The sequence below is a fragment of the Mangifera indica genome, chromosome 12 (genome assembly GCF_011075055.1).
Source record: "Mangifera indica cultivar Alphonso chromosome 12, CATAS_Mindica_2.1, whole genome shotgun sequence".
Classification (NCBI taxonomy): Eukaryota; Viridiplantae; Streptophyta; class Magnoliopsida; order Sapindales; family Anacardiaceae; genus Mangifera; species Mangifera indica.
In genome coordinates, this window is record NC_058148.1 from 13,405,201 (window position 1) to 13,682,578 (window position 277,378).

The window sequence follows — 277,378 nt, forward strand, 5'->3', positions numbered from 1 at the left end:
AAAGCACTATTTCCCATCCAAATTTTAACCGCCATCAAAATCTTACTAAATGATAAATGGAAAGTCTAAATATTCATCTTTAAACTAATTACTCTTCAAATTTTCAATTAAAGATAAGAGTAAAATTTATCTATAAACTTTAAAACTTTAAAATTTTTATCATTCTCTCTCTAAGTTTTAAAAACTAATATTTCAAAGTTTGAAAAGTTTAAATTTCACTCATACGGTTTACTTCCTTCTCCAACCACTATCATTATGATCGACGGTCAATATTTTCCATTGATCTTTCATCTCCGACTATAAAAGATGATGAATGATGATTCTTGATAGACACATCAATTAGGCTGGGCCAAATGGAGGCCTAACCCGAAGCACGAAAAAAAACCCGGGCACGATAAAGCCCGACCCAGCACTGTAGAGTGTCGAATCGGGCTTAGGGCTTTCATATTAGGCCCATGGGCTGGCTCGGCCCGACCTAGTACTGTTTATAAAATAAATTTTTTCTTTTTTTTTTTTAGGCGGCATAAGCAAAAGGAAGCAAAAGCAATTTTTGCTTCTACTGCCTTGCGGCAGAAGGGCAACCGCTGCATAATTTTAAAAAAAAAAAATTTTAAATAAATCTATTTTATTTTTCTTTATTTTCACTTTTATTTATAAATCTTTTAATCACTCAATTTCAATTATTTCATTATATTTTAAATCTCATTAACTCTCTTTCGAAAAATATCTAAATTCGTAAATAATAATTCTTTATATTTACAATTTCATTTTAATTTTAATTTTATAATTACAAAATATTATAAAATATCTAAATTTACAAATAATAATTATTTATTTTTGAAGAATTCAGAGATTTAAATATAGAAGATGAGTAGATAAATATTATATAGTAGATATATTTTATTTATGTTTTGTAATTTATACCGTATGTAAATTAATTTATTTGTACTATGTTATCAATTTATAATATTTTTCATCATATAATTACGGTATTCCTCCACTACAAGTGAGAGATTATAAATAAAATATTCGAGATACTGTTATCGGTTTTAATAATTGAAAAAAATTTATGTTAAAAAATTTTAATTAAATTTTTTTTTTAAATTGATTAAATGGGTCAGGTTGGCCCGATTAAAGCTCAACCTGACCCCGCCCAATTAAAGCCTTACCCAGCATGATTAAGACCCGTTATTATATGGGTCGGGCCTTGGGCTTTTATATTTCAATGGCTCAACCCGGCCCGAAAGCCCGTTACTGTTTGGGCCATCGTCCTTCTTGTCACCTAAATGCAATGACGAAGGATGACAAAACGTAGTCTTTCGTCTCTTATTCCAAATTTGAACAACGTTTTTTTGTTCAGATTTGGGCGATGAAGAAACGTCTTTCATCGTCTTTTATAGCCAGAGATGGAAGATGGGTGGAAAGCTTCGACCGTCAGTCAAAATGATGATAGCTGGAAAAGTAAACCCCAAGGGTGAAATATAAACTTTTCAAACTTTGAAAATGGGTTGAAGTATTAGTTTTTAAAACTTGGAGGAGAGAAATGATAAAAATTTAAAAAAATTGAAAATTTGAAAATTTATAAGTAAAGTGATGATTTTACCATTTTTTCTAACTGAAAATTTAAACGGCTGTTAATCTATGGGTGGATATTTGGGTTTTTCATCTGTTATTGGTGTAATTTGACATTGGGCTAAAATTTGGGTGGGAAATTGTTCTTTTCCCTATATGAAAATATCTGTTACTCTTTTACTTAACTGAATCTGAACCCTCACTACCCGAAACGTCGTCATTCAGTCCCTCTATCAGCCACAGAAGCATGACGGCAGACAGTCTCCCTTTACAAAATGGCACCGCTTTATCGAGCGGAGATCTGAGCTCCACAAACCCTAATTTTAACTCCGCCACCAACAAGAAGTCCAAAGAGAGCGAACGCCGTCGTCGCAGGCGCAAGCAAAAGAAGAACAAGGCCTCTAAGCAGGCTCCGGATTCGAATGCCGACGCTGGAAACGAAACAGATGAAGAAGAAGCCAAGGAGAACGCAGATCCTCAACCACAGGTCTGGCTATATTTCTAGGGTTTATTGTTTATTTTTTCTTTTATTTATATGTATGCATGCGTTTATGTTTGATGATTTGAACGGGGGATAAATTTTTAGGTTATAGAGAGTTGAGTCGATTTTGGGGCGAAGTTAAGTTGTTCTTGAGTAATAATTAGGTTTCTGAGTTGCTAGATAGAGCTGTATGTATCATTTCTTGGGCTATTGCCTTTGTTTATCTGCCATCTAGAAGAGAAATAAATAAAGAACACACAATCGGCCCTCGTAGTGGATATTAAACGGTCTGTTGAAACTAGTGGTTCAATGGGAAGAAAGCGTGTCTCTATTCTCATCACACTGTTGTGGTATGGATTAATCCATGGACCATGGATAAGAATGGTGAGCTTGCGAGTTTTATTTTTTATTTTTAACTTGAAGTACGTGTACATATTTTTGATTGATCTGGATTTAGTTTGTATTTTCTACATTACAATAACAAAAGTAGATACGAATCTTCCAACCATAGTATCATATCTCATAGGCTACTGCTGATTCTCGTCACGCGAAATCAGAACATTTTTTTAAATCATTGATATGAACTAAGAAGTCAAGTTCATTCAAATGATTTCACGTTGACCAACATTGTTTTACATATATTATAACCAAGAATGCAGTAGGAACTAGAATGAGCAAATTCATGCATGGGTGAACTAATTTCTGGGTTCTGTATAGACTTGTAGTTGTTGGATGGGAAGAATGGATAGGGAGCTTGAAATTTTAGTGACAATTTCTTTTTTTGAGTAATTAAGGCTGAAGTAGTTATACAAAATGGACTTCTTCACATTTCCTTATCTTTGACTAATAAACCAGCTTCAATTTGCTAGGCATTGTTATAATTTTTTTGGGTTCCTTGTTAATCTCCCCATGAATATAGCTAGTGACAGTTGTTTTGGTTCTTTATAATCTGCATGATTCAGTGCAATCATCATGACATAAGCAACTGTTTTAATATTTTGTCAGGTTGTTGAGCAAGTTACTATTGAGTATGTCCCCGAAAAGGCAGATTTAGTAGATGGTATGGATGATGAATTTAGAAAGATCTTTGAGAAGTTCACTTTCCTGGACTCTGCTGGTTCTGAGGTAAATATGTGAATTTTTAAATTGTGTTGCTGTTTATTTGGTCATTATGTTGCTTGAAGCTGAATTTGGTGTATTTTTCTAGGAGAATGATAAAACAGATGAGGCTGCCAAAAATGCAGACTCAAAGAAGAAGGCTGACTCAGACTCAGAAGAGGAAGAACAGGATGACCAACAAAAAGAGAAAGGCCTTTCAAACAAAAAGAAAAAGGTTTTGGTGCTCATTTGAATGTTACTGTGTTCTTCATATTGATTTAATCATATATTTGTTAGATTATGGTCATCATTATGTCTCACTGTTTTTGTTACTATTGCTTGTATGTGACTGAGAGAATTTAAAAAAAAAAGAAACTTTTTTTCAGCTTCAACGGCGGATGAAGATTGCTGAACTAAAACAGATTTGCTCAAGGCCTGATGTTGTTGAGGTAGTGATAAATGCTCATATTCGTCTACTTTGATTTGGTTATTAATGTGCTTTTTCCTGCTTTTTGGTGATTTGAGACGGTTTCTTCATTCTGGGCTGGGCAATAAATGTGATTGATAAAGTGTTGACTATTTGAGAAAAGAGATAAAAGATGTGTTAAGGATCCTAAATGATATTAATCTGATCACCTAATTCACAAGTTTTGTATATACTATTTTGATTCCTTCCAATATTTTCTCTAGATGCTTGTAACTGTTGACAATCTGTTTTACTTGCTCATTTAGCCTCTTATTTTGTTCTCAGGTTTGGGATGCAACAGCTGCAGACCCTAAGTTGCTGGTGTTTTTGAAGGCATATAGAAATACCGTTCCTGTTCCAAGGCATTGGTGTCAGAAGAGGAAATTTTTGCAGGTCAGTAATCTTTGCTGAAATTTACTGGTGTGGATTAAACCCTTGCATGCACAATTGATGGGATTGGTTAACATGAGGGGTTAAGGGAAAAGAGTGAGGAAAGATCAATCCAACAAGATTTCCCTTATATGTATATATGTGGTTCTTGCAGGGTAGCGGCTGTGACAACCATGGAGCCTGGACTTGTATGTGTTTTGGAGAGAGGACCTTTGAATTATATCTTTTTAAATATATTTGCTAATGTGGGTTGGGATATAGATGTTTATATGATGTTGTCAATGGACATTTGCATGCTAGATGTAGGAGATTTTTGTTCACTGTTGAGGTGCTAATTCATTTGCTGTGAATTTCAGATGCGTTTCCATTGTGCCTAATGCTCGGGCTAGATTTGTATAAGATTTTAATAGTTTTGAAGTTATCTGAGTCGGGTGCAGATTGATTAACTTTTTTGTTTGTAAAATTTATGGTATCTCATTGGGTTTTGGATTTTTTTTCAGGGGAAGCGTGGAATTGAGAAACAACCATTTCAGCTTCCTGATTTCATTGCTGCAACTGGAATTGAGAAAATTAGACAGGTAGCTCCAATTTTATCATTGTGTTCCTCAATTTTTTCTTTCTGCTGAACAAAGTTTCATCTTTGAAGGGAGTTTTATTTCCTGGATGCTTCCTGCCTGATGCATGTTTTGCTAGATATCTTCTGCATGTGTTTGTGTACATGATAAAGGCACCTAACCGTGTTTCCATATTTTATCATTTTATATATATGGTCCTACTCTCCAGCCTAGAGTAGCTAGGTGGGGAAGTAAGATTAATCTTTGTTCGTACTTGTTAATTTTTGAGGGGGTTAAAACCTAATAGTTTTTCTTCTGAAATTCCCTCATTACCTTTGAAATTCGCATTGGTGCCAATAATATTATAATTAGAAGCTGGCGTAAACATAGTTGCAATCTAGATACAATTTACCGCCATCTGTAAATAAAGTCATGCGCACTTATTCCAGTGTTGGATGCTTCATATTGCCCCCTTTTTTGTGGTCTTTTCTTGCATCCTGAATTTGGGTTTTGTTCCATTCAGTTTCTGTGCTCTTTTGTGAAACCTGCTGATAACTTTTTTCTCATTACAGGCTTACATAGAAAAAGAGGACGGTAAGAAGTTGAAACAAAAGCAGCGTGAACGTATGCAGCCAAAAATGGGGAAAATGGATATAGACTATCAGGTTTACCTTTTTCTTGATTGATGTTATTTAGAATTTTACTATAATTTCTGTTTCTTTGTATGGTGAGTAATGTGGCTCCCCCTGATTGTGTTCGGAATGATTGTTGCCATTTTTTGAATAAGATTCTTGTTTCTGTTATTTAGGTCCTTCATGATGCATTTTTCAAGTTCCAGACAAAGCCAAAGCTGACAACTCATGGTGATTTGTATCATGAAGGGAAAGAATTTGAGGTAAACTTAATATGCATATTATGCTGTAGATGTATTACTGCTGTATGACCTCTGTTACATAAATGTGTTGGCATTACATGGTGGTTATTATATCCTAGCATTTAAAGGGAGAAATGACAAATATTTGACTTTTAGATTCTTTTAGTTAATTATTTGTTCATGCAACTATTGGGCACACCAGGTGTCTTGTTCATACTGGGTACTTAACATTAGATCTACATAATCATGACCTTGAGGCGTGAATAAAATGATGTATACATCTTTTAGATGATAGTTTGGTTTTGTTTTGAAATAATGAACTGGGGAGATTTGTGCTATTGTTTACTAGGATGTATGGTTACTTATTCTTTTGTTTGACCTGTAGGTAAAGCTAAGGGAGATGAAGCCCGGAACATTATCACAGGAATTGAAAGAAGCTCTTGGTATGCCGGATGGTGCTCCACCCCCATGGCTTATTAATATGCAGGTGAGTTTGGCTAAATTGTTGACTTTTGTATCTATGATTGTTTTTCTAACCATGGATTTGATCATGTAGAGATATGGGCCACCGCCTTCATATCCACATCTTAAAATTCCTGGGCTGAATGCTCCTATTCCTACTGGAGCTAGCTTTGGTTATCAACCTGGTGGCTGGGGCAAGCCTCCCGTTGATGAAGTATGTGATCTAATTAGAATTTTGTTTCAAATTACTTGTATGAATCTACTTTTTGGAGTTATTCTTGGTGTGTAACTTATTTCTGTTGTCATTGTAAATAGTATGGACGCCCTTTGTATGGAGACGTTTTCGGTGTTCAACAACAAGAACTGCCTAACTATGAGGTATGGGACAGCACAATTGGCTTGTGTTAGCATATTGAATAATACACACACACACACACCCAAATCAATAATCAAATGTGAGTTTCAAGTGACCTTGGCAACCCTCAGATAAATAAACTTAACATTTAAATTGACCTCTCATTATTCTTCATCAAAGTAAAAAGACCATGCATTAATGCCTATACTTTTTGTGTCACTAGTCAACTCTATCAGGCTGTGGCTGGGATATGCCCAATATAAATTGATTCTTAATGTGGGTCCCAACCCTTAACTTGAACTCTTGAATTCCTACTCTGAATGATTGACATTATTATAATTATTATTTTCTTTTTGTATTGGTTAATCAATTTAGGAGGAGCCAGTTGACAAGACCAAGCATTGGGGTGATTTGGAGGAAGAGGAAGAAGAGGAGGAGGAGGAAGAGGAAGAAGAAATTGAGGAAGAAGAGTTAGAGGATGGTATTCAATCTGTAGATACGCTTTCGAGGTATATATTTCTTCTTCATCAGTGTGCTTTTATGTTGGGGATGTCCTGGTGCATTGACTGTGTTGTGTATGTTATGGTACATCATGTTATGTGCAAATAATATTTTGCCTTTGATTATTATTCTATTGCATTGAAGTTCTGGCCTGTCTGTGTTGCTTGGTTGTGCATAATTTTTTACTATATTGTTTGCTTTTCTTAATTCAGCACACCTACTGGCGTTGAGACACCTGATGTTATTGACCTTCGTAAGCAACAGAGAAAGGAACCAGAGAGGCCTCTATATCAAGTGAGTAACTGCCGTTGGTAAATCTCTGCCTGTGTCACATAAGCATTTCTTTGGATGTTATGGTTTCTATTTACATTTTTTCTCCCTTGTTTCCTGTAGGTACTCGAAGAAAAAGAAGAGAGGATTGCACCAGGGACTCTACTTGGAACAACTCACACGTAAGGCATTTATTTGTTTCAGAAAACTTCTAGTTTCTGATTTCTATAAATCTCTGTTATTTAATAATGATTATCATTATTATGTTTTTGGGTTGACAGGTATGTGGTTAATACCGGCACTCAAGACAAGACTGGAGCGAAAAGGGTAAGGACAAAGTTCATTATCCTTTTAATTAATTTTTCTTGGTAACACCAATAAGTAGAAAAATTAACAACTTTGAATTATCTCTTCTATGAGAGCAGATAGAGTTGTGTATTGGAAGTTGTGTTTTCCCTATAATTACTATCTTAGAAGGGAAAGACTTGGCTGATCTTGTTCTCGACTAACTTACATAGCTGGAAGTTTATGGATGTGATAATCATGTTAGAAATAAGGGAGCACGTGATTAACAGTGTAGTATTTTCTTGCTATTTTGGCACTTTTCGCATTATTGTTTGTGGTGCAAACTCATCATATAACCGATGCTTGGTGTAATGAAAGCTGTGGTTATTAGTTTATTCATTTATTTTTGTATAATTACCTGGAATGATTGTCATTTCCTTAATCATTACCATTGGTTTCCCTATAAACCTTCTTTTATTTATTTTGGCAGGTTGATTTGCTTAAAGGGCAAAAATCAGATAGAGTTGATGTTACTCTACAACCTGAAGAGCTGGAACTTATGGACAATGTTTTACCTGCTAAGTAAGTTGAACCCTTGTGAATTTGGTATGTTATTGCTGATGTATTAGTGTTTGCTAGAACAAAGGGAGTTAATTATTTTATGAATTTCACAGGTATGAAGAAGCAAGGGAGGAGGAGAAACTCCGTAGTCAGCGTGAGGATTTCAGTGACATGGTTGCGGAGGTGAGCTTTTAATTATTTTTTACGGCATCCATTTCAGAAAATGACTTTAGATTGCAGTCCATAGATAGAGGTCCAGTAACCCAACCATGAGTATAAATCGAAGCCCTTTTGTTTGAGAGATGAATTGAGGATGAACTTAAGTGTATGGTTGTGCAGAATGAGAAGAAGAGAAAACGGAAGATGCAGGAAAAGGATGGAAAATCGAAGAAAAAGGATTTCAAATTCTAGACGGGGCGATCCGGCCTTCTTGCTTCATTGGAAGCCGAGATTTTTATAGGAGGAGCGCGCTGACGCAATTTTTGATTTCGGTGGTGGAGCTCTCAATAATTGCCAATATTATTATTATGCTGTAAACAAATTTATATTAAATGTTGTCAAACCTATAACTAGTTGACAAATGACATGAGACTTTAAAAAATGAAGGCTGAGTTGTAAAAGTTATATAACATAAAGTGATACTCCTCGCCATAATCAAAAGATTCCTTGTGGGATATCTTCTTGGTTAAGATATAATATCTTTTATAAAGATAACGGTTTAGATTTATAAAACTGGCTATTTATAATATTTTATCAAGAGATTTGACGATTTATATTCATACATAATTATTTAGATGAGCGGTCAAGATTAATTTCAACACAATTTCTGAGTGAATATTTAGAAGTTTTTGAAAATAATTAGGATTGGATGTGATTTGAGTCTGATTAGATTTGGCCCAGTGTTAAACTCAAGTAGAGGGAATCTCAACATAAGAGTTGAGTTAAATTAGGTTTATTCAATGATAGATTTATATTTTATAATAATTTTTAGATTTTTGATTATTTTTTCTTTTCTATTTGTAATAATCTTTCTTTAATGATTTTTTTAGATTATCAAACAAATGAGTTAAATCACAATGATTATGAGAAAAATAGTATGTTCAAATGCATGCCTAAATATTTGGAAAAAAAAAAAGAAAAGAAATGTACACATATAGTTAGGGCCGTGGCAAATTCCTAAACTGTGGTGTCACATGTGGACATATTTAGCCGTGAGAGTTCTTGATCTAAATGGTGTAATGTCAATTCAATAGGGGGGAACATTTAGCGGCCATGATGGAGCTGTGAAGCCCAGTGTTTATTCCATTTTTGCTACATTTCAATTCTAGTTTGTACTTGTGTCTGACCTTGTCCTTTCTAGCCATTCAGTTTAATTTTATTCCTTTCTTCCTCCTTAATCTCTTCTTCCATCACCCTAGACCCACCACCACCATGCTCTCTCTTTATTATTATTGCTTTCTTACTTACAGTAAACAAAATCATGCATCTCATTAGTAATAATATCTCACTAATTAGGATTTAATTTTATTTAAAATGTATTTACAATATGCTTTTAAAATGGTTTAAGTAACTTAACCTTAATAAGACATTCCGTTGATGAGGATATAATTAAAAATTATTTTAATAATCTATCTTTTATTATTTATATTTTTTTTATTTCATAGATAAGTAATAAAATATTTCAATAATTTTTTATTATCAATTGTAATAATTTATATTCAATAATTTTTTAATTTTAATAATAAAATATTTTTCAAACTAAATCTACCTATAAATTGTAAATAGTCACTGCACGCATATTTAATTAAAATGGTGAAATTATTGATTGAATAATCTCTTGTCAAACATCATTATATTTTACTTGGATTCAGTTTTGGCACTTTCTGCCGCCCCATATAACAGATTTTGGCTCTTCTCCTCCGTCAATATGACTTTGTGGGTGGCGTGCAATTGCAGCTTAAAATTGACTTCCCATAATTTGAAGACAAATTTGGTTTAAATTAATTGAAATACCAAAAATTTTACATCAATTTAAGATGAAATCTCAGTTGGTTTTTTCAAGTAGGAGAGTTAGAATAATAATGTCCACCAATGAACAGCTTAAATAATATTGTTAATGAAAACAATATTGTTTCTGTTGTTCAGATGAAGTGCCCAATCATGCTTCTTCCAAAAGCAGCATTTTACCTTTGCAAGAAGCGATTATTTTCTCTCAAGTCATGTTATATCAGAACCACTGCCCCACTGTAAAGCCATGCTTTATGAAGCTGCCTCGATCATATTCATGCCTGGTTTCTTTAACCTAGCCACCTTCTTTGTTTTTCACAAGTAATAGTTTTTCCAGCCTGCTCAAACTGATAGGAAAGAAAAACCAAATGTAAGATATGAAATTCGAATCTTATATTGGAAAATATAAGCTTTTTATGTAGAATTTATATTGTTTCATATTCTATAATTTTAATAACTAGCTTTCTAAAAACAAAGAAGTTTGATAATAATTAAGGAGGATTTTGTCGCATAGACTATGGAGAGTATGTGATATCAAAAACAACCTGTTAAACTTGGCATGATTATCATGATTAATGGTACCTCACTTGTTAATAGTTTGATTAACAAACACCTAATTAAATTAATAGGAAATTAATGAAAGTAATGATCCAAGTGAACTGAATTTTCAACAAGCAGCTTAGCACCAACCTGGAACCATCATAGGAGCATGCTTCATCCTATGTTGTGTTGACACCTGCCCACAAAAAAAACCCTTTGATTATTATAGTAAGTGTGAATTAATAAAGTGATTGTAAGCATAAAAGTAATAAAGTGGCATGTTTAGGCTGAAAGATTAGATTAATTCTTATTAATTTAGATTATTATTTTATATATATATAAAATTCCCTCAAGTACTTACTTCCCAACTAATTTGTTTGGAAAAGATGATCCGCATTCTATTTTGTCTTTATGAAAATGTTGAAAGCAACTTTACCTAACCAACCGACCAAGACCAACTCATATAAATATATTTTGTATTCACATTCCTTCAAGAATTCATTGCATTAAACTTGTTCTTTGATCGTGCCCTAATTATAGGCACGTGGCTCTTTTCTAATCGTATTTCTTTGGCTCACAACTTGCCGGAATCATTCTTTCATATATATATATATATTTTTTTTCAGATTTCTAACGAATTCCTTCAATTCATCTTAAAAAATTATTGAATTCTCTTTGAGCTTGAATAGTTTGAATCAGAAGTTCTTGGTGGGTCTGTTTTAAGGTTGATTATTCTTCAATTCACAATCCAAGTTGATGCTATGGGTTAGTCAAAATTTTGACCTTGGTTTTCTTCCTTTGCAATTAAGGAAATAAAATCCTTTGAGTGGTTGGATTTAAGGTGGGAGTGTCCAAATAAGAGAGTATGTATTCAAAATCCCATAATAACTATTAATATCAAAATTTTAATTTAATATAATAAAAATTTATCTATTTAATATGATTTTTTTAATCTGAAAAGACGATTTTAACTCAAATAAGAGTTTTGAAATTTAATAACAGGGTTTACGTGCTTGATAAGTCTAACAAAATTAATATATTTTCCACTAAAGTGTTCTTTTTGCTAATGTGATGAGGACCATAAGGGAGTGATTGATGAAAGAGCCAAGAAGGTATATGATGATGGTTGTTGTGGTTATTGTGGCATGCTAGACAAGAACAAAATCTTGTCATTTCATGGGCGGTGACTATTAATTTGACACCAATGGACCATATCCATCACACCACACCAATTTTACTTTGCTTGCTAATGTCATTTCTCTCAAGAGAATTATACAAACCCGTATATCTTACTCATCACTAATGTCATTTCCTTGAGAGTACAAGAATACGTACAAACATACAGATTGTGCATGGTATTATTTCCATTATATAAGAACCTTCAATAATGTAATGGTAACACACATGGCTATGGCCTATTTGGCCGAGCCTCGCTTCTCTAGAACATGAACACACATGTGCATTGGCCCATGCATGCCGTTTGCTTCTTCTTCATCACTAACCTCTCATCTTTCTACCCCACCAATAATCACGTGAAGCCAACTGTTTCAAATCATGGGTCCTTCCCCCCACCTTTCTTCTTCATCACCACCATGAATACTAATATCTCACTTCCAACTTTCACCTTAGATTAGTGCTTTTAAGCTACATTATTATAAGAAAAATGTGTAATTTTTATTAGTTTTCTTCCAATGTAAAGGTGGGTGCTGCAATAAAACATATTATCTTTTTTTGAGTCGTATTGGAGGAAGGTATACTACTTAGGAGTAATTGATTGAGAGATAATTGTAAAATCTCTATAGTTTAAATTATTGTAGTATAGAGTAAACATCTACACACCCTTTACAGCCCATATAGACAAAGCACTATCAATGGCCTAAGGGCATCCATGTGTTGGTAATCAAACATTCACCTTCAAGGCTAAGTAAATGATCAGTGTATATATCTTCATACCAAGGTTTTACATAATTCTATAGAGCTCTTACCATCTTCAAATTCTCAGTATTAATTGTCATTATTGTTAAGTTTACAGAGCTCTTACTCATCTTCATATTCTCAGTATTAATTGTCATAATTATTAAGTTATTGAGCTCAAGACATGCTCAATTCTCATCGCCTTCCTAAACATTTCCTTCTCTTGAACTCCTCTCGATCACCAAATTTCTCAGGTGTTTCAGTCATAACCAACAATCTCATCTTCTTCTTCTTCTTCTTCTTCTACTTCTTGTTATTCTTCAGATTGATATTGACATCTCTTCTTGCTCCTTGCTCCAAAGGATAGAGTTTCAGTTTCTTTATTATTTGATCATCATAATATTCTTTTCTGTTTTAGGGTTCTTGAGTTGATCTTTTGAGGTATATTTCTTAAGAGATACACATGGGGTTAAGTTCTAAGCAAGTTTCTAGTGATGGGATGGGTTGGAGCCAGGCTTTGTTGCAAACGCAAGCCTTGGAGCTCCCGAAGCCGCTGTCACTGAAGAGGCAACGCCCACAAAATCAGCAGCAACCAGAGCCGTTGAAGTGTCCGAGGTGTGATTCCACAAACACAAAATTCTGTTACTACAATAACTACAACAAATCACAGCCTAGACACTTCTGCAAAACCTGTAAGAGGCATTGGACTAAAGGTGGCACTCTTCGGAATGTTCCTGTCGGCGGTGGCCGCAAGAACAAGCGTGTTAAAACGTCAAATAACGCCACCAACACCACCACAAGCACCACCGCAGCAACAACCGCCACTGGCAACATCAACATTAGTGTTTATAATACTCAACTGGCAGTTCAACATCAGCAGCCTAGACAGAATCTTTCTTTTGCAATTGGCGATCAGAAGAACTTGTCTGATATGCTTTATCAAGCGATGCTTCATCCTCCATCCACGCTATTACACCAAGATCTTGTCAACTCAGGCAACTTCAACGTTAAAGAAATGAGCACCAACAATGGTGTTTTTACTGATTCAAGAGTTTCTATGGCGCCTCAAAATCAAAGCTTGCACCTTCCTTACCCAAGCTCAAGTTCTTTTGACACAACACAATCCTCAATTTCAACCTCTCTTCAGTCCTCAAATGTTTATAAATGCACAGGAGAAACCACGGATGATCCAACTATGCCCACCACGAGCACCACACTCGTACAGCCATGGGCTCAAATATCAACTACAAGCAGTGGAATGGACATGGCAAATTACTGGAACTGGGATGACATTGACAAGTTTGTCTCTACTGATCTCAACATATCTTGGGATGATTCTGATATCAAACCTTAATTAACTACATATTAGTACTGTCTCTAGATCTTTTTCCTTTATGAGTTGGGTGTTTGTTTCTTCGGGTTATTTAATTCACTGTTACATGAGATGTAGACTGATCGAAGCTGCCATTTTTCAAAAATTAGTTTCAGCTTCATTTAGGTGTCTCCAGTTGTCATCTGTGTGTGACTGTATCTTGTTTCTTCCGAGAAAAAGGAAAAAAGAAAGAATGTAAAAACAGGGTGGCTAGGGAGAGTTGTTTATGTTAGAATTGAAGTGCTAGAATTTGGGGGATAGTGATATAATTGTGACCACATTTCACAGGCCGGTGGGTGGCTGGGTGGCTGGGTGGTGGTAGCAGATGTGATGGAAGATTCTTGTGGATATGTATATTTGTTTTTGGATTATCTGAATAACATTTTACTCTAGGGATTTGTTTGCTCATAATTCTTGTCCACTTGTTGAGAATCATTCTCTTTCCAAGCCCTGACAGAATTTTGTTGTCAAGTATGTTTCCCAATTATTTTCTATGAGAAATTTAGAGCGCTATTTACTTATATGCTAAATTCTCTTGTGCATTTTGAGGCCACATATAATATTCAAGGTTTCTTTTTTATTCATTTGTTTCCTCCTAAAAAATCCTAGCATCACTTACTAAGTTCAGGGGCTGATGAGCTCAGTAATTTTACTTTGGCAAAAATCAATGATAGTCTTTCTATAAAAGATTGGAGGAATTGGTTTGTCGTTCTTTCTATGGTGATATAAGGAAACAGAGACAGAATTGAAAAGAAAGAGAGTGGGTCTTGTATCCAAATGAAGGTGACATATCTTGGAAATTAAAGCAGTGGTTCACATGAGGATGTGCTGATTTAAGTGGGGCTTCAATTAGCTGCCATCAACTTTCTGCACGTTTTGCATGGGCTATGTGTCAGATTCTTTGGGCCTTCAATGGAATAGTGATTATTTTGGCAATGGAGTGGACATAAGATTGAAGCTTGAACTTGTTGAGCTCTGTTATTGCTGACTCCACTTTAAGTGTAAGAGTGGAAGTGAAGATTTGGACTCTGTTAAAAAAAAAATTATAATTAAACTGTATAACTTATATAATTAATTATATCTTATATTCAAAGTAAAAGCTCACAAACTCACCAACTCAAACAAAAACAAACTCAAACTTAATTGCTCCTATTATTTTGGATTGAGTTTGCTAATAGAGGCAGGCATATATCATTGAAGCATTTGATCTTGCTATATTTTACCAGGGACCAAAAAAAAAAAAAACTCTTTATTTGGTTCATTCTCAGGATAAATCTTCTTGTAATTGATCAAGAGCTAGAAATTAATTTGGGACTGGCAAGAATTGTGGGTGGAAGTAATCCCAAGTCACTAGAAAGGTTAAAAAAAGAGTTGCATCAACTTCTAATAATATCAAAGCCCATATTATATATCTTAATTGGGAAGAAATATCCATCTTATGTAGCAAGTGCCCGAGTGTTGTGCTTCCATGGATATCTTCCCTTCCACTTCTATGGCTGACTGTGGATCATAGCTCCTGAATATAAAGAATCAACATCAAAATTTTCTAAGTTTACTAATCTTAGTCTACATTCATAAGTTAAACTTGGTACATTGATCAAGCGGAGCTCAAAGAATTTCTCATCAAAAAGGAAATAAAAAAATCTGAGGTTTACATCAGGAGACTCTAAAATAAAATTGTTAAGATCTGCATTCACAGTAGTATCAGGCACAAACTTAAGAGATAATATGAAACACAATAGTAGATTGGTAAGACTGTCATTCAATTCCATATGCAAAATAAATTTACACTAAGTGACAAGCCCTGACACACTACGTTGTTTCATATCATAATATGAAGCCAACTGATTAGCAAAATTACAAGCAAAAACATTTCTAACCCATCAATCTCAGTTCAGCTATAAGTTTCCCATCGTCACGCCAGTGTCTCTGCTGTAGGGAGCCTTCCCATCATTAGCTCTGGAAAAGCTAACATAGTAAAGCTCAGAGATTATGCCTGTTAAGACGATGAAGGCAGCTCCAGCTCCAAACACTCCCTTTCTCAAAGTTTCACAAGATGGGGGATTGTCGCCCAAGGAAATCCTGTATTTGGTGTGGTAGGCATTTCGCACTGACCCCGCCAGCAAGCAAGCCTCAGCAATGAAAAAGAACACCCTGAAATATCCTTTTAATGAGTAAATTGGAAAATATGAAAACACTAGACATGATAATAGACGTTTAACAAGTTGTAAGGGAAATTTAATCTCAGAGCATTATCGAATTGTTTCATTTAAGCTTTGCGCTAAGCACATACCAGCAGGTGATAAATAAGACGATGGCCCACGCCCTGGCACCACTAGGTCTCATAGCCTTCCCACAGCACAAGCATCGACTTGCCACCATAATAAGGATTTGACTAGCTAAAAGGAACAGGAATGAAACCACACCTAAGCTAGTTGCAATATCCTTGTCATATTTACAGTAGGTATAAGTGCCAGTATCAGCGGTTTCAGCCTGCAAAAGAAGTCAACATATAATGAGTTTAAGAGGGGATACAAAAGATTTATTTAGACCGTCAGTATAATCAAATTATTTCTAGGAAATTTCCTGAACTCAAATATATCCTTCAGTCTACAAACGTGTATTTGTCTGAGAGGCTCCTGCAAAGCCCTGTCATCCCATTTTCCACTATCATCACCACTTCAGGCCTTATTCTTATTATTATTATTAGCTTTTCATTCGAACTAAGCAGTTAATAAGTTTATTCACTTTGTCCCAATTTCATGAAAATTTTCACAGCTTCCCAAGTAAATTAATCTTTTCAATGATCTTCTACTCCAGGGACAAATTTTTGAGTCAAATCTAAATCATCAAATTATGTAAAATCATAAGAATACTATTTCATATGCACACAGAGATAGGGCAGGCCATCTATCAGGGGTTTTGAGACAGATATCATAGTTTTTATTATCGACGAGTATGCACTTAATCCATAACCAAATGGATAACTCTCTTCTTAAAATTTTACAAACCAATAAACCGCCAACTACCATTTTTGACTTGTGAAAAACACTACACCCATCTATCTTCTAATTGAAAAATTCTCAACTTTCAGATCTAGCAAATGATATATTTATCTTTTGTCTATTATATAGAATAAAAGATCCTAAAATAATTAAACAACAAACTGTTTCAACAACTGGGTCATCGCTATAACTTTAATTAAACAAAAAAAAACATAAATAAACCCCACAAAATACGCAAAAAGTTAAAAAAAAAAAACCCAACAACAAGGAAACTCACAGTAGACCTCCTCTGCTCAGCTGCAACCGCAAGTCCAAAAGCAATCAGATCAAACACGAACACCACCAACAGCAACAACTTGGAAGCCATCTGTGTGTGTGCAGCCAAAAATCCCAGGCGTTAGATAAAAGCAGACAACAAAAACGGGTGACAATAGATAAATAAATGAGCAGAAGCAGATGCTGACTTTAATCTAATTAATGGATGGTCTGTCTTTTACGTCTCCAGAAAGCAACGTGTATTGGAGATGGGAAGTCAGTGATAAACAATACAATTATTTTTTTAATGATTGAGGTCAGTGCTTATCTTTTCAATGGTTATAATTTTCTCGGGAATCTAAGTACGAGATTAATTCTAATTTAAACATGGGATTGGATTGGATTGGACTAATTTTACTTTTTTTTATTATTATTTGTTTATTTCTCTTTATTATGTTGGAATAAGTTTTAAAATCTTATTAGATAAATGTATAAATAACATGTTAGAGGTGAATTCTTAGTGTGCAAAAATTCTATATGAGTTTAGGGAGTTGAAAGTTGAGGTATTAGGGGATGAATAGCTTGACCTTGCCCCTGTCCTCGAAAGAACATTTTTACCCGTCATCGTCCCATCTTTAATTCAGTAATAACAAAAAATTTTCTTTCTCTTCCTATTACCATTCTCATTAAAAAAATAATAAAATTAAAATATATTTATAATAATTTATAAATTTTAAAGATAATTTAATATTTAAATATTTATGATATAAATAGGGGAAGAGGCTGAAATCATTTTCGTCTCTATTACTCCATTTATATTAAAAAGTTCCCTTATTATTCGAAAAAAAAGGGGTAATAATTCGATTTGGAGGACCGAATTGTCATTCCCTAATAATATGGCACATCCGCAATCCATGACCCGTAAAGTCCTTAATCACGTGGCTTGATTAAGGTGGGTAGGTTGGTAAACATAAATTGAATGAATGAACGAAAGACATCCAACGGTTTTGATTTTATTTCTTAATGTGGAAGTTGAAACGTGTCAAACTGGGTTTTAATCAATAATAATGCCTATTACCCAAAAAACCCACAAAAGTGGATTCATAATTAACTCCACCACTGCCTTCAAATACAGCTCGCTCATCACGTGATGATGAATCTGAGACACCTAACAAACCCTCACCCTTTTTCTTTTCTCCAGCCTGACATCAAGTTGAATCAATTCTAAATATTTTTTAATTACAACTACAAAAATCAACCTCGTACAGGTGAATGTAGTGATAGAACCAAATCGAATTAGATTAGTTTCAAAAGTTAATTTAATTTAGTTTGAATTTATTTAGTTCAAATATGAACTAATTTTGAGCTAAGGGATTCAACTCGTTTTAAAATCGAATCAAACTTGAGTTAAAGAAAGTTTGGCTTGTAAGTTGAATAAATGGCTCAATTCAATTTTAATTTGGTTTTTTGCTCGATTTGAATTATATTTAATAATTGTTAAACGACGTCATTTTGTCAATGAATCACAATTTCAAATCATTAATCTGAGTTATATATCCGAGTTATGAATTTGAATCATCAATTCGAGTCAAATTTGAATTTGAATCAAACCTTAACCAAACTAATTTTTATTCAAACCAAACTTGAGTTAATAGGTGTTTAGGCTCAACTCGATTCGATTTCTATCCACCCCTAGATGAATGCAATATTAGAATGGCCATATGTCTTACAAGGGTGGAGCCATATATGCCATTGAAAGTGCTCTTCACTTCACAATAACATAAGTGACATGTCATAATTACATCAAATTTACATGGTCTTGTATAGCCAAGTCTTTACTGAATAAATCATTCTCCTGTAACATTTCATCCCTGACTTCTGCAGTCGGTAGTTTCTGCCTCTGCTAATGCTCTTCTTGAGAGCCATGAATTTAGCTGCTACTTCATCATAGTCAGGGAGCTTCGGGTGTACATGACTATAGGAGCCACGTGAAGATGTACAACTGCCTGAATGTGATTCCAATTCGGTGATTTCCTTCATTGGATTTTCATTCTGGAATTTCATTATACTGTGGTAACATGGATGCTCCAGGGAGCAGTTGAATTCTATGTCCTCGCTAAATCCCCATCTGCAGTATGATTTTCTATGTTTAAATCTGCACTCACTGTACAAGAGACCACATTGATGGCTGATGAATTTCTCATATTGTGATAATCTGATAAATTCTTCAGATTTATCAATTTCAGGTTCACCATAATCATAGTTGGATAAAAATAAGAAGCTTGCTCCACCAATTGTAGAACAGACCCCAAATGGGAAACGGGGTGAATCAAAGAAAAAGAATTTTATTTTGTCCTGATCACACTCTTCCTGCACTTCCATGGAGAATGTAGAAAGCTGCATTTTAGGTTGATTGAAAGTTCCAACTAGCTTACAGTTTTCCATTTTTAATGCACTTTTATGCATTGTAGTCACTTGAAGAGGCTCAACTATCGAATTTACAGGCCTGTCTGTAAGTCTATCTTCATTATGTAAACCCAGAACCCTTCCTCTGCTAAGGCTTTTATAATCTACTTCTTCTGCCTGTTCCTTGAACACAAATCCTTCCCATTGACAACCGTTATCTCCACACAACTGGATTAACATCACCAAGTCATTTAATCTATTCCAAAATTTATCAAACACTGAGGCCTTTTCTTAGAAGTCGAGTGCTTGTGGCATACACATACATACCTTTAGTAGATTTAGTTTGAGCTTGTTACCACAATTTTCCTTTGCTATTTCATCTATCAATGTTACTTTAGCCTGCTCAGGAATAGATTTTATGCAGAGTTTCTCCCTAATCTGAATGATGAACGCATAAATCAGAAGCGTCAATGAAGGCATCTTAGCTAAAACCTGCAATAAATAAAATAAATAAATAACAAAAAAAATGAAGAATTTTCTCACCTGATCATTCACAAGGTTTCCAGGATATAATGCAATAGCACCCTTCACAAACTTGTGCCCATAACGCTCTCCAAAAAATTTCTGTATCATTTTTAGTTCAGGCAGATCCCCACACCAGGCAGCAGCAAATATTAAAGTTGAAGCTGCCTCGTTAATATCATTTGGGCAGTCTCTGGAGACATAAACAAACTAGATTTTCATACAGAATTTCTATAAACTTCAACCACATTGTAAATTTATAGAAGAGTCATACTTGTGTTTGCGAATATAAGGGAAATGGATGATGATGAATTCACAGAAGTGCTCCAAAAGATCATATGCGGCCAACAAATTCTGGTCCTTGAAGAGCTGCTCAACCTGAGAAATATAAAATGAAAAAGAGATAAAATTACAATATGAAGAAAACGGATGATTAATAGGACAGAATTAAACCAGAGGGTACCCGGGAAAGGGCAGAATCGAAGTGGCCATTTTTGAGCCACCGAGCAATGTCATCACGTAATTGCCTTACAATTGAGTGTCTCTTAACCTTCAACAATTTAAGACGGCATTGGACAAGCCTAACCAATTTCTTGCTGCAAAGAAACATCATTGCAATCTAAGTTAATTTAATTAAACACAACTGATTAATTGTCATTACTGATTATTTTCGCCCACTTTTAATACCATTTAGAAGCTTTTCGCCATCCGAACAGAATGTCAAACATATCAAAGGAAACAAAATATACACACACAATTGTCGCAATAGTATGATGATCTGTATATATGACCTGGAGAAGCAGTGCATAAATTGGGCAGTTATGGCTACAAAAATTATGGGAAAATAAATAAGCTTTGAAGCTGGAACGAGGTCTTCGAAATTGGAGGGAGAGCGTGGCGGTTCAACTCTAGTAACTGTTCCATCCACTTTCTCCAGTCTCAAATAGGCAGTTTTATCAAGTATAGAATATTACCCCCCCAAAAAAAGTAAGATTATAAACTAGTAAAATGCTTATGTTTCTTATAAACTTTGCGTAGAATACCCAGATCTTAATTTTGTAATGGATGGTCACAAATCCTAAATCTTCAATTGCTACAATCACTATTATAATTATTAATTTAAGACCCTTTTCGGCTCTCCTTGGGAGAAATCTATGATGTCTTTTAAGTATCATTTGCAAAGCCTTACTCTTAATTCTTAATATATATGGGGAATTGACAACTTGGGATTGGATTGGCAATTCTATCAGTATGTGGCAATGTAGCTTTCTTCTCTGTAGGAATTGGTCACATGGGTGTCATCGTCTGAAATTTTCCTTCCAGGGGGACAAGCACGCACTTCTGCCTTGATTGCTATGATCTTCCTCTCTGAGTCTCATGCAATAACGGTAGGTGGAACCTTCTATGTCTTTTCACCAAATTCAGATCCAAATGTTTTCCAGAAACAAAATGAAATCATTAGAGCAAATTGGAAAGGTCTTTCAGAATGAGGGAAAATGGCATGGTGTGATGTATTTAGATTTAGAGCCACTAGTAAAGAGACAATAGTGACAAGTTAGTGACACTTTGCTGTGTCATTTTTGTTTGTATATAAACAGTAAGAATTATTGATACCGATTCTTGAAAAATATTTTATTATTCCCCTCAAGTTTCGGAGGAAGAACTTAATTAGCATGAATATATATAGAGCAAAAGAGCATGAAGTCACATGGCTAGAAAATGGCATGTGTAAATGTAAGGACTATCCATGAAGGCAGCTTGAAAATGAATGTACAACGAAGATTTTGGACCACCACAGCCACTAAGCAGCAATCTTTTTCTATCCCAAAGTTTTACCAGAACAACTCAAAATTGTAACACAGAGTATAAGACAAAATATATAGGAACTTAGCCATGTGCAGCCTCCATGAAATGCTACATCATAATAACTACTAAAATGAAGCATTCAAGATTACTGTTAAGTCAATGAAAAAATATATATTATATATGAAAATTTCAGGCTTTGCCTCCATGGAGCATCTGATTCTCATCAAACTTTTCTCCATTCTCTTCTTTTTCCTGGTTAATGTATATTAAAGTTCAGGTAGCTACTAGATACTTCACTGTATTATTATTATTATTATTTTAATAAAGACAATAAAGAGAAGTCAATGACTATGATCAACTGCATCTAACCTTAAAATTATTTTTTTCCCATTTTATAATCCTAAGTTGCAGCATGGATCCATCGTCTCTATTCAATAAAATACACCAGAACTTTTTCAACTTCTGCCATGGATAAACATAATTTGAAGAATCAGTAAGAAGTTTGTGTTTCAACCACACATTAGTGACTGCCAGTGGTAGATAAGTCCACCAAATGTTAGTGACTAACCAAACTTACTGAAAAACTCATCCTGTTTTCTTTTCCTTTTCTGGAATCACCATATTCACATGTTATAATCAATCCAGATCAATATCAATATCAACCATTTAAACAAGTTTAGCCACAGCTCGACACGCTGTGAGTCCAATCACATGACACAACTAACCATATTCTGTTAGTTCATGCTCTATAATATTATTTTCTGGATCTATCATTCCAGGAAATGACTACATGAAAATTCATTTCTATAAAGAATTCATTTTTAGCTTAATTTGCTCTTAATGACAACAAACGTGCAGAATCTGTTTGTTTGATATCTTTCCAGAGTATCTGTGGAAACTTCAAAAACTGGAGACAGTTGCCTTGACAAAAGCTCCTACTTAATTTTATATGTATGGCACATATTGAAGGAGAAAAGCAAAAGATAAAATGCATCAGGGTGACGAAGACAAGGCCATGAAATTGGTGCCAATCTTGATTGGAAGCTGAAAAATTCACTATCATAATTTATTTAATGAGAATCAAAGTTCAAAGATTTCTTCCGGTTATAATCAAATCATAATATTTTGCTTCAAAATATAAATCAAAACCCCATTCTGTTCTAAGTTCTTGCTCCTGAGAATCACAAAGATACATAAACTCAAATTATTACTAGCATCTTCTTCAGATATTGCAGAGAATATAATTGCAAGAAAGAGAGGGAGGGACCAAGAAGTTGTTGATTTTGTCTTTTCTTTACAAAATTCTCTCGAATCCACAATGGTGGAATTTTCTGGTGGTCCATAAACATACACAAACAGCAGCAAAATGGCAATTCAGTATGTGTTTAATACATTGTCTTACAAGTAGATTGAAAAATTAATGGATATATGGATTGACTGCTTTATGGCATTTACATATCAAGAATCTGAAGACATTTATTTTTATAATCACATATCGTGAATATGAGACAATCAGCAAATTGTCATGCTTTATTCTGTAATTACAAACTTGAGAGGGAAGAATTGCAGTAGATGCAGCAGCCTAACCTTAGATGGTCAATAATGCTCCCTTCTTCGACTTTAAGCGCTCTACTCTGCCTGTTCCATAGATGAACTGCAAAGCTGTGGCGGCGAAGAAGCTTGAGCTTGTTATGCAACCATTTTGAATGAATTTCGTTTCGAGGCCCTCCAAAGAAACTTCGAATTCTACTCCAGTCAACAGGGTAGAAAGCCCATGGCGGCATCACTGTGAAGTTAAATCCAGGTCTAACATTTACTCTTGATAGAACTCTTGAGACCAAGTAAGGACCGTTGTGACCCCACTTGTTACCATCAAATGTTAGCGCAAATTCTTGTATGAACTTGAAAAGTAATGGATGATTCTTATCAAAAATCAACACGGCATTGTTCAACCTGGTCCAATTCTTGGTTCCAGGATCAACAGTTTGTGCTCCTATTGTATTTCTCAACTTGGAAAAACTTTTCAGTACGATAACATCCGTATCCAAATAAATGCCCCCAAATTTATACAACAAAGCAAGCCTAAGTAAGTTGGACATATTTTGACCCAAAGAAATGAATCCAGGATCAACAGTCCCTTTCTTCAATTTATTGAACCACTCTGCTGCATAGGTATTCTTGAATAAATAGTCAAAATCAGGCTTAACAGCAATCAATTTGAAACCCTTATCTAAAAAAGGCTCAAGTATAAGACCTCCTTTTCTTGAGTCCAATGAATTTGAGACCATGACTAGACAAGCATTGGGATGGGACTTGAATAAACTCTCTAAAGCCAAAAACTCTCTATGACCGAACGACTCAACTGAAGAAATCCAAGTCATGAAAAACTTCAACTTGCATGAAGAATTTTCAAAAAATTCTTTAACTTTCGCGGAAAACTGCCTAGATTTTGCTCCTAAACGAAGAATCTTGAACCTGCCTCTCCCGCTATGCCTTTTTTTGGGTCTAGAAACCAAAGTACTATTAATGGGCACCAAGGAAAAGTTCTGTTTATGAAAAAGAGGCAACTGGGTCTTTAAAATCACAGGCGGTTTCTCTTCTTTGACAACATACAGCACAGAAGAACTAAACTTCTGAAGAGACTCACCGGCAACTTTTTCCGGCGAAAAATTGGCGGGAGTAGGAGAGATTTTGGCGGGAAAGGAAGGGAGGTGAGTGTAGAACACAGAGAAAGCATTGTAAACCAAAAGAAAAACGAGAATGAGAGCAAGAAGGGAAGTCGGTAAGCAAAAAAGAACAGAATAAACAGATCTTTTAATGTTTTGCAAATGCAGAAGAAAATAATGAAAGTGTTTAAAAAGTTTAGTAATTGGGCACATAGTTTTTCAATTCTTTTTGCTTTTGAAGAAGCTAAAAGAAGTTGAAAGTTTGGTTGTGTTTAATGTGTCGTTATGTTAATGAAAGAAGGTAAAAATATTGGCAGAAAGAGTAATGGAGGAAGAGAAGATTTTAATGGAGGAGGCGGCAAAACATCTACACTGAAAATTGTTAATGTGTTTTGGTTCTGGACGGTGGGAACCAAAGTCTACATGCATGTGGCTTTATATTTCACTTCATGTTCGTAGTGACAAGAAAGGGAGAGAAAGAGACAAGCCACTACTGAAAGCCGGCTTAGCTATGACCGACCGACTTACATTTCACTATTTTATTTTGTTTTATTTAATATACACTAAAAAATTTTAAGACCTTATTAGTTGACAATAATACACACTAAAAGAAAAATTTTATAGGTTTGAATAAAAAATATCCAAATATATGTGGATAGAGATAATAAACGATTTACTTATATTTAATTATGTAAACATAACATAAATGAATGCACAGTTATATGTATCATCATATTATGACACGTATATTCACTTATATACTTAAAATGAATATATATAATTTTTTTAAATAAAAACCCATTCAAAAAGAAATAAATCAAATATTTATTATTAACTACATGACGGTAATGTGAGTGCAAACAAACCTCGAATAAAGACTTAGGATGTATTTAAGAAAGAATTGAGAGACCAATTCTATCCATTGAATGTAGTTTAGGTAACATGTGACATATTAAAAAAATTAAATCAAATAGGTTGTGTGCGAGAATATGTAAAATGGTTTAACCCATTTATATTGGACAGAAAAAACATGTCGAAAGATGACATACTCTTTAATTTTATATCAGATTTGCACCTTTGTACATAGGTTAAATTGAAACAACATAAGATGTGATCCATCAATCTACACTCATGCTCCTAATAACATAGTTGCAATGACACAACTGAAACCCCCCTGAATAGGCTGTTGTTGGCATTAACAACCTTTGACTTAGAAATTAATTTAATCTTATATGTTAGTGATTTCATAATATTTACATTGAATGAAATGAAAAAATATAAATATATCTTGCAATCACAATTTATTTGGAAATTTAAAATAGATATGTTCTAGTTAAAATCTTTTGTTGATTGATTATGCATTATGTTAAAAAGGATATCCTACTAGTCAAACTTGCAACCTCTGATGGAATCAATTATAATTTATTTATTATATGTGATGTATCTAAACAACTTATTTATAATTAAATAATGTTTTGAATTTGATATTAGATGAAATAAAAAAGATATTAATCATAAAATTTAATATAGATTGACAGATAGACGAGATTAATAAGTTGATGGGTTTTTATACCATACCAAACCAAACCAAACGGTTTCCACCAATCTTATCTTATCATACATGGAAATTAAAAAAAATAAAAATAAAAAAAGCGTACCCATGCATCAAAATTGTAGCTGAGCCGATGAAGCCGAAATATATAATTAGAAAAGAAACCTTTCGTTTATTCCCTCAAGTAGTAATATCACGGCCGTACACGTGGAAGGAAGAAAAAGGAGCTCAGTAAAGACGTTCTGTATTGCCCAACTACCATCCACATTAATGGTAGGCTGGCCCAAACACTCCTTGTTCCCATCTGACTTCAGGAAGAGCAGCTTCACGTACATCTCTATCTTCAAGAGAAGCAAGCTGCATCATTATGCCCGGAAATCCTAGCTCACTTACCACATTGCAATCTGATCTGAACTATTCTCATGCAACAAAAGAATCAAGTTCAGAGCTTTCTTGGAAATGGCTAATATTGTCAGAAAGCTAACTTGATAATATAACAAATAACAGTCAACCATATGAGAATATCAACTATTTTTCAAGCTGATAAGAGCTGATCTGTCATCTTAGTTCCTCTAATTTACAAACACCACAATATTCAAGTGACACAAATTATTAAAATGGTTACTTTACTCTTATATATAATAGAAATTTTTAACCGAATTTAGATAATAAATAGATATTTAAATTTTTAAAATTCTGCAAATATAAATTTCAAAATAAGCTATCCTTTGGCCTCAATAAAATGATAACATCTGAATCAAACAAAAACTTAATGAAACGGCGTGTTTTGACTACTGTTTCTCATCGCCTTCAGTTGCCGCGAAAATAAAATTCTTCTCCTTGGTTCTATTTAATTTGTAACAGTCACATTTCTTTAACTTTAGAAATTGAGATATACGAGGACAAGTTCGTATTCAGAATCTGTCTGATTGATTTTGTTTTGCATTTTGGTATGCTTACTCATAACATATATATTTTTTTCACTAAAATTACATATATTATGAACACTGATTTGTGTATTGATAGATATTGACGTATCAGCATTGCTTTACGTAAGGTCTTTTAAACCACTGTGAATCTCGCAGAGTGAATCCATTGATACTTTCATCCATGATAAATTGAGGATCTCATCCTTGTCCTTTGGACATGAGCGAACATAGAATGATTTCACCGGGCATCATAGGAAAAACCATAAAAAATATTCATAACTTCGTTCTATGCTGAAAATATGAAGTGCGACTGCTAGCACTTTCTTGGGCAGTTGGAAGATCATGAAGAAATATCTATAAATTACCATCTCTAAATATGCGTATAAATCCACAAAATAATCCAACTCTTGCCCATACCATACATTACATATGGCCATCACATGAAGCTTGAAACTGCAAATCATCTGTTTGCAGAATATGAGATGAATGAATTCAGTAAAGAGCATGCTGAAAGAAGAAACGGGAAAAAGTTGTCAAGTGCTACATAACCATCAAGATGTTTCTGGCTATATTTGTGTCTTGCTATAACTGTTGTATTTGATCTTCAATAGGCAGTTGTTCTTGTACTCTCAATGAAAAAAATATAAATAAAAAAGGCTTGGTTTGATGGTGCCTTGGTGTGTTTCATTTTGTAAGACGCAAGAGCAAACCAAGAATTAAGATGATCCCAACCAATCCAAGCAAAAATATAATAATTTATTTATAATTTAGTTCTATGTTGAAAATTTGAAGTCAGTCTGATAGCATTATGCATGTGGAATTGCAAGAACTTGAACAAATCTCCATAATCTTTTGCCTTCTCTAAATATGTGTATACCTTCACAACATAATCCGATGCTGGTCCAGACATATGGCAACAACATGAAGCTTTGTAAGTTAGCAACTGCAAATCACCTGATGCAGAATATGAGAGAAATGATGTAAGTAAAGAAGAAACAGGGGAAACGTAGTTGATTAGATAGCAAAAATATATGCTAAATTTTGAATTTCAAATCAGGCTAGCCTTGCTTCTTGCACATGGGAAATTCCCGGAGTTTATGAACATAAGATTTGTAATAAATTTTTAGTTTGATGTTTGTATCAACACCAACCAATATTTTAAATTGAACCCGTAAGTTATGACTAAACCAAATACACTTCTACAGGCCAACTCTAGGATGGATCTGAGTCACCTCCTCCTATCTAGTTAAAAATCAAAAGCTCAATAACTACTTCTTGTGAATCTGATAATTGCCTGATTTAATGACAAACACCAGAAAATTTAAGAGCAATGTTGTATTGTAGTGATTAGCAAGCTACCTGCAGTGATTTCTGATGTAAGCACGTTCTGGCTGAAGTGACGACGCAGCCACCATTTGCAGCGGAACATCCAAGCTTTTCCTGATTTACCCACAGTCAATATATCTGGAACCCTTTTATATTGGACAGAGAAGCTTTGCCTTTTTCCCCCTTCATTTGCATCAGGACATATTGACATTCGATCCTCACCATAAAGAGAAAGCTTATGGAAGCATAAAGCAAACTCTCTCCATATATTGCTATCTGCATAGGTAGCATCTAAGTGCAAAGCTATCATTTCCAAAAGTGATTCCGAAGAGTAGTTCCCTGCAAAATATAGATTAAAAGGAAACATTATGATGCATAAATATGATGAAATTAAAAAACTTATTAGCTACAATGCAAACAGATTAGAAAAGGAAGAGAAAAAAATAGAAGATGATTACTTTAACACATGATTAATTTGAATGCATCATGATGCAACCTTAAATATAATGCTAAAGAGATTTGGTTAGTTTGAATAGCCATATTTGATGGCATAACCTTTGTAAATTGGATATTTCAATCCAAAGTTGATTTTTAGTCTACCACTGCAGTTGATTAATTAGATGACATTCAAGAGTGAAGGGAGTGGAAGAAAATTTAGTAGCCACTGTATACCTAAAGTACAACTGAAAGGCAACATAATTGCTGCTAAGAGATTGTATATGTTAAATCATGATTTATGATTTGACATTTAAACCGTATGCAAGGGAAGATAAAGTCTCTAAATACTTACCAGTTTGATGCATCCTGATAAGTCTTGTCAATGAGTGACTACATGTTGGATCCTTCCTCAAGATATCCTCAACGCAGGTTGAAAGCATCACATAGTTGTTACGATCAAAACACTCCAAAAGACTAGCCCTCAATCTGCGCAAAGTATTCATAAGTACATAGTTTCCAGATATAACAAGACCTTGAGCACCCAGATAAATGACTAAAAGAAAACATAAGCTTGGAAACATAATGCAGTGACACGATTGATTAACAAATTTGGAAGAAATAAGTAAAGAGGAAAGACAATCTTGGATGAATTGGTATTTTTCAGGCTGAAACTTCACCAACACCATGCAAACAAATTTTTAGTAATATGAAAAACTGTTCACAACCATGTTGGGTCTTTTCCAAGAACAAAGTAGCTCATCTTCAGAAATACTCCCAGTTTTTTCTTAGTTTTTATTAACATTTGATAAATGAAATTTTCATATCCAACTTTGTCAGAATAGCATATCTTCCTAAAATAATAATATTTTGTTATAAGAAATATCAGTAAACGTTTTATTCGGAATAAAATATCATGACACTTTGGAAAAACTAAGGTCCACTTCCTGTAGCATACAAGGCAACATAACATTGTTATGCAGAATGAAAGATGAACCATGGATATCCTAAGAACAAATAGAAGACAAATGTGACTTAAAACTATATAACAAAGCTACTCTATGGCTGGTAAACTTCAGGGAGCCTTAATGCAGCACCCAATCAGCATGAATATTTAATTTCCATTTATCTAATATATATACAAATTTTGTGTTTCCTCTCATCCTTGGGGACATGAAACTGCAAAAAACTTAGACATGAAGTGTACCTAATAGGAAGCGCTGTTGGTGAATTACTACAAAACTTTTCAAGCTCAATCAAGGCCTCATCAACATAACCTCCAATCAGCAGCAACTGGCACCAAAATAAAATTAAGTTAACAGAAGATACTGTTTAGAATGCTACAGAAATAAAAGAATCAGTAAAATCATTTGATGATAAAATCCAGATAGGATTTCATTCAGCGCTAGTCTTGTCAAAGCATTATCTTAGAATAAATGATCTGGATATGTTCCTAACCCTGGACATTCTTTTAGCAAGAAAAGCAACAGCTGAGACTCAAATCCACTTCTACTCTTGAGCTGGGAAGCCCGAGACATTTGCCATCACCAGATAATAACCCCCAATAATACTATACTATCACCTAATTAATATCATTTCTATGCTTGTCTTCTTTATCTCACTTAAAACAACAAGTCCTTTCACTACCACACAATCAAAAGATCTTGAAACTTACCTTAAGGTTTAAAAGGTTGATAATTTATCTAAAAGAACAAAAGGGCACCTAATCTCACTTCTTAGACTTTATTTCTCCAAAAAAAAACTGCATTTACAAGTTTTTATCCCTTAAAATTGTATATATTGTAAAAACTAATGACTTCAATTCTGCAAAGGTTAAACAGAGATTGCACGGCCAATTTACCTGTATGAGAGGAAGTAAGGCTGCTGATACTGCAGGTGTTGAGTAAAGAGCAAGCCGCAGGTACTTAATTGCATTCTTGTAGTTGTCATTAAGCAATTTTCTATGCTCTCTAATGAAAATCTCATAATCCTCGTTGGAGTTTGGCAATCGTATAGGCAATAACCATGAATCCAAACCCTCTTCAACACAACAAAAATGAGCAAGAAGTAGCAATAAGTACTTAATTGAGGTGCCTATCAACTTCAGAAGGGAAAGGAAAGCTTCTATCAATTGCATGGACGTGCTTGAAGACATAAAATGACTAAAAGATACAAAGCACACGGCATGATAATCATAATATAGACTCTAATTTGATGCTTTGCATATCAAGTAAACATCAATTTGGTGCTGCCAAGTTTGTAAACTAATTGCTAGTATGATCATATAGTAAGTCAAAACATGAGATAAAGTTGCATCAGCAAATAATCATCAAAAGAAATTATTCTGGATGACACCTAATTATGTTTCTTTGCATATAATTTATCATGAGATGTCAATAAATATTAGTTTAAATGTTATATCGTTACTCCCCTGATCCCACCAATTCTCTCTAGCTACACAACCTTAATATGCAGGATTATGATTACATCAGTACCTTCAGACTTGCCACATTTTTCTAAATGGCCAGGAGACAACACTGTATATTCATTATCATTTAAATAAAAAATCTGATATGTCAAGCAAACTGAATACCAAATAGATTTGCTAGAAAATGAAAATACATGAAGATAGTTATAACTCACCAAGAGCAACAAAAACTGAGGCATAGTTTACAGGAGCAGCATCAGTTGGGAAAGAGTCTTCAGTTTCAGCAGAGTTGATATAAAATGCTTGTGGTTGAATGTGCTGTGAGAGATTTCCTCTCTGCAAACTAACATCATCCTCTGCAGGACCCTCTCTGTGCTTCTCATTATCATCCTTCATAGACATTCTTTTACCAATCATGACAGAGGTGTCTGAATCACATCTGACATGAGTATCAGCCTTGTAACTATAAACCGAATCTGGAGCTCCTGAGCTTTCGACTTCATGGTTTAATCTTGATCCTGAAAAATCAGATTGCCCAGGGGAATGCATCTGATCAGAATCATCCCATTGCATATCTCTAGGGATACTGGAATACCAACATTGAAGGAAAGTCAATGCCATGACCATGTTTGCCATTGGGTGACTTCCAAATTCCCGCTCTTGCATGAGGCTGAGAAAGGAAATGCCATAATGGAATTAGATATAGCCCCTCATAAGCTATCTTAAGCACACAAATAAAACTTGTCAAAATATGACACAAAGAATGGAAATGAATCAATTTCCCAACCAACATAGTGATATTAAAAACGGAAATTCTATAACATAATTAGACAGAAGCTATGATGTATATATACAGAGGTTATGAAATCATTCAGGAAGATCACTCAAAAGCCATGTACTTTAATCTTTAACACTATGAAAATTTTAAGACTTTGCTGACAAGATATCACCAAATAATCAGATTGAAACGAAAAATTGTTTACTTTCCAAATAGAAAGAAAACCTTTTGCAACACTCTACAAGAAGCAAACACATAGATAGTATAAGAATTCCACAAGAATGTCTGGTTATATCATCCAACTTGTTTCTAGATACTGGAAATTTCTAGCCAGAGGAAAGTTCAAACCATACCTAATAGCAGCTTGATGTGCTTCGTCAACATCACCTCGTGTAAGACAAAAAAGGATGAACTCCAAATGTACCACAAATTTGTCCTATTTGCCAATTTATTAAAAATAATACAAGTAATGTCAGTGCTTATATGAATATCTTAAGAACAGAACCCACCCAGCACTTTCCTAAGGTTTCAAGCCGAAAAAAATAAAAACGATACTGGATTTGGAAGTATTTGACTATGCAAATTAGCTATGTAATTAGTTTGATTGTGTACATTGATATAGCCAAACAATCAGTTTAAATGATGCCATGGATTCAAAGATATTATAAGGTATAAATGTACATGCAATAAAAATGATAGTTTTACCATAAAATCCACTTCCTCTGTTTCTCTTTTTTTTTTTTTAATTTTTTAAATTAGAAACTTTCTTTCTTCTTTCATAAGTTAATTACTTTACAAATTACAAAAGGTACCTAACTTTTGAAACAAAACCAAAAAAACAATAGAAGAATCAGTATGCAAGTTACTTCACATAAAGATAAAAGCTAGAGCACAGAGTGATTGCAATTAATAGAAATTAAACGCAATCCATAATTTACACTAAATTTGTTTTTAAGTATGACCAAAATTGAAGATGACGCAACTAATACTAATATCAAGGTTAACCAACTTATGCTTTATAAACTAAAAGTGTCATTCAAGAAAATTTGTAATATTACCTCCAATGGTGAATCTTTGGTGGAGGCAATTCTTTTCATCCAAATGTCATAAACATTCTTGATCCTTATCGGGTTTATGCGGTCACTTTCAATATGATTAAAGAGCTCCATTGAAACCTGAAATTATGCTATTACATGTATTAACAGATTTTATATCCAGAAACCAAACATCAAGGAAAAACTTTGACATCCATAGAATAACGTTATCGCAAAACAGTGGCATGACATAACGCCATGGTAAGATATAAGATAAAGAATGTTAGATAGATAGAAAACATAAGGTCATGAAAAATTGATATCTATATTATACCATATACTTTAGACGATTTGCCACAGGACATCTTTCTTTGCTTGTTCCTTTCAGCAACACACTGAGCACTCCACATGCATCAGGCCAATTGCGCTGTCTCATAAGCTTGCGCAACAGATAGCGCAACCTGTTGCGATTTTCCCGTCGCACATTCTGTGCACCAACGCCAAGCCTTAGAAGGTATGACGGCTTTTTTAAGGACAATATCATTTTTTTATAACGCTGTTCAGGATTCTGACTATGGTCCTCCTCCGTAATTGTACTTAGCCTCCTTTTGCGAGTCTTGGTTTCTTTCTCAGGACCCATTTTGATATCTGAAACTTTGACTTCTTCAGTAACATCTTCAGTTTTTATTTTGCGACTTTCGAACATTTTGACTTCTATAGTACCATCTTTACATTCCATTGAGTGATTCTCTGACATTATCACTTAGTATGAAACCAATCCCTGAATAGCAGTAAACAACAATCAAATATACATATCTAGTACAATACAGAAAGATTACAAAAACAGAGTAGTCAGATATCACATATTAACCTTGCATCATTACACTACTCTAACCATAAAATACCAAAAACTTTAAGTAGACAAAAGCAGCGTAATTGAAGTTGAAAAAAACAGCTCAATTTTGTATTGGACCCCCTTGAAAGCTAGATTAAGTTATTTCTAACATTATGCAATTAAATCCAAAGTATACCAAAAAAAATTAAATTGTATTGAGTTTTCTCAAACTATTTTCATATTAGAAAACCAACAAAACCTGCTAGGAAAAAACAAACAAACAAAGCATTCATCCCCATACCTTAGTGAAATCGAATTCAGTTTGATTCACTTTGAAAACAAGTTCTTCCAAAGGAGAGCAAAGACAGAGCACAAGGTGGGAAAAACACTAATATAAACTGATGATAATTACAATAAATTAGGGTTATTTCCATATAAATTAAAAGAAGAGATGATAATGGGTTTGGGCACTCATGATCCAAGACCAGTAAATTTCTGGGTCCATCCTATATCCAATTTAATACTGGATTAGAAGACCCGATTTGGGTGTTACAATGTGAGAAAATAAATGGGTCCCCAATCATCATCCCCAATTGTAAACACGTCCAGAAATAAGAACCAAACACTTAATTCATGGACTCCAAGCTCAAAAACATCACAATTTCAATCAAATAACAAACGTAAACACTAAAAACTAATAAATTATGCGGGCAGGTGAATATTGCAGATAAATCAAAGTGCACCATCTAATTCTCTCTTGTTGACAAGTCCACCAAAATAGGCATCAAACATTAGCCTTTAGCGCATTGTTTCGAAAGTAAACTTCTAGTTCCAGGTTCCTTAACAACAAGCTAATTGCGATTAAAGACAACAGCAACCTTGATAATAAGCTCACGGATAAACAAACAAGTCGTTTTACATATCCATTGTTAAAACACTAAATTAAATATTACAGGAATATCCAATAAGATGCCTAATTTTGGGATTGATTCAGGTTTTAACGACTATAACTTCAATGGGACAGATAGAGTTTTCGATAACTGATTAAAGAAAAGAGCTACGAGATAGAGTGAAGAATCAACTATCATTAAAAAGACGAATCTGATTAACGAATGGGGACGAATAAATTGAGTAAGCAATAAGAAGAAGATTCATCTCAATCAGTACAAAATTGATGTAATGAATTAGAAAGGGAGTAAAAAGGTGAGAGTTCTAGTACCGCTGTCAGGTAGTCTAAGGCCGGAACCGCGTCGATCGTCGGGGGAGTGCTGTTGAGATTGTACCGATTTCTCGCACTGATTAAAATTTAAAATAGAGCTAAGGGAAATCTGAGTTGAAAGCTAAATGAAATTGTTAGATGGTATCAGTGTTATTTGGGGTATTCGATCCATGATAAGTTTGATCTAAATCCTGCAACTGAGAGTCTGAGATGAGTGGCGGGCTTTCGAGGCTTTTTTATTTCCTGAAAGGTCAAATGTCATTTAACTAAATTTGGATAAAATTACAATTATATCCCATTGAATTTAAATAATCTCACCTTTCATCCGGTAATATTATTTTATTTGAATTTGAATTTGGCTAAAGATTTTTTTTATTTTTTTATTCATCCTCCTTTTATCGTCTTTAATTTTTCTTTATTAACCATATATCTTCCACTTCTTATTTTAAGTTGTCATATGTCACCGTTATCTATTAGTTTTATATTCTTATCATTTTCATCACTAATTATGAATCATCTTTTTTTATATCTCATCATCAATTATCAATAATCTTTTTAATTTATAATATTGCTGTTGTCTATCATCTTTATATTCTCGTCATTTTCACCACTAAGTATGAATCATTCTCTTTCTCATCTCATCATTAATTGTGAATAATCCTTTTTCTATTATCTCAACCAATAACATCACCATCAATGGTTCTTCTCATTCAATCATGTTTATTCTTGTCACCTTTACTACCACTTCAGTTTTTCAATTTTCTAAGAAATTCTACAGATAACCCTATATTTATATTTACTCGACTTAAAATAAAAACTGAATGGGAGAAGTGAAAGGAAGGTAACATTTTCTTGGATTGAGGAAAAATCTTGTGGTAGTCTGAAACTCAGAAACTGAAGTGAAATTGATAGCAGGCTTTCGTTATTGGGAAAGATTTTGGATCATGGCCAGCGCATCTGCTCTCCATTCAATATCCACAAAGGATTTCTGGGATTGTCTCATGCAGTGTGCTTTTCTTCGTTCCTGAACCTAATCGATGCCAGGGCCTGCCCGCCGGTTTCTACATTTTCCGTTTGAAGGTAATTAAATCCAAGAGATTACGAATACAGTGAAACATTGAAGACCGTGCAAATTATGCCATGGAAACCATTTCATTCAAGAGCAGCTCCGACATCAGGCCATCGAGTTCACCCTATCGTTAAACGCATGACAGATCAAGAACAAGGCCCCATGAACCGATGCTCAAAGCTTTATAAGCTCGTAACAAAATGTATAGTAATATTGATGTTATGAAAGAACATGAGAACTTTTTTATGACGGTATGGCTTTGCCGCAAGTGTTATATATGATTTTCACTGTTGAAGATTGAGGAATTAGAGAGATTGAGATGCCATGATAGATCTTATACAAAGTACAAACAACAATTTTATTGCTAGTAGCCTAATACTATGTACATTTTTCTGATATGAAATAACCCTTAAGTAGACTCATGTAATTCGGAAAAGATTAAGCAAACTTGCCAACAGAAAGAGGGCGCAACAACTGCTGATAATATAGACAATGCACAGATAAAAAGGAATTTCATTCTGCTACCATATTTTCATATACATTCGTCCCAGCCTGCATTAAAGAATAGTGTAAAAAACTGAATGGATTAAAAAAGAGGGGGGGGGGGGGGGGGGGGGGGGGTGGGGGGGTGGGGGTGGGTGTGTGGGGGTGGGTGTGTGGGGGAGGAGGGTGCTGAACCTCAACTATAATAGCAGGCCGGTGGTCAGAATATTAAGTTTGTGATGCTGTGGCAATCCTGTGGCTATGAGCACTATAGTCTGCAAAAGTAAAAACCGCTTTCTAATGGACAGGCTGAGGCTGTACAGAATATCCATTTCTTCAGTTCTCATGCCACTCTTAACGATTCGATTACTTCACTCACGGCAATATGAGTCTCCTCAGAGATCATGTTTAATGTTAGATGAAATGCCTGTAAAAAATCATATAAGGAATATATCAGTTTCATCAGATAGAGCAGATAAATTGTTCTGAGAGAAATATCTGCACCATTTTAATTCTCAAATGGTTATAACCACCAACTTGGTAAATTATTTCAAAGCCATTCTCAAATGGCTGTCTACACAACTAAACAAGCATTCCATGTGGACCATTGAAAGAAAGCATCACAAATGAACTAAGAGAATAAAATTTCTCAACTGATGAATACATTTATTATCACCATTAAGCAAAGGGACAATGAAAGGAGGCTAACAATAGGCTTTTGTCAGCATTTTGTGGCTAATTCATGCTTGACCCACTTACAACAAGGAATGCGTACATACCACAAATCTTTCCAGCACAGGTACCAAAATTGCCAGGTTGTGGTTTGGAAGACATTCAGCAATTGCACCACGTATATCCACACTGTTAATAGCAAAGAAAATATTATTTCAGAGAAACTTAAGAAATACAATGCCACATGAACGGATATAAGGGGCAAGGAAACCTTTCAGTTGAAAGAAACGCCAGCAGCAGTGCCGCATAAGCTTCCAAAATCATCTTCTCTGCTTCTTTCTCTCCTTGTAGAACCACTTCCTCAGCATCCTGTAGTATAACATAACATAGGTTTTAAATAATTACATCTCTGATCAAATTTACCCATGCCTGATTGTAAGAAACTCAAAGTGCTTTTGCCTCAAAAAATCAACCACTAGATAAAAGCCATGATAAAATAGATTTAATGCATTGTTGCACATAGAACATATTGTGGAAAAACAGAAAATTCATAAATTGGCGAGAACAAATCACTCACCCAAGGCATTGCATCTCTGTCTCCAGCTTCATCACCTGCATTTCCCTCTCCAACTGCATCACCTGCCCCATGGTTAGCAAGAAAGATTGAACACAATAGTGGAATTACATCCCCATGACTCTCTGCTTCTACCCCTTCTGAATTAGGCAATGGAATTCTGGCTGCTGCAAGCCGTGACCTGCAGTAACCTTACTGTAAGTCATAAATAATACAACACAAGATATTGATATGTCATCTGCCAGCAATATTAATACTTGATGAAGCATTGTCTATTTTAACCCAGGATCAGACCCTAAAGAGCAGACCAGCAACTTGCAAGATAAACATTGAGAAGAGACCTAACTTATTAAGTACATCAGTTCACAAAGTATAAGGATGACTAACACTAACACTGATTTCATGGATACATGGATGCTTATAGATGTCAGAAATGGCGTTATTTCAAGTTGAATTTAGCAATATGAGACCACAAAAATTAAAAAAAAATCCTGAGTTAGCATCTAATTAAGCAGTTAGTTAGCAGTAAAATGCTTTTAGGGAATGCAGAAGAGGACTTTGGTTTCAGAGTATTGTAATTATGAAAATAATAGGGAAATAGGTTCATGCAAACAACATATATGCAGATATCAGGATAAACATAAAGAAATACTATTAACCTGTTAAGTCCATCCTTTTCTACCAAGTTCACCAGCAGGCCCAATATAGCAACAAGAAAATCCAACTCTTGATCAGTCATAGGTCTATCATCCTGATGAGCAAACTCATAACTAGTCCTGAAATGAGACAGAGATGAGCTGAATGAGGGGAAGTGGCTGGCAATCAACAAAGACATAGTCTCCAAACCTCCACAGTCAGCAATTTGCTTGCAGCCAACAGGGTTGTCATTTGTTAAATTCATGAGAGCCTGCACAGAAGTTAATACTAAGCAAATTAATTAAATCAACAATGTAGAAGATAGATGCACTAATAGGTACATAAAAGAATTTAGTAATGCAAAATTCTATAAGTTGGAATTACCTTGACTGCTGTAAGAAGGCAATCAGCTAAAAGTGTGGAATTCTCTATATCATCAACATGTGAACATGAGCTCTCTTGGGAAAAATTATTTCCCCAATTACTTAATGGTTGGTGATTTAGCCCATTACTTGATTGAAGCTGGTGATTCTCCCCATTTCGTGATTCTTGCTGGTTCATCAACATTTGATATTGACACCCATCTTGAAGATCTCTGCACATTTCCCCACTCTTTTTAGTTTGAGGTTTTTTATGTTTCCTGGATAGTAAGTCCCACTTTGTGGGCTCAAATTCATCAGCATCAAATGCAAAAGGATCTTCACTGTCCTCATAAAATCCACACTTGTCATCTTTTCTATTATTAGGTTTCCCCGCAGGACCAAATTTTGTCCTTGAACCATTACCACTTATAGGCCTTACACTATCAGAACTTTGTGGTGTCCCACTAAATGAGGTGGACAAGAAAGGACGGGATCTTATCTTCTGAATGCAACTGTCATTCATCAACTTGGTGGCAGTCTCAGAATTGGATTCAAATTGACCCATTTGATCAGCGGACAACCACAGACTGTTCTGAGATAGAGAAAAGCCCTTTTCAGAAGAAATCTGCTTGGTACTAGAAGAACTTGATGAAGAACTGATGGGTATAACCTCATTGCTGTTTGCTGCAAATTAATGAGTACAACCTAAGTTTGAGGGAAAAGTAAGGTTGCCAAGTATTACAGTGATACAAGGATTACCAAGTACCTTTAAAGTCGGTAACTAAAGCCAATTCAGATGTGTGACCAGTTCTGCTCCCATCGAACAAAGTACCTGACTTATCATCAGCAGAGGTGGATGAACTTCTACGTAGATAAAGATCTAGAAATCAAAGGCAATAATTCCAATGCAAACAGTATTAGTTCAAAACTGTAAATACAAGTGATTTTCAACTTATCAAAAGCAATCTCAAAATGGCTGAATAAAGATGGTAAGTGCTTTCTAAGTAGCAAGGAGATAAAAAAAGAAATATTTACATAAGTATTCTCTAGCACCACTAATTACCTGAGAGAATCTTGATGACACTTATAACAATTTCCGTAAAAGATGGTCGGTGCCCACTAGAAAATAACTTCCCTTTCATTCCAAGCAAATGACTCTATATTAAAGAAAGATTTGAGATTAAACTTTTAGTAACTGTGGCACTTTTTTGAGTTCTGAAAACAGAAGTGATAGGTACGAGGGGAGAAATTTACCTGATTATCTTTACTTAGGAAAGTAGCATTTTCCATAATCTTCAAACATTTTAAAAGCAACACAAGGCTCTGCAGGTCCAGATTATGCTTTGCAGTCTGAATAAAGGTAAAAAAAATAAATATTTCGGCATTTAGAAAATTTATTGATAATCTCCATTAAATAAGATTCCAAACAGAAATTATAAAGGAGATACACTACAGATCAATATGAGATGAATTGATAATCAAGTACACAAATTTCCCGAAATCAGAAATTAAAAGCCTTCCAACTAAATCGCATTGTGGTTGTAATTCTGGTGATAATTTCAATATGTATGAACAAGCAATTATGCTATGAGTTTACACACCAAACAAGAAAAAGGAATACAGGAGATTAACTTTGTTTAATTCAAGTCATTACTCTTCAATCAAATATAACAAAAACAGATAATGAGATTAAACAAACATACTGGCTCACACCTCCATAACAGAATAACAATTCATGATGATCTCAAAGACTGCGTCAAGTCCTCCCAATTCTCTCAGCTTTTCTTTGAAGTCGTCCCCAGTCTTCCTCACTGTACCAGTGGCATCTGAAAAATGCAAAGGCCAAAAGATAAACAAATGAACAATTATCAAAGGCTAAAACAGATATAAAAGAACCAGTATGTGATAGGCATACGATTCATATGTAAAAATAGAGTTGGATGCACAATATATGCACAAATACAGGTACATGTTTAGTGAAAATAATTCCTATGAAAATAAAAGGCCTCAATTAATAATATAACATGCACTCAATTCCTAGCATTCCAGAAACTTTTTTACCCTATATAATCAGCAGATAATAGATTAAAGAGAAGGTTGGAACAAATTAATGGAAGCTTTGGATGAGTTGAAACAAGCAAAGGATCAAGAATGCGACCTGCCTCAAACAATTTCTCAAAAAAGTAGACACTGTAAATAAACAGGACTTAAACTTACAAGCATGTTGTGCCAAACAAGCCAATGGAATGTGGTAAAGAACTAATAAAGAATAAGACGCAATGACACATCTACTATAGAAGAAGACAGGAAAGAAGAAGAGAAAGATAACTGTATGCAACAATGTAAATTCATGATTCAGTTGCTATTCCACAAATTTATAAATTATACAATAAGCACTTGACATAAGAATCCTATAATTTTAATTTATATGGACAGCCTTAAGAATTCAGAGTTAGTCAATGATATACAATCTATCACTTGCAAGTGAAATATGTCAATAAATGACAAATATTAATACTAACAACTATCAGCACATATATAACAAAATGGATAATTTTCCACAATACCTTCAAAAGAAATCTTAGATAAGCAAGCCTTCTCTATTGTTAACAAAGCCATCCATTTTGAGCTTAACTCTGGCCTCCCTGTTCCATCATCAACTCCACAGCTTGATTTCATTTCCTTGCAACTGACAAGGATTTTTTGAACTTTGGAAAGGATAGCAGAAGCACTAGAATCTAAGGTTTCAGTCACATCTCGTATGATGTCAGCATCCTTACGTAATGCCAAAAGCTTAGAACCTATTTTTCGTGCTTTGTCTTCGGCAGCAGTAGAAATTACTGGCTTCAACAATTTAATTAGAAAATGAATGCAGCTGTGTGATTCCAAGAGGTGATCATCTTGACCCTGATAAAGTATATTTTAAACAGAATCTTTAAAAATTTCTCTAACAGGAGCTAAAAAGGTTTCCAGGAAAAGCAGGTCAAAAAACTCTTTAACAAACTGCAGAACAGTTTTGGGTTGATGAAAAGAGACCAAGAGAACAACTCAGTTGGACCAATAAGTTTTTCAGCCCCAAAACTAAGAACAATTTAATGCTTCTATCAATGAAATTATACTCCATTATCAATTACAAATCTCTGTACATATATAGGTTATCATGCAAAAAAAAAAGGCTCTATACTAGACTTTGAGCTGTTCAAAAAATTTAAATTTATGTTCCCATAAGTTATATTGGGTTATGTGAAAGTTTTTATTCACATATTAAAACATCAATAGAAATTCTATGTATTTACATCATCTTCTTCAGCTTTGTCAAGACTGTTCAAATCATAAAGAACAACAATCAGTAAACAAAAAGAATTACAGCTTACATCACTAGTCAAAACGTAAAGTAGTGCGGCAGCAGCTAAATTGCTGAATGAGTCATCTAAGGTGAGACCCAAAATAGCATCAATTATAATCCTTGCCAAGCTGGAAACAAGTTGCAGGTGTTAATCAAAGCATCAGGAGGCAAAGCGCAGCAATTTTAATTTGCAGGTAGTGTTAAGAACATTTAGAAGAAAATAACATAAGAATAATAATCACTGATAACATTGCTGATACTATTAGATGTACAAAATAGTAGTTAACTTCAATTTTATTTGAAAACAAGTTCAATGCTCACCGCCAAAAACCATCAAAAGTTATGAAAATCAAGTTGATTTTGATAACATCATGTCCCAAACTACTAATAAGTAACTTCTACACTTACATAGAAATTTGTAGTCTCTATGCAAGATCAAAATTCAAAAGTAATCAAAGAAATTAAAATGGCACAAGAGTTGCACAAATTTTTGAATCCATATGTAAAGTACTACTTCCCAAAAGAACACATGTAAATTTCAAAAAGTTATGTAACATTTCAACATATTATCCACAAAACTGACATCACAAACCTAAGACAGCAAAGAACCTTCATATTTCATAAATCCATCCATAAATTTCTGAGTCATAAACAACATTCCAAAATCTTCTCCAAACTAACATGACCCACATCCCAAAGTTAAAAAATTTCAAAAATTTTCCCAAAAAGGAACTCCAATATCAAGCATTAAACTAAAACCCCATTTCATTCAACCCTAAAAAAATCTACAGCAAACTCAAATACCCAGTATTAAATTTCAAAATCTCTCAAAATAAAAGCCCACAAACGATCAAAATACACGAAAAATTCGCATGCCGAACAAATAATTCAAATTTTCTACACATCTACAGAAATCACGCCAAAAAAAATTAGCAAGATTCACATAAAACTCGAAGAACCAAACTTTCAATAAACTTTATGAAATAAAAATAATGTCATCTGAATTCCAGATAATTAACATACCCCTGAGTTCTTAGAAGCCTCCTTTGTTGGACGGTACCACAAATCGACAACAAAGATAACAAACTAGCCCTCCTGATTCTCATCTGAGACCCTTTCTTTAACCCATCAATAGCGAAGTTCACTTCATCAACGTGCTCCATCATCTCTCCAAACTCCTGCGCCTCCATCAGCGTCGAAGTTGCCGGAATCAACGGCCCGGAGCTCCCCTTCTTTTGCTTCTTTGACCTCCTACCGAGGACGCCGTCTTCAGTATTGTTAAAAATAGGTCTTGTTGAAGTCGAAGGCAAATTTTGAATTGAATTATTGTTGTAGTCGGGCTCTTGGGAAGACCAAGGCGGAGACGAATCTTGAGAGGATGAGAATGGAAAACTATACAAATCTTGAGGGGTATCTTGGGAAATTGAAAAAGAGTCTCTAAACGGATCTTCCAAAACGACGTCGTCGTCGGTGTCTACCGTATCCGAATAGGTTCGCGTGATCCCCCTGTTCCGGCGTCCGTAAGTTCTAAGAATCATTTTCAAATCTTGGAGGCGGCGGCGGAAGCGGTGTCGTTTTGGCCTAGCTTGAAAAGGATTTCGAATTCGGCATTTAGCAGGCGAGGGTACTTTCGGGAACAGAAAAAAATATAAACCTGGGACTTGAATCGCGATTACCGAGCTGAAGAAGAAAGAAAGATAGGTGAAAGAAGGAGCTTAGGTTTTCTGTTGGTTGGTTAAATCGTCGAGCTGATTTGAGAATTCTTTTACATTTTTTTTTTTAAATCCATGAAATTCAGTGTTTTTTTCTTTTTCCTTATTTTTTTAATCTTGGTTTTAGCTTTGGCTGCTGGCATGGGATGGGATTAATGTAAGGTGAGGGGTAGTATAGTCATTAGAATCGGAGAATTGATTATCTCTAAAACTAGGGCTGGATTCGAGCCGAGCCAGCTCGAGCTCGGGCTCGGCTCGGCTCGGTTCGAACCCGAAACGAGCCGGGCTCTGCTCGGCTCGATCGAGCTCGAGCTGGCTCGGCTTGGCCGGGCAGATTTTTTTTAAAATTTTTAAAAATTTTTTTATACAAAACGACATCATTTTGATCCATATATATACACAAAACGATGTCGTTTTGATATGAAAAATGAGTAGAACTCGAGCCGAGCCGAGTCAGCTCGAGCTGAACTCGAGCCGCCCCTAAATAAAGCGAGCTGAGCCCGAGCTGGTTGCGAGCTGAGCTCGGTTTGGCTCGAATCTAACCCTATCTAAAACAAATGTTAAAATGACTAAACTAGTATATGGGTAGGATTTAATTTGAGTCGAACTTAAAAATAATTTTGGTTTAAACCAACCTAAAATGAATTTGATTAAACAAATTCGAGCTTTAATTTAAGAGTTACATATGTTCAAGCTCATACGTTTAAAGTATTTGATTCATTAAATTTGCTAGTGTAACAAATTTTAATATTAATTTAATTAATATAGCTCAAAATAATATCATTTTAATTATTTTTTTCTTGAGACTCACCTATAATATCAAATCGAGTTTAAAATTCGAATTAAATTCAAATTTGACTTTGTTTGTATAAACAAAACTCATTTTTTTTATTAAATGCGCTAAATTTATATTCTAAAATAGAAAAATGGGCATAACTTAAATGCCGTTAAAAATTAAAATGTTGATATTTTGTTATATTATATTATACAAAAATGAGCCTGCCTTTTAAATATGTTTGATGTTTTTTATCTGGTTAAAATTATTTTTATTTGAATGAGGGTTATTGATATCAAAACTTGCTTCATTTTTAATTTTCTTAAATATATCTTGTCTATTTAAATCCTTTTTAATAAGATTAATGTTTTATTGAAATCCCCTTTTTTTTATTATTGTCTATGAATTTCTTACTGAGTTAAAATAATTAAAAAAAAAACCTCTGTATTTTCAATTTAAAAAATTCTTACTATTAAAAAAATAATAAATTAATTATGGTTGGATTTTATTTATTTTTTATAAGTTTTGTTTTATTTTGAGAGTATTTTGTGATTTTTGTATAAATTAAATAATTAATTATAAAAAATAATATGATCAAAATTGAAAGTACCATACAAAAATTTTTGGGGTCGGAGCCCAAGGAAGAACAAGCATGTTATGGGTCATTGGACTTCGTGGTTTCAGTGTCATAATGGGTCAAATTAATGGAATGCATCTAGCATGTTCACTTTTCTCTTTAATTATTATTTTATATTTTATATTTTATCAATAATATTAAAATAAATAAAATTATATCATTTTTTTAATTTAAAAAATTAATAATTTCTCTGTAAAATTAAATTTTAAAAAATTCACTTTTTCCCTTTAAGGTTTGAAAAATAAATCCGATTATCTATTCAATAAACGACAGTCTTCCTCTCCTCCAATGACCTCAATCATCATCCAAGTGAAGTGTCATATAGTTTAGATTTGGAAGATAGGTAAAAAGTGTTGGGCGTTAACAAGAATGGTGATAGCTGAAAAAGAAAAACAAACTCTAAGTGTGAAATGTTAACTTTTTAAACTTTAATAATAGGGATGAAGTATTAGTTTTTAAAACCTATGAGATAAATGATATCAACTTTTATATTTTTAGGGTTTAGTGATAAAATAACGATTTTACTTTTATTTATAATTAAAAATTTTAACAGAAGTTATCTCATGAATGAATGTTTGAGTTTTTGAAATACCTCGAATATATTTTTTAAATAGACTAAAACTTGGGTGGGACATAGCCCTTTGACCTATTCAATTTCATCGTATTGTAATTGTGATTGCCATTCAAATAATTCTTGGTGGCAATCTAATTGATGCATGAACGGTTGAGGTTAGGTCAAGAAATTAAATGATTTCATTGAGTTGGATAAAAGATAGCTAATCATGCAAAGAAGACTGTCAAACCAAGGTTTGAATTCAATTATCAACTTCACACAATTTAGAAGTTAAATATTTATAATACAACATAAGGAAATTCATCATTGTAAAAAGGCTAAAAGGTCATTTCCCACCTGAGATTTGCTAAAATAACAATTTTATATTATTTTAAAAGTCAAATTCTTGTATGTCATTTATTTTTATTAATAAATTTTGTTGAGCAAAAGGATATGAAACTCATTTTATATATATTTTTCATTTTTTTCTTATTTTTTAATTTTGTTCTTATTTTCTAATTTTTTGTTTCCTATTATTTTTTCTTGATTTTTTATTTTTCTTTTTCATAAATTTAAGGCAAACATATAATTTTAAAATATTAGAAATGTTAATGAAAATTTTAAAAAGTTTTATAAATTTGAAAAAAGTTAAGGGGTATTTTTAAAAATTTTAAAATTTAAATATGTCTCACAATAATTAAAAAATGATAATTACACCCAAAATATGATAATAAATTAATAATTATCAACTTTTTAAATCACTATGGTCATATTAAAATTTAAAATTTTCAAAACATTTCAAACTTTTTTGAATTTTCAAAATGTCCTAAATTTAATTGTCAAGTGACCGTTCCAAAAATTTTAATTCACTCTCGACATAAACTTATATGTTAGTGATATTTCAATTTATACTTTTATTAGTATAATAATTATTATTATTATATATCATCGTTTTTGATATGAAAATTGACGAGAATAAAAATTAAAGAGAAGATAAATAAGTGAATTTTTTATATAATTTGAATTTTTAAAAGATTAATTTTGTTAATTTATGATTATATGATAATTTTAAAAAATAAAATGATTTTTTTAAGGCCAAAGAACTATTTCCCACCCAAACTATGCTGAATTCTTAAAGTTCTCTCTATTAACTTTGAAAATCTCATTTACTCACTCATGGGCCGTTAAACTTAATTGAGTTCGTCGGTTATATTATTTTCCCTCTCAAACCCTAAAAACTAACACTTCCCCCCCAACCCAAGTTTTCAAAAACTGTATTTTCCCCCCTAAGGTTTTCAAACTTTAGATCTAATTTTTTCGACGATGACCAGTGATCTCCAAACACCTACTCTCCCTCTCCAACGACCCCTCCTTTCAGTCATATACTTTCAATATTGTATGGCATCGTCGTTGACGAAGACGAATCGTCTTCGTCTCTGATGAAGACAAATCATTTTTGTTTAGAGACGAAGATGACGTCGTCTTCATTGACGAAGACGCTTAGGAGAGGAAGACATTGTACGGTCGGAAAGAGGAGATGCCAGGGAGGAAGAGACTTCGCCTGGAGATTGTCGGTCATTGTCAAAAAATTCAATCTGAAAGTTTGGAAACCCTAGGGGGAAAAATGTTGTTTTTGAAAACTTAGATTGGAGGAAAATTGTTAGTTGTTAGGATTTGAGGGTAAAAAATAAATTAAATTAAATTTTATTTTTAATATTACAGATAAAATAACAATTTTATCCTTGAATTCATCAATCTGATGTTTTTTTTAACAACCTATAAGTAGGTAAATAGACTTTTCAAAGTTAACAGGTGAGAATTTGTAGAAAAAAGCATACCTTGGGTGGGAAATAGTCCTTTGGCCTTTTTTTAATTCAAACTTGTTATCACGTTTTCTTTTAATATTATAAAATTTGATTTTGGATAAAAAAAATTATTTATACCTTACAAGGGGAAAAACGCAATTTGCTTTAAAATATATTATCAGACAAACCTTAAGCCGAAGTTATTTCCAAATAAAGAGTTAACAAAGAGAAGCCAAAGAAAGGCCAAGTGAGGTGCTGCAAGAAAGTTCACACGAAGAGTCAAAGTATCCGAATCTTGCAAACATGCTTACAGCCATATAAAGCTGACACCAATCAGATCACGCCACGCAAGGAACTGAGAACCTTTGCTGCCCCACATATTTTGGAAAATTCATAAACGCCTACCTGTTTTTGAATATCTACTTATTTACACCCCTAAATTTTGGGACACGTCAGCGTACCGAAAGTTACGTAATCCGGTCACATAATAACAGTATAAAAAAGATGTAGAGGCACAATTAAACTCGAACTGGTATTATTTTAAAAATGTTAATTTGAAAAATATATTTAATATTTTTATTACTATCGTCATTGGAGTACTAATTGAATTTTGACCTTGCGCTATCCGGATCTAGGGTTTTCTTTTTTTCTTTCCCAAGACGCGTTCATCACCACCACCATCAGGATTAGAAACCCTAGCACCACAACTCACTGCTAATTCAAACAAATTAAGCGGTAGATCGTCGAGGAAGGAGGAGAAGTTTTATGATATATCTAAGAAAAACTTGTTCTCTTAAATTTGTACAAAAATCTGATCAAATCTTAAAAGCACCGATGATGATCAAAAGAAACCTCATGATTTTTTTGTTATATTTGATTTGACGATTATGAGATGAGACTCACAATCGAAGCCAAGAACTGAGATCTTTCTCGAAATTCTTTTTTTTTTTTTTTGTTATAATTGTATCTTTGGTGGAGATCTGAAGAAGAAACGAAAATGTATAAAACGGTGGTGTATGAAGGAAAAGAAAAATTGGGGGAAGTAGAGATATTTCCGCAACAAGGAGAAGAAGAGAAGAAGAACATGAAAGTGTTCGATGAAATCAGAATAAGTTACTACACGGAAGCGAGTGAGAGATGTCCGCCACTGGCAGTGCTACATACCATTACGTCTAGTGGGATTTGCTTCAAAATGGAGTCTAAATCATCGGACAACATCCAGCTACATCTATTGCACTCCTCCTGTATCAGAGAAAACAAGGTATAATATCAACCCAAAGTTAACAAATTAAATTGGTTAATTAATTAAATAAATTATAATTTAAAATTTGAACTTGAAACTGGAAAATGAACCTCACTTTGAATTTTACAGGGACTGCTCTTCTGGACAAATAAGACAATAAAATTTTGGCAAAGACTATTAACATTGATAGTTGTAACCGAATTTTTGACAATTTCATTGGACCTATTAGCCAAATTTGTTGTAAGTGAATTGTGTCAACTGATTTTAAAAAATCGGGGTAATTTTAAGAGTTGAATGAATCCAATTATGCCACTTCTGCCCTAAGTTTATGAGCACTACTTGAGTTAATAAGTTAACCCAGAAACAGAAGTTATGATATAATTTTGTAAAACTTTGAACTCAGCGTTTTAGTCGAGGTTACTGGACTTGCTATATTGGGCATGGTGATGGAGCCTGCTTCTATTAATAATATGAATGCTTTGTTATTTTGTGACAATTTTATCGATTTCTTTGTGCTAATGGTTGTGGCTGAGAATTTCTGTTGGTTGGAGATAGTTGTGAATTTTGGAAGAAACAATACAGGGATTTCTTTTGTCAGTGTTTTGGCTTACTCTGGTCATATTTTTTTGAGAATTATAACTAAGGGTACCTGAGGTTGCTTTGTGGCATTCAATACATTTTTAAATGTGAAGTACACAATCATATGGTGTTTATCCGTGACAGTTCTTCTAAATGTTGATTATTTGTTCTGAAGGAATCTTGTTTGTTTCATGCTCATCCATTTATTTTAAATATCTTTTATTTAGCAATTTGTCATGCTCAAGGAAAGATATTATTGGTGAACATAGATGATGATTATTGTTTTGGTGTCTGCAGACTGCAGTGATGCCACTGGGGGCAGAGGAGCTTCATCTGGTTGCCATGTATTCTAAGAGTCATGAGAGGCAGTGTCCATGTTTCTGGGGATTCATTGTTGCATCTGGACTGTATAATTCTTGTCTCGTCATGTTGAACCTTAGATGTCTTGGTATTGTTTTTGATCTGGATGAAACCCTTATAGTTGCAAATACAATGCGCTCATTTGAGGATAGAATTGAAGCTTTGCTGCGTAAAATAAGCACTGAGGTGGATCCACAGCGCATTGCTGGTATGCAGGCTGAGATCAAGCGCTATCAAGAGGACAAGAGTATATTGAAGCAATATGCTGACAATGATCAGGTTATTGAAAACGGGAAGGTGATCAAAGTTCAGTCAGAGGTTGTTCCAGCATTGTCTGACAACCATCAAACTATTGTTCGGCCACTTATACGGTTACAAGAGAAAAACATCATACTGACTCGCATCAACCCGCAGGTACATAATATCAGTTCTGAAGGAAACTGCTTTAATACACTTTTTTATTGTCTTTACTGCTGTTGCAACTTTGAACTTATACACCACTTTACTTTTTCGTTGGTTTTCCTTCCTGGATTATGCTAAATTTTATATTTGTTTTGATTTACTTGTAGTTTATATAAAATGTATTAAGACATTGAGGTTTCTGCAACATCCATTCTTGGGTTCAACTAATAGTCTTAATGGTTTCTGGTTCAGAATAGTTTCGAAGCTTTTGTATTATTAGACTATGTCTGTCCAAGTAACACAAAACTGTTTTATCTCTATAGATTCGTGATACCAGTGTTCTTGTGAGGTTGAGACCTGCATGGGAAGATCTACGTAGCTACTTGACTGCTAGGGGACGCAAGCGTTTTGAGGTCTATGTTTGCACAATGGCAGAAAGGGATTATGCTTTGGAAATGTGGAGGCTTCTTGATCCAGAGTCAAATCTGATAAATACTAAGGAATTGTTGAATCGCATCGTGTGTGTCAAATCTGGTATGTGACAGTGATTCAGCTTGCAAATCCCTTCTGCCTCGTTGCTGCTGCCTCTCATTATTGCAACTCTTGGCTTCAATTACTAAAGTAGCTTGTTCATTATGCTTAGTGTTGCTTATTACTCTGTTAACAGGTTCAAGGAAGTCATTGTTTAATGTCTTTCAAGATGGAATTTGCCATCCTAAGATGGCACTTGTGATAGATGATCGCTTAAAAGTGTGGGATGAGAAAGATCAACCTCGGGTGCATGTTGTCCCTGCGTTTGCTCCATACTATGCTCCTCAAGCTGAAGTATGTTTTATCCTCTTTGGCTGTTTATTTTGAAACTTCCATGTTGCAATAACACACATATCACACTGAAGTTAATCACCTTTTCTTGGCAGCATGCACTCATCATACTTTTTTTTGTTGCAGGCAAATAATACAGTTCCTGTCTTGTGTGTGGCGAGAAATGTTGCTTGCAATGTTAGAGGTGGTTTTTTCAAGTGAGCATGCAAAAACTTGTTCAACTTAGCTTTTGTGGCACATGTCCCTCATTTATCGTTATCATTGCAACTCAATGTGTTGAGCAAAGTTCTGTTCCATTTTGTATATTGACTCAATCATTCTTTGGTGTGATATTAACTTTGAATTTGATAACAGAGAGTTTGATGATGGTCTTTTACAAAGGATACCTGAAATTTCATATGAAGATGACCTTACTGATATTCCTTTGCCTCCGGATGTGAGCAACTATTTGGTTTCTGAGGTTAGCACGAATGCTCCCTATCCATGTTTTTTTGTTTGTTTACATCCTTGCTTAAATTTCTTATTCGCTAATGTTATTTTGTTTGTTGTCCAGGATGATGCTTCTCTCATGAATGGAAACAAAGATCCACTTACTTTTGATGGCATGGCAGATGCAGAGGTTGAAAGAAGACTTAAGGTAAATAGTGTAGCCATTTTCAGCTGTTATTTTGATCTTTGAAAAGATATATATTTAACTATTCAGCCAGTAAGCTTTTAAAGATATATAGCTTGCTTTGGATTTTGTTATTTGTTTAATTTTACTGAATCTGCAATAATAGAGGCAATAAGGTGAAAATTAGGCTCACTCCCATTTATGCAGGATGCAATGTCAGCTTCTTCAACCATCTCTTCAGCTCTCACAGATCTTGATCCAAGGCTTGCTTCACTTCATTACACAATGCCAACTTCTTCTAGCTCAATTCCTCTCCCAACGTCTCAAGTAGCAAATTTGCCATTTCCCAATGTGCAGTTTTCTTCAGCAGCTTCGTTAGTGAAACCATTGGGTCATGTTGTCCCACAAGAACCAAGCTTGCAAAGTTCTCCTGCTAGAGAAGAGGGTGAGGTGCCAGAATCAGAATTAGATCCTGATACTAGGAGGCGACTTCTCATATTGCAACATGGGCAAGATACAAGAGATCAGCCACCAAGTGAACCCTCATTTCCTGTAAGACCTCCAATGCAAGTTTCAGCTCCACGTGTGCAGTCACGTGGAAGTTGGTTTCCATCTGAAGAAGAGATGAGCCCTCGACAACTGAACCGAGCAGGACCCAAAGAATTTCCTTTAGATTCTGAGCCGATGCAAACTGACAAGCCTCGGCCTCATCATCCATCTTTTTTTCCTAAGATTGAGAGTTCTGTTCCACCTGATAGACTTCATGAAAATCAAAGATTGACAAAAGAGGTAATCTATCTGGTGGTTGTCAAGCACTGATTTGTGTGTCGAAAGGTCAAATTTACTTTTGCTGGTAAATCATGTTGATCTTCTAGAATTATGCTTTTTTGGCAGCCACTTCGTAGAGATGATCGGTTGAGGTTAAACCACAACCTGTCTAGTTATAATTCTTTCTCAGGTGAGCTATTACACATTAAATTAGATTTTTAGATAAATTGCTTAAGAGGTGCTTGTAGATTTCCCACAGTTATACTCATAGTGTCTGACATGTGGGGATCCCAATTGAAGGTGATGAGGTCCCCTTGAGCCATTCATCTTCTAGCAACAGCAAGGATTTTGACTTTGAATCTGGACGAGATATTTCTAGTGCAGAATCTCCAGCTGTAGTTTTACAGGATATTGCAATAAAGTGTGGAGCCAAGGTAGTATAAAACTTTTGAATTGTATGAGATAGTCTATGTTCCATATCCATTCATCCAAGTTCCTTTTTCCCCATTATAGGTGGAATTCAGGCCAGCTTTGGTTGTTAGCATGGAATTACAGTTCTCCATTGAGGTTCTCTATACTCTATCACTTGATGAGTTACTATTCAGTCATGGTTTCCATGATATGATATTGTGCACTAGTCAATTCAGGATTAAATCATTTTGTTTACGTATTTCCCTCAAGTGAATATGTTAAGTTAGTTGGCTGAAATGCTTCCTTTTGTTTCATTATATTTGTGACATAATTTGCAGACTTTTTTTTCTTAAAAAAAAAAAATCTGTACACATTTGCGTGTGTGTCTGTGTAACAGCTATATTTGTAGAAGAAATCTTAAGAAGATTTTGAGCTTAGATTGTTCTAGTTTGATCAGATTTTTATGTTTTTTTCTATGTTATGGAGCATTGTTTTCATTTGAATAATAAAAGACATTAACATAAATTATGAAACAACTCTCTTCAATAGATGTTTCTAGGTTATTGTTTATGCCATTCTTTTTACTGCCTTGGCAACTAGACCATAGCATATCAAAGCTTTTCCAAAGGGAAACACTCTCGCCTTACACTTGATATGTGCACACACATTGACAGAATCATGGAATTACCTTTGATACAAATTTTTGCACCGAAGAATTAACATAAGGAACAAGGAAATGCTAACGTTTGCTTAGTGTTGTGATTTATCAGGTGGCTGCAATGTGAATCTTTTGAAACTTAATATAACCCTTTTTTGGCAGTTAAACCATCCTAGTAATTTAAATGATATCAAGTATAAATAAAATGACTTTTGCCAGTTCTTAATTGACAAATGACATATCTCCATGTACCTAATTTTTTTTTTTTTTTGTAGGCTTGGTTTGCAGGAGAGAAGATAGGTGAAGGAATGGGTAGAACACGAAGGGAAGCCCAGCGGCAGGCTGCTGAGGCATCCATCAAGAACTTGGCTAGTAAGTTTGTTTCTTGGTTATAGTTGTTACTTATTTGTACAAGGTTGTTTTAAAGGCTTTGACAAATTTACTTAAAAGAGATCAGACTGTAGATGCTTAGTATTTCAAGTTTCCCTTTCTCCTGATTTTATACCCTTGATCACTTGCAATTAGTGGATGGTAGCAAAAATTATTATATATTATCGTTACCATACATATTGTAATGCTAAAATGTAGCTTGTTTCAAGTGCAAATCATGTTAGATTTGTCATCTTCACAGGAACTATCAATTCTTTACTAGATGAGCTCCTTTGAAGTATTGAAAAACCAAACTTGAATGTTACATGAATTTGATATTAAACTTGACTTCTGCGTGAGCTAAATTTAATGAATTTAAAATCTTAATGTTCTATTTGTCTGAAGTCTTTAGTATTGTTCTTAAACTTGCCATACCATCTGGCTTTGTTATCACTTAGAAAAATATATTAGTTACCGTACAATTTCCTTCTGGACTCTCCTAGTTGTGCACTAATGTTTTGGATATATCTCCTGTGTATTGAGATTTCTCCCTCCTGGTAATTTTTGTTTATACCAGCTTGGTAAATGTTTTTGCAGACGTATATATGTCACGTCTAAAGCCCGATTCTGGTTCTGCCATCGGAGACGTTAGTAGATTTTCTAACACAAATGATAATGGGTTTTCGGGTAATTTTAATTCATTCTCAACTGCGTCAGAACCATCTACACTTCTAGATCCAAGGCCGGAGGTCTCTAAGATACCAATGGGTTCAGTGTCTGCACTTAAAGAATTAGTGAGATTTCAGGAACTTGGGAAGCTTATATTATAATTATCTGAATTAGTTGTATGTGGGTGAATTGGTCTTGGAATTTCTGTTCTCACGTGGATTTATGATGAACTTCTTCAGTGCATGATGGAGGGCCTTGGAGTTGCTTTTTCCAAATTGTCTCCGTCATCAGTTAACTCCAACCAGAATGATGAAGTATATGCACAGGTTTGTATTTGGCAGTTACGCTTCAATGATCGGCTTGAAGTTTGGAAGTGCAGTTCCTTTTGTTTGTCTGAAATTGGGTTTTAACTTACTAGTTTAGCGAGTGGTAGAACACTCTTGATCCTCCCATTTTATAAGTTGTGAAAACACAAGTAATTGATTAAATAAGTTAAAAGCAAAGTTATCATAAGTATATGTATATACAATTACAATGCTCCAGGCTATAATGTCCTTGATTTGGTTGTACGTTAACTTCTAACATTATTTTCTCGTTATTTAATGAAGGGCCTATGTTTTTATTTATTAATGTCCTTCAGTGATGATATGGTGCCTTCCTTTTTGGGTTGTCAAGAGGTTGTAACTATGGTTGGATTCAAGCTCGGCTCGGTTTTTCGTTATTAAAACGACATCGTTTTAATATATTTTGGTCAAAACGACGTCGTTTTGTATCAAAATTTTTAATTGAAAAATTTGGTGAGTAGCTCGAGCTCGACCGAGCTCGTATAGGGTTGACTCGTTTCGGGATCGTTCGAGCCGAGCTCGAACGGGCTCGGTTCGAGTCCAGCCCTAGTTGTAACAATGTCATCGGCTAGAAATAGAAGTGACCATATAATTTTTATATGTTTTTTGTGGTATTATTTGATTAGATTATAACTATCTTTGTCCTGGTTATCATATTTTAGGTTGAAATTGATGGTCAGGTGTTAGGAAAGGGGATTGGGTCAACCTGGGATGAAGCTAAGATGCAGGTACATCTTTTGTTGAATGTTCTATTGTTTTTTAATTTTGTACGAGACTTGTATATTTCTTGTTGAGTATTGTTTTTTAATTTTGTACGAGACTTGTATATTTCTTGTTGAGTACATTTTATGTTCCTTGTTTGTTTTAAATGCTATCTCAACACCTGAATATAATTTTCATTAGGCGGCTGATAAGGCTCTTGGAAGCCTAAGGTCAATGTTTGGTCAATTTCCTCAAAAACGTCAGGGATCCCCAAGGTGTGCAAAACTCTCCTGTGGCTACTATTTGCTATTCCTTTATGAATTACATAAAAAAGTGCTTAAGATTTAGGAAGTAGGAACACCAGATTCACAAAATGAAAGTAGCGTGCTTGACTTTTGACTGCTAATTTACCATCTATTTCTGGTCTTTTATTATTTCCTTCATTCAATCTTGTATGACGTCCTGAAGTATATGTAGGTCATTTCAAGGGATGTCAAGTAAACGCCTAAAGCCAGACTTCCCACGAGTTTTACAGCGGATGCCACCTTCTGGTAGATATCCCAAGAATGCTCCTCCTGTTCCTTGAAAGCCCTTAGCATATGCTTTTTCATCCCACACTTCGGCTTTACATGCGAAATTTTTTGTACATAACATGGAGACGAGCAAGGGCTGTTGAAATCCCGGCGTACCACCAATTTACCACTGTGTTGCCCCAGATTGCCTTATCACTTCATTTTGGATTCTTCTGGCGCATGAGTTGACAGACTTATCTTGCCGAGTAACTGCAACTGCAATGCTCGGCTGTAAATTTGGACTTTCCAGTCATCCTGTCTCTACTGGGACCAGCTGACTCAATGTTGTATCATGTTTTCCTCCTTAAAGATCCATAGAAGCCTGACAAGGTTAAAACGAGATGCCATGTAGGTGTAGCCTTTATTGCTTTAATTCTTGTGGAAGATGATGTCGCTCTATGCCAAATTCTTTGGCAGAGCCTACATGGGTGGAATTGCGTATAATATATATTTGTTAAGTGGAAATTGTGCACTGAAAGGCAATCCAGGGCAGCTTGAGTTTCCGGTTTTGGGTGTACTCAAGTCTCAGAAGATACTAAGCAAATGCAGTATAGTCTTCATCATCATATAGCCCTTTGATAGTCCCAGCTATCGGAAGATTGTTGAATTTAGAATGCCGACATTGGTGAATGTCTGCCTGACTTAACCCGAATTGAAGCAACAGCGGTTTTCGCTCCTTACTGAGACACGCTTGAAAATTTTTCATGTTGCTTTCCAGTTGGTTGTTTTGATGAATGTATCTCAGAATTTTCATTTCTTTCTTCCTTGTGGGGGTTCACATATATCATCATCCGTAAGACGTAATACTCCAAAAACAGTCATTCAAATAAATCGCATATAACATATCAGTCTCTCGTTAATCTTTTTTGACGTTGCTCTTCTTCAATTTTGTTCTTCTTCGTCATCAATCTTCCTTCTCATGACGGTGAATGGTTATTCTTTAAGGAAAGAGTATTCGAATTGAAAGGTTAAAATAGTTTCGTTCTCAAAAAGAAATTTAAAAATTATAACATAATTTTTTAAAAAGAAAATTCCAGATTATAATTTAGACTACCCAACGGTGAGGTTGATATTATTGTTACCTAGTCAACAATATCGACTGCCACTGACCAAACTTCAAAACTACGTCGTTTTGTAGTTCCAGATCCAGAAGAATCATTGTGCTTTCCTTCCCTTTGTAAGAAGAGAAACAATAGAAAAGCTTTAGCACAAATTTGAATCCACCCAAAGCTCAATCAATAATTTCACCGCAAAAATCTCCCAATGTCGTCGTCGTTTGACACGTTCAGCATGGAGAGCCAAGATCAAATCCATAGCACAAATAGCCATCCCTTCAACGACGACTTAGAGTATTCCAACTATGGCTCCTACTCTAACTTCTCCGGTCCCGACAATTTCTCAACTGATCACGGTGACGTGGCCGTAGATCACGTGCAGTCTCCCGAGATCTTCGGTTACGACAATCCGGAACCTGGCTACTCTCAGTCTCCTTTCGAATCTGTTCATGTGGAGAATGGTAATGGTAACGGATATGGTGACAGTGATGACGCCGTTTGTGCTTCCGACGGTCCGATTCTTCCGCCTCCCATGGAGATGGAGCCCGAGGAAGGGTTTGCTCTACGTGAATGGCGCCGGTTAGTTTGTCTCATCAGATCTATTGCTTTTTCGCTGAGCTGTGATTTAGATGAATTTAAGCTAGTTGAACTGTTCGAAAAGTTAATTGATGAAGTTTTAATAAATTAATTGCGGCGTATGTGTGAATTTGCTTAGATCTGTCATGTTTGTCGCAGTTGTAGTTAGATCTAATTTAGTGTACAGGACTGTTGCATTGGAGTGTGATATCTTATTCGAAAGTTCTCATGTTAGATGTAATATATTCAATTGAAGTATTTTTTTGTTGACTGTAGCTAGTAAATTTGCTCAGATCCGTGCCATGCTACAAATATATGAAGGGATTCAGTGATTTGTATTGCTCCACGGTGTTTGATTGATGTAGTTTATAGAAGTAATTTATTTGAGGTTGTTTGACTTCATTTGAACTTGTTTCATGTTTTTTTTAATGTCTGTTGAGATTTTGGTGCGTGACTATGTTCAGATTTATAAGCTTGCTACTTTATAAGTTGAGTTGAATTAAACTTCCTTTTTGGGTTACCAAGTTGTTATATGTTTGATCTTTGTTACTGTTAGATTGAAGCTTCTCTTCCTTTTTTGAAGTTTGATTTTGAGTAAATGTATAGAAATTTAAATGCCTGCTTCAAGTTGTAGAAACAATTATTCTTGAGCTTAGTCTGTTTTATTTAGGTTCCCTATTACTCTAGATCACATTCATCCTCATTGTTGGTAGCCTGATTTATTAGGTTTCAACAGAACAAAAGTGGCTATTGAAAAATATGCCTTTGTGCATGCATGTTTATGTGTGAAATTGCTTTCAACTATTGGTTGTTGTGCTTTTCATTAATCTGCTTTGTTCTGATAATATATCATATATTTATTAATATACGTACCCACTTTCATATGTCTTTAAAAATATATATTATTATATAAGTGCATTCAAACGTCTGGGACTTAGAAACTTTTAGATTTAGTCATTACTTTGTGCTAATCCTTTTTAGATTATCTTATTCTGGTAGATTGAATCCATACTGAATAGCTAAATCCATTGTTTTCAGAAGCAAAGCTCAAGTATGTGTTAATATAATTTTATAAACTTTTAAGATTACACAAGTTATTTGTTGTTGGAATTTAGAAAGAATCTTCTACATAAGTTCCTTGGTACAGCCGCTCCATATTTTGTATTAGAACCATGAAGTCTTGCAGGATTCTCTTTGAATGACATTACATATATATCTCCCCATGTAAGATGCTTATGTTGATTTGAGCTATATGCATATAGGAATGCTGAACTTAAATACCATGGTTAGTTGTTTGTTGTAGTTTCAATTTTAATGGTTGTTAATTTAATACCATTATGTGTTTGAACGAAAGAAACTGCTTTCAATCTTGAAAAAACTCCTCATTTATTTATTAATTAATAACAGTACAGTGAGATAAGCTTGTGTTTTGATTTATGTGACAAGCCTCTAATCAGATCAAACCTTTCATGTGTGGGTTTTATTTGAACATAAATACAATTTTTGGATGGTTTTCCAGGGTTTAAGCTTGTGGATTTAATAGTATTGTGGTTATTTATGAGGTGTTGAAGTTAATGTTTCGCATAGTTGTTTTGCCAGAAGGGTACAATGCCATAATTCTCAACTGTTATACCTTATTTGACTTTCAATTTGACTTTGTAGTAAATAGGGAACTGCTGTAAAGTTGGTGCTCTACCATTAAAACAGTCAGGATCGAACCCATTTAGAATGACAATGATATAGATCTTCCAGGATATTCTTAGAAAAACACTGTATGTTTCCTTGTGGTCCAGTCACAAGTTGTTGATAGCCTATGCATTGCATAATATGCTGTGCAAAGTGTGTAAGTTGCAGCTTTCTAATAACTACCTTAAGTTTAAATGACAAATTGCATCACATCAAACTAATAGGGTTGATGAAATAATATTACTTTCAACAAAATAAGCATTGTGAAGTTATCAGTTGTCGTTTTTTCATAGGCTAAGGAAGACCTCTGTGAAGAGTAAATTGTGAAGATTGCAATATATTTCATGGGAGGCTAATGTTTTATGGTAGAAAATCATATTTTTACTGTTTTGGTTGTCTTTTACAAGAGACTTCCAAGATACCTCTTTTCTCTTCTTTGCTCTTAACTGGATAGGGGTCTTAAGTTTATGTGTTGTGTTTTTGTGGTTTTTGGGATGCTGTAGTTTCTCTTGGTTTGGTGTTCATATACGCAAGACTTTTTTGAGATTTTTGAAAAGCTCTTACTCTTACAGTGGACACCTGGTCCACCCTTGTATATCCTTTCTAAACATCAATATACTAGTGTTTCCTATCAGAAAAGAAAAAGGAGAAAGAGCAGTTGGAAGATGTGCCTGATGCCAGGTGTCTGAGCCTGTGTTACAATAACCAAAATAATGGAAAATGTTACTGTTATCTCTAACTGCTCAGCTTATTTATTGGCCCATTTAAGAGAGATGCATTCTTTCTGTATATCTTAAAAGAGCAATAGCTGTATTGAGAATTCTTGCGAGTGAAGATTTATTGTGTTTTAAATGGCATTTTCCTGATGCAGTCAAAATGCAATTCAACTCGAGGAGAAGGAGAAAAGGGAAAAGGAAATGAGAATTCAGATAATTGGAGAAGCTGAAGAGTATAAACGTGGTTTCTATGAGAAAAGAAAGCTCAATATGGAGACTAACAAGACTAATAACAGAGAAAGGGAGAAGGTCTAATTTTTTGTAAATTTTACCATCCTCGTTATATGACTTTTGGACTTTGTTGACTCTTACTGTATCCAATTTTGTGTCTGGAACAGTTGTATTTGGCTAATCAAGAGAAGTTTCATAAAGAGGCTGATAAACAATACTGGAAAGCAATAGGAGAACTCATTCCTAATGAGGTTCCCAACATCGAGAAGAAGAGAGGAAAGAAGGACCAAGAGAAGAAACCGTCAATAACAGTCATCCAGGGACCTAAGCCAGGGAAACCCACTGATCTGTCAAGAATGCGGCATATATTGGTGAAGCTGAAACACAACCCTCCACCTCACATGTTGCCACCCCCACCACAACCAGCAGCAAAGGATGCCAAAGATGGAAAGGATGGAAAGGCTGTGGCATCGACAAAAGGGAAGCTTGAGTCTCCAGCCAAAGATGCCACCTCAAATGGTTCTTCAGAGCCGCCCAAAGAAGATGCTCCAGTTGCTAATAAGCAGCCTGCCACGGAACCCGAGCCAACACCGGTCGCATGAATGATTACAAAACATATATCATCAGCTATGTCTTGTTCTATTCTTTTCATCCTTTTTAAATCTTAAGATTTTATTCTTTTTGTTTGAAGATGTCATTATGCATGCAAGGATTATGCCTGGATAGCTCAAATTCTTGAAGGGCCCGACCATGGAGCCTTGTTCTTATTCTCTTTGGAAGTATTGTATGAATGAAATTTTTATATGTCATTGGGACAAAATTCATGCTTCGTTTCAATACTTATAATGGGGGAATAGGAATTCGGATCTTCCTTTATAACTCATTTATTTATGATTCAGAATTTGTTTCGGTAAAAAATAAAAACAAGGAAAAAAATTGATGAACATGCTCTGTAAATAAATCTTTCTGTCGTCCTCTCTGATGTCCTCTTTTTTTCTCTAAAATTCTTTTCTTTGACTGATAAAACTGAAGAACCAAAGTTCCAATTTTGGTCAATCATCCAAGGCTCAACCGTGAGAATATACATCATTCTTTACCTAGCGGTCACCTGAGTAATGGTGGTAGGAACTGAACTCATCTGATTAAAAGTAGTGTCTGCTGATTTCTTACTCGAAGCCCCTTGACTACTTTCGGAATCTTGGAAAAAACCAGGGGCTGTAAGTTCCTTCTCATTGAGTCGAATGTTCTTTGAAAGCATCTCAACAACCTGACTCATCAGCGGTCTTCTGCTGGCTGCCCCTTGGGCACAGAAGAAAGCTACTTTCATGTATCTGAGTAAATCTTCTACTGGAAATTCTTCCATCTCTGAATCAACTAGCTCCAAGAGCTTTCCCTCTTCGTGGAGCTGCCATGCCTATAGAACGAAAAAATGATAATTATAGAGATTTATTTTGCAAATAACTCATTCTTGGACAAGTTAAGAAATTATCACCAGTAAAATGATCCATTCTTGAAGAATGGCTCTCACCAGGAAAATTTCAGAAAGCCAACATGGCTAAGGGAAAACAGATATAATATGCTTATTCTTCAATAAATATCAGATATTGAGAAGCAAAAGCAACACACCCATTCAAGAAGGAATTTTGACATGCCCCCCCAGTTTGCCTTTCCGCTGCTTCTGCCACTAATTATTTCAAGTATGAGCACCCCAAAACTATAAACATCAGCCTTCCTGGTCAACTGCCCACCCAAGATGTACTCTGGTGCCAAATAGCCACTGCACAGAAAAAATATCATGGCATTAGTTGATCAGCATTTTCTTTCCCTCGTAACTTCCAGAGATGCCAAAAATACTATTCGACAGAACTCTTGCCAATTTGGGTATCGAAAAGACTAATTGCTCCATGGAATGGAAAAGTCAAGTCTCACTAACACACCCCAATTTATCCGGCTAAATAAAATGAAAATCAAGGAGCAAATTATTTTACATAATAAAGGAAAAATTTTGAAGTTCAACCGTTGGAAATGAGTAAGAGTCAGGTGGGCAGGGGTAGGTTGGGGTGAAGAGTTAATTGAGAAAAAAAATCACATGGAAGTTTGTACTAATGTGAAATAACAATCTAAAGTCCCTGCCATTAGTACAAATAGGAAATAGCAGGAAAGCTGAAAGATCACATACGTTGTCCCTGCTATCCTTGTGGTAATGTGAGTGATGTTATCTGGGAAAAGTTTAGCCAATCCAAAGTCTCCTATCTTTGGGTTAAACTCTTCATCAAGAAGAATATTACTGGCTTTGATGTCTCGATGCACAATATGTGGTACAAGTTCTTCATGAAGGAATGCAAGACCTTTAGCAATACCCACACAAATAGCAGATCTTTTTTCCCAGTCCAGCTTTATATTTGTTTTTGTTGCACCTGCAACACAAAGAAAAAAAATATCATACCTTCACCTTCCTGAGAATAAAGTTTTACATTTCAGTCTTCAGCTAAAAGATTGAACTCACCTAATAATACACGATCAAGGCTACCATTTTCCACATATTCATAGACCAATGTCCTCTGGGTTCCTTGAATACAGCAACCAAGCAACTCAACAAGGTTTGGATGCTTGACATTAGAGAGAGTATTGACCTCAGTTCTAAATTCTTGCACGCCCTGCTTTGACTCTGCAGAAAGTGTCTTTACTGCAATTTGTTTTCCATTTTTCAGGACTCCCTGGCAACATGGCAATCAAGTTACTACATACAAAAGGCTTTGCAAATATGGCATGGACTAAAACAATAGCCTTAAACTTGCGATATACTGCCATTATGTTATAGCAGGAAAGCATGAAGCCTAGGATATCAGGTTTCATACAAAGTCTTTCAGAGAAAACGAGAATTAAAAAAAAATGGAAATTCTGATGGCCATTCAATATGGCTGATTGATATCCTTCCAAAAAAGTAAATAGCATAAAGTTAGCCATCAAGAAGTGAATGCATAATATGCAGAAAGATATATAAGAGTGTTTGATATTTCATCCTAAAAGGTTAAACCATCTGCAGATTTTGGTGTACCTTGTAAACAGTTCCAAAACCTCCTCTCCCTATCTTATTGCGTACATGAAAATCTTCAGTTGCTGATCTTAACTCCTTATAGGAAAAATAGTTGACTTTTCCAAGTAATTGGCCTAGACAACACAAAAAGAGAAGCAACAACAGAATTTAATTAGAGAACAAAGCTAAATCCATAAAAATGCAAGAGAAAGAAGGAACTATAAAGATATAAAATGTAAAACAGGACTCAGAACTAAAGCTCATTGGAAATGGCATCTAAAATAAACAAAGCACTAAATTACGATGATCCATGAACTAGTTTCCTTGAATATTTTCTGACATTAATTGGGAAATATACAGCTGGAACCTTCAAGAAGAAGGTGGCAAAGGCAACTTAATAACCATTGCAATTTAGATTAACACTTTTTCTTTCCCATCTTGAACAAAGTAATAAAGAAAACATTGGAAAGATGTCACATTCTTAAGTTTAGGTTGGCAGGTCAAGTCTACCCACCCTTTTACTGGTTGGACTAATGGTATATTTATTTGAAATTTTAATTATAAGATACAATTGAACACAACATTGCATTATGCATCAAGTTGCATCACAATAATCTTTTGCACACAGACTATAATAGAACAAATTTAAACCTGTGATGCATCCAAAATGAGAGTACTTATGTTATAGCACACATGTGAGTGCCTGTGCCTTCGATGCCAGCCAAAATGTATAACATAATGCTTATAAACTGTCAAATAGGTGATAATGGAAACTGATAACACTCCTTTAATTACACCAATAACAACAATTGACTTGACATAAATCATATTCAAAATCCAAGAACTGATCCATTTATGTACCATATATTCATGAAATGATGATGCTATTGAAATTGTACAGCATACAAAACCTATAACACAACCAATAGTTATGACTTGAGAAGAAAATTCCTGGACAAAATCCTCACCATCTATGCCACGGGAAGGCTGCTGCGCATCATCCCTTTTCTTGTGTTTAGATGAGCAACCAAAGCATCCACCACAATTCATATCTGTATTAGGACTTTTAGTTGGTATCTCCCAGTTCATATAGCTATACCTTAAAAACACAATTTATCAACATCAGAAATTCCGATTCATGCCCAGATCACCAAACCCATGTAAGCAAAAAATCAAAACGAAAACGTCAATCATTAAGCAAGGCTCACAACAACCAAATCACCGTACTAACCAACCAACGACTAAATTATAATTTTTATAAAATCCCAACCAAATTTCGAACTCCAAATTCACACACACAAAGAAAAAAAATTGCTATTCAAAAGATAAATTCAGCTCAACAAAACAAAGAATAATTCACCATTTCCATCTCTACTCAATCCTTAAAACAACCGAAGATCAAAAAACAATAACCCAAGAGCTAAAAATACTTACCAAGCGAAGTTAACAATGAAAAGGGATCATAAACCATTCCACAAGCAGATGAAGGATAAGTCGATACGTGTTTTTGAACATGAACAAGACCACGAATTTTTTTTACTTCATTGTTTTGTTATCGTTTTTGAGGTATTTAATAAACAAAAAAAAAAAGGACAATTGACCATGTCATTATAAAAAATTGAAATAAGCAAAACAGTAGTTGTTTGTTAACGATTCTATTCTTGTACAGCTGATATGACAAATGACGACACAAAAGAGATCAACCGCACCGTGTAAAAGCTCTGACTGAGCTCCAGCCAACTCTGTAATCTTGTTCACACTTTCCCGGGTTTAGCTGCAAGTGCCCTTTTTAGGGAGCATTTATACAGTCCTTCTAAGGGCAAACTGTTGCCATTGGACCAGATTTGGTCCCACCAAAGTAAAAAAGGTCCCTTTTTTAGACTCGGACACGTAATTGTCTAAATCCCGTATAGGTTTGAATTGAGCTTTGCAGGGATTTCCATGAGTTGCGTCCGGCTTAAGTAGGACTGGATTTAACCAAGCTGGGTTTGAGCTGGTTTATCAGTTCAGCTCAAATGAACTTGATTAGACAAATTTGAGAGGGCGTCGGGGAGTTAACAAGCTTAACAATACCTATTAAAATAATATTATTTTGATAATATTTAAGAAAATAACATTTTTTAATTATTTTTAATTTAATTATAATATTAAGTCAAACCCAATTCAATATTATAATGAAATTTGAGTTTATTTTTTTTTTAATTAAATTAAATTTGAATTGATTCGAAGGTTTTAAATGAGACTAGATTCGAATCAAATTGATTCAAACTCGCTTGTTAGCTTGACTTAAATAAGCTCAAAACAAATTTTTTTTTATAAACTTAAGCTTGAGTTTAAAAAATATTTAATTCATTTAACTCATAAATTTGAAAAGGTTTAATTTAAAATTGACTTAAATAATATTATTTTGATCAATTTTTAGTTTAACTATAATATTAAGTCAAATTTAATTTGAATTTAGTCTAATAGTGTAATCAAATTTAAACTTAATTACTCTTAAACCGATTTAAATTTAACCCTAACTTGAAAATACTCGTAAAGTTTAAATCCAAATTTAAGTTTGACATTTTTAAAGTGATGTAACCTTGGACCAAAGTCTAAAAAATAATCATTAAACTAAACGAATAAGAGATGGCCCTCGTAAAAAAAATGTCTACTTTGAAACAAGATTTGCGTTCATATTAATTTGGGATCAACTTAAATGGATTTGCTTCGTTAGGTTTCAACGTTACTTTTTTTTTTTTTGTTGAAGTTGAACCAAATCCCACTTAAAGACCAATCATATATGTCAGGGGGCTCTGAAAGGAATCTAGAAGAGAAGCCCAGTACGAGAATTGCGGTCCGACTGAGAAAGGTCAAAGTTAAGACCAATTTATTCCAAATTCCAAATTCCAAATTCCGGAACCCAAATTTAATGTTGAATTTTCCACAATGGGACAAAACTGGGGGGTCGATCACACAAAAAAGTCAACTTAATATACAAATATAATAATACTAGTAGTTAATTAGTGCTTATCATTAATCACACTTCTTAATCACCTTTTATATATTAAGTTTTGTGGACGATGATATAATTATTGAATTAAATAAATTAAAATTTTAATTTTTAATATATCATAAAAAAATTTAAATTTATATTTTTTATACATGAAATCATTTATTTTATTATTTAAATTATCTTAAGGATTAGATTGTTAATTTAATCTTATCTAATTCCACACAAATGTGGGTAGAAATTTTCTCCAAATTTAAAACATATCTACCACCTACTACCTTGCATAAAATTTAATTCTAATGAAAGATAAGTTTTTAAATATTATAATTTATTCCTTCATCATTTTTTTAGCTTAAAAAGAATAATTTTAAATTATATGGGGGTATATTTTGGTATTTTAAAACTTAAATATAATAATTAAAATTATAATTAAACTACGTGTTTTCAATTTTAAATATTCAATTGGTATTTAGATGATGTATCATTATATAATAATATAATTTTGAATTTAAAATAAAATAATATTTAATTATATAATGACATATTATCTGAGTATTCAATAAAATACTTAAAATTACTCATAATATTAAACCATATTCCATAATCTTGATGGGCATCAAGTATGATAAAATGTCAAAATTCAGGAATCGGTAGTTTTCAAAGGCAGTTATTGCCATTTGGCAACCACTAAAATTTTGATTTGAAAATATAGATGTTCGTTCTGTGGTACAGATTTTAGAATGAGATGTAACAAAATAATTAGTGTAGTCAAAGTTGTTAATTATGATTATCATATTGGGTCAAAATCAATTACATTGAACGAAATAAATTTTAAATCCGGTGATTGATCTTATGAATACTGAATTGGATAAATCAAGAGTTCGATCTTGATATATCACTAATAAAAACTTAAATTTATACTCTCTTATATACGAAGTTTATTCTTTTGTTACTCAAGCAACCCATATGGTGTGAAATTATTATTGGCTTGGCTATACTGACAACATTCTCCACAGAACAAACTATTAAAATATTGTCAAAACATTCAGTAAGCATCACTTTGTAATATGAAAAAAGCCATTAAGCAATGGGCTTCATGCCCCATTTATCTTTAGGCCAACATGGCCTTTTGGGCCCATCTCAGAAATGGCCCAATAGTTGTTGAATTTTTATAAGATAAATTAGTTGGTCTGCAGGAAAATAACAATTCAAGATGAAATTTAAGTCACAATTTTTTTCTTTTTTTTACAATTGGCCTTTCTTTGATTTTAAAAAAAAAAAGCATATTCTTTAATATTCATCAATTGATTCACGTAATTCAGAGTTTTGTATAAAATAAATTACAATAAGAATTGTGAAAATTTGGGAATTATAATATTTATTATAATAAAAATTAATAAATTTTTAAGATAATTTGTTTCAATGATCAAAATCTTATGGATGAGAATGAGACGAGATGAAATTTAAGGATCAAAATCCATCTTCCATGTAGAAAGACTTAATTTATTTGGCCTTAGTGTAAATATTTATGGCCAAATGACTATTTCCCACCCAAAGTATACTGTAATCTCAAGTTTCCACCTTTTAATTATAGAAATATCAAACACCCACTCATGACCGATTAAATTTAACGAAACCCTAATCTCTAAAAATTTAATCTCATTTTCCCTCCTAAAAGTTAAAAAACTAATATTTTTTCCTAAGCTAAGTTTGAAAAGATCGCATTTCCCCCCTAGGGTTTATTTCCAAACCCTTTCATTTTCTTCGGTGCCATCGTCAGCCGTCTTCCCCTCCCGACGATTTCTTTTCCACCGACGGCCCTTCTCAACTCCACCCTAACCCATTCGATACAGAGAGACGTCGTCTGGGAAGAGAAATCGTCTTCTCAGATGAAGATGACTCGTCTTCCCAGAAGACGACTCGTCTTCCCAGAGGACGATGAGTCGTCTCGTCTTCGTCTTTCACGACTTCTTCGATGTCGATCGGGAGTCCAAATAAGAGAAAAAAGATCCCCAAAAGGAAATGATGCTTTGGGAGGGAGAAACCGTCGATAATGGAGTCGGAGATTTCAAAACGAAACTCTAGGGTGAAACTGTGATTTTTTAAAATTTAGGTTGGGGGAAAATTTTAGTTTTTAAAGTTTAGAGGAGTAAAAGTAGATTTTATTTTAGTTTATTTTTAATATTATAGAGAAAATAACGAATTTACCCTTACCACCGTTAGAGTTTTGTTAAATTTAACCGACCATGAGTGGGTGTTTGATGTTTCCATATTTAAATGATAGAAACTTGAGATTACAGCATACCTTGGGTGGGAAATAGACGTTTGGCCAATTTTATTCTAAGAAGTACAGGAATGAGGGAAAAGTATTGGGTTATTTTATAATTATAAAAAATTTAAAAAATAAATATTGGAAAATAATATAAATTTCTAATTGAAATCTTATATATCAATATTGAGCCGGGTCCATTGTCTCCTTTTTTAATAAAAAATTAAAGTTGACTGAAAAACGCCGTTAGAAAATGGAAACGGCGTTTCTGTGAACTCGAGTTTATACTGGAAGAACTTGGGATCCTTAAAAATTCACCTGAGCTGATATCTGACAGAAAAAGCGAGATTGAGTGAAAGACGATGAGCTCAACGCCGGGAACGCACTCGCTGGCCTTTAGAGTGATGCGCCTATGCAGGCCATCTTTATACGTAGAACGTTCACTTTGTTTGGACCCTACCGATCTCTTCGTCGGCGAGGACATTTTCGACGATCCAATCGCCGCCTCCAATCTCCCTCCTCTCTTATCTAGCCACGTGGACTCCTCCAACAACTCTTCGGATCTCAGCTACCGCTCCAGATTCCTCCTCCGCGACCCCTCCGATTCCAGCGGCCTCTCCGGCCTCCTCGTCCTCCCCCAAGCCTTCGGGTTCCTCACTAGCTGACATCTGTCTATTTTTTTAATATATTATTTTGAAAAAGGCTTAAATACAATCCTTCCATTTGTATTGAATAGGGCGATTTATTTGGGAGAGACATTCTGCAGCTACATTAGTATTAACAACAGTTCAACATCTGAAGTAAGAGATGTTATCATTAAGGTAAAATTTTATATATATATACATATACATATATCTATATGTATAAAATTCACATTTTTGAATCGATAAGTTCATATTCTCTTGACAAATTATGCCCATTTTCATTAATAATAGGCGGAAATGCAAACGGACAGGCAGAGGATTCTGCTTTTGGATACATCAAAATCACCTGTTGAATCAATACGTGCAGGAGGACGATACGATTTCATTGTGGAACATGATGTTAAAGAACTTGGACCTCACACGTTAGTTCTTTATATTGTTTTCTTTTGTTCATTTACTTTCTATAACTATGGTAACATCATTAATATTGTTTGTTTTTAAATTTTTAGGCTGGTGTGCACTGCATTGTATGGTGATGGGGATGGAGAGCGAAAATATCTTCCACAATTTTTCAAGTTCATTGCTGCAAATCCTCTTTCTGTACGGACGAAGGTATTAGACGTGTGTCATGCATGATGGAACTTTAAAACGTTTGAATTTAAAGCTTATCTCGCATTTTATACTTATTACTACTCTTTTTGCAGGTTCGCATGGTTAAGGTAGGTTGTCTTTGATTAAATTTTCCGGTGCAAGTTAATGGAAATTCTGGTAAAAAGTGCTGCCTTAGAAAACCATGTTGTAGATAGTTGTATCTTCTATCTCAGGAAATGACATATTTGGAGGCATGCATTGAAAATCATACGAAATTAAACCTTTACATGGACCAAGTTGAGTTTGAGCCTGCTCAGCATTGGAGCGCAACAATGCTGAAAGCTGATGAACCTGATTCCAAGAATAATACTCAAAGTAGGTATGTGACAAATGGCTTATATAGAGGATTTAATGGAAAGATTGTGTCTCTTTTTTTATTTTCACTGAAAGCGTTTTTTGTTTTCAAATATTCTGTATTTTGCTAATTTTCAAAATCTTATTTGTCCCTCTTTCATTTCCATTGATGATGATATGTTTATAGAGAGATATTTAAGTTGCCAGTGCTCATTAGACCTGGAGGAGGGATTCACAACTATCTTTATCAATTAAAAATGACTTCACATGACTCCGCACCTGTGAAAGTTCAAGGAAGTAATGTTCTTGGAAAATTTCAAATAACATGGCGTACAAATTTGGGTGAACCTGGTCGCCTACAGACACAGCAAATTCTTGGCACTGTAAGTTCATTCTTTAATATTCACAGACAAGAAAGCTTCATTCTTTTAGATTTTGACGTAGCTGTCTATTTACAGAAATATTCACCATTTTATTTATTTTTTTATTCTGCCCTTTGTTCTATATTTTCTGTTTTACTTAAAAGATTTTCTTGTGAAGTGATAGATTAATTTAATACAATATGTCTACTACAACAAGAGCAAGTAGCACACTTAGTTTTAGCAGAAACCCTCTCTTATATTAATTGTCATTTCAGCATTTAGAGAATTCTATGGGAGTTTACAAACACATGCTCACATACGTGTATATGGATACATCTCCCTCCAACTATCTGTAGACATGACATGTATGTGCTTAATAATTGGATTCTGTACTCACTGTCTTGAAACTTCCTTCTTCAGCCTTTGACAAGCAAGGAGATTGAGTTGAATGTTGTGGAGATTCCATCTGTTGTCAGTGTAGACAGACCCTTCTTGGTAAATACAGTTTCATTTTGTAGTGTTTTATGTATAAATTATATTGTACCCTCTTTTGTACATATATATTCATTCTTGTGTTGCTAAGAACTTGACTTTTGCATTAAAGAGTTTCAAGTCATTTATATTATCCACTTCTGATTTTCCTTAACTGTTAGTGGGTAAGCAAATGTGTGTTGGTTGGAATATGTTAATTAATTTGGAAACTGAATGATTCTGTGTTTCATGCAGTTACACTTGAAGCTTTCAAACCTGACAGATAAGGAACAGGGCCCCTTTGAGGTTTGGTTGTCACCAAGTGATTCACGTGAGGAAACAGTAGTTATGATTAATGGGCTCCAGATAATGGTAATGCATTTTTATGAATTCCGATGCTCATCTTTCATATGTCTATAAAAATAGGGCATATGATAGATATATGTATGTGGAATTACTTCTTTACAGTGGTAGTGATAGATAGATTTGGCTGTCTACAGGTCTTACCTCAGGTGGAGGCTTTTGGTTCTGCAGATGTTCACTTGGTATGAACAACAGTTTTATCTGTTCTTTCAGGACCATCTTATTTCAGGCTTTTAATTTGGTCTAAATTTTAGATGTATACCCATTTAAAATCTGGTTTGAATTGTTAAGTTTTTTAGCATCGAACCGTTTAGAACATAAAAGAAGGTTGTTGCTTAGGTGTTCAAAACTTCTACCAGAAAAGCTTAAAATGATTCAGAGCATTAGGTTGAATCTGAATAATATTTCTCATATGTTTGGGTTCCATTGCTATGGTCTATGACTGATTATAATAGAAAGTTGTATTATCAGAGTCTTATATATCACTGCACACCTTAATTTCAGTCAAAGATGCAGGAAAGATAGATTACCCTGTTGTTTTATGTGTATTATGAGTGTGACAATTGCATCCTCCATCAATACTTCACCTATTGATTCCCAACCCTCTTCGTTACCTTAGTGTTATTATATTCAACTATATACACTTGAGTCATGGGTTTGGGAGTTGGGATGCTACTGAAATTGGTTGATCAAAAATCTCCATCATTTATTGTACCTTCATTAAAAGAAGAAGGCCTAGAATAAAAAAGGAACGATGATGACAAGCAATAGAATGAAGGTAAAAATGTGCATTTCCAGGCAGATGCTTCACATGCATTCGACTATGATCTTATGTAACAATGGCTACACACAGCCATGCAAAATTGACTAATATGAATCAGATTTTCATCTCCCACCAGTAGGCTACGGTTTATGGCACAAACTGTGCATGCCTCACTGTAAAAGCACAACCATGAGGGAATTTTTCTCTTTGTTTTGCTTATGATAAAGACGCTTGCCAATTCTTTTCACAGGAATTTTTTCTTTTTGTTTGGATAACAGACAACTGTTATGTGCATCACATCCTCCTGCTTTATATTGTGCGCCATATTGAATTGCATATGGCTGGGTTTTTATTTTATTGTCTGAGCTATTTTCCTGGTGCTGTCTCTATGTATGCAGAATCTGATTGCTACCAAACTTGGAGTTCAAAGAATCACAGGTATTTCCTTGTATGATAAAAGAGAGAAAAAAGCCTATGACCCACTGCCTGATTTGGAGGTTGGTAATTTATACTCTCAAAAGAAACTATTTTGGATATTCCTATTCCAATCAATACAAATTGGCATGCATGAACAATCAAATAGTTGATACAGGCATTGTGTTATATAATTCGAGTTGGTCTGCTCAATCATGCTTGTCACGCTGCTTACCCAATTTATCTATTTTATTTTGATTATTGTTGTATCTTTGATAAATAATGAATCCTGTTTGCAGTTTAATTCTTTGATGCTGAACTCACTTCTTAGATTACCACTTGATAACTCTCTGAACGTGTTGCAGATATTTGTGGATCTCGATTGATATATTGGATTGTTTCAGTCAGTTAAGTCTGCAGAAGCTGAATTAGCACCATTTGTTTTTAGGGGTGATTTCTGTCAAACTCAGCAATGTCACAATGCTCATTCATCCTTCGGGGTATTAGTGAATCTGATGCAGAGCCACGTAACACCCAATTCATCTTAGCTTGTTGACTGTTGACAGCTGTTGGTCATCAGCAAGTTTGAAACGATGCTGTGCTTTAACATGAAGTCCACTCCTGCAATGCAAGTTTATCTCTTTATGATAACTCACATGGTTAAGATTTTTCAAGAATGATGAAATGCAATTCCATACCTTGCCGCCAGTTGAGATTATCATTGATACTAATTGTTTCCATACTAACTAGTTTTGTCAGTGAATTAGACAAGCTCCATTGTATTTTTTAGACATTGAAGGAAAAACCCAAGTGTCAATTGGTACACAAATTTATTCTACTATTGGGTACTTAAAATTTTCATTATTTTGTGATTCATTCTTTATCTCTAGCTGACCGTAACTTGCCACCCAATTCCTTGAGCCGAAATTCATTTTTTGGGAAATTTGACTGTCGATTGAACCTGTTAACATTCGGTTTTCAGTGAGGTTGGATTCTGTCTTGATTCAGGTTTTTATTTACGTTATAATCAGTGTTAAGTTCTGATATTGCAAGTATAAATTTTGTAAATTAGACAAGCTGCATTATATTAATTAGTCAATAATTTGAGTACAAGTTGCAGGTCCAGGTCGAGACTCGCAGAAGATAAAACAAAAGCATAAAACGACAAAGATTAGACAGGATTGCAGGTCCAGGTCGAGACTCGCAGAAGTTAAAACAAAAGCATGAAACGACAAAGCAGTAGACAGGATTTGTCGGTTAATTACAATCCAAACTCAAACTCAGACATATGAGCCGCCGGACAATGCCCAGTTAGCTTCACTTCCAACACGTGGCATATTGGTGGTCATCCTTGATTGGACATCAGCCTGGAAACAAGCCCCACAGATCACTCCCTCACTGTCAATTCTAGGCATCGGCTTCATCTGACTCCTTGGATGCTCAAAGCTCATCAACCCTTGCTCACTGTGGAACATGCACCCTGCAACCATCCAACATCACAATTTTAAGCACACAAAACTTAAACACTTCACCCAGTTGGGTTTATCGGGCCAAAAATTCCCCTTTGTACACATACCAGTTGGAAATGGCGCAAATGATTTATCACAACTTGCTTTTATGACACCCAAGTCATCAGAAATGATAACTGATCCATCCGCAGCAATCCCCCAAAAGAGCCTCACCTTTTCATCTGCTCCCTGCAAACCCAAAAACATTTTACAAATTAAATAAATATTAGCATAAATGCTTTCATTGATCTGTAATTTCAGAGGACTTGCCAGTGCAGCAAAAATGCTTCCAGCCTTGTTGTCATAAACCACAAAGCCGAAGCTACCATCAAGATCCTGCAGAACCTGATGGGCCGGGTAAGGGCCGCGATCACGGAGTGTCCTGTATGCTTCAATCACAAGCATCGCCTCATTGCTTCCTTTTGATAATCCATACTGTTTGTTGAGATTGCTTAAGTTGTTTAAGCTCCCCATGAATATACAATACATGTTATCTACCCCACAAAACAGCCTGCCATTTAAGTACCTAAAAATGTCAAAAAACTTTTAAAAAATTTACATAAGTAAATGCAGTTGGGAAAAAGAAAGAAAGATTTACCTTCTTGAGGTGGGGTAAGGGTTTTGGGGAGGAACGTAAGCAAGGGAAGCTGCATTGGCAAAGTTTATTAGAAATGTGTTTGAAGGATGAGACTCAACAAAGTCTTTGCATGTCTCTTCAGGGAGCTTTGGCTTTCTGAGCGAACTTAAAGAAGCAGGACTAAGCAGCTCCTGAGGCGGATTCACCAGGCCTTTGTTGAATATTGCCAACATGTTTGCTTATTTTCTTCTGTTTTTTAAAAGAAAAAGAAGTGAAAACGAATCAGACGAACGAGTGGATAGAGAAGATGATAAATCGGAGTTGAGAAACAGCAAATGGGATGAAGAAATTTGGGTGGAGAGTGGAAATATTTATCGTAAAAAGTATGGCCAACGTGGCAACATTATCCAAAACTCAAGACACTTCTGGTTTTCCACAACTAGAGTTTGACTACTATATACATATAAAAATGGATATTTTATGTTGTCAACAAATGAATTTAATTAATTATATTATTTATCTATATTATCAAACAGTAAAATTAATTATATTTGATAATTGTTTTATTTATTATATTAATTAAAAATAAAATATTTATTTTAAAATTTTAATAAATAAAAATAAAAAAATTAATATATAAATTGGATATAACAATACGATTATTTTTTGTATCATTAGTAAAATTATATGTCTAAGATATATTATTATACTATTGATTATATAATATATCACATAAAATTATTATTATTTTTTTTAAATATTAACAGAATAAAAGATAAGTTATTATGAATTTATGATAAAACATATTATCCGGTACTGACAGTTACTGTGAGAGGATGAAAACGTCGCATGTTGTCAGTCTTATCCATTAGAATTTTGGTAAGTTGTGGCGATGACAATGATCCGAGTCAGCACAATCACAGCATTGATGATTTTTTTTTTTATTATATCTGCGAATCTGAGCCGTTCCTTACGTGTCCACGTGCCAAACTCATCACTTTCTTTCCATTTTTATTTTTTAGATTCTTAACAGAGTGTGCCAAAATGGTATGGAAAATATTTCAAAATGAGATTTTACTTGCACAAAATCCTAATTGAAATTCAATAAAATTATATGTGTAAATATTGTATATAATTTTATATATAAATAATAATATATTATAATACAATTAAATATTATTTTATATTTAATTTTAATTATTTAATTATATGATAATATATTATATATTATAATTAATTAAATATTATTTATGTATAAAAAATTATATGCATAACATGACTCATTGAAATTTGGGGTACAACTTGGCTCAGACAAGTGTATTTCAAAAGAGAGTTTCAGCCTAATAATTCTATTTGTAATTGATCTATTATTTATATAAATAATATTATTTTATTTTTAATAATATTTTTTATCTTATTAATAATATTATATCTGTTTAGTTATATAATAATTATTATTAAATATTATTTTATTTTTAATTTAAAATTATTTATTTATATAATAATAATTATTATTTATACATAAAATTATACGATAAACATAACCCTTATAATATCATAGGATAACAACACTTTAGTAAAAACAAAAGCCCACGATCAACCGTTGGATCTTTCAAACTCATCTTTACAACGGTCAAAAACTCATGAAACTACACTCACATGAGGCCGCCATTGATGATGTGTCTGGCACAAGCCCATTTTTTGTGGACCGAGAAAAGGCCATAGAATTGGGCTTGATGTGTTGTTATACACTACTACTAAATTTACTATTAAAACCAAAATTAAATTAGAAAATCAAATCAACAATATGATATTTATAAGAAATGTTTAGGCGGCCCGATTAACACAAATTGGCATTAATGGGCATCCTTGTAATTTAGCTTCCCCATGTTTTAAGAATCCAGATATTTCGACGTTCAAATAAATCATGATCATCACTTAGTGGGTGGACAGAGATTCCGGCTGGAGTGTTCTAGATGAGTACGTACACTTCCGTGTACGGATAAAAGAAAACACAACAAATTGGCATCAATGGGCATCCTTGTAATTTAGCTTCCCCATGTTTTAAGAATCCAGATATTTCGACGTTCAAATAAATCATGATCATCAGTTAATGGGTGGACAGAGATCCCGGCTGGAGTGTTCTAGATGAGTACGTACACTTCCGTGTACGGATAAAAGAAAACATAACAACGACCCGTTTGTCTCGACGCGAAAAAAAAATTCGCCCGGATCACTACGACAGTCCTTTCACTGAGAAAAAACATACGCGGAACCTCCGCGGAAAGATGACCTACACGTGTCCCTTGTCTGCTTGTAGCACGGGGTCTTGGTGCATCGCCCCTCACGGTTTGTTTCTTTCAGGTTTAGATCAGTGAACATAATCTGCCACGTCAGAAAAGCGGGGACCACGTTGACTATACAAACGTCAGTGCTGACACAGCGTCAACAGCGTTGGGGCCCATGATGGGAAGACGACACGTGACATCGTATGGCTAGAAATTTAAAAAAAATTAACTTGGTGTGGTTCAACTTGAATTCGTAGTCAAAATTTTAACGCGCACATTATTTTGGTGGGAAAAGGACTATTTCCCACCCATTTTTTACCCCGCTCTAAAAGCCATATCCAAGACAGATCAAAAATCACTTTTCTCACCTATGACCAAACTGTCATCCATTTTTTCAGTTAAGGATAGGGATAAAATTGTTGTTTTAATTATAAACCTCAAAACTTTAAAATTTCACCATTTTTCCCTCCAAGTTTTAAAAACTAACACCTCAACTCATCCTCAAAGTTTAAAAAGTTTAGATTTCACCCTTAGGGTTTGCTTTCTTCTTCGACCACCACCGACGACCGACGCATTCTACCAATCTCTCATCTCCGATTACAAAGGACAACGAAAGACGACCCTTCATCTCCCAGATCTGGACGACGAAACATCGTCAAGATCTGGAAAAACAGACGAAGGACGACGCTTCGTCATATAGTGGTGCGACGAAGAGATCTTTGTATCTTCGTCGCATCATGCGATGAGGAGATGAAGATCTCTTCGTCGCATCATGCGATGAGGAGATGAAGATCTCTTCGTCGCACCAGGAGAAAGAGGAGGTCGGTGACGACGTCGGAAGATGAAGTTGAAGAACAAGGGTGAAACTGCTATTTTTTAAAGTTATAGGGGGTTGCATTTTAAAAAATATGAAAACCCTAGGTTTGGGGTTGAACATGTTACTTTTCAAAGTTTAAAAACTTTAGGTAAAAGTGAAATATTAGTTTTTAAAACCTATGAGGGATGAAAAGTAATAAACTTTATAATTTTTTAATATAAACAGTAAAATGACTATTTTACCCTTTTCTTTAACAGAAAAAATGGATGACAGTTTGGTCACGGGTAGGAAAAGTGGTTTTTGATCTACCATGGGTATGGGTTTGAGAATGGGGTAAAAAATGGGTGGGACATAGTCCTTTTCCCTTATTTTGGCCCTTGGAAAATCTTGCTCCCGCTTGGTTAATGGTTTAATTGGAGTCGTTTTCGCACAAAGAATAATACATTTAATTTTGCCTGGTGGTAAATTATATTGGTGTTAAATTATATTGTTTGGACTCATATAAATAAATGGCTGATGTGTGAACGTGATAAATGATATTCTAATTAAGCGGCCTTCAGAACTTTAGGGTTTGAATAAAATAAAAAATATATATCTTGTTTTAGCAAATTGCAGGAGAGGTGAAAAATGAAGATATCAGGGGGCCACCGCCCACCCAATTTTGCTCTAAAAAAAATCTGGAATTAATTGTAATCTATACTAAAGGAACAATACATTAACAAACACAGATGAAAGGCTCCAGCCTATAACCAAAAATTGCCCATCTTTGTTCATGAAGTGTTGTGGGCAGCACATTCATGATATTTTGGCAAATCTTGTGGTTCACTTGCCTTGCAGCATGTTATTTGATAAGAGTAGGCATCTAAGGCAATGAAAAACTAGTTGGTTCAAAACTTATTGACAACATATTAATATCAATTTTTCAAATAGATAAATTATCTGATGTTTACGGTTGTAAAATTGAATTTCGTATTTTTTCTTGGTATGGTTGGTTGAGATCCAACTAAGTTGAGAAAGGTAACTCTCAACTAGATTTAAAGGTAGAGAAAACCCTTGATAAAGTCAATGGGGGTTAACTGACCCCCTTGACTTCAAAATATTATCAAATAATTTTTAGTTGATATCTCTTAATTTTAATTTTTTTTGATATAAACATTAAATTTTATTTGTCCTTATTTAAATTTTATTATTTTTTCGTTAACTCTTTTATATTTTATTTTTATTCAATATTGACCTCTAAATTTTAGATGTTAAGACTTATTTATATACTTCGAGCATTTTATATTTCAAAATCAGTGTATTTCAATGTTCAAATAATTTAAATTATATATTTAACGATAAATAATACATATTTTTCAATATTATTTTTAAACAATTAACCTATTTGACTATCAATCAAATGATTCAACTATCAGTTAGATCGAATTGTTTTTTTATGAGATTGATGTCTAATCTGATTTAAAAAATATTGGTTATGACATGGTATAGTTTTTTGTCCTTGGTTTATTTGAATCTAACTTTATTATTCTTAATTATATTTGTTCTAAATAAAATTTTATCAAATATCCCTTAAAATAAAATAAAAATAAAAATAAAAACTTCTAGATTCATAAAATCAAACCATATCAAATTAATATGGTACGATACAATATGATTTGTTAAAATTTGTCGTAGTATAATAAATGTTAGATTCAACTGAAAAACTAAAGTTGACTTATTATATTTGTCCACTTACATTACATATAAAAGTCAAAGGACTATTTTCCATCTAAGTTTTAATGTGAAAATAAATATATATTCGTAATATTTTAAAAATCTAAACACTCACTAATCGATCAACTGTTATTAAAATTTTCTATTAGAATTAAAGGTAAAATACTTATTTTATTAATAATATTAAAAAATATATAATTTTATCTTATTTTTTAATTATGAAAACTCGTATTTTATTTTGAGATTTAATTTTGAAAAATAATTTTTTTTTTTAAATCCTTAGAGTTTTCTCTTTTCTCCAGCAATAATGGCTAAATTAATTATATATTATTTAGATGAATAATTAGTAAATAGTTTGATTGATTATCAAAAACCATGAAATGCCATAAATAAATAAGCAGAACATGGTTTACCATAATTGACTAAACCAGAAACCAAATTGATCATGTGCTTACCTTAATTTAGTCAAGAACCAACCAATACTCAGTCTATCTCCATATAATTCAAAAAACTTAGTTTATTTTTTAATATTTTAAGAATAAATAATTCTTTGATATAAAAATAAAAAGATTTAATAATCCCTGAAATTATTGCTATGGTAGTTACATGATTAAAATTAATCTTAAAATGGCAGTCAGGTGCAGGCGGTTGACCGGGTATTCCCGGTCACTCACCCTATAAATAGCCGCGATTTGATCGTGCAAAACTAATAACGGTTGCACAATCTCATATTCCTCCAGCTGTCTCTCGAGAATCTTCTCTTCTCACATTAACGCTTTTATATATACATATCGGCAGCTCAATTTTACCTCCTCCTCTTCATTTTTCTCTCTTCGCCTGCGATTTGTCAATCTAATTTCGTCCCTTTTTTCTCGAGTGTGTTGTGCATGGCAGTGAGTTTATTATCGAATGAAGTATCAGACTTGTGCATTGGAAAGCCTTCGTTGAGGGCAATCTCGGTCGTTTCCGCCACCGTTGCGGACGCTCTGACGGCGCTGAAAAGATTCGGCGAGACTTATATTAGTGTTTGGAGCTGTGATCATTCACAACGTAGGAGGAAAGCCATAGCGAGCGGTGAGGATCCATGTAAATGTGTTGGGAAAGTTTGTATGGTGGATATCATTTGCTTCCTGTGTAAAGAAGAAAATTTGTTGAACCCTGCCTCTGCTTTTCAGGCCCCTGTTTCGGTTCTGTTACCTAAGGCTTCTGGAATCGTTAGGCATTTAGAACCCACTGCGAGGTTTGTGTTTCTTATTTTGATTTAGAATTTGCTGGCTTTTATGAAGGAGATCGTGAAATTTTTTAATTTTAATTTTATGGATCTAGTGATATTGTAACCCTAATATATTTTCATTGTATTTGTCTCTTACCACCCTAAATGGTAGGCTGATGTTGGAGTTCGTCTCCTTTGTTTGAATCCATGTCTTCATCTGAAGAAACTTGCTCAAAGCTCCTCCCCCTTCATTTGGATTCATGAATTCTTCTTGACTCTGTTATTTTATTTGTGATAACTAAGATACAAATCCGAGACTATATCTTGACTGTTTTCGGTTCTTGTGGTGTATGGATTCAGATATTTTTATATGATTTCTTTTAATAAATCTAATTGGTTTAGAATTTGCTGGCTTTTATGAAGGAGATCGTGAAATTTTTTAATTTTAATTTTATGGATCTAGTGATATTGTAACCCTAATATATTTTCATTGTATTTGTCTCTTGCCACCCTAAATGGTAGGCTGATGTTGGAGTTCGTCTCCTTTATTTGAATCCATGTCTTCATCTGAAGAAACTTGCTCAAAGCTCCTCCCCCTTCATTTGGATTCATGAATTCTTCTTGACTCTGTTATTTTATTTGTGATAACTAAGATACAAATCCGAGACTATATCTTGACTGTTTTCGGTTCTTGTGGTGTATGGATTCAGATATTTTTATATGATTTCTTTTAATAAATCTAATTGGTTTAGAATTTGCTGGCTTTTATGAAGGAGATCGTGAAATTTTTTAATTTTAATTTTATGGATCTAGTGATATTGTAACCCTAATATATTTTCATTGTATTTGTCTCTTGCCACCCTAAATGGTAGGCTGATGTTGGAGTTCGTCTCCTTTATTTGAATCCATGTCTTCATCTGAAGAAACTTGCTCAAAGCTCCTCCCCCTTCATTTGGATTCATGAATTCTTCTTGACTCTGTTATTTTATTTGTGATAACTAAGATACAAATCCGAGACTATATCTTGACTGTTTTCGGTTCTTGTGGTGTATGGATTCAGATATTTTTATATGATTTCTTTTAATAAATCTAATTGGTTTTTTATTGATTTTGCAGCTTGTTGGATGCCATAAATTTGATGCTTGAAGGTGCGCAGAACATTGTTATACCATTGCCCAGAAGGAAGAAAATTGCGCAGAAAGCGTCCTTAAAGTCCACCCTTCATAACGATCGTGAGTATTGCTGGCTCACTCAAGAAGACATAATTCGTTACTTTCTCAATTCAATCGGAATCATTGGCTCCACTTCAAACCGCCCCGTCAATTCTCTAAACATTATTGATGATTCCAACATTCTTGCAATTCATTATGATCAACCTGCTGCTCAGGCCTTACCCTTGATTGCTCAATCCCACATCACACAAACCTCTGTTGCCGTTGTTGATGATGGTGGCAATTTGATTGGAGATATCTCACCTTTTGCACTGAATTGCTGTGATGAGACAGTTGCTGCCGCGATAGCAACCCTGTCGGTTGATGATCTGATGGCTTATGTGGACTGCAGTACACCTCCGAAGGACCTAGTAGCGGTGGTGAAGAAAAGGCTGGAAGATAAGAACATGGGGGCTTTTGTGGAGTTGATGGAGGATGATTGGGGAATTTCGTCTTCATGTTCATCGGACGACGAGGGTAGTCCAAGTTCAGGAAGAAGTGGGAGGTCTGGAGGGTACTATGCAAGAGTTGTGAGCAGGTCAGAGGCAATTGTTTGTTACCCTTGGAGCTCATTGATGGCTGTGATTATTCAGGCACTTGCTCGCCGAGTGAATTATGTGTGGGTTGTTGATGAAGATGGCACCCTGGCTGGAATTGTTACATTTGCCGGAATACTGAAAGTTTTTCGCCAACATTTGAGGAGCAAGACAGAACCTGAGAATCCAGGCTTCAACACGATGGCTTCACCTCAAGGCAATAATGTTTTCTAAATAGTAGATTATGAGACTTCAGGCATATGGAAAACCTTGAAATAAAAACTGAACCTGCAAAGAGTATGGATAATTATATGTTGGAGAAAACCTTAAAAAAATATATAAAATTTTGCTGCTCCATTTTGAGCGATTAAAGCTTGGAAATGGTGCTCTGTTTTGTTTTCTTTCTTTCTCATGTTTTTGGGATGGCAGCCTAGGACCATATCAAACATAGGATACAGGTTTTTCCACCTAAAATTATACAATATTATGCCAGATGAGTTTGTATAATTACATAAACATAATATAAAGTTTGAACTTTGTATATAGATTTGAATTCTTAGAATTATTTGAGTGCCCTCGTATTCCTTTCAAAACAGTTGTGACGTTTGAATGTTTTACAAGTGAAATAAATGGCAGGCATATACCAAGCACATTCCTGCTGCTTCCTGAAATTTGAAAGACAGAATTAAGTTATTTGAGATGTGCATAAACGTTGCCTTTAGACATCATAGCATCAGATTTATCAACTGCAGCTAAGACTAGTGATTTTCACTCAACTAGCTCTCAGAAGCAATGGTAAACTGCATTGTTCAACTTTGTGCCTTGTTTACAAGAAAAATATAGGAAACAACCATAAAGAAGCTAGTTTTGACTCAGATGGTATGCTTACCAGCACAATGTCGTCAATTGGCTGTTCTCGGAAGGAGAGCAAGGCCCCAATTGTATAAGGCTCTAACTTCATTACCATCAATTGGCAATGCTAAACTATGTTTTCGCCAGCCTTTATGAGAAGCTCTTCACACGCATCAACAAGAAGAGATGCAATTCTATCCCTACTCACTAACTGATAATCTAGACCCTTGAGTACTCTTTTCTGTTTCTCAACAGACACGACATCATTTCTTGAAAGGAGACTTCTCAGCTCACGACTATGGCCTAACTGGTCCACAGCCAACAGACTCATGGGCTCCAAAGCTATGGCTTTGGAGACTTGCATAACATCATCTGTGTATGCGGGAGATGGTTTTTTCAAACTTAAAGGTGATAAACTGTCGTTTCATTAAACCTTGGACACTAAATGAAATGGGCTTACTTGGACATAGACCTGGGGAAAAGGGGGCCGGGCCATTGGAGAGAAGAACTAGTTTGGGCTCTAATATCAAAAAAGTCTTATGTAGCAGCAGCATGGCCGGGTGAGACCAAGCCCCGGCTTTTGGGCTCGTATTTTTTTTTAATATTTTTAAATTTCCATTTAAATTTTATATTGATTTCATTAATAATTTAATATATTCAAACATAAAAATATAAAAATAATTTAAATTTGAGAAATAATTATAAATAATTAATATAATTAATTAATTTTGCAACTGATAATATTTATGTAGCATTGATTTGGACTTTGATAATTAAAAAATATAATGTGTAATTACAAAATTTAAATTACGAGTAAATAAAATAAAAATTAAATTTTGTATAAACTTAAGTGTCATCTTTTAAATCAAAGTCTTCCAAATTAATCCCATAACTTTTTTTTATTTTCTATTTTATTGTTAATATATTCTTCTAAAACATTATTTATATTACTGATAATTTTTACTTAAAATTAAAGTATTGTTACTTTAAAAAAATTAATAAATAAAATTGTAATAAAAATTATGATTATATTTGTTATATATTAAATATTTAAGATGAAGGTTTTAATCAAGTTATCTATTTTATTATCCGTCATATTACTCATAATTATTTGATAATCAAACAAAATAATATTATTTAAATTACTAGTTACTCAAATATTATCATCAAATCGAGCAGCGAACTTCTCAACTCTTAGCAGGATTTGGCCCAGTTTGTAAAGTTCATGCATGAAATCATTTCTCAATCTCACAATATAAAATTTAATTATTGTTATTATTGTTTTCATATGAACTAATAATGTCTCCATTTGCATCACCTAAACCTTATTATTAAATTACCTTTTTTTTTTCTTTTCAAAATTCATGACATTTTTTATGTTCCAGAATAGTTTGTTATGTAAATTATATGATAATGATAATAATTATGTGTTATCATGTAATTAAATAATTTCAAATTAAAAATAAAGTAATAATCGATCACATGATGATACATAGTATTTAGACATATTTTGTTTATTCAAATGTTTATATGTACCATTGTTCCAAAAGGTTTGTTCCTATTTAAGGTTTGATCCATTAACAAAGTCTCACTTACTAACTTTGGAAAATTCAAATATTTATCTGTTAATTGTTATTATTAGAAAAATCCATTAGTAATAAGAGTATGATTATCATTTAATCAGTAATATTTAAAAAAAAATTGCTTTTCTCAACTTAGTTTTAAAGACTTATCTTTTTTTTGCAAAAGTCTTATGTTTTTTCTAAAGTTTTCTAGTGACTTTTTTTCGTTTTTGACAACCTTTTCTAAATTCATCACTTTGGCAACAAGTTCTTAATGTCATACCTTTAAATAGTGTGTTCAACTTAGGAAGCTTGGGAGGAATCCATTTTATAAGAAACAGACTGTTATGCCTATCATCACTAACAGTGGCTAGACCAAGAACAACCAAACTTTTGATAACAAAGCCAAGCTGCATCAATAATAGTTGTTTCCTTTCCACCTCGCCTAAGCATAACATGAAATATAACTTTAATGTGATATAACAAGTTAACGTCGATGATGTTATTCTCATCTCATTCTCTCTCAACTTATGTCACAAACTCAAATAACGATATTAGGATTTTCTTGTGCATATAATAGACAGATACGATCACAAAAGAGGTGCCAACAAGAACAACCATGGCTAGATGAAGTTTGGAAGCGTCCATGAGTGAAGTAGGGAGGTACAAAAACCCTAGTGCTGCTATTAGGCTAAAGGTAGCTTGATCTGGGGCAAAAGAGACAGTTGGATATAAAGAAAGGTCACAAAAAAACATAAGAAAAAAATGAAACCTAATAAGAGAAAATAAACTTTTTAAAATTAAATTGAAGAAAATTATCTTTTTTTAAAACAAAGTAAGAAATGTAATAATATTTTATTTTATTTTTAATATTATTTGATAAATAATAATTATTTTTTTTATTATTAATAAATTTTTAAACTGATAAATAGATATTTAAAATTTTTAAAATTAGCATTAACTAAACATCGGGTGGGAATAAGTCTGTAGCTTTAGATTTTCATCAAAATATAGATACTGGTTACGAGGCCGACCTAATTAGTTGACTAATTACTTCAGTTGATTTATTGCACAACACAAAGCCACTCTACTTCAAACAACCAAATGCCACCGGCAATAACGGCTCTTGAGTTCATGATTAATAAAGGAATAGGAAATAAATATTATAAACAGTAACAAAATATAATAATTAATTAATTAATACAAGATATTATGAGAATTAATGGGGGATAATTAGACCCCTTTAAAAAACCTAGTTAAAAATTCATTTGGGTATTTTAAGAAATAAATATATTTTTATTTACATTTCCTCATCTTAACTTATGAAAATCAATATGGCCTCTATTTTTTTCCTCTTTAGCTTTTTTTTTTTTTTATTTTGGATAAAGGTTTTTAATTAAAAATTGTTTTTCAGTTAATAACAAATTTTTGATAAAATTAGAAAAAATCTCCTTATTGTTAAAAATGAGGTGTTAAAATAAATATTAAAAATTAAAATTTTGTAATTTCATTAATGATTTATTATCAGTGAGAAAATGTTATTATTTCTGAATTTTAAAAGAGAAATTTGTTTTCCTATAAAAAAATAAAGGATGGAAAATAAAAGGAAAGAAAAGGGGGAAAAGAGGGAAAGAAAAAGAACGGAGAAATTCGATGGCGTGGAGGAAAAGCTACTCAAAGTAGAAAAAAGGGAAAAAGTGGGAGACAAGATCCCCATTAAATACAGAAGAAGTGGATAAGTTGGTCTCGGTTCGCACTGTGCCTCACACACCTCAATTCGTCGTCATCTTTTATTTTATAATTTTACCACGCTCCACGACAACCCACCTCTCCACGTCGCACTTCCTCTCCCAATCTTCTCGTTGCTTTCAAAGAACCGAATACATGTTCCACCAACGCTAATCACCTACACCAACAATCCCAATAACAAAAATGTCCAAAACTTAAATAACCCATTTCAACTTCACTCTTTTAAGGCATCCTAATCCCTAAACCCCAATCTATTCTCCCATTTTCTTTTTTGATTTTGGAATTTTTCTTTTCTGGGTTTCTTTCACTTTTCTTTACTTGTAGATGTACGTGGGTTCCATGCGAAAGTCGTTTAAGGATTCTCTTAAAGTTCTTGAAGCCGATATTCAACATGCTAATACTTTGTATGTTTTCTTTTTGTCTCTTTTTGACAATTTGTGTTCTGGGTTTCTGTAAATCTGACTCCTCTTTGTGGGATTTTGTTGTTGGTTTAATTGGTGCTTCATAGATTGTCAAAATCTGGTTTTTGTTCTTAGATTATGATTTTAGTTTTCAATTTGCCTTTCTATTTTGACACTTCTAAAAGTACCTTATCATTCGATGATCTAGCCTTATTATATTTTTCTTCCCTTTGATTTTATTCCTGCAAGTTGAATTTTTCCCCTTTAATAATGTGTTTTCAATATAAAGTTGTCATTTTTGTTGATTTTGAGCTTTTTGGCTCATTGAACGTTGTTTATGTTTGTGTTAAAGTTTATTTTGTTGTAAATAAAAAAAATTGAGCAGTAAGTATTAATGTCATATTTGTTGATATTTTATTGTACTGGGCATTGGTTCTTGTTATATCAGAGTTGCGTCTTACTTTGAGTGATATTGCTATTTTTCATTTAGAAAAGAGAATTCAGTACTGCCCTGCTTTAGATTTATTGTAGATTTTATCAGTGTGAGTGCTATTGTGGGTCATTACCGTCATCTTGATAGATTGTATTCAGCTGACTTCACGTGGCCAAATGGGTTCCACTTATAATGGTGTTGGTATTGAGATATGGACATTGAGGGCTATATAATCATCTTCTGGTCCCAGCTTGTGAATTATCCGCAAAGCCTTGATGTTTTTTCTATGTTTCTCAGTAATTCAATGTAGATTTAATTTTCATATTCAGTGTTTGCAACTTAGGTGTTTAATGTCTTCAACTAATGGCTGGCTAATATTTGCAAGAATTATTGCAATTTTAAGCTGTAAGAGGCAGGGTGGTGACTTCAAGTTGGATGATTCAAATGAGACCTTCTTTGAATATACATACTTATTATATAATATCTGTCTGAGATCTACACTGAGTTGTGGCTTACTCAGGATGATTCTGATTCATTTTGATTTCATGTATTTCCATGTGTTTTCTAGGGCATCAGATTTTCCAAGGGAGTATGATGGTGCCTGCCTTCAGATGAGAATGTCATACAGTCCAGCTGCGCACTTGTTCCTATTTTTAGTGCAGTGGACAGACTGCAACCTAGCTGGAGCCCTTGGACTGTTAAGAATACTAATTTACAAGGTTTTCTTTGTTGAGTTGTTTTGTTAATTATTTTTTATGATGGATGTTTGCTTACCTTAGCAGTTTTGCAGGTTTATGTGGATGGAACCACCACCATGTCTACCCATGAAAGAAAAGCAAGCATTAGAGAGTTCTATGGTACATTTGATGTATTCTGATTTTTTTGTGGTTCACTTACTATCTCATTGGGTATGAGGGCTGTATCGTTTTTCTGAAATAAGATTCCTGCTTTGATCAGGGGTAATTTATCCCTCTTTATTGCAACTGCAAAGAGGTGTTACAGATACTGAAGACAAAAAGCAGAAGGCTGTGTGCATGGAAAGATACCGAAGAAGCGATGATGAGGATTATGGGCAACATACAGATGTAGATATTGAAAGAGAAGAAGAATGCGGAATATGCATGGAGATGAATAGTAAGATTGTGTTGCCCAACTGCAATCATTCCATGTGCTTGAAATGCTACCGAGAATGGTACAATTTCTTTCTTTCTTTCTTTCTTGCTCTGTCTCTATTGAGTTTTTATTTGATTATGGGATTTACAGTAATCTAATGTGTTGAGCACAATTCATTCACACGAAGGTGCTGGATATCGCATTGAAACTGGATTGTTTAATTTTTGATTTATATGTTCTGTGCCAATATGAATGGTAATGAATCAGAATAAAGTAGAAAAACATTGTTGCAAGTGATAAATAAAAACTGAAATTGCAGCATTATGTGAAATTTTTTGCAGCAGAATAGGTATGTGGTTTCTATCTTTACTGAATTTGTAGTATCTATTGGTGAGTGTGTACCTTAAAATGCTATTTATTGAGATGTGGAGGTGTTTTATTCTAATTTTTCATTTTATGCTGGATGCATGGCTTTTGTCAGTAAATTTGGCAGCAACCAATATTTAGACAAGCCCATGTCTATTTTAAAAATATATTGTAATTGCATTCATGCCATGTTAAAGACCAAATTTCTGGTTGGATATTTGAAATAATCCTTTTCTGACTTTGAGGAGCATTTGGAAAATATACAGAGGATGGGACAAAGATGATGTTCAAAGCAATTGCAAGAACACAGTAACTACTTTAGGAAGACAAAATGAATCTGTGACAATGAAAACAACATTAGTTTTGAAGCAAGCTGCGCAATAACCCCAATGAGAATTTAATTGTTAAATCCATCCTAGTTGAATTGAATATGTCACTATGGGACGTTCTTTCATTTCCAGGTCTACTGGGTATGGTTTTCAGTGTTGTTTATAATTTTATATTCATTGTTAAGGCTATATGGAACAAATTTTCTGTTCTCTCATGTTGCTATGGAATTTCTCTGTGACCTGGGTGGTGTTGGCATTGTGATTGAATGATCTTGCTCTCTCAAATATTGAGCTTTATGTTGCTTCCTTTTCAACTTGTGCATATAATAATTTGTGTACGGTTGCCAGTGAGTTCTCAACATACAGTAATGGATCCAATTTTGTGTGCTATTTCATTTAAATTGTTTAATTTTCTGCATTTGTGAGCGTGGTATGAACAGGAAAGTGGCTGAAAATATGAGTTCTTGCACTGTATGGATTAGTTAGCCCCTGGTTTTTTATCTTTCGAGTTATACCACTTCAGTAATTTCTGAGATGGTAGCCAGTATATGTTTGTGCACATGCAGCATTTATTTGCTAAGGCAACAGTACTTGGTATTGTTGATATGATTTTACAATTTCAAAGAACAGGGTTGTCAAATGATGATTTTAGCTGTTGATGATTGAGACAATAGTGCCAGTGTTTTAAAAATTTTGTTTTCCTAAAGTCTGTTGGAGGGTTTGTCTAGATCTTTTTTTTTTTCCTGTAGGGACCAATTATTTAGCCTTGATCTACCTGTTTGTAACATTTTTATTGATTTGTAAGTTATTAAATATGTGTTCCAATAAATTACAGGCGAACAAGGTCGCAGTCATGCCCCTTTTGTCGTGACAGTCTGAAGAGAGTGAACTCTTGTGATCTCTGGGTTTATACAGATAGCAGGGACATAATCGACATGGCAACGGTGACCAGGGAGAATCTTAGAAGGCTCTTCATGTATATAGACAAGTTGCCACTGATTGTTCCTGATCACCTTTTTGATTCGTACGATTCCCACCTACGATAGGTGAATGATGATAAGTACATTTTCTTGCCCTCGAATGAGTAGATTCCTCCAATTTCGTTTGGTTACATAAGGGCCGAAATTCATTCGGTAAAACATAGGTAACAAAGAGCAGCAGTGACTTTCTTCCCACTTCTGCCAAGAAGAACCCAGCCTGAGATATTGTCATGCTGGTGGGTGAAGTTTTAGATAAATTATTTAGGAAAGGGTTCATAAAAAATTGTATTTAGCTCGCATGTACATGATTCATGATTGTATAGCTTGGACTAAAAGCTTTTCAACTTGCTCTGCTTCGTCTTTTATGGTGTTGAGCATCTATTGTTAATTTGTATAAATTGTTAATCTCAGTCTCAAAGCTTTTTAAAGTAATATATATTGTTATTTCATGCTGCCAATTTATCTGCTAAATCCTTTTGTATGGGTTGTTGAAGTGATGTTGGTGGTCAAGCAGGACCAAGTTTACTCGTTGCTTTAGAGAACAATAATGTAAACTACACGAAAAATGGATTTCATCAAGCAATTTGTTTGTTTGTTAATAGAAAACTTGGGGATTATTTTTTTCTGAATCTGAGTTTAAAACTGTTAAATCATCCATCAAAGTGTTGTCAATGCTGCGTAGTACCTGGTTTTTGTTCAGAAACAATGGGACATAAATAATAATACATAATATACCATTTTTTTTAAATAGAGAATTAGGCCTTTACGAGAAGGAACAATTTTTTGCTTTCTGGGAAATGCGCAATGCAATATGGAGTTAATTAGTGTATTATGATATAGCCATTACAAAGAAAACTGGATCTATGATTATGGATCCACGTTAGAGTCTGAAAAACGGTTGGCAGAAAACAGGGCACAGGACAACCCAGGCTGTAAACTGGACAAGGACAACTTGGTCCATTCATGTCCACATTTACCTACAATAACGCTGACTCCAATTTTCAGTCACTGGCTTCCCTCTTCCCCAAATATACCCAAGACAAAAGAAGGGGCATGATTTAATTTAAATAATAATAATTATTAAAAAAAATTAAACGGTTTGTGGAGACAGGGGTAGAGAGAAGATGGGATTGGGAAGAGGGGAAGATAGAGAGGAGGAAAAGGAGGGAGTTATGGCTACTGATTTTTTCTGGTCATATACGGACGAGCCTCATGCTTCTAGGAGACGTCAGATCCTCTCTCAGTACCCTCAAATTAAAGAGCTTTTTGGCCCTGACCCTTGGGCTCTTCTTAAGGTTTTCCTCTCTTTTTCTGATCTTTTGAATTTTAGATCTCAAGTTATAATGTGGGTCATTTTGGATTCTTTGGCTCAATCGATTTCTGGGTTTTTATTATTTATGTACATCGTTGTATATGCAATGTAAAGTAGTGTTGTTTTTGTTCTTCTTCTTCTTGTTCGAGTTCTGTATCTCTCCAATGTATCTACATCAATTTGCTTATTATCTGATGCACATGTTTTTTTCTTCATATTTTCTTGAACAAAAAAAATGCTGTTTTTCATTTTATATTATTTAATTCTGTTCCTAATTGATTTCATTGAGATTGAACTCAATTATATGTTGTAATATGCCAATCTTCTGTTTCTTTGTAACTTTGTTTTTGAAATGCTAGTCAAGTAGATTTTTCTGAAGGAAGATTATATGAAGTAGTTTTTGCCATTAACATTTCAAATTATACAGTTTTAGAATCTATTCTTATATCTCTTTAAACATAATTATGTGTTTGTTAATTTTTTTACCCGATTCTTGATGAAGTTTATGCAATTCTTGACAAACATAATTATGTACTTTTGAATCTTTTTTTGTATTTTTGCTTCACATGCGAGTGTTGCATTGATTTGCCCAAATCTTTTTGTAAAAACTGAGTCCATTAATCATTTTATTTAAGGATTGTTGTTGGTACTTGGTAGTTTAAATGTGTTTATCAGCTTTATACTATATTGATGTCCTCAATGTTATGGTGTTGCAGGTTACTGTTGTTGTTCTGCTTCAGCTTGGAACTGCTACTTTGCTCCGCAATGCAGGCTGGTTGAAGATCCTGGCAATATCCTACTTCTTTGGCTCTTTTCTCAACCACAATCTTTTTTTAGCTATCCACGAGTTGAGCCACAATCTCGCCTTCTCTACTCCAGTCTACAACCGTTGGCTTGGAATATTTGCTAACCTTCCTATTGGTGTACCAATGTCTGTCACATTCCAAAAGTATCACCTTGAGCACCATCGCTTTCAAGGAGTAGATGGCATTGACATGGACATTCCAAGCCTTACTGAAACCCGTCTTGTGACAAGTGTGGTTTCAAAATCCATATGGGTGATCTTTCAACTCTTCTTCTATGCATTGCGACCTCTGTTTCTCAACCCGAAGCCCCCTGGATTTTGGGAATTTATTAACTTCACCATTCAAATTTCTCTTGACTTGGCCATGGTTCATTTCTGGGGCTGGAAATCTTTGGCTTATTTGATCCTTTCTACATTTGTTGGGGGTGGGATGCACCCAATGGCTGGTCACTTCATCTCGGAACACTATGTTTTCAAGCCTGACCAAGAAACTTATTCTTACTATGGCCCCATGAATCTTCTAACATGGCAGGTGGGATACCATAATGAGCACCATGATTTCCCAAGAATTCCTGGACACAGGCTTCACAAGGTGAGGGAGATTGCCCCAGAGCATTATGAAGGTTTGGCCTCATATAAGTCTTGGAGCCAGGTTATCTATATGTATATTATGGACAGAACAGTTGGACCTTTTAGCCGCATGAAGAGAAAGTCACCAGCAATGAAGAAATGTGAATAGGTGCCCTACCTTTACCTTTCGGCCTTTCTTATTGTGCCCTCAGTTAAAGTGAGTTCATTATATATTTTCAATGCTATTGTTTGTATCATTCTTGAAGAATCATGATTTTACAGTGTAGCACTAAACTGGCAAGAACTGAGTCAAGTTTTCTCGTGTAGTTTTACACAATTCTTCATGTTTGCTGGCTTTTGTATCAGAATTGTGGGATACTACCATTTTTATTTTTTTCTCTCTGTGGGTCTATAATCATCTTGTTCTTAACTTTTCTCTTGATATCAGCTCAGTTGTAACAAGGAGATAATGCATGTTGAACAACATTTCTTATCAGATTTTACTAAAAGGACATTTCACTGCTGTAAATTTTGAACAAAAGGAATGCAACAAGCAATTAGTATTGGCATAGTTTAAGTTCATTGATCTCATTTAATATTTGTTTGTGGTTTATATTTATGTTTTCAGTGGATTTCGTAGCTCATCCGAATGGAGTCCTGTGGGAACAACCCCACTGCTCAGATTAAGAGTGGTATTTACATGGTTTCAAATTCTTCAACTTATTAATATTAGAGATTTACTTGGTTAAGTTTCATCTGACATGCCTTGCTAATGTTTTAAAATTATGGTTTAACCATTCCATTGATCTTTTAGCCCTTCTATCAGGCTTGGAAAATATATCAATTACAGATTCTTGATTTCACCTTTGTACCAACAAAGACAAAATTTTTCTTTCTAACATGAAAAATTCAACCAAAATTTATCAGATAATTTTTAACCCAGGAAATCTTCTGATCTGAAAAATTCGACCCAAATTTTGACATGTTACGTGCAATGCCAAGGTAATGTGACCCAGAATCAGAATTTTCATTGGGACCAAATATTAAAATAAATAAAACTTAAAAAAGAGAAGCATCATAATTGGTAAATGTGACTACTGCAAAATTTCAAATGTTGTAGCAAAATTAAGTGGTATAATTAAGCAAAACAAGGGATGCATTAAAACTACGAGTATTTGCTTATATCACAGTCAAGCTGCTCCAGTAAAAACTATCATATCATTGTCAACTTCTGCCTTCAGACTGAATCTGCTGTTCTAATCGTGCTTTCATCTTCGCAGTCATCCCCAGTATTAGGAAAATATCTTGCTATTGCCTTTACTTGTTTGCCTGCAAATGAATAATAATAATAATAAAAAAAACTTTGATTCAGAAAATCATCCCAGAAGTAAGCTATGGGAATGAAAACAAGATAGTTAGAGATTAAAAACTAGGGAAGTTGAGGATGGATCTTCACATTTAAGTCTAGATCATGTGAAAAAAATACTGCAACATTAAAGAAATAAATTACCCGTGTTACGATGATCTAAATGCCCATCTATATGAAGATATCGAAGTAACAAATTCTTTGAAATCCTGAAACCTCCCTGTTGGATCATCAGGTAAATCCTGTTCATATAACACATGAAATCAGTTAACATTCTTGCTATAGATTAGAGAACTTGTGAGAATTGAGAAATGAGTTACAATTACCTTCTCCCGGTAAAAATTTAGCAGTATATCAGCTGTCATAGCACTCTCCAAAAGGAGAAGCAAAAAGATAACCGTCATATACTTTGTTAATCCAAGATCAACAAATATTTCAAAACATCAACTTGAGGGTCTCAACATAATTATATAATAAATTGTTTGATATAAAGCCTTTTGTATTGTTGAGAAAGGATACACAAGAAAGGCAAAACCGATTTGCACTATCAGCGGCAATATGACCAAGGCCTGCTATATGGCAATAGGAGACACCAATGACAAGAAATTTGTATATAAACCTGCAATTTGTATATAATGATGATAAATACAAACTATCAACACAAAAAAGAACCATTTCTATTCTGTTCAAGCGAAAAACTTACCATCTGCAAATATTGAAATGACCATAATCTTCAGAGAAATAAGCATTTGCTTAATTTGACAAAATCACAGGTGGGAAACATGTGAATATGGAAGAAAATTAAATTAACTAGCTTTAGCTTACCGTGGAGCAGTAGAGTTGGAATCCTCAAAGGATGAATCTTGCATGTCTCTTTGCCAAACTCTGATTATCCATAAACCATAAAGGATCATGGCAATACCAACCATTCCTATTACCAAATTCACAGCTTTCAGGAATGACTGCGGATAAGCTCTTGCAATTCTTGCCATTTCTTCTACAAACAACAGTCAACAGCAGCTAGCTGATACAGGAGATCTTGGGGGAGTTTCTTTCTATGTTCTAATTGTTTGTTTTCTTTTTCCTCTACAACAATCAAAATGTCAGAAAATTTGAGAATTACAAAATTTCATGTATAGTAGCAACTCTATTACTGGTTATAACTTAATTAAAAAAAAAAAAGAGATACAACATGTTGCTGTGGTGTAGTGGTTATCACGTCAGTCTTACACACTGAAGGTCCCCAGTTCGATCCTGGGCAGCAACATTTTCATTCTTACTTTTTTGATTGACACGTTTGACGTCCGAATATGATTCAAAGGCATTCCGCTAAAAGCTGTGGTTCCATTGATTTTCGTTTTTTACAAGTGAAACCAACGCGAAACATGGTCATTCTTTCTGGGTCTTGATGTTTGAAGTCTTTTGGTGGAAAATTAGGCGAACCACAAGGTCTGAAACTCTCTCTCTTTTATTAAACGCACATATTCTGTATGCCGTATTGTCCCAATTTATTTGGTTGATCCCTTACTCATTTGTTTAAATTAAAATTTATAACCCATCATGATCTGATATAGACAAATCATTCTTCTTTTATTTTTTATGCAATGACTGTATGCTAGAAGTAACATTTGATGCTCTATAAATCATTTGCATTTATAAAGAACTGAGCTTTTAAATTTACATCTGTTAGGAGAAACCAATTATTGTTATGTAAATGAAAAAATCTGCGTTTGCAGTAATCTTATTTTCCTAATTTATGCTGGAGATGTGCGGTACATGAAGAATTTTTGGGTGATATCGACCCTCAAATTTCGGTCTTGATATTGTTTTGCTTTGCATTCAACATCTCAGGTCTCAAGTATAAGTTCCAGTGACTTTGTTCATCACTGTTCTTCAATAAGCTGCCTGGTATTGGAAACAAGTAAAGGAAAATTGACTCTTTGCTTGTTGAGAATGACAGAAATTTTCAGTGATACAGCTTGCAGGCAGTTATCTCAGATGTTCTTGGCAGTTCTGTTCTTTCACAGTTCTGAATATGTTTTAGCAATTGCCTTTCATGGTAGTTCAAATGTTACTCTGAAATCACTTTTGATTAGCAAAGACTATCTTTTGGCGATGGCATTTGCAACGATGGAGTACTTGGTTGAAATTTTTTTCTTTCCTGGCTTGAAGGAATACTGGTGGATAAGCAATGCAGGTCTTGCAATGGTTATAATTGGGGAAATAATTAGGAAAATGGCTATTATAACAGCTGGTCAAGCCTTCACACATCTGATTAAGATTTACCTTGAGGAACACCACCAACTTGTTAGTCATGGAATCTATAGCTTCATCCGCCATCCTGGATACTGCAGTTTCCTCATCTGGTCTGTTGGCATACAGATAATGCTGTGTAATCCCATCTCCACAGTTGGATTTGCAATTGTTGTATGGAATTTTTTTCATGAGAGGATACCATATGAAGAATATTTCTTGAGACAGTTTTTTGGATCACAGTATGATGAATATGCCAGGCAAGTTCCTTCTGGGGTGCCATTTGTAAAATGATAGTAAATGGTCATATTGGCAGGGTAGCATTTGTCTTGGATACTCGCTTCATCGACAAAGTTCACCGCTGTTTTATTATAGAGGTGAACATCTTTGATGCTGAACAGAATAATGGTGGTGAGAGTGACTATTTTATTAATCTCACTCGCTTTTTGCTCGGCTGAGAACGTATTATTGAGATAGGAAGTGTTTATGAAGGTTTTTTGTTTTTGTAAAACAGTGCAGTATTTCTAACTTTTGGTTGTCATATTTTGTGCTTGGTTTTCTTACAATTTTTGTCAAACTGCAATACAGAGATTGCTTCCTATTAATCAATTTCACCGATACTTGCTGATATAGTTATAAATGTATTCATGTGAATGTGTAAAATGAACTTCTGGGGGACAAGTTATCATGGTTTGGTAGGGGATGTCAGCCTGGAGAAGTGTTATGTCACTGAAATTTCATTTTACAGAAGATCTCTACATAAATTGAAATATCAAAGAGAGACAACAAGGGTGATTAATTATGCTTGGGTTTTAATCTTTCATAAAAGATGTTTACCAGTTCATTTAACCAAAATTTTACAATCCCAGAAACCATAACATGAATTGCAGAGTCTGCACTTACCTGTTAAATCAATCACCTTCTTAAACTCCCTTAAGATTCAACAAGTATCACCACAATGTCCATTTATAAATGTTCTATAGAAAAGGTAATATTGTGCATCAAAAACAAATAAAAGGTGCCTTCAATAAACAATTAAATCAATAAAACATCCGAGCAGTGTGAGATTAAGAGATATCACTGCAGCATGAACTCAACAGAAGTTGGTAAATCATATATGTATAAAGCATACTCGAGACAATTCCATGGAATTTTAGACCTTACTGACTCATTTAACAACAAATTCAATGTTACAAACTTACAAGTACAAAGCTTAATTCCAGGAATGCAGCAATATTGAAGAACCCGCATGCGTATTGAATGGAATTAGAAAAGGGAAAAAGGAAAAAGGGAAAGACGCATGAAAATCAATCACCCTGAAAAACAAAATTTTCTTGTACACCATATAACCTTTTCTCCGCAAAATTGTTGTTACTTCTGTCTTACAACTGTTAAAAGCTGACCTGGGTTTAATTACTAAACAATTAAAATGTTTCATCTGGGTTTAGTTTCATCAAAATGTTTTACCCATTTGTAGAGGTTACTGTTTCATCAATCCAAGTCTGACGCAAGACAGCGTGAGTCTGAATGTGAACACCCTCAACAGCATCAACCAAAACTGAGGCACCATCACTCAAACGGGCGGCGGTCGAGACTTCACTACAGAAGTCCATATGACCAGGGGAGTCAATAAGATTAATTGAATAGTGCTTATAATGAAGAGCAATTGAAGAACTCTTCATTGTAATGGCACGCCGTTGTTCCTCATCAAGATAATCCATAAACCGAAGCTTACCGGCGAGTTTTCCGTGGAGTAAACCACCACCCGTGGCGGCAATTAGATGGTCAGGAAATGTTGTTTTACCGTGATCCACATGGGCTAATATGCATATGTTTCGAAGGTTTCGGGTATCAGACTCATCCATTTTAACGCCAAAATAAAAAACTAAACTATGAACAATACAGATTACTTAACCTTGACTCAAATCGTTTTTTTCTTCTCTCGTTGACACGGCGGCTGCAAACGGAAACTGCAGACTTGGTTTCGTTCCCCCCTTTTTTCTATAAAAATACAACTCCAACTTCAAGCAGAGAAGTAGAGAGTACCCTCCACCTCCACTTCAAAGACACTCAACTTTTAACGTTGCACAACCGAGAAGAGTGGAATTGAATATTGGATTATATTTTGGGCTGGAAGAATTTGTTTCGGATTCTCTTGTTTATTGGTTTTTTTTTTTTTTTCCATCTCATTTAAAAGAGAGGGGAAAAAAATTCCACATTTATCGGTAAATTTAGGGCTCATAAAATGCCCCACAAATAGAAATATTAAGTTAAGGAACCGACACCAGCCCAGCACGACCACCATGCCCGTAAGCCATATCATACCATGACCAATATATTGATGAGTCGTGTGGAGCTGTAGCATGATAAGATCCAAAATATAATTAAGAATAAACTTTTAACAAATGGGTATATCATATTATATTATATATTTTTTAATAGTTATTATCCTATGACTTAATATCAAAATTAAGTAGAATAGATCATGTTACGGGTTGACCCGACTGTTTTGATCTGAATAGAATCGGTCATACAATTAATCACAATATATAATATTACTTATTGTGTTAGTAAATAATAAATTCTCTTATTGACATTGGGCATTGAGTAGCAGAATTCCCAATTATGGTATCAAATGAAAATATATCTATTTCTTTATAGAATATATAATTATGTGTAAAAACAAAAATAAAAATAATATAAAAATTGAAATGTTTATATAATTAAAAATTATTATACTTTGTCTTTGCTGAATTATTTTGGTTTTCTGCATTTAAGGAGCCTTATTGATTCTATTGGTCACACTATTGTTTTGAGGAAAGAGTGATCCAAAAAATATAATTGTTTGCCATTGAGGACTCCATACATATGAGGTTCTAACTTCTAATAGAGAACTTGTTAGCAAATAGGCTAATGAAAAAGAATTTGTTACAAAATTTTAACAGTTACTTCAGCTATTAATGCTTTCAAAATCAGTTTCCATGTTTCTTTGTGCCTGAAAATGGTTGTCTTCCTCAGTTCTATCTTTTTGTACATTTTTCTATCTGTGGACGGTTTAAAATTTTCTTATTTTCACTCTGAAACTTGAATCAAGTTTCTACACCCCCTTACAACCACCCCTCTGATTCCAGGAAAAGAAAAAAAAACACCGTTATTGACCTTTTTTCCTGTATTCTTTTCAGCAATTCTGAAAGCATAACTTTGACATCTCGACTTTAATCCATGAACAAAAGATCATGCCGGCAAGAAAAACCCTGAATTAAGTTACCTCCTTTTGTTCACTGAGCTCTGCATTTTTAGGACAAGAATACATGTTGTCTACTTGCTTTGACCCCGAAGAAACTCTCGCATGTTCATGTGAATTTCTGCCTTGACTGATAGACGCATTCTTTTTGAATCCTCCCATAGCAGACCACCATGATCTCGTGCATATTCACAAGCAGCTTCAAAGACATCCTGCCAGATTAAGCACATAACTCCTAACATTGTCACTAAAATACGAAGAAAGGTGACAGAAATCAATAAGCAAAGATGTGGTTCAGATTACCCTTGAAGGAAATTCATCATAGAAATAAGCAAGGGTCATCTCTACCCGATTCAGATCTGATTCCCACAGTCTTATCTGCCAAATCAGAGTGCAGTTTAAACAATAGAAAATAAATAATCATACTTTAGATTTAACATTTACATTACATAAAGAAATAAGACAAACTGATGAAGACCACAATTGACTTCGATTATCATGGAAGGTCGGAAACACAGATTCATATGTTTTAAAAATAATTTACAGCCAAAATATTTAGGTTGCACATATCTGAATGTAGGGGAGAATTACAACCTGATCAGATACATTCTCTGGTACTGATGGAACTTTATCAGCAACTCGAGAATGTGCATTCTGCCGAAGAAAAGAAATTATCTGCAAGTGAAAACTGTCCAGAGTTACTTGAGGCTAAATAAGCATATCTATAGCAAAATATTGATAATCACAGAAGTTAGTCAGTTGGCTTTGAATAAAAGATTAGGCAAGGAATGAGGCATTTTGGAAAGTACTTAGTTGGACATTAAACAGAGAACAAATCAAATAATCAACTGAATATTAATGCTCACTTGCTCTGCCGTGATGCCATTCTCAAAAGCATTATACAAACTTTCCTTTGTTATTGCTCCCACTATAAGGTTTGGAAGTTGATACTCTATCCTGTATGTATAACCACAAAGTTATTACTCCTAAAAGCAATATCATATATAAGCACCATTTATAGTCCAAGTCTGGGCAGATAAAATAGAGAAATTATACAGAAAAGAAACAAATGCAAGCAAATCAATAAGAGAAATTCAAGTAGCTGATAAAGAGTAGAGGAAGGATCCAATATTTTAGCCAATAAAAAGAAACAGACACATCATGAATTTAATATTGAACAATAAAGAAGAATAATTTCTTCTTTCCATCAATTTGTTAAGAGTTATCTTAAAAAATGCATGCCGTCTGATGCCCATGAAAAAATTAAGTCTCATGGAAGGGTAGTTTAATTTCAACTCCAAATTATCCCAGGTCTTTACAATTGGATATGTATTTATTAATGTTTCAATCACAATAAAACAAAAACAATTAATCATGAATGGACAGTGATATTCAGTTAAAAATTTTAAATGCTTTCATGGAACACTATTTGATATGCAGTGGGGAAAATAACTAAAACCTCTTTTTTCAGAGGTTAAACAATGAAAAAAAAATTATTGAGTAAGAATTGCATAACATCAAGACAAACTAGAAAATTTTATCAAGTAAAGCTGTCCTACCTCGAGAAAAGGCGCAAAATTTCACAGTGCAACTTAGATGTTGAGTAAGCATACATCCTGAAGTTTGTTTCCACAACAACAAAACCCTGAAGAAAAAGAAACATAAAATAAATAAGTATTAGAATATAGCCAATTCTTAATGTGCACATAACACTTATGTAGGGGAAAAAAGAGTGAAAACATAAACAATAGGTTCAAAAAGGGCATTATAACTCATAATAGATCACAAAGTTGAAGCTCTAAAAATTTTATACTAAGGAATAATTCAACCATGAAGGACAACACATCTATTATGTTGGCATGCATTCACATTGTGTCACAAATAGATGAAATGAATTACTTCAGTTCTTCTCGCCCATCATCTTGTTGCAAAACTGCATTCAACAATTACAAGCAAATAAAATTTAATAATTTAATATCAATGTGAAACAATATTCCTGCAACATGTAGACAAGACAACATACTTCAGGACACAATCCAAAAGCACGTGTGCCTTTAATGATGCTTCAATTTATATATGTGCTAAGAAGGCAATTCTTCAAGGCATGGCTAGACAAAGCCACTAAGAAAATGTAGAAACGCACAAAAAGCAGAAGGGAAGAGCTGAATATTGTAAGTGAACAAATACATATAGTAATTCCAAGAAGTTAGGCCACATCAAGCATAACAGTCAGCTTGGCTCAACATGGCAAATAATGGTTCTAATCAGACACATTCTACACAATCACAATCATTATCTGCACATTGAAGAGCAATAAGATTATTTTTATTTTATGTACTCCTTTTTTTTTTTTAAATCCAAATTAGGTGATCATCTCACAACCAGCATACCTCTTTCCGTGATGATGACTCAGTCAAGCTCACTGAAAGATTGGTAGCTAATTTGGTAGGTATAAACCAACTCTCTTTCCTGCCCTGAAGATGTATGCATATATCAGATTGGAAATTGATATAATAAAATATTAATAATTAACTGAGAGGATCAACATTTTCGACCACAGACTAGCACAACCTGTTGAAGTTTGACCAATCCCAAGTCAGCAAAGTCCTTGATCATATTCCTCTGTAGATCGCTCAGCGTATTTATATTATATGCCTGATACGTTAAGAAACCATAAAGTGATAGAGTGAGCTTGCAAATTACTTTGAGAATTCCTGGGCAGAAAACTTTAAAATCCTCAAAAAATAAAGTAAAGAAAGAGCATCACTGGAAAACAGAAGCAACACATGGACCGGAAAAATCAAACGAAAGACAGTACTTAAAGCAATGATGAATCAAAGGAATGTCTTTCACTGACAGAATCAAAAGTGCTAACCTAATGGAAGCAACCTCAAAGGTTACAAACACTACAAGAAATGGAATATCTAAGTAATTGCAAGGTACAGATAAAAAGTTAAACCCCTACCTCACCAGCAACATGAAAACTAAGCTCTAGAAGAAATGAAATTAAATCTGCTTGACTGACACCTCGTTCCTGCACAAAAATAAGAAAGTCTGACTACAACATGAATATAATATCCTATAAAAACAAACCTAATGTCACATTATCACAAAAGATAATCCTAAGTATCCGTGCACTGTCATCTCTAGTAAAACGTCAAAAAAAGTAGAAAATAAAGAATTTCTTAATTTTTTTTTTCTAGAAATGATCATTATCTCTAACTAAGGAATATAGAAATTTAATCTATGGAAAAAAAGGGAAAAAAAAGAAACATACTACTAAATATAATATGATAGAGCCCTAATCAGTCAAGATTGCCAACCAATGAAGTGTAACAGAAAAAAGATGAATAAGGAAGATTTGAGTAACCAATTAGAAGGACCATGTGGCTGCTTTGGATTGGTTGAGAAAGGAATAAAAGGGAAGGGCATGGGAAGTCCGGGAGAGGAGAATATTGGAACTGGATTGGTTTTGGAGAGCACTGGCCTTTGAATTGCCAAGGATTTGAGTTTGTCTTTGTTGTGTCTTTTTGTTTCTTTATTCTACTCTGTTTAAGAAATCCAGCAGTGTAATTCTCAGTTGGAGTTTGTGCTTCCTCATCTGATTAAAGAAAGTACTCTCCCAGTGCATTAATCAGCCAATTCTCTCTTGATTTCTGCATTTCTTTATCTAGCTTATTTGATTCAATTTTGGAATTTATTCTGAATTTTTGGGTTTGAAACATATTATTAAAAACAAGTTTGAGTTCTCTATAGTTCTTTGTGCTTCTATTTTAAAAAATGAATTCAAAATAAAAATAATAATAAGGTTGAATTCTCTATTTTCAAGATTCAAGAGCACATTTGCTATTAAATTTTCAAAACGCATTTTTTATTTTGTGTGGTTTTCACATTTTCTCTTTGTTTAGTTTTTAGTTATATTCGTGATTGTTTGTGTGCATGCTTTTTTTTCAGTTATGAATCTTCTGTTTACCATCTTAATAATGAAAATGGTCAAGGGAATGAATAACAACATTTTCCAGAAAGAACAAGGAAAAAAAATGTAAATGGAAAGAATAGTAAACACCCTTGGCATTTAGTCGTGTTTTCCCTTCGTTCTCTATAAATGATAACTTAGGTTTTGTACTAGAAAGAAAACATCAGTCATAGTATAATATTAATAGCAGGGACTCACAGAAACTCAATGCTGAGAGAACCACTACAAAGAATCTTAGGAGAACATACCTGAGAATTAGAGATATATTCTCTGACAATGTACCAGAGCTGTGCATTGGTATCCATCAGCTGTATATTTATACATATAAAAAACAACTATCAGCCACACCATAAGAATTTCAGAAATCTTATGGTCTACTTACATACCAAAAATTGAAAGCCACTCTCCGTTAATCTTGGGGATTCTTTTTCCCTACAATCAACACACATATACAACACAATACCACATCAGAGAATCAAGACTTTAAATAATTAATTGCAGAAAAAAACAAGGGTCTAAAGTTGGCAAGAAATATAACCTTTGAGTCAAAAGTCCTCGCTGAAAAACCTTCATCATGGAAGAGCTGAAATTTGTTGTCTTTTCAGCTTGTGAGGAACTAATAAGTTGCAGCAAGAAACACTGATTTAACATAATAGCAAGATATAAGAGTGGATATAATATAAAGAACAATCTAATAGCCAATTCCAAAAGTTAATCATGCCATAACATATCACTAAAGATACAATAAAAGATAAAAAAGTGTCATTGAACATGCATACAATTATTCTGTAAAAAGTTCACACCTCCCACTGTCCAACGGCATAAGCCTCAAGTTCCTCCAAGCTTGGAAGCCTCACAGTAATATTTGAAGGCATTGGTTCCCTTGGCAAAGCTCCACTGAAAATTTAGATTCATGCATTTCATTGATTAAAAAATAAGATCACCTAATTCATTGCTTGTGAACAGAAGGCATGGTAATATTGATAGCCAAAACAATCTTGTGTCATAAATCAATTGTTGGAGGTAATACAAAATGCAGTGCAAGTGGTAGAAGGGCACATCCTGGGTTGACTTATTAAGTGAAACTTCAAGTTTATTATTATATATTGCACATTTTGGTCAAAAGGAGGGCAGTAAAACCCATAAATTAAGATACTGGAAAATGTTGTGTGCTTGACCCTACAAAATATATGAAGAAGAGAAGATTTTATCCAGACCATCTGGAACTATTAACACTACAAACTGCCCACCGAAAACAAAAGGCAGAGGGCAAGATGTACATCAAAGAAGCCAGCTAGAATTCTAAACTCACCCATATATCAAATGCTTTCGAAGGTTGGCCTGGAAAGTTGGATTTAATTTGTAACTGGTTTCCTTTTTCCTGCCAAAAAATGTTGAAGAACTTCAGTAGAAGGCAGACCATATAGCATTAATTTCAAAAACAATATAAACAGATTATTTTTCAAACATAAACTATTATGGAGGAGTAATAACAGATAAAACTGCAAAACTTAATATTTCAAAGTTGCCAAACAATGCAACTTATATGTGATTGTAATTTGCTTTTAAGGCCATGATAAACTTATCAGGAAAAATGAAAACAGAACAGAATCCTAACGGAAAGAATTTACCAAGCACAAAATTGGCCTGCTTCTCAAGCAACAGCATTCATGTGAGAAATGGTCCAAAAAGTAAAACCAACACCTTAGCACAGCTTTCTATTTCACAATCCAGATAAAACTCATGTTGAAAATTCATTCAGACAAAGCTGAACTTCACACATATGATAAACACTCTCCTTTGATGACAACAAAACATAGTGTTCACAAGCATGCTTAAAAATAGCATAAAATTTCCAAAATTACTCTCAATTTCTAGCCATCCAGTTTCATAGAAAAAGTTACAAACAATTCAATAAGGTACATACTTTTCCTCTGAAAATATTCTCAACTGAACCAACCGATCAATGGCAACTCTGTGCTTGGTGAATCCATCTGAAAGCACCCACTCCTCCACCGACTTTGCTGGTAACGCAGAATCCATATACAACATCTCTAACACATACTTCTTCGCGAGAGGGGGCAGTGACCTGAGTACCAAAACAAACAACAAACACCATTATATCATATCATCAGAAAAATAAATCAGCAGTAAAAACTTACTACACCAGAACACTACACTCTCCATTATTTCATTTATCTAATTTTTCTCATCAATTTCAGCTATTGCCCACGGATAAATCTATAAAACCAATCAAATTAACTTGAAAGACAGAACAGAAAATCAAGAATAATAAAACATAGGAAAGAATAAATGGAAGAATACCTTAGAATGGCTTCGCAAATGAAGGGATTGTTGTAGAGCTTATCGAGGTCCCTGGCGGTCAACGAGGCTACCATGTCCATAAAATTTTTAGCTATAATCCTCACTTCCGGCATTCTTGCAGAAATTCGATAGAGCTTTAGGGTTTTGCAGAAGATTTAAATTAACGACGGAATTTAAGTATAAATCGATTAGCAATTAAAATTTGTGGTATTCTTGTGTACTTGTATGTAAAGCTCTCAGCTTGATGAGTCTGATCAGTGTTAGAGAATGGAGTGTTTCATCTTCAGGTGAGTTTAGGCCAAATGACTGTTTCCCAACGACAGATATTTGAAGTATTATTGGGGCCAAACGACTATTTCCCACCTAAACTATGCTAAAATCTCAAAGTTTCCCCCGTTAACTATGAAATACCGTTTACCCATCTATGAGTAGATAAAATTAACGATAGTAAAGGTAAAATCATCATTTTATAGTTAATATTAAAAATAAACTTAAATATTCTCCCCCCCCCCTCCCAAATTTAAAAAACTAACTTTTCTCCCTTAAACCAAGTTTGAAAAGATCACATCTCTCACCCTAGGGTTTAGTTTCCAAACCCCTTCACTTTCTCCGACGCCATCGCCGATCGTCTCTCTCTCCCGATGGTTTCTCTTCCACCAACGGCCTGTCTCAACTCCACCCCAACCCATTCGTCGTCGTCTAGTCTTCGCCTGAGAAGAGAAATCGTCTTCCCAGACGAAGACCAGACGACTCGTCGTCCTCTGGGAAGATGAGTCATCTTCATCTGGGAAGACGATTTCTCTTCCCAGACGACATTGGATTGGTTGGGGTGGAGTTAAGGAGGGCCATCGGTGGAAGAGAAACCGTCGGGAGGGAGAGACGGTCGGCGATGACGTCGGAGAAAGTGAAGGGGTTTGGAAACTAAACCCTAGGGGGGGAATGTGATGTTTTCAAACTTAGCTTAGGGGAGAAAAATTAGTTTTTAAACTTTTAGGGGAAAATGAGATTAAATTTTTAGGGGTTAGGGTCCGTTAAATTTAACCGGTCATGGGTAGGTAAACGATATTTCCATAATTAATGGGGGGAACTTTTAGAATTCAGCATAGTTTGGGTGGGAAATAGTCCTTTGGCCTATTATTGGTAACATTTAAATCCAAAAATTAAATTAATATATTCTTATTTTATATTAATTTTAATTAAAAATATTAAATAAATATAAAATTAAACAACATGTTTTCTTCTATCCAATTAGGGTTAAATTTGAATCGAGTCTGTTCAAGCTAAAGCTCAAAATGAGCCAACCCTATATAAACTCGTTTGAGCATGAGCTATTCGCCAAATTTGCTAATTAAAAATTTTGATATAAAATGACGTCGTTTCGATCGATATGTATTAAAATAACATTGTTTTAATAACGAAATAGTTAAAAACTCGAGTTTGAAATGTATTGAACTGAATTTGAACAGAGTTCAACCTTAGCTTCCACAAGCTCGAGCTTTACTATATACAAACCGAAACAAACTCGAACTCAGTTTAGTTCGAATCTAGCCCTGTATCTAATGCTTCACACATTTTTATCAAATGAGAGTATACCATATTAACATGTATTAACCTACATAAATAGCCGCGTAATCGAGTAAAGTAGTATTAGATTTGAGTTCAACTCAATTGTGTATGTACCAAACTCAAATTTGATTAGTTTGGAGCTTGGAGGCTGGAGTGTAAACTCAAGATAAAAATAATTTATTCAAACTAAATTCAAAACTTATATATTTAATAATTACTTCAAATCCAAAGTGAAAGAAAATCAATTTTTAAGATATGAGTTAAAAATTTTGAATTTTTAAAGGTTTATTAATGTTATTCTTGAGTCACAAGCTTGCAAACTTAATGCATTGAGCAACAACGACCTTGTTCTCAGACCTAGCAGCATGAGGATGGTTATTGTCTCTGCTGTACATAAAACTGATCTCGATAGAAATGTTCACCGGCAACGGCTTAGTGCTAACTAATCTTTATTTTTCTTCTTACCAAAATCTGGAGATCAAATCTGAAGCTTTCATATAATACATAAATCTAAAGCTATCAGTATGTAAGTGGCAAGGATAATGTTCCTGCAAGCTATTTAGCTGACAAAACTTTTAGTATAAATTTCTTCCCTAAAACTGCATTTGTATTTGAGGCGCCGGGTACATCTTCCAAAGGTCCACAGTGTTCCCCGAGTATGTAAGTGGAAGGCTCTAATGGTACTTAGCTTTCTTCTTGATTTTTAAATTTTGGTTACAGAAAGGACAGATTGATATGATAAATTCAGATCATTCACCAACTGAGCCAGAACTTAAACTCCTTGATGATGGTGACTTGTTGAGAGCTTGGGGTGGTATATCATCTATGCAGGTTGGTTTTTCAGTATGAGGAATAAAATCGTATGAATTGCTACTGCTATCTTAATACTGATATTGTACACCATGGGCATTATTTTGAGATCATCCCCAGTTTGTTCTTCCTGTAACTTGGTCATATGGGCAAAAATATGGAGTAACTTCAGAGCAGTTGGCTTCATGGTGGACTGAGAGGCCTGCCAAGCTTGCTGGACAACATTCAAAGGTTTGCAAAATTAACTTGTGCTTATATTCTGAGCGAACTTTGGCAACATAGCATGCGAGGATCATGTGGCATTACTTTGAAATACTTTCTGCAGGGAGCCATTGCGATTGGAAACCATGCGGACATTGTTGTTTGGGAACTTGAAATGGAGTATGACCTCAACCATGACCATCCTATATACATTAAACATCCTGCAAGTGTTTCATATGATTTTTGATAAACCTAAAACACCACTCTTAAAATTGGTTTTTGAGATTATATATTTGAAAAATGCCTTCTAAAAAAATGTTGATACTCTTTTTTCACCAAAAATATTTACCTAAGAATTTCATATTCATTTTTTTTTTAATTTCTAAGGTTGAAATCACATTCTATTAGCAAATCTCTGCCTATCTCGGAAGAAGACTCTCTGGAAAAGTATTGGGCACATTTGTTAGAGGAAATCTTGTGTACAAAGAAGGAAGACATGCTCCCCCCGCCTGTGGCAAGCCAATCCTTGCCACATCCACATGAACTTATGAGTAATTTCCGTTGCTTGATCTGCCATTATTCTTGTTTGTACTGTTGTACAGTCCCTTCAGAACTTCTCCAGGTTTCAAATCCAAACTTCTCATCGAGGTTTCCTGCCGATCACGATCATCCTTTGCTATAAAACTAATAAAAGGAATGGAGGTTGAATGATACAATGAAAATTGAATATGGAAAATAAACCTCGTATGAAGATTGTGCAGTGCTTGAAATTGTCAATGGAGCAGGCGGACGAGTCATAAATCACCTGTAAATTCTGCTTTGATTTGTGGAGCATATGTGGAACTTGGTGTAATAATTTCCATTCTCTGTACTATGCAAACCTTTATCAGGTTTGTAGATTTCTTTTATGAGTTCCTATTAAGAGGCCTCTTATGACCCCTGGGTGCAAGCATCCAAAAATACTATGGATCTCGTGGAATGAGAGTAGAAGAAGCAGCACCTGGCTAAGGCTATCTCTGCTACAGGCTCACTTTCAGTTCTCTTTGTTGCACATGATATGGGCACAGGGGTTGCTGAAGAATCGGCACTGGAGGTGCTGAAAAATCATCAATCAATGCGCGGCTATGACTATGAAAACGAAAGCTTGCTTAAATTGGCCAATGGCCATAGTTTGTATATTGGTTTGCATGCTTTTAGTTTTAGTCAGAGATGAATTGCAATATTTGGTTACATTTAATCATTAACGAATTTCATTGCTCGACATAGCTTGAAGAAATGTTGTAATTTTTCCTGATAAATAGATTGAAATTAAGCTATAGTACCAACTGAAGCAACTGTTATAAACTGAAACTGATTCAGACTTCTGAAGGTCTTATTCCATAGTAAACATAGGCCATGCCTTATCCTACAGCCAAGTATTATATCATATTCTATCTTGAGCTGGCCAGCCATAGCTGGGTGCTACAGCTTCTGCAACTTCACCTTCATTTTCATGAGCCTCATTGTTCTCTTGCTTTGCTGCAATACTGTTTGCATCATTAATGGTGGCATTATTATTATTATTAGAGCATTAGAACCCAAATCTAATGACTGATCAGTTTCACCATAAGCACCACCACTATTACAGCTAGAACAAGGTGGAGCACCGCCGCCGCCAAGACTTATATCACCAGAAATGCCCCCGCTAATGCTACCTGTACCACTAACACGACCATTGACATCACCGCCAATATTAATACCGGGAAGGCTGATACCAGCGCGGGCATCACCACCGATATTAATACCAGGATTGCCATGACAACCATTGTCATCGCCGCCGATGTTAATACCACCACCAATCGCTCCGCCAATGCCCCATTTTTCTTCACCGTTGATATTATTATTATCTTGTTTATATGATTCCTCTTTGACTGGTGCAAGCTCTCTCTGAGAAGAGTAGCAAACTCCTAAGCTCAGCAAAACTACAAAAAACAAGTTAGCCCATTTAATTTCAGCCATTTCTGGAAGATTTTCAATGACCTTAACCATCAAATATTTGAATTTATACATTTAAAAACAGAAGATAGTTGTTCATAGTTTTATCATTTGCAGGAAAGAAGGCGGGAATTCTGGAATTGATGAAGTAAATGGAAAGACGCATGGTTCAGGTTCTCATGATCATGATCCTTGCATGAGCCAAGAATTTGTGGGCTCTGTTAATGCAAAAAAATACCATTAATTGGTGAGCTTTTGATATTTATTTTAGACATATTTGAGAGCTCTTACTTTGATTTCATTTCTTTCGAGCACTTAATTATAGTACATGTATATGAATTTGCGCCCAGCTGAACACAAAATAACTCAACATCTCAGACTGATAGCTATCAATCACGTTATAATAATGAGGAAGAAAGAATGTTCGATGCTTATTATTAAACAGTCGACATAACTCGAAGAAATAGACACCAAATATTCAACAAATCAGCATGGTCATGAACCAGGTGACTAGCAATGCACCTGATAAGATTTCCTCATTAATTAGGAATAAATGTAATGGTCATGAGCATGTTTTTTAAAGCCAGAATAGAGCATTCAATTGGGTCACTCTGACTAGGACCCGAGGGCAAGTATTAACCGGCTGATCTCACTAATTCTGAAAAGGCAAACTAAGATCAGACTCATCCTAAAACCAGGGTTGACAATTTGACCAGAGTGAATCATGATCTAACTACTAGAATCTCACTTATTCATAATTTGATTCTAATCAATATTAAGTGTTAACATCAATACAAAAAAGTTATCTTTTTTTTTCAAAAAGGTAGGAAGAACCATTCTCACAATTTGATTTGTTATTTTTTTATTAAGATAACAATATCAGAAATATTGAACTATTACTTCTTTTAATTAAAACGATTAATATTTATCTTTTTTATTGAAAGAATCAAACTCTCAGATTTTTTTATTGAAAAAACCAAATTTTCAGTATTTTTTGAATATATTAAACTTAGTGGTAAAATGATCGACTATTACTTGATTGATTATAGGTTTGAATCCTACTTTAAGAGACTTGAATCATTTTCTAGAAATATTTTAGTAATAGGATCTATTAGATCCACATGCTCTTATTTGGTCAAATAACTAGCATCAAACTCTTATGCTCCTTTTACACAAACAAAATTATGAAGATTTGTTTTGTTTTAAAAATAATATAACTAATTGTACTTAATAGTAAAAGTTTAACCATTTAATAAAAAAATTTAAAATTTTGATTTATTTAAGAGAAAATTTTGAAAATTTATTCTCTTTTACCCAAAAAAAGAAAAAAAACAACAAAGTTCCATACCTTTTATAGAACATAAGTGGTAATTGAATAACTCTAGCTCTAGTTATTGCCATCTTTATATTTTTAGTGCCATCAAACCAGATTTATTTTTATATTAAAATAATTTAAATTATATTTTAACGATCAATTATATAAAATTATTTTTAATATGTAATTTAAATTGTTTACATCTAACCATCAATTCAAACTAAACCGCTCCCCTTAGTCAAGGTCCGATCCAACCATGAAAACATTGGCCACAGGTCTTTAACAAGTTCTTATCCTCTTAGGTTGGAACTACATATAATTATTTACAGAAATGGTGATCGATAAGCAAAACTTGCATACAACATATATATCACATCAGATTTACATTGACACGATCTTTGACTATCAGAAGTTACTAATCTCTGGTTCACTATATTAGAGAGGCAGAGAAGATAGCAAAATGTATTTACATGAGAAAACAGACCTCCATGACAACATTTCATTTGGTTCTTGGACTTCCTTTGCACATGTTTCTCCATTTATCCTTCAAGTCTATGGCCGTACGACCTTTCAGAAACACAGAACTACCAAATTCTAAAATCATCTTCCATGGAATATTTCTATCATCAACACCAGTAGTAAATCTCTTTACCCCCTTCTGCAAGAGTATAAGCAGCATTTAATATTTAACAATACATGATAGAACAAAAAATTCAATGATGAAAAGAAATGCTGTCACTCAAAGAACCATGAATTCCAGATCAAAATTCAGAGTGTGAAAAACCAAAGTTGTAATGTTAGGCCTGATATAATCTAAATAATTATAATGCTTGCAAGATATGGGACACATGTAATATATGCACTTCTTAAATTTTGAAATTAAAAAACAGAATGTACCCAAAAGTTCAATCATCTTATGTACAATACAACTTGCAGAAGAAAGAAAATCCACAATTGTACATGGTGTTTGAAACATGTTCAGAATATGTATGTGTGTGTGTGGACAAAACTTGGGTAGAATAATATGGGGCTCTTTAGCTAACCCTATATATCAACTTACCTTAAGCATCTCTTCCTCTTCAGCTGTCCAAGGAACTTTTTTCCGTCTCAACTGAGGAATTGCAGGGTATGTACTGGAATAAGAAAAAATGTTAGTCAGCAGTTAATAAAAATACATCTATATGATCTGCTACACCAGACTTCCTACTTAAAAAGCATGCATGTGCAAATATAAGAGATAGCATGATTCTTACAAGCACTTGTGGTTCCCATCTTTCTGTTATGTTTCTAAGAGTATCAAGTCTAAGGGTGGACAAAAGTATAGAACTAGAAATGGCATGATATTAAGCACCATGGATTTAAAAAAAAAAACTTACTACTGCCTCTCTTGCTTGCGGACACGTATTGAGTAACTAGAAATATTGAACTTAGCATTTTCCCCTTCAGCTTCTCTCAGATCCACAGGGGCTACATCTGCATCTGTCCGGGTTAAATTATCATCATCAGACCTACAGTTAATCGGTGTTTGATCCTGTTTTTCTACAAGAGCTCCTACTGATGGACGCTCTTCAAATATATTCTTTTTCCCTACCGTTCCTCCGTAAGAAACAGAAACTGTTGCACTAGCTAAATTTGCCATTTCTTCTATACAAGGCAAATTGTTCTTGAAACATGATGCAGAAGGCTCTGATTGATTCCTGTTACTGATACTTTCCTGACAAAGATGATCACTAAAATCATGTACTTTCTGGCCATTTTGTTTCACTTGGTTATGTTTTCGTCCTCCACAGTGACCATTATCATAAATTTCATTTGTTCCATTTTGTCTAGAATGAGTCTGCTCTTTTTTGTGCAACTCCTCAGCAGATTCATTTGGATGCTGCTGCAAACTCTTCTGAAAAAATGAAGCTAGTCTCTTCCTTGCTATGGAAGCTTTCTTCTTAGCTTCCAGGTATTCAGAAATGGCAAGAGAATATGCACAGAAAGGACAATAAAAATTTCCCATTTCATCAAAATGTGCAGGGTAACCCAAGCAATTCTCGTGAACCACCAGTGGACAACTACTAGTGTTACAACCCAACAACTGACCATCTTTGTTACATTTCATACAAAGGTTTTGTTCTGTAAAGCTGCTTGCTGCCAGGAAATCATTCTCTAAGAAGCCTTGGGAGCTGAAGAAATGACTCTTCGTCTTGGCAACATCATTTCTCTCATTCAGATATTCATCATCGTCACTTGACATTTCTTCTTCATGCAAAGACTCCGTCTGACCTTTAGACTTATTTGCATAATCATTTAGCTGAGTTTCCAATAAGGTTGCATCTGTTGATGTTCTTGGTTCATTAACATTGACTTCATCCACATACATATTTTGAATAGCTTCATCTCCAGATGTATCTTGACACATTTTATCAGGAATATGATCAACCATTGTTTGATTATCCTTGATTTGGTCATCATTAAGATCACCACCCCGTCCAACCCTCTCTGAACAGCCATCATCTGGAAACTGGCTTTCCTCCATGCCCGCATCTTGAGATTGGTTTGCAACAACACAACCTTCTCCTCCATCAACTCCAACAACTCTTTCTTGAAGATTTTCTAATGACTCACAACAAGGCTGAGGAACTGAGTTCTGTACTAGAGATTTATCAGTATAATTTGCATCCTGCTTAAGCTTTTGGACATTAGAATGGAGATCAAATTCCCCTTGAATCTCATTGAAGTCTCCTTCCATATTCTCATCATCAGCCAAGTTATTTGAATCATTTCTGTTCCTCTTAGAAGCTAATAAATTTGTATTATGCAAATTATTTCCTGATGCTTCATTCTCATTTTCACAGGTTGGAGGGATCAAACTCTCATTTGTAGCCATTGTTTGGACATGAGTGCCTGTCTCATTAAATCTCCATGTCATTGCATTATGATTGACATCAGCAGTGAGGGTTCTTCCACTCCCATTTACACACATCAGTCCACTACTTTCCTTCAAGGAGGCAGCCAACGGATTATTACCTTCAAGAATCATACCTTTCAGCTGTTTGTAGGCAGCAATAAAAAGCACGTTACAAATGGCTAATGGAAATTGATAATCTAATATCCCTTATCCTGCAACAAGAAAAGCAATATAGCAAGAATTTGCTTTACCTGTTGTAAAGCACATTTAGGCATAAAAGCTCTTTTATGCATAATAAAGGGATGAACATCCCATTTCAACAACTCTGGTCCATCCATTTTGAGATCTAAAGCCGATGCCTGTAAAAAAGAATTTTACAACTAAATTTAAAATAAAACCTACCAGAACCAATTGGGTTTCCATAATAAAAGGCAGATTTGCTCTTTAAAGCCCACAAAAATCAGAAAAAAAAATTACAACATTACCTCCTGCAGTATGTGTTGAAGAACATCTTCACAGCTTTCTGTAAAAGCAAATCCAACTTTGTCCTCTGTATCTGAAATGCAGTCAGGTTCATTTGATTCACCAAACATATCCTCCAAACATCTCAACGCGACCATTTCCCTCGTATTTTTTGCCAAATCATCAGGTAACTGTGGGGCCATTTCAACCAAATCTGAAATAAGAAAAAGCCACAGAAAACCCTTATTACGAAAGACCAATCAAAACAAGAGGAAACAATCACGTCCACCTTTAAACACATACTTCAATCTGCACATACATACCATGCAAAACAGATGTGTCTACTTGCTTGAAGCTGGCTAAATACTCAATAATCCAAAGCCATGGAAGGTTACGATTGCCAGAAGAAAACCCAGTCAAAGAATCCATTTATAGCAAAAATTAAAACTTCCAAATCGTTTGACCTTCTCCACGCTGGTACTCCATGCAATGGCGCCAGTTGATAGGAAAACGCTTAACTTAATCCATTTTACAACATAGAACAAAACTGTAAGCGTTCTCAAAATTAAAAATTCACAATTCGCACAAACAGCACAAATTCACCAACGACAAAAACGCATATGAAAATCGGCACAGTTCACAAATTTATGTCACTTTTATCCAATGTTCACAATATAAACAAAACAATACGAAGGACCAAGTGTAATTCTCATTAGAAAAAGAAACAAACTGTCAGCTCCTCACGAGTAATACTTGTCAATTACACTACAAGATTGGTCCTTATATATCTCATTGAACGCCTATTAGTACATAAAAAAAAATTCAAAAAGCAAGAAAAGTTTTATTCAGAGAAAAGGAAATTCAACTTAAGGAGGAGAAGAACCAAAGTCTAAAAAGAAATTCAAAATAACATAAAGAGGTTCCAGAAAAAAAAAATCGAAAAAAATATATAAAGAATTTCGAACAAGAAAAACCTTTTTCTGTGGCTTCTACCGGTTATAGAATCGAAATCGCAGTTAAACGGCCGGTGAGTTTTGAACATGACACGAGGTGCGATTAGGGCAGCGAAGGAAAAAAGTGAATCGGCGAAAAATTATGTCCATTAAACCGCATTCATGTGTGGGCAGATTCATTGTAACAAAAAGACATAGCCAATTGAAAACTGACACCTGTAAAACCAGATTATTGCCGCTTCCCTTAAATTTGACACTTCGTGCTCTAGCAAGTTCAATATTTTCTTTCCTCTTTGTTTTTTTTGTTCTTACAATTTGCTACTATTTATATATTTATTTAAGTATTAAACTCTATCCATGGCTTAAAATTACTATCTAAGGTCATTTAAACTGAAATAATGGTAAGTTCAGGCTGAATTTAAAACTAAAATTGTTAGTTTAAGATCAAATTTTATTTAAAAATAATTAAAAAAACTCGATTTAATGAGATGTCGAGCTAAATCATAACACGTTGTGTTAGAGATTTCCATATAAATTTGATTCAACTAGTTTCTTTTATTAAAACCAAGCGTGAGGCAGTACAAAGTCTTATTCTATTGCGTAGTACATCATTCTCAAAGCCTAAAGGCTCACGTAGGAGCAACAACAGGCCTACCCTGACTCCGGTGCTTCAGCAAAGGCCTCCCCCGACTCCGGAGCTTCGGCAATGGCCTCCCCATTTTGCTCTTCACTCCAGATAGCAAAACAATTTCTACAGTCTTCAAAAATGCAATCTGAGCAAACTTGGTCATCATTAAGATGAGGATCCATGGCTTCTGCAAGAGTATATGAAAAGTTCTTCCCTTCAATGGCATTGGTGAGATTTTTATTCTCGCCAGAGGTCATGTTCATCATTTCATCATCTTTACCCTCAGGCATAGGTCTGTGAGAAGAGCAGGCTCCTAAGAGAAGTGAAACAAACAAGGCTATGTAAACCGATCTGGGTACCGCCATAATTGGTTGTTTTAATTCAGCAAAGTTTGCCACTGAGAATTGAGGCTCTAAGTACCCACTCACCAACCATCAAGGCTTTTTATAGTAGAGTTTTGCTTGGTGGGTAAATCTGTAAGAGATGACGACACTAAAATAAGGCGTAAAATTGGGTAACAGAGCTAATCATGTTGGTCATGTGAACAAAATATTAGACGCACGTAATGGGATTTAAATGGGTTTTCCAGTTGTAAAAATAAAGGCTCAAACTCAAATTTCTAATGTTTTACTTGGTTTTATTAACCCTTGCATGAATATGTAAAACTATGTTTACCTATATTAGGTATACACAATATATACATATTTATATGTGTCATCATGTGATTGGATGATTTTGAATTAAAAATAAAATAATAATCAATCATATGATGACACATATGAGTTTGTATATATTTATGTACACAAAATAGATATACATAATATTACTCTATGTGTATATATTGTTAATATATATAAACTTGGTGTATTCAGTAAACTAAGGAATTGACTCATGCAATTGGTGGAGCTTAATTGTTGAAGATTAAAAGGCGAAAGGACTTATTTGCACCCAAGTTTTAGTCCATTTCCAAAGTTTTACTTGCGGGATTTTAAAAATCCAAATATCTACCCATCATTTAACTTTCGTTATATTTTTCAGTTAGTTATAAAAATAAGAACGTTATTTTATAATTAATATTAAAAAAAATTATATCTCATTTTATCACTTTTGATTAAAAAATTAACAATTTTTCCTATCTAAAAGTTTAAAAACTTGAATTTGATTTTTCTCTCATCCAGCTACTACTCCAAGAAGGTCGTCGGTTGGCCTTCCCACCATCTCCCTTCCTGGTGGTTTCCCGATGTGGTAACATCAAAATTTGTGTGATGTTCGACGGATGCTCAATTGATCGAAGGTCACACAAATTTGTGCAACATCGTTGGCCATTTCGATTGACTTTTTAGTGGTTTTCACATCGAGAAACCTTCAGGGACTGAGGTTTTGGGAAGGTCGGCCGATGACCTTCTTGGAGTAATCATCAGAACGAAGAAAAATCATTCTAGAGGGAAAATATAAGTTTTCAAACTTTTAAATGAGAGAAATTATTAGTTTTTTAAATTAAGAAGAAAAAATGAAATATAATTTTATTTATTTTAATATTAATGATAAAATTACGATTTTATCTTTATAACTAACTAAAAAATTTAATAAAAATTAAATAATGAATAAATATTTAGATTTTTGAAACTGAGTAGGATGTTTGGAAATGAAATAAAACTTGAATGAGAATAAGTCCTTCGGCCAGATTAAAATTACAAAGAGGAAGAGTGAAGTCCTCAGCTTAGTAAAGCTAAAAAAAAACTGTAAACCCGAACGGGATCTGCCATTTTGAGCAAATTAGATGTTTCCCGGCAGATGAATTAACTTGTGGAGTCGGACGCTGCAATTAATCCAAGGAAACACACAATTTCATGCGTCTTGTTCATGCATTCACGTAGCTATCATGCTGGTTTTCTCAGCAAAATAAGTGGTAGGCACACATTGAATTTTTAGGGACGTTTTGGTTAGTCAGTAAAGATTACTGTAGTAATTTATATTTTGTTATCTTTAATTAAATAAAATAATTATTTATTTATTTTTATTAAATTGTATCAAATATAATAATAATTTATATTTAATAATCGTTTAAATAATTTATTTTTAAAATAATTTTTATATTTTGATAATAAAATATTATCCAAATCAAACATTTTTTTGTTTTATATAAAATGAATAAGTACTTAAATGATGTATGATTTTACATCCAAACGGGTTGAATGGGTAACGCCTGTTATTATATCTTCTTCCCCAGTGATTTTCCTATTATATTTTCCATTAAAATAATTCTTACTTCTTTTGACAATTATTTCGGCAATTTTTTTAATAATATTTAAATGATCTTTTTTTTTCTCTGATTAAGAAAACAAAAAAAGTGTAAACTGAAATGGGATCATCATATAAGAAATTCGTTAGGCTTTATTGAAAATGATTCTGAAGGTCTTATTAAATGCTAAATGCAACAATTAAACAGGCTTCAGATATAACATGCAATTGGAGCATGAACCCGGCCGGACGTCCACCGTCTCAGACTAGGGCACGGTGGCATTAGCATGCTGCTTTCAAGGAGCCAGAGCCAGGGAATCGTTCAGTGATCGCACTACGTGACCACAATCAATAGGCATATCACTTCCAGTACCCATCGGCACCCCGCAGCTGCAAGGAGGAGGAGGAGGTGGAGAGGGACATCGCTCATTGCAACGCTGTTCGTCGGAAGGAGAAACCACATACACTGGACAGCCTAGACTGCAACCATATGAGTCATCCCCAGGGTAACATGGCTGATAACATTGGCAACATGGGCTCGGATCAATGCAAGAAGGTACACACGGCTGCTCGCAAGCGACTTGACTGGATTGAGAGTTGGTAATATTGGTGATGGTGATATTGTTTTTCTCAGCGTGATCAAAATAGGACTGGCTGGTATTTTTTTCGGCTGCAGGGGGATTAACTCTGCTAGAACAGGTGGGTCCTGAGCATAGTGAAACCAGAATGGCTAAGAACATCAATCTGGGTGCTGCCATTTTTAACTGGTTAAGCAAACTTGGATGCTCTGAATGAATGGCTCTACAGGGATGGGGTTTATATAGAGTCAAGTTTGCCTTATTTTTGTTGGAGTGAGTAAATGAGGCATTAAAATGGAAGAGAATGCAGGAGGGATGCTAGCAGGAAAAAACATTTCATACACTTTGCTCTTGTTGCAGCTGAAAAATGTTTTTTTTTTTAAATTAAAATGTTTTAGTTTGATAAATTTGAAATTTTATGTATGTAATCAAACTAAATTTGAGCCAAACTCTTCTCATGTTGGCTCGACTCTGCTCATCCGCAGCCAAAAAGAGAGAACAAATAAAATCATTGATGACTACTAATATATGAGGGGACTTAGGGAAGTTTTCTAAACATGTGGGATTTTTTTGTAAGCATATAATCTCAAGGGAGCTGATGTGAAAAGAGCAACCCAAAATCAAAATAAAATGACATATTCGGAAATCAACGGTGGTAATTGAGTACGATATTCTTCGTCACGAAAGATTAAAGAAAAGAAAAAGGTGGCTTCTAGGTTTTGGAATCGGGGTGTTGGGTTGTCTGTGGTGACTGTAGAGCATAAATAAAGAAAGAAGTTATTATCTGTGTGTGTGGGTGTGAAGAGGTTGTGAAGAAACAGAAGAGAAGAGTCATGGGTGGTGGTTCAGTGAAAGAGTTGAAATCAATGGAGGAATTGGATAACGTGCGCCAGAGTGGCGCACCGGTTATCCTCCACTTTTGGGCTTCATGGTGTGAAGCCTCTAAGCACATGGACCAAGTTTTTTCACAACTCTCTACCGATTTCCCTAATGCCCATTTCTTCAGAGTTAGATTTTTAATTTCGGATTTCGATTTTTTTAATTTTTTTTAATAGACGTCGTTGGTTAAGTATTTGAAATGGGAATTGTAGGTTGAAGCTGAAGAGCAACCTGAAATATCCGAGGCTTACTCTGTTGCCGCTGTACCTTATTTTGTCTTCTTCAAGGTATATTTTTTAGTTTTTATATATATATATATATGTGTGTGTGTGTGTGTGTGTGTGTGTGTGTGTGTGACTCTTCCGTTTTAGTCTTCGTTTTATGTATTGAGAGGGTCGTGAGTATGGAGATATACTTGTTTTGTTCTTTAACAAATGGAAGAAATTAGTATTTTTGGTTTGAATGATACTGTTTTAACTGTGTCAATCGAGGAATTGTAGTCACTTTTGCTTTTGATTGTGGCTTTCAGTCTCTAATACCATTATTTTTAGTATTGAGTTTTCTGTATGTTATTACAAAGTTATGTTGATCCCACTGGGTTGATTGGAATATTCTTGGCTAGATCCATGATCATGGACCTTTCAATCTGATTCATTGTGTTTTTTTTTTTTTAACTTTTAAATTTATATTTGCTGTTCCTTTGCACTGGAAGTGTAAGCAATATTTCTTCATGAGTGAAAAAAATGCAAAAAGATACAATTAGATTGTGGTGATGTAATCTTGAGAAGTGATAGTTGGAGTTTATGGTGTTTGAATCTATATCACACAGATGGCAATGTTGAGTGAGGAGAGAATTTGTGATGATAAGGTATATTATGGCTCTATCAGTAGATGTCATAGAATTTTAAAATCATTGCTGTAAACATTTGGGAAACCACCCAGCACAGATGATTTTAACTAAATTTGGCTGAAATTTTTGAAAAGTGAATTGTTGGAATCTGGTATTCTAGATAGGTGATTTGTAACCGTGATGCTACGTTAAATTTTTTTCATATGTGCACTGTGCAAATGTGGAGGTTGGATATTGCTAATCAAACACATTTGACATGTTGATTTGTCTATTATTACACCAATGAAACAATAGGTAGAGTTTATTAATTTGAGTCCCTCAAAGTTTAGCCTCATAGAAGATACTTTAAGCAAGGTGATAGATTTGTGGTATGACTCTCATGATAGTGGAGGGAGGTGAACATTGGTGACACTAGGAATAAGTCTAATTTTTATTGGTATGAAGAAGTTAAGTGAAAGTTGCCTTTGTGTCTTCTACCTTTTGTGGTTTATTTTGTGTATACTTCCACTTCCTTACTGGGGGCTTAGGCTAAGTTGGTCCTTAACAAATCATGTTCATGTAGATCCCTAATACTGATAAAATTAGGATATAGTAGTTGGGAGAGCTGTAGCTTTCAATCCACTGAATGTTCTTTTTGTTTTAACAAAAAAACTATATTGATATCACATAACATGTTGATAGTTTTATCCGATATTCTTCAATAAATATTGGACTTGCCCAAGAAATTTAGTCTGCTGCTGAGGTAAGTGGCCTTATGTCAACATGGTTTTAGGACCACTAGAGTTGTGTGGTTACCACAATCAGTTAAAGACTTCCAGATGTCTTAGCATATTATGGATGGTAACTTTCAGGGTATTTCAGTATAAAGCATGATCATAATTAATTGATCTACCTTGTCAATTATTCGATCTGGTTGACAAATTTATTCTTCTGATTTATTGTTAACAAAATGGGGTTCCAATCAAAATCAAATGAGTGGCATCTTCGAAAAAGCCCTTCCATATTATTTTCAGAAAAAATGATACTCATGAAATTTAGGTGATTATATTGTTTCATTTGTTCCCTTACTGTAGATCTGTGCTGACTCTACAGATTTTCCCCCTTTGGTTAACTTTTTGGTTTGTTTAACAGGTCAAGTTATTTATGATTTTTGAGTTTGGCATTTGCAACAGTAATTTTCTAAGTGGCTCAATGTTTCCTGCTGAAAGTCCTGTTAATGAATTTTATTGGCAGGATGGTAAAAGTGTTGATAAATTGGAGGGTGCAGATCCATCTAGTTTGGCCAACAAGGTTGCCAAGGTTGCTGGATCAGTAAACCCAGGAGAACCTGCAGCTCCTGCCAGCCTTGGGATGGCTGCAGGAGCCACTGTCCTTGAAGCTGTGAAAGAGCTAGCACAGGAGAACGGCTCTTCTCAATTGAACAACCAAGTGCAACCAGGACTTGGTGATGCACTTAAAAAGCGACTGCAGCAGCTGATTGACTCTCATCCTGTAATGTTATTTATGAAAGGAAGCCCTGAAGAGCCGAAGTGTGGATTCAGTAGGCAAGTTGTTGACATTTTGAAAGATGAAAAGGTTACATTTGGAAGTTTTGACATTCTTTCTGACAAAGAAGTTCGTGAGGGATTGAAGAAATTCTCTAACTGGCCAACATTCCCTCAGCTCTACTGTAAAGGAGAACTTCTTGGTGGGTGTGACATAGCAATTGCTATGCACAAGAGTGGTGAACTAAAAGACATTTTCCGAGATCATGGGATTGAAACTGTTGATGGAAGTGGAAAAAGTGGCATCTGTGGATCAACTGGCTTAAGCACAACTGTTGCCTCTCGGCTGGAAAGCCTGATTAATTCAACTCCTGTGATGCTGTTTATGAAGGGAAAACCAGAAGAACCCAAGTGTGGATTCAGTGGGAAGGTAGTTGAAATCCTCCAACAAGAAAAAGTTGACTTTGGGAGTTTTGACATACTCACTGATGAAGAGGTTCGCCAAAGTCTTAAAGTTTATTCAAACTGGTCTAGTTATCCCCAACTATATATCAAGGGTGAACTTATTGGTGGATCAGACATTGTCTTGGAGATGCAAAAGAGTGGGGAACTTAAGAAGGTTTTGGCTGAAAAAGGTGTTATCAATCAGAAAGAGACCCTTGAAGATCGACTGAAGAATTTAACTAAGTCATCACCAGTGATGCTCTTCATGAAGGGTACTCCGGATGCTCCTAGATGCGGTTTCAGTTCCAAAGTTGTCAATGCCCTTAGGGAGGAGGGTGTGAGTTTTGGGTCATTCGATATTTTAAGCGACGAGGAAGTGAGGCAGGGATTAAAAGTCTACTCTAACTGGCCAACCTTCCCCCAGCTATACTCCAATGGCGAGCTGATAGGGGGTTGCGACATTGTGATGGAGCTAAAGAACAATGGAGAGCTGAAATCCACCCTATCAGAGTAGGGTTGATGCAATTTTTCATCAATTAATACAAGATAAACCTGGGATAAATTTCATTTTATCTTTGGCAGAGTTGCCCTGGACATAATGCATGTTGCAAAAGTTTGCTTGATGTAAGCTATGGTGACTTAATATCATATGGTTTTCTGCTATAACTAGTGTTGCATACTTTGTGCTAAGCTGTATGATGAAGTTTGTACTTGAATGTTTTCAAGTTGGTGAACTGCTAGTGTGTCTGGATATTGACTGTTTTCTTCGTCCTTGGAGTGTTTTCATCATACGCATCATTTACATATTTCTTTCGTATTCTGTGTGTATCCTGGGAATTTGTTGCCCTATAAGCCATATAAATATCGATCTTAATTCTAAAACTAAATGACGTGTTAAATATATAAAGAATAAAATTATATATATAAATAAATTATATAAACTTATTCATATAAGCAACTTTATATTACGATAAAGTTGAAGATGGATATGGATTGGGGGTTGAAGATAGCTTAACCAGATTATGCAGAGGAGATTGAAAGACAAAATTTAAGTATGGGCTTCAAGATTTATTCAGGGCCCAACAAGAAAAAGCCCACCAAAATACCTCAGTTCTTAAAAATAATAAATACCATAAGAACTCTTCTTCTTTTTTTTCTTTTTTTTTTTTTTAGCATGGTGTGCATTTCATTATTTTCACTGATTTTATATACCCTCCTCATTGTCATTATTAAAAAGATATAATTTTTAAAAATTTAAAATACAATTAAAAACGTTGACTTTTTTATTGCTGGTAATATAAAATATCCCAATGATTTGAGCTTAAATAAAATATAAGAATTAAGGTTTATGAAATAAAAATGAAGTGTCAAAGATACTTCTGAAGAATAAGAAACTAAAATAAACTTGTTTATTTATTTAATATAGGTATAAATTTATCATTTTAAAAGTAATTTAATATATGAGCAATTTTATATGTATACGTTTTTGGTATAAAATTTAAATACATAATTGATGTGTCATTATATGATTGGATATTATTTTATCTTTAATTTAAAATCATTCAATCACATAATAACATATTATATATATATTCAAATTATATATAAAAAATATGTACTTATAATTTTATTGTTAATATATACCTGAGGTGACTAAAATCACTCCAATTTAATAAACATTTTCTTATAAAAATCCTCGTAAAAATGAATATAGAAAACTTTGTTACGAGTGGTAATAGATAACCTACCAAATTAATGTTTCATTTTGCGATAAAATGAAGTATCCATCCATTCATTTTTCTTATCTAATAAATGAATTACTTTTGTTGATATTGAAATCACACTAACGAGAAATACATTAAATTTTGAGTGTGATTTAGTCTAAGGTGGTTGAGAATAGTTATAAATTATAAGATTTTAATGAAAATAGACTCATTTTTAATAGATTTGATCTATCACTCGAAAGTCTACGTTCATAAATATGTTATTAAGTATTTGAATTTATAATTCGGTAACATAACAATAAGAATATTAAAAGTGTAATCTTTAAGCCTGTGTGTAGTCATTTATTTATAAGATAAAAGGATAGCGTTAGTGTTGCATGGGTAATTACGTAATTGGATGGTCGAATATTGTTGTTATGGAAAGTAAAAGATATCATATTTTTGATTCGATAAGAAGTGATCCTATTATCTTAATGATAGGAAATGAAAAAATATAACATTTTTAATCAAATAGACCAGTATAATCTATTGTCATTATATTATTATCTATTTTAGATATACAGTCTATTTTAGTTTTAATTATAGATTTTACAATTTAAAACTTGTCTTAACAGTTTAAGGAGTTTACTGACTATTTAACTAGTCAATTTTTTTCATTTTTAATTAATATAAAATATATAAATAAAGTACAGATGAAGTCAATATTTCTTCTATACTTTATCAACCGGAGCTTCACTTAGAAACAAGGCCAAACGACTATTTCCCACCCAAGGTTTAGCGTTTTCTCAAAAGTCCCCCCTTTAATTATGGAAACACCAAACACCCACCCATGGCCGGTTAGATTTAACCAAACCCTAACGGCTGAAAATTTTATCTCCTTTTGCCCCCCTAAACTTTAAAAACTGAAATTTTCCCCCCGCCTAAGTTTTAAAAAATGACAGTTTCACCCTAGGGTTTGGTTTTGAAATCTCCGGCGACCTCTCCGACTCCGTTGCCGACGGTCGCTCTCTCCGGAAGCAACCTCTCCTTCCGGCGATCTCTTTCCTCCCATTTGGAGGTCCGATCGGCGCCCAGAGACGCCGTGGGAGACGAAGACTTCGTCGGTAAGACGAAGTTCTTCGTCTTCCCAGACGAAGCCGATGCCGTCGTCCTCGTCTGGGAAGACGGTCGTCTTCCCAGAGGTCTTCTTCTGGGAAGACAAAGAACTTCGTCTTCCCGACGAAGTCTTCGTCTCCTACGGCATCTCCGGGCGCCGATCGGACCTCCAAATGGGAGGAAAGAGATCGTCGGAAGGAGAGGTTGCTTCCGGAGGGAGCGGCCGTCGGCAACGGAGCCGGAGAGGTCGTCGGAGATTTCAAAACCAAACCCTAGGGTGAAACTGCCATTTTTTAAAACTTAGGCGGGGGGAAAATTTCAGTTTTTAAAGTTTAGGGGGGCAAAATAGATTCTATTTTAGTTTATTTTTAATATTATAGCTAAAATGACGATTTTACCCCTACCACCGTTAGGGTTTGGTTAAATCTAACTGGCCATGGGTGGGTGTTTGGTGTTTCCATAGTTAAAGGGGGGACTTTTGAGAAAACGCTAAACCTTGGGTGGGAAATAGTCGTTTGGCCTAGAAACAACCCAAAAGATATTTTGAAGTGATCATGAGGAAGGGAGTTACTCTTTCTGCTAATTAGGCCTAAAGTCTTCTTTTCACATCACACCATGGATGGGCGTACAATCATACTGTTGATTTGGTACATACTTAATTAAGCGCCTATTTTTTTGTTCTCTTTTAGAGTGCCCTAGGAAGATTATGCCGACAAAACTATAAATACCAAAGAAATTTAGTAATTGACTTTGTAATAAATTAACATAAGAAAATCCCAAGTGCAAAAAAGATAAGTCTCAACTACTTTAGTTAGCATGAATAAAAACAGGGCAATATTATAGGTTTATATTTTAAATACACAATTATATATATCTATATATATATATTATATAATTAAATATTATTTTATTTTTAATTTAAAATTATTAAATTATATTATGATATATATAAAATATATATTTATATTTAAAATAAATACACATAATTTTATTAAAAATAATATATATATATATTTTAAAACAAAACACACACAATATAAACAACAAGGTCAAACCAAAGACATGACAAGATGGACAATTAACTATGGAAGTTGTTTGTTTTCATAGAGTGGGCCTGGTAGTATAATATTAAAAATATATAAAATAAATATTAATAATTAATTGTTATTATATAATTAAATAATTTTAAATTAAAATTAAAATAATATTTAATTATAGATAATATAATATTATTATTATTTAAATTAATATTTATTATAAATATATATAATATTATCAATAATAATTTTTTCTTTTTTATAAATAAAGTGAGCTTCTCATACATGGCTTCAAATCAATTCTGGTGTAAGGGTTGATAGACATGACAACATTTGATAAGAAAGGTTGCGTTGATTTATGAAATCAAATTTATTGAGCTTCGGATTTAAACTAAATTTCAAATTTGTTAATCGCGATTGTCATGTTAAATAAACTTGTGGAGAAAAATTAAAAAAAAAAGAAAGAACAAAAAGTTTGGCAAATTTCGATGACCTTCGTTTTCTTTCAACCTCGTAATTACTGAAATGGTTTTTTCAGAAAATGTTGATTACACCTAATATAATATTTTAATATATTATATATTTATTAGGGTTGGGAACGGTTTAGGTTTTCACATTTTTCTATCCTAATCTTTGTCCTCGAGGAATCTTATTTAATGAGATCACGAGTTTTCTTTTTTATTCAATCACATCAAATTTTTCTGTCATTATGAATTAAAATTGAATTTTTAATTTTAATTTTGCAACAACAAGATATGACTTAACAACTTTATATATGCACACACTGGTGGAATCTCTTTTCATATGAATAGACACGATAAGGGATTGTGTTAAACTCTATCAAACCAAATATAGCATGATTTGTTATACTCACAGCTGGTCTTTTACCTAGGTTTGCTAATTGACATGTCTCATGAGTCCAATCAACTTACAAGCATGACAAACCCCACAACAAGATCTGTGACTCCTTAGTGTTTTTGCAAGCCGGTTGATGAGATTTTTGAAATTGATCTATTATTTTATGATCTTATCGTTTTTAATTATAATTTTATTATATTTTGTATTGGGTTGTATCAAACATGAGCGGCAAAAATGCAAACCGTGAAAAAAAAATAAAAAAGAAAAGCAGAGTCTCGTACCTTTGAATCTTTGATTTGTCTATCCATGAGAATCAAAATTTTTTTTTCCTTATATAAGTTATTAAAATACATATTTTATAATGATAATTGAATTCAACCATTTTCTAAAAATCAGAGGAATTATTAGAATTATAAAATGGAAAGTCATAACTTATTGGGTTGATATTTCAACTCTCAAATCAAGCTTTGAGACAAATTATAATGACACTTCAACAAATAAAGATTATTGGTTAAAGTAGAATACCTTCATTTATGGAATAGATGAAATTAATTAAATGGGCGGTGAGGCACCTAGGATGGCAACCTTTTATGTGCGATGGCGGTGGGGCTGGCAGTTGAGATAGGTGGACCCATAAATCCGTCCGCAATACAAGCTGTTTCCCACCCTCTATTATTACCCACAACCAGAAGGCAGGTGACCTTTATCTCTTAACCCAACACGTGGAAAAAATAAATGGATGAAATTTTATAATGATAAATAATTATCAACTCCAAGTACCACATAGCCACCGACTCCCTCCTGATTCTTGCTGAAAATAAATTGCAGAAATTGTATTCATATTTTTCAGCAAATTTCTCTAATATACACTTATTTATATACATTTATATGTTATATATAATATCTAATCTACCATTTCAATAAGCTTACATCGGGTCTCTTAACTCTCTGTACAAAGTATACAAGAAAGACAAATTACCTAACTATGATCAAAATACAACAAGGCACAGAAGAAAGCAGCAGAAAAGGAAGATGGAAATTCTGTTTAGTGACTTTTCTGCCTGCATCTCTTGCCTTCTCAACCGGGGGTTACTACCAACCCGTAGGTGATTGGAGTTGGGATATGTGTGTAAGCTTTCTGAATTTCCAAAAACCCTTGCGTAAACCAGCTCTCCGAACATACCGACTGCAGGATGATGAAAACTGGTCATTCCGGTGGTCCCAAGATTAAAAGGAGATGGAGAGTTATCTTCTAAACTGCTGTCCGGATAAGGATTATAGTGTTGGGTTTGATAAGGATTACGGTATGGAAGCTGTTGAACAGAATTCGACGAAGGGGATTGAAGAGCTTGGGTACCGCATGCTGGTGGTCTAGGGGGAATTGCCATGCCAGGAAGAGGCGGTTTGTCTGGAAGCTCAGATTCAGTTGGAGTTTGACCCCTTCCATAGAGGGGAACCATTTGTGTGTGGGATATGCCTGCCTTGCATACTGGACATTGTGGGTGTTCATCAGAAGAAAGGGAGGCACTCTGAACATGGAGCCACTTGTAGATGCAGGGCCAGCAGTAGAGATGGCCACATAAGGTGACAACCGGCTCATATGCAAACTCCAAGCAGATGTTGCAGTCAAAGCAACCATTATAATTGTCTGAACCAGTTGCTGCACCTGTAATGGATTTCCATTCCCGGGCAAAATATTGCTCATAAGCCATGGATCTGTTTGCGCGAGGTGCTGTACCTACTAGTGTTTGCTTGACACTGAAATCCAAAAAAAAAAAAAAAAAAAAGAAACAAGATCAGCGCTTGGTTACAAAAATTGATTAATATTTAACAACACTACTAGGATGAAAGGAGAGTAAAAACAAAAGAACTGCAAGAACACGATAATGGCTGTCTTTTGTACAAAAGAGCATCTTAAGCAACTGAATGAGCTTGTTGGAACTCATGATCAAGAGAGGCACACCAAACAAAATGGCCTTGCCGCTTGACTTAATTTGCACCCGAGGGAGCAAGAGGTAAGGGCTGACACACCTCATCCATTAATTGGATAAACAACACAAAGTTTGAAGGACCCACAACTTTGGACTCGTTTATTTTAATCAAAATATGTACGTACAAACAGCATATGATGCATGCCACGCTACTTTATACGCGTTTTTCTCCATTTCTTTTCTTTTCAAGTGAATATCTAGTTGAAGTTTTATTCATAATTTTCATACGCTATCATCTCATAACATTGCAGTGAAAGAGACAGTACTAATTTGTTTCCTTCTTTCTCCTACTTCATATTCACTGAATTTCTATTTATGGTTCCATACAAAAATTTCATATTGCAATGACAATGAAGTGACATTTCTGGCTTAATTATATGTTCTTAAAAAGAGAATTTAAAATGTTTTGATCTGCTGATAATGATAAGTTAACTCACTTTCCAAAATGCTTTAGCAAATGTAACATTTAAAAAATGCACAAAAATTTTGTTGAACCATAAGCTATATATAAACTAAAATGCATAGAGCTAGATGTCTAATCAAAATAGGAAAAATAACAATTCAAGGGAGAAGAAGAAATTGATGAATATAGCTACTCTTGGCTTTGATGATAACATTAATGATGTCATTCAAAAAGGAAACAAATGCATAAAATCGTGAAACAAATGCATAAAATCGTGGAACAAGTCCAATTCCAACATAGAGTGGTTAAAACACATGCGCGCACTTTCCCAACAGATACCAGTAGAATAAGTAACCCAGGAAATTTATTACCAACCCACCAAACATGAGATAATAAATAAATAATAGGAACAAAATAATAAATAATAGGAACAAAATAATTTCAGGGAAAAGGAGATCGATGCTGTACGATCCAGCTTAGAAAATAATGCAATCAAACAAAATGAGAGGGTTCCAAGCATTGACACCGTACGGACACCTTCAGTCATTTATTAAAGAGCTAAAAAATATCTAGAACAGGAGTATATGATTCATGCATATGAATTTTAGAGATTTAGTGGACAACAATAATCAGATTTTGATATGAACAAGCTAAAAATGGTTAGACTGAAACAGCAAAAGTATTTCACAAGTAATCTCAGTGTAAAAATAACTTATAAAAGATATGAAAGAAACATTGTTTCAAAATTAAGTAAAGCCATCAGTCCAAGAAAAAGAAGTCAAGTTAGAATTTTCTTTTCTTTTCATTCACTCATCATGCTAATTCCAAACCTCTGACTGGACGATTTCACATATTCGTTGTAAAGCTAAAGTTTACTCTATCCAAGGATGTCAAACCCTCTATAATTTCTTATAATATAAACATTAATTATCTGTTTAACCATTAATTATAATATTTTAAGTAATCTATCTTTAAAATAATCTCTCTATTTTGATAACAAAATATTATACAAATCAAACACTCCTTAAGAACAACACTATTTTTACTATAGAAAAAGTTTCACCATGAATGAAATTATATTCACAAGATACCAAAAATCCAAACTCACAAAATTATCAACCTTAAAATTTTAAGTTCTCCAACCAGTTACACCAGTGAACCACCATACTCCACTTTTACCTGGAAGAATCAGAAATGGTTTAGATCTCAACTTCTAATTAAAGGACGTGAGGATGATATTATGACAGAAACCTGATCCCTCACACTCAGTGACTTTCATGAAAGAAGTCACAAAAAATGGCGCAAACAATACATCTCACCGAAAATCTGTAAGTGAATCGGCAAAATTCAACGAAACAACTAGTTTAACGTTCTAAAAATTCCAATTATAATCTATCATTCCCCATTGCTTCGTTTTCGGGAAATTTCAGATAAAAATATCAGTTAATATTACTACATACAAAATTATTTAATGCAGCTTCAACTAATTGCGAATTCAAAAAAGCTCACAAGATCCATGCCTTTTCCATCAAATTATAATTGAAAAAAAACTCCAAAAACAACCAGGCTTCCAGGCAAAGAAATAAATTAAATTAAATTAAAATGATCAATACACGTACCAAAAACTGATAAAACTGATAACACAACGTTTCGCGGCACCTTCAGCAGTGAGAGATTCGACGAATTTAGGAGTTACAAGAGAGAAAATTAATTTTAAAAAAATAAGACAGAAAAATAAAGAGAAAGAGAGAGTTGCTTGATGATGAAGAGAGCAGGTGAAGGGCAGAGTATAACAAGTTTATAAAGGAATCCATTCAACTTTGGGCTAAAATCTGATGTGGCTTCATCCCCTGCGTGATCCACGCGTGTGCAGTGTGCTCTTCTCTTATTGGATCACTTTCTAGAAACCAATTAAATACGCCTATTTGCAATTATCAACTACTTATTATTTTATCATAGGTACTTTATAATAATTATAAATGGATGGATTACCATTTTACTTAAAAAATTAAGATTTTTGAGAATGAGTACATCACATTAACGGCCTGAGTATTGACTTTATATTAAAAAATAGGATTACGTATATTTATTTTAAATATATAAATATATCTTTTTAAATTAAAAATAAAATAATATATAATTATACAATAATATATATAAATATATATATATATATGTATTTAAAATATATAAACATAATATTATTTATAAAAAAAACTTTTCTTAGACAAAGTTAACATATATTATTAAAGAATTTTAAATGAAGTGTGAACAACCCAAACTTGTCGTTGACCAATGGTGTGATCAAAATCCATATTCTATGCATCAATTCAATAATATCATTTTAATAACACTAAGAGACTATTTCCCACCCAAAATAAAATTCTTACCCCTTAAATTTAAGAAAAAAGACAAATTCTTTTGTTGAACAAAAGGGTATAAATGTTATTTTATATCAATTTATCTTTTTAAAATTTTAAAATGTACCCGGTGTTAATACAAATTTCAAGTTTTTTTAATTTGAACAAAATTTAAGGTGTTATTGAAATTTTAAAATTTTAATATGTTTTTAAATAGTTTTAATGATAATAATTATATGTCAAAGAACGGATCAAAATACAATATAATTAATTTAGTTAAAGTTTTCATATTTTTAAAAAATTCATTGATATGATAGTAAATTGATATTTAATAAGGGCAGCTTTGTAATTCTTTTATCAGGACAAATAATTGTTAAAAAAAAAAAAACTTATTAGATTCAATCGATGTTGCATGACATTCAACGGGCGAGCATTTGTCATTTCATTAGCCTAGGGTGGGACACAGTCATTTGACCTTTAATAATTTCTCATTGCCTCACTTTAGAGCCCTGTCATGTCATGGTTCAACAATTTCCATCCAATCAGATTTGTTCCGGCCTTAATTAGAAAACAAAACAACCAATTTTTTAAAAAAGGGAGGGTCCCTATCAGTAACCAATGACATTGTGCAGGCCAGAGGCTAATACAACAAATAACTAAAAGGAAAAGCACTACGTACCACCCAAGTTTTAACCAATTTTCAATACATATCCACAACATTTCAAAAATTCAATAATCACTTTATAAACGGTTAAACTTAACCAAAACTATTAATTATAGGAAGTAAAATCATCATTTTATTAGTATTATTAAAATAAAAAAATTATATCTCATTTCTCTTCTCTTAGTTTAAAAAACTAACAATTTTCACAAGATTGAGTTTTAAAAAATTCATTTTTTTCTTTATGGTTTGAAAAACATATCCAACCAACTATCTAGAGAACGGCGGCGTCCCTCTATGGTGTTTCTCTCTTAACAAAGTTTCTTTCCCTTTCTAATGGTCTCCTCCATTATTCAAATTTAGATGACAAACATCATTCATTGTGATGATGGGTAATCGTCTTTTATGGTCGAATATAAAAAATTGCGTGGAAAGCATGAAATGTTGGTGGAAATGGTGGTGCCTATAGAAGAGAAACAAACCCTAGAAATGAAATGTTAACTTTTCAAATTTTGAGAATTGAGGTAAGATGTTAGTTTTTAAAACTTAAGAGGAGAATGTTTTAATTTGTAGGGTTTTAAGATTTAGTAATAAAACGATAATTTTACTATTATCTATGACTAAAAATTCTTACAGAAATTAGTTTATAAATAAGTATTTAAGCTTTTAAAATATCATAAATGTGTTCTTGAGAATTCACTAAAGCTTGGGTGGGAAGTACTCCTTTGTGCTAACTAAAATCTTATTATTTTTTAAAGATTGGCGTGCCTACGTGTTTCAAATAATAATATTGGATAAAATTTCATAATTATTTTACTTATAAAATCTTCAATAGTTAAAATGATATTTTTTTGAAGTGTTTCATAACAATGTTGCCCATTTGTTTCCTTTTTTTTTAATTAAATGATATAAAAGGCAAGTTTGAGTTGCCAGCCCACACGAGAAACAAGTGTTGCTTATCGTTTTAACCGTTTGATGATAAGGATAGAAAACGTTGCGCCATCATGATGGAAAAACTCAAAAAAGTTGTCTTCTAGATGACAAAAATTGGACAGTTCTTCAAAAATAATTTCCGTTGCAAAATATCCCCAATAAGAAATTCTGTTACAAAATTTCCCCAATTTCTCTTTCTTATTTTTCTGGTTCTATAATTAAAATGAAAAGTGTTGCAAAATTTTTTATAATATAAATAAAAAAATTATTTAATTCGTCTTTTTCTTCATCCGAGGTTGAATCGACGAAAGCATATCTTCTTTCTCATCATCTAAAGTCGATTCGATGAGAATCATTTTTGTCTTTGATTTGACTATTTATCGTGCATTGGACATATTTGTTTGTCATTAGCCTTCTTTGGCAACAATGACAAAGGGAGAAGGATGAGCTGAATATGATCTTGGTTGAAGTATGGTTGTTGGAGAATGAAGGGAAAAACTGAAATCCTAAGGGCAAATATGTAATTTTAAAAAATTTAAGCTGAAGAAAAATTATGAATTTTAAAAATTAAAATATTAAAATAGAGAAATAAGATAAATTTTTATTTTTTAAATATTTACTAGTAAAATAATAATTATACATTTAAATTTAATAATTTTTTAACTTTAATAACTAATGAATAATTATTTACATTTTTAAAATTTTGCGAGTGAATTAGCTTTTATAATATCAATAGATTAATTGATTTAGGAGAGGATTTCTTAAAAAAACTAAAGGCCAGAGGACTATTTCACCCCCAAGTTTAAGTATGATCCTAAAGTCACACCAATAAGGTTTAAAAAACTCAAAATCCTACTCATCTGTTAAAAATCACAGTTATGATTAGGGGTAAAATAGTTATTTAATAAAAAATTTTAAAAATATAAAGTTTTGTTACATTTTCTCCCTTAGCTTGAAAACTCACAATTCAACCTATACCTGAAGTTTGAAAAATCAAAATTTCCCCTATAGAGTTTGCAAATCATGGTCGGAGTCATCAAAGATGGTCGTATCTGGTGGCGTTGGCTCTCCCTTTGGGCTCAACTCTCCCTACTGATCACTTCCTAGCCATCGGAGTAGGCTATTTTCCTCTGACAAAGATGAAAACGTTTTCGTCAAGGTATCTTCGTCTCGGACAAAGATGATTTCATCTTCGTCCAAGACAAAGACGATCATCGGTGGTCTTAGACGGCCACGTTGTCTCCGTTTGAGACCACCAACGATCATCTTCATTTGAAACAAAGATACTCCGATGAAAACGGTTCATCTTTGTCAAAGGAAATAGCCTACATCAATGGTTGGAAAGTTATCGGCATAGAGAGTTTAGCTAGGAGGGAGAGCCAACATCACCGAAGACAACCATTTCTGGTGACTCCAACCATGATTTGCAAACCCTATAGGGGAAATTTTGATCTTTCAAACTTCTGGTGGGAGAAATTATGAGATTTTTAAACTGAGGGGGTCAAACGTAATAAAATTTTAGTTTTTTTGGTTAAAAGAAGGTTTTACCTTTAACCCTAATTGAAATTTTTAACGGATGAATGAGATTTTGAATTTTTCAAATCTCACAGGTGTGTCTTTGGGATAACACTTAAACTTGGATGGGAAATAGTCCTTAGGCAAAAACTAAAACATTGGTTTTATTGAGGATAAAAATCACTTTGGTGCCTCCACTGTTTTAATTTTGCACATTTTAACCAAGTGATACATCTTTAATATATTGAATATTAATTAATTAATATATTAATTCTTATTAAAAGTAGCATCATATATGATAAATAATTTTAATATATATATGTTAATATTTATGAATTATTTCAAGTTTTAAAATCTAAGTATGGTTGTCATGGATAATGGTTGAGTTCAATCAAATTCAAACACCCAAGATTAAAGACAATGAATAATATTCTAAATGGTAATAAAGTGGTATTAATTACCAATTACTTTAATTGTATACAAGAGGTTATCAATTTATCATAATTTTCATGTAGAACATTTTGAAGACATATATTAATTCTTAGGTTTAGTTAAAATGTAAAATCATTCAATTTTCAACACCCTTGCAAGAAAATTCCTAAGCGACCAACGGTAACCACTTATCTATATAAATATTGTTATAGAAATTGAGTATATCCTTTTAAAAGTGAAAAATGAGTGACATGTTGAATTAAAGTTTAAAATAGGCCAAAAGACTTATTCCTGCTCAAAGTATATTGTTTTTCTAAGTTTTCTCCTTTAAATTTAAAAATCTCATTTATCCACCCATAGGTGGTTATATCTATTAATTTTAAGGGTAAAATTATTATTTTATATTAATATTAAAAATAAACTTAAATTTGATTTTATTTGTCCCCTTAAACCTTAAAAACTAACAATTTTTTCTCAACTTAAGTTTTGAAAAACAACATTTTTCTCTTAGGGTTTTTAATTTTTCAGATTCAATTTTTTCAACGACGAAGAGACTTCTCTGACCATTTCCAAGCAATGTCTCTTTCTCTCTTACGCATTCTCCTTCCAATACTATATGACATCATCATTATCAAAAAACGAAATTAATTTGTCTTCGTGAAAACTCTTCATCGACAAAGAGTTTTGTCCTATGGCCTTTAAAATAACCTAATATATCTATTAAAAAATAACTCTTTAAAAATATGGAAAGTAAGCATTGACTTGAGTTTAGGTTAAAGACCTAAGATTGGTTTAAAAACGTGTTAAATGAGGTATTTTTGTTCATAAAATGGAATTAGGAAATTTTTTCAAAAGTATTACTTTTTAATTTACCATTAAAAAAAATCTATTTAATTTTTTTAATTCATTATTCTTATGAATCTGCTAAACGAGAAATGGACAAAAAGTGACTATCGTCCCAATACTCTTGAGCATTAAGATTAGCGATAAGAGATTTTATGTTTCATTGAAACTTATTAGTTATAATTACAAAAAAGTATTATTTTTCTCAAAATACATGTGAAATTTTTAAAAAATACAAAACAGATTTAAATTATTTAGGGATTTTCCATATATTATAATAAAAATTAACTTCATTAAAAAAATGAAATAATCAAAATAACTATAATAAAATACATAATTTAAAATTTTGAATTAAACCTTTTTGGATAGTCGCGCCAAAAACGTATGTCCTTTATCAAAGCCTCTCATCATTTTGATTGTCATTTGTCACTTCGGTTCGCGCTTCGGATTTGAAAAACCACCAAAATGTCCGCAGCGAAATCGATCTCCCGAAAACGAGGCTTCGCCTCTGAACTCACGAAGTCGGATTCGAATCGAGTGGTGGACGATTTCGATCTGGATCTCTCCAGGTTTGTTCGACGGTGATAAAAGTAGCTTTTCAGTGATGACTATTTCCAATTTTGAACTGTTGATAATACTGCAGTGACTTGAAAGGCATAATGTCGGCGCTTCAGCAGATAAAAGAGAAAGCGCAACATGACGATCGAAAGAAGAAAGAGGAAACAATTTCTAGGTAATTTTAGAAATTTCATCTGAAGGGATAACTAGTTTTATGAGATATAGATCTCTACGCTTTTTCCTTTTTTTTTTTGCTTTCATTCAATTATTTGAGATTCAAAATTTATAACACTTGAATCTTTAATGATAATCGATGCTTTCATATGAATAGACTATGAAAGTAATAAATTATATTTGGATTTGCATATTTTTATTTAAATTTATCTTTACATGGACACTAATGTGTTTGTAGGCTTATACAGGCTTACATTTTCTCTTAACCAAGTGATTTGGATTGCTTCCCATATTGTTAAAAATCATTGTTCTATAGTTTATAGATTTGGTCTGAAATTGATAAGGACGTAATCTAGTATTAAAATTTACTTGAAAATTTCTAACAACAGATTTTTATAGGTAATTTTACTAAACGTAATTTTATGCTTTGTAAAATTTGGTTTTACCTATAAACAAATTCTAGGACTCCAAAAGGTACCTTAACTTCATTCTTTAGTACAAGAGAAGATTGTTGCAGATAAATGGATTTATTTATTCTTGTGTCATATATGTTTATAACTTGCTCCTTATGTATCAAATCTTGCAATTATTCTAACTTTAAATTGTGTCTGGTGTCAGTGTGGCCTCGGAAATCAGGTCTAAGATTGATGAATTGAAGTTGAAACTAGAGAAGGATAGGTAAATTTGATGAGTAGGTTGAATAACGAACTCTTATTTGTTTGCGAAGTATGCTGTTTAAAAGTTGCATTTTTCATTGTAGACAAGGTTTTGCTAAGGCACTTTCCAAGAACTCCAAAGAGGTCTCTGGTGAACAAAGAAGCCCGACGCAAGATTCCAGAAGATAGATTTTAAATTTAAAATTTGCTTTCTGGTAAAGTGTTGACAGATTTATTTGAATAAGATATATGGTTACATTTTTTCAGTGCGAGAGTCGATTAAAGAATGAGACTACAAAGTTTCAAGGGGTTTATGAGAAATTCTGCAAGGAAAGAGATGCCCATCTTCAGGTCTTAAAAGGTACTTCCTGCTACTGGTTTTTTGAATTTTCGTCTCATTCATTTTCATTAATGTGTTTATAGCAATCTGATTTGCCAGCTCGTAGGACCATTTTGTGAATCAAATACGCCAAGTCCTCACCCAACATTTATTTCGTGCTGTCTAGTAGCAATCTATTTATTGTGAAAGCAATCTGATTTGCCAGCTCTTAGGGCCATTTTGTGAATCAACTACACCAAGTCCTTTTCACCCAACATTTATTTCGTGCTGTCTAGTAGCAATTGCACTATTATTGTATTACCACTTCTGAAGTACATACCGACTTCAGTTTTTGGCTTCAGTTTCCCAAGCTCCCATTTTCTTGCCATCAAGGTTTGAGAGTTCGGATCAATTTGAGTTTAGCTTAGTTTGAAAAAGTTAAACTCTTTTCAAATCAATTTAAACTTAGTTTGGTTTGATGGGAGTTGAACTTAAGTTTGTCTATATTATTGAGTTTAGATCAAACTCGAATTAAACTTAATTTAGTAATGTAATTAAGTGAAAATAGGTTAAAATGATGTCAACTTGATGGGTATTAATTGAAACATTTTAACTAATTTGAATTGAGTTTTTTTCAAATTTACAATCTCGAACTTGATAATATAAAACTTTTAAATTTGAGCTCGCTTGCTTAAGCTGAGCTCATTTGAGCTAAGTTGACAAACAAGCTTGGTTAATCTACTCCAACTGAAATCTGATTTTTCTCTATGTCATATACATAAATGACACGGTTAATCACATTTCATATTTCAGTCTTGTTCTTTGCTTTTGGACAGATACTATTTCCAAATTTGAGGAAGACAAGGAAAGGCTGTTCACGCGCTATGAACAACTGAGTAAGAAATGCGAATCTCGTCCTTCATTCTTAAATGAAATAAATTTCAACTGACAATTGGGTGATTGAAATCAGGGAAGAAAGAAAAGAGTTTAATATCGGATCAAGAGAAATATTGTGCTGATAAAATTGCTAAGTTGGAGGAGTCCTTGAAAAAGAAGAAGCAGGTAAATAACAACGAGCATTAAGTTACTGGATTGCTGGTTCGTTTACTCTAATGGAAATAAAATAACTGTTAAGCTAGATTTTGCTATTTGGCAAACAGGATGACAAAACTTTCAGCCTTTTGAGGAAAACTCTTGGTTCATTTCTTGAGGATGCCTCAGACGAGGACTTCCCCCCTGATGATTGAAGATTTGCTTCAAAATAGATCGCTCAAAACATCTAACTACCAACATTTTTAATCTTTAAGGGAGTAGCTTATAGTATGTTGTCTCTGAGAAACTCCAATGCATTGGTTACATGGAAACGGAAGGGTTTCATAGTCATTTGTAGGTTCTTCTTCTCAACTTTCGAATAACCATTTTCAAAATCATTTTTCTCAACTCGTCTGAAACTGATGTGAAGACTGTAGAAAGAAAACTTTAGGTATGCTAGGAATGTAAATGCTCTTAGAAAATCAATTTTCAAGCTTAAAATAAAACGTGTTATTGATCTTAAACCAATGCACATTTTTCTTGACTATTTCTATAATTTGCCTCAGAGAAATTTCAAGAACATGTTTTTTCAGCATTCCTTACGGCTTTTTTAATCCACGGTTCAAGTGCGGTGTACAGAAAGAATGAGCTACGGATATGATTAGAAAAAGATTCAACTCTTCCCGCAAAAGTCAACGTAGATTATTCTATTAATAGATATATCGGATCTGTTGATTAAACTATTAATCAATTTATAACTCAATTTGATTTCAAAATCTATATATAAACATTAACTTATTTAAAATTTATTCAAAATTGATAAATATTTTTAAATCGGAAAAACTATTTAAAATTAATAATTTAAAATTAATTTTTTTAATTGTATAATGGTGTGTGGGGTATGACCATGTAACTGGAAGGTTGGCATATGTACGGTTTGTGATGAGAACGACCATACGGGCAGTGCGTGCCACGGATGGTTAGTCGTTGACAAATTGCCACTAACTAATAAAGAACCACAGCCGGATCAGAAGACACAGTCAAACCCAATCTAACATGTGAAACACATGAAAAATCTCACAAAGTTATTACTGTGCAATAACATTAACTTTTCCTGTACATTGATGTACAGAAACTTCACATTTAGAGAATAAACAGTTTTTGGTATGGTATCAAGAAAGATGAAAATAAAAATCCATATCCAGCGAAGAAAATGGCTTTCAACATGCTGGGCCAGGAGGGGTGGGTTGGCCCTGTTGTACGGACCAAGGGGGACGCCTATTATGATCCTGCACACGGAATACTTATTTGAGATAACATAATTATCCAAGGAGACCAACTTTTTCCATTTCAAAAATGTTTTTCTACAAAGTTAGCTCTCAAGAAGTATTTGAATAATAACTATAGTATTTTCTTCTCTATAATATACAATAAAAACACTACTAGATATAATTCATATTACAATCTTTCAAGTATTCAACTAAAAGTACAACAAATTTAAAACAACTTTGAAAATTGTTGAAGTATAACCATTCCCGAACACACTCAACATATTGCCCTAATCAACTTTGAAAATTGTTCAATAAATGTGTGAAATTCTCGTTGGAATAATTTATAAATTTAGAACAAGTGCCTCTCAAATTGAATTTGATCAAAAAATCATTTGTCTAGCAAACTTGGCGGCTTGACAAACAAGATAAAAGTTCTAGAACTTGGAGGAATTCACAATCGTACAAGAATTAATAAAGCAGTTCACATACCCCAATTTCTGTCACAACATGACAGGTGGAACACCTAACTGATGGAGCTCCGTAAGGATACATCAACAACACTGCACAACTTGTGCACATAACTTGCCCAACCTGGTGTGCTGAATAAGAAAGACAAATTTATAAGTTTAAACATCTAAGTCTGATGAGATTACAAAGCAAAATAAAAATTGGGCTACTCTGACAATACTTTGAACATCAATATCTGACATGAAACTATATGGCAATTGAGTTGTGAGATTGTACTGATCATAAGCCTACACAAGAACTTTTCAATCTATTCAATTCACGATGACCATGTATTTAAACTGCACCCTTATGTGGGATATCACAGAATTGGGTAATACAAGGTTCTTCTCATCTGAGTTAGCAACTGGCAACTGTTCCAAAGGTGATGTGTGAAACTATTAATGCACTGACAAATAGACTAGCCTAGAAGCACAACTGCAAAAGAACGATAAGAGTTGGGAAGCCATACTAAGGATGCAATAATGTCAGTATGGCACTCATGTACATCCAAAATTTGATGACTTCAGTGCCCCAAAGATATAACTATAGGTCTTGTGGAACCTGCTCACTGTGACGGGTATTTTAGGGCCTATATATCTCACTTAGATGTACGGCTGTCATGTGTATGGGCCAGGTCAATAATGGGTATTGATTTAAACTGATAGAACGTCATTTTCATACGCTAGGTAGTTGGCATGCTCAAACCATATTAGGGTTTGGTAAAATGATAGGAGGTGAGAGATACAAAGGTGAATCTACCAAAATTTTGGAACCCTTCAACCATATTTATTAATGATCAAATCACATAGAAACAACTAATGGATAAACTGTTAAAAAAAGGACAAAATATCCGTTTAATTATGTGTGGAAGAGAAGGGAAGCACCTTCTAGCACAAAGTTAATTGTCTGACAACACGAACATTTCACATATTTAGCCCCTTGTGGATATGCAAGCAATCGCCGACAAGAACCACAAACCATTTGAGCCATTTCTGCAACAAATTAAAAAAAAAAAAGCACAGCCAGAAGACCTTTAACAAACAAACTGATACTGTGATACTAAGCTTGCAACTAGCACAAAAATTCAATTATCTCTCATATCTGTGCAAGAAAGGTTACAAATGAAATAAAAAGTAACATCAATCGCAAGAGATATTGATTCATAAAAAGCATAATAAATAAAGTTTTTAGGTGAGCACATGGTTCCAGCAACAAAGATCGTACTACAACTAAATACCTGCTCCTTCAAGTGGCAGCATTTCTTGTCGCATATTGGCTAACATTTAATACTTAAACAGACACACCAGTGATCAATATAGCTTCCTCTCCCCGAAGTTGCTAAGTTCTTTAAAACCCCTAACATTTTTCTTCACAGAATCTCAATAGACTATTCTTACAAAATGTAACTTAATTATCACTTATTACGTTCCTCCTAAGACAAAGGTTGCTAAAATTTAAATTACTTGTAGCATTTAGCAATCTATAGTTACCAAGTGGGTAAAATTAAAAAATTCAGAAACTTAATAGCAACTTCCAGCAACAGATAATCACTGAAGAATAAAACTCAAATGAATACTATGCTTCGGTGCTAAAGGCTTTTGTATAATGAAGAAACTCGTAATCAGGTTTTAAATAAAATCAAAATTATGCAAATAAACCAATTTAAATATTCACTGAAACATATAAAACTCGTAGTGAATAAAGAGGGTTTCTGACCAGAAGAAGAAGGCCGCAGCTGCGGTGCTGCGGACGCTGGTGCTGGTGGAGGAAGAATGGGTTGTTGCCAGCCGGGCGGGGGCCCATCATCATCGTCTTCTTCTTCTGGTTTTTCCGTCGATTCTTTTTCTTCTTTGTTCTCCATTCTCCGTGACTGCGAGTTCGAGTACAGGAAGGTGCGCTAATTTTCATTTTAAAATACAGTATCTGAAATAAAAATAGTAATATTTAATAATAATAATAATAATAATAATAATATCGAGAAAAAATGATAAATTCGATTTTTAATGGCGTAAAAATATTCCATTTAAAGTTTGATATAAATTAATTTAATATGATAAAAGTAGATAAAAGCAAATTAAGGGAAAATAAAAAAGGTCAAAAAAAAATTAAGTGAATTGCATGTTAAGGGACGAATTTATCTACAATTATAGCACAATCCTTCATCAATTTAAAATATCAATAATGGGGTATTGCATATTTCTTTTTTTTTTCTCTTTTTGATGTTTGGGCAAAAAATAAATAAATAAAACTAATAAATAAATAAAAGACAGTACAATTAGATTATAAAATTTATAAAAAAGGAGAAGCCATGCCCATGACATGACATTGATAAAAAAATTGGAGCTTGCTAAGGAATTAGCCCATTAAATGTAAGGGATCAAAGTTTGAGTGTTAATAAAATTAATAGAGTGTAAGAATTTTTACGATGAAAGTTTGAGTTTGAGTTTTCATCACGTTTATGAAACCTTGACTTACTTGATATAATGATTATAAGTCTGATTACTGTATCATAAATTTATCTGTTTAATAAATACGATTATAAAAAAAAAGAAAAGATTGTAGGGGAGATGTGATGGAGATTTGGGGTCCTAAATGAATGGAAGAACTTTCAGGTTGGTCAATCTGCCATCTCTTTTGGAAGTTAATCTCGGATTTGATGGATATGAAGGACCTCGCCACCATTTAATGCAACTTCTCGAAAAACCTCAGTCATGTTCAGAAGCTTACTATAGGGAATCGGCGCCTGAAGGCAAGTTTTCTTGCTGGGACTGGGAGGGCATTCAGAGAGCGGGTCACTATTAAGAAGCTAGCTAGCTTCTGTTGTCTATTAGAAAGTGAGGTGGAAGAATGTCTGGAATTATATTACAAGTTGCCAGACCTTCGCGAGATAACTCAAATATTAGCACATTGCTTCTCCAAGTCTGCTACAACCTCTATGATAATTTTTCTCAATATGAACTTCATTGAGGGATCACCAGGAAAATATGCTAATGATGGTGGTGGTAGATAGATTTACTAAATTTGCTCGCTTCATTGGCCTTACAATTGTTCCTAGCTTTTGTTTATAAATTATATGGGATGCCGATTGTCAAATACAGTCACCAGTGATCGGGGAGTGATATTTGTTAACAAATTCCGGCAAGAATTGTTCAAACTTCAGGCTATTGGGTTGCAGCTCTCTACCCCTTATCACCCTGAATCTGATGGATAAACAGATTTAGTGAAGAGTTATGCAAAATACTGCAGTAAGCACTATGCTGGCTAATATGCGAACTTCCTCAACTCCAAGTTAACACAAAATACTGCAGTAGAAAATATGAACTTTTCACTTTAGAAATGTAACAATAATAAAGAAAATTTCCGAGAATAAAAGAATTATATTGATTTAATAAATTAATATTTAAGTTGTTTAAAATAGATAAAATTAAATCAATAATTGAAAATAAAAATTTAAATATTAACAAGAAATATAATTATAATTCTGTCAAAAAAAAAATTATTCATTCCAGATACAAAATCTCCAACCCTCTCCATTGTGCAGTTTTTGAGAAGCGGGATAGGCTTCCTTGGAGGTAGAATATGCCCAAACCCATAAATTAGGCTTCATGGATTTCGATTTTAAAATCTTCTTGTTAAGCACCTATCCTCTTCACGCCTTTGGATGTCCTTGGCTCCTCCTTCGTCAGCATTCTTGGTGCAATGGCCATGGCCATAAGCTCTTGGAAGAGTAACTTACATGCATAAGGAATGTGAATCTGCATATACAATTATTATTGGTCCATTAAGGAAACAATGACATGCAAGATTCGGCATTATGAATTATTACACAATATGGCCAAAAAAATTTTACCTGAACGATGTCAGTTTTGTTCTTGCAGCCTCTGCACTCGAAAGAATTCTTCTTCAGATTTGCAATAGCTATCAACCCACATCTCTCACACACATGGACCCTATATGCATCGCTTTGATCGAACAACCTCTCCTTGAGAAAGTGAGCGGCACCATGAGCAATCATACAATCACGTTCCATTTCACCAAACCTAAGCCCACCATCACGAGACCGTCCCTCAGCAGGCTGCCTTGTGAGTATCTGTACAGGTCCCCGCCCACGAGAATGTATCTTATCATCAACCATGTGCTTCAATCTTTGGTAATAAGTGGGGCCTAGGAATATCATATCATTGAGCCGCCTGCCAGTGTGTCCATTATACATTGTCTCAAAACCACGCATTTGATACCCACATTTGTGAAGAGCTTTGCTAATATTGTCCACCTAATATCAAATAAGAATAAAAGATCAGAATTTTCAAATCGATTTGCAACAAGCAGCAGAAAAAAAGAAAAAATTAGGGGCGTTTAGTACTTACGGTGACATCTGTGAAAGGTGTGGCATCACCCTCCTGTCCCATGTAAGCTGCAACCTTCCCCATGATACACTCGATAAGTTGACCTATAGTCATTCGAGAAGGAATAGCATGTGGATTCATAATGATATCAGGGGTGATGCCTTCCACTGTCCATGGCATATCTTCCTGTGTGTAAGTCATGCCCACTGTTCCTTTCTGACCATGTCTACTGCTAAATTTGTCTCCAATCTGGGGTATTCGAACAGATCTCACCCTCACTTTCACAAACCTCAACCCGTCCGCATTTGTAGTCAGTAAAACCTACAAAAAGAGATAATTGATTAGGCACACACAAATTTAGGACACCAAACTATAATTAAAGAGCACACTTCAATCATGCAAAATCTTGTCTATTACAGAGGTTTTTTGGATCAATCATACCATGGAAAATGCAGGAACAACCTTATATAAAGCCAAATACAAAAAATAATGTAAAATTAATCAAAGCTCACTTGATCCACAATCCCTGTTTCACTGTGACGTAAGCTAATGCTATGATCATGTCTTGTATAACGTGATGCCTGACCCTGGGCTTCATCCTGAGCAACAGGTGTTGTCTTTCCAATGATCACATCCTCACCAGAGACTCTTGTGCCCTAAGAAACAAAGATAAATTAATTTCAAGGAAAATATTTCTCATTAGTTCTCCAAGCTACCAAGAGAAAACATGGAAGTAACATTATACTGAATACTTACAGGAGGTGCAAGACCATCATCATCCAATTTATCATAAGAACCATGCCGCATGCCCTGTAAAAATGAGTTCCAATAATAACCCAATATTTTCATTGGTAGTGAATAAAAGCAGTATTCAGAACAATGACCTTACCATGGTATTAGATCTATCTGGACGCCCGAAATCTTCTTTCACAAGAGTCCCCATCTTTTTCTCCTCATCCCTGTAAGCACGAAGTTAACAAGTGAAAACCAAGAAAAAATGAGAACAAAGTAACAATCAAATGGTATATGCATAGAGGTCTTAGTAATAAGCTTACCTATATGAACGAAAGAAAAGTGAACGAAAGAACCCACGATCAATTGATGATTGATTCAGAATAACAGAGTCTTCTTGGTTGTACCCAGAATAACAAGCGATTGCAACAATAGCATTCTAACATATAGCAAGAAAGATAAATATGATAAACTTTATATTGTAGGGAGAAAAAATAAAATAAAATAAACTTGTTAATACACTCACGATGCCTGCAGGAAGCTGCCTAAAGTGAAGATGCTCCATGGCTCGTGTAGTAACGAGTGGTTTTTGAGGATAATAAAGAACATAGGCCAAAGTATCCTGAGGTAAATAAAGAAAAATGATCAATCATGATGGACCCCTATCCATGAAATGGTGGAAAAACTTACAGTTACAATAACAGGAATCAATCATACCATACGAAATTGGTAGTTTGTGACATAGATTCCCATGGCTTGCTTACCCATAGCAGACTGATATGTATTACGGGGGGACTAAAAGCGGCAACAACAAAGTGAGACGGAATTAAAATAGAAGCACACTTGATTCAACATAGCCACAAGCTGGACAAAATTTACCTGATTATGATCAGGAAATGGTATAATTGAAGCACAAACACCCAAAATCAAGGATGGATGGATCTCACAATGTGTATATGTAGCAGAATAGGCCTCTTCTGGATGAATTCTTGCTTGTACAAGATCCTGAAACAAGTTTTGTTGCAGTTAAACATCTTCAGAAAGGCATATTAATAGCCAGTTGGTTAATAAAATGCATCAAAATATGTTTTGACAAATTAAAACTATGTTACTCACATTAATGGTCATAGAAATCATTGTGGTCTCTTCTTCTTCTGTGTCAATATATTCAATAAATCCCTTTGCTATAAGATCATGCCAATCTTCTGGGGATTCCTGAAAGATACATAGAATAGTTTTGATTTAAGACCATTTAATGATAACAGATTAGTAAAGAAAAAGCATACAGAAACTTCTAACTCTCTCACCCTTTGCTGCAGTGCCTGAATGTCTCTCTTCTTTATGAGAAGCCTTTGTTTTTCCACAATGAATAGCGGACGACTGCAACGTCCATAGTCAGTATATATACGTAACTCTCTCAAACGAATATCTCTAACAACCCCAACTTCAGTATTGACATCAACCTGCACATTTATGCACAAATCCCTGTTAAAGTTTCATATCACAATTGTTCCTTTCAAAATGTAAAAAAAATTGCTTTCAACATATAAAAAAAAATCGCCTTCAACATAGTGATGCCTGTAAATGATTAATCTCATGGACCTCTATAAAAGCACATATGATAAATAATCAAGCAAAAAATTATGTGAATTACATGTAACAATCATAGCAGTACATGTCTGGATGAAGAAATTATTTAGCCCAATAGGCCACGCCACCAACTATTAAAATTGAGTCCTTTTAACAGATACTTGTGTGATGAAACTGGAAGACCTGAACGTGTTAATCAAAACATGTCAAGCTGCAGCTAAGACACTAAGAGGATTACAAAATGCACTGATGTGCAATGACTTGTACAGAGCTAATTCATTCTTCACTTACTTAGAATAGCTATTTTGGGCATTACATATTCCACTAAATGGAGGAAATGACTAGAGGCTGAACAGTAGTTTTATCATTTTGATGGAATTACTAGATGAAATAGCCAATAATTAGACAGAATGTTTCTACATTCTAGATCACACCACTGTATTTTTTGTACGTGCTCATCAGGATCGATATAGTTGGTAGATTTCAACAACTATTTTTGCAATTTAACCTATGAAAGTTTGCTTAAATCTACCAAAATGGTATACTGACCCGTCTCCTTAATTTTCTCAATGTTTTCACCAACATATCTGGATCACGATGGATACCAACCCAGCAACCGTTTACAAAAATTTTGGTAGCTTGAGGAATAACTGCTGGAGAAATTTCCTACAACCAAGAAAAATTTCCAAAAGTCAAGGGAAAGTTTGAAATAAAGGAAAATCAAAAGGCAAATAGAAAACACCATCCAGTGCCACAAAACTCAAAAGTATAAACCTCGAAATTCTCAGTTCCCCATTCTTCTAAAAATTCCAAAATAGGGTAGGCAGCTGATCCAACTGTTATGTAAACCATTAAAGCGAGGTTCTTTACCAATCCACAAGCCTGACATAAAAAACAAAATTAACTGTAGAAAGTACCACACAGTCAATTAAGACAACTTATACTCAGAATTTTAGCTGTAAAGCACTCACTTGTCCTTCAGGTGTTTCAGCGGGACACATCATTCCCCACTGTGAATTGTGCAACTGCCTGGGTTTGGCCAATTTTCCTGATAAATTAAATTGAATCATAAAAGGGGGCGGGAAAAGAAAAGAAAAGAATTAACAACAAGTAGATGCAAAGGAGAAAATACTTCTCCAAATGCAAGAATGCTAATTTATACACAACCCTGTCTCCAGAACTAAGAAAATCATTGGTCATATATAGACACAAGAAATTTACCTTCACGCCCTATTGGAGAATTTAATCTTCGCAAATGAGACAGTGTAGAGGAATAGGTTAGACGATTTAACACCTAAGAAAAGGATGACATATGATCATTAAAAAACTGAAATATTATTTGTAAAATTTCAAAAAGCATAAATCTGGAAGCAAAGACAATCCTCAGGTACTATAGGTTTGTAGGAATATCATCTCAAACCTGTGATACTCCAGCCCTTGTACCAGCTGCATTTGCTTGACCCCAGTTGCCAGTTGCAAGAGAGTATTTCAGACCACTGGTGATGGTTTTTGCTTTGATCGCAAATTGCAGGTTAACATCCTTTCCGTTATCCACACACTAAACCATGCATGAGCATTATAAGGAAAAAAAAATCATAAAATAATAAGGTTAAAAAAAAAGTTCACATAAAGAACCTTCTGCACATAGCCTCTGACATCTCTCGTTAACTTTCTAAATAGCTGCATGTATACAAACAACAATTAAACTTTAGAAAGAAGACACAAAAGAAAAAAAAAAAAACACTTCCCATTTGTATTATGAACAGATACCTATAATACCACATAAAGCAAAAACATACCATTCTGAACAGGCCTCCAAGTAAAGGACCAGCAAGGTCCAGCCTCTTGTTGCCATAATGATCCCTATCATCTTCAGCCCTCCGGCCAAGTGCACAAAGTAGAAGCCGATTAATAATATATCTGGAAGAGGCAACAAAAAATTATGGAACTCTACAACTATTCAGAAAAAAAAAAACCATTATAAAAATGCAATTGAAGCAAATGCAAACTTACCCAAAATAATACGCTTTCTTTGTTTCACAATAATCTCCTGTACCAACATGAGGAAGCATTTCTTTTTGAAGGATCTCTTTGGCATACCTGCAAGGAGAACACGCAGAAATTTATCCAGAAGCCTACAAAAGTTCATATAAGACTTTTATAACCTACATAAAATTGCCATAACAACACATACTTAATCCTCTTTTCCTTAGTAACACCTACAGTAGCTCCTCTCTTTCCTATGTAGTCCAGCGCAACCTGCAGTATACATGAAAGTAATGTCAGAATGTCAGTGAGTTCAAGAGGTGTATAAACAAACAAAAAGCAGATTGACCTTAGGTAGCTGGGACAATGAATAAGTCAACTATAAGTAGACCAAGCAACATAGTTATGCACATCTGTCAACAACAAAATGAAAGACACCAAACCATCTCATGAACAATGAACTGAAAGTATGATATAGATATTGTCTTGAATGTGCAACCAGGGAAAAAAATGGTATTCACTTAGAAAGCCAGCAAAGGAGAACTTCACTGATTAGATTCATAAAGGAAAACCTAAACACTAAATTTATCAAATGCAACCACAGAACACTGACAGAGGATACTATCCAAGAAACAAGAAGAGAGTTTTTAGTGTGTACAAGAATTTATAGAATAAAGTGGACGGAGGGCAAAATACAGGAGAAATGCTTGTCTTACTGTTATTAAAAGAACCTCAGATCAAGTATATAACTTCTATCACCCAAGTAAAGAAAATTTTCAATTTGGTAACAAAGATACCTGTTGGTTTTGAATGACAAATGCTTCCTCCAGGGAAGGCCGGAGCAACTCCATCATTTGAGTATCCTCGAAATCATAGCATATGTGCTCTAATATATCTTTGTCAGCAACAAACCCCAAGGCCCGGAATACTATAATGATAGGAATTTCAGTTCGAATGTATGGAAGTGTAGCACGAATATACTGCCCAGAAGAGCCCTGACATAATATCAACGAAAAACAGCCTCACAGTCACTCATAAGACATGTAAAAACTAATTACCTCTTATATAATGAAAAAATATTGATCAATCAAATCTAGCAAAAAAGCACACCAAATCAACAAAATAGTTCTCATTACCCCTTTGGCACTAGTCCGAGAAAGCATCCGCACAAACATAGTGCTGGGCGGTCTATTTTGTGACTCTGCCATAGACCGAACTTCTGCCACATAGGCATACTTGTTAGGCTGCCTCTTTTTGAACACATAGACATGATTGGTGCTCATCTTCTCTTGAGCAATTAGAACCTTTTCACTACCGTTGATAATAAAATATCCACCTTGATCAAAAGGACACTCCCCAAGCTCTGTCAAATCCTTCTCTGAGTTATTATATAACGTGCAATAACTTGACCGAAGCATTATAGGGACCTGACAAAGTACCAGCATTAGATAAATCACTTCTCAGACAAAAATCATTCGTTGGATAACATAGTTCAAATAACACACCTTCCCGATGAAAACTTTAGTGAAATCTTGGGTTTCAGTGACTTCTTCACAGTCATGCCCTTTTTTTATAACTCTCTTTTTGACATCCACATACAACGGGGCAGAGTAAGTCAGATTCCTCAATCTCGCAGCTTTGGGAAACAAGGTAGCAGTTTCCCCATCGGATTCAGTCATCATAGGCTTACTCAAATATATCTGACCAAAGCTGATTTTATAGATGGTCTGCAGGAAAAACCCAAACGTATTCATCAATCATTTTAAAACTTCATTCGAAGTGAAAATAATCAGATTAACCTACTAAGCTATTAATATTCCATTTCCACACAATTAATTAATCTCAACTCAGAATCCTCCAGAAAATTAGTTATTCTTTTGGTCCTTAAAACTTGAATTAACTAGCTCCAAAAGTTGAATTTACAACCCATGTAAGTTTTTTTATTTTTTTTTTAAATTAATGACCTCTGCAATATCAGACTGGTGTCCAGGGTTATGTTGTGATTCGGGGCGAATCTCGATGTCCGCCGATTCATCAACAATTTCTTGCATAGTATTCTGGATAAATTCATCGAAGGAATCGAGTTGTTGGCGAACCAAACCCTTCTCTTCGAAATAAGCTGAAATAACAGCCCACGCATCCTCCTGCGTGATCTCCTCGTCGCCTTCATTATCCTCCTGTGTGTCATGGGCGTAGCCGAACTCTTCTTCGACATCCATTTAAATTGAAAAACAAAAACCCTGGTACACAGAGAAAGCGTAATCGATTATGGAGGTTTTGTTTGCAGTTTTGGTGCAAAAGCGAGTTCAAAGAGAACGCTAACAGTTTTTTAATTTTTATATTTGGATTTGCGGGAATCTAAAAGGCGGCGTAATGTTGGTAATACAACTCAATTTTGGGCTGCTGGTCTAATTTAGGCCCAAAAATGGTTGTTGTTAAGTAACCCAATGGGCCAAAGGGCTCACTGTCTTTTAGAATTTAATATGTTTATAAATAAATTATGTTATTCATAGTTTTAGCTTATTTAGGGAGGTGAAATTACAAAAATATCAAACTGTATGAAAAGACATGAAATGTGCATGATTTAATTCTTCTTTACTAATACATCAAGTTTTGAATATCTAATTAAATTTTCAGATAATGTGTCATCATGTTATTTGATATTATTTTGTTCTTAATTTTAAAAACCCAGATAATGTGTGTTACTTTATTATTAATTCAAAATTATCTATTCATATGATAACATATAATTTGAGTATACAATTGTATATTCAAAACTACAGATAGTTTTATTGTTAAATAGAATTGCCTAATTTAGGGTTAGTAACATTGCACATTTAATTCCTTACATCATAAAAAGCATTACAGGCTAAGAAACATTCCAAGACTAAAAACTTTTGTAGTCACCTAAAATGGCAAGTTCCACTGCCTTTCTTGGATTTTCTTCTTTACAAACAAGACATTGGAAGCCACACCAATCCAACTATAGTTTCTAAGAATCTGTTTTTCAGTAATGCATGTTTAGTAACAGCAAATAAACACATAAGCTTATGCTGTTATTTTACATATTCACATTGTAGGAATGTCTTCACAATTCTGCAATCCCTTCTTCTTTCGACAACACAATCTGCTTGTGACTATTGACAAGCTTATTCAAGCCAATATCATGATATAAATCAGAAAAGCTTGGCTTTTTTTACCAAGCTTATCTTTATATTTTACATATTAGTACACAGTGTAGGACTGTCTTCATGAGATGATTTGTGCATCAGATGGATATTCAATTTTCTGGCTCAGAAAATTGGCTGCAGTCGATTCCCTTGCCTGAAAAAGCCTCGACAAGCTTTGGAAATAACTTAGCAAGCATGATTTTGAAACCCTTCGAAGATTGCTGGAAATTTTCCCCACTGTCTTTGCATCCAAAAGCACAACCTACTGGAGCTCCTTCCATATATGCCTTACAAGCCAATAAAATATGGCTGGCCTGATGGATGAAATGCTCCTCCACAAACGCCTCAAAATGCTGCATCAGTCAAAATTAAACATCACCGACTTATCCAACAAAACATAGCCAAGGGTTCTAAATGGCATAAGTTTCTTTCTATCGGCACTTGCAGCTTCTATTTTTCTAATTTTCAAATGCTAAGCTATATACAATATAAAAATTCAGATGTTGAGGCTAAAATCCATAGGTACATTATTCCTGCTTCTTGCAGCAGCTACAAAAAGGTGGGTAAAATTAAATCTTATCTGGCATCTAAAAACCCTTAATACCACTAGAATTAGTTAAAGAAAATGGTCTATTATTCATTCATTTCTTGTTCTTCCTCCCCTTTTCTCTATTTTCCAAAAAGAAAAGTATCTTGGCAAATTCCAGCAATCATCTTTTATATGATATTTCAATGATGGAAAAAAGTAACTAAAAACATGGAAAAAAGTAACTAAAAACATGAAAATTTTAATAGCAACATTGAAAATAAAAAATGCAGTTCTAAATATGTAGGTTCCGATATTAGGACCATACCTTGGGTGGCCCGCGCAGGAGGTAAAGCATTGACTTGCAAGTATTAAGGAATGCATTCTCATTGTAGCTCACTGAGTTTTTCTCTCCTTCAGCTCTTCCCATCTGCTCATCGTACCCAGCCTCATTGAAGTAAGGTTTCTCATTGAGTACAAGAGCCAGAAGGGAGAGAAGAACTTGAAGAATGGTGGAGTTTTCTGGATTCCATACTTCAGTGCCTGTCCCAGTCCAAGTATTGAGAAGGCTGAGGCAGACCTTCCCAGACTCATACAAATTAGGGTTGACACGGAGTCCGCCAGAATGGTAATGCACCAACTGCATAAACATTTTCAGATAACAGCTTAAGTTTAACAGTCATTTTAATGAGTATATTTCTACATATGGATGATTACAGACTTTTCTTTTAATTAACAGTGAAACTTGGGAAGGTAAATTTACAGTATATTCTAATTTTCTACAACTCAGAGAAAGATAATGATAAAAAAACACAACAGTCTTTGCACTGTTGAAATAGGCATATCAAAAGCACCATTCATTATTTACCCATGAATTCAGTGACAAGCACATGAAAAAGTTGGATGTAAAACTTACAGGTGGCTCTTGAGGATAATCTGGAGGAAGGAATATATCAAAGAAGAAAAGGCCATCATGGTATGGAGTTGCAGGTGCACCAATTATGGCCGCTCGCAAGAGGTCCATCCTCTCTTCGTAGATGCGAACATAGGTTGTCTCTGATCAATAAACCAAAGACTTGTAAGACAGAGCCAGACAGGAAGATTTTGACATCTCTTAGCATTTCTGAAGCTTTTAGCTAACAAAATTATAGTAGAATTTATTGTGTAGAACTGGTATTATTTCTTCAATTTAAATATTTTCCTCTGCAATTATTTTGCTTTAACAACATTGCTAGACTGCATCAAGGTGAGGGGATCTTGTTTATTTCTTTTCCTCTCTTCCCCATACCCCTTTGCCCAGCTTTTTCTGATAGTTAATCACTGTCACATTTTCCAGAGTAGAACTAGACTGATTTGGTTTTTTGACACCATATATAAAGAAATAATGATAGTAATCAAGTGGAAGTAATCATCTCTGATCATCCATTTTTCCTAAAACAACAATAATTATGTTTCTCAGGAATTCTTCTTCTCCATTCTGTAGTTTTTCAGGGAAAGGGAGGATTTTTTATAGAAGAAACAGAAGAAATGTTAAAATAAATAAAAGTAAGGAGGTAAATAATGTGTCGGTCATTATTGCAGGAGAGGGCTTAAGAATGTAGCTGATACCAACTAGGTATCTTATCATATTCTTTCTTTCAAATTTTATGCAGTTATTTTCGATTTGATTTAGCTATAAAGTAACCAAAAATGTCAACTTATCTCCATGAAGCAAACAGTGAATGGTGAATTTACTACTTTTTAAGAGAAAATGGAAAAAGAAAATACTTTATCAAATAAAACACAGTAGAAAATAACAAAATAAGATAAGGGCTAACCAGGAAGATTTGCCTCTAGAATGCTCCATTCTTGCTGAACTTTCTTCATCCAGGATCTTTTCACCTATAAAGGAAACAAAGTAGATAAGACAAGGGATTAACTTGATGGTTTTGAGTATGTCAATTGGTAAGTTAATCAGATACTGAGTTATGTTTCTAACCTGAGACGGTGCTAAACCTTTGCTGGTGTTGAAAAAGTGGTGGTCTGAGCTATCACTAACTATATCAAACTGCCTAAATTGATATGGGTTCTGGCAGGCTGTTGAAAGTTTAAAACCATCTTTCTCCTGATTATCCTCAACTTCCTCACATAATTCAGTCTGCCCAAATGTTTGCATCTCACTAAGATGGGGCTCACTGCAGTTATTACAAGTTTTAGATTTTTCTTTCTCAAGGAGAAGCTCAGATTCATTTGTGTTGCCAGATATATGACCAGATGATGCTGGGCATGACAGAGGTGTGGAAAAACGGACCACAAACAGGCTTGTTGCAATGCTTGTGAAAAATCCAACGGCAGCTTGAGGAAGAAAAAAGGAACTAGACTCACATGGGTACTTTTTGCAATTTTCACCAACGCCATCAAAATTAGGCAAATTCTGAAGATAAAAAACAGCAGTTATTCAGTTTGTTAGGTGACAAAAATGCAGATAATACAAGCTTATCTGCAAGCCACTTTTGAACTACCAGAAAATGCAAAGTAGTTATGCATAAGAAAATCTAGTTGGTAATTATTTTATGATCTTTCATTTGAAGTTAAGCTAACAATACTTGATATTTATAAGGGTTAGGTTAAAGGGACTGCTTTCATGATCCGTTTATATCAACATGTTTCTATTAGCAACTTTGAATCCAACTTTAAAGAATTAACAATGGGTGAGATTGCAGAAAGGTTCTAGATTTTATATATATATATATATATAGAGAGAGAGAGAGAGAGAGTCCCTGAATTGTATCCTGTACCATTTATAAAATAAAATTTAATCAGAATGCCTCAATCATATCAAGACTCATTATTTTAAAAGTAAAGTTATGCTTATTGTTTAAAAGAAAGTTGTCATTTGTCAATTCATTCAATCCATTAATTTTCACCAAATTATTACTAGAGGTTCCCCCTACATTCTGATAAGTGACGGACCTACCAACTTCTTTTCAAAATATTGAAGCAGTCAAATTAGAAGTTGACCACCATTTTCTATGAACATATGTGTGTGGGTGTTTGTGTCACAAAGAATAAGAAAATTATTTTACCTTTCCTTTCTGTTTGTCATGTATCTCTTGATTCAGTTCCTCATCAGTTTCTTCAGGGGGCACATGAGTTGTAGCTGAACCTTCATATTTATCAATCCCATATATCTCATTAGGTGCAACCTGTTACAATGTCAATTATAAATTTAAGGATGCTGAACTTCTAACCAACACTACCGAGGGATACAAAAACTAGAATACATGGTAAACCAAAAACAGATTTCTTAAGTGGCTTCCATAGGATAAATGAAATAAAACCATAACAATTATGCCCAGTAATGCAGTTATCATACAAGTTTGAAGGTTATTGTAAGGTTGGATCATAAAGTAGACTGACAAGGGACGGCTGGGGCACCTATTGCATATTTTCTACAAGGGAGAGCAACAAATCATTTGTGAGCCAAACTCAATAGGAGTCTCAACTAACAATTTTTAGGTCAAAATCCATTCCTCAGGAAATATACTTAGCACAGCCACAGGCAACCCTTAAAATAGGGGCTTGATGGGCAGAATAACCCAGAGATTATTTTAATTTTGAAAAAACATGTGCGCATGCAAGTGTTCATCTATTGGTGCATAAAAGCACCACCCATTGAAAGATGCCTGTCATGGAGTCGTAGGAGCTGGAGACTTCTTTCCTACTATAATGCCAAAAAAGGTGAAAGAATCCTTCAATGTTAAAACAACAAAGTATTGATCAGCAATATTTACAAACTAAAATTAATTCACATGGAAAATTGAATCAATTACAGCCATTCAATTATACATCAAAATATGCAATATCAGGTCTATAAGAACTCCTGTGTGAGATACTTTACAGAAGAATTTCCTAACACCTAATCATGGAGTCAACTGCACACAGCACTAGGCCATGGCCAATTTCAAAGCCTCATAATAAGGTCTCTGTCAACTAGTGGAACGGAAAGTATAGTCCACAAAAATTAATTAATTAATAAAGTTTTAAAAAACTGACTGCATACAAGTTCAATTAAACATTAAGGACAGACAATTTTTCATACCTTGGTAGTACAGCCGGCAGCCCATGTCACCTCCACAGAACCACCTTTGAAGCCTGTGACAATGCCAATGCAAGAAAGGTAACCCTTATCAGGGCAATCATTCTTATCCCAACCATAGTTTTGGCCTTCCATAATGGCCCCTTTAACCATGCCAATTTCAGTGCTTTTCTGGTCATTATCAGCTTGATTAGTGAACTGGTTATGGACCAACCTAAACACAACGTCCCCATAACAGTAGGAGAAATCTGGGTGCTCAATGAGTTCATAGGCACTCAGAGTTTCCTCCATCTGATCTCCAATGGGGTCAGTTGCTTGATTCATGGCCTTAGCTTTCCATTGTACCTTTACAGTCTTTTCCTTAGCATCAACACCCTGCACTACCCCCCATCTGTGACTATTAGAAACATGTGGATCATCACAAATGCCCTTTTCCAGTACAAACTGTTCAGGCAAAAATTCATGAGCATTCACAACACTAATAGGAAGCAGCATGGTAGACTCTACTCCCAAAGAACAGCTACCATCCTGCCAAGCCACATCAACCTTGGTCTTTTTCCCAATGATAGCAAAAATTTCTGCCACAGTAAAACTAAGGTTTCTTCTTTTCACCCGTCTTTCAAATTTCGTATTATGACAAGCAGAAGAGCTGACAGAAAAAGGTTCCAAAATACCTTTGCAATCAGCAGCTGGAAGCATACACCAGTCGCCAAGCTGCCAGTTTGCGTGGGAGAAACCTGACAACAAGGTCAAGTTTTCTGAGTCCTGTATATGTGAGGGAGAAGGCAAACTAAAATCACAGCCAGTGAGAACTGAAGCAAGCCAATCCACATACACCAGACCCGCATCTACCTTAGAAACAGTTCCCTCAACATGATTTTCCTTCAAGGTACCACATAACCATCCAACTGATTTGGAAGCATTGGAAATTTTAAGCTGCACTCTTTGTCCAGGATAGTATGGAAACTGTGAATCTTCAAAAAAGTTGTTCGTGGAAACAGGTAAGAGCTTCTCTTGATCCATGGCAGAGACCGCACACTTTGTCCCATCGTCAAAGATGACAGTAACATAGTCAATCACTTTGTCCACCCTTCCTAGCCATGCACCTTGGACCACATAATCCCCGGCTGAAATGGAGTGGATCCTTAAAATTTTTTTGGAACTTACTTCTTTCATTACATGCCCATGCATGTTCTCGAGATCTACAAGGATGTCAACATTAATTACTCTGCCCATCTGTCCAGATGGATCTGTGACAGAGCACACAAGATCCCCATGTATAAATCCCCTGTCGAACGACAGAAATTCATCAATTTTCCCTATGCTTTCCTCCAAGCTGGTCAATATGCTACTAGCATGCCCACCATACAAAGTATCAGATTCCTCTTGCCCAACGCTACTCCCACTCTCACTGAAACTCTCCCAATCAAAGTCACTAAATAGCCTATCCATATTGAAATGCCTAACAAAAAGATGTTTATACATCTTAGATTACATAGATAACATAATTAGAGTGAAAAGAAAGAAGGTAACAATGGAGGAAACTTTAATTGCATAACTCATTAATCAACATTTCTCACCTCTGTCACCAGTGCAGATGAAATCAGATCAATGTTTTCTGTTCTGGAATCTGTTCCAATACTTCACTATTCTCTACTCAGTATTAGAGCAGGAATTTTCCCAGAAACAATGTCTTAATAGAAAGCACATAACCTGTATGGAAATTCCAATTTTAATAAGAGAAAGACCAAAATGTAAGAGCAATCATATACTAACATTCACTTCATTACATTGAGTAACTTAGGTTGAATAATAGAATGTTTTAAGTACAACCCAGCAAAAAAAATAATTACATAGCAGGTTGAAGAGAGGTACCATCAACTTTGCACCCTCTTGAAGGAATTGAATCTTCCAATGCTGACGCGAATTAAGTCCTCAAAGCGTGTTGCTATAAGGGTCTAGTTGATATCAATTCAAAAGATGGTTCAGCAATGACTATTAGTAATAATCGTTTGCCAAGAACTTAAATAATAGATCTTCCAATTGATAAGCCGATATATCAAACTTGATAATTTGACCCCAAAAACTGGAGATATAATGCCAAAGGAGATTTGCCCCTGCAGGGATTAACTGGAGTCAAATAAGGACTCCAAATGCCAAAGGAGATTTGCCCAAAATGGACAGAAGTTTCACTTGATGAAACTTCAAAAGGAGACTTCCCAATTGCAAAAGTATCAAAGAGCTACAACTGCAAGATGGGATTGTTCCACTGGTCAGACTGAAACTCTGGGTGCTGAAGGAGAACTGCCTTGCAGTGAGGTTGAGTTCCAAACAAATGATGAATTTCCAAGAAAAACGGTTTCTCCCCACTTAACCACTGCCAAAGAAGGTCATCCAATCAAAGGAAATCTAAAATTGATTTTGCAAAATAAGATTTTCCCCACAAAGCTGAATGTTTCAAATTTATATAGCCAAAATCTGAAGATTTTGGTTACTGTAAATAACCGAATTATATTGCCAAAGGAGATTTGCCCTCAAAATGAAGCCAAAGTTTCTGTCAGGGGATGCACTGAGAAAGGAGACTGCATAACAAATTCAATTGAGTATCAGAAAATTTTAAGATTAATCCAACCAACACAATCAATCCGCAGCATGTCTAACAACCTGATTAAAATAAAGCTTGGCCATGTCTTGTATGATCAATCAGAAAGAGTGAACCTCTCTAACCCATAAAGCATCTTCGTCAGATCTGCAACTGCAACAACAATTAATCTCAATATTGTTCTAAAACTGTTTAATATCAACAGAATATAGAGAGGGGTGAATATGAGAATGCAATTTTAACCACTGAAATTCCTGCAACCATTCTTGCGCAAATATACTTGGTACAGAAACAGGATAGTGATTTACCCTTAAACTTACTCATAGACTTTCCTACCAATGAAGAGAATCAAAGCTATATGAATATGCATTAAAGTAAATTCAACATAATTATTAGCATAAAGATTTGAACTTTCTTGAAGCTCTTTTTGGGTAATGTATTTTCATGTTGAGCAAGACATTCATAAACAATCAATATGCATTGCAGGGATGTTAAATTTCACATCCAAGACATTACTTTACCACAAAACCACCAACTAGGAAAAAAAAGAACAGAAATACATGTTCAAATTGCATCCTCCATATATTCATGTACAGAATTTTTACCTACAAACTTCCACTCCAAATACTATATCTTTTAAAAACATCACTTTTAGTAATCCTAAATAACTTGCTGAAAGCAGTCTGTAAGATTAGACAAAACTGATAACATACTGACTAAATTACACGAAGGGCAATAAACTAATAAACGTTAAATTAGAAAAACAGAGATTTAAATCAAGGTGCGTACAAATTTGTAGCAGAAAGCACCACAGAGACTACATAAGTTGTTGATCAAAGGGAGTCGACCCAGAACAGAAGATGGTGATAACATCTCATTTCCAAGATTTTTTTTTCACTCTCTTGCACTTTTTTGACAGCCAAGAAACAGGACGACGACAGGAAAGGATTAAAAAGAAGAGGTAGGAAATTCAGAGAGGTAGAGTTCCACCCTGAATGTCACCCATCAAGCCATTGACGGAGCTTGAAAACATTGCACACGTACACAGAACTTTGCTCTCTCTATTGTCGTTGTTGTTTGGCAGATGGCTTTGTATTGCTTGCTATGTTCAGTGGAGTGCTTTCACATCACCGCTGGATATAACAGAAACAGACTTATGTATACAATTTTTACCGGGAAGAATATCCCAACGGCATCAGTCAAATACTGTACTCAAACCTAGACTTCCATTCCTTAAAAAGTCCGTTTCTAATAATAAAATTACCTGTATAAATAATTTTTTATTAATTTATTCATTTCATTCAAAAGCATAAATAAAGTCAAGATTTTTAATAAATTTGTTAGAGAATGTTTGATATTTCCAAAAAAAAGACACTTTGTAGACTTAGCATATAAGTGTCATTTTAATCAATTCAATAGAAAAAACTTTACAATAAATAATTGTGCCTACATCATATTATATTATTGGTCAAAAGACTAATTTCCACCTAAAGTTTGAAGAAATGACAAATTCTTATATTTTATTTCAAAAACCTAAACTTTTACACATTATCTATTTTTATTACTTAGTTTCATTAAGTGAAATGGTAGAAAAATTATTTTTTATGGATTTTATCTTTTTATCTTTTATTAATTTTTTAAATTCCTTTTTAAAAAATGTTGAAGGTATTAATGAAAATTTTTATGGATTTTTGGAAATTCATAAAAAGTTAAGAGGTGTTTTAAAAGTTTTAAATTTCAATATACTCTTCAATAATTTCAAAAGTTGTTATACCTCACAGAATTGACAAAAATACAACAATTTAAAATTGATTATATTTTTAATAATCTAAATAATAAATTTATAAACTAATAATGATATATTGATAATTTAACATTTATGTCGAGTGTTACTAATAGTTTTGTAATTTCAATAATAAAACAAAATAATCATTACCAGAAAAACTTAATAAATTTACTAACAAAGATGATTGATAGGTGAGAATTTGATTTTTTGAAATTTAAAGAGTGAGAACTGTGGTTTTATCAAACCTTGGGTGGGAAATAGTCACTTGGCTTTTGTAATTTTCTTTATTTCAATTTTATTCAAATAAGTGGAAAACATTATAAAGAGAATAATAAAGCAGTTGCTTGATTTCATCATTTACACTTTGGAATACACATCTTCTGTTTAGAGGCAAATATGATTCTGCAAACCTCTGCTTCCTCAGAGGAAGAGCACACGGCATGAAATATCAAATACTTACCAATTGCTGCACATTAATTTGATCCATGTGTCAACAACCCACAACACCAAAATCACAAATTCAATCGCAAGCTCAAATGAAATGGGTTTATTTTTTTGTGGCCACCATTATCAAAAGCATTCAATACTGTCAGCTGCCCTTTTTCTAAGGAAATTCTCGTGATGGTCTTCACATGTTCAGCTCATTGCACCATAATTTGTCTCAAAATGTTTCAGAAAAGAACCAGAATATGCAAAGGCATCACTTCTCAGATTCTTCCTTGCAGCCCACGCATTACCAGTGTTGTTGAAAGACTGATGAAAACAATAGCAACAAAAAATACTTCCAAATCTGCTAAATCAGAAATTGCTTTCTGGGATCAGCTTTATTCCACAATTTGTTTGTTAATTTATTTATGCCAATCGAATGCTGCCAGATGTACCTCCATCGACATTGGGGCCATTTTACAGAGATATTTTAGGAATCGAACTATTTGTTGCCCATCAGAATGATGTGGAAGAGGCCAATAAGTTGATTAATTAGATAACTGGAAAGTGAAATAAGTTTGTTCTTTATTCAGGCACCATCTTTAAAAGAGTGATGAAGTCTAACACCACTAACACACATTATATAGTTGAAATTACATTTATAACACTAAAAGGTATTGCTTGAAAATGACTAATTCCTAACTATCTTTTCCACTTGATTCTGCAAGTTTTTTTATAATTTTTTTGCCTTTCTTGGTGGACTATAAAGTGCCAGTTCTTCATGTACCTTCCCTGAATGTTGTCCTCATAAATTCTAATGACTCTTTATTAAGTAACCACTGGATCCAAAGCTAAACAAGTCAAACAGTTTCAGATAATGACGGACAAAAACTCGATGCAATAAGAGATAAATTTTAGAATTTCTGACTGTTCTACACAGAATGCAGGAAGATGAAAACAGTTTGTCACTATACGAAACACCAACTGGGCACATGATTCAAACAGTTTATGTTGGATACTGTTGCTTCTTGCATTATTGGGCATGGTGGAATGGTGTGATAGCATTATTTATTTATTTTTTATATTGGACCTTAGAAACATCTTATTAATATTATTTTGATATGTGTTTTTATATTATTAATATTATTTAGTAATACTGAGAGTTTTTCTCTATAAATGGGTTTTGGGTGTAAAAGACGTTTAACCACATGACTTTACGTTGTTATAGATTTGGATACACTTTCGTAAATATATTTTTTTTATTGATTTGATATAAAATTGTGATTAGATTAATTTAGACATCTCACCTTTGAAATTTTCAACATAGTGGACTGTACAAATCTGAGCATATTCAAGATGATCAACATCTAACAGTTACCATAGAGGTTTTTTCTTTTCAAATTTTTTTTGGCTTCAAACATTACAAATTTTGTTAAAGGATTAGTTTTCTGTAAGTAAAATTAAACCCAGTATATGAAAAAAATTTTGTGTGTGTAAAAATCCTGTTAATAAAGGCTTCATATGAGTCATGATAGGCATCATTATAAGAATTCAGCACAGTATGGAGCATAATGAGAAGCAATTAGATAAAGAAATAGTTGGAGAAGCTTAACCGAGGAATATGGACAGAATTTTATTCCACAATGGAAAGACAGTGGAAGAATTGCTCTTTTTCATTCACGAAATTGCCCTCATAACCAAGTTCTGTGCTGCGGTCTACTTGTTTTGACACACAAAAGTGCCTATCTAATTATACTCATCATGACTGACATCTCTTTCTTTCTTCTTTGTGGGCTACTTTAGCTTCAATCGTCAATTGCTTTAATCATATTAAATGATAAATTTAATAGCAGTGTGTGCCTCCATGCCTCAGCTGTTTGTCATCCAGAGAATACCCTTTCTACATATACGGATATTGAAGGGGCCAAATTAGAACACTGCAAACCTTTCTGAAAATGCAAGTACAAGTTTATAGAGTTTTGGCCAATCTGCACAATCATCTTCCTTTTACACAGATGTTTGTCATAGTTTTGGTGACTACCCACTTCATATAATTTCAAAATTTATCACTTTATAGCAATGGTCTCATTACTTTATAGTATAAACTCATATAGAGATCAAGCATGTATGAGCCAGCCTATTTTTCCTAGAATACATGAGAAGACACATTCTAGTTTCTGCATAACACAATACAGATTCTTTCTCCCCCATTCAAAAGTTTTTCAAGACGTCTTCATGAATACCGTGGTTCAAGTCTTACGTAATTTGTAAAGAGAAATCTGCAGTAGGAGTCCACGTCTTAGAAAAACTTTGTATCGTCCCATTGGTTTGTTCGAGATCCAAGTGTATAAAAGGCATTAATGGAAAGGAGAGAAAAGCAGTCTGAATAAAAAATAATGTAGAGGAAACTCAGTCTTGAGCATTATCTTAGTTTAATTCATGAAGCAACCTATAATTTTTGTGTCTTATTACTGACAAAATAAACTTAATTAATCAAATGATCAATGGACTCATAAATCATAATCCACTAACAACAATAAAATGGTCGGAATTAGATACTAATTCTTTAGAAAAATGGTGGAGCTCAACGTGTATTATATATAGTTTAAACAATGACTTTTTCATCAACTCGAGAGCAAAAGCAATATCATCAACTTCTGCTGCATGCATATGCGTAGCAACCATAACCAACCAATATGAAAGATTAGGATTCCATTACATGAACCTGATTCGTTAACATTGATTTGCTCCTTTTAGTTCAACTTGTTCCTTAATCAGATGGTCTCCATACGTAATCACTTCCCCGAATAACTAAATCTGTGGGTAAAATGACATGCACAGAGAGGCAGTAATTAGCAACCGCAAGTTTAATATAGTTTAACCATGCAAAAAGAGAAATCAACAGTCTGCCTGTATCTTTGTTATTTGGAGATGAAGATTTGGTTGGGGCCATAGCCATTGAGGTTTGGTGAAGTGGAGAAACTGTTGTGGAATGGAACTATGGAATGTAATGGAGTTATATTCCATTAGCATAAAAGCATAATAATATTTAAAGTGAAAGTGGGAGAGGAGGCTAAGTGGGTTTTGGTTTAGGAGATGTCAAAGTCTTCACGTTAGCCAGTAATTAAAATAACAATAGGTGGCAATTAAAGCGATTCCACTTACTAAACCAACTTTAAAGGCTCCATGGAAATGGGATATTCTTCAATGCATCAAAACTAAATCCCACCATTCATAAATATATTACACCTCATACCCTAAATAAATCACCAATAATAAACATCCACCTGTCTCTACATGCTCTTACCAATTTATTATGTTTTTTTTTTTATAAGAATCATGTTGATGCTGAATTTGATGGGGACCAGGAATTCTCTGCTTACCATGATAGTTAAATAATGTGTTATATCATATATCTAAAATTTAATATTATGTATAGTATTATATCATATCATGTAATACAATTTTTAAAAAATAAAATAATAAAAAATTATAATTGATGCGCCATTATTTTGAAAAATATCACAAATATATTTAAAAATTTAAAATTTTTTATATACACTTCTATTATATCATTATTTTCTCTAAAAAATATATCGATAATATGTATTGTATCGTAAGATAAGTATTATACCATACGATATGTATATTGTATCGTATTAATTACAATACACTTCATGATAGGTATTGTTTTTCATCTGTATTGTATTGTAAATAGGATATGTATCGTGTATCGTAGAATACTAATAACTATGCTGCTTAGTTTTAAGTACGCTAGTTAGTGACATTTTTTCTTTTAAATAATCCATATTACCACTGTCGGCATAGACATTTTAACACTCCAATCAAACATTTCAAAGTAAAATGTTTGAAGTTATAATGAATATCACTTTAGATATTAATGATGATATGTCACTATATGATTATGTGTTATTTTATCATAAATTCAAAATCAATCAATTATATAGTGTTATATAATCTTCAGTATTTGAATTAATACTCATTATTAGTATATATAGTTTAATTAAAATATTTAACCTCCAACACAAAACACTTCTAAATAGAAGGCTTCCAGTAGGAGAGGATAAATTTATGTAAGAATCCCAATGGGAAAAAGGAAAAACAATATAAGGTTTAATATGAAAAAAATTATGGCAAGAAGGGTTAGGAGGAAGAATATTGCATGAAATGGAATGCTTTTACTTTTGGAAATGATAATATTTTTTCATTTTTGTCTTCTTTTCCCTTAATTTGAGTTCTTATTATAGGAGACCTAATTAAAGGGGAAATAAGTATTATAAAAATACTAGACAAAATCGTGGTAAGAAATTGGATCTAAAAAGTTTTATTGTTTTGATAACTAAGAACCTTGTTTATATTTGTTAGATGGGTAAACTCATGATGTAGTAATCGAATTCACAATTATTATACTAGATAAGTTAATATTTCACAAACGTGATAAAGATTCAAACTTAGACCTTCATTTTAAAAGTTTTAATACTCTATTAGTTTTGTTAATAGTTGGAATCAGAAAATCGAGTATTTATTCGTATCTTTTTAAAAGTTTATCACTTTTAAAGAGAAATGTTTATTTTCACATAACACATATATGACCCATGGTTTTCATTTATCAACTCAATAGTTTTATAATCAATTTCAGCCAAGAATGGTGATGATCTGAAAACCAAAAAGGTAAATGGCACTTAGGGTTTATAGTGATTCGACAAAATTGCCTACATCCACTTTGGGATAGTTGACAAATTTCGTTAGCTCAGAGAAACTTTTACAATGAGATTAATTGCATAAAAGGAAAGCATAAAAATTCAGAGAATTACCAGGAACCCCTAACTTTTCATAAAAGGAAAATAGAATGGAATTGTCACAAGTTGTGGCAGATCTAAAGAGGCTAAAGAAGGTCAATTAACCCAAGTAGGAAAAATTAATAACTTAATACCCTTCTAGTTTGAAAATTTATTGTTTCTTAATTAGCATTCTCATATTTTTACTATTAATCAATTTTAACCTTATATTATATCTCTAAGTCCATCATTGGTCATAAGTACCCGATAATCACAATTTTAAAGACCATTTCATTCATCATCGTGGAGACTGCAATTGCATTTAATGGAAGATTGTTTCACAAGAAAAGAGAGAGAGAGAGAGACAGAGGAATTTTAATGATAGAATCAAATAATGGTAGTGGGTTCTAGGATGAGCATACGTGGCATGCAGAAAAGCATGAATGGAATGAGGAATGTGGGGTGGGGGCATTAACAAATTATAAAGTGGAGACGTTTATGATTATATAAATGAAAACTGACAAAAGGAATTAAAAGATCAACTCAGATAAACCAAAAGCCTTTTTGAGTCAACTGCAGAAGATAAACATGCACAGACACAATAATGCATGCAACAGCTAGCAAGTCTGTTTCACTCAGCCTGAATCTGAAAATCTGTGTGGGAACACCGTCCCTAGTAGAAAATGATGCTGAATGGATTGTTATGTTCAGTGGCTTATCAATGGGTTGAGCATTTTCAATATGTAGAGCTTTCATTCAGTTCCATTGATGTAGCTATCATTATCCAACCAAGAATTTTGCCTGTTTGCCCATAACCAACCCAAAACAGATAATAGTGGACAATGAATAAATGAGCACTTCAATGAACTTTGATCTTTTATTTTGAGGAAAAATAAGTGCAAAAACAAAACATGTGTATATTTGGAATTATAATGGACTTCTTTGGTAGTTTCAGTTGAGGAAAAATTATAATTAAATATATATAATTGAATACATTACCAATGGAGAATGGCTAGGAAGGCAAGAACCAACTTCCTTTCTTAGGATTGAACTATGACCAACTTGAAAGGTTAGATCATCCTACAATCGAAAGGCAATGGCCAAAGTAATTCATAAATTTAAGCGCGAATTCTATTGATAATTTGCATTCAACAAAATGTCTTTCAACATCTCGGTATGTAACAATAATTTCTACCATTTCACCCACTATGGTAACAATATCTATTTGGAGAGAAAAAGGTTGTTTCTTTTGTCTACTGAAATTTCATCAATTGGATTACAAATACAAATAAACTCAAAATTATTAAGTAAACAAATATTAAGCAGAGGGAAGAAACAACTCCAATTTAACTAAAAACTTAAAACAGGAACCTCACTGGATGACAGGCCAAATCAGGAATGAGACCGCTGATAATATAGTATTAAAAGAAGTCACAACTCAGTAGTTCCCAAGTATAGAGAGCCGTTAAGCTAATGATACCATGCGAAAAAATATTTCCTACTCAGCAACTGCTACCTTTTCTTTTTCTGGTTTCTCAATTCCTTGAATATCAATTATTCTCAACTTAGTAAGCTCCTGAATGAAGATGATTTGATGTGTTAAGGACAAAAAAAAGAATCAAACACCATTAACTTGCAGACGGAAACAGAAAATAGTTTACAGACCTGGCGATGTCCTTTAGTACGACGGTAATTCTTCCGTCTCTTTTTCTTAAAAATAATAACTTTTGCATCTAATGCCTGAAAAAAAAATTGCAAAGATACAAAGTGGCTCATTTCAAATGCAAAACAAAACTAATACATAAGTTAATCCATATTTTCCAGCAAATTCTCCCTTCAACTCCTACTTTCTGAACTCCCAACAGATTCTACAAACAATTTCATGTCAAAGCTAAATCATAATAATCCAATGAATTACAGGAAGAGATGACAGCCATTAACTGGGACTATATTCAATAGCTCTGAGGTGAATTATATGAAAATCCTGAAGGTGGATATTTTTGCTTTTATTACAGTTTCTTCACTACTGTAAACTTGGGTTGTTTATTACAAACAATTAGCTAAAAGAAGTGGTTAGATTTTGTACAACATGAAATTAAAGAACTTGGTATATGAACATTGTTTATGAAAGATAAGCCCCATATATCTTTGAAGCTTCACATATTAATTCAATTTGTTATCATACTTCTTACGATTTGCTATGGCTAAAGTTATGGGCACTAAATATTTAAGTCTCCATCTACCCTGCTCAATGATTTACATAGATCTTGGGAAGATACAGAGATAAATAAAACTATCACAGCTTGACAACAGTGTAAACTTTTTTCCCTTAAACAATGCCATCAAAACATAAGTGAAGACAAAGAGAGATATAGATTTAGTATCACTTACATGCTCCTCAACAATTGCATGAACTGTTGCATCTGGTACTATGGGCCTACCTATGATAGTTTGATTTTGTGAACCCAACAAGAGAACCTTGTTCAAAATCAACTGCAACACAAAAAGTCATGAAACAGAAATTTCTATCAATTAAATCAATATTCAGGAAAGAACACATAACATGTTTAAATTTTATTGGGCATATATGCTAAACTCATCAGCGAACAACAGATTATCACAGCTGGATATAATCTCACGTTATTGCCACTGCAAATTAGCATCTACTAGGTAATGCACCAAACAGAGCCATAAGGCTTTGCATCCAGCTGATACCATCCACGTTTCAACATAAGGATCAATTTAGGTCCAAACAAATTGATAGATCATATCTTTGATAATACAGTACACCAAGCCTACTGCATTTTCAGTAACTGGAGCTATTCATGAACCATTAATAGTACATTCATTTAACAGAAAATTCTCTTCAATTTGGGACCTGCACATCTGCTGTAAAGTACTCTACAAACATATAATCAAAACCTATTTTACAGGTAGAATTGCCTTCATTCTCTACTGTCTACCTCTTGGCATATTTAGAACAAAAATGGGCCTCTTTAAAATCTCTTGGCTATGAAATCCTCTATATACAGAAAGCAAAATAATTTTATCTGCACAAGTGATGAACCACAAGAAGAAAGCACAAAATAACAAAAGATATAAGCACAAATCAGAAGCAAACCAAGGGGAAAAATCTAGCAAACAAGTCGGTCCCTAAATTCCATATCAAATGATCCTTTGAAATTGGGTTTTGAGTTGATTGATAAAAAAATCCATTAAAACTGAAGGCCACATTGCAGTACAACAAAACTGAAACAAGAAAAGCAGCAATCAAGTAAACTCTACATCAGAAGCTAAGAGCAATTACAAAAAACGCAAAAGCTAATTCTACATTTTACAATGTCAAAAGACTCATGGCATTCTAATCATCTATTAGATTAAACCATTGAAATATTTCCTCTATAAATAGAATCAACAAAACACCAACACAACACACTAATTAATATCCATATGCAAATTGAAATATCAAACAAATTACAAACCAATAATTGAAGTTCAAAAAAGTGAATATAACAGTATTTTCGCATTGTACAGTAATAAGCATATACAAAAGCACCGACCTTGTCATTCACTTCACAGAACTTTAATCTCTCAGTAAATATCGAATCCCCATTGCTCACCTTAAACTGGTGCGACCCAATCTACCAAAAACAACAAAAAGAATTACATATTTAAAAGTATATATATTGTACCATACATATATACACATCGACTCGACCAAACATCACAAAATAGCACCTGAACAATAGCAAAAACTGGTTCGTAAGGTTTAAAAACCCGTTCCAATTTCTGAAGTGGTCCCACCAATTTGTACCCGATCTCAGCGGCCTCAGCTTCTTTCTCCTCTACAGTGTACTGCCGCTGCAACTGAGGGACAGTATCGTCATCTTCCTCTTCACCCGAACTCGCTTCGGTTTCGTAGTCTTCGTCTTCGTCGTCGTCGTCGTCGTCGTCATCACCATTTTTGTTAGAGCAAAAATGGCGAGAGTAGGACCAGGGGGTGCTCCAAGAGGTGCCAAACTTTGAAGAAATGTCGGACTGGTGCTGGGTTCGAGTTATGATTTTAAAGGATATGAGGTTAGAGAGGGAAGGCTGAGGAGTTTTAAGAGAGAAAATAGCTGCAGCTTGGCGGCTTAGTGCATGCAAGCACCGTCGGTGAGCCATGGATCGGTGGCGCTCACGGCGCTTGCGTCAGTAGGGTTTAAAGTAAAAGATACCAGGGGGTTTTGATCTTCCTGTTATAGTTTACCCGTGTTTTTTCGGCCCGATATGGAAGATGCTATCCAGATTAACAAGACGTCGGGCTGGCCCGGGACTTTTGGGCCCGATAGTGTAAATTATGTATGTAATTTTGAGGATATTTAAACCTTAATTTATTATTTGATTTTTTTAATAATTTCAAATACATTAATTATTAAAAATTCAATTTTCCTTATATAATAATTTGAAATTTGAAATTTACCTTAAATTATATTAATTTTCCCATTCTTAATTTCTCATAGTTACATAAAAGACATTCAACTCCAATTATTTATTAAATATTTTATTCACCCTGGCATTCAGTTACCTTTATTCAATAATAAACTTATGTCAATTAACCATAAATACTAATTTATTTTTCAAGGTAATAAATTAGTATGATTTTAAATTAAAAATAATGTCTAATCACTATATATAATATCAAAAAAAATTATTATTAATTTTCATAATTTTACTTATTTATTTGTTCAATATTATAATTGTACAAATATTAACTTTATATTATCATTTCTTCAATTTTATAGTATATCTATTAAACTTAGGCCTAGTAGGATAAACGGGTGGCTAAAATCTATCTATCTAACTGTAGTAATTACCTTGAAATACTATCATAAACATAGAGTTGAAAATGAAGAAATGAAAACATATTAGCGAATGAAAAATAGAGTTGCGTTTTATGTATTTAATTTTGAGTATCTAATTAAATATTTAAAATCGAATACAAATAATTTTTCATAGTTTAATTGTAAGAAGTGTCAGAAGAATAAACCCCCCCTCCCCCCAATTGTATATTATAGCCTTTACCAACGTATCTATAAGATACCCCCAAAAGATAGTTTGAATAATAAAATAAAAGAGCTAATGTATAAAAAAATATAGATTTAAGTCTCTTTTGATGATATATCAAGATTAAATTCTTGACTTGTCTGACTCAAAAATTCTGAGATCAGTGACTAAACTCCAAGTTTATTTTATTTGATATAATTGATTTGGTCTTATAAAAGTAGTGATCTAGCTTAGGTGGGGCATCTTGATACCAGAGAGGAAAAAAATTTAAAAAAAAAAGGACACATCCATAAGGTCTCACATGCAGCATTTAATTTTGGGTATCCCCCATCCCTGTCATCATGGTGATTATGAACCAGCGTGTCTCCAATAATGCGGGGACCCTAAGGCATTTTATAGATTTTCAATTGAGATTGAGGAGAAAAATGTAGTTCAAAACCTCAAAACTAGATGTGGCGCTACAATCTAAACTCAATCACCACTGCTAGCTTCAGAAACAGGGGTATTGCAGAGTTTCATATATGCCTAGCTAATAATTCTATACAAATATAAACTGTATTTTAACAAGAATCATTTAAAGGAGAATCAAGTTTGCATAATTGTTCTTATAAGAGAAAACTGCAACATTAATTAATATGTATATTTCATAGAGCAGTAAATCATGTCATTAAACAAACTGCAAAAGGACAATAATTATAGAGAACTCATAAATTTATCCAAGCAGAGAGCATTTCAAGATAGCATATGATGATTTCTACAGCTCAAAGTATCAGGAATCCACCACCTGATCAGAAATACAGGAGTAGTTTTATTTGTTGCACAGAATCGTGAGATAGATGAATGACCTGAGTCAGAGACTCTGGCTCCAGACGAATTCTACAGCTTGAGCTCAGCACCACCTCCAGATTACACCTTCTCAATCCAATCTAGGGATGTATATTTGTGATTTCCACCAGGGGTAGATTCAAGTTCCACCGGCTTGGACTTGAATCCATGTTTGGCTCAAACAAACCGAAGTCAAACTAAAACTCCAACCCGACAATTTGCTTGAATTCAAGGACTCATCGACATCATCACATTAGAGCTCTTCTTCTTTTTCTCCAATGATTTTTTTCTTCGCTTGTGGCAATCTTTCTTTTTTGCCACCAATTTTTCTGCTTCTTCCACCATTCAAGTTGACTAAAGCTCGAATTTGAATTGATCATTTTGAATTCAAGTCAAACTCAAACTGACCTTTGTTTAGACTCATCTTAGATTGAATTCACCCATAATTTCCACATTAACAAGCTCTTCAATGAAAAATCTATTCTTCAATAAGGGCCTCCAATATACAGCTCCATCCTTAATCAATTTTTGCTACTGTTTTTTTAATCAAACAAAGACGTTCTTCGTCACTGTTTGGCTTTGCTTTCCCCCTGCTTTGTACAATTTATGTATTATATGCTGACTTCATTATCAAGACCTTTTAAGCACCAGAAAGCCCTGACTCACAACATAACAAAAACAACAGAAAATGCTTCACATCACACTACGTATAACCAAAATCAAGTAATATCTACTACCAAGATAACCACAGCTTGCACAAAATTTCTATATCCCCAACCTTCAATTTCAAACACAGTTCTAGCTCTATAATATTTCCCTACAAAATTGTTTATCATCAAATAAAAAAAGAGAATATCACAACACATAAAAACATTAAAATGTTTCTCCAGACATTCGAATTCAATAAACAATGGCTGATAACATCATTGTCATCACCTCCAATTGGTTCTCTACAAACTCCATATCCAAAGTCACAATCAGAGAATGGAAACAAATATATTATAAGCTTCATAATTCAGTCAACAGTAAAATAACCATTGCATTCAAAACCAAATATTTACTCATCCACACAAATCAAAATCACACATCACCAAAAACATAAAATGATGAGTCATAATAGAACAAGAATGTGTAGTAACACATCAGTTCTTCATCATTGATTCCAATTTCCATTCTTTTTTAGATTAATAACTACATAGCATTAACATTTTCCCAAAATCTACACTATTTGACATAACGACCTACAAATGAAAAATTAAATTTCAACAACGCCAGTCATTAGAAGATAAGCAAGATTAAACATTAATCGTACTTTTCTCTCCAAGAATACACAAGAAAAAACACCCACGAGAGACCCAAAATAACATCGCCAACCGTCTTCCTCAGCCAATCCCAAGCTAAATATTCAACCCTTCTCTCAAAATAAACCCTCCACAACGCCATAAATATATGCAAAACGGTACACCCTTTAGCGAAAAACGACTGAAATCCCTTATCCCGAACGAAAGAAACCATAAACAGTAAAAACCCGATTGCGAACAAGAGCAAACCCGAGAACGAATCGGAGGTCTGGATTAAAAGCTGGTCGTGCGGGTTGGAACCCAGTAGCTTTGTCGCAGTTTCCACTCCGTGGGTGAATGTGTAGATTTCCTTCATATGGAAAATCATCAGGGCCCCGCTTGTTAAGGCGATCAGAGAGTGGAGAAGACAGATCACCGCGAACGCAGCTGAAGATGATGATGCTGACGAAGGGGACATTTTGTGGCTTGAATTTTGATCGGACGTTGATCAACGTTTCGGCGGCGTAGGCATGGCTGAATTGGTGCAGAAGTAAAAACGGAAATTGAAGAATTAAAACAAAATAAGATTAAAAGAACTGCGCGAAATCGAAGAACACTTCATTTATTATAATTTTCGTGAAGATTCAGAGAGTGAGAGATTAAAAAATAATGGTGTGATGTCAGCTCAGATTTAATAAATAAAATAAAATAATAGATAAATAGGAAAAGGATAATATCCCACCGAAGTTTTGTTGAAATGTGAAATATATATTTATAGGTAACAAAAAACTTAAATACTCTTATAAATTTTAATCTATTAAAATATACTTACAAATTTTCTAAGCCAAAGGACTATTTCCCATTTAAAGGATATTGTTATCTCAATTTTTTTTGTTAATTTTAAAAATTTTATTTCCTCACCTATAAATATTTAAAATTAACGGAATCTTAATCCTTTAAAATTTTATATCTTTTTTCTCTTTAAATCCTAAAAACTAATAATTTTTCCCTTTGATCAAGTTTTAAAAAATGACATTCTCCCCTTAAAGTTTAATTTTCAATCTTTGACATCAAATATAGCACCATCACCGATGGCGAAGCTTCTCTAACATATCACTATGCTCCAACAATCTCTCTCCCCTCCTCTGGAACGTTGATTGACACAAATCTAAGTTGAAAAGACGAAGACATCTTCTTTTGGAAAGACGAAGACATCTTCTTTTAGAAAGACGATTGTCTTCCTAGAAAAAGATGAAGTCTTTGTCTTCATCTTTTCAAGTTGGATTTGCGGCGGTCAACTCTCCAAAGGAGGGGAGAGAGACAGTTGGAGCATAGTGATACGTCGGGGAAGTTTCGTCGCCAACGATGGTATCAAATTTGACACCGAAGATTGAAAACTAAACCTTGGGGGGGATGCCACTTTTTAAAACTTGGTCTAGAGGAAAAAAGTTAGTTTTTAGGGTTTTAGGAGGAAAAGAGATTAAATTTTAATTTATTTTTAATATTACAGATAAAATAACGATTTTACTCTTGAAATCATTAATTTTAACCATTTATGGGTGGATAAATAAAATTTTTAATATTATAGATAAAATGATGGCGTCAAACAATGGACGACTATCATACAGAGAATAGATAATGTTCCATCGTCTAACAACCAGCCGTATCGATGGTCGGTGACGAGAGGGAGTAGTGAAGAAAAAACTAAAAATTTGAGAGAAAAAGTTATTTTCAATATTCAAATATATGGGTTAAATGTTAATTTTTAACTCTTGAAAAAAAAAGATAAAATTATATATTTTTTAATATTATTATTAAATAATAATTTTATTTTAATAAAAAATTTAATAATAATATAAAAATAAATAAATATTAAATTTTTTATCTTTAACTAATATATTTCTAAAATTGAATTAAAACTTGTTGTAAAATACTCCTTTACCCTAAATAAATATCTAGACCGGCCCAGGAATGGACAGGACATTGAAGAGGTTGTCATTACGTGGAAGATTCTCAGTAGATACCGACAGGAGACCTTACGCCTTGGCCAGCCTTAAGTTTTAAAATTGCCTTCTTCTATTTTTTCAGGTTTAAAAAATTACTTTTTAAATAAAAATTCCACAGAATTTATTTTAAATTAAATATATTATTAACTTTGAGAATATTTTATTCATATTTACTATAAAAATTCCCAAGGGAATAGAGATAATAATAAAATACTTCACTAATTTGTAATAATTATGAAATCTCCCCTTTTTTTTAACTAATTAGTAAGCCCCTACAGATATGCAAAATAGACCTTAAACCCTTTTATTTTTTAGGGGTGGCCTTGTTGTGTCATTTGATCGAATTGCCCAACTAAAAAATATGATACTTATTATTATCAAAATGCAATATGAGATAATAATGTGGTGAAAAGTGTAAACAGTTAAATAGAAACAAACAAAATTTGTTTAGATTAGTGTGAATCGAAGAAAAAAGTGAAAGGTGTGCATGGAAAAGGACCAAACAATTCTTTCAGAAAGTCACGCTCTGGGGACGAAAGAGATGAGAGGATAAGATTTTGGTTGGTGTCACGTAAATATAAATTTAATTATAATTTTGGCTGCTTCTGGCTTCCAGTCATTGTTGCGGCACTTTGCCTCTGATCACCAATATTAAAATAATAAAATTATACATATAAATTTTTTTATAAAATTTTATATATAAATAATAATATCTTATTTTATAGTTAAATATTATTTTATTTTTAATTTTTAATTATCAAATTATATAATAATATATCATTATTTATATTAAAAATTATACATATAATCTTACTCATTAAAAAAATGGTTTCATAACTTGGGCTTTTGACAAAACTTGTCACCTTTCATGGTAAATTCTTAATTGCCAAGATTTAATATTGAGTTAAATCTTTTCCACTTAATCTGTTAAATTAAATGCGAAGGGGGAAATTATCATATTGACACCTGAGGGGGATACATGTATATCGTGATATCTTAAGGGGGAAATTCTCGTAACTCATTTCTTCTTTTAAACAGACTTGTTTTCTCAAAAGATTTCATAAGAGGACAACCAGAAGGATCTATTGCATCTCTAATACGTGGCTGTTCTGAAAACCCAAAGCTTTCAAAATGCTAGTAGTTGAAGCAATGCAGAAGCAGGAGAAGGAGGAGAATGTTCAGCAAAAGTCCTTTGGATTTTATTACTTCTCAGTAAAGAAGAGAAAAGCCGTCACTGTAACAATTTAACAAATGAGTTTCAATACGATGCAGCTGTTTGAATGCAAAGGGTTACCAGATGAATGCAATATGATGGCAACCCAAAATTATAATAATATATATACACAAAAATAAATGAATATAAATACCCAACTCCATAAAGTATTCAGACAAAATTGAGGAAATAAAGCTACAATACTCATCTCGCATTGATCTTCCAGACTGGTAATGGGTTTTCCAGCAGGTAAGAAAAAGAATGGTGTTTTGGGTAGAACAAAATTTTAATTTGAATCAAGGCCCCTACCAACGGCAACAGCTTTGCGATGACGCCTAGATCCAGACCTCCGGCTATGCCTTGGAGTGGCCTTTCTCACAGGACTACTTACAATCCTTCCTCCAGAAGATTCATTTGGCAATTTCTTCGGTATGTCATGAAACAAAACTGGTGGTGGTGATGGTGGTGGTGGTGGTGGTGGTGATGGAGGTGGGGGTGAGGGCGGGGGTGGTGGAGGGCTAAATGAAACAGGAATGGGCGGCAGAAAGATATGATCTCTATGATATTTCTGCAGGCAGCCAAAGTATACAGAGAAAAATGAATAGAAGTACACAAGGAAGAGAATTTTGATAAATTTTTACTTTATCAATGCTCTAAAAAGCGTATATTTCAGTTTAAAAGAAAATAACTATGAAATAAACCAAAAAAAAATCACCTGAACTACAAAATTCCTTCTTTCACAATCCCAGAACATATTAACTGTCCAATTTGTCTTTGCTGCAATTTTATCCCTCACAGTGGAGAAACTTAGTTGATCCCTGGAAGTAAAACGATCAACCTCATTGTACCAAAGACAGGCAAAAAGGTTGCTGATAGGAACATGCTCTCTGATTACGACACATCCTTCAGGGACATCTGAATAACCATAACGGAGAAGCTTCATAAATGGCAAAACAAAGAACAGAACAAAGAAAAGGCGAGCAAGCATATTGCACCTACCACTTGTAATTGGAAGCTTAGCCTCAGAATATGGAGTCAATCCCTCACTTTTATAAAACTCAACCTGAAAGTCGATAGAAGCATTAACATATTTCTTAGCAGCTTTATTTGCCTCAGCTTCCACAAAGACATCAAAGCGCTTATAATGTCTAGAAATTGCAAAAGTAGCATTTTTTCTCCACAAGTGCCTGAAGGATAGATTGAAGGAGAAAGGAAAATTTTGGGTGAGAAATACACATCTCTTCCGAAAGGAAGAAAAAGGAAAACTAAAAGGTATAGCTCTCAACCACATAACAAATGCTAGTATAAAAACGATATTGTAACCCCTATATGTAATGAATCCAATCTCTGATTACAACACTCACAACCAGAAGACTTCTGAGATCCTATCCGTCATGTTTGTGTGCATGAATGCAATGTTTTTGCTAAACAACCCAAATCCTTTCCCCACATAAAAAGGAAAAGAAAAAACAGAATATGAACCACACCACTTAACAACGTCAAATTCCAAAAAGCTGCTTATATAGGAAGCAAGACAAAATTTAGAGAAAAATTAAAAAAAAAAAATTTCATTAAATTTCCCAGCTGCAAGTATGCAGCACTATATACTGCTAGTAAGTTATTTATCATATAAAAAGATATTGACAGAGGCCCTTTTTTATTGCATAAGATACAAGGCAAGAAAATGTAGAGAAAAATTGATATTAGGTTGACAATAATCCTTTTTCAGTCATGTTTGTAACACAGGCTGTCCTCGCCTAAAGAGATATGTACAAGAAAAGATCCTAAGAAAAAAAATCATATGATATTCCTATCAGTAAAGAGATTACAATGATGATACAATCATATGGTGCAATCCCAGATCCAAAGATTTAATAAGAAAAAGTAACAAGACCATATTAAAGGTGTCTTTTAGTTTATATTATTAACTTATAGTCTTTAAACAAATATAACATACACCCTGCATTGCAATAACAATGTCAATCAAAATTCCACAAACGGGCATCGTCAAGATATCAAAAAGATCATTTATAACCACTCACCAATCTCACTATATAGCATAAATGAGTTTCATGAGTGTAGATACCTTTGACATTTGATAGATGACTTAGGGCTAAGAATGCTACTAATCCTCTATCTGCACATGGATGCCTTCAGCCATGAAATATTAATTTCAAACAATGAAAAAGTATTTTATCTTTCACATGAACTTCCATCTAACTAGGAATCCTCAAGAAGCAACAGCTAATCTTAAGGTCAAATGAGAACATTGTACATGATCCAACAGTCAAATTAAAAAAAAAATTAGCATCTCTAAACCTTCACACCCATGCAAAGGCAATTAGCATGGAGTGATCCTCTTGACTCTGGATATTAGAAAGACATTATATATTCACATGAAAGAAAAGTAATATAGTAGGAAAAATATGACAAAAATTAGAAAGAGATTAAGCCGAAGTCAAAGATGGATACAATATATAAAGAGTATAGCAAAACATCCATTAAAAAAATAATAATTTTATTGTCAATTTATTAAACATGAATGATCACATTTTTCCCTTTAATAAGGACAAGGTACCAAACATCATGATTAACCATCATATATAACTCTTGAAATCCAATGACAAGTATCAACGGAGAAATTTATAAGGCCAAAACATTTAACCAGACCAATTTGAAAGACAATAATCACATATCAATTCAAACGTTACACATAAATACATAAATTAAAGATCAAGAGAATAATTGACTCACCTTTCAAGAATTTGATATGGATCCACAACAAGCTCAAGTTTCCCATCAATCCATAATGAAAAGCGGGCATTGGGGAACAACCTATGTAGCAGAAGCTTTGGAATCTGAGATAAATGCATATAGGTCAAAAGGTGTATTAAAGCAGAATAACTTTTAGGCACAAAGCCCCTTGAATACTAACCAATAAGCTTGAAGTAAAACCAAACCACAAGTTAAAAAAGCTAATGCAATATAGTATTGTGCATCAGAATCTATATTATAGAGCACTCATCAAGGTAAAAGAAGATGCAACTATTTAAAGTTAGAGTGCTGCATATCAGAAATTAGACAACCTCTTTACATCTGATTTAAAGAAAAAAGAATCTAGCGGAGATTTACAGCATTTACCTTTCCAGTCCGCCTCGCATCAGTGTATGGAATATTATGTATAACAACAATTCTCCATATCCCCATCATCTTACTACTGTCAAGACCACTATTGGCTTTCAAATATGCTTCTGTTTCTTCATCAACAAACATGAAGAAGCATACAGTTTTCCTGGAATATTCACTAATATTGCTTGGCTGGTTTACATCATCAAAAGCCCCTGAAAAATAATATATTTATTTAATAAGCAAAAGATCAGCTTAAACAGAAAAATGTTTAATTAAATTGCATGTATAGAGTGGTACCAAAAATTGCTGATATAACAACTATTCCACGGCATTGCTCCATATCAAGAAGGTCCTCCTCATCAAGGTCAAATCCTGTCCCGCGTCCAGGTTTTCCTTTGACAAACCTGATTGATATACATTATGAAAAATGAAAAAAAAACACAGCTAACTTATATGACTAAAGGCTTCAGGAGTAAGAAATTGCCACAAGCATAGACAATTAAAGGATCTAATTTATCGAGTAAAGTTTCAAAGAAATCAACAGCCAAGTCTCATAATTTTTTTCAAGAAGATTGAGAAATCATACCCACAGTGCACACTCATTGACTCTCTTATGTCATAAGAATCAGTTCTTTGTGCTAAAGTAGGATATCCAGCAAAGTCTGAGCCTCCAAATTCTGTATCTCTGTTCAACTCTGGCTCAACAATATATGTTAAATTCTTTACTACCGGAGAAAATGAGGGGACACTTGGCATTAAGGCAATGGCTTCTTCCACAGGAAGGTAACATACTGGACATGCTGAAACATAAACAAGCAGAAAATTTCAGCAACTTAATACATCAATATGAAGTATATCTCAGCTTGTAGATGCCATTGCTTTCTAGAAACCTATAATGACTTTGTATTTACACAGAAATTTCTGTTTGACAAATATAAACAAAAAATTGGATGAAAGAAAAGAAACCTCTGAATAGGTCACAGAAACTTACGCCGTGGTCCAGTTCTCTTTTTATCTGCTGGTGGGGGAGGTAATGTGAAACTATTACATGGATGCCCTGGTGGAAGAGTGTAACCCAGAAAATATGAAGGAGTAGGAGGGGGAGAAATCCTATTTTCAATTGCTTCCCCGGTGTTCACTACAATATTCAGATTGTTCACGGTGATAAAAGAATTATGAATGTTCGTATTGTTAAAAGAATTCTGATTGTACATATTTTCAGTTTGCTCTCTGTATATTGGTGTAGATTCAGAATAATTTACAGTAAAGTTTCCACTGAAACTAATGATCGGTACATGGTCTATCTCCTGTGTATCTTCACCTGAAAACATACCAAAAGCACAAATAAGATAAGAGTGGCAACTATTTGTACCAGCTTCAGTGAAGGAGTCATTTAGTGAAAGCTGGAGTATGCAGGCACAGAAGTAGTCTTCAAATGAATTATTTTTAACACTAAAAACAATCTTATTGGAGAAATTTCAACCTTCAAAACATGTTACCCATAAAAGAGAATAAGTGAGCATCAAATACTTCAAGCAATTTATGGAGTCATTAGAAATCAAAATTAATCATCCGTATCAAGTGATAGCCAGCATCTCCGCAGAAAGAAGGTGTTGAGCTGGACCTTAATTTCACAGGATTTTTACAATAGCAAATCAAAATGAAATCCGAAGAGAGAATGATCACAACCAAGCTTTATCCTATTTCAAACACACTCAACATGCAAACTGGAAAATGCCGCTTTTCAGAATCCCTTTCCCAAAGTTTTATACAAAGATGAAAGATGACTAAAACACCATTATACTCCCAAATATAAACATGATCTTAAACAAGAATCCATTAAATTCAAACCAATGGTATAACAGAAAAAAGACATCCTTCTGCAAGTTCTCTAATGAAAATACTTAACTAAAACAGTAACTAATCATCAACACAATTCAATTATCAATACTGAACAATCCAGCAAGTTCATACAAACCTTTCCCAACATACAAAACCCAGACGAAAACGGCTGCGGAGATAACAGATAGTAACAGCATTCCAACCTTCTTGCGGCCGGCAAATTTACAGATCCAGGCCACCAAACCATCCTTCTCCTTGAACATCTTTGAAGGCTTAATACGTATCGAAGTTTGTTGGATCGGCAACAAGCCTCCACCGTCCTGTAACTGTTGTTTATCCAAAGATCCATAACTCCCAGAACGAATCCCCAATGACCCTCCAGTCATCGTCATCTAAAACACACATACACTCCTTTCATCTCACCCTCATTCACGACTATTTTTCAAAACGCACCGACAAAAACTTCAAAAACTCAATTCCAACCCAATTCAGCTGTTCAAACCATGCGAAACCCACCACACTAAATCCGCCTCAAAACCTCTGGGGCGCCTCAAAATTCCAATGAAATGTGCTTTAACAGATTGCTCAACTAGCCCTCGATTCAATGAAGTGTTTCCACTTGTAAAAATGCGTTTTCAAAACCAAAACTTCATGGACTTCCGACTTTGAGATGAAGACAAATTGAAATAAAAACTGAAACGCTCAGATCAAAGTGGAGTCTTTTAATATAAATCTTTGTTTGAAACACAATGAGTTTGGATTTAATTAGGCATACGAAGTGTTCGGCAGAAATCAAGTCTTTTCTTTTTTCATTGAATCTGGATAAAGATTTTACTAATTTTTAGGATGTCTTAAATCAATGGCAAAATTTAGATCAAAGTAATAATGCGGAAAAAAGAAAAAGAATATAAACTTAACAATAAGTTGAAAAATCTGATAGGCTAGGTTGCGGCCATGTAAGTTGCGATGTCAGAGATCGGACGGTAAAGATTTAGCCAAAATTATTATAGAATAAAATAATGATAAATTATTTTAGGACAAGATATTACACAACTGAGTTATATAGGTTAATGCTATTTTTAATTAAGTTAAATTTGTAAATAAATAAATAAATAAATAAATATTTCGTTGAATTTGAGGAAAACATAATGCAGCAAGATTGGGAGCTTTGTTCTCAGTGAATCTGTTTGTGTCTTGGATTTGCTTTTGTTTTTGTTTTTCAGTTTTTATTGAAAGTTTGGGTAGTAAAATATCTTAGCCTTAATATCGGTTTAAGTGAGGATAAATTAAGGAAAATTAAAATAATTATCCCAAAGATAAGGGGGCAAAATAAACTACCTCTGCATTTTACCGTTAAACGAAACTGCCTTAAAATTGTGAAGAGACGAAAATACCCCTCCAATCAAAATCGGCTATAACCACGTGCATCACCGCCAAACACACGAAAACAAAAATTTCGAATTCGCGTTTTTGCGTACTCAGCAACTCCAATTTTATCCGACAATTTTTGCGATTTTTTTGGCCACAAATATGGACAAAAAGGTTAGTAAAACAACTCTTGTTATCTCTTTATGCATTTTGGTTCACAATTTGAGCGATTTGATGTGAAATTTGGTTGTTTAGCGTTAGGATTCTTATTTGAAATTTTGGACGAAAATGTTTGATTTTTTTGTGATTTTGATAAATTTTTTTAGGGTTTTTGTGTTAGATTAGGTGTAGAGTTGATGTTTAATCATAAATGATGTTTATTATTGTGATTTTAATTAACATAAGAACACTTTTATCCCAACAATTAGTTAGTAAGGATAAATTATAACAAATTTAAAATTATCTTTTAACAATTTTTTAAAAATAATAATTAAATTAACTATTTTATTATATGACCAACTAAATAGGATAATTTTAATAATAAAATATAGATAGGGTATTTTTAGTATCTCCATAAAACTAAACATATTTAATATTATATAAACCTTTAAAATAATTTCGAACATTTTTTAAGACTAATTTTGGTTTAAGAAAATTAGTTCTTTAAATAAATAATAAAAAATTACACCCAATAAAATGTAATAAAAAAATTAATCACTAAATAAAGGATTAATTTAGTTTTTTAAACTTCAGAACAAGAGGATCTTGAAGACATTTAAGTTGTGAAAGTTGTCATTTTTAAACAGAATTTTCCACCATATTCTGCATTTATCACAAATTTATGTCATGTTTCCCTTACCCATTTGGCTTAAAATCCTTCTAAGCGCTGCCCATCTCTATAGTTTCCCAAGTTGTTATATAAGAGATTGAATCAATTATACTGAATATAATAAAATTCGGATCTAATGATTAATTTTATAATTATTAAATAAATTAAGATTTTGATTTTGATATATTATTATAAAAAGATTTAAATATATATTCTTTTATATATATATTTTGGAGTTTATATTTATAATTTCCTTGAATAAAAGCAAAAAGGCAGACTTTTTTTTGGATGATAACATGATATGTCTAGATATAGCAAATTGTGCAAAAATTTAAGTTTCATTTATTTGGGATTAAAAAACGATCCCTTATAGCCATGTACATGAATTTAATGAACAAAGTGGTCCTTCAAATCATGAGAGAAGAAAATTATTTGTATATTTTTTCTATCCAAATTTTAATATAATCTCAAAATCATATCCATAACAGATAAAAAATTCAAACACCCATCTATAAACTAACTGTTGTCTAAATTTTTAGTTAGATGTACGGATAAAATCGTTATTTTATCCATAAACCCTAAAATTTTAAAATTTATATTATTTTTCCCCCAGGTTTTAAAGCTAATACTTCACCCCTATTCTCAAAGTTTGAAATATTTAGATTTCACCCCTAAAGTTTGTTTTTCTTCTCCAGCCACCAACATTCTAGTTAACGGTCGACGCTTTCTATCTATTTTCTAGATCTAACCACAAAAGACAACGAAGGACAATTACCCACAAAGACGAAATGTTATCCTTTATCGCTTCTTCCCTATTTGGAGGACACTTCGTCATCTTGATCTAAACGATGAAGGGTTGTTCTTCGTCAAAGAACACTATTACTTTTTCTTAGTTACTGACTGACCCTAAGCCACCAAAGATGAAACCTAAAAAGAGAGAAAAGTAAATTTTTCAAAGTTTAATAATGGGAGTAAATATTAGTTTTTTAAACTAATAGAAAAAAAATGATATAAACGTTAAGGTTTAAGGTTTATAGATAAAATAATAATTTTATCTCTATATCTAACTGAAAATTTTTATGGTAATTAGCTTATAAATGAGTATTTGAATTTTTCATTTATTATAGATTTTAAGATTAAAATAAAATTTAGATGAGAAATTGTCCTTTTCCCTATTAATATTAAGGAATGTTGCTAATGCCACATGACGGGGACATTATCATGTGCATGTTGTAGCTTTTGGTAAGATTCATGACACCTACTTAACAATGCTTAATAACTTTGATGAAGCCCTTAATGATTTTTTTTGGTGTACATTTTTATTATTTTTGTAACACCCAATTAAAAATTTTTAAAAGTAACAAGTTGTGATTTTTATAATAAACATGTAATTCTAATGTTTGATTAGAGGGTCGTTGAAAGGAATATAATCTAATTAAAATATAGGATAATTAATTATGGTGATGGCCGGCGTCGGCTTCACCATTATGACCTAATTTGGTGGCCACGACTTTATGTTAAAATAAAGGCCTAATGACTATTTCCCACTCGACCGCAGATTTGATGCAAATTTATTTTTTTTAATTATTTATTAAAATTTCTAACTCTCATTCATTAATTATTAAAAATAATTAATTTTAAAAATAAAATTATTATCTAATTAATAAATATATTTAAAATAATAAAAATATTATTTTTTAATAAATTTAAAAAATAATAATTTTTATTTAAATTAAATTTTAAAAAGTTATTTTCCTTCTCTCCCTTGGAATTTTATTTTTACTAAAACTCTTTAAATTTTTATCAAACCTTGAGTAAGAAATAATTATTTAGTCTAAAATAAGTAAAAAAACCTATTTTAAAAGATATTATATATTTAATAATTTATTTAAAATAATAAAATATTATTTATCTTTTTTAAATCTGAAAAAGTAATTATTATTTTTTTTTTTTGAATTTATCCTGATAAAATTACGCTCTCCACATTCCCTCCCTCGGGTCAGTAAACCTAATTTGGCCTAAAATAAATAAAAGAAAGTCTATTTTGAAAGGCACCGTGCACTTGGCCGTCGTATTAATCTATTTACGTTTCCTAAATTGAGTAAATCACACTTTTCCAGCCAAGGTTTAGGGAAATTACACTTGGTGCACCCTCAAATGCATAAATTGCAAATATTCACCCCAAATTGTAACTCCATTATTGAATAAGGGTTCTAAGTTCTATGGCAATTTACTCTTCTTAAAATTTACCTTTTTAAGTGTGATCCAATGATTCTATGTCAATCAACTTTTATTTTTTATTTTTATATCATTTCAAAATTTTAGATTTTTTAAAATTTAGTGTATAAGGAAGATAAAATATCTTTTATGCCCTTTTACTGTTTGTTTTTAAAGTTTTTCATAATAAAATTACAATTTTGGTAGAAGTTGTAGATTAAGGTGGAAAGTTATTTCCCTAAACTTTGAGTGGAATATGGTAATTTACTCTTCTTAAAATTTACTCCTGTTTCGTGCCAGTCAAACCATAATAATAACAGCTAACATCACCCTAAAAAGATTTAAGACTTTGTGAAGTTGAAAGCAATGGTTGGTTGGAAGTAAATCCAAATTGAGTTTGAGCCTATTTAAACTTTAAGTTCAATAGTTAAATTGAACTTATTTGAAAAATGTTCTACTTTAATTTGTTTAAGATAAATCAAGTCTGAGTTTAAGTTTGAATCAAATTTTGAGTTCAGTTTGGTATTAAAACGATATTATTTTAATAATTATTAAGTAAAATAATATCGGTTTAGTTTATTTATATTAAAATTTTCGGGTTTATGAGTTTTTCAAACAAAACACTTCTAAACGTTGAATTCGAGCTAATAAGTATTGAACTTTCCAGCTCAAACTCCTTTGAGTTTAACTTATTTTAGATTTATTCAAATTGAATTTAAATTCAAGCTCTAATAAAGGATAAAAAGACCAAATAAGAGCCTAGCAAAGTCAATGGGCAATGAAGAATGACTTTTTTGGTCTCAAATTGATTGGGCTCCTGTTAATCTGATGCACCGTGCTGGAAAACACATGACACTGAAGAAGTAATGCCTCCTGGGTTTGGTTTAGTGTTGCACATGAGTCTACATCTATTAGTATAGATGTGTCCTCAAGTAATCCCAATATGCAAATCTTTGACTTATTTCCTCTACATTATTACATAGATTTCTGATCTGAACCTGAACCCAAGATTCATTCAACCATCTTCGGTCATTTCCTTATCTGCATTAATAGCTTGAATTAATTGCAGAGGAAGAGGAAAGCATGGGTAGGCGTAGGGAGGACCAGTGGGGTGGAACACCTCATTCATTCCTGTTCCAGTCCTTGTAGGATAATCAATCTGTGTCTCGATTTGTCGGAAATAATAAAAATTTATTGTTTCGTATTTATAAAAAAAAAAAAAATTTCCATCCCTGATATTTTAAAAAAAATTTTCTTTCCGTCTCCATCTTTACACCAGTGAAAAACGCTCACTTTTTTTGTCTTTTAAATATAATATAAATATATTAAATAATAAAATTAATTAAAATCAAATCAATTAATTGTTTTAAATATTATAATTAAAATATATTGGTTATTTTAATATATATACTAAATAATATAAAAATATATTAATATTTTAAATAAATATATAAATGTGGAGACAGATACAGGACAAGGACGATCCAAAGTCCAAACCATGCAAGCGTCCGATTTCTGACGTGTTGACTGAATCAGAGGCTGTCTTTTTGTCAGTCAACGTGAAAATGGTTTAAATTAACTTTGCAGTGTATGTAATTCGAAGGGATCACGGAAAACATGTAATATAAACGCAGTTTAGCTGATAGATCTGCTTTTGTGTGTGTCTCCGATGCAGCCACATACTCGCGGTTGAGACTTTCTTCAGATGAATGTACAAAATACCTGGGGACCAGACCAACTTGCTTGCTGAAAATGAAACCTGAACAAAATCATTACTCATGTCATTGTCTTTATGGTTGAAATCTGAGGCCTTGCTAGTTTCATGTCCATATCACAATTCCCTTCCGCAATAAAATATTCTTTCGGAATTGAATTATTAAAATATCCTCAGATTCTAAGTTTTTTTCAATGAGAAATTAGTAAAGGCCATTACCTGCAATTAACCTGGAGAAGAAAAGATGTTTCAACCATGGCAATTATGATTTCACATGGTAAACCACAAGACCTGTCACCATTTCAAGTGGCATTTCAGTTGGAAAGAAGCTGTTATAATGATCTGTTTAACTGCTCAATTATGTATTTCTGTAACTTCGGATCAACCTTTAACAACAATGCTTTATTTCCAGCCATTTCCAAGAGTTTCCCAGTTGTTTGGTCCCTGGAAGCTGATTGGTGTAAATAATACTTTTACATGTCGTTCAAATTCAGTCAACTCAACAGTGTAGCTCGCTTCATGTTTAGTCTTTTACTCATCTAACTTTGTTCCCACTCCCTTCATACATCGTTCTGGAATGGCCGGCTGCCTGCTGCTAACATCATCTCTGACCTTTTGCTGTAATCTTTTCTCATTTCTTTGTTTATTTTATGTTACTAACTTTTTATAGACTGCCAAAATCAACCCCCAATTCTTTTACCCTTCAACTTCATAAAATCAAACTGCCTACAATTATAATCAAATGGCCAGATTGTAGTTTTTTAGACCATCCAAGGGCAAAGTCATAGCCCCAAAAAACCAATAAATGTTGGTTTGTAATTTTCAACCAACTCTTTATTCAGCTGACTTGACCTCTTTCTTGTCCAACCATTCTTGTTCCCACGTCTGTTTCATTGCATTTTCATCCACCTGAAATATCCCATGAAAGAAAAGCTTTGGCTTCATTGCAGCAATGGAGAACAACCTGAAGCTTCTCCTGTTTAGTTCATTGTCGTTACTCCTATGTTTTCAACCCATATATGGCATTGATTTTGTGTTCAATGGATTCAATTCTTCCAACTTGTTATATTATGGCAGTGCCACCGTTGAATCTCGTATTCTTACTCTTACCAATGAAACATCTTTCACAATTGGTCGAGCTCTTTATCCAATAAAAATCCCAACGAAAAAGCCTAACACTTCTTATGTGTACCCATTCTCAACTTCTTTTATCTTCGCCATGGCTCCTTACAAAAATACTTTCCGGGGCCACGGCCTGGTTTTACTTTTTGTACCATTTACTGGTATTCAAGGGGCCACATCAGCTCAAAATCTTGGCCTTTTCAACCGCAGCAACAATTTTAATCGCAATAACCATGTGTTTGGAATCGAGTTTGATGTTTTCAAGAACGAAGAGTTTGATGATATTGACGACAACCATGTGGGAATTGATGTAAATTCTCTCAATTCTGTGAGTGCAAAGCCAGCGGGGTATTGGCCTGACAATTCAAATGATGATGCAAAGTCATTCAAGAAACTGAAGTTAAACAATGGTGAAAATTACCAGGTTTGGATTGACTATGCAGAATCTTTTATTAATGTAACAATGGCAGTGGCAGGCATGGAAAGGCCTAAAAGGCCTCTATTGAATGTTTCTCTTAACTTGTCTCATGTGTTTGAGGATCGAATGTATGTTGGTTTCACTGCATCGACAGGAAAATTAGTTGAAAGTCACAAGATTTTGGCTTGGAGTTTCAGTAATGAAAATTTTTTGTTGAGTCAAGAATTGATCACCAGTGGTTTGCCATCTTTTGTTCTTCCAAAGACACCATTTTTTCAGTCAAAGTGGTTTATTGCAGGAACAATAATTGGCGGTTTCTTTGTAGTTGTTTTTTGTGTTCTTTTTTCCCTGTTTTTGATCAAGAGAAAGCAAAGGATAGCAAGGAAGAGAGCAGAAATGGAAGATTGGGAATTGGAGTATTGGCCTCATAGAGTGACTTACCAAGAGATTGAAGCAGCAACAAAGAGATTTTCAGAGGAAAATGTGATTGGTGTAGGAGGAAATGGAAAGGTCTATAAAGGAGTTTTGGCAGGAGGGGATGAGATTGCTGTGAAGTGCATTTCTCACGAAAATGAAGGAATGAGAGCCTTTCTGGCAGAAATTTCAACCCTTGGAAGATTGAAACACAGGAACTTGGTGGCATTGAGAGGTTGGTGTAAGAGAGAAAAAGGGAGCTTCATGTTGATGTATGATTACATGGAAAATGGGAGTCTAGACAAGAGAGTTTTTGAATGTGATGAGAGCAAAATGGCGAGTTGTGAAGAGAGAATAAGAATTCTGAAAGATGTGGCTTCTGGGGTATTATACTTGCATGAGGGATGGGAAAAAAGGGTGCTACATAGGGACATTAAGGCAAGCAATGTGCTACTTGATAAGGATATGAATGGAAGGCTCGGTGATTTTGGTTTAGCCCGGATGCACAGCCACAGTCAAGTGGCTAGCACGACTCGCGTGGTGGGCACTGTCGGCTACTTGGCACTGGAAGTGATCACCACAGGACGAGCTTCGGCACAAACTGATGTGTTTGGATTTGGGATCTTGATCTTAGAGGTCATGTGTGGGAGGAGACCTATAGTGGCAGGGAAGCCAAATTTGGTGGACATGGTGTCACAAATGATGGTGGAAGGGAAATTACTGGATGCATTAGACGAGCGATTGAGGGCAAAAGGAGGGTTCAATGAGGAGGAAGTAGAGAAGGTAATGCATTTGGGAATGTTGTGTGCTTTTCCAGATCCCAGTGCCAGACCAAGCATGAGACAAGTAGTGAAAGTGTTAGAAGGAAAGACTGAGGCTTTTGATTGTGAAACAGAGGCCATGGATGCATATTTACTACAGAAGTCCAAGCATATGTGGTCTAATTATTCTCAAAGTTTTATCAGCTCTAGTTTTGCAACACATCCAACATTCAAAGATATTAAACAATCCCTTTCTTCTTCCATGCCAATATCATGGTCTAATACAACAATGGAGGGGAGATGAATCATAAATCTACATCACATTGGTTGCTAAATTTGATGCACCTGACTGAAATGCCCCAATTGGGATGGTAAAGACTTGTGACTGTGGAAGATCTAGTTGCAGAGGCAAGTGGTCAAAGAATGGTTATACATATTTATAGCTGTATAGGTTGGTTTTGTAGAAAGATTTTCCACATTTAGGCTGTTAATGTATATAAGAATTGTATTACTAGAACAATTAGTTCAGATTATAGATCATGCATAGATAAATGGGTTTAATAGATACATACAAAGAGCCAATCTTCATAAATCTTCAAGAATGAGTTCGTTCTTTTACCAAAACAACAAATTTAATGAAGAGCAATGCTATTGAGTTCCTAATTGACTTATCATTGACAATGCCTTCAGTACTTAAAAACTCTGAACAAATCCTGCTACAAAAACAGAGCAGCCAATTTTCAAGTATACCACCAGCAACATCAAATAGAAAGCAGAGACAAATTCAAAGAAAAGATGACAAACTAATTGAAGGTTCCCAAAAGAAGCACATCACATTTGGTCCCAAAAGATGACTTGGATGATTTCTCTGGTCAATCCACTAGTTTCTGCAAATTAAATACGAAAATTTCAATTAGTTTGTTAAATACATTGAATGAAATATCTTAGAGAGAGATTAACCAAGTTAAAAATATTATAATTAAGATTATGGTTACTTTATAAACAATTAACCGCGGTTGGTTTTCAATTAATATATATTACTTTCATAATATATTTTTATTACTTATATTAGTTATTTGATTTATTTGTAATAAAAATTGTCATAATTTTTTATTATTAATATTGATATGATAAATAATATAAATAGTAATTTAATTATTACATTTTTTTAGTATTAAAATATTACTAAATTAATTTTGATTTTATTATATTTTATTTTGATTTATTAATTTTTTAACAAAAAAATAACCTAATTTTTAATTAATATAATAAGTAATATAAAAAAAAATTTTAGAATAATTATATCAAAGATATTTAAGTAAAATAATTTATTATTATTTCTAATTAAATACAATAATTATATATATTTATCACAATTTTATCAAATATAGTAATAATTTATATCTAATAATTTTTTAAATAATTTATTTTTAAAATTTTAATAATAAAATATTACTCAAACTATAAGTTGTTTAAAATTATCTAACATAAATTTTTGCATCCTCCAAGCAATGCTCGATTTGGATTGGAGCAGGAGAAAATCTCAACTAATCTTGTGCACAAATTAACGCTTACACAATAAATGAAATTAATCGTCTCCAAAATTAGTCAAGTTTAAAACCCGATGTACTGGAAGGTGACTTGGAAGCGACAATACCGGAATAGCATGGGCAGCTTTTGTCACAAGGGACAGAACCTTAAATTTTGTTGCGTTCTTTGTCCACCAATCCTATGTATCCAGATCACTTTAGACCGTCTTCATAGGCACCCTCAAGGCACTTGTACGCATGGGTATCAGTAGTTATATATATACCATGTATCCTATTATATCAGGTCATATGATATAAATAAAAAAGACATATAATATAATATATCATATACATTATTAATATAAATTGATATATTTGTTTAAAAAAAAAAATGATATATTAAAAATATATATGATAAATTTAAATTTTTTTATATATGTTTATAATATTTTTTAAAATGATGACATATTTATTATATATTTTATTTTTTTAAAATTGTATTATATGATATAATATAATACAATATTCAATATATAATATATAAAATTAGATATTTAATATACAATTTAACTGTTATACTTATAAATGATATATAAATCGATTATGACCACAATTTGTGAACACAATTACATACGTACAAAAAATTAGTTATGTGTTCATAATCCCATGCAACGGATGACAAAAAAAGTTTGAAATGTAACGGAGACACATCAATTTTTGTATGGTTTAGCTGTGACCATAGCTCACATTCATTATTGGAGCCTTAGACTCAGAGATGCCGAACATTGCCTCTGAGATTGAGGCTAACAATTACGAGCTCATAGGCAGCTAAAAAAGAATGATAATTTATACAACAAAGAAAAGGTAAAATTACAGCTCATAATCATAAACAGGCTAAAAACAAAAGCAATTTACAGAGCAGTAGCCCAGTGTTAGTATTTTTATGCATACAGCCACCACCACCCACATGGAGGAAAAAGAAAATCATCAGCAATCACATGTATAATGTATTGGAGTGGGCACTTTGAGTGGATAACCTGTTACTTTTTCCACTGCAAACCATTTGAGATGGAGAAATGACAGGCACCAATTTTCAGGTGTTTTTATGGCATCGTTAGGGTTCACAAGCACAATCTTGAAATGACCTGACGGATCAGATATTTAATGTTATCTTCTGGATAAAACACATACATGGATTTACCCTGGATTTGGTTCACTGCATAGTTCTGAAAAAAAAAGTCTCAGAGATAATCAGAAAATCTTCTGCGTTGGTTAGCTGGTGGTCAATGAAATCATTCTCTATATCCTTATAAAGGAGCCCACTGAATGTAAAACAGTGCATTCATCAGTCATTCCATGAATGATCGGGAAATATCTTGCAGAACCTATAACAAAAATGGTGATTAGGGTTCTTGTGGATAGTATGCATGGCCGTTGTTTGGGCTGAAATGTATTTAGATGGAGTTGGGGATGAATTCAACAATGGACACTAACAAAATTACAAAAAATGATTCAGATTCTGAGTGAAGCCTTAACTTTAATTATCGGTTAAAGGCATTAATCATGCTGGGCTCCCTTTTTATCTAAATCATCATTGATATTCTTCTGATCATCACATGACGCGACGCCACTTAATCTAATTATTCTACACTTTAATTATTTTTTAGAATGCTAGTCCCATCTTGCCAACTACTTCTCCAGACTGTGGGGCATACATGAAATTTGGATATATGTATAATTAACTCTCATAGTTATCTGTTTCCATCCCCTTCTTCTTTGATCATAATCAAGATTTTGAGAGTTAATATCTCTAGATTATAACTTAATCATAATTGCCTTGGGACAGAAAAGATAAACACAGCTAGTGCATCAGCTTTTGGTTTAAAGGTCTATCCATATTTGAGAGTTTTCCTTCACACCCTATTGGGTTTGAAATTTTTAGGTATAGGCTAATATTAATTATAATTTTTTGTTTAATAAAATTAAGTAATTGAATGATTTAATGTTATTTTATAAATAAATTTAAATAATTAATAAAAATATATAATAAATTTAAAAGTTACGATCTGGATGAATGGTTTAATATATACTTTTGGATTATTCAAATTGTAAGGGGTTCAAGTAAATTGACTAAAGTCTTTATTTCAAAACCTAATTTATTACAATTTTTCTTATTGAAAATCATCATAAAAAAGGTTTCTGAAATGAAAAGTCCGTCATAACAAATTTTTAATTTCAATAATTCTCAAAGATTATTCGGATTCAAATTGAATAATGTTTTAAATAATTTTATAATTCTAAAATTTAATTCAGTACCTGTAAAACTACAGTGGCATGATTTTATTAAGCTCATGCAAAATAATTCTAACCCTCGCAAGCCAAATAATACAACTAATCCTCATCATTAAGCCAATAAAATGACAACTTAATCACTTGGGAACACTGTAATATTATCTTATTTGTTTTGTTGGGTAATGAGTTTTAAAATCATTAGAACAGAGAACACATAATTTAAAAAGATTAATTATAAAATTAAGCATGTCAAACAAATATTTCTATTGATAAATTTCATCTTATCGGTTTGCAGTATATAATTAAATCTTATTATTCCGATGTCCACGTCAGAAATGTTACCGGAATGGTACCCGCCGGCCTCCACAAATATCTAATTGTTTCTTCTACCAACTCTTGCTTATATTAAGATGGATAACGACATTGATCCTCACCTAAAATAAGATAATTGAGGGCACATGGAGGTGGATAAATGATCGAGATAATAATTATATATAAATTATATTTGTTTCAATATTAATATGAAATTAAAAGGATTAGAGAGACGGTGTTGACTATATATTAGAATAATATTATTATATATACTTATTTTAAGTATCTAAATATGTATATATTTATATATATTATAATGTGATTAAATATTAATTTATCTTAAATTTAAAATCATTTAATCACGTGATAATATATATTAGTGTGTATATATTTATATACTTAAAATAAATATACATACTTTTATTTTATTCGAATCTTAGGAGTAGGCCCCCTCAGCATGATTCACTTAATTACCTAACATATTATCTTAATTCTAAAGATAAATTTATTTCATCAACAATAAATTCATATCTATAATTAGGGCTGGATTCGAGCCGAGCCGAGCTCGGCTCGCAGCCAGCTCGGGCTCGGCTCGGCTTTTTAATGGCCTGCTCGAGCTCGATTCGAGCAGAATTCGGCTCGGTTCGAGTTCGGCTCGTTTTCAGCTCAGCTTGGTAATGGCTCGGCTCGGCTCGTTTTTTATATCAAAACGACACCATTTTGTATATATATATAGATCAAAACGATGCCGTTTTGTATAAAAAAATTTAAAAAAAAATATACCGAGCCAAGCTGAGCCCGGCTCGTTTAGGGCTCGAACCGAGCCGAGCTGAGCTCGAGCTCGAACTAGCTCAGCTCGAATCCAGCCCTATCTATAATTATAAGAAGGCCTAAGAGCAAGGCTGAAGGGGCCATTAATTTATACTAATGTTCTTATCCATGCACGAAGACTATAGCAATTATAATTTCATATAATTGAGTTGAAATTATGTTGTAGTCTAATTTAATATTTAAATAATTGAATTTATAATTATAAATAATAGTATTATGTATAAAATTTTATATATGTGATTAAATAATAAATTTATATTATTATGTGATTAAATAATTTTAAATTAAAGATAAATTAATATTAAATCATATAATAATATATTATTATTTATATACATAATTTTATTTAATCATAAATTGTAACATTCAACATCTCAACCACTAAATTGTCAAAAATAATATAAAAATAATTTTATAAAAAATAAATAAAATTCACATGATCAGAATAAAAATAACCATTATTTAATAAAATTATATGTAAACCTTTTTATATATAAATATATTATTATATTATTATATATTAAAAATGGATATACCAAACATCCTTAGGATTCTCACATTGAACTTGAAGCTTTGGCCTCTTTCGATGGCAACATTGGACTCACTCACAATTATTGTTCAATCCAAATTACGAAATTACCCTTATTCTTGTCTTCGTCCTCAGAATTGCCAAACCATTGCCAAGACGCCGCGTTTTCTGGACAAGTTTTTCTTATTTCCACTTTCATTATTATTTCTGTTGGGTAAGAAATACGACATGAATGGGTCCCACTTTTTGGATAATGCTGGATATGAACGATCCTGATTTCGCCTCGTTTAATCTTAATCAGACAAATCTCTTTCTGTGACATTGGCGGGGGTCCCTCCACCATTCAGAAGACACCCAATTGTTTATACATTATACCTTAAAATTAATTTTAATTTCAATGATATGAATAGGCCAAATCTATGGCCCACCCAAGGTTTGCCCAAATGACATTCTACCCTTTAAATTTCAAAAAATTAAATTCTTACACATCATTAACTTTCAATAATAAATTTTATTAACTAAAAGAATAAGAATATTATTTTATATAAAATCTTCTATTTAATTTTTGTCCTCTTTTTCTTTCTATTTATCTTTTCCTTCTTATATTTTTATTTTTATTTTTTCTTTGTTTTTACTATTTTTATTATCTTCTTTTTAAAAACATTAAATATATTAATAAAATTTTTAGAAGATTTTTAAGAAATAAAAAAATATCTTTGAAAATTTTAACATTTTAATATTTAATTTGATAGTTACAAAAACTATAGTTATATTCCTATATAAATAATCAAAACATAATATTACAAAATTAATTAGAATTTTGATAAATTTGAAGAGTTTAATTGAAATCTTTAAAACTCATAAAAATATATTGACAATTTGATATTTTATTAAATATTAATGATAGTCATGTGATTTTAATATAAGGGTAAAACAGTTATTTTTTAAGAAAATTATAAGATTTATTAACAAAATTGGATAATGAGTAAAAATTTAACTTTTAAAAACTTCAACAAGAATAGTCATTTCATTGAACTTTGAGTGGGACATAGTAATTTGGCCGTATGATTGTTCGAGTTTATCTAGATTATCGTAGATCAAGGTCATTGGACCACACTGACGTGGATCCTGGCTGTCTGAAAATTCATCCTCCGGAAAATAATTCACTGTTTTGATTCATTTTAACCAATTCTATCGCACCACGTAGACAACAAAAGCTAACCCTCATGAAAGCTGCAGCTGATTGGTCCACGTAGATTCATTTGGGTCTTACTTTAGTCCAACTTCTATATAAGCGATGAAGATTTTACTTCTTTAACTACGAGTCGATTAATTTAATATTTCAATTTGAGTTTGAGCGCAGCCGACGCTTGGAACGAGAATATTGGAGCATTAGGGTTTCCGATGCAGGCAGTCGGCAGCTTATCGGAGATGTTTTTCGGGTTTCCGGAAGACGGAGAGACGATGATTCCGGAGAGATTTAGCAATGTTGCTGCGGTATCATCACCGGAGAGTGAAACGTTAGAGGAAGAAGATGATCAGGATAAGGAAGGCAATGGCGTTGTTGAAGATAACACGGCCTTTTGGGAGACGCAACACAAGGTTTTACAGGCGACTTTGTGCAGAAGTAGCTCTCTAGAGTCAAAGATAAGAAACGCCACAAAAGAAGCTCTGAAGGACATACAAAATGTAGCTGGAAATATATGCGCTTGTGGGCGATCGGTGGCTTCCGGTGGTTGCCGGAGTTGCTTGATGAGAGAAGTCTCTGGCCGCCTTAGAAGCGCCGGCTACAACTGCGCCGTTTGCAAGTCAAGTTGGAGAAGCTCCCCGGATATTCCATCAGGTAAAATACAAAATTTGAAAATTTTAATTTAAATTCAACATCAATTTGTAAAGTTGTTATCAATCTATCGAGTAAAATATATGGTCTGAATTGTGCAGGGGAACACACATTCATCGATGTGATAGAAAATTCAAGCACAAAGAAAGGAGAGGTGCGGGTGATTATCGAGTTAAATTTCAGGGCAGAGTTCGAGATGGCAAGAGCGAGCGAAGATTACAACCGACTAGTCCGCCGTCTGCCGGAAGTATTCGTCGGAAAAGTGGAAAGATTAAATAGTGTGATAAAGATCTTATGCACAGCCGCGAAGCAGTGCATGAAGGAGAAGAAAATGCACATGGGTCCATGGAGAAAACACCGATACATGCAAGCGAAGTGGCTAAGCTCCTGTAAAAGAACCACAACTTCGGCAGTAATTTCATTGGAAAATTCTGGTAGATTGCCGAAGCCTAGAGCGTCTATGCTCACTGTAGATTTGCTTGAGAAATTGCCCAATATGCATTGTACAGCAGTTGAGGTTTTGTGATTGAAATTTTGTCTACTTTCTTCGTTGGGTTTAATTGTCGGCCTTTTCATGGTCAAACTTTCGGCTTGGAGTGTATAGATATGGCCACGATTGGGTGGATCATAAATAAGGAAAAAAAATATCGGTTTCTTATTTATATTTCTTTGTATCTTTTTTTACTTTAGTAAACAAATTTTTAAAATTGCAAAACTTATCAGTCTTAATTTGTTCATTAATTTAGTTTCTTTCTATCTATTAGTTTCCTTGTATATATTATTTAGTAACCTTACTGTTCCTCTATATTGAGCTAACGTGTTACAATTAATGTATATAATATATATATGTTGAAAATACACGGGCAATTAATTAAAATATACAAAATTTTAAGCGTTTATACGTTTTTAAGCCAACCTATAAAAGTTTTACCAAAATAAGTAAACCATATTTTTTTTATCTTTTTTACCCTTATGTTAAAAAATCAAGTAAAAATATTTTTTCTGAGAATATGCATCGGTTTATAGTGGTTATGATGGTGGCTAGGGATTTTACAGTGAAACCCTAAATATGTTGAATTATGTATATGAATATTTTTGAATGTTTCGAATGGTATAAAATGATATAATTTCGATGTTAATGGATGTCTGAAAGTGTAGCCGTTAAGAGACAAAAGCGCACAAATTTACAGTGTCGCGCAAACTGCGTAAATCTACAATGCCACACAAACTGCACAAATCGCGCAAACATTGTTCACACCACGTAAACACTGTTCACATCAGGCAAAAAACAGATATCATAATCTATGAACAGGATTTTTGCGTGATTTTGCAAGCGGTTTGAACAGTGTTTTGCGTGATGTAAACAGTGTTTGCGTGGTGTAAACAGTGTTTGCGCAGTTTGCGTGGCACTGTAGATTTGCGTAGTTTACGCGGCACTGTAAATTTTCGCGCTTTTGTCTCTCAACGGCTACACTTCCAGAGATCCATTAACATCGAAACTACATCATTTTATATCATTCGAAACATTCAAAAATATCCATATACATAATTCGACATATTTAGGGTTTCACTGTAAAATCCCTAGCCACCATCGTAACCACCATAAACCTACGCACAATCTTAGAAAAACTATTTTTACTTGGTATTTCAACATAAGGATAAAAAGGGTAAAAAAATTAGTGTTTACTTAATTTGGTGAAACTTTATTATGTTGGCCTAAAAACGTATAAACGGACAAATTTTTGCTTATTTTAATTAATTTCCCAAAATACACATTACATTTTTTTTTTAATAATCGAAAACTCTACTTGTATTCATTAGACGGATAAACAAAGAACACAATGATCAGATCTATCCAATTCATATTTGTTAAATGGATAAACTTAGAAAAAAAATGACCGAATCTACACAATACTTTTTTTTTTTTATAACCCGAGACTTCGCTTATATTTGTTGAACCGATAAACTCGGGGCACAAATGATAAACTTGATACATTATTTTCTCTTTTTTTTTTAATAATTGAGGAGCTCACATGTATTTGTTGGATAGATAAACTTAAGGTACAATGATAAATTCAAGTATAATTGAGGACCTCGCTCATATTTGTTGAACGGATAAACTAAACTCGGAGCACAATGACCAAATCTATCCAACTCGTATTTGTTAGACAGATAAACTCAGGATACAATGATAAACTCGAGGCATAATGACTGAACCTACACATTATTTTTTTTATAACCGAGAACCCCACTTGTATTTGTTAGATATCTAAACTCATGATATAATGATAAACTAAACACATTACTTTCTCTTTTTTGTATTTATTAAATGGATAAACTCAGAGTACAAATAAGTTAATATTTCATAAATATAACAAAGATTCAAACTAAAATTTTCATCGTAAAAATTTTAATATTTTAGTAATTTTGTTAGTCCTAGGAGTCAAACTAACATTGCTTTATATATAATATCATAGGAGGTAATATGCTTTCACACTTTTCTTCCCTTTTTCGCTTCTCTCTACAGCCACCTCCCTTCACTCTTGAAAAATAATAACTTTCACCCTCATGATTGTGCCTCCTTTATTGATGATTTCCTTCGGGTTATCTTTTTTCAAGGACGTTTTGATTTTCTCTTTCAGTGACAAGATTATTCTTCAACACTGTTCTTTCATTCGACTTCAAAAATCTCTTGTGAAAACTTGTTTCTTCTTCAATCGTTTTTCCTAACTCATCGTTTCAGGCTTGCAACTTCTTGGATTGTGATTTCCACCTTAGATCATAGCGACCTCGAGTAATTCCTTCTTCAATCGTGGTTTTTGGCTCACCATCTTGAACTTGAGCGGTCACCATCCTGAATTTCTGGCTAACTCGAGTCACTATTTTTTATTCCGATTGTGATTTCAACTAGCTTACCGTCTACACCTTCTCTCATCACTCTTATTTGGCTAGAGTTCCTGTAAGTTTGTGTGTGACTTGTGTCTGATTTTCGGTTTGTTGCAAGCCTGGAGTTGGATTGGTTGTTGGTTTGTGTTTGATTTTTGAGGAATTCTACGTGCGCTTTTTTTAAAAAGTATTTTATCTTTAATTTAAAATTATTCAATTATTTAATTATAATATACATTAAATATATAACGGAAATATATAATTTTATTGTGGATTTAATGCTTGTCTGTGTAACAGCCCGGAGTAAGTTTGTGTTATTTGGCTGTCTTGAATTCTTCTGGATTTGGATTTGGATATAGTATTTGGTGGGTTTCAATTGGATCTAATGTTGGGCCCATAATGATTTTGGACAAATCAACCGAACTGGCACCCCTCCTGCCCGTTCGATGTTATTTCAACTGGTTTCATCTTCATCCAAAGAAATTGCTCTTTCTTGAAGTGATATAGTAATTACAATTATTTTTAATTTATATTTTATATAAATTTAAATTTATCAAATAAAAAAATCATAAATGAAGACTTTTCAAGAGTAATATTATATATAAAAATAATATATATTATTATATAATTAAATATTTTTAAATTAAAAATAAAATAAAATATTATTATTTGTATTTATCGATGTTGAAAAATCATTCGCCTGGTCTGATTCAATGGAATTAGTCAGGGTCACCAACATCAGGCCAAAATAAAAGTAAGATTTCCACGGCCATCACAAACAACTTTTCTCTTTCTTTTTTAAAATATTTTTTGGGCCCTCTCAGTTAAATTTGTAATTTAATAAGATTAAAAAATAATATTGAAAATAATTTTGTATTCTAAATTCATCTTATATTATTATATTAAATTCTTAAAAAGGAAATCTTAACCAACGGAAACTCATTCAATTAAATAATTAAATAAAGATGATATGATGTAAATAAAATATACTAAAATGAAGATTTATCTCAATTATGTTCATCTATTTCAAATAACGGGTCCTATTAATTATATTTAATATATAAGGAAGAAAATGACTAATTTTTTATTCTTTACAAAATTTAAATGATTCACAAAAAAAATTTCCCCTAATTATTCATAAAGAAAATAGAAAAAAGGGTTGATTGTGTCAATAATTCCAAAAGAGAAAAATAGCTTGAAGTTGAAAGGTTAACTTCTTACTCTATCGTCTTTGTTTTTGTATGATGTCTGTCATCAATAGAGTTATTAGAGTTAGATTCAAATCGAATCTATTTGAACTAGAATTTGAGCTCAATTTGAACGAGTTAACTCTATATAAACTCAATCGAGCTCGAGTCCGAGCTACTCGTCAAATTTTTTAATAAAAAATTTTGATACAAAACAACATCGTTTTGATCAATATGTATTAAAATGACGTCCATTTGGTATTAAAATAGTTAAAAAACTCGAGCTCAAAATAAGCCGAACAGAATTCAAACTGGACTTCCATGAGTTCGAACTCCAATTTGAGTTCTACTATATACAAACCGAGGTGAGGTCGAGTTTAAGCGAGCTTGAGCTTAACTTGATTTGAATTCAATCCTAAAAGCTATAAACGAGATTTTAACTTAGTTTATCGATTTATATAGAGTTTTGTGTATCGATTTTAAGTGAGAAGAGCTATGATCATGGTGTCACTGTGATAACGAAGAGAGATTTGTTATTGACAATGGATGGAGAGTTTGAGTTTGGATGTTACAAGGAAGAAAGAACATAAAAAAAGGTGTTTTTTCATACTTATTTTTTTAATTTTGAAAAATAAAAATGATGATTTTATTTTTTTACACGGATATTTTCATCAACAAAGTTAGGTTTTGAATAAAAAAAATGTAATTTATGCATTTAATTAGCAAAAAATATTTAAACCAAATCTTGAATATAAAAATATTAATTATTTTTAATTGAGATGAACTACTTTTATATTTTACTATTAAATAGATTAAACTATTAATTAACTTCTCAGGACATCAAATAACAATGATGTGACAATTTTTCTATTAAAAAATTGATAGAGTCACTTTGATGCATTGACATAAATAATTTATATAATGATGTTGATGATTTATGTGCTCATTTGGATATTAAATAGGAAAACGGCTATTTCTTACCCAACTTTTTACTTAATCTTAAAAGTATATTTATATTTGATGAAAAACTTAAATACTCACTTATTTCTTAATAGTTGTTAAGTTTTTTATTAAATATAAGGGTAAAAATATTATTTTACCGTTTATATTCAAATTATATAATTTTATTATATTTTTCCCTCCAATTTTAATAATTAACTTTTATCCTCGTATCTGAACTTTGAAAAGTGCTTTCACCTCCCCAACTCCCTAATTTTTTTTTACTCTCCCTCCGGCCATCGATGACGATGTGGCTAGAGGGAGAGTAATGAACATTGTTCAGATCTGGATATCTAGAATGGATGACTCATCCCGATCTAGATGATGAAGCGTGTCTAAATCTGGATAACACTCGTCATCCAGACCTGAACGATGGTCATCCTCCTTGGACAACCATCGTCATCCAAAGGTTGACCTTTGGATGAAAACTCTTTTGCTGTCAGTCAGCCATCTTGGAGAAAGTGGCCGGATTTCAGGAGAAAAAAGTGAATTTTTTAAAACTTAATTCAAGAAAAAAATGTTAATTTTTCAAATTAAAGAAGGATTATACGGTAAAATTTTAATTATTTTAATATTATTGATAAAATAACGAATTTACCCTTTAACCTTAATAGAAAATATGTAGCTGTATCCTAACAGATTAAATTTGGGTAGGTGTTTAGACTTTTTATCAAACATGAGTATACTTTTGAGATTAGATTAAAATTTTGGTTGGAAAATTGTCCTTTTCCGTATTAAATATTATGTCTTTTTATAACTTCTATATTATGCATAAAAAAACAAAACAAAAAATTAATTTTAGCTAGGTTTGGCTTATTTTGGTTAGACCTTGTTTTTTGTGGAAACAAATTTGAGAAAAGGGTTTAACTTTTAATTTTTAATTTTTAATTTTTAATTTTTAATTTTTGTGGTTCTAATTGTACATGTCACCGCTAAAATTGATTACAAAAACCAAAATATATCCTAGTCATCATTTATAAATTAAAACAAAAATATACAATATTAATTTAGGGCGTTTGAGAGTAGACCCATATTAGTGTAATGTAATACAAGTTTAATAAAAATTTTCATTATTTTAATAAAAAAATAAAGTTTAAAAAACTAAAAAAATTATGAAGTGGTATAATCATCCGAATTATAAGTGACAATAGAATAACAATAAAATTATTTATAATAAATTTTAAATCTCTAATTAATTATTTAAATAATTTATTAATATGTAATTATATAATAATATATACAAAATATTAAATGTACATGGTATAGCTATACTAATAAGCACAAAGTATCCGTGAGAGCCGTACCATGCGGCACCATAGACCTGCGCATTTAAATATTCTGTATGCTAGTGACACACATGTACTCCCCACCGCATGATCGATCACAAAAACGACAAATTTTTAATTCTAAAAATTAAGTTGTACTCCCTCTTTTATTGACTTTTCTTCTGTGGTCCCCTACCTCCTCCATCTTCATCTGCTCCACCTGCGGGTTTCATCACTGCTGAAATATCGGGTCAACTTAATATACGGTCCTTGTCTCCCTCCATATACGAAGTACGAACTACGTATTTGTATACTAATTGAAAAACGAGATCGTTTGAGAAGAATTTTATTCCCAGGTTAAGATATTGTCCTTGTTCACACCACCCAACAAACTAGAGGTTGGTCAAAGACCAAAACGCTACCGTTCCGTGGTGGGTATGTAACGTAACGTAAATGTACTGTACTTTTATGACTTTGTCTTGGTTTTATGTTAAGATTATTAAATTGGTTGATTTGGACACAATGATTGTTTCTTCTGTGTTTAATGGGGGTTGTAATCATGGTTGTTTCTTTATTTTCAATATAATTGAGTATACTTTGTTACTTTTCGTGGCTTGTTTTGTGGAAGATTTTCATTTTTCAAATGATTTGTTTATTTGGGGTAAACTGTTTGTGGGATTTTCCAGGCTCCTAAGGAGAGTATTGTTTGACTTTGAAGCCAGAAATAAGGAAAAAAACAAGATTGTCTTGGGGGTTGAAGGGTTTGGTTTTGAACTTGTGATAAGGGTTGCTTTGATGGTGTGATTAAGTTTTTTTTTGGTATGACTTTGTTGATGGTTTTGAAGGGATATGGGTTCTAGTGGAGATGAAATTGAGTTCAAGGATTGGTTTTATTCATTGGTTTCTTGATTTTGGTGGAGTCAAAATTCGATTGAGTTCTACATGTTAATGGGTTTGAAGATTGTAAATTTCTCCTGTTTTGAAACTTATATTGGATTGCGTGAACCTCCTACCACCTTTCAGCTGAATAATTACAGGGAGGGGGGCAAGTTTAGGAAAATTTCCAGTGTTTTTTAGAATTTGAGGTTTTGAATTACTGCGAGAAGCAAAAAAGGGAAATGGGTGAAGATGCTAATTCTTGGATAAGGAGAACAAAGTTTTCTCACACTGTTTATTATAGGCTTGATTCTTCTAAATGGGCTTCTATTAATTTTGATTTACCAGAAAGGACTTCTGGATTGAAATTAAGGCCCTTCACAGCTTCTTCAAACGAGAAATCAGTTCCCGGTAATTCTCAGATTCAGAAAAATCCAATCAACAAGCAGAGATCTTTGTCTCCCCTTCCTGAAACAGTTCTCTCTGATACGTTCAAGGAAGCAAGGTCTAATACTAAAAGATTTTCAACTCCACTTCCTAGGAGGAAAGAATCGGGGAGAGAGAGAGGACTTGGGGGAAAATTTTCCAAGAAACATTCTCATAAAGAAACCAAGCCGTCATCAAATTCATTTAGTACAAGCCCACTTAATCACCTGGGTTCTCTGAGAATCAGTGATAAATTCAAGACCAGAAAGGAGTCAGCCTGGACCAAGTATTTTGACTATGGTGGAGGCAGGGTTAACGCGGTTGAGGCTGCAGATGAATATGATGTTGATCTTGCTCAGCTGTTTCTTGGGCTTCGGTTTGCTCATGGGGCACATAGCAGGCTTTATCATGGGATATACAAGGATGAGCCTGTTGCGGTGAAGATTATTAGAGTACCTGATGATGACGAAAATGGAAACATGGCAGCTCGGTTAGAGAAGCAATTCAGTCGGGAAGTTACTCTTTTATCTCGGCTCCACCATCCAAATGTCATCAAGGTGACTGTATGACTTATTTGATTATTTGCCCTTCTATTTGTTTTTAAGCTTCATAGAGGAATTAGAAGATTAAAGCTTATTTAACTGTAAATGGATTCATAACTAACTGTCATGGCAATGCTTCAATCCTGAAGAAAAAGAAATTATGGTTATGGCCAAACATGTCCTTGTTTGTATAAGTTTGAGGATTCTGTGCCTTAACCTTTTTTAAATGCATGGTTTTATCTTTAAACAGTTTGTAGCAGCATGTAGAAAGCCACCGGTATATTTTGTCATTACAGAATATCTGTCAGAAGGTTCCTTGAGGGCCTACCTGCACAAACTTGAGCAAAAATCCCTTCCCTTACAGAAATTGATTGCAATTGCGCTGGATATTGCACGGGGAATGGAATACATTCACTCTCAAGGCATCATTCATCGAGATCTTAAGCCAGAAAATGTCCTTATAGATGAAGGATTCCATCTGAAAATTGCTGATTTTGGCATAGCTTGTGAAGAACTGTACTGTGATGCATGGGCAGATGACCCAGGAACTTATCGTTGGATGGCACCTGAGATGATCAAGCACAAATCGTATGGGCGAAAGGTTGATGTTTACAGTTTCGGACTCATCTTGTGGGAAATGGTGGCTGGAACAATCCCATACGAGGATATGAATCCCATCCAAGCTGCTTTTGCAGTTGTGAATAAGGTATGTTTCTTAATTTTGTTGGATTGAATGTTTTCTTATTTGTGAGTGTATATTAGGTTTGTTTTATCAAATTCATTGTCTCAAATGAGCTGCTTTTACTAGGCTATTAGTTAATTGGGAATTGTATCTTCAGACTATTGGTGTTTTAAGTCCTTTGCTTCTGATAAAGAATTCCTCTGCTTATAACACTCACTTTCTTTGTCTTCTTAAGAGTTTGGAAATTGAAGCTATTTAAACCTTTTAAAATGAAAACAAGAAAAATTTAATATCAAATTAATCATTTTCAATTTCTTTTTTATTTAGTATGTAGTAGGTATGCAATCAAAGATTGGATTAGCATGTAAGTCTCCTCCTCCTCCCCCACACCCCCCCCCCCCCCCCAATATCTTTGTTGATTTTGGGTTATTGTTAATAAAATTTATAATCTGTTTGGCACTGAACTTCTTATAGCAATGGTGTCTTGCTTTAAAAATATTTGTATTTGCTGGAAAATAATCCTCAATCTGCATCAGCACTATAATAAGCGAAAAAAGATGAAAGAAAATTAAAATATTTGTTTGATTTACCAATATATTTACATTTTATAGGCAAAAGATCATATTTGTAAATGAGATTTGATTTTTAGGAGGCACTGGTAAGAAGTCATTTTTTGAAATGTACTATCAATTTATCAATTAATCCAACTGGTATTAGATTCTACTTTATTTCCATGATATCTATTGTGTTTCCCATTCTTAGTTTGTGAGATTAATTTTCTTGGGAAATGCTGTGAAGTTGTTTAGAACCTTAAGATTAGTTGGTCAAATAGATGCTATTGGAAACTAGATACCTTGATTTCCATGAGCTAAGTCAAAGCAGATTTTATACATTTCTTTAATTTTTTTCCTCTTTAATATGAATGAACTATATGGCTTGCTGAGGTGAGCTGGAAAGATATCTGTTTGTAACTGTAGTAGATCTCTCGATAATTTGTTCTCTATGATTTAAGGATTTGTTGTCATATTTGACTTTTCTCCTATTTGCATGAGGGTGGTGATATAAGGATGGCCAAAGGACTTATTCCCACCCAAAGATTACTCCTTTTCCAAGTTCGCACCCTTTAATTTTTCAAAACCTTTTTATCCACCTGTGGATTGTTAAGTCTATTAATTTTAAGGGCAAAATCATCATTTTATGTGTAATATTAAAAATAAACTAAAATTTTATCTTATTTCCTCTCCTAAACCCTAAAATGTAACATTTTCCTCCCAGACTAAGCTTTACAAAACAACATTTTCCCCCCTAGGGTTTACTCTTCAATCTTCGATCGTTCCTCCAATGTTATCTCCAATGGTCTCTCTCTCCCGACGTGTTTTCTCCCTTCAGCCGATCGTGCGGTGTCCCTATGGTGTCATCTGGGAATCCGTCTTCCCAAAAGAAGACGATTCTCGTCTTCATTGTCTTCTTCTGAGAAGATAATTCATCTTCCTAGACGACATTGTGGGAATGCGACACGATCAGCTGGAGGGAGAAAGAGACTGTCGAAGGGACAAAATGCATCAGGAGGGAGAGACTGTAGAGATGGCGTCGAAAGAGTGACCAAAGATTGAAGAGTAAACTCTAGCGGGGAAAATGTTTTTTAAAACTTGGTCTGAGGGAAAATTACTACTTTTTAGGGTTTAGGGGGGAAAAATAATATAAAATTTTAAAATTAATAGATTTAGTCAATTTTAACTGTTCATGGGTGCGTAAAAGGGTTTTTGAAATTTAAAAAGTGCGAACTTGAGAAAAGAATAATCTTTGGGTGGAAATTAGTCCTCTGGCCTATAAGGATTTGTTATCATATTTAAGTTTTCTCTAATTTAATGTTTGACTTGAATTTTTCATAGAACTATATGTTTTACTTTCGACATATTATTCTTTTTAGCTTCTTCCTTATCAAAATGCTTCTATGAATCTCAAATGTGAGATTTTTGTTTATGTGATTTTAATATAAGAATCTGATTTTTTTCCAGAATTTGCGACCTGTTATTCCAGTGGATTGTCCACCTGCAATGCAAGCTTTAATTGAGCAATGTTGGTCCTTGCATCCAGAGAAGAGGCCTGAGTTCTGGCACATTGTGAAAGTATTGGAGCAATTTGAATCTTCTCTTGCCCGTGATGGAACCCTGAAGCTGGTACAAAACCCAGTTTGCCAAGATCATAAGAAAAAACTCCTTCATTGGATTCAAAAGCTAGGTCCCGTACATCCTAATAGCTCACCATTGCCTAAACCTAAATTCTCATGAATCTTCCTTATGATCTGGCTTTTGCTTGTTAGTGTCACCAGTCAATTGTAATTAAAAGGTTTGTTTCTATGCTTCTTTATTTGTACTATTATGACACATTCATGTAAGAGTGAATGAATGGATTAGTAGGTTTGCATTCAGTCAAAAAATGTCTTTGATTTTTATTTATACTTACACAGAAAGTGATTGTGAATTAGGTGTCCTGAAATGAATAAATATGGGGTTTATAAACAGCAATTTTTTTGAAGGCTGTTTGAAATGCTGCTTTTGGAAGATTTCTTCTTTAAAGCAGCGTACTTCTTATAATTCTGTGTATATAAAATCTATGCTATATTGTATTTTGCGTTACCTTTTTATTTATAATTCTCTGCTATTCTCATTTTCATTTTAAAGTAGGTTTCATGGTGGTTGAAATTTGTATTACACTAAGAATAGGTGAATTACTCATCCAATTACCAAACCGTGGCTGCGATAATTTGTGCAGATTAGTGAATATAGGTGGTCAAATATCATGTTTTAGTTTATTTTCTATTTACTGTGTGCTAAAGCACATAAGTTCACTATACTCGAATGGAAACTTTCTGTTAGCTGGCTTAGAATTACTGTAAAGTTGCCTCGTGTCTTTTTATCTTTATTGTTGTCTAGTTCTTGATTATGGTGACCCTCCAGTTTTGTGCAACCTGGTTATTTGTCACATAACTCTGAAGACAAAGCTATTGTTACATCTGCTATGTATTTCTGGATATGTTAGAGAGTTATGGTCCTTCTGATTTGTTGCATTCAATTACAATTATTTGTGTTATTTTTGTTTCTCCTTGGTTGGTTGCACATTGGGCATAAGGGTTGATCATGAGAGTTCAAATAATGCCAATCATTTGGATAGGCTTGGATTGCATACCACTTCTGGGCTAACTTAATTCTGTTTTTTATGAAATATGTTGTGTCTTTTGCTAAATTTGAATTGAGTATAATCTTTATGACTCTCACTAATTCTAGCACTTTTGATTTTGACCTTGTTCACTTGAACTTGTCTGCTGTGGGGCAAGGTTTCATAACTGGTTTTTTTCTAACTTCCATTTGCGCAACCTCGACTTTCTAAGCAATCATCTTGCTTTACAAGCAATTCAATGTTATCTTATGTTTCTGAAAAAATTGCATGCATGGTGGTACATAGCCACATATTCATGATGACTTATGCTCTTGTGAGAGACATGACTCATTGATCTGATATGACACTAAAAAAATCAGATTTAGGTTGAGTTTTTTTTTTTTTTTTTTTCCATATGAATTTTAATTGAGTACGTGTTCGATTAATCTTTTTGCAAATCGGGGGCGTGTTCAAATTGATTCTTAATAGCTTGAACATGATTTATATATTTCATAAAAAATAGAATTTTGGTAAAAAAATATAAATGCTAGAGCTTACAATTTAATAAATTTTGTTTTTATGTAATATTTAAGAGTAATACTATACGTACTTACTTTGGATAATAGATATATACATACTTATATATATCATCACATGATTGGGTGAAACTTTATTCTTAATTTAAAATCACTCAATCATGTGATGACATATATAAGTGTGTACATATTTGTACATCTAAAGTGATTATATATAGTTTTATTGAACGTATAATTGGTGTGTTTAATTTTCCTTTGTTATATTTATATATTTGCATAAATTTATTATACATGAATGTTAATTAATTGAGCTAGAATTCTTTTACTATCTTTTTGAACCATGGATATAATAGATATGTAGTGAAGTTACAATCGAACAATATTGTTTGGATAAAAACGTGTTGTTTTGTATTAAAATATGTCAGATTTTGACATAATATGACCCATTTTTTAAATAATTAATTCAGGTAGGGTCGGTCTATCTATAAAATGAGTTATGTTCGAATTGAATGATTTTAACACGATCTAATTTAGGTTAAGTTTAGATTGAGTGTTTTCTAAACCCAAAACATAGAATGATAAGACATAAATATGATCCATTGACACGAACTACTAACTCAACATATGAGTGCATAGTTTGTTCACTTATCAAACTAAGATTCATGCATCTGGAAAGAAAATCAAGGTGAAGGACAGCTACAAGTCTCAGATTTCTCCATGTCAGTTCTGTGATCTTCTTATTATTTAATGGGGTGAAGTGCATCATCCAGTTGCGTTTGTATGAAGGCTTTAGCTCTATCAGCATTTTTATACATCATTCTTAGTTACCTCGGGGCTGGAATGGACTGATTGGAATTGCCAGTCTCTATCATATAATCAATGTCTTCCATGGCTTAAAATATCCTCCAAAACTTGTTCTGTTTGTTGAGTCTGCATTCAAAATGTCAAATTTATGGGACTCACCTGACATGCATGAAGACCAATTCTTGAGGTAACTTTGTTTAAATTAGATAGTGATGTTGTTGTTGTTACTTGATTGGTTTCCTTTTGTGGCTGAATTGACATGCATGATGCATAGATATATTTAGATTGCTGCAAAGGAAAATCCCAATTGGTAATTTTGAAGGTTGCATTCATGAATTGACTAAATATTATCTTTACATTAGGTGGGTGACTTGTGCCCATTAAACATGTGTAGATTCACTCCAAATCACTCGTCAAAATAATGTGTTATCATATGATCGAATATTATTTTATTATTAATTCAAAATTATCTAATTATATAATTACATATCATTTGAGTATCTAATTAAATACTCAAAACTGAGTGTACGTAGTTTTATTATTGTCTGTGTTATAAAATTTGAAAAAAAAAAAAAACCTCCACCATAAAGGCTGAACCTCTATCTATGATATTGGCAGATACTTGAGAATTTGTGAAAACTATGGGGGTTACTATGATAACCCTTTATAACTACATCACAAAATATGTCACTTTAATTCCAAATTATTTCTTTTTACAGTACCAAGTCTGTCGCTTTGATTCCATACTACTTTTCACATTACCAAATTTGTCACTTTATTTCCAAATTACTAATTTTTACTGTTATTTCTGCAATTTTTGACCACAAAGTTACACCTTTATGCTTTAAACTTTCCCTAGGATAGAATTGGGACCAATCAAGTTATTTCGCATGTGTTATTTCCACAAAGTTATATTCTTTTTACGTACCAAATTTGTTACCGTTATTTCCAAATTGCGATATATGTCAACAGGGTTATCGAGTTTCTCAGATTGTTAGGTAGAATTAAAAAGTGTAATAACCTTTAGGCAAAATTGCATAATTTTAGTAAAAATATATGCCTTTCAAGTTATACCACATTATGTTTATGCATTTTATTAAGAATTAAAAGGTTTTGTATTAATTTGATTATTCATCAATTGATATTTTTGGGTGAGGAAACGGTTAGGGTGTTGGTATTTAAATGAAATTGAGTGAATTACATTTCCCACCCAAGGTTTAGCTTTAAGACACTTTTCAATCTCTAATTGACATAAATAACATTTTTTTGCCAGAAAATAAAGTATAAAATAATAATTTCCCACCCAAAATTAAACTTAGTTAATAAAACAATAGAATAAGAAGTAAAATTACCATTTTATCTCTATTATTTAATTTTTTAAAATTATCATATAATCCTAAATTAAAAAAAAATTTAAATATTCAAATTATATTAAAAACTACTTATTTTTTTTCTTTTCACTTTCACCATTTCTTCCACTTTTCTTATAAATGAGTTTTTTTGTTGTCTTATCTTGTATCATGAGATAAATTATAATTTTTTAAAAAATCAAGGGTCTTAATAAAATTTTTCAGAGGTTATTAAGATTTGAGAAAGTTTGAGAGTCTTATGGAAATTTTTTAAATATTTGTTTGCCCCAATAGTTTTAAAAATGACAGTTACACCTTTAAAAAATCGAATAAAATGCAACAATATTTTTTAAGGGTTAAATTGTCATATTTAAAATGTTTAGGTTTGATAAAAAATTTTTATTTTTAAAATTAATAGATAATAAAATTATTATTTTATTTTTACACTATTAGTTTATTATTTAACAGAGTTTGGATTTGAGTGACAAATATTATTTATATAAACTAGGGGTGAAAAAATGTTTTTAGACGAAACCTTGGGTGGGAAAATTTGTTTACTCAGTGAAATTTAAGGTGTTGGTATTTAAATGAAATTGAAGGTTGAAAATTGACTTTTTGAAATTTAAAGAGCGAGAATTTATCATTTCAACAAATCTTGGGTGAGAAATATTCTTTTGGCCTTACTAATTATGGGAATTTTACTTCATCACTATATAACTTAAGGGTATTATAATTGGTTATATACAAAAAAAGAAAAAAAAAAAAAGTGGTTGGGGAGAATGGTGAGTGGAATGGAGTAGGTAAAGCTAAAGGAGGGAGAGTAATCTTTGAAACGTTTCTAAAACAGGCTCATATCTCTATAGTTGTGAAGATTCGTAGCTTATTTGTAGTGCTTTTTGAATCACCAATCTCATTGGAAGAGCCTTATTTCTGTGTCGTTTTTGAGGGGGTTAAATCTAGGCTTGTGGAGCCACCTTGCCACTTTATAATATATACTCTTGGATATTCATGTTAAACCATTATTTAATTAGTAGCCTAACTAATTTTTTAAGAATTATAATAACATATATAAATACACAAAAATAGTGGAAATAATCATCATTTGAACATTTTCTTTCTGTTGGAAAACCAATTCGAGCCCATCTCTATAACCATGTTAGCCACAATAAACCAAATCAATTATATTGGTTCACTGCCAAATCTTCATCGTTAGACAACTGAAAACCACTACATAAGCCCCCGGAACACTCAACCACAAAGAATATTGAGATAAGCAACTTTACGGCTTTATTAAATTGCATCACTCCAGAAGTTCACAAGATCAACAACTATAATACCAAGCTTTCAATCAAGGTGCTTTACCCAATTCAAAATGCATATGTTATACAAGATTCTCCAGATCTTGGAACATCTTCTCGGGAGGCGTCTCTTCAAGAAAATTGATTTGAGCAACTATGACTAATGATCAATCATAAGGCTAGTAATCGAGGAACATCTCTTTTTCATTAGACTATAAGAGATGTAGGTAAACATTTTAACCCAATGAAACAAGAAAGCTTCTGCTTAATAGTGAACTTTTCATGAGGATTTTTCTCTTCTCTTTCATAACAATAAGGGAAAACAATTTTTGTCTTTTTAATCAAGGTTTTTTTTTAAGAGTTGATCATTCACAAGATATATATTGTTATTATGAGAGGTTAAAGGAGGTTGACAGATGAAAAATAATGCACACTAACTTTACTGGTTAATATGTTATTTAAGAAATCTAAGGGAGAAATTACTATTTCGAAAAAAAAAAAAAACAAAGGAAACCCTTGAAGAGTAAATTTTCATGTAAAAAGAGGAAGTGTTCATTGTTTACTTTACAAGATTCAATACGTCAAATCAATCTCAATGTCACTTTGAAAAATATAGTGGCCACTGGGATTGTTTTTCAAAAAGTGATAAACAGTTCTCAAAAGATTATAATGTCCTTGTTTTGGGACATTGCAGGCACGCCCTGGATCCAGTAGTTCCACCTTAAGAACATGATAAAGATTGTGTTCATCCTTGTCACTAAGCATGACAACCTACTCCATCAAATAGAGAGCTTTTTGGGTATGAATTTTGCATCGGCACTGCAGAGCTTTAAATTTAATGGTTTACATTTAACTCAAGGTCACCAGCTTCAAAAGCAGGTGAGATTTTACAACTGCATGAGACAATAACTGTTTCTGTAAAGAAAGAAAAGAAAAGCCATTGAAGATTCGAAGCTGATAACATTCAAAACAGAGCAAAGAAAAAAGTATCTTATCCAGAGTTTTTCCAATGCTCCCCTCTTTTTATACAGGAAATCATAAGACCCAACGTTATCCCCATTTAGCGAAAAACATATGCGTCTCATCCCTCTTCCTCGTTTCACACACACCATCCACAAACTTATAAGTAAAGGTGTACATATGTGGTCCAAATACTGTGATCAATTAAGCTCTGGGGCTCATCTTTTTCGAATTCTGTCAAAGCAAATGTCTCTCTGGCTCCATTAATAAGCCCCAAAGTCGCTTTGGGGATTGCCCTTTTCACTGTTTTGTGGTCTTGACGTCCTTCATTTTTTGCTTGGAAACGACACGTCTCTATATGTGAATGCTGAATTAGGGTTTCTGAGCTGTAACCACGTTTTATTTGGAGGAGAAGATGTCATTGTCATCTTCTACACCTTCGTCAACCTCGTGTTGCATAAATTTAAATTGACCAATTATCTACCTTTATGCGGTAGGTGGAATAAGATTAAGTTCTCTTAATCATGTTTAATTTAATTTATTAGCACAGAAAAGTCAAAACCGTTAACCTAAAAGACTTGGTCTTTGAGTGTTTCGCCAAATTATCTATGACCATATGCAGGTTAATTAACAAATTAATTAATTGCATAAAGCTTAATTACTTTTGTTCTTAAAAGAACAAATTGGAGTTCTGTAATTATTTATTATAATCTGGTTTCCCTCAGGAGATGAGATCATCCTGCTTTCATCAGCATACCTGTCTACAGCCAGCCTTATTTCTTTCAGTCTGACCCTAATTTTAAATATAATATAATAGCTTGAGGCAACATTTCAGCCGCCATCAAGCCGGTCTACTTTTGATTAATTTATGCCAGTATTTCTCCCACATTTGACTGAAAATGTCATTTGGTACTGCGAAGTACTTTGATATTTCTATTTTTCTTGGTTTTCCATTGAAATATCAAAATCAGTTTTGCCCACAAGAAGCCACCAAAGTCAATTCATGTACCAAATTTAGAGGAATTTAGGTTAGTTCTGTGTACCAAATAACTTCATTTTGTAAATTCATTCCGTTGATTATTATGGGGATTTTCATTTTAATTCCTGTTAGTGTTTTTCACGCTTCTTAGAAAATTCTAACCAGCAATTTGATTAAGCTTCCGAAAAGCTTCCTCCAGTTTGGCTTTCCTTTCACAATTATGGACAAGAAGAGACCGATTAGTGATTAATGTAAATAATCATCAATAGGACTGTGTTATTAAAGCTTTAATCGTTCAAGAAAATTCCTTTTATGGTTAAATGCGAAATTCATACTGTTTTTCCCTGTAAATTCCTGGTAAAATGGCAGTCTCCAGTGGGGCCAAAAACAACGAGAACCAGGCCCCACCACCCTCTTAAATTAGCTAACACGTCATGATATTATAATTGTGTTTTACCTTTGGCTTTTTATGATGAAAAATAAAGAACCCCCCACCTACCGATGACAAGCATCTGTTAAGTTTTCAAGTATAGAGAGGTATTATTGATGGAGAATAACCCCGGTTTATCAAAAACTGATAGAAAAACCATTGAGAGAAATAGAAGAAATCAAATGAAAGCCCTTTTCGCAGAGCTCAATTCTCTTGTACCTCATGAAACGCCTATGGTATTTACACTCACCTGATTATGTTAATTTCCTTTTTGCTCAATCGTTATCATTCTTTTAATGGACTTGCAGGAAGCCGCGTCACTGCCTGATAAGCTCGATGAAGCAGCAAACTACATAAAAAGGTTACAGACGAACTTGGAAAAATTGAAAGAAAGGAAAGACAGCTTAATGGGAATCGAAAAGCGTCCTAGTAATAGCACAGGCTCGAGCAGTGGCAAAACAACAATGGAGGGATTTAGATCACCGCAAATTGAAATTCGCGAAATTGCTTCTGCTTTGGAGGTTGTTTTAATAACTGGGTTGGATTTTCACTTCATGTTCAATGAAACCATTCGTTTGCTTCATGAAGAAGGAGCTGAAATTGTCACTGCTAGCTTCTCCGTTGTTCATGACACTGTCTTCCACACCATACATTTAGAGGTATATATGTATGAAGTATATATAGATATGTATATAAATTTTTTTTTTTTATAAATTTTTTGAGTTGTTTAGAAATTTGTTTCGGTTTGAATTGTGTAGGTTGGAGATTCTGATCAAGTGGGTAATGGAGCTGCTAGAATATCTCAAAGACTGAAGAAGTTTGTCCACGATTCTGGTGCATTTTGAAGTATAATTATGGTGAATTCTCTATATTAAGACCCTAATTACATCAATGGTTAAACTAGTACAAATGTCTCAGACAACTGGAGATCTTTTGTTTTAATTCTAAGCATTTTGGGTTAATTTTGTATATCATGGTGCAGCCATAATGAACCCCAACCCTAGTTAAACCGTGTTAATCTGAACTTAATGAACTATATATTATTCTAGTTAAACTAGCTAGAAGTAGATGCCTTCTGGTTTGTTCTATCAAAGAACTGGTCGGCATCCTCTATTACTATGGATTCATTGCCGAGGTACGGCCACCGGATTCGAGAGGACCGGGGGTTGGAACTTGGAAACGGCTTCTTATAATGTGATGAAAAGGAGAAACAAATTAAATCCGAGTGATATTGTGTAAGATAAGACCTAGAGCTAGGCTTGTTAGAATCATGTGAGAAAATTAAAAGATGAGAGAAACTATGCCTACAGATTAATATTTGGAAGCACAAGCACCCACTGACTAAGCTGAAATTGGCTGTGCCCATGTTGTTTAATATTAGTTAGGATTATGCTTTTGGAACTGGTTAAGATTAGTCAGGCTATAATATTAAGTTGAAAAATATTATTAGGAGTAGTTTTAGCTATGTTGATAAAGTTAATACATCTAGATGTTCATTTGCATACCATGTATATGTTTCTTCGAGGCCATCATACATATTTTCATTAAATGGCAATGTTTCTTTGAGGTCAATTAAATGGTTTGTTTGTTTGTATCATATTAAACGGGTTTCAACATGCTTATCCCTATGCACCATAAGTGTGTGCATCTTGTTCATGCACTTACAATTAATAGATTGTAATTTTTAGTTCTTTTCTTGTTTTATAAATAAAACCTTGATTAGAACGCACACATACAATAAACTTATACTAAATTAAAGTAAAGATGACGTGTAACCTTTTATCATCATGCATTTTTTCATTAAATAATGTTTATTCGAGATCAATAAAAAACTTATTTGTTTGTGTTGTAATGGTCGAGTTTCAACATGTTTATATCTGTTCATCATATGTGTGTCTCCATCATATATATGCAATAGAATTGTAATTTTTAGTTTTTTTTTTATTCTATAAATAAAATATTGATTAGAACGAACATAAGTTATGAATATGTATGAATCAAAGTAAAATCAAGATGTAACATTTTATCACCATGCAATTTTTCATTTACATTACAATGTTTTTTTAAGATCAATTTAAAAACCCATTTGTTTGTGTTGTAGTGGTCAGGTTTCAACATATTTATCCCTGTATTCACCGTATGTGTGTCTCATTCATACATATACAATATAATTGTAATTTTTAGTTTTTTTTCTTGTTTTATAAATAAAATCTTGATTAGAACACATAAAAAATAATAAATATGTATTAAATCAAATTAAAGAAATGATGTAACCTCTTATAACCATCCAATTTTTCATTAATGACAATGTTCCCTTGAGGTCAACTAAAGGACCCATTTATTTGTACCATAATGGTTGGGTTTCAAGATATTTATCTATAAGTACCATATACGTGTGTGTGGCTTGTTCATGTATATAAAACATAATTGTATTTTTTATTTTTTCTTGTTCTACAATAAAAATCTTAATCAGAACGCATATAGACAAAGAATATATACAAAATTAAAGCAAAGGTGAGATGTAATCCCTTATCAACATGCATTTTTTCCATTAAGTGGCAATGTTTAACATGCTCATCTCTATCCATCATAGATGTGTGTGTGCTTGGCTCATTTGTGTACGTATAATAAAATTATACTTTTTTTGTTATTTTCTTATTCTATAAATAGTCTTGATTAAAATGCGCAAAAACACTGAAAATATATTAAGTGTAAGTAAAAACGATATTCCTTCAAGGTCAATCAAAATACCCATTTGTTTGTGATGTTGTGGTCATTGGGTTTCAACATACTTAACCCTATATATCATATCATGTATATATGTGTGTGTGTTCTCTTTGGAAGAGTAACAATCAACATTAACTCTTCTTTTTCAATGGAGTGTACATGATCTTTTTCCAATTTATCAAAGTTCGTTATTTTTCACTTCTTTAGTGTCTCAATTTTTTATCAAATTAACCAAATCTACTATTAAATATCAACAAAATATACAACATAATACTTTATCTTGTTTGTAATAGTTCAAAAATTAGATATCAAGAGTCGAAATAAAATTAAATAAAAACCAAGAGTAACCACAATAAGCAAAACTACGTAAACATACAATAATATGTAATATATAAGAATTTACAAGAAAAAAGTGATAGATATGTTTTTTTTCTCGAGTTGTCATATTTGATTCTATGATAGTGGAGATTGTTTAGATTAGGGTGGTAAAGTTTTTCTATTAGTTATGATTATTGCGAATAAATTGTGTCAACACAGATGAAAACATTAATAAAAAAATATATTTATGTTTCGCATGTCTTTTCAATAGTTGTCAGTTTAGAAAAACCATTCATATTTCATTTTAACTTTGTAAAAGAATACTTTATGTAAAAAAAAAAAAAATCTATTATATTGGATAAATAGAACTTGACAAAAATGTTCCACTTTATGTGGCTTGTTCAGTTGATTATCTTTTAATAATAAAACTATATATATATATATATATTGAGTATATAAAATATGTACATACATTATGTGTGAGTGATTTTAAACTAAAGATAAAGTAATATCTAATCATATGATGATACATCATCTTTATACCTATTTTATATACTTGAAATGGTCAAATGACTTATTCCCACTCAAAATATCTTGTTTTTTCAAGTTTTTAACCGTTGATTTTGAAAATCTCATTTTGTCACTCATAGGCGGTTAAAGTCAACAAAACTAAAATTTATTTTCTTTTCCCTCCTAAATTCTAAAAACTAATCATTTTACTTCTAGGTTAAGTTTTAAAAAATAATATTTTCCCCTTAGGTTTTAGTTTTTAAACTCTGGCACCATCGCCTATGACCTCTCCCTCCCAAAGCTTTCTTTCCCTTCAATAATCTCTCTCTTCTCACCTAGACCTTTGATTGGTATTGATTGAGGTTGGGTCTTCATCTTGGGAAGACGAAGATGAAGAGCTTCATCTTCCCAACAAAGCTCTTCGTCTTCATTTTTTCAGCTTTAATTTACACTAACTTAAGGTCCAAGTAAGAGGAGAGAGATCATCGAAGGGAGAGAAAATGTCAAAAGAGAGAGACTACTGGCGATAACACTAAATATGACACTGAAGTTTGAAAACTAAACCCTAAGAAAAAATGTAATTTTTTAAAACTTGGCTTATGAGAGAAAATGGTTAGTGGGAAAAAGAGAAATAAAATTTAAGTTTATTTTTAATATTACATATGAGATGAGGATTTTATTCTTAAAATTAATAAATTTAACCACCTATGAATAAATAAATGAGATATTTAAAGTTAAAATAGTGAAAACTTATAAAAATAATATATTTTAAATGAAAATAAGTCATTTGTTCTATTCAAAATACGCGTATATATATAGAGCAATACTATGTGTATCCACTTTGGGTACACAAATGTATACACACTCATATGTGTCATCATATGATTGGTTATTGTTTTATTTTTAATTTAAAATCATCCAATCACATGATGACACATATAAATATGTATATATTTATGTACCCAAAGTGGGTACATATAATTTTATTGATGGGTACACATAGTTTTATTGATATATATATATATATATATAAAACATTGCTCATATTTTAGGGCTGTTTGTGTTGGGCAAATATTCGAAAGACCTCTAGCGTGATGAGTTATACTGGACGTGGGACAATATACCCAAGCCCAGTCCACGTCCCACTCAAACCCAAATCCGAAACTAAACTAGGGTTTTTCAAGTCACTATAAAAACAACGCTTCCTCAACGGACTGAGTTCACTCAGTCGAAGTCATGGTGTCAGGGGAATTTGAGATCGGTGCCGTGCCTTTTAACCCCGACGGTTGGGGACCGCCAGAATCCACCGCCAACGCCACCTCAACACTCCCTCTTCACGTGCCGTTTGCTCCATTTTCTCGCTCTGAGAAACTCGGTCGGATCGCAGATTGGACTCGAAATGTTTACGCCAATCAATCTAACCGCCCAAATACAGGCAACAAGAACCCGGCCGACACTGTTTTCGATTTTTCAGCCGACGACTCGTTCCCCTTGTCTATAAATCCTGACGATGATTCCTCCTTCCGTCTGGTAGATGGAAAGCCCCCACCCCGCCCCAAGTTCGGCCCCAAGTGGCGCTTCAACCAGCACCACCGACTTCAGCTCCCGCAACGCCGAGATGAGGAGGTCGAGGCTCGTAAACGCGAGGCAGAGAAGGAGCGGGCCCGCCGAGATAGGCATTACAATCTCAATCGCTCCAATGTGAACCAGTCGCGTCGCGAAGCTGCAATTTTTAAGTCGTCGGTCGATATTCAACCCGAATGGAACATGCTTGATCAGATTCCGTTTTCGACTTTCTCTAAATTGTCGTTCAATGTCTCGGAGCCTGAAGATTTGTTGCTTTGTGGATCTCTTGAGTACTACGACAGGTCTTATGATCGCGTGACGCCAAAGAATGAGCGTAGGCTGGAGAGATTCAAGTACCGAAATTTCTTCAAGGTGACTACAACTGACGATCCAGTCATTCGTAGACTGGCGAATGAAGATAAGGCCACTGTTTTTGCCACCGATGCGATTTTAGCTACGCTCATGTGCGCACCCAGGTCCGTTTATTCGTGGGATATCGTAATTCAACGAGTTGGCAATAAATTGTTTTTTGATAAAAGAGATGGCTCTCAGTTAGATTTATTATCTGTGCATGAGACTTCTCAAGAACCGTTGCCTGAAGCTAAAGATGATATTAACTCGGCTTATTCTTTGGGTGTGGAGGCTGCGTATATTAATCAAAACTTTTCACAGCAAGTTTTGGTGAGAGATGGGAATAAGTTGACCTTTGATGAGCCGAACCCGTTTGCAACTGAAGGAGAGGAGGTGGCCTCAGTGGCTTATAGGTATAGGAGATGGAAGCTTGATGATGATATGCATCTTGTTGCTAGGTGTGAGGTACAGAGTGTTGTGGATGTTAACAATCAGAGGTCATTTTTGACACTGAATGCGCTTAATGAGTTTGATTCAAAATACTCTGGTGTTGACTGGAGGCAGAAGTTAGAGACTCAGAGGGGAGCTGTTTTAGCCACTGAGTTGAAGAACAATGCAAATAAGTTGGCTAAGTGGACAGCACAAGCTTTGTTGGCAAGTGCAGACTTGATGAAATTGGGATATGTTTCGAGGGTTCACCCACGCGATCATTTTAACCATGTGATATTGGCTGTTATGGGGTATAAGCCTCGGGATTTTGCAACCCAAATTAATATGAGTACTGCAAATATGTGGGGCATTGTGAAGAGTATTGTGGATTTGTGCATGAAGTTGAATGAGGGGAAGTATGTGCTTGTTAAGGATCCATCTAAGCCACAAGTGAGGATCTATGAGGTTCCACCGGATGCATTTGAGAATGATTATGTGGAAGAGCCCTTGCCTGAGGAGGAGCAGGTGCAGCCACCTGTAGAGAATGCTGAGGGAGTTGAAGCAACTAATGATGTAGAGGATAAAGTGCTTGACGCCCAAGCTTAGTGGTAATTTTTATGGTCTCATTAGGTTACTTTAATCATTGTTATTTAATGAGCTATACTTTTTTGTGACTGGTGAGACTGTTGCAATCACATTTACTTATTTAGGTAAAATAAAAATCATGTGCATGTGAATGCTTGTAGATGGCTCCAGTTATAAACTCTGTTTGCATATGTTTCATAGTGATCTAATTTCTTTTCCAAGGTCTTATCTATGGATAATGGTTATCTTTGACTAAGACTACTGGTTTATGCTTTCTAATTCATTCTGAATTTTAAGTCTGCCGTGCCAAATTGTGAGCTCAAATTTATCAAATGATTTGATAGGTTTCAGCTGTGTTGCAAAATTCGGCCTCAACATTTTACACTAGGCCCTTTTAGTGTTTTAGTTGTGCATTAGATTCATTAGTCAGCTCAGAAGAAGTTCATTGTTTTGTTTGTAGTTGAAATTGTTGTCTGTCTGCTGATTTTAGGTGATCCTATTCCTACAAATATGATTCCTTGTCCTAATTATGAGGTAATGTAGAAGTAAACATCTTCCTTGTAAATCTCGATCTAGCACCAACAAGATATTTATTCATCTTAGCTGACTATGATTACTTGGAAACCACACTATTAGTTTGTTTCTATCATAAAATTTCAATGTCTCACTGTTTCAAACTTCATTGATTTTCTTATTTGCAAACTAGCATTCTTGTTCATGGAGACTTTCTGGTCCTATAGCTCTCTTTTTGGTCCTCCCATGTAATTAATATCTCTTGCAGTTGCTTCTTATTCATAGTAATGATAGGGCTCTTGATACATCATCAACAAGATAATTATCATCTTAGCTGATTATGATAACTTGCAAAATTTCCTATTAGTTTGTTTTTATCATTCAAGTATTGTGTCACGCTGTTTTGAAAAATTCATTGATTTTCTTATTTCAGAAAAAATGTTTTCTGTCATGGAGAATTACTGGTCTGATAGCCTTCTCTTTGTCCTCCTATGTATTTTATATCTCTTGCAATTTTTTCTTACTACCTCTTCAAAGTAATCATAGAAATCTCAATCTGGCACCAACAAAATAATTATCATCTTAGGTGATTGTGATGACTTGCAAATTTCATTGTTAGTTTGTATCTAGCGTTCATTGATTTTCGTATTCCTTCACGTATTTTCTGTTAGGGAGATTTACTGGTCCTACATTCCTCTTTTTGGTCCTCCTATGTATTTAATATCTCTTTAGCAGGATTAAAGGCCATGATCTTGACTGCACAACCACTTTCCTAAGAGCCCAAAAACTCACTGCTCTTTATCATTGAGTTCCTAATATTTGTTGTGTTAACTTAGATACCAATCTATTTCTACACACAGGTTTCAAACTTAACTTACAAGTTAGAAGGGAGGGGGTATATAGTATATAGGATTGTACTCTTGACTAATGACTTAAGGATGTGCATCATATTAAGTTCGCTTGGGCTGGAATTGCTGCATGAGTTTTGTTGTTTAGTTATATGTATGGTTCACTCCCAATCACATGTTCTCTTTTATTTTTAATTTTCAGGTTGTTTATGTATTTTTGAATTAGTTAAACATGTTTAATTGTGTAACTGGTAGAAATTGCAAATGTTGGATTATGTTTTGGCTTTTATTCTGAAATTTTTTATTTTCATTTGTTGCTCAACTTTATGGTGATCAGAGACCTGCTTGTGCCCGGTGTTTACAAGGTTGTGATGGGTTCAGACTGGTAAGCTCCATGGATTTTGGCTTGCTTCCATTTTGATGTTCTTAATTTGCAAATGGATTTTGTAGCTGAGCAAAATATTTTGTTTAAGATAATTTAAGGAGCTCCTTTGAAGACTGCTGATATTGAGATTCTGTTTTTCTTTTCCTATATATCTAAACCTAATTAGTGTGATGCAGAGTTAATTATCTTTTGGCATTGTAATGCTAGAATATATGAATGAGGGACAAATGAACCTATAAGTTGGTTAATGGGTTGATAGAAAAATTTCATTTGCATGGAACTTTACCTATGACGTGAACTCTTTACTATACTGTAAAGGCAAGCTCATAAATTAACCCTCATACGATTTGACTTTGAATCTTCTATCTCATGGGATCATTGGATCCCATGAGTTTATTTTTTTAGAAAATTCATTATTATTGTTGGATGTTAAGGATTTGATTAAATTCAGATTCTAATGGGAAATGGTCTATTGGGAGATTAGAACCAGGGTTGGGATTTGTGAAGTAAAATAGAAAGATTTACTTCATTCTCATTATTCCATGTGCTTTTTACGAACTTTTTAATGAAATCTTCATATGTGATTTTGATAATTATTTAACGAACAATATTATGTAAATATATTTTTGATACACAATTTAGATATACAGATGATATGTTATCATATAATTAAATGTTTTTTAATCTTTAATTTAAAATTGTCTAATCATATAGTGACATATATCTGTGTATCTAAATTGAATATTAAAAGTGTATACATATAATTTTATTATAGTTTTATTGTTTTTCAAGTGCTTTAATTACTCTCTATTTAGTATCAGATATATTCATCCATACCCAATGTAGGAAAAAATGGCACTTTCGTCCTTCAAAATCATTTTCAAATTTTTTATTTTACCTTATGCAATTGCAATAGTAAATATTTTACGGTGAAAATTTTTACCCAGTTTCATTCTTTGAGATGTTATAAAAGGCGACCCTTTTATGATTATAAGGATTTTGGTAACTTTTCCAGTACAACTGCAAATATAATTTTTCTAAGAAAAACCATAGACAGTCAACAATAACGGAGTCCACAAGCGCAAGGTCTCACTCGTATTATCGCCAGTGCCTTCACGGCAGAAGCCATCTCTTCTTCATTCTGGAGGACGGTGAAGCCATTTACAGCTAGCAAGCCTTTACCGAGTCGGGCCACTTGCTTTTGAAGATTAATGCTTTTGTAGATGATGTCTAGTCAAAGGCTACTTAATTACAATTACGAGGCAGGCACAATTGATTAATTGTAAAGTCCAAATTTTATATCTAAAATTTACACTTGAGATAATCAATGGAGGTCATGGACTGGGCCTACTGAAGATAGGGAGTGTAATGTTGACGACAAAAAAAAAAAAAATTATTATGTACCTAGGAAGCATCATATAATTAAGATTAAATTTATGCATCAGACGGTGTAACATTGAGAGAGAAAGAGAGGCATGTCATATTATAATAATATAATATTAAAGTACCTGTAGTCAGTCAGAGTCATCGTCCCTGCAAGTCAATGGAAAATTTTGAAAGCTCTTTTGACGACTTCTTTTATTTCCCTTTCATGGTCACACATGTGGCCCCACCTTTTTTGTCTAAAATTTCACACACCTCCCATGCCGTGTTATCAGTTGGACTTTCACTCTACTCTTCACCATTCTCATCCTTCGCGCGTCAATTCACTCTTTTTTAAAACCATGTTTTTTTACATATCTAAGGTTAGAGTCTCTATCCCAAGGGGTAGTCACAAGGAAATCCTAAACATGAAATTAAATGTTTAAATATTATTAATGATATTTTAAAATTAAATTTTTTAATTTATTTAATATAATTTTTATAAGATTAATTATTAGATCTAAAATTTCAGTTAGATGGTGCAATTAATTAAATCTTGAATATACAATCTAAGTCAAATAAAATTTCCATATTAAAAAAAAAAAAGTTAAAACCTCTTACAAATATAACTTGAATATTCCATTTTACTTCATTTGCTAACTCAATATTTGGAGATTGACTATGAATGTTGTGTTGAACACCGTTAACTGAGCGCGTGGGACATGACACTACTTAACACGACGAAAGCAAGCGAAACTTCCCCACCAAAACATTTCTTACCACACCAACAAAGTCCTTTCCTTTTTCACTTCTTAATCTCATCAAATCAAACTCTGCTCTGCTCTTCTCTTCTCTTCTCTTCTTCCTCACTTCCACTTTCTCTTCCCCACAAACCAGCCGCCATGGAAACCTCACCAAAGCACCTCGTCCAAGACACCACCCTCAGCTCTTCCCTCCTCCCTTCCCCCAACAGCAGCGCCAGTAGCTCCACCATCAGCAGTAGCCCCACTACTCCCAAACCCGTTACCAGATCGGACTCTGCCAACCCCTACCCCACCACTTTTGTTCAAGCTGACACTTCTACCTTCAAACAAGTCGTTCAAATGCTTACGGGATCCTCCGAAACCGCAAAGCTTGCTTCTAAACCCGCTTCTCAACCAGAACCTAATTCAAACAAAACCCATAACATCCCTCTCATCAAGTCCACACCCAAGAAACAACAACAACAATCTAGCTTCAAGCTTTATGAACGTAGAAATTCTCTCAAGAACCTTAGGATCAATCCTCTTAACCCAAACTCATTTCTCTCTTCCGGGTTTTCGCCCCGAAAACCCGATATTCTCTCTCCTAGTATTCTTGATTTTCCTTCTCTAGTTCTCAGTCCGGTCACCCCGTTGATACCTGACCCGTTTGACCGGTCCGGACCCGTTTATCATAATAACAAGAGTGGTTTACATGCAGATGGTAGTAAGATGGACCAGGAAACCGAAGAACAAGCTATTAAAGAAAAAGGGTATTATTTGCACCCGTCACCGAGTACAACGCCACGAAATGAGGAGCCGAGGCTGTTGCCGCTTTTTCCGGTGACTTCACCTAGGGTTTCAGGTTCTGCAGCTTCTAATTCTTGAATATTATTATTTTTTTCTTTTTGGTGTAAGATTTTTACTATTGTTGCTAATGAGGGGAGAAAAATAAATTTGTAGTGTTGAATATTTGCAGAGAATGAGAAAATCTTGCTATTCTAATTGTAGAATTTTATGCGTCGTTGCTTTCCTTCTTTGTATGATGATGATGAATTAGTTACATTTATAATCAACCAAAACTTGTGGAAGGATGATAAATCTATAGTTAGAAAGCTTTTTCCTTCCATTTCGGGTTTGTATATTGCAATGAATGCAAAGATGAATGATTTTGATTAAAGTAAATTCAGTTTCGTTACTGAAAGACATTAATAAATATTGTAAGAAGAGCAGGTGCTGGTGGAGAGAGATGGTAATTAATGGGAAATAGGAAAAGTTTTTTTTGTTCCAAATGGCCAAAGAAAATAATAATAAAAGTAGCTAGCTTTGGGCAAGCTGTGAAAGATAGTGTAGATAAATGGGCGAGGAATCTTGACTCTTTTCGTTTTGTTTTTTTGCTTTTGTGGGTGAAAAAGATGCCAAATTGAAGGAGTCATTCTGTGAAAATTTGTGCAAAATCTTTTGCTTTCTATCATCATGGACCCTGTGCCACCTTCCCCATCTGGGACTGTAGATCTATCCATCATAAATCAAAGCTGATGATAGAATAGAAATTCAACAGTGGAGATTTGATGTATGAGTCTCAGACTCAGTCAATCTTGGGTTTAGCTTAATCAAGATTAGGGTTTTGATTATTGAGACTGAGTAGAGAAGATTTCTTTTTTTTTTTTAAGGGAAATTACAAATTTTCACCTATGGTTTGGGGAAATCATATTCCCACCCTTTGAATTTTCTAAATTAAAAATTTGTCATGATACAATGTCAGCAAGGTAAATAACTATATTATCTTTAATTATTTTATATTTGTGAAATTATTATATTATCTCTGATTGTTGTAGGCGATTTAGATCAAATTCAGTTGGAATTGAATTAAAAAGGTGCAATCTTGCCGGATTCAGTCAGATTACACCTATAGAGGTGCGAGTTGATTGTTAAAATTGCAGCCAAGGTGTGATCCGACTGTCAAATGATCGAACAATCAGGTGCTGTGTCGTCCTTTTTTTTTCATTTTTTTAATTGCCATGGTTGAATTCAAACACAATTAAATGAAGGACCCAGTTGGATAATTAAAACCGTGAAGAGAAAGAAATGGTCCCATGGTAGCTAGTTGAGTGAGGAGAGTTTTTCTTTGCCCGAGTAAGTGGGTATTTTTCAAAAAAGCAGTCTTTGAAACGGTGTAAAAGTAATGAACCAAATGGAGGTTCATTGTGAATGTAACAGTTCAGACTTAAAACTTTTTTACTGAAATGAAGACTCAACTCGAGAAAGTGCAGATGGGGGAGTGAGTGGGTCTTGTGATGATGAAAGATAATAAAGTGAAATTGGTTCAATTGGGAAAGCCATAAAACATGGTGCCTACTGACCTCTTATGTTTTATGGTCTTTGTTTTTGTTTGTGTTGTGTGTGTTTCACTCTTTTTTTGGATAAAACTATGAGCCCCCAGTTTTGAATATCCATTAGGTATCTGTTGTTTTATGTATTGATTAAATAATTTTGAATTAAAGACATATGCGCAACATCCTGTCACTGCTCTTGTTCTTCCTCCTTACTGGTCAAATATTTAATTTTGGGAATCCATCTTTTTCACGTGCTCTGTCCATCTAATGAAAATTACTTGAAATGGCTGCCATATGAAGACCAATATGAAGTTTGTAGATAAGTATTACATGGTGGGGAATTCTAGGTTCAAAAAATTATGCCAACATTAAATTATGTTATGTTTATTTCTTGCAACTTAAAGGTAAAGAGGGGTATAGATACTTCTTATGAAGGAAGAATGTATGTGTATTCAATTTGGATTATTATAAATGATATATTATTATATAATCCAGTAATTTTAAATTAAAATAAAATAATAATATTTAATTGGATATTCTTATGTACTCAGTTTTATTGTTTTCCAAATAGAATCGTAATTTTGGGAAAAGATAATTTAGTGAATAATGGTGATAATAATCATCTTAGAAAGTGTGTATTTCAACAAAAATATTGCATGTGGGTTTGAGAATCTATGAAATGGAAGGGAATCAAAATCCCACAAAAAATCAGATTGGTTAGTAGGTCGTATAGACATCAAATGGGTCGGATTGGTTTGAAACACGAAAAAATGGTTTCGCTCAAAAGGGTTTAATTTGTTACTGTAGTTGGTTGGGCTCATTGATCTTTTGGGTCAAGTCTTAGCTCTAAACATAAGACTCGTGGGTTGTTCTGATTTAATCTGACACGTTATTGTTTTCATAATTACCTAAGAAGTTAATTATCTAAATAATAATTATAATATAAAAAAATATTTTTTATTAAAATTAATAGGTTGGCCTGTTATTGCTGAGTTTGGTTTGATCTTATGTATATAAGATAGGTTGTGGGTCTTATATTTTTTATAGGTCACTCTGGTTTGTAAAATCTGTTACTGTGTAGCTCTTAAACCTGGTCTAACATATAAGACCAGTTATTGTGTGGGCCTTAGGTTTGACTTAGTTTATCTTATAGATTTGGCCAAAGTTGACTTAGCACATCCCCACTTCTAGTAAGCCAATAGGCCGAAATAGAAAATTAAATAATTCAACGTGTCCTGTCAAGTGGCTTATCCATTCGATAAATTATTATTATTTATTTCTTTATTTTTCAAAGTGATATTACCAAATAATCTCCATTCATTTTTAACTTTCATCTCATCTCTAACTAGTCAATGATAGATTGTTTTGAAATTATGTTTTTAATTGACCAAATAACATTTTCCATGCAAAGTTTAGTGGAAGTTTTTACCTTTTGAGTTTGGAAAATCTATTTTTACCCTCATATATCAAAACCAAATGTTAATTTTAACAATTAAATGATATATTTTGTCATTATGTACAATTAGGGTTATTATCACTTTCACACCTAATATTATAAACAAATACATGTACGTTCTAATTACTTTATATTTTAATTTTTGTTCATCTAAATCTTTTTTTTATATATATAACCCAAATGAGTGCTCTTCAACAAATACTTCATTGCACCACCGGCATTATGCCTCCTTCGAAACCTCTCACCCCTTGAATATTGGTAACATGTACACCATTTCATTCTTTTATAATATCTTCAGCATATTAACCTCCATTGTTGTATACCTCTTTTTCAACCATCTTCGGTTTCTCTATTTTTTTCCTTCTTTTTATAGCTAATAATAAACTTCAAATATTTTAAAATTTTTCTAGAATTAGATATTTAAACAGTGTATGTGGGTATTCACCAAACAATGGATTTTTATCATATCTTCGATAAGGTTGCATTCAATTCAAGTTGATCTTGAGCTTGGATGAGCTTCCTTAAAACTAAGTTTAAATTTGACTTGACTTAAAGGAAGTTAAACTTAAACTCGATTCAAGTTAGATAATAATATCAAATTGAGTTTAAGTTCAACTTAGTTTGCATCAATACAAACATATCAGTCAAAACAATCTTATATTGATTATTTCAAATCGAGCTTTCTTAGATTTGCAAATAAAGTGAGTTAAATACTCTTAGACCTAAGCTCAAGCTCTAGTTGTAGCTCACCTAGTGGTAACTCGTTTCAAGCTCAAGTTTGCTTGTTTCGAATATAACACTATTCATCAACACACACATTGATATATGAGTAATCGCTGATCAACAATATGCCTATTTTGGAAGAATCTGACCACAAAAAAACCAACATTGTGACATAGCGTAATGATTTTGATAAAATGTTATTGTGCATAATGTCACGTCATCATTTTGTAAGGTCACTATCTACCCTTATTAATAGATTGAGAACTTCCTATTATCACTTATCAACGGTTAGCCTATTTTTTAAAGTTGGTATCACTAATTCTTTTGATAACATTACATTTGTATTAATTTGTGAGGGTTTTATAGTAATTACACTAACAAAGGACAATCTTGTAATTTAAACTGAAGCCAAATAAAATTCATTAGCAAATGGATGATAAAACTGCAATTACAGAACTAAAACATATAATATTTCATCATTTACGTAATATAATTAGCGTATTACTTCTGTTTCTCTTTTTTAAAGCTCCATGATATGCTGTTTAAAGATCGGATTAGCTTAATTAGTGAACCTGTAACAGTTAGAGATGACGTCGCAACCACGGGTGTAAGGATTAGCGTAAGCTCCGTTCCGGCAATTGTAATAAGAGTGGCCATGATAGCCGCATGGAACCCAGTCCGGAATTAGGCACGCATAACTGGGCCGCTCATTATATTCAAACTGTCGACGTCGCTGACTCCCGGACTCCATCGAATTCACGTCACCATACAAGCAGCCATCGTCATTGCAGTCTTCCTCGAAGGCGGTCGTCGTCTGGACCAAGATCAGCACCGCCGAGAGAACGAAGATCAAGAAGAGCTTCAGACACATGATTCTAATTAATACAAGATGCATGGTGGATGTAAAATTCTTCGCATTAAAAAAAGAGAAAATGGATTAGTCCGTTATTAATTATGTAATTAAACGTAATTAAAGGGTGCCGTTTCTAAGCTTCTAGTTTTGTAACTGCCATTGTAACCGGGAAGAAACTTTGATTAATTATCATTAACGGAAGGAGATCGTCTGCTTCACTTTTTTCTTTGTTTTTAATTAAGTTTTTATCTTGTGTTGATCGACTCTTTAGAAGATTAAGATTTGGTAATCAACTTTCCATCAGGAAACAATCAAATACTTAACACTAAAACAAGAATGATTAAATATTAAATCCCAAACTCCAAAAAAGGAGAAGAACGTTTTTCTGCCAATGCCCTCTAAACTTGTATGAAAAATTGTCCATACGGGAAAAAAAATATTTTGAAACATAGTTTTAAAACCCAAGTCGAATCGATTGATTAAACTGATTGAACTGTCACCTGCAAACAAAAGCAGTTTGGGTTGAATTAGACTATTTGAACCTTGAATGCTTGGACCAGGTAAAAAATTGAATTTAACCAGATCAACATGTATATTATATAATGATGATAAAATAATTTTGATTATATGTTTAACAATAAATTATATGAAGTTGTATTTAATATTACATAAACAGTTCATTGATTTGATTACGGATCCATGATCCCCACCATCCATTGGATATTATTTCAGATTACTGAAAAGTATATTGATGTTGCCACTTTCGGAAATCATGCAGAGAGTGATCAGTTAGGGGAGGATAAGCTGAGGGACCAATTCCGGGAGAGCTAGCCGGAGAGAGATCACTTTCGGGAGAAGAAGCAGACTCCGGGGGATTACTTATGCGAGAGTTAGATGGAGAGAGGCTACTTTTCGGAGAAGTAGCAGGAGGCGGACTACTTTTCGGAGGCGGAGGGCTTTTCTGAGAATCAGAAGCAGAGGAAGCACTTTTTGGAGAACTAGAGCTAGCGGGATTAGCCCGAGCCCCAGTCCTACAATCGAAATAAGATTGACCCCGACGGTTGCAGGGAACCCTGTCGGCCATTAAGGCATTGTAACTTAGATACTTAACGCTTTCAAGATGCCGACGCCCACTCCAGGACTCCATCAAATTTTCGTCAATGTACATCTTGTTGGCGAAATGAACCTCCACGGCTCCCTTGAAGGCGGTCGATTGGGGGACCGCCATGAACATCGCTAAGAGTAAGAAGTTCAACAAGAGCCTAGAATAATCCATGATTTTTCACAACTCATGTAAAGTTATTTCCTCCTCCTTAAAAGAAAGAAAGAGAAGGAGATACAAAATTATAAAGTGGGAAATAGAAGTTGGTGGATCATAAATTCCTCCAATAAAAAAAGAAAAAATGGATTGAATTAGAAAATATGATTATGTGGTTGTTAATTACTTGATTTAACGTAATTCTAGGTTGTCCATTTCTTTCATCTTGACTTTATTTGTATCTCAAAGGCTGTCCATTTCTTCCTTCTTGACTTGGTTTGTGTTTTAACGACATTTGGGGGCTAAGACAAAATTTGAAAATAGGTTTCTTACAAGCCCCCAAGGTTTGGCTAAAACCCAAACAAATTATTGGGTTTCATGGCTGGCCAAGAACCAATACATCGGATAAGTGAAAACTTAATTTTGATATATTAAGAATATGTTTCAAACTCGTACTGCCACCGATCACAATCAACAAATTGTCCTAAATTTTGTTGAACTCATTATCTTTTATACATAAAACTCTGATATTGTTACTCAAACAATTCCTTGGACGGTTAACTAAATAGTTTCTCCTATGCCTTTTCATTGTCTACGCTTCAGGAGATTTTGCTTGTGTGTGACAAGAAATAATTGCAGTGGAATGGAATTTTAATATATTGCATGATCTTCATATATTTCAGATTGTATGGAGATGTAGAAAGTTAATGGGCTAAAGTGAATGTGTGCAAAGATTATTGGAAAAGAGTAGTGATATCCACACTTTATATGTATAAACACAACATGTCACAATATAATTTGATAGTTTTAAATTGGAAATAAAATAATATTATAATATATCATTATTTATATATAAAATTTAAAATTATGCGTATTTTTATACATATCATTTTATTATAATTGCTAATTTATTCTAAAATTTAAGTTTAGGGGGGCAAAAAGAGATAAAATTTTCAAGCGTTAGAGTTCTGTTAAATTTTACCGGCTATGGGTGGATAAACGGTATTTCCATAGTTAACGGGGAAAACTTTGAGAATTCAACATAGTTTGAGTGGGAAATAGTCCTTTGGCCTTATTTATATATAGAATTTAAAATTGTACACATTACTTATGTATATCATTTTATTATAATTGCTAATTTATTCTAACATATTAATATACATTCGTTGTTTTTGGTGATCAATAATGAATTTTGTATTTATTGTGATTGTTGTAATTATGGTTGATTTGGATTAAATTAAATTTGAACTCGCTTAAATTTAAGTTATGTGAAATTGAGCACGAGCTTAAGTCCATCAAACTTATCTTAAAATTATTTTTTACAATTACACCCTACCTTTTGTATTCATAGTAAAAGAAAGATAAATTATGAATAAGCAAGAGCTATGTTTTTTGTCAGACCTTACTTGTGCTTAACAGAAGGATGAAATTTCAATTTAATACATAGAAAAGAGTCAATGACGATCGTAATTTTATCGAACAACAAAACATTATATATAAAAAAAACTACAAATTGAATTTTTTTTTTTAAATTTGCCCTTTCTGATTCGAATTCTGGACTCTACTGTTACAAAGAATGCCTTGGTTTCTGGATATTGATTCATATAATTCATGGCGGACGTTGTTCGACCAATTTATTTCCAGCTACCTTCGTCACCGTGGATTCGCCCGAGCCCCGGTCCTGCAATTAAAATAAGATTTTCCCCGAGTTTTGCACGGAGTATTGTCGGCCGATAAGGCTGAATAACTGATATACGAGCTACCTTTAAGCCGTCGTCGACGTCCACTCCAATTCGCCTGTGACTTCTTCTCAGCGTGAATCTCCTTGGCGAAACGACCCTTGTCGCCTTGTCTTAAGGCGTCCAGTTGGACCGCCATCAGCGCCACCAAGAACAGAAAGATCAACAAGAGCTTAGAACCCATTATTTTTATCAATTTAAATATTTAAAAAATTTTGACTTTATTTTCTCCTCTTTAAGAAAGAACAGGAAGACAAGCATACTCAGAATTATTAAGTAGTGACTGAAACCTGGCGCATCTCTCAAATTCTTCGGATGAAAAAACGAAAGAATAGAATTAGAAAATTGGATTATGTGGCTGTTAATTATTTGATTTTACGTAATTACAGGCCCTCGTTTCTTCCTCCTTGACTCCGGAGTTCTTGGGTGTTATCATACCTGCCCTCTCGACGCCAAGACGATAATTTAAAATTACATATAATATTATTAATTTAATTTTATAAAATAAATTAAAAAACTATGAACAAATATTTACTTAAAATATATATATATATTTTTTGGTAATGAGGAATCATATTGGTAATGAGGAATCATATTCGAATTGGATTGCTATTTTTGAAATCGAATCAACCGTATTAAACATGACAAATTTTAGGTTCAACGACCAATCCCATCATTATTAAATTAAGTAAACTAAGAGTTTGATTTTAATATATCATCAGAAGAGATTTAAATTCATATTCTCTTATATCAAGTCTTTTGTTTTGTTATTTAAATTACCACTTTGAGGTAATATTTACTACTTTAAACACTAGAAAATTATTGATTATGATTTCAAGAAAAATGAATTATGTAATAATATTTTCTTGTGTGGAATAACTATAACTTCCACTTATACCGATTTTACAAATAATTAAAAAACTAATTATTTGTATTAAAGTGTTTAATATACATAATATTTTAGTTCTATTTGTGAGTGTACCACTATACTTAAAACTTTAAATTAAATTCAAAGTATACATCATTTCCTTAACATTACAAACTAAATTTTGCTTTTATGTTGAACTAAATTAAAAGTGTGGAAACAAAAGGAAACTATAGCAAATCAAAGATGGAGTTGTAAGAGAAATGGTAAGGGAGAACTAAAGTCGATTGAAAATGATAGAACAATTGCCCAGATCGCAAACAACAATATGAAAATGACGACACATGACAAACTTTAAGTCTAATGACAAACTCTATAATCACTAAACAAAGTAAGTTAAGAGTATAATATTAATATATCAATGGAAGAGACTCGAATTCATGTTTTCTTGTGTATGAAGTCTCATCTTTTGTCACTGAAGATACCTCTTAGAGATAATTATTCTCTTATTTGAATAACAGACAAATTTTAATTTAATTATAATTTAAATATAGTCTATGAGTTTTCTTAATGATTTATTTGTTAATTATCATTGAACTCATTCCATTAATTTAAACAAATTAGATTGTGGCACGGATAGGCTCTTAGTTTATTTATATTAGGATAATATTTGTCTTTTTAAATCTTTTAGTTTTTATTGTTAACGGTATTTTTGGAACTCAATTTCTATTAGAAATTTATTGTGGAAAGATAAAGGGCCATTGCAAAGTAGATGAAATGTGAGTTAGGTAATTAATAATTTGCTAATTAAGCAGATTTATGTTGAATCAGTTTGAATTTAGTTTGATTTAAAGAAATCGAGATTTAAGTTTGACGAATTCTTTCTAAACCAAGTTTAAGTTTGGTTATAGTATTAAGTCAAATTCAAACTTAATTTGATTTATATTAAAATATTATTATTTTAATATATATTTATCTAAATAACCTTATTTTGATTATTTTGAATTACATTATTTTGATTATTTAAATAATCTTATATTAAAATTATCTAATAACACCAAAACACGTCAGGGGGAATTGGAAAATATCATAATAACGTAAAATAAAATAACTTCTTAAAAAAATTAAAAATATTCCAGTGCCGACAATGGTGGCATAGCTAGCTACTGCTGGCTGTAAAACATCCATAATCAAGCTTCAGGTTGTTAATACATATATAAATAAAAATAAAGTACGGAAATTGATCATCCATTTACTCTTTCTCAAGATTCATCCTCCGTGTTCAACCACTTTTCGGAGATTTAGCCTGAGGAGGATCGACAGGACAGGAGCTCCATTAATTTGAGCATTTGCTATAAGGTTTACCACGATTTTTGCAAGGAACATTCTCGGCCTTTAAGGCTGAATAACTCACAAACGGTTGAGGACTACTTTCACCCAGTTGACGCCCGCTCCAAGACCCCATCGAATTCTTGTCACTTAACAGCTCCCTGGAGAATAAATGGCCTGCACTGGCTCCATTGACGGCCGTCGACTGGGCCACCAACAGCACCGCCGAGAGGAAGCAGATCAAGAAAATCTTAGAACCCATGTTTTTCTTTCAACTTAAAAAAGAATAACGTTATTTTTTCTGCTCTTCCTATATGTAATGAGATGAAGAAAAAGATATGCAGAATTATTTGTAGTGGAGGAAGGGCGGTGGCTCTCAAATTCTTCGCTCGAAAATGTAAGGCTTGAATTAGAAAATTGGATTATGTGGTTGTTAATTACTTTATTTAACATAATTATCGGGTGCCCGCTTCTTCCTCTTAATTTGACTCAGTTTCTCAGGGATATTTTTAGCCTAAGACCAAAATAGAAAATTAAATGAATTTAATATTATTAATTAAGTTTATCTATAAAAAAAATATATTTCATTAAAATATCTCACTAATCTTTACATTTTAATTGTTATTAATGATAAAATTTTTAGCATTTCGTTTCTCTTTTGAGTTCTTTATTTCTGTGTTTACATTTTTCAAACAGCATGCATAATGTTATAAGAAAAAACCATGAACAATCACTTGAAACACAAGAAAATAGCAAAAAATTTTACATAAATTCCGGGTGAAGATCTTAAATTAAAAAAAAGTATTGTTATGTATACACAATTTTAAGAACACAATTGACGGGGTTGTGTGTGTATAATGTGTTGTCGTATGATTGAGTGTTATTTTATCTTTAATTCAAAATTAATTAATTACATAATAACAAATTATCTATATACCTAATTATATACTCAAAATTATATACACATAATTTTATTAAATAAAAAATATTTAACTTTCAATCAATAAAACTATGCATACCTACTTTGAGTACATAAATAGGTACACACTTGATATATGTTATTATGTGATTGAATGATTTTAAATATAAGAAAAAATAATAATCAATCATTTAATGACACATATAAATATATATATTTATTTATTTAAAATAAATACGCATAGTATTACTCAACTTTTAATATATATTAAACTTGGTTAGAAATTATAATATGAATAACTTGCATATTACAAAAGATAATTTTATTTGAAGAATTTTATTTACGATAATCGAATATAAAGATTTTGAATTTTGAATTTTTAATGTTAGCTTAAAATTAGTTCGAGTTTAGCCCCCATAACTCAAGCATGATGATATCTTAGAATCATAGCTTAAGCTTAAGTCATGTTTACTTGTTTGAGGTTTGATTGAGCGAAATTAACAATTAAATTCGAACTAACTTGACCCAAATATTTAACTCTACTAATTTCACATTATTTATGTAACATTAGTTCACATAGATCTAGACATTTTCATAGTATTATTAGTGGTGGTTGATAGAAAATTTGAAAAATGAAATTAATAAACTAATTTATACACTAAGATTGATTTCAGCCATATTTTGCTTTAATAACTTTAATATTGACTCTTTTTTTTTTTTTTTGGGTTAACTTTAATAGGAAAAATTATAAAAATAATTGATTGAACACATTTGAAAATCATTTCATAAATAAGTTCGAGAAAAATGGTTATTTGTCCAAAGTAAAATAATGAAAGCATTCGATTAGTATAATTTCCTTCTTTAGTAAAAAATCTAAATTAATTAATTTAAAATTCAATAATAAAATGTTATAATAAAATGAAATTCTAAATTATTTTCTAAAAAATGATGATGAAAGCCTTTGTGTTCATCTTACTTAAATCCTTTTCTCATTTTCTTCTTTGTTTTAAATCACTTTCTTCTCTTTTATTTTTTTCATCATTTTCTTCACTGTTTTCTTATTTCTCATTTTTAATCACTTTATTTTATTATCATATTGTTACAAGTTTTCTTACTCAAGAACCCTAAAACAATTTTCATAAAAAAAGCCCTTGTAAAACAAAATTCCAATTTTATTAAACAATCTTAATCTACTTCTTTCATAATCTAATTTTATTAAATAATTTAAAAAACAAATACATCTAACTTTTAGAACTCAAAATCAGCTTTTAAAAGCCAAAATGCCCTAATGTTAAACATAAACTCTAATTTCTTCTAATTTTTGGCAAAGTCCCTTGGCGAAGATGACATCGATCATCCATTCAGCTGCAATCAGCAATGGAGCTGCAGCCACGGTTGTAAGGATTCTTAGCGCCAGTCTCACAATTGTAATAAGATGTACCACGATTGCTGCACGGAACAGTATCTGCACTTAGGGCTGCATAGCTGATAATCGCAGCACCTTCAAGCTGTCGACGCCCACTGCTTGACTTCATCATCATATTCTTCCCACCATGCATTTCCTCTTCAACGCCAAGGTCGGTGAGACGACCCCAGTTGGCCCCGTCGAAGGCGGTCGACTGGACTACCATCACCACCGCCGAAACAAGGAAGATCAACAAGAGCTTAGAATCCATGATAATTTTTTACAACTTCAAAGTTATTTAAAAAAAAAAAAAACTAATCTCCTCTTCTTGATATAAGGCTGGTGGATCTCGAATTTTTCGTATATGGTTGTTAATATTTGATTTAACATAATTATAGGGCGTCCGTTTCTTCCTCTTGACTCCTTTTTATTTATTAATTAGTTCTTGGCAAGCTTTTAAAGATTTTGTCACACGTATTTATTTATATGATTTAAAAATATTTAGGTTTGTGCAATACTTAAATTAAATTAAATTTATTATTGATAATTTCCCTTAAATGTTCAACACCCACCCAGAATTGACCGAGTCCATAACGAAGGTGGCATGCATGAAGGGGCCCCTTCCCCTAAATTAATGAGGTAGACCCCAGGAGTTCTTAAATAACTCCAACCAAAAAAAGTTGACTTTTATTTCATAGAGAGTGATTACCATTTTCTCACCCAAATTTTAGCCTTAAAACATTTTACTACCCATAAAATACATGTGTTATTCCATTTCATCTAAACCCTATCTCTATCTAAGAGAAGAATTGTAACACGATGTCAAGACATTAAATTATCAAAATACCTTTGGACTTTTTGACTTTTGAAACTATTATATCATCTTAAATTAACAAATTTTTAATTTTTTTTTAGAGAAATTAATAAATTTTATAAAAGACAAAGGTGATACAATAAATTTGTCATTAACACCATATTTTTCCCCTTTCATTTTCACGCACTTTGTTATTGGAGATAATTTTGGTTGATTTGAGTTTGACTTGTTGACAGTTTTGTTAGTTTGGACTTGGATGGATGATGGGTTTGGTAGGTTTGAGTGTGGATAATTGACGATTGCGATGGTTTAGATTTTTAAAATTAAATTATAGGAATTAAATTATAAATTTTTAAACTTATAAAATGGGTTAAACTATCTCATGTATAACTGATGTATTTGAGTTTAAATGAGTGATGGTTGGTAATAATTAGGGTTTCCAAATTTAAATTATAAGATCTGATTTGTATTTTTTTAAATTTGTAAAATTCCAAACTATTATGTTATCGTATATGATAGGATTGGGCTTAAGCAAGTGATGGTTTTGATGGTATGAGTTAGGTGAATAACAGTTTGAATGACTTTAAATTTAGATTATAGACGATTATGGTAGTTAAAATTTTCAAATTTAATTTATATGGACTGAATTTATAGTTTTCAAATTTATAATTTTTTTGCAAAATATTTTGAGGATGAAATTACTATTTTCCTCTTTTAATAATGATTTTTGACGAAATTAAAATTTGATTTGACAAAAAAGGGTTTATGCATCTTATGTATGAAAAAGTGTGGCCAAATCATGGGCAGGAAAACGTGAATCACCATTGCCCATGGACCATGTGCACTGTGCAGCAGGCAATGATGTGATGCTTCGTAGTTAAAATAACTTGTAGTGTATCATTTTCAATCGGTGCATCGATTGGCCTTCTTTGAGGGGGCCAGCAGTCGTGCGGTGCGGTTCACGACATGCACCGTTCAGCGCTCCCACTCTCTCTCTCTCTCTCTCTCTTTTCCGCATCAAACGCCATCACTGTCTCGCTCATTTGTCTATTAATTATTTACATTTTTAAATCAAATTAAAACTTACCCTTTTATTCTTAAATTATTTATAAATATTTGTTTTACTTAAATTTAAATATGTTTTATTAAAAAAAAGATAATATTAATATTAAGAAACCATAATAGGCATCTTTTATACTATTAAACATATTAATGATGATCATAATACCCAAATAATAATTTTACTGATTAATTATAGATATAAAAATAAATACTTAAAATTAGATACATATAATTTTCTTATAAAATTATAGTTAATCGAATAAATAATATTAGGAGAAGCTATAAATTTAAACTTGGGGAATTCAAAAAGTTTTATTTATTTATTTATGACAAATAACTAATAAAACGTCAAAATAATATAAATAAGTCTAATTCTAAAAAGAAGTTAATTTAGTTTCTAATTTCGACTCAACTTTTGAATATATATTTTAGAATAAAAAAATAGAAATAAAAAGAAGTAAGGGAAGATTTCTATTCATTAATATTTTGAATCGATGAATTTATTTATTGAATTTAAAAAAAAGAGTTTGATAATTCTTTTGAAATTAAAAAAAAAAAAAAAAACAAAAACCAAATCAAAAGTTTCAACCCTTTTTTCTTTTTTATTGAGTTATTAAAAGGTTTGGTCTTTTTTTATTTTTAATTTTGGTTGAAGTGATTAAATCTATTTATTATATATAAGTTGAAGAACTAACCCATATCATATGTAGAATGTAACACTTTCAACAAAATTTATTTGTGTTTATGCATATTTATTCACTTTACAAGCACATTATTTTTGCTAGACCATCCAACCACCCACAAAACCACCTACTTCAATCTCTACATGTGGGAATATGAGGCTAAGTCCTTGCTATTTAAGCAGGAAAACACCCTACACCAGCCAAACCCCCTCTACAATAAACTATTCACAAAACTTCACCAATGTTTCAAAATCTAAATCAAATTGACCAAAAATTGGTATCAAATTCGATTTGAAGTAACACTAAAATGAAATTTGTTAAAATATATTAGACCTATAAGTGTAAAGATTAAAACTTATATTACATAAAATTAATTAGTTTGTGTTAAAATTTAATTTAACACACTTATATACTGTTAATTTTACTCACTTTTTATTAGATGTGAGATTCTTTTCTTTTAATCTTCAATATCCTCTCTCAAATGTAATCATCATAGGGTATTAAGCTCGTTGTTTAACTTATCCTATTTAGATAGGTATGTTATCACTTGTATCTATAAATATTTTAAACTGTTAAATTCATTGTCTGACTTACTTATATTATATAAAATTAATTAATTTATGTTAAAATTTAATTAATAATATTTATATATCACTTATTTTTATTTTTTTTTTTTGATAAAAGTTAGACTTCTTCTTTTAGATTTATTATATTAAAATTTAGGGTTGAATTAAGTAAATCATGTCACAACATAATTCAATCATCCGATCATTTTGTTTCCATTGTCATGATGATATGATAGGATTATCATGAACTAAGCTATGATTAGACTGATTTGACCTGCACAATGAATCACATTTAATTCGAGTTTAAAAACATTGAACCTCATCTGTAACGAAGAACATAATAATATAATAATTCAGGTTTATGACTGAAAACAGTAAGAGTGAGGAAAAAAGGATGCTTTGCTTAGCTTGGCTTAAATGGTAAGAGATTCTACTCACTGAAGTCTTATGGAAAAAACACAAGATCATTTGCTTTAATTTATTCCCCTCTTCATTAATCAAATTAAAAACACAGAAAAAACAAAAATTTTGGTTGGATAGTTTTTGATCTTCAGTCCCACAATCGAGCACAGTACACGTGTCTGCGTACTTCTTATAGCTTCTTTCTTCCCTTCTCCCTTATTTTTGTGCTTTTCTTTGGCTAGTTTTCTTTCAGCCTGCTTCAAACACTCGCTGTAGGTTGCTGACTTTGTTCCTTTTGTTTCTGTGTTTTTTTTTAAGGTGGTATTTTTGTTTAATTTTCTTGTACAATTGTTTTTTTTCCTTTTCTGTTATTTCTGGGGACCGTAGATTCTGCCTTTGTTGCTCAATTCGACATGTTATTTCCCTTCTTTGAGTGTTGCTATTGGTTGAAAAGGGTGTTTTTTATTTGTTAACTTATAACTTTTATGTGGTGATGTTCATGTTTTAATTTAACTTCCTGACTTTTACTTCAGGTAGGTTTCATCATTATTTTTTTTTTTCTAGCTAAATTGTTTATATGTTTGTTTCATTGCTTTTTCTTTGCTGGTTTCTATCTGGGTGTGGAACATATGTTTTTATGTATATTTAATTTTGATTACTGGAAGTCAAACTGCTTCATTTCTGGTTGTTGTTTGTTTCAAGTTTTTACTGTTTACATTCTTTAGTTATCGTCTTCCTGGATCATCTTATGCTACATAAAAGTTGAATTCTCTCAGGGTTATACTTATTTTGCGGGATAATATCCTATAATTCAGTTCATATTGGTTACTGACTTTGGGGTTTATGTGATTTTGTTTGTTATATTTAACACTGGATCGACTCCAAAATTGGGTTTTTTCTGTAATTGGGAAATCTGTAAAATGACTTCCTTTAGGTGCTTCCAATTCTGAATGTGCTTGACTCCCTCCAGAAAAATACAAGTGGTTCTTTTTGTTTCACTAAGAAATTGAGCGAGTCCAATTAGCAATTTTGTTCCTAGTATACATTTATTGTTTTTGGTCACAACTGGGTTTGACAACTATCTTTGTAATGTAAGAAAGCTTTCTAGAGGATGGATTATGATCATGAATACCATTTAATGTTAATCAGATCAAAGTCATCACAAATGCTCTGATGTCATTTTGTTGTATGGAGTTTGGAAACTTTTTGTTACTTGAATTTTTCTAGTGCATGACTAGAATTGCAATGAAACTGAATTTATAAGCATACATAAAAAGAAATATCAAATCTAGCACATCTAGTTCTTCAGACTTTTTTAGTTGTCAATTGGTTTGACTCTTTCATTCCTTGGTGGGTTGCATCATCAATTGGCAGGCCAAGTTTTCTATGAACGTCAACATTCTATGCTGAGAAGGAAGAATAGCCCTGAAGAAGTTTCCTCCTGTATCATGAGCAGTAATTCCCCTGTTTCCCTTAAATATCAGAAGGGAAAACCCAATGTACTTGTTGAGGTAAACTTTTCTCTGCTTTTGCTTGTGATTGTTTGATACAAAGATTTATATTGTTTCAGTTAATTCTTGACTCTAGTAATGTTTCAATTCCAGGTTTCTAATACAGAGAAACAGTTATGGACATTGATCCATTCAAAAGGTTTATTGTGCTCAGATGTTCAACAGTTATACCGCAAAGTCTGCTCAAGTTATGAGAAAATTGTTCTGAATGATTACGATCAGGCAGAGCTTCAGGATGTTGAATTTTCTCTCTGGAAGCTTCACTATAAGCACATTGATGAATTCCGCAAAAGAATAAAGAAAAGTTCTGGTAATTCAGATAATTCAACACTTGCCGTGTTGCAAAGCAGTGCAAATGAGCAGAAAAGCAATGGCAATCACATAGAAGGATTCAAATCATTTTTGTCAGAAGCAGTTGAATTTTATCAAAATTTGATAGTAAAAATTAGAAGATGTTATGGGCTTCCAGAAGAATATTCCTTCTTTGAAAAAGATGGCATCTCTATGACTGCTGAACCAAAAAAATTGCAAAAATGCCAATTTTTATGCCATCGCTTTTTAGTTTGTCTTGGAGATCTTGCCAGGTACAAAGAGCAGTATGAAAAATTTGGTTCAGAGGATCACAACTGGTCAGTTGCTGCTACCTATTACTTGGAAAGTACTATGATTTGGCCAGATAGTGGAAACCCCCAAAATCAGGTATTCCATTTCCTTTTTTGGGCTTGGGATCTTTGTTGCTATGGAGAGTTTATAGTAATGATTATACAATGCCACTAATTCAGCTTTTATATTTGTAATCATGTTCATCCCTAGTTGGCAGTGTTGGCAACTTATGTTGGTGATGAGTTCCTTGCCTTGTATCACTGCATAAGAAGTTTAGCTGTTAAAGAACCTTTTCCTGATGCTCATGATAATCTCATTTTACTGTTTGAAAGGGTAATCTTTGATATTTTTTCCTGTTTCTATTTAATAGATTTTATCGTTCTTCATATTGATTTCTATTGTCAGTCGTTGGCAGTTCTCAAGTGCTTCTTATGGTATTACAGAATAGGTCATCAGATTTGCATTCCCTTTCTCCAGAGGCCTTCTTTGATTTCTTAAAACCATCAGATAGAAGCAGTGGTCAGATTAGATCACAATTGAGTAGTGATGTTTCAAATTGCAATATGTTGAAAGCTGAAAATATTTGCTCTGGGGATAAACCTTTGTGGTCACTCATCATCAGAACAGTGAGCTTCTTTTTCATAAAATCCAGGTACTCCTTGATGTATACCTTAGGTACTATCAGAATACATCTCAATATTAGATGCTACTGTTTGTAAAATGCACATTTCTCTTTTGCTTTCTTTTTTATGTTTTCTGCTGTTTTTTGATGTGATGCAGTTTGGAGGACTTCCCCTCTGCTTTTGCATCTATGATAGGAGAGTTGGACTCACTGCTGGAACTAGATGATACAAATCTAGTTGCTATGTTGACTTCCTATGAGCTGATGGGTTCAGCTAGAACAGGCCCCTTCAGAGCCCTTCAAGTTGTTTCTGTATTTGTGTTTATTTTGCAGAAGGTATTTAGTGGCAGTGAAATGAAATCGCCGGAAGACAAAAATTATTTACAGGAGCTTGAGTTGACAAGATTTGCATTGACTGTCGCATTCATTTTCATTGGGCGCCTTGTTGACAGGTGTTTGAAGTCAAATCCATTGGATTCTTGTCCCCTTCTGCCTGGTGTACTTGTATTTCTGGAGTGGTTGGTTGGCATGTTTGATGAAGTAGAAGCACATGGGATTGACGATAAAGTTCACAGTGCTATGTCTTACTTTTTTGGTGCTTTGGTTGGCTTTCTACAGCAGTTGAATTTTAAGGGTGAAGTGTCAAATCCTGGAAGGACTGCTCTGTGGGAGGACTATGAGTTGAGGGGCTTTGCGCCATTATCTTGTTCTCATGTGTCATTAGATTTCTCAACTGATTGTGGATGTGTAGAGACTTTTGAAAGTGGAACTAAATGTCGTGCTGACCGAATAATTCATGCTGCAATGAAGATTGCATACCGAACAAATGGTTCTCAAAGGTGGATGATCTATGACAAAGCAGAAACAAAATTCTATGCGGCAGGTTCAAATGTAAACTCAGACAGACAAAAGATAGAAGTAGAGTTGACCACTGATCTTAAAGTGAAAGAGCCTCCACTATCTGTATCTGAGTCCACAGAGGGTTGTGATAAACAAAGCCTTGGGGAAAACTCAAGCAGCTCTTTTGTGGATGACAAATCCGTTGCCGTGGAAGAGGAAGAAGTCATTGTTTTCAAACCTCTTACAAGATATAATTCTGCACCACTCTATCCTTCTATCTATCAAAAAGAGTCAGAATCTCTAAAGGACATAGAGGAGCAGAATGTATCTCCTGATGACTGCTTGCGTCGTGCCACATCGCTGCTTATAGCACAAAACCAAAACCAGGGTGATCCTTCAGAGTTTCATTCTGACATCACTAATTTCAGGCCCAGCAAACCATTTAGGCAGCTGGAGTCCCCTCTTGTAAAGGAAAATGGATCACACTCATTTTTTCAAACCCCTGTCTCTGCTGGGCCTCCTTCCCTCAGTGCTTGGGTCTTTGATAGAAGAATTGCAGATAATGATACAGAAAAAGGGAGAAGTGGTATAAATAAACCTGGCTTGAGCCCTATCGACGAAATAGCTTCTATTTCTTTATCTGGTCTTTCCATTAGAGGAAATGAAGAATCTGTCATTTGTTCTAAGCAAGATTATGCAAGTAGCTATTTCTCATCTCCTTGTTCAGCTCCATTGCCTTCTGCCCCATTGTTGCCTGACAATGTTGCTTGGATTGATTCTGTTCGGCCTAATTTTTCCAACTTCAATAATACAGGGACCATCAATAGAACAGGTTCTGATGCTGATGCTTTACAGTTAAGCAACAATCCAACTTGGTGTGCTACTCGTGGTCCACTTGATTATGGTTCTGCCATTCCTGGTTTCATGGATGGATACCCTCCATTTCGTGGACTGTCTTCTTCTGAATGGCTTCGTCAGTACAGAGAAAATCACAATCTTGATAGGGCCCATAGCCATTCATGGCCCCTTCATTTTTATGCTCCCAGGAACTCTGGCATCGTCCATGGTCAAGATACTTCCTGGTATGATCCTTCTAATCATTGGCAAGCTCCTTCTGCTTCAAACCAGATGATTTACACTGAGAGCACACCATTGCATCCAGGGTACGCCCAAGTTCATGATCTAGATGAACACAGAAGGGATAAGCTGTTTCATGGTTACCAAAGGGCACCTCCTTATGGCTGTGGTGTTGCAACAGACTTGAGAGATGAGCCACAGCCGCTGTTGCAGTATCTGAAAGAGAATGAATGGTTACTCCATTGGGATCCAACCCTTAGAGGTCCTTCATATACGGGAAACTGAAATTTCTACACTCGTTGATATGAGCATATTACTGGTATAGTAAGTCAATTCTAAGAAGTTTACAAGGCTGCATGGATAAACTATCTGAGAATATTTATGTTGTACTTTGATACCTGAAATAGGTGTTAAGTCAAAGAATGTTTGTAGAGAAAATCTTACTCTCCACGTATCATGTAGATGATTTTGTATAACTTTTATACTCTTACTGTTCAGATTCGATTTTCTTCTTCCTTGTAAGAATTGACACTTTGTTCAGCAATTTGAAGAATCATACTTTGCCCTGACTAGATGTTCCAAACTGCTTCTGGAAATGCCATTTGAAAGTTAACTGTTCAGAATCTCAAAACATAAACTTCCGTTGCCAAGCATTTTTTTGCCCCTATAATATCTATGAGGAAATTTTGTGAAACAAAAACTGTCTCTGATAGAGAAGAGATCCCATCTTTTCTTAATTTTTTTCACTACCCCCAACTTATTGTGTGTCGTAAATATTTATGAAAATTATATTTGAAAATTTCCGTCATCTTAATAATTAGTCTGGACTCATAACAATAGTGCATGACTAGATTCAGAACCCTAAGTAAGAAGACTGTGTCCCTTTAGTGCTTTTTATAAACGGACCCAGATTGTCCTTCATAGCAATAAGGGATTTGACAAACAGATGTGCCCTCTGTCTGAGTCTCGCCACAAAAATACTGTGATCTGATGCTCCATGAACATGTGCTTGGCTTTATAGTCCATTTATTTCTTATATGCTAGTTGCTTTGTTATTACTTAGAATTATGTTAATTCTTTCTGTCAAACAAGCTTTGTTTCAAGCAAATTTCAACATAAAAAAAATTGCGTTTCTTTTTGTATATCAGTAGTTATATAGGCTGTTATCAAAACCTTTTCTATGTTTTTCTGTCTCGTGTAGTCAACTTTAAGCACTGCAACTTCTGCTATCATGTAGTTAGAGAAGAAAAATACCAACTTTAACACCTCATGAAAGTTGTTATTAGCTGTATATAAATTCCAGATTTATAATTTTCTGTGCTCCTTTACTCCCTCTTGCTTTTTAATGATTTTTCCCCGGTGTTTCTGTTTCCTTCTGATCAAGAGTACAAACCTGCATACATCCTTTGTGTTTCTAGCCTTCAAAACTGCTTCTCCCATTAGTCTGTTTTTAATTTCTTTATGCATACTGTGTCCCTGTGGCCGTACACTTCTTACTGGTATATGCTATTAGCTCAAACTGTGTTCCGAGGAATAGATTCTGTTGCTTATTCTTTATAGGTAGGACCAAATGGCTGATATTAAAATAGAAATGTATCTTTGGCTGCCTTTTGTTTACATGGGGTTTCACTGTTCTTGGCATGGTATTTTTGCTATTTGTTTGATTGCAGTCCTGTAATGTTTTGTTAAATGTTTCTGTTATGCCCGTGGGCAAAGAAAAATATATGGAAGGCTACTTGGTTCATATATCATTTCAGCAACCAGCGTTGACATAATAACTTAAGGATGCATTTTTATTCTTGAAAAATTTAGGCTGAAGGCTTCCCAAGGCACTGATTGAATTTTCTTCCAGGTTTCTTGGGAAGACTGGTCTGGTTTCAGTTGAGCACCAAATAATAATCAGAGAAACAAAAAGAGTGAATAGTTTTGTTTTAATATTCCTGTCACATTAAAAGTAAATACATCATTAACATAAAGATACTTGCAAGAGATCACTCACCATTATTTAAATCAAAGATAGATACAGATTTGTGATGCATTCATCTTGAAAGAAACAAGAAGAAAAGATTGCAGTTCATCCATACGTTTGATGGGAATCATGTTGGGCTGCAGCAATTGCCACCATCATCCTTTCTTTTCTTCCTTCTTGTGTTTGTGTTTGTCTTCTTTGCCCTTGAAGAAGAAGAAACATGAGCAGCAGGGCAGTTGAAGAAGGAACTTCATATCCTTGTCTAGCTGCTGATCTCCATTGTTTGCAAAACAAACGTTTATATAGAGCTCCAGCCTTGGTTTTTTTTAATTCCTTATGCTACTTTTTCATTCATTTTATTGGATGCTATTCCTATCTCTTACAGATCATAAGATGCCTAACTTCTTTATGCTTGTCGGCGTGGGTTTGTACCTTTTTGCGTTTAAAGGGAAAAGAAAATGGAAAGGCTGCGATGCCTGCCATGATGCTGCGTTGACGCTAAGTTGAAAGTAAAGATGCGTAATTTCATTTTTAGTAGGTCCGCAAATTAATTAATTTCACTTCAGAGTTGTAAAATGTCGAATTTATCCCTGAAAAAGGAATTATACTTTTTATGCCAGCAGTTTCGGTTGGATTGGGAATTGGAGCAGTCAAAACTGTACAACCCAACAATCCCATTGTGATTCTGTCAATTAACTTCAGATTTCATAATCGTTGTCATGCACAGCCCAATGAACTCATCTCCATAAAACCTCTTAATTTCCATATTTATAAAAGAAGATGTATAAAAGAAATTAAAATTTTTGTAATCTTTTTTGTTCTATTCTGTCAAGAGAGAATTTTATATTATTAACTAAATATTGTTGTGAATGTAATTGATTTTGTAAATATTCTCATGTGATTTTTTTTTAACATATGATGATAGATTAAAAAACCATTAGGGATGGCAACTTGGCCAAAATATATTGGGTCCTTGTTCCGCCTCATTCCGAATGAGAATGAGATTTTCCAATACATTGTGAACATAAACAAAATAATCATTACAAATGGAAATGGGATGGGGATTGAGATATATATATATATATCCTCGTCTCGTACTCTCTTCCGTCCTATATCTATTTTTTAAAATATCGTTTATAAAAATATTTATTAAACTTTTGATTATTTTTCATAATATCAATACTATGATAGTACTTAAGTAGAGAGGATGAGAAAGAGAGGGAAAGGGAGGAGAAGAGAAAAATATTATTTCTTGTGGGTAAAAGACAAAAATTCCTTAGAATTCCTATAACAGAGATAGAGATGGGGATATTCATCCCCGCCCACCGTACACTAGACCATTACCGTTCATAAAAACCATGTTAATTAGTTGATACATTGGTTAAAAAAGGTTTGAAGTTAAGCATTAAACCTAATCGAGTTATTGCCAACAAAGGGAGATAACATAGACTTATGAGGAGATTAATGTGTCTATCTCACACAAGACCAAATCTTTGTTTATGCACTTAGTGTTGTTAGTCAATAAATATGCATGATCTTGGAAAGTATCATATGAATGCAATCATGTGTATCTTAATGTATCTAGTGTTTGCCCTTGGAAAGTGGATTTTGTTAATCAAGAATACATATTTTCAAAGCATAGACATGCATATATGGATGCTAACTTGATTGGATCAGTAGATGATAAATAATCCACTTTAGGTTATGTACCTTTATAGGTGGTAATATGTTCATATGGATAAGTAAGAAGTAGAATGATGTTGTTCGATCTAGTGTTGAAGCTAAATTTAGAGGTATGTTGGACTTTGTGAAAAATTATAACTATGATTTCTTTGGCAAGACTTGGGTTACTCGTCTTAACACTCAATTCAATTGCATTGCAAAAATAAAATTGCATGTAACATTTACATAATCCAATACAACATGATTATACTAAATATATAAAATTAGACAAATTCTTCATTAAGGAGAAACTAGATGATAAAATTTTATAACTACTTAAGATTTGATTAAATCACTAATTAAATGATATTCTTACCAAAACAATCTTAAGTCAATTATTTTCAATTTTTTAGACAAGTTAAACGTGGGTGACATCTACACACTTTCTTAAAACGGTTTTGAGATTATAATTGATTTTGCATATATTCTGTTTGATTTCTTTCAATATTGGCATGACATATTAAGAAAAGTATTGATTGTAAACAATTGTATTCACTATGTATTGATGTACATCATTCAGAAAATTAAGTAAGAGAATAACTATCTCTACTAAATTTAAAGTAATATACAAAAAAGACTCTAATTATTCCCCCTCTTAGCGTTGCAATTTTCCCCAAACAATCATGTATCACTATAAAAATGGAAACTAATCAATCATCCATGAATCATATTAACCATGGAGTCTTTACACTGACAAATTATCCCTCCCCTTAATCCATGAAGCTGTTGCTCATGTTCAAAGCAAAAAATTATACTGGTTGACATCGGGTAACATTCCCAGACCACCATAGCAATCATCAGTACTACTGTTATTCTGATGATCATCTGTGATGCTAATGTTATCCCTCGATAATGAGGGTAGTTGTGCGGCAGCTTCTGCTGAGTAGGGATGGATTCCTGTGTTAGTAATGTTGTTAGATGTACTGTTACTCGCTTCATCAAGTTGTCTATATGAGGAAGAACTACTTTCCATAGGCAATGCCATGAGATTGTATGCTTCTTGTTGTTCCTTATGTTGAAGCTGTTCTATTAGTAGTGCTAAAGACGCTTCTTCTTCGTCTCTAGCTTGCGGCGTAATTTGAGTATGATAGTTGTATGTGTTGTTCTGGTTTATATAGTGTTGGTTGAATGAAGATGATTCGGCCTCTGGTCTGGTCTGGTTTTCCACCTTTGTTATGGAGAAATACTGCCCCTCGAAATGGGAAAAAAAAAAAAAGAGTGATGGTTGGAACTTTGAACACATAAAACACAGAAACTAAAGCAGCATATTTCAAAGTGAAATTGTGAAAACATTTCCAAAATCAGAACCATCCCGAATAAGATAAACTATAGTTGATGCTAATAAGGTTAATCTTCAAAAAAGCTGCAGACTTAGTGCAACGCACGTTCTATCTTAGCTGTTTCTTTTGTGTCAATTTTGTTCATATCCTCCCAAAGTCTATCGTCATCAATACAGAAAAGGTCAAGGGGACTGATGTCCCCTTTGAACAAACTTTTTACCCGTTTCAACATTTTCAAAATTCAACTTTAATTATCAAACAAAATCTGACTAGTATGGTAATTAGGAAGATTTACTCACGAGGCTCTTGTTCTCATCCTCGTAAAGAGTAAGGGAATCTCCAATCTGTAGCCTGTTTTGCCTTACGAATTCTCCTGTAGATTGAAAAAGAGAATTGTGAAATGCAAAAATATCAAGTCTTGAGATCAAAACTTCATCAGTAAGTGAAACTCACCTGTGTTTTCAAGAACATACATTCTGCTTCTATTGTTGCACCAGTACCTGTGTTAACAAAAGACAAAAATCTTAACATTAAGTAACAGTTTCAAAGACAACCCAATTGAAGAAAAAAACAAAAGCTGATATATTTGGCACCCACTTGAACTTAAGAGTCCAGAATTGTTCAGAGAAGGCATCTCTCATCACTACTTGAATTCCTTCTTTATCAGAGAGAATAGGAAGATTCTCCTCAGCTTCTCTCTGGATCAACAATGCAGAGAATGAACACATATTGTTATAAAACAATAAAAATGTTTAAATATTTATCTTGTTAATTAGAGTTATGAAAACAACTATCATTTCCTTTTCCTTTTTGCTTTATTTTGTGTGCAAGAATCGAGAAGTCAGAGGGGAAGTCATTCGGCAGACTGGATCATAACAATAATGTGGTGTGGTGATCAATAAAAGCAAATCAAATCAAAGAAGATGGTTGGCTCGTTAATGTACTTCGTTTCTCTCTATCATCTTTTCTCGGAATCTAAAGCCAAAAAGAGAATAACAAGACCAAAACAAGCAAAATTTGACTACACTAACAAAGGCCGGCCCTAATGCGCATGCACATTGGTTGTAAAAGTAAAAACCTCACCTTTGGAAGAACAATCCTTCCAAGAGACCCCACATCACTGTTCTTCAACTCCTTCTTCAGCAACACTCTTAGTCTCTGCAAGAAAAACTCAAATGAATTCTCAATAAAGAACATGATATCAAAGAAGATAAAACAAACAAACAAAAATTGAGTGAGATTTTTTAGAAACTTACTTTGTTATCAGGAGTGCAAAAGTTATACTGATCTCTATTATTGTTGATGTTCTCAGCACTATACATTGCAAGTCTCCTTGCATTCATATGAGTTGAGGAACACGCAATTGAAGAACTACCAGAAGAAGCATTTCTCTGCAGAATAAGGTTCCTTTGGCGCGCTAGTTTTCTATTAGTCCTAGCAATCTTGGTCTTTTGTGGATCTAAACTCCCTCTTTGTTGTTCCATTACCACCCCATTATTTGGTTGCCAAAAGCACGACCCTGAAGGTACCACGTTAGGAGCACCAATTCCGATCTCGTTTTGTCCAAACCACACGGGATAGACAGGATAGGCAACAAAGGACTGAGTAGCCGCCTGTTCTAAAGGGTATGGGCAAGAAAATTGCATGCTTTGATGGAAAGGTTGCATATACTGAGGTTGCAATATGTACTGCGGTAGTGTTGTAGGCAATGTTGGAGGGAAGTTCACCGGTTCAGGGTTAGAGAATTGGGAATTTTGAGAAGAAGGCATGTTTGTTTGCCTCAAGTTCATGATGGTACTAGTGTTTGTGCTGTTAATATCGGTAGTGGCTGTGGTTCTTGGTAGTGAAGAGAAGTTGTTTGCCATTATTTTAAATGCAAAAATGGTTGTATTTTGGGTTGGGTTGGTGGTCAAAAGAAGTGTTGGATAGAGCAGAAGTGTGTGTGTCTGAGTCTTTAGAGAGTACTAGCAGCATATGTAGTGAGTGAAACTCTGGTTGAAGAAGGTTGTGGTGGTGTAAGATGGTGCGAGTGGAGATCGCCCAGGTGTCCAAAAAGCAAGAGAAACGCGTCAAGTGGTGCAGAAAGACCGGTGTAGAGAGAGAAAAGGCCATGAGATGGTAGAGAAAAACTGAGAAAATTAAAGTGAGAAGCTGTAAGTGATGTGAACAAATGGGGTGAAAGAGTGGAGTGAACCAATGGTGGTACGTTGGTGACAGATGGAGGGAGGCTGGTGGCTTCGGGATACCCATCTGCCCAGTAAGAGAAGGAGATACAGTTGGTTTCAAAAACTTGGCGCCACCCTTCATTTAAATATGGCAGGCTTGGGCTCATCTTGCACAGAACACCATGCACCTAAAGCCTCAACCCATTAATTCATTTTACAATGTTTCTCTAAGTCTCTTAAATATAAAACTTATTGGAGAAATGATGGGCCACTGCTATTTTCTTCACAATCTGCCTCTCAAACTAGCGAGACACCCCTGAAATATCAAAGCACAAGCCCAGTTCCTCCTGCTTTTCTTAAAATAATTTTTGTTATTTTAGTTCTTTCACCCACCACAGTCTTGTAAATATTAAGAATTTTTTACTGGTTTAAGTTGTTTAAGTTAGGAGTACTTGCGTCATCAAGGTTGTTTTTTATGTTATCGTTAGAGTGTTTGGGCTGTAGTTTAGTTCTGAACATAGATTTATGTAATGTTTGGTATGTGAGTAAAAGATTGAAGTAATGTTTGGAATGTGAGTAAAAAGAACAAGTGAAGCCCAAGAAGGTGAAACTTGTCCTCCGCCCATGGCATTGCCACTTAGATGCCTTGTTAGGCATCAGTCTGGCCATGCCTCCAGGATCAAAGTCTTCCTGCATCGAAACTTTTCTTTTAGAGAACCAAATAAAATGCCTTGCATAGACCAAGCAAATTACATGTTCAGATAGTAAAATGTGACCTCGTATGCATGTGATATAAGTTCCATGCTTCCCATTTTTCCCAACTGGTGAAATGAAGCACTAATCAAAGTTGCTATCAACTGCACAATATAGAAGAGAAATTGTAAGTCCAGTTATCCATATCTCTGCTGGAAATACATGACAACAGCAGCCTACCTATCAAGAAATCACCCTGTATATCATAGTCTTACAAGCTCTATGGTGACAAATATAACAATCATTCTATCAAAACTTGTCCATAAGAAGTTTCTGATTCAGAATCAGAAAAACATAACAATTCCAACAGAAAAGCATTTCTAAATGGAACAAAATCATTATGTAACATAGAAGTTATCAAAATTTCACCATAATTTCCCTGCATATCATTGCGCTACTTTGTTCACATTATTAGTCCATCCAGACCACTATACATGTGCAAAAACATTGATCATGAACCAAAAAAGAAAAGGTTTTGTCAATCCCTCTGGACAAGTGACAAAAAAGTTTCTACCACTTCTTTGAAAACAACAATCATATGAGAAGAAACATAATTTTTTGAGTTTGTAAAGCAGTTAGAATCCCTTTGTATATCACAAGGTTAGCCCCTAGCGAACAAATATACAGAGAAGGAAGAAAATTTTGGACTTTACTGTAACTCAGCTGATTGTGATGCTCTCCTCAGGTAGTTCCAAAAGGAAAAATAGCAATAAAAGGCATATTTGTTATATTACCATCAAATAGTATGCTGTCAACAGTAAATACAGTATAAGGCATTAAAACCTCAAGACAAAGAAGGCAAAAATCAGTTGTTTTAGTGTTACTTTGAAATATAAATAATTAGGTATCAAAAATCAACCCATCAAGGAACAAAAAGAGTTAAGACCATTTTTTCCTGGCAAAAAGTATGCCATGGAACAGAAGATTATCATCTTGAGGTAAGTATGGATTAAATATGAATTTCAAAAGAAGCTTGACTCTGATGGAAGGATAGAGACAGAAACTACAAACAAGAATTAATTAACCATTATAAGCTACCATAGCAGGAACTTTTAAAGATCTATATGATGCCATAAGAACATGATAATATAAAAGATATAAAAATATTTATCTACTTAAGTGAAAAGGAAAGAAACACAATATTCTGATGTCAATGAATATCAAAAGGGCAACTTACTTTACTGTTAAACAACTGAAATTGACAAAAACTTCGAAGCAGACACCTGACTTATTGGGCAACTCAAAAATTTTGAATTTCTACAGCCATTATAAGTAAAAATCTGGACAGGAGTTGATAAGAAGAAAGGAAACCTCTGTAATGGCTAAAGGCAATAAAAGTAGTGATGGATGGATTTGTGAAGAGGCTCTTGCATCACTTATAGATCTGTAAAGATGATCTGCATGCAACTAACAGGCCTGCGTGATAACACCTGCCTAAACCAGATCAATAGCTGTCAATGATCTAAAAGTAACGTAGAACACGTTGAGCAATAGCCGAAATTTCTGCTCTAAAAAGACAATATGAGTAAGGCAGAATCAATGTATCATTCATATCCGTTAGTATCACTCGCATTTTCAGACCGAAATTACAGAGTCATTTATCAAAAAGCATAAATTGACAAACATATCCTGCATTCCAGAACAAAGTCTACCACAACCTTGACCTTCTAGAAGCATCAGATTAGGCAGAAGCCATGGTAGGAGCTCAATCATTTAAACTTAGTTCAATGAAATCCAATTTCTTTAAAGAGTTATGGATTAGACAAAGAGAGGAGAACAAAATTAACAATCAATGACTAAAATACCAGAATTGCAGTATGGATCATCATCTCACCAATTGCCAAAGATCATTTGCAAAAGCTTTAAAAGTTATATCATTATTTCCTTTTTGCTAGCATCTATACTTGAAACGCCAACATTAACAAATCACCTTGTGATTTGAGAAAGTTATATCAAGCTTATAGCAGTCAACCAACATAATTTCTAGATTACAATCAAGAAGAAAATTTAAACTTAATTCCAGTTTTCCATATTTGGTTGGTTTTCTCGATGATGCAATGTAATTAGGAGGATTATCTGATTTACTGTTAGGATCATACTTAGGGTTTAATAGTGCTGCTTGAATTCAAGGTTAGTTTGCTTCCACAAAGCAACAATATTGAATCAAACAGAAATTATGTAGACCAAGAAAAAGGTAATGCCAATGGTCATGATGATGATAATAATCAATTGACAGGCAAAACTGAAACTTCACTAAATTTGTTTAACCTTCGGCATATTCCAACTTTAACATTATTTGAAAATGCCACATAATCTGATAGTTGGGGGAGAAGAAATTACCTTCTGATAGCCATCTTTAGTCCCAACATTCAAGATTATGTTAAAACCCTGAAAAATATATAAATTTTATTAATGACTGAAATGAGAATTACATCAAGAAATCATCTTTCTCATTCATCATGTGAATATACCAATTACCATATTTAAGTCAGGGTTTGAACTTAAGTTCCATACATAACATCTTTTTTCTTTCGAATCTACTGGAAAACTTCACCTAAAAACAAATCTACCAAAGGTGCATTTGGAGTAACTTATACATATACACACAAGAAAAACTTTGTCCAAGTTCCTGGAAATACAAACACCGATCCTTGTATCACTCAATTATTGACAGTGAAGAAAAATTCTTGTCCAACTAACAGCAAATGCATCAGCGTTAAGTTAAATGAGAACTGGGACTCCAGATACTAATTAATTGATCATGAAGGTATAAAACTCAGCACATATAATGCATTAAAGCTTAAACAATCTTAAATTACAGCTTCCACTTCATTCTTTAACGTTAAAATGTGAAGTTACTACTTGAAATCAATTTGACTTAAAGCTTTTACTTCATGAAAAAGATTGCACTCATCAACTCTACTTGTAATATGTTACATATAATATGACAGGTTTACCCAAAAAGAAAATGGTACTATTGGAATTGTTACCTAAAAATGGTGACCATAAACACTTCTCCAAGTCCAACTTCTCTCGTGTTGTGTAAAGTGTTCTGCTTCATAGTTCTATAATATAATAATTTGTAGAGTTTGATTAATCCAACACAAACTCTTGAAACATATCAAAGGTGAATATGTGATGGATCAGGGGGGAAAGGGGTCGTCCAGTTAATGGATCAACCCAACATCAGTGCTTAGGTACCAGAGCCCAAGAAGCCGATAAAACCAGTCAGGCCCATACAAGGCAGTCAAAAAGTCGTACATGGGGAAAATACAATTGAAGTGGGGGATGGTCCACTAACCGCACGAGGATGATCATGGTGATCATCAAAAGGACGACGTAATAATAAAAACATAGGGGAGTGAGTACTTGTAAAGAATCATGGAGCAGAAATATCAAGGAAAATAGAAAAGAGAATTAGAGAGCCGGTAGCGTTTGTCCAGAAACTGGTGCTTGTAGGAGCAGTCGTAACCCCTAACAGATGCGGTCGTCACCTCCCCACCCTACCCCACCATTTTCTTCTAGGCCTTCGTTCTCATCAATTACGTGGCTTCTGCGCACATGCCAGTCCCCCTACTTTTTCTCAATTGAACTCAACACTCTGCTTCTCTTCTTTATGTATTTGTTCAACTAGGTCATTTCCTCGGTCACTTGCACATATTTTGTCTCCCTAAACTACCATAGCATTACCAAACATATAAAGATACCATTTGTGACAAGGCCTACATGTACAACATTCTCAATATTGTTTTCCTGAGAATTAGCCTTGTAAGCAACTATATTTTGATTAAGGATTATTGGTTTTGTCTTACATTAAACTTATTAAAAGAACAATTTTAACCAATTTGTACATAAACGATCTAGTCTCCCTTCAACATCAACCTCTTATTTCCATTGTCTATGCCCAGTGGCTAAAGCATTCCTACCCTCAATAATACACCCACAAAACCAAAAATTATGCACATTGACTTATTAGCACACCCATACACTGTTTTTATTGAATCTCTATTATGCTCACTATAATATCTCTAGTCCAATAACTCGGTCCACTATCAAAATATTGTCAACTCTAGACACAATCCATCATGGTTTTACTTCTGAGCTTTGTAACCCAAAATGCGTCTTAATAGTTTAAGAAACTCATAAGCTATTTAACCAGTCGAATTGTTCCACCCCTAATCGATATGAGATACATAGATAGAGTACAGACAAATCCAGTATCTCCCTATGTTTTGCCGATGTGGGATTTACTTAAAGGTATCACATAACACATACACCCCCTTATATGATACTCTTAGGCAAATACCATATTGACAAAACACATGAGAGATATTCGGTCTTTCTATACTCTGTCTATGCATCCTATATCGGTTAGGGATGCGAGAATTTAACTGGTTAAATAGTCTATGTGCTTCTTAAATTGTTAAGACTTGTTTTAGGTTACAAAACTTAAAAATAAAATCATAATAGACTGTATGTCTAAAGTAGATAATATCTTGATAATGAACCGAGTTATTAGACTAGGGATGTTACACTCACCAACTTTGAGCTGAAACCATGACAATGTTCAAATGAAATTAAAATCTTCTTCTCACATGAACTTAAACATTTTAATGATTTAGGTATACTTATTTATTGTATTCTTATTCTATATTCATTGATCTCAATCCTTTTAATGTATAGTAAAAAGGGATCTTAATAGGACTGTGTACTTGGAAGAAATTTTTTTTTATGTCACAATATATAAAATATTGTGACCAAATAGATTACAAGGGAGCATAGAACGGTCTTTTAGATAATGTGGCTGGTATCAAAGAAGAGTTCCTAAAGACGATAACTTAAGAGTTCAACAGAAGATCAGAGAGGTAAAAATAATTTTAAGAAAGAATTGAAAAGAAGGAACAAAAAGAAAGAGAATAGTAGACTCAAGAGAGAAATTGTCGTAAGTGGAATGAGAGAGAAAGACAAATCAAAAGAGAAAGAAGCTGAATTCTGACACAGGCCATCACCCCATTGACTACCGCCACGCCACCCTTGTTTGGCCGCAGCAGCAGCTTCTCAGCCACTGTTATACTTCTTAGACTCACTATTAGATCTCTCCATCTTAATTTCTTTGTCTTCCGGTTATTAATACTATCTTAGCAATAAAATACATATACATATTCTATCTATGTTGAGGCTTCAAGGATAGAAAAAGAGTGATATTCTGTAAAATCTTTCTCGAGTTGGCTCTTTTATGATGCGTTCGGTGTTCTGATCAAGAAACTGAACTGGAGTTCTTTGATTCTTGCTTCATGTTTCCTCTGGGCTGGTGTGAGATGATACTGAACCAGAATCCATTTCCCCCTTTAACTCTCTAATATTCTGCGCACCAGATTGAGACCTCTCCTCTGCGGACTTTGCCCACGCCCGACACCCGTACACCACCCTCCCCCTTCAAATGAAATCCTCTTACCATAGATATTATCGTATATATACATATGCATCTGCCTATCATATAAAGGTTGTATTTTTCTGAGAATCTGGAGAGGTTTTGAGGTATTTATTGTTATTTGGTGTTTAGCTCTAAGTTTCCATAATTGATAGACCTTGGTTTTGATTTTGTTGTGGGTAGGGAAAGGGGTATTAGAGATCTCATGCAAACAATCGCCGTTGTTTTGCAGTTTGCGCAGGTTCTTAAGACACGTTGAGTTCACTTATACCTCTATATATTTGAAACGCCCCTCCTTCACCTTCATTTCTAAACCAAAACCTGCATGCAGCAGACCAATATATAGAGAAAAATTTATTCTTTATTTCACAAAAGATGCAGCAGCAAGATAGAGGTGGAAGTGAAGAGAAGAAGCCAGTAGGGAATCAGCAAGATCGGAGATTGAAGGTGATGCAAGGAGGAGAGACTTCTCAACAACAGCCACCGCAGCAGCAGCCCCAAAAGTGCCCTCGTTGTGAGTCTCTAAATACAAAATTTTGTTATTACAATAATTATAGTCTCTCCCAGCCTCGTTATTTCTGCAAGACTTGTAGAAGGTACTGGACTCAAGGTGGAACCCTAAGGAACGTTCCCGTGGGAGGAGGTTGCCGGAAAGGAAAACGCCCAAAAGCCTCCTCTTCCGGTGAAAATTCAAGATCTTCTCACCCACATCCATCTCCACCTTCACAAAATATTCTCTCTTCCAGCCCAGTTGTTACCGGAAGTGCTAAAGAATCTGGTAAGAATTTGGCTTCGCCTTCTTCGATTTCTTCCGTGGGATCTTTCTTTCCAAGTGGTGGGTTTTTGTCTTCTTTAGCTGCAATTCCACCTTTGAACCAACCACAATCTTTGATTAATCAGAGTCTGAATCCAGCTCTTAGTGTTGGTATTGGTGGTGGTGGTGATCATCTGGGAGGGTCTTCAAATTTGGGTCTTTTGCAGGGATATAGCATCCCTTTCGCTCAACAAACACAATTTTACCAGATTGGCAATAGAGAGAAGAGTGTAAATCCCATATATCAACCGGCTCAAGAGAGCTTGATTCACTCTAGCAACAGGCCTGCAAGCTCTTCACATCATGACTGGCATCAAAGCTTCATCAACAATACCAGCCCTAATGTATCTGATACGGCTTTGTGGAGTACAAGCACCAGCAGCAGTGCCCACAACAACGCCAACAGTAACAATACTGGCTCTGTTTCTGGTTCTTTGGACCCGAATCAATGGCCGGATTTTCCTGGTTATGGCCCCCCTTCATGAGTAAAACTATATCTTACAGCAGCATATAAGTTCTCTTGAGGAAGTTTTTGCATTATTATCCAGAAAAGCAACCACAAAATCTCTATATGATTTTACATTGCAGTTTTAGATGTGTGTAATTATATATATGGAAGAAAGATAGCGGCAATGGCTTTGGTTTATTCTTGAGATTTTCTGGGTTAAAAATTAGGAAGATTAGCTTTGTTTGTCTGAATTGAACTTGTGATTAAAGTTAATAAGGTGTATCTTTGTTTGGTGAGCTTTAATTTTCTTAATTTATATCGGCTTTTTATTGTAGATGAATAATATTTTTCCATTAAAAAGAAAGTGTAGTAGTTTAATCGGGGTTTGTTTGTGAGAATTGAAAGCTTGTCTTAAAAGAGGTGAAGAAGAATAGGTAAAAAAGAGTGCATGGGATGGTGGAGCTGATGTGCGCTGTGTTAAGTTGTTAGACAAGATGGTTCCCCTTTGTTGCATGTGGGCGACTGACATTTACTTATCTTTAATAATGTTTATCACTTATACTTTTCCACAGTCCAAAAAGCTTTCATCCAATTTTTTACTCTTTCTTCCTCAGCCATCTATCGCTCCCTCTCTCTCTCTCTCTCTCATTCATCCAGTTGATGAATCCGAAGATAATTTTTTCTCAAAGTAGGACTCAGTCGACGTAAGGGATCAAATGGCAACTGATAGAGATCTGCATGGTATTGGCTCTCCATGCATAATCGAAATGGGATGTGAAATGTGTTTGGTGGGAGTAGGGTAGCAAGCAAGCATACCCAAATGGAAAAAAGCTCAATGTAATAATTTAGCTAGCTAGCTATGACATTTGACCATCCTAATTCTATGTAAAGTTTGATTTTAACTTATAGTTTAATCACGCTTGTTTCTTTAATTATTAACTTATAAACAAAGGATTGAAAGTGAGGATCATTTCATCAATAAATATAGATTGAAGGGGGAGGGGGCGTGGAGGTGGGTATTGTATTTGTGGATTCCAAGTAAAGAAAATCTTACGCCTGACAAGGGGAGATCTCTGTCCCGAGGGTAAAAAGAGCAGTGAGAGGGTTCTTGGGATACCCCATTCTTCCTCATCTTCCTGGCCATACACTATTATTCTAAATTTTTGAAAGGTTAATGACTATTGAGAGGATAGTTTCATTTTCACTTAACAGAATCTAATTTTTTTAAATAAAATTAATGAAAAAGGTAAAAATATCAATATATTTTTATTGAAAGTAAGTAATAGTTAGAAGAATCTATAAAATATTTGTCCATCTTTTTGTCATCGTATTTTTACTATCATTCTGTGCTTGTCACTGGTCTCCTCCAGATTGTGTCCGGCAGCCAATTTACCCAATGCACAGTCAAATCCAAAATCACCCAAACAGCATAACAGTCAAAATATTCCCCTATGAAATCAATAGAGAATTGCTAAGAAACTCCATGACCAAAATGAACCTCAAAGGCTAACCTTTTCGGAAGTTATGCCCATCGAAATTGAAGAGAAACATGGGGACAAAATGCTGAAGGCAAAGCACAAATTACAACCTTTGGTAAGTTTGGAAGAGAACCTCAAAAACTGAGAAACAAAAAATGATAGAAAGGAAAAAAAATATAAAATTGTTAAGTGTAATAAAGTGAAATTAAACCTATAATATATTTTTATAAATTTTTTATAAAGTAATAAAAATACTTTTTAAAACTGACATATATTGTTGACTAAGATGGGTGTTTCATCATAGGTGATGTGGAAAATAATAATTCGGCCTTACTAAAACTATTTCATCTTTATTAATTCTACCTTATTCAATCTGCAAAATAGTCATGTTTCTACCTTTAATATTATTAATAAAACTAAACACCAATTTTATATTTTATTTTCAAAAATAAATAGAAAAAAAGAATTTACTTTTTTTTTTATGATTATATGAAGATCTCTCTCTCTCTCACATAAATAAATTAAAAAAAAACAGATTAAAATTAATTTAATAAAAGAAAAGAAAAACAACTCAAAGTTTCATCCGATAACGAGAAATAAACATAAGAGAGGAGAGAGGTTTCTTGTTTTTATAAGAGAGGGCAAAACAAATTTTGCGTTGCACAAAACTAGGAAAAGAATACTGACAGAATTTTCTTGCCCAGAAAATCCCATTGACCAGGCTTTTCCCTGTTTGAAAATAAAAACAAATTAAACGATTTCAAAGGAAAATTGTACTCATTGATGACGTAAAATAAATTTTCTCGGATTTTGATTTTCTTTGTTTACATTTTGTACAGGATCAATTAAACCACAAAATTGAAGTGAATCTTTTTCATTGATTAACAAAAAAGAAATTATACAACCGCATTTATACAATAGAATTGATAGGTTGGCAACCCATATTAGAATTGATTATAACCTTCGATTAATAACATAATAAAAACACAAAATCAATATTTACTCACCCTTCGATTGTGAAAGAGTTGTCGGAATCCACTTGCATTAGAAAAATAGAGGCGAAGCCTTGATTATAACCTTCAATTAATAACATAATAAAACACAAAATCAATATTTACTCACCCTTCGATTCACTGGAAAGAGTTGTCAGAATCCACTTGCATGAGAAAAATAGAGGCGAAGCCAAAGGGGAGAAAATATTTTTAGAAAAAATGACTTCTCTCGAATCTTCAAAAGGGTTTTATGACTTATAAGTAAAACGTTGCGTTTTGATAAAATTAAGACTCACCTTTTTATACCTTTAATAAATTTTAAGATATATTTACTTCAATCTTTTTTTTTTGGTCACACCTCATTGAAAAGATGGTCTTACAAGTTTGTGTATTTTAGATTTTTTAAAAATATATATAAAATAATTTGGTTGCTTAATGCCATATTTTACGTTGTTTTGATGGTCATTTATACAAATCTAAGTAAACATTATTGAAATCAATTGGCACTCATTTCGAGTGTTTGGCTGGACTGGAAGATCCATATTGCTTCAAATACGGACTTCTTCTGTCAATTACGATTTGCTTTTATTCTTTACTTTTTTACTAATGTTAGATTTTTCTTTCAAGACAGCCTTTACAAAAAAGTGTGATAGCATATAGGCCATCTAACAAAAAGAAGTTGACCCAATCATTGATAAAAGATAAAATAAAACTATTGCAGTTGCGATTACTTCTGTAAATTATTTTTAGGAAAATAACATTTTTTTGTAGCCAGATGAAGACATAAGATTTTGTCACAGGAAGATTAATTCTCTAAGAAAGTGTCATACGACTCTCTCTCAGTGGAAAACCCAATTTTCGTCGTTTACATCTTTCTTCTTTGTAATTTTGCTATGATAGTAAAGTAGGGTTGAGGTTGATGACAATTGCATGGAAGGACAATCCAGTGTCTAACTTTAACACCACATCTAAATTTATATGATGTTCAACTGTGGGGGCTCTTTCTTTTTTCTTATATCTTTCTCTTCTTTCGAAAATATCATAGCATGCACAAGTGCGCTTCCTGGTCCTACTTTACATCAACATCTAATGAGAAATTGGAACGAAGGCCCCATTCCTCCATCATTTGGTAACTTGGTTTCGTATAATTGAATTTCTTTGACAATTGGGTTTATATATGGATTAGCTGGTGGCTTTATATGATCATCAAAGCTTTCGCAATCTTAACAGAATGAATATATATGATCTTCCACGTGTTTGTCACTTCAACCTTCATTACCACAAGGTTGAGATTGCTTTTATATATCCAGATAGAAACTGTTGATGAATCTACTAAGATGGGTAACTATAAGTTTGGTAGAGATTGTGAAGGTGACAAGTTTGGAAAGATTCACGCCCGGCACAGATTAGATAGATTAATATTAAGAAGTCTTGACTAATGTAAAAGCCATGGCCCGCGCCACCATTTAATCCAGCTATATATTATAGTTCTAATAATTTTAGAAGAAAGCCAATCAGCTAAACTATGTATGCCCAACCAACGAAAAATGTTGCTCTTGTGGCTGATTGGAAAGCAGTTGTCACATGAAGTGTGGTGGCACCCAAAGAAGCTGTTGCAAAGTCACTGTCTACACATTTCAAACAGGGACTAGGAGATTTATACTAGTAGTACTGAAAAATTAGGAAAACTTTCTGGGTTCCAAGACAATTGAATCAAATAATGTTAATTCCTATGCACATTTTACTTGATCAAATTTACGTTTACACATACAAAGTTTGTTATGACAATATATATAGGAGACCATTTAAGAAGAATGAGGACTTGTGGGCTGTAAACTAACTGAAACTCTGGGTTGTTTAATAGATTTCGTTAATGAGAAGTAACATATTGAGTTATGGCAATACGAGGGGTTTCTAAAATGGCATACGAGAGAAGACACACTTTCAACGGCGCTGATTTGTCGTAATTGTGTTTCCTTTGTAATAATCAGATGGTCGGCATTTTTTGTCACATGGTTCGCCAGCTTGACATTTGAATAGATATAAAAACTTTAACTTTTCTCTCTTCTCATTTTGTAACAATAATTCGAGATTGAATAAAAATCTCAGTCTCATTTTTCCTCTTACTTTTTTCTTGTTTCTTTGATTAGGGTTAGGGTTTTATTTTCTTGACAAATCTTGAAATCTTTACCATTTATTGAACATTTATTTGATTAATTCTTTATATATATTTGTATCACATGATTTTATACATTTAATAGTATTTATACATATATACGGTCAAAATAGTAATTAAATGAGAGAAATGAAAAGTTCAAGAGGCTACTCTCTTAAAAGTAAATGAAGTAATAGCTAACTAATACGATAAATTAATAGGTCATGAATTAATGGACCGTTTCATGGTCCCAATCCTATATAGGACAAGTTCAAATTAAAATTAATAATAGGGTTTTAGTTAAGACATTGATTAATTACGAATTTGAAATTTATTACTGCTGTATCATTAGGTTATAATTTGGTATGTTAATTTGGAGTTTAATCTTTTAGAGAATTCTTTGGTATATTCTATTAAACTCCAATCTCAGATATTAATAAGGCCACTAATCTTCTAATGTATGTTAGATTAATTAGGAGAAAAAAAAACGTCATTCAATTAACACAAAATAACATAATAACATATCATCTGAGTATCGGGTTTGATACTCAAAACTAAGTACACATTGAATTGCTCCCATCAAAGTAACGCAATCTCATCATACTAAATCTATATGCTTCTCTCCCTTCACAGTAGTTAGTTCTGTTCACTTTGACTTGCATTGTCATTTGCAGGCATATCCACCTTGTCAAAAGGTTAACTAAGTTTCAAGTTAAGTCGAGTATGGATAGGTTACCAGCTCAAGCTTGTTAAATACGATAAAAATATATATAAAATCTTGAATTTGAGCATTGAAAAAGGTTAGAAAGAGGAGTGTAATTGCTATAAAATTTCCATGTCAAGATTAAGTTGACTAAATGGAGATTGAATTAAGAAAGAATAAGAGAAATATATTGGAGGTGGGGTTTTGCTTGGAAGAGAAGATTTGACAAAAAAAAAAAGGACCCAAGGACCCGTCACAATATTATTCTTGCGTGAAGAGTATGAAATTGTGTCATCAATCATCACCAATCCAATTCTATCTAAATAATAATTCTCACCACGACTCAACTGCTCTTATAGTTTCTGCCCATCCTGTCATCTTGTCTTTCAAAAGAATGAGTCAATTTTATGATGTAGTTGGTGGATTTAAGAAGCTTCTTATTAAGATTAATAATTAATTATTCCCCCGATATTTCTCTCACAACATTGGATGTGTTCAACCAGCCACCCAGTCAACGGCAAATTTAACGTAACAGAGTGAAACTTGTATCATAATGTTGGATCAGGGCCCCAAGAGTCAATAAAATTTAAGATAGACTATGACTAAAACTTCATTATTAAATTTACTAGTGAGATTTGATGCTAGATGTACTGCCACGAGTAAAGGTGAAGATGATTAAAATGCTTTTAGATCGCGACAATCAGTTTATTTTTAAAATCCCTTTTATTTATATTGGCTAAGAGAGGGACCATTGCTCTTAATTATTAATAGATGATTCAGTAAGGTTTTCCATTAGTTTTACTTTCTCCTTCATGTGTAGCCCCCACCAGTGTGATGATCTGTGGAATGAGCAAGCTTGGTAGGGCTAAACTTTTGTACTGCAGTCATTGGACTGGATCTCAAGGATGGACTCAGTTTAAAGCAACATATATAGAAACATTGTATTCAATAATTGATAAAGGTATCAAATGTTTATCTCATTCTTCTCGTTTTATGGCCTGAAAATATTACTGAATGGAGTCGTCATTTTCATTGGCAAGGAGAATTCAGTTTTTTCTTTCTTGGGTCCAGTGCAACAACACTATAATATTATAAGGAAAAAAACTGTGGCTTCAAGAAAATCACTGAATGATTGAGAATTGCTGAAATTAAATATAATTCTGATCAATAAGATATCTAGAAATAGAATTAATAAAGAACAGTATTTGATAGGTTAATAATAGAGAGATCATTATTGAGTTTAAGTTGGTGAGAACCAAAGTCAATGAAAAGAAAGGAAAGTTGGTCCCTGGCACATGCTAATGCTACTACTAGTCTCAAAATACAAGAGAAAAGTGTAGGGATGCATGGAGAGATGAGGTCACAAGTCCCCCATCAATTCTCTTAATTTTCTTCTCCATTACTTATTGCCTGACGCAACACTGGTTTAAATAATTTTGAACCAGTTACTTGGGTTTCCCCCAATCACTTCCACACCCACTTTGCCAGGCTCATGAAGAATATGATTTATGATTAGCAGTGCTTAATCCACCTCCAGATAACACGGCCTTAGATAGCTTTGTAAAGCCACTTTTACCATAGATATCTCTAGTTATCATTAATTTGTATTATTGACTTATGTTGTTGGTTCATTGCAAAGTGAGACTGTTGTGCCTGTTTTGACCAAGGTCTTAATTTACACACTTTATCATCATCAACCATATCTATCTGACCTCCACCTTTAATCCAATCCATTCCTATTAACAAACTAATCAAATTAGTGAGATAATCATATCTCTCTTCCTCATCTTCGATGACAATAATAATATTGAAAGACTAGCATTTAAGGTGGGAGAGCTAAGCAATTCAAGCATTTAAGATGTTTAATAAGAAATAAAGTTAAAATAGACAAAACAACCTAGATATATAGCTAGATATAAAAAAGATTTGACAATCTTGTCACCTAAAACTTCTCTTTATAACTAGGTTTTTTATAGCCTTGGCTCCATTAATCCCATCCAATTGATCTCTGCGCGTGATTAATTAGTCTAAAGACTTTTGTTTTTCCACATTATAGTTGAATAATGCCCCAAAAACCCAAACGATATCTCACGGCAAAGAGATAACCCAGATAGAACCTATACCTAGATAACCAATGTGCAATTATGAGCTTCATTTTCAGAATCATAGATTGCAAAATTATTGCCACAGATGACACCAAATTGTTCGCCTCATTTTTCAAGATTTCTTGATATGTAAGTTACAGCACCAAAATTCAAACAAATCAACAAACTGAAGTACTCGTTCAGCAAGCAGCTGTTATAGCTAGTTAGGTCCAATAAAGAAACAAAACTATAATTTTAATGGATTCATAAATAGATTCTCCAAATATTTTTTCAAGAAGAATTGCAATCCATATTCGTTTCAGAACTTGCCGGGGGAAAATCATAAAATACGTAATGCTCCATGTATCTTTCTCTATATGAGTTAATTTGTACTAGGGAATGAACAACTTTACTGCCACTACGTACCAAGCCTTTCTAGTTTTTTCTTCTTAGCTTTAAGTCTGATCTTGCATCACAAAATCCTTATTATTATTTTCATATTTTTAGAATTCAGGGTAATTTTTTACTATGTATAAGAGATTTCAAGCAGTCTGCATTCTTATAAAAAACACCATTGCATCCTTGACAAATATATAACTTTAACAAGAACCAAAGTCGACAAAATAAACCCCTAAAATTAAACACCCCAAATTGCAACAACAAATAAATCCCCCTCTCTTCTATACCATTTTACCCAACCCCTTTTCCCTAAACCCCACGCCCAGAAATTTAAAAGGAAAAAAAAAGTAGAATATAAAATTAATTGGTTTCTGCGAATGCAATCCTCATTGAGGACTGCAACATATACCTCCTGTAAACCCCCAGTCCCATCCTAATAACAAATACATTGCAAAGAAGAAAAAACATGTCATACTTATGTACATACAAAGTAAGACCAATCGACTTACTGAACTAAAAAGTCGCAAGAAGGAGCAAGCTAGCCTCTGCAGATAGATAATGAAGATGATAATCACGATGGAGATGGAATGAAGAGGATCCGAGGTTCCTCTCAGAGCAAAATATGTTTTCTCAACCTTAATAATAAAACTGATAGGCTGAATTTTTGCTGCTGACATGATCACTCCGATCCAAGCTTCTTCCATCTATATTATGGTTCACTAGTACCATGCTTTACTTTTTCTTGTCTTTTTGGATTTTTTTTCTTTTGGAAATCTGAAGTAATGAGCAAAACCTAAGCTACGAAAATACCAAGATATGACTAGGTAAAAGAGGGAGACAAATTGAAAGGAAATGACGTTTGGATTTGCTAGATCAGAGAGGTGACAGAGGACCCAATATTATTTGATGGATCATGCCAAGCACCGACTGAGGTTGCATTCCAGTAAAGAGAAGGATCTGATAACCCGATTGGTTCCATCTGATTCTGGCATGCTACATTCCAATCTATCCTGTTTTGGCCCTCTTCAGCTTTCACTTCTTTCATTGATATTCTGGCTCCACCATTTGCAGTCATATGCAGGTCTTCTAAGGGTGTTATGGAATTGAAATGGCCATGTGCTTGAGAGCTTTTAACTCCACCGTTGATGTACTTTTGGTGGTGAAGACTAGAAGCAAGCCACGAAGCCATAGTTGGAGAAGTAGTGGTGACACCGAAATTGGAATAGGTACTTGAAGGAAGAGAAGCAGAAGAAACTACATCTTGGTTTTGCTTAGTTGGGTTAAACCCATTTCGGTAATTGTTAGAACTATCCGAAGCATCATTAGACATGAGTCTAGAGGAAAACCCTAAGCCAAGAGCATTAAACTGAGGCTGTAGATCATAGCCAGAAACAGTGTCTACACTTGAAACTCTTGAATTAAACCTAGGAAATGGAAGGTTCATTTCAGATGGATTTGTGGGTAAACCATAAAACAAAGAATTAATATGATTTGAGGTTGAAGAAATATCAATCTGGGTTTGTGTGGGAGGGTTAGTGTTTGCTGCGCTAGGAGTTGAAGAAGCTCCATCAATGGAAGATGAAGAAGGTCTCTTCACACGCTTGTTTTTCCTGCAACCACCACCTACAGGAACATTTCTCAGAGTTCCACCTCTTGTCCAGTAACGCTTGCACGCCTTGCAAAAGTGTCTCGGCTGAGAAAGACTGTAGTTGTTGTAGTAACAAAACTTGGTGTTTGAAGAATCACAGCGAGGACACTTGAGAGGTTGTTGCGGAGGCTGGTCTTGTCCAGGTTTCTCCATAAGCCCACCTGTGGAAGCCATCAAGCTTTTCTCATCTATCTGATTCTGCAACCAAAGAGAAAAAACGGAAAAGAAAGAAAGAAAGAGGTCAAGCTGCTGTTTTTAGGGTAAAATAACAACACAAGGAAAGATATTCTAATCTAAAAGCAAAGAAACAAGATGGGGTCATGTTTTGTCTAATAATTGAGTATTGACAGAGAAAAAGAAAGAAAGAAGGAAATAAAAGAACCTGTGGCCATTCGTTAGTTGTTGAAGAGATGACTACCATCTTCTCACAGTTACCCAACATTTCTTCTCTCAAAGGAATCGTTGAAACAAAGAGTAAACAGACAAAGAGCAGGTGGCGACGTGAGTCTTTCCTGATGGGGTTGAAATATCATGACAGTGAGATAGAGAGAGAAGGAAAGTGATTAGCATAACAAGAAAATAATGGCATTATTTATCTAATTTCACGTGATGGGTCTGGTCTAAAATCGAATTTGAGTAGGTATTTGTTTGTTTAATGCAACTTAGAAAAATCAAAAGAATATAAAGGACATATTCAAAATCCAAGAAGAAGACAGAGAGGTGAAGTAAGCATAGAGATTAGAAAGAAAGATTGAAAGAACATTACATGTGAGAATACACACTCCACAGAACTACGTAACATTCCTCAGTTTAGATAGAGGGAATCCCCAGAGCTCAATACCCTATGCATCACAGCAAATCCCACTTCCACCTCCACTTTTTCTTTCTTTTTTTAAATTTCTATGATTAATTAATATAAATGAATGCCCACAAATTTAAATTATATAATTAACTATTATTAATATTCTACCTAATTTGTTCATATACATATCCTACGGTCTAAATTTACCCAATCCATTCTGTACATCATCATTACCTTGAATTTCCAGTTCAACCAAATTTTTAATTAGAAGGGTTTCATTTCTTCATCTAATCATGCCTGCATTTGAAAACTTAATCAAGCGTACATATTGCAAAGGTTAACTGCACATTTTTGGTATTTTGTTTGAATATATTATATAAATACAGTTTATGAAGTTATTATACAATCGAAGACTAGAAATCATGAGAATGATGAAATTGTGATAATGATGGAGGAGGTCATCCAGGTTAAGGTTTTTAGCAAATTATAGAAATTAAAATGTAAGACTTTAAACTTATAAAATAGATAAAATTATTATATTTTAAATATTCATATAAGATTTGTAAAAGGTTATTTTTATTTATTTTAAATATTTAGATAAAATTATTATTATATTTTTAAACTAAACTTTCGATGGAAAAAATATTGTAATTTACTCTATTACACACACATATATATATATATATATATATATATATAAACATGGACATATGATTCGTCCCAGGGTATAATGAGGAGGTAGAAGTACTGAACACGTTTTAGTAGTTATAAAGAACAATGTGCAGAGGGAATTTGAAAATTCCAAGAGAAAAAGGACAAGAGGGCTCCATGTGGAAGTCTTGTTTACATCTCACGTTCAAAAACACATCACACACGGCAAGACCAGACCTCACTTTATTCTCCTGCAGTCTCTCTAAACTAAATTCATCTCTCTCTCTCTCTCTCTCTCTCTTGAGGGGCATGGAACCATGTGGTTTGCAGCTAAGCTCATACGGGAAAAGAAATAAAAAGCAACGCACAGTTTGGGGAACAAACGGATTTTGTAGTCTTTCAAGGGATCTTCTCTTCTCCCTAGCATCCCATCATTATTCTTCCGCATTACTCTGTGATCGTCATCCTTTTGTTAATTAATACCTAGTTTTGATTAATTTAGTTTAATTTAAAGCACTACTGTCTCGAATCTTTCCCTTTAACGTACTACATCAGCATGTTACAGCCAGATTAATAAAGATTGCCCTGTCAGTTCAATTTCGTAATTCCCAGAAAGGAAGACGGTACTACTTGCTGCCGCCAACTTGCTTCCATTGGATCATCATCTTCCCAATATGGTCAAATGGGTCAATTATTATTCTAGAGATCCAATGGTTATTATTTCATCACCAACTTCATGTTTACATTATTATGTTTCGAGAAACTGGGGTTAGAATTCTTCGTCTCACATAATTAGGGTTATATTATACGGAAGAAAGTCTGAGTTGGTTTGGGCAAGATGTGACACCCCAAGGCAATTAAAAACTAACATAATGATGGAGTTTGCTACTAAAGAAAATCTGCAATGGATTTTGAAAGGGAATAATATTGTCTTTATTAGGTTAGGATGGTGGGTTGTGGGATTAGAGAATATTAATTATGGGCCAAAAAACTATGTCCCACCAAGGTTTAGTAATATGTTTCATCCGATAACCTTACAAAATTTAAATATTTATTTATTTGATAAATTTTAATATTAAAATTAAAGATAAAAAATTATTTATTAAAATTATTTATAAAAATTAAAAATTTATCTTATTTTTAATATAAAAATTAATAATTTTTCTTTAATTAAAAATTTAAAAAATAATCAAATTCTTTTGAGATTTTCTTTTCTCTTTTTCAATTATTATCTTTGACGATCGATCATCTTAGATTTCTTTTTTCAGCCAAAATGTGTCAATTTTTAGTTGAAATCATCAAACAAAGATGATAATCTTCTTTCGACAAAAATATATGTTATTTTTTTATCTCCGACAAAAGAGAAAGATACAGTGAAAATCGATTATCGATAAAAAAAACTCTGTTAAAGATTCAATCACTTTTCAAATTTTAGATTTGAAAAAAATTAATATATTTTTAAACCTACAAAAAAAATGATAAATTTTTAGTTTTTTAAATAATTTTATTAAATAATATTTTTCACTTTAATTTTAATAAGAAGTTTTAATAAATAAATAAATATTAAAGTTTTTAAAAATTAATTAATAAAAATTTATCACCTCACCAAACTTTTGCGTTGGAAATAGTCCTTTGGCCATTAATTATGTCAGAAGTAAATTAAACGTGGAAAAACAAGATTATAACATACATACACCAAACTTTTGTCCTTGAAGTTTGAGAGATGTTTACCTTGCCCCGATATAATTGTAACCTAAATCTAACATATTGATGGAAGTATCATAATTCAGAAGAAAGTGCTACAAACCCTAGAATTTAAGGATAAAAGTGTAATATCATAGAAAAATGATGATAAAAAAGTGGTGATGATCTATTTACAGGTGGCAATGGTGATGGAAATGGGGTCCTAGCCGCCCAATACTACTCAGCATTCCACTACAACTGACAAGAGATTCCAAATCGGCAAACATGAAAGAAACCCAACATGCACGATAAAGGGAACCCTGTATTTCAAGACTTAAATGTTTATTTTTATTTTCCTTTCGACAAAGGAAACTGGGACCAATTAAAGCATCAAATCCCTACCCTGAGCAATGTCCAGACAAAGATCTCTCTTCCATTTGCTATTGCTTTCTCAACACTTGAGCCACTTATTTTCCCCACACCACCTCACACCACACCACCATCCCCTTTTCTTCATTGGAAAATGACATTCCTCCTTGCTAAATCATTAGCGTTTCTCGCCTACTATTTGTATATTTCTCCTTGACTTGACAGGGTTAGTTGGGTTTTTTGTTTAAGTGCTCTTTCTTTCAAACTTGAGGTGATCAAATTTTAGAAAGTTCAAGAGATGTATATATGGAATGGATCAAATTTTTTCTCTATTTCGGTCAATGGAGATAACTGTTTAGGTTAGGTGAAGTGAAACAAAACACTACAAGTTGTATGTGGTTCTGCCATGCTTACTCCTCATCTTTTATATTATTTGAAGAGTTCTAGCTTCAAGATAAGATTTTTGTTATAGTCCGATGCCATTCTCAAAATATTTTTTGTATACAACTTAAACTTAAAATTCATTTTAATTAATAAACATTTGACCTCATCCTGTAATGTCGATATCATCAGAGTTCTTGATTTAACATCTAAAACGAACAAAATGAAAATTACTAAGCATTATACATAATTAAAAATAAAATGGGCCATATTATATAGAGAGAGAGAGAGATGAGGGAAGCATAGTAGAGGGGGGGACTGAGGAAAGAGATGAAGAAGAGTCAACAATGGGAACTTGACCCTGAGTAGCAGGAACAAGCATGGAAAATTCCAGTGAGCTTCCGGTCA

The 277,378-nt window shown here is 33.5% G+C and overlaps 40 protein-coding genes and 1 non-coding gene across 66 annotated transcripts; 21 read left to right on the forward strand and 20 right to left on the reverse strand.

Annotated features, from left to right (window-relative positions):
* The first annotated feature begins 1,766 nt into the window (after nucleotides 1-1,766).
* Nucleotides 1,767-8,560, forward strand: LOC123192838 (splicing factor 3B subunit 2-like). Its single transcript, XM_044605495.1, has 18 exons — nucleotides 1,767-2,059; nucleotides 3,059-3,178; nucleotides 3,261-3,386; nucleotides 3,538-3,600; nucleotides 3,903-4,010; nucleotides 4,508-4,585; nucleotides 5,134-5,226; nucleotides 5,370-5,456; nucleotides 5,821-5,922; nucleotides 5,992-6,111; nucleotides 6,213-6,275; nucleotides 6,628-6,761; nucleotides 6,966-7,047; nucleotides 7,147-7,205; nucleotides 7,305-7,350; nucleotides 7,799-7,890; nucleotides 7,983-8,052; nucleotides 8,209-8,560. Exons 1-18 carry the CDS (start codon nucleotides 1,820-1,822, stop codon nucleotides 8,278-8,280), a joined length of 1,755 nt encoding a protein of 584 aa, XP_044461430.1. The 5' UTR covers nucleotides 1,767-1,819; the 3' UTR covers nucleotides 8,281-8,560.
* A 3,779-nt stretch (nucleotides 8,561-12,339) lies between these two features.
* On the forward strand, nucleotides 12,340-14,113 carry LOC123192839 (dof zinc finger protein DOF1.4-like). The gene has a single exon (XM_044605498.1). The coding sequence runs from the start codon at nucleotides 12,794-12,796 to the stop codon at nucleotides 13,682-13,684; it is 891 nt and encodes a 296-aa protein (XP_044461433.1). The 5' UTR covers nucleotides 12,340-12,793; the 3' UTR covers nucleotides 13,685-14,113.
* A 1,316-nt stretch (nucleotides 14,114-15,429) lies between these two features.
* LOC123192840 lies at nucleotides 15,430-17,325 on the reverse strand. The gene is made up of 4 exons (XM_044605499.1): nucleotides 17,172-17,325; nucleotides 16,985-17,074; nucleotides 15,996-16,195; nucleotides 15,430-15,856 (listed from the first exon to the last, which is right to left on the reverse strand). The coding sequence occupies exons 2-4, from the start codon at nucleotides 17,072-17,074 to the stop codon at nucleotides 15,601-15,603; spliced, it is 546 nt and encodes a 181-aa protein (XP_044461434.1). The 5' UTR covers nucleotides 17,172-17,325; the 3' UTR covers nucleotides 15,430-15,600.
* Nucleotides 17,326-23,101: 5,776 nt separating this feature from the next.
* On the reverse strand, nucleotides 23,102-24,746 carry LOC123193698 (uncharacterized protein At4g19900-like). The gene has a single exon (XM_044606775.1). The coding sequence runs from the start codon at nucleotides 24,573-24,575 to the stop codon at nucleotides 23,238-23,240; it is 1,338 nt and encodes a 445-aa protein (XP_044462710.1). The 5' UTR covers nucleotides 24,576-24,746; the 3' UTR covers nucleotides 23,102-23,237.
* A 2,637-nt stretch (nucleotides 24,747-27,383) lies between these two features.
* On the reverse strand, nucleotides 27,384-35,120 carry LOC123192559. Of its 2 annotated transcripts, XM_044605143.1 has the most exons (10): nucleotides 34,899-35,120; nucleotides 33,179-33,625; nucleotides 32,869-32,985; nucleotides 32,164-32,246; nucleotides 31,248-31,702; nucleotides 30,466-30,644; nucleotides 29,812-29,897; nucleotides 28,960-29,093; nucleotides 28,203-28,508; nucleotides 27,384-27,797 (listed from the first exon to the last, which is right to left on the reverse strand). In XM_044605143.1, the coding sequence occupies exons 2-10, from the start codon at nucleotides 33,599-33,601 to the stop codon at nucleotides 27,604-27,606; spliced, it is 1,977 nt and encodes a 658-aa protein (XP_044461078.1). In that variant the 5' UTR covers nucleotides 33,602-33,625; nucleotides 34,899-35,120; the 3' UTR covers nucleotides 27,384-27,603. The 2 variants fall into 2 exon arrangements, with proteins under 2 accessions (XP_044461078.1, XP_044461079.1); XM_044605144.1 differs by lacking the exon at nucleotides 34,899-35,120 and having other exon boundaries at nucleotides 32,869-32,996; nucleotides 33,179-33,315.
* A 1,181-nt stretch (nucleotides 35,121-36,301) lies between these two features.
* LOC123192560 (wings apart-like protein 1) lies at nucleotides 36,302-43,860 on the reverse strand. The gene is made up of 13 exons (XM_044605145.1): nucleotides 43,064-43,860; nucleotides 42,069-42,168; nucleotides 41,262-41,601; nucleotides 40,408-40,520; nucleotides 39,949-40,044; nucleotides 39,758-39,851; nucleotides 39,461-39,574; nucleotides 38,717-39,378; nucleotides 38,356-38,603; nucleotides 37,700-37,877; nucleotides 37,394-37,491; nucleotides 37,230-37,311; nucleotides 36,302-36,877 (listed from the first exon to the last, which is right to left on the reverse strand). Exons 1-13 carry the CDS (start codon nucleotides 43,576-43,578, stop codon nucleotides 36,794-36,796), a joined length of 2,724 nt encoding a protein of 907 aa, XP_044461080.1. The 5' UTR covers nucleotides 43,579-43,860; the 3' UTR covers nucleotides 36,302-36,793.
* Nucleotides 43,861-48,104: 4,244 nt separating this feature from the next.
* LOC123192561 (RNA polymerase II C-terminal domain phosphatase-like 1) lies at nucleotides 48,105-56,904 on the forward strand. Of its 2 annotated transcripts, XM_044605146.1 has the most exons (17): nucleotides 48,108-48,783; nucleotides 49,642-50,118; nucleotides 50,430-50,640; nucleotides 50,774-50,931; nucleotides 51,055-51,125; nucleotides 51,283-51,388; nucleotides 51,482-51,565; nucleotides 51,749-52,330; nucleotides 52,436-52,499; nucleotides 52,610-52,743; nucleotides 52,823-52,876; nucleotides 53,654-53,750; nucleotides 54,345-54,541; nucleotides 54,656-54,742; nucleotides 55,423-55,488; nucleotides 55,664-55,737; nucleotides 55,940-56,904. In XM_044605146.1, exons 1-17 carry the CDS (start codon nucleotides 48,520-48,522, stop codon nucleotides 56,046-56,048), a joined length of 2,835 nt encoding a protein of 944 aa, XP_044461081.1. In that variant the 5' UTR covers nucleotides 48,108-48,519; the 3' UTR covers nucleotides 56,049-56,904. The 2 variants fall into 2 exon arrangements, 1 of the variants encoding a protein (XP_044461081.1); XR_006496899.1 differs by lacking the exons at nucleotides 54,345-54,541; nucleotides 55,940-56,904 and having other exon boundaries at nucleotides 48,105-48,783.
* Nucleotides 56,905-57,137: 233 nt separating this feature from the next.
* LOC123192564 (clathrin light chain 1-like) lies at nucleotides 57,138-61,135 on the forward strand. Its single transcript, XM_044605151.1, has 3 exons — nucleotides 57,138-57,668; nucleotides 60,223-60,376; nucleotides 60,466-61,135. The coding sequence occupies exons 1-3, from the start codon at nucleotides 57,298-57,300 to the stop codon at nucleotides 60,898-60,900; spliced, it is 960 nt and encodes a 319-aa protein (XP_044461086.1). The 5' UTR covers nucleotides 57,138-57,297; the 3' UTR covers nucleotides 60,901-61,135.
* Nucleotides 61,136-61,144: 9 nt separating this feature from the next.
* LOC123192562 (putative serine/threonine-protein kinase) lies at nucleotides 61,145-65,316 on the reverse strand. 4 transcript variants are annotated; one of them, XM_044605149.1, is made up of 7 exons: nucleotides 65,045-65,316; nucleotides 64,304-64,428; nucleotides 63,357-63,469; nucleotides 62,805-63,015; nucleotides 62,478-62,715; nucleotides 61,925-62,075; nucleotides 61,145-61,712 (listed from the first exon to the last, which is right to left on the reverse strand). In XM_044605149.1, the coding sequence occupies exons 2-7, from the start codon at nucleotides 64,422-64,424 to the stop codon at nucleotides 61,392-61,394; spliced, it is 1,155 nt and encodes a 384-aa protein (XP_044461084.1). In that variant the 5' UTR covers nucleotides 64,425-64,428; nucleotides 65,045-65,316; the 3' UTR covers nucleotides 61,145-61,391. The 4 variants fall into 4 exon arrangements, with proteins under 4 accessions (XP_044461084.1, XP_044461083.1, XP_044461085.1 ...); XM_044605148.1 differs by having other exon boundaries at nucleotides 64,304-64,434; nucleotides 65,045-65,315; XM_044605150.1 differs by lacking the exon at nucleotides 65,045-65,316 and adding an exon at nucleotides 64,770-65,013.
* Nucleotides 65,317-68,834: 3,518 nt separating this feature from the next.
* On the forward strand, nucleotides 68,835-73,568 carry LOC123193202 (trafficking protein particle complex subunit 13-like). 2 transcript variants are annotated; one of them, XR_006497027.1, is made up of 13 exons: nucleotides 68,835-69,248; nucleotides 69,336-69,420; nucleotides 69,535-69,665; nucleotides 69,753-69,855; nucleotides 69,948-69,962; nucleotides 70,068-70,213; nucleotides 70,376-70,571; nucleotides 70,971-71,045; nucleotides 71,277-71,393; nucleotides 71,522-71,566; nucleotides 72,546-72,644; nucleotides 72,927-73,343; nucleotides 73,380-73,568. XR_006497027.1 is itself a non-coding variant. In XM_044606028.1 (12 exons), exons 1-12 carry the CDS (start codon nucleotides 68,962-68,964, stop codon nucleotides 72,945-72,947), a joined length of 1,320 nt encoding a protein of 439 aa, XP_044461963.1. In that variant the 5' UTR covers nucleotides 68,835-68,961; the 3' UTR covers nucleotides 72,948-73,568. The 2 variants fall into 2 exon arrangements, 1 of the variants encoding a protein (XP_044461963.1); XM_044606028.1 differs by having other exon boundaries at nucleotides 72,927-73,568.
* Nucleotides 73,569-73,620: 52 nt separating this feature from the next.
* On the reverse strand, nucleotides 73,621-75,008 carry LOC123193204 (stem-specific protein TSJT1-like). 2 transcript variants are annotated; one of them, XM_044606030.1, is made up of 4 exons: nucleotides 74,668-75,008; nucleotides 74,340-74,580; nucleotides 74,138-74,258; nucleotides 73,621-74,041 (listed from the first exon to the last, which is right to left on the reverse strand). In XM_044606030.1, the coding sequence occupies exons 1-4, from the start codon at nucleotides 74,877-74,879 to the stop codon at nucleotides 73,842-73,844; spliced, it is 774 nt and encodes a 257-aa protein (XP_044461965.1). In that variant the 5' UTR covers nucleotides 74,880-75,008; the 3' UTR covers nucleotides 73,621-73,841. The 2 variants fall into 2 exon arrangements, with proteins under 2 accessions (XP_044461965.1, XP_044461964.1); XM_044606029.1 differs by having other exon boundaries at nucleotides 74,340-74,595; nucleotides 74,668-74,996.
* A 5,156-nt stretch (nucleotides 75,009-80,164) lies between these two features.
* Nucleotides 80,165-82,825, forward strand: LOC123193313 (CBS domain-containing protein CBSX5-like). The gene is made up of 2 exons (XM_044606215.1): nucleotides 80,165-80,704; nucleotides 81,794-82,825. The coding sequence occupies exons 1-2, from the start codon at nucleotides 80,352-80,354 to the stop codon at nucleotides 82,656-82,658; spliced, it is 1,218 nt and encodes a 405-aa protein (XP_044462150.1). The 5' UTR covers nucleotides 80,165-80,351; the 3' UTR covers nucleotides 82,659-82,825.
* Nucleotides 82,826-86,580: 3,755 nt separating this feature from the next.
* On the forward strand, nucleotides 86,581-90,667 carry LOC123193748 (E3 ubiquitin-protein ligase AIRP2-like). 2 transcript variants are annotated; one of them, XM_044606833.1, is made up of 5 exons: nucleotides 86,581-86,991; nucleotides 87,990-88,140; nucleotides 88,212-88,278; nucleotides 88,379-88,613; nucleotides 89,167-89,491. In XM_044606833.1, coding segments are annotated over exons 1-5 (534 nt in total). In that variant the 5' UTR covers nucleotides 86,581-86,911; the 3' UTR covers nucleotides 89,168-89,491. The 2 variants fall into 2 exon arrangements, with proteins under 2 accessions (XP_044462768.1, XP_044462767.1); XM_044606832.1 differs by lacking the exon at nucleotides 89,167-89,491 and adding an exon at nucleotides 90,065-90,667 and having other exon boundaries at nucleotides 86,590-86,991.
* Nucleotides 90,668-91,180: 513 nt separating this feature from the next.
* On the forward strand, nucleotides 91,181-93,425 carry LOC123192429 (sphingolipid delta(4)-desaturase DES1-like). The gene is made up of 2 exons (XM_044604974.1): nucleotides 91,181-91,504; nucleotides 92,238-93,425. The coding sequence occupies exons 1-2, from the start codon at nucleotides 91,334-91,336 to the stop codon at nucleotides 93,063-93,065; spliced, it is 999 nt and encodes a 332-aa protein (XP_044460909.1). The 5' UTR covers nucleotides 91,181-91,333; the 3' UTR covers nucleotides 93,066-93,425.
* A 551-nt stretch (nucleotides 93,426-93,976) lies between these two features.
* LOC123192431 (tetraspanin-19-like) lies at nucleotides 93,977-95,357 on the reverse strand. Of its 2 annotated transcripts, XM_044604978.1 has the most exons (5): nucleotides 95,088-95,357; nucleotides 94,782-94,881; nucleotides 94,589-94,669; nucleotides 94,407-94,504; nucleotides 93,977-94,225 (listed from the first exon to the last, which is right to left on the reverse strand). In XM_044604978.1, exons 1-4 carry the CDS (start codon nucleotides 95,252-95,254, stop codon nucleotides 94,412-94,414), a joined length of 441 nt encoding a protein of 146 aa, XP_044460913.1. In that variant the 5' UTR covers nucleotides 95,255-95,357; the 3' UTR covers nucleotides 93,977-94,225; nucleotides 94,407-94,411. The 2 variants fall into 2 exon arrangements, with proteins under 2 accessions (XP_044460913.1, XP_044460914.1); XM_044604979.1 differs by lacking the exons at nucleotides 94,589-94,669; nucleotides 94,782-94,881.
* A 99-nt stretch (nucleotides 95,358-95,456) lies between these two features.
* TRNAV-UAC lies at nucleotides 95,457-95,529 on the forward strand. Its single transcript has one exon. It is a non-coding gene; the product is annotated as a tRNA-Val (tRNA).
* LOC123192430 (protein-S-isoprenylcysteine O-methyltransferase B-like) lies at nucleotides 95,519-97,145 on the forward strand. 3 transcript variants are annotated; one of them, XM_044604977.1, is made up of 2 exons: nucleotides 95,519-95,711; nucleotides 96,223-97,145. In XM_044604977.1, exon 2 carries the CDS (start codon nucleotides 96,261-96,263, stop codon nucleotides 96,807-96,809), a length of 549 nt encoding a protein of 182 aa, XP_044460912.1. In that variant the 5' UTR covers nucleotides 95,519-95,711; nucleotides 96,223-96,260; the 3' UTR covers nucleotides 96,810-97,145. The 3 variants fall into 3 exon arrangements, with proteins under 3 accessions (XP_044460912.1, XP_044460911.1, XP_044460910.1); XM_044604976.1 differs by having other exon boundaries at nucleotides 95,522-95,711; nucleotides 95,999-97,145; XM_044604975.1 differs by having other exon boundaries at nucleotides 95,522-95,711; nucleotides 96,114-97,145.
* A 2,239-nt stretch (nucleotides 97,146-99,384) lies between these two features.
* LOC123192428 (general transcription and DNA repair factor IIH subunit TFB2) lies at nucleotides 99,385-106,396 on the reverse strand. 2 transcript variants are annotated; one of them, XM_044604972.1, is made up of 16 exons: nucleotides 106,282-106,396; nucleotides 106,061-106,178; nucleotides 105,663-105,824; nucleotides 105,048-105,116; nucleotides 104,539-104,632; nucleotides 104,274-104,374; nucleotides 104,122-104,167; nucleotides 103,984-104,043; nucleotides 102,725-102,793; nucleotides 102,331-102,414; nucleotides 102,150-102,233; nucleotides 101,319-101,404; nucleotides 100,626-100,716; nucleotides 100,354-100,434; nucleotides 100,063-100,137; nucleotides 99,385-99,971 (listed from the first exon to the last, which is right to left on the reverse strand). In XM_044604972.1, the coding sequence occupies exons 2-16, from the start codon at nucleotides 106,171-106,173 to the stop codon at nucleotides 99,834-99,836; spliced, it is 1,353 nt and encodes a 450-aa protein (XP_044460907.1). In that variant the 5' UTR covers nucleotides 106,174-106,178; nucleotides 106,282-106,396; the 3' UTR covers nucleotides 99,385-99,833. The 2 variants fall into 2 exon arrangements, with proteins under 2 accessions (XP_044460907.1, XP_044460906.1); XM_044604971.1 differs by having other exon boundaries at nucleotides 106,061-106,383.
* Nucleotides 106,397-107,107: 711 nt separating this feature from the next.
* LOC123192091 (allantoinase-like) lies at nucleotides 107,108-109,895 on the forward strand. Its single transcript, XM_044604555.1, has 5 exons — nucleotides 107,108-107,111; nucleotides 108,315-108,457; nucleotides 108,557-108,667; nucleotides 108,762-108,860; nucleotides 109,046-109,895. Exons 1-5 carry the CDS (start codon nucleotides 107,108-107,110, stop codon nucleotides 109,178-109,180), a joined length of 492 nt encoding a protein of 163 aa, XP_044460490.1. The 3' UTR covers nucleotides 109,181-109,895.
* A 203-nt stretch (nucleotides 109,896-110,098) lies between these two features.
* Nucleotides 110,099-110,635, reverse strand: LOC123192092 (glycine-rich protein DOT1-like). Its single transcript, XM_044604556.1, has one exon. It carries the CDS (start codon nucleotides 110,633-110,635, stop codon nucleotides 110,099-110,101), a length of 537 nt encoding a protein of 178 aa, XP_044460491.1.
* A 1,569-nt stretch (nucleotides 110,636-112,204) lies between these two features.
* LOC123193383 lies at nucleotides 112,205-116,406 on the reverse strand. 4 transcript variants are annotated; one of them, XM_044606339.1, is made up of 8 exons: nucleotides 116,259-116,406; nucleotides 115,608-115,808; nucleotides 115,308-115,498; nucleotides 115,074-115,181; nucleotides 113,734-114,963; nucleotides 113,303-113,493; nucleotides 112,987-113,059; nucleotides 112,205-112,584 (listed from the first exon to the last, which is right to left on the reverse strand). In XM_044606339.1, the coding sequence occupies exons 2-8, from the start codon at nucleotides 115,711-115,713 to the stop codon at nucleotides 112,426-112,428; spliced, it is 2,058 nt and encodes a 685-aa protein (XP_044462274.1). In that variant the 5' UTR covers nucleotides 115,714-115,808; nucleotides 116,259-116,406; the 3' UTR covers nucleotides 112,205-112,425. The 4 variants fall into 4 exon arrangements, with proteins under 4 accessions (XP_044462274.1, XP_044462271.1, XP_044462272.1 ...); XM_044606336.1 differs by having other exon boundaries at nucleotides 113,303-114,963; XM_044606337.1 differs by having other exon boundaries at nucleotides 113,303-114,963; nucleotides 115,608-115,802; nucleotides 116,259-116,402.
* A 3,956-nt stretch (nucleotides 116,407-120,362) lies between these two features.
* LOC123193014 (monothiol glutaredoxin-S17) lies at nucleotides 120,363-124,075 on the forward strand. Its single transcript, XM_044605763.1, has 3 exons — nucleotides 120,363-120,691; nucleotides 120,776-120,850; nucleotides 122,647-124,075. Exons 1-3 carry the CDS (start codon nucleotides 120,518-120,520, stop codon nucleotides 123,853-123,855), a joined length of 1,458 nt encoding a protein of 485 aa, XP_044461698.1. The 5' UTR covers nucleotides 120,363-120,517; the 3' UTR covers nucleotides 123,856-124,075.
* Nucleotides 124,076-128,877: 4,802 nt separating this feature from the next.
* Nucleotides 128,878-132,232, reverse strand: LOC123193555 (E3 ubiquitin-protein ligase RMA1H1-like). Of its 2 annotated transcripts, XM_044606591.1 has the most exons (3): nucleotides 132,069-132,232; nucleotides 131,570-131,628; nucleotides 128,878-129,813 (listed from the first exon to the last, which is right to left on the reverse strand). In XM_044606591.1, the coding sequence occupies exon 3, from the start codon at nucleotides 129,765-129,767 to the stop codon at nucleotides 129,045-129,047; it is 723 nt and encodes a 240-aa protein (XP_044462526.1). In that variant the 5' UTR covers nucleotides 129,768-129,813; nucleotides 131,570-131,628; nucleotides 132,069-132,232; the 3' UTR covers nucleotides 128,878-129,044. The 2 variants fall into 2 exon arrangements, with proteins under 2 accessions (XP_044462526.1, XP_044462525.1); XM_044606590.1 differs by lacking the exon at nucleotides 131,570-131,628 and having other exon boundaries at nucleotides 132,069-132,227.
* A 5,342-nt stretch (nucleotides 132,233-137,574) lies between these two features.
* Nucleotides 137,575-140,479, forward strand: LOC123193454 (myosin-2 heavy chain). Of its 2 annotated transcripts, none has more exons than XM_044606456.1 (8): nucleotides 137,575-137,762; nucleotides 137,837-137,926; nucleotides 138,544-138,603; nucleotides 138,686-138,725; nucleotides 138,849-138,942; nucleotides 139,737-139,796; nucleotides 139,871-139,962; nucleotides 140,040-140,479. In XM_044606456.1, the coding sequence occupies exons 1-8, from the start codon at nucleotides 137,659-137,661 to the stop codon at nucleotides 140,145-140,147; spliced, it is 648 nt and encodes a 215-aa protein (XP_044462391.1). In that variant the 5' UTR covers nucleotides 137,575-137,658; the 3' UTR covers nucleotides 140,148-140,479. The 2 variants fall into 2 exon arrangements, with proteins under 2 accessions (XP_044462391.1, XP_044462392.1); XM_044606457.1 differs by having other exon boundaries at nucleotides 137,576-137,762; nucleotides 140,061-140,479.
* A 521-nt stretch (nucleotides 140,480-141,000) lies between these two features.
* LOC123192550 (protein LOL2) lies at nucleotides 141,001-143,618 on the reverse strand. The gene is made up of 4 exons (XM_044605134.1): nucleotides 143,427-143,618; nucleotides 142,595-142,702; nucleotides 141,693-141,802; nucleotides 141,001-141,221 (listed from the first exon to the last, which is right to left on the reverse strand). Exons 1-4 carry the CDS (start codon nucleotides 143,569-143,571, stop codon nucleotides 141,153-141,155), a joined length of 432 nt encoding a protein of 143 aa, XP_044461069.1. The 5' UTR covers nucleotides 143,572-143,618; the 3' UTR covers nucleotides 141,001-141,152.
* A 1,528-nt stretch (nucleotides 143,619-145,146) lies between these two features.
* LOC123192266 (DNA-directed RNA polymerase II subunit RPB2-like) lies at nucleotides 145,147-152,703 on the reverse strand. The gene is made up of 25 exons (XM_044604749.1): nucleotides 152,329-152,703; nucleotides 151,870-152,091; nucleotides 151,501-151,791; nucleotides 151,162-151,359; nucleotides 150,573-150,637; nucleotides 150,392-150,478; nucleotides 150,178-150,298; nucleotides 150,014-150,058; nucleotides 149,799-149,936; nucleotides 149,600-149,672; nucleotides 149,350-149,426; nucleotides 149,153-149,260; nucleotides 148,928-149,044; nucleotides 148,096-148,251; nucleotides 147,905-148,003; nucleotides 147,668-147,793; nucleotides 147,506-147,583; nucleotides 147,315-147,410; nucleotides 147,112-147,227; nucleotides 146,946-147,015; nucleotides 146,813-146,866; nucleotides 146,569-146,712; nucleotides 146,078-146,377; nucleotides 145,561-145,983; nucleotides 145,147-145,465 (listed from the first exon to the last, which is right to left on the reverse strand). The coding sequence occupies exons 1-25, from the start codon at nucleotides 152,581-152,583 to the stop codon at nucleotides 145,343-145,345; spliced, it is 3,582 nt and encodes a 1,193-aa protein (XP_044460684.1). The 5' UTR covers nucleotides 152,584-152,703; the 3' UTR covers nucleotides 145,147-145,342.
* Nucleotides 152,704-153,177: 474 nt separating this feature from the next.
* Nucleotides 153,178-161,989, reverse strand: LOC123193244 (probable ubiquitin-conjugating enzyme E2 24). 4 transcript variants are annotated; one of them, XM_044606098.1, is made up of 12 exons: nucleotides 161,530-161,989; nucleotides 160,803-160,893; nucleotides 160,644-160,720; nucleotides 160,014-160,515; nucleotides 159,719-159,851; nucleotides 158,142-159,600; nucleotides 157,126-157,245; nucleotides 156,039-156,473; nucleotides 155,878-155,941; nucleotides 154,977-155,116; nucleotides 154,389-154,700; nucleotides 153,178-153,887 (listed from the first exon to the last, which is right to left on the reverse strand). In XM_044606098.1, exons 6-12 carry the CDS (start codon nucleotides 159,588-159,590, stop codon nucleotides 153,645-153,647), a joined length of 2,763 nt encoding a protein of 920 aa, XP_044462033.1. In that variant the 5' UTR covers nucleotides 159,591-159,600; nucleotides 159,719-159,851; nucleotides 160,014-160,515; nucleotides 160,644-160,720; nucleotides 160,803-160,893; nucleotides 161,530-161,989; the 3' UTR covers nucleotides 153,178-153,644. The 4 variants fall into 4 exon arrangements, with proteins under 4 accessions (XP_044462033.1, XP_044462034.1, XP_044462032.1 ...); XM_044606099.1 differs by having other exon boundaries at nucleotides 160,014-160,720; nucleotides 160,803-160,887; XM_044606097.1 differs by having other exon boundaries at nucleotides 160,014-160,720.
* A 6,871-nt stretch (nucleotides 161,990-168,860) lies between these two features.
* Nucleotides 168,861-172,006, reverse strand: LOC123192280 (50S ribosomal protein L21, mitochondrial). The gene is made up of 5 exons (XM_044604766.1): nucleotides 171,490-172,006; nucleotides 171,312-171,392; nucleotides 170,143-170,244; nucleotides 169,417-169,491; nucleotides 168,861-169,327 (listed from the first exon to the last, which is right to left on the reverse strand). The coding sequence occupies exons 1-5, from the start codon at nucleotides 171,913-171,915 to the stop codon at nucleotides 169,250-169,252; spliced, it is 762 nt and encodes a 253-aa protein (XP_044460701.1). The 5' UTR covers nucleotides 171,916-172,006; the 3' UTR covers nucleotides 168,861-169,249.
* A 2,733-nt stretch (nucleotides 172,007-174,739) lies between these two features.
* On the reverse strand, nucleotides 174,740-175,608 carry LOC123192290. The gene has a single exon (XM_044604784.1). It carries the CDS (start codon nucleotides 175,378-175,380, stop codon nucleotides 174,925-174,927), a length of 456 nt encoding a protein of 151 aa, XP_044460719.1. The 5' UTR covers nucleotides 175,381-175,608; the 3' UTR covers nucleotides 174,740-174,924.
* Nucleotides 175,609-178,085: 2,477 nt separating this feature from the next.
* Nucleotides 178,086-183,988, reverse strand: LOC123193675 (probable hexosyltransferase MUCI70). The gene is made up of 9 exons (XM_044606738.1): nucleotides 183,229-183,988; nucleotides 182,242-182,571; nucleotides 181,837-182,050; nucleotides 181,548-181,654; nucleotides 181,263-181,462; nucleotides 180,876-180,979; nucleotides 179,121-179,308; nucleotides 178,837-179,036; nucleotides 178,086-178,689 (listed from the first exon to the last, which is right to left on the reverse strand). Exons 1-9 carry the CDS (start codon nucleotides 183,482-183,484, stop codon nucleotides 178,408-178,410), a joined length of 1,881 nt encoding a protein of 626 aa, XP_044462673.1. The 5' UTR covers nucleotides 183,485-183,988; the 3' UTR covers nucleotides 178,086-178,407.
* A 6,070-nt stretch (nucleotides 183,989-190,058) lies between these two features.
* On the forward strand, nucleotides 190,059-192,598 carry LOC123192341 (L-type lectin-domain containing receptor kinase VII.1-like). Its single transcript, XM_044604860.1, has one exon. It carries the CDS (start codon nucleotides 190,173-190,175, stop codon nucleotides 192,237-192,239), a length of 2,067 nt encoding a protein of 688 aa, XP_044460795.1. The 5' UTR covers nucleotides 190,059-190,172; the 3' UTR covers nucleotides 192,240-192,598.
* A 6,152-nt stretch (nucleotides 192,599-198,750) lies between these two features.
* LOC123192342 lies at nucleotides 198,751-199,930 on the forward strand. Its single transcript, XM_044604861.1, has 2 exons — nucleotides 198,751-199,271; nucleotides 199,370-199,930. The coding sequence occupies exons 1-2, from the start codon at nucleotides 198,833-198,835 to the stop codon at nucleotides 199,792-199,794; spliced, it is 864 nt and encodes a 287-aa protein (XP_044460796.1). The 5' UTR covers nucleotides 198,751-198,832; the 3' UTR covers nucleotides 199,795-199,930.
* Nucleotides 199,931-206,135: 6,205 nt separating this feature from the next.
* Nucleotides 206,136-210,669, forward strand: LOC123193691 (serine/threonine/tyrosine-protein kinase HT1-like). Its single transcript, XM_044606764.1, has 3 exons — nucleotides 206,136-207,464; nucleotides 207,700-208,155; nucleotides 210,150-210,669. Exons 1-3 carry the CDS (start codon nucleotides 206,724-206,726, stop codon nucleotides 210,420-210,422), a joined length of 1,470 nt encoding a protein of 489 aa, XP_044462699.1. The 5' UTR covers nucleotides 206,136-206,723; the 3' UTR covers nucleotides 210,423-210,669.
* Nucleotides 210,670-217,700: 7,031 nt separating this feature from the next.
* Nucleotides 217,701-218,615, forward strand: LOC123193605 (transcription factor bHLH162-like). Its single transcript, XM_044606656.1, has 3 exons — nucleotides 217,701-217,882; nucleotides 217,955-218,305; nucleotides 218,405-218,615. Exons 1-3 carry the CDS (start codon nucleotides 217,763-217,765, stop codon nucleotides 218,489-218,491), a joined length of 558 nt encoding a protein of 185 aa, XP_044462591.1. The 5' UTR covers nucleotides 217,701-217,762; the 3' UTR covers nucleotides 218,492-218,615.
* Nucleotides 218,616-222,404: 3,789 nt separating this feature from the next.
* Nucleotides 222,405-226,158, forward strand: LOC123193176 (eukaryotic translation initiation factor 3 subunit D-like). The gene is made up of 2 exons (XM_044605972.1): nucleotides 222,405-224,155; nucleotides 225,831-226,158. The coding sequence occupies exon 1, from the start codon at nucleotides 222,438-222,440 to the stop codon at nucleotides 224,151-224,153; it is 1,716 nt and encodes a 571-aa protein (XP_044461907.1). The 5' UTR covers nucleotides 222,405-222,437; the 3' UTR covers nucleotides 224,154-224,155; nucleotides 225,831-226,158.
* A 1,884-nt stretch (nucleotides 226,159-228,042) lies between these two features.
* LOC123230350 (VQ motif-containing protein 4-like) lies at nucleotides 228,043-228,990 on the forward strand. The gene has a single exon (XM_044656538.1). The coding sequence runs from the start codon at nucleotides 228,143-228,145 to the stop codon at nucleotides 228,866-228,868; it is 726 nt and encodes a 241-aa protein (XP_044512473.1). The 5' UTR covers nucleotides 228,043-228,142; the 3' UTR covers nucleotides 228,869-228,990.
* An 11,665-nt stretch (nucleotides 228,991-240,655) lies between these two features.
* LOC123230316 (protein RALF-like 1) lies at nucleotides 240,656-241,165 on the reverse strand. The gene has a single exon (XM_044656488.1). The coding sequence runs from the start codon at nucleotides 241,132-241,134 to the stop codon at nucleotides 240,820-240,822; it is 315 nt and encodes a 104-aa protein (XP_044512423.1). The 5' UTR covers nucleotides 241,135-241,165; the 3' UTR covers nucleotides 240,656-240,819.
* Nucleotides 241,166-244,323: 3,158 nt separating this feature from the next.
* LOC123192948 (protein SMG7L-like) lies at nucleotides 244,324-249,612 on the forward strand. 5 transcript variants are annotated; one of them, XM_044605671.1, is made up of 6 exons: nucleotides 244,324-244,408; nucleotides 245,765-245,901; nucleotides 245,995-246,600; nucleotides 246,715-246,837; nucleotides 246,948-247,156; nucleotides 247,285-249,612. In XM_044605671.1, exons 2-6 carry the CDS (start codon nucleotides 245,794-245,796, stop codon nucleotides 249,326-249,328), a joined length of 3,090 nt encoding a protein of 1,029 aa, XP_044461606.1. In that variant the 5' UTR covers nucleotides 244,324-244,408; nucleotides 245,765-245,793; the 3' UTR covers nucleotides 249,329-249,612. The 5 variants fall into 5 exon arrangements, with proteins under 5 accessions (XP_044461606.1, XP_044461604.1, XP_044461605.1 ...); XM_044605669.1 differs by having other exon boundaries at nucleotides 244,347-244,708; XM_044605670.1 differs by having other exon boundaries at nucleotides 244,347-244,662.
* Nucleotides 249,613-253,194: 3,582 nt separating this feature from the next.
* On the reverse strand, nucleotides 253,195-258,278 carry LOC123193724 (B3 domain-containing transcription factor LEC2-like). Of its 2 annotated transcripts, none has more exons than XM_044606808.1 (8): nucleotides 258,110-258,278; nucleotides 256,956-257,036; nucleotides 255,271-256,869; nucleotides 255,098-255,172; nucleotides 254,612-254,712; nucleotides 254,468-254,514; nucleotides 254,314-254,387; nucleotides 253,195-253,926 (listed from the first exon to the last, which is right to left on the reverse strand). In XM_044606808.1, exons 3-8 carry the CDS (start codon nucleotides 255,877-255,879, stop codon nucleotides 253,471-253,473), a joined length of 1,362 nt encoding a protein of 453 aa, XP_044462743.1. In that variant the 5' UTR covers nucleotides 255,880-256,869; nucleotides 256,956-257,036; nucleotides 258,110-258,278; the 3' UTR covers nucleotides 253,195-253,470. The 2 variants fall into 2 exon arrangements, with proteins under 2 accessions (XP_044462743.1, XP_044462744.1); XM_044606809.1 differs by having other exon boundaries at nucleotides 253,195-253,920; nucleotides 258,110-258,277.
* A 3,440-nt stretch (nucleotides 258,279-261,718) lies between these two features.
* On the forward strand, nucleotides 261,719-263,921 carry LOC123193725 (dof zinc finger protein DOF5.6-like). Its single transcript, XM_044606810.1, has 2 exons — nucleotides 261,719-262,470; nucleotides 262,596-263,921. The coding sequence occupies exon 2, from the start codon at nucleotides 262,739-262,741 to the stop codon at nucleotides 263,660-263,662; it is 924 nt and encodes a 307-aa protein (XP_044462745.1). The 5' UTR covers nucleotides 261,719-262,470; nucleotides 262,596-262,738; the 3' UTR covers nucleotides 263,663-263,921.
* A 7,675-nt stretch (nucleotides 263,922-271,596) lies between these two features.
* Nucleotides 271,597-273,869, reverse strand: LOC123193710 (dof zinc finger protein DOF1.4-like). Its single transcript, XM_044606790.1, has 3 exons — nucleotides 273,851-273,869; nucleotides 273,467-273,596; nucleotides 271,597-273,282 (listed from the first exon to the last, which is right to left on the reverse strand). Coding segments are annotated over exons 1-3 (1,110 nt in total). The 5' UTR covers nucleotides 273,853-273,869; the 3' UTR covers nucleotides 271,597-272,304.
* Between the last annotated feature and the right edge of the window lie 3,509 nt (nucleotides 273,870-277,378).

Excerpts from the sequence above, each read along its gene's own strand:
- LOC123192838 (XM_044605495.1), top strand. The coding sequence starts at position 1,820 with ATGACGGCAGACAGTCTCCCTTTACAAAATGGCACCGCTTTATCGAGC. Across the intron at positions 7,351-7,798 it reads ACAAGACTGGAGCGAAAAGG|GTTGATTTGCTTAAAGGGCA; the intron begins GTAAGGACAAAG and ends TTATTTTGGCAG. Across the intron at positions 8,053-8,208 it reads TCAGTGACATGGTTGCGGAG|AATGAGAAGAAGAGAAAACG; the intron begins GTGAGCTTTTAA and ends ATGGTTGTGCAG.
- LOC123192839 (XM_044605498.1), top strand. The coding sequence starts at position 12,794 with ATGGGGTTAAGTTCTAAGCAAGTTTCTAGTGATGGGATGGGTTGGAGC.
- LOC123192840 (XM_044605499.1), bottom strand. The coding sequence starts at position 17,074 with ATGGCTTCCAAGTTGTTGCTGTTGGTGGTGTTCGTGTTTGATCTGATT. Across the intron at positions 16,196-16,984 it reads CTGAGCAGAGGAGGTCTACT|GCTGAAACCGCTGATACTGG; the intron begins GTGAGTTTCCTT and ends CTTCTTTTGCAG. Across the intron at positions 15,857-15,995 it reads GTCTTATTTATCACCTGCTG|GGTGTTCTTTTTCATTGCTG; the intron begins GTATGTGCTTAG and ends AGGATATTTCAG.
- LOC123193698 (XM_044606775.1), bottom strand. The coding sequence starts at position 24,575 with ATGTGCCCAATTACTAAACTTTTTAAACACTTTCATTATTTTCTTCTG.
- LOC123192559 (XM_044605143.1), bottom strand. The coding sequence starts at position 33,601 with ATGTCAGAGAATCACTCAATGGAATGTAAAGATGGTACTATAGAAGTC. Across the intron at positions 30,645-31,247 it reads CTCAGTTTTTGTTGCTCTTG|AGGGTTTGGATTCATGGTTA; the intron begins GTGAGTTATAAC and ends GTTGTGTTGAAG. Across the intron at positions 28,509-28,959 it reads TATCAGGATGCATCAAACTG|GGAACTACTCTTCGGAATCA; the intron begins GTAAGTATTTAG and ends TATATTTTGCAG.
- LOC123192560 (XM_044605145.1), bottom strand. The coding sequence starts at position 43,578 with ATGATTCTTAGAACTTACGGACGCCGGAACAGGGGGATCACGCGAACC. Across the intron at positions 40,045-40,407 it reads ATTGTTATTCTGTTATGGAG|ACTGCAAAGCATAATCTGGA; the intron begins GTGTGAGCCAGT and ends ACCTTTATTCAG. Across the intron at positions 36,878-37,229 it reads CTGTGCTGGAAAGATTTGTG|GCATTTCATCTAACATTAAA; the intron begins GTATGTACGCAT and ends GATTTTTTACAG.
- LOC123192561 (XM_044605146.1), top strand. The coding sequence starts at position 48,520 with ATGTATAAAACGGTGGTGTATGAAGGAAAAGAAAAATTGGGGGAAGTA. Across the intron at positions 51,389-51,481 it reads GCAACTATTTGGTTTCTGAG|GATGATGCTTCTCTCATGAA; the intron begins GTTAGCACGAAT and ends TTTGTTGTCCAG. Across the intron at positions 52,331-52,435 it reads ATCAAAGATTGACAAAAGAG|CCACTTCGTAGAGATGATCG; the intron begins GTAATCTATCTG and ends CTTTTTTGGCAG.
- LOC123192564 (XM_044605151.1), top strand. The coding sequence starts at position 57,298 with ATGTCGTCGTCGTTTGACACGTTCAGCATGGAGAGCCAAGATCAAATC. Across the intron at positions 57,669-60,222 it reads GCTCTACGTGAATGGCGCCG|TCAAAATGCAATTCAACTCG; the intron begins GTTAGTTTGTCT and ends TTCCTGATGCAG. Across the intron at positions 60,377-60,465 it reads ATAACAGAGAAAGGGAGAAG|TTGTATTTGGCTAATCAAGA; the intron begins GTCTAATTTTTT and ends TGTCTGGAACAG.
- LOC123192562 (XM_044605149.1), bottom strand. The coding sequence starts at position 64,424 with ATGAACTGGGAGATACCAACTAAAAGTCCTAATACAGATATGAATTGT. Across the intron at positions 63,470-64,303 it reads GCCTTCCCGTGGCATAGATG|GCCAATTACTTGGAAAAGTC; the intron begins GTGAGGATTTTG and ends TGTGTTGTCTAG. Across the intron at positions 62,076-62,477 it reads ACAAGGATAGCAGGGACAAC|TGGCTATTTGGCACCAGAGT; the intron begins GTATGTGATCTT and ends TTTTCTGTGCAG.
- LOC123193202 (XM_044606028.1), top strand. The coding sequence starts at position 68,962 with ATGAGCTCAACGCCGGGAACGCACTCGCTGGCCTTTAGAGTGATGCGC. Across the intron at positions 69,666-69,752 it reads AAAGAACTTGGACCTCACAC|GCTGGTGTGCACTGCATTGT; the intron begins GTTAGTTCTTTA and ends TTAAATTTTTAG. Across the intron at positions 70,214-70,375 it reads AAGAATAATACTCAAAGTAG|AGAGATATTTAAGTTGCCAG; the intron begins GTATGTGACAAA and ends ATATGTTTATAG.
- LOC123193204 (XM_044606029.1), bottom strand. The coding sequence starts at position 74,879 with ATGTTGGCAATATTCAACAAAGGCCTGGTGAATCCGCCTCAGGAGCTG. Across the intron at positions 74,596-74,667 it reads CCTTACCCCACCTCAAGAAG|GTACTTAAATGGCAGGCTGT; the intron begins GTAAATCTTTCT and ends TGACATTTTTAG. Across the intron at positions 74,042-74,137 it reads ATTTGCGCCATTTCCAACTG|GGTGCATGTTCCACAGTGAG; the intron begins GTATGTGTACAA and ends GGATGGTTGCAG.
- LOC123193313 (XM_044606215.1), top strand. The coding sequence starts at position 80,352 with ATGGCAGTGAGTTTATTATCGAATGAAGTATCAGACTTGTGCATTGGA. Across the intron at positions 80,705-81,793 it reads CATTTAGAACCCACTGCGAG|CTTGTTGGATGCCATAAATT; the intron begins GTTTGTGTTTCT and ends TTGATTTTGCAG.
- LOC123193748 (XM_044606832.1), top strand. The coding sequence starts at position 86,912 with ATGTACGTGGGTTCCATGCGAAAGTCGTTTAAGGATTCTCTTAAAGTT. Across the intron at positions 88,141-88,211 it reads TAAGAATACTAATTTACAAG|GTTTATGTGGATGGAACCAC; the intron begins GTTTTCTTTGTT and ends GCAGTTTTGCAG. Across the intron at positions 88,614-90,064 it reads TTGAAATGCTACCGAGAATG|GCGAACAAGGTCGCAGTCAT; the intron begins GTACAATTTCTT and ends AATAAATTACAG.
- LOC123192429 (XM_044604974.1), top strand. The coding sequence starts at position 91,334 with ATGGGATTGGGAAGAGGGGAAGATAGAGAGGAGGAAAAGGAGGGAGTT. Across the intron at positions 91,505-92,237 it reads ACCCTTGGGCTCTTCTTAAG|GTTACTGTTGTTGTTCTGCT; the intron begins GTTTTCCTCTCT and ends ATGGTGTTGCAG.
- LOC123192431 (XM_044604978.1), bottom strand. The coding sequence starts at position 95,254 with ATGGCAAGAATTGCAAGAGCTTATCCGCAGTCATTCCTGAAAGCTGTG. Across the intron at positions 94,670-94,781 it reads ATCGGTTTTGCCTTTCTTGT|TATATGACGGTTATCTTTTT; the intron begins GTATCCTTTCTC and ends GGATTAACAAAG. Across the intron at positions 94,505-94,588 it reads TAAATTTTTACCGGGAGAAG|GATTTACCTGATGATCCAAC; the intron begins GTAATTGTAACT and ends TTATATGAACAG.
- LOC123192430 (XM_044604976.1), top strand. The coding sequence starts at position 96,216 with ATGACAGAAATTTTCAGTGATACAGCTTGCAGGCAGTTATCTCAGATG.
- LOC123192428 (XM_044604972.1), bottom strand. The coding sequence starts at position 106,173 with ATGCCGGAAGTGAGGATTATAGCTAAAAATTTTATGGACATGGTAGCC. Across the intron at positions 104,044-104,121 it reads AGAGTGGCTTTCAATTTTTG|CTGATGGATACCAATGCACA; the intron begins GTATGTAAGTAG and ends ATAAATATACAG. Across the intron at positions 101,405-102,149 it reads AGTCATCATCACGGAAAGAG|GGTTTTGTTGTTGTGGAAAC; the intron begins GTATGCTGGTTG and ends CTTTTTCTTCAG.
- LOC123192091 (XM_044604555.1), top strand. Across the intron at positions 108,458-108,556 it reads GTGGTATATCATCTATGCAG|TTTGTTCTTCCTGTAACTTG; the intron begins GTTGGTTTTTCA and ends GATCATCCCCAG. Across the intron at positions 108,861-109,045 it reads CTATATACATTAAACATCCT|CAAATCTCTGCCTATCTCGG; the intron begins GCAAGTGTTTCA and ends ACATTCTATTAG.
- LOC123192092 (XM_044604556.1), bottom strand. The coding sequence starts at position 110,635 with ATGGCTGAAATTAAATGGGCTAACTTGTTTTTTGTAGTTTTGCTGAGC.
- LOC123193383 (XM_044606336.1), bottom strand. The coding sequence starts at position 115,713 with ATGGATTCTTTGACTGGGTTTTCTTCTGGCAATCGTAACCTTCCATGG. Across the intron at positions 113,060-113,302 it reads CGCAAGCAAGAGAGGCAGTA|TACATACCCTGCAATTCCTC; the intron begins GTAAGTTTTTTT and ends TTCTTATTCCAG. Across the intron at positions 112,585-112,986 it reads AAGAGGAAGAGATGCTTAAG|AAGGGGGTAAAGAGATTTAC; the intron begins GTAAGTTGATAT and ends ATACTCTTGCAG.
- LOC123193014 (XM_044605763.1), top strand. The coding sequence starts at position 120,518 with ATGGGTGGTGGTTCAGTGAAAGAGTTGAAATCAATGGAGGAATTGGAT. Across the intron at positions 120,692-120,775 it reads CTAATGCCCATTTCTTCAGA|GTTGAAGCTGAAGAGCAACC; the intron begins GTTAGATTTTTA and ends TGGGAATTGTAG. Across the intron at positions 120,851-122,646 it reads CTTATTTTGTCTTCTTCAAG|GATGGTAAAAGTGTTGATAA; the intron begins GTATATTTTTTA and ends TTTTATTGGCAG.
- LOC123193555 (XM_044606591.1), bottom strand. The coding sequence starts at position 129,767 with ATGGCTTATGAGCAATATTTTGCCCGGGAATGGAAATCCATTACAGGT.
- LOC123193454 (XM_044606456.1), top strand. The coding sequence starts at position 137,659 with ATGTCCGCAGCGAAATCGATCTCCCGAAAACGAGGCTTCGCCTCTGAA. Across the intron at positions 138,726-138,848 it reads TTTCCAAGAACTCCAAAGAG|TGCGAGAGTCGATTAAAGAA; the intron begins GTCTCTGGTGAA and ends ACATTTTTTCAG. Across the intron at positions 139,963-140,039 it reads CCTTGAAAAAGAAGAAGCAG|ATTTTGCTATTTGGCAAACA; the intron begins GTAAATAACAAC and ends CTGTTAAGCTAG.
- LOC123192550 (XM_044605134.1), bottom strand. The coding sequence starts at position 143,571 with ATGGAGAACAAAGAAGAAAAAGAATCGACGGAAAAACCAGAAGAAGAA. Across the intron at positions 142,703-143,426 it reads GCTGCGGCCTTCTTCTTCTG|AAATGGCTCAAATGGTTTGT; the intron begins GTCAGAAACCCT and ends AATTTGTTGCAG. Across the intron at positions 141,222-141,692 it reads ATGTTGTGACAGAAATTGGG|GATCATAATAGGCGTCCCCC; the intron begins GTATGTGAACTG and ends TTCCGTGTGCAG.
- LOC123192266 (XM_044604749.1), bottom strand. The coding sequence starts at position 152,583 with ATGGATGTCGAAGAAGAGTTCGGCTACGCCCATGACACACAGGAGGAT. Across the intron at positions 151,792-151,869 it reads CTAAAGTTTTCATCGGGAAG|GTCCCTATAATGCTTCGGTC; the intron begins GTGTGTTATTTG and ends GTACTTTGTCAG. Across the intron at positions 147,584-147,667 it reads CATTTCCTGATCATAATCAG|TCCCCCCGTAATACATATCA; the intron begins GTAAATTTTGTC and ends TGCCGCTTTTAG.
- LOC123193244 (XM_044606100.1), bottom strand. The coding sequence starts at position 159,590 with ATGGATAGGCTATTTAGTGACTTTGATTGGGAGAGTTTCAGTGAGAGT. Across the intron at positions 156,474-157,125 it reads ATGACAAACAGAAAGGAAAG|AATTTGCCTAATTTTGATGG; the intron begins GTAAAATAATTT and ends TTTTATCTTCAG. Across the intron at positions 153,888-154,388 it reads TCCTGCGCGGGCCACCCAAG|CATTTTGAGGCGTTTGTGGA; the intron begins GTATGGTCCTAA and ends TGACTGATGCAG.
- LOC123192280 (XM_044604766.1), bottom strand. The coding sequence starts at position 171,915 with ATGGCTCACCGACGGTGCTTGCATGCACTAAGCCGCCAAGCTGCAGCT. Across the intron at positions 169,492-170,142 it reads ATGCAATTGTTGAGGAGCAT|GCATTAGATGCAAAAGTTAT; the intron begins GTAAGTGATACT and ends TTTTTTTTTCAG. Across the intron at positions 169,328-169,416 it reads GTACTAAAGGACATCGCCAG|GAGCTTACTAAGTTGAGAAT; the intron begins GTCTGTAAACTA and ends ATCTTCATTCAG.
- LOC123192290 (XM_044604784.1), bottom strand. The coding sequence starts at position 175,380 with ATGTCCCCTTCGTCAGCATCATCATCTTCAGCTGCGTTCGCGGTGATC.
- LOC123193675 (XM_044606738.1), bottom strand. The coding sequence starts at position 183,484 with ATGACGATGACTGGAGGGTCATTGGGGATTCGTTCTGGGAGTTATGGA. Across the intron at positions 182,051-182,241 it reads AAAGAGAACTGGACCACGGC|CATGTCCAGTATGTTACCTT; the intron begins GTAAGTTTCTGT and ends TTTATGTTTCAG. Across the intron at positions 179,037-179,120 it reads TAAGCTTCCAATTACAAGTG|ATGTCCCTGAAGGATGTGTC; the intron begins GTAGGTGCAATA and ends ATGGTTATTCAG.
- LOC123192341 (XM_044604860.1), top strand. The coding sequence starts at position 190,173 with ATGGAGAACAACCTGAAGCTTCTCCTGTTTAGTTCATTGTCGTTACTC.
- LOC123192342 (XM_044604861.1), top strand. The coding sequence starts at position 198,833 with ATGCAGGCAGTCGGCAGCTTATCGGAGATGTTTTTCGGGTTTCCGGAA. Across the intron at positions 199,272-199,369 it reads CTCCCCGGATATTCCATCAG|GGGAACACACATTCATCGAT; the intron begins GTAAAATACAAA and ends TGAATTGTGCAG.
- LOC123193691 (XM_044606764.1), top strand. The coding sequence starts at position 206,724 with ATGGGTGAAGATGCTAATTCTTGGATAAGGAGAACAAAGTTTTCTCAC. Across the intron at positions 207,465-207,699 it reads ACCATCCAAATGTCATCAAG|TTTGTAGCAGCATGTAGAAA; the intron begins GTGACTGTATGA and ends ATCTTTAAACAG. Across the intron at positions 208,156-210,149 it reads CTTTTGCAGTTGTGAATAAG|AATTTGCGACCTGTTATTCC; the intron begins GTATGTTTCTTA and ends ATTTTTTTCCAG.
- LOC123193605 (XM_044606656.1), top strand. The coding sequence starts at position 217,763 with ATGGAGAATAACCCCGGTTTATCAAAAACTGATAGAAAAACCATTGAG. Across the intron at positions 217,883-217,954 it reads TACCTCATGAAACGCCTATG|GAAGCCGCGTCACTGCCTGA; the intron begins GTATTTACACTC and ends ATGGACTTGCAG. Across the intron at positions 218,306-218,404 it reads TCCACACCATACATTTAGAG|GTTGGAGATTCTGATCAAGT; the intron begins GTATATATGTAT and ends TGAATTGTGTAG.
- LOC123193176 (XM_044605972.1), top strand. The coding sequence starts at position 222,438 with ATGGTGTCAGGGGAATTTGAGATCGGTGCCGTGCCTTTTAACCCCGAC.
- LOC123230350 (XM_044656538.1), top strand. The coding sequence starts at position 228,143 with ATGGAAACCTCACCAAAGCACCTCGTCCAAGACACCACCCTCAGCTCT.
- LOC123230316 (XM_044656488.1), bottom strand. The coding sequence starts at position 241,134 with ATGGATTCTAAGCTCTTGTTGATCTTCCTTGTTTCGGCGGTGGTGATG.
- LOC123192948 (XM_044605671.1), top strand. The coding sequence starts at position 245,794 with ATGCTGAGAAGGAAGAATAGCCCTGAAGAAGTTTCCTCCTGTATCATG. Across the intron at positions 246,838-246,947 it reads TCATTTTACTGTTTGAAAGG|AATAGGTCATCAGATTTGCA; the intron begins GTAATCTTTGAT and ends ATGGTATTACAG. Across the intron at positions 247,157-247,284 it reads TTCTTTTTCATAAAATCCAG|TTTGGAGGACTTCCCCTCTG; the intron begins GTACTCCTTGAT and ends GATGTGATGCAG.
- LOC123193724 (XM_044606808.1), bottom strand. The coding sequence starts at position 255,879 with ATGGCAAACAACTTCTCTTCACTACCAAGAACCACAGCCACTACCGAT. Across the intron at positions 255,173-255,270 it reads TTTGCACTCCTGATAACAAA|AGACTAAGAGTGTTGCTGAA; the intron begins GTAAGTTTCTAA and ends TTTTTCTTGCAG. Across the intron at positions 254,388-254,467 it reads GTATGTTCTTGAAAACACAG|GAGAATTCGTAAGGCAAAAC; the intron begins GTGAGTTTCACT and ends TTCAATCTACAG.
- LOC123193725 (XM_044606810.1), top strand. The coding sequence starts at position 262,739 with ATGCAGCAGCAAGATAGAGGTGGAAGTGAAGAGAAGAAGCCAGTAGGG.
- LOC123193710 (XM_044606790.1), bottom strand. Across the intron at positions 273,283-273,466 it reads CAACTAACGAATGGCCACAG|AATCAGATAGATGAGAAAAG; the intron begins GTTCTTTTATTT and ends CTTTGGTTGCAG.